The following is a 237,127-nucleotide window of genomic DNA, read 5'->3' on the forward strand; positions in this document are numbered from 1 at the left end:
TTGTAAACTTCTTCAAATGCCATAATGATTGATATCAATATATACTAACAGTTAATGCTACACTCATGTGTGAATATGACTCTCTTTTAAAACATACCTCAGGTTCAGTGGTTTGTACATTCCACTTTCCTGTGCAGATGGGTGCAGGCAATGAACTAAAACCTGTGTTGTTAAGGCAACCCTGGGATGGCATGCAAAATAGCAGATTTGTCTAGCATAAATTAATCATAGCATCGTTGATTCCCTATTCCTTTCATTAGACCTTAAGTTGTCCTCAAAATATGTTGCCCACTCAATATCAGATGGTTATTCTCCAGGTTAGTGAATGGTTCAATTAATTTGACCATAGGCTAATAGATAGAAAGATAGATAGATAGATAGATAGATAGATAGATAGATAGATAGATAGATAGATAGATAGATAGATAGATAGATAGATAGATAGATAGATAGATATTTGAACTGCTTACCAGTGCGTACCTGAATTATGTAATAGACTCTGTTTTGTTTTAAAATGCCGTTGCTCAATAGGCCACAAGTCACGTTTCTTTGTATTTTAATTGGCTTTCTAAACGTCAATCACCACTAGGCCCCGCCCACCTGCTGCTCACCTCACCGCGGAACTCAAAACACAGCTCGAGATTTAAACCTGAGCTGGAAGCCTTAAACCTAAAACCTGTGGTCTCCTCCACCCTCCGCCTCGGATTACATCGGTGCGTCACGGACATTTCGTTCGAGATACCCCTCCCACAAGAGAAGTTACCTAAAATCTGACTTCGGCAGGTAGAAGAAGTGGGATGATAACCCCGGTGACAGTCAGTAAATGTGCTGATAAGGCGTTTTTGTAAGTGGACCGTCAGTGACACGACGACAGAGCCGCTGCGCCACGCTGTCACTCTGAACCTGCAACCGCGGTAGGCACCGAGTTTGTGTTCATGTTACATACGGAGACGTTTTAATCTATCTTTGAATTATCAAACAAGTCTTGGCTTGTTGTAAGAGAAGTATTTTACTGTGATTCATATTCACTTGTAACGTTACCGTGGGAAACCTCTTAACATTCCATGGATGTACATCCGAACATATATATATAATTATTAAAGTGTGTTTTGTTAAAAACCACTTCTGTTGTTTGTTTTGATCTTAGTGTCGTCTTAGAAACCCGTTTAAGTTCTGTTTCCTGTCCTCATCATGGATAGACTGACTCATCGATCTTCCTAGTTTAACACTGCTTTTCTTTAACTCTTAAGTCTGTTTCTGGCTCTGTTTGACCTCAGGCAGCTGTGCAGCTCGTGTTGAGAGGTTTGGTTGAAGGTTTTTCTGTCATGTCATTGCGATGTGATTGATCTGTTTGGTCAGAGTCATCAGCGCATCGCGTTGCTGTGGCAACAGAAAGGAGCGCGCATCGAGTGGCCAACAGCAACACCAGGAATTGAATGCAAATATTATTGTGTGCATTATCATAATTTTATTCTCATTTTATATAGCTTTTTTGGTTATTCATTTAATTGGATACAACGTCAAATGTTGCTCCCCTTAATTGTTATCAAGCCGGGCTTGGTGTAGTGTGAATTTAATGGTGCTAAGTTAGACTTTGTAAAATGTTTTTATTGAGTTAAAAGAACATTACACCTAAAATGAAACTTCTTTCATCATTTACCCTATTGGTATGGTTTCCTTTTTTCTGTGGACGGAAAATTAGTTGTTAGGCAGAACAGCCTCAGTCACAACTTGCTTTCATTGCATCTTTTTTTTCTCTCCATACAGTGAAAGTGAAAGGTAGCTGAGGTCCTCATTCTGCTTACCGTCTTGTTTTGTGTTCCACTTTAAGGTTGCAAAATGCAAATATTGTGTTGTATAATAGTTTGATATCTCATTTTAGGTAGTTTTTAGTACCATTGATTTGGTTAATTATTATTTTTAGATAATGAGGAACATTGTCCAACATTGTCCTCATCATATTGTTGTGACGATCACTGTGGTTTAGTGGGACTTTCAGAGTATTAAACTGAAGGCTTTTCATGTTTTGATTTGAATTATGTGGCTTATGAGCTGTGTGTTTTTCCTTAATGTACTCATACACAATCATAGGCTTATACAAACTGTTTTATATCATACAGTCAATCAATAGTTCATGCATGTCATCTTTTTAAAAAACATATCTGTGGCCTTTTCTCAGAGTTGGAAGTTAGATGTCAAATGTTGTTTGAAGAAGTAAAGCCTAAATGAAAGTCTAGGCAAGTCAAGTCACCTTTATTTATTTAGCGCTTTATACCATTAAACGGTCCTTTTTTCAGTTCATGATTCAGTGATGGTATTGATGATGATACATGAAGTGGTGTTATTTGCTGTCTAACCAATGTACTTAAATTCACAAGCTTTTGTTGCCCCTGTGAGATCATGCTTACTAAATCATGTGACTGTAACATCCTTCAAAGACCTCAAGGGTTATGTCACTTTAAAATGTTGTCGTGATTTTAACGGTAAAAACCTGTTAATTGGTTAATTTTCCGTACTATATACGATGAATCACTGTAATTTATTCTTTATAAGAAGAACATTGTCATTGTATAATTTACAGTGGAAAACCATAAACTGACATTCCCAGAATTCCCTGCATGACTCGAATTAACTGTTTTTTTTTCTTAGTTTTTAGGGTTTTATCTTATATCTAATGTTGTTAAATGAATGCTTATTGCATTATTTCAGTATCATTTGTTACCATGATGGTGTTTAGCGTTTGTGTGAATAGGACTGTGCACCTTATCTATATTAGTATTTACCTCCTCGGCTTGTGGAGAAGCTGTTTCTGATGAGCATTGGTTCATCATGTGACTTTCTTAATGCCGCCTGTTTTTGGTGGTTATCAGTACATTATAAAGGTACAAAACAGATATTAGTTCTCCATTCGGTTGTTATATTAACGTTATATCAGATAATGAAATGTTTTTTTACTGTGAATTTAAGTTTTAAGTCTGTAAACCCTAAATGTGGCTACTGTATTTTTTTTGGTAAATTTCGGACAAAACCACAACTGCCAGTACTTTACCGTAAATGTCACAGGTTTTTTTTTTTTTTTTTTCATTGTTGGTTTTTCCCTCATGAAGTCACTGGCTTTGTCATCTGCACTTTTCAACCACAATTACTGTTTATTCAACTCTGTTATGACAACCTTTAGGCTAGACCTTTTAATTTATCATATGAGTTTGTATTTGTCATAACTGTATCTTCAATATGCTTCCTTGCCTTTGGCCCCACTATACAGCCCTCAACCTACAGCCCATTTACTGTTATGACTAAGTTACGTAAAGTTGACGTGTGTGTGTGTGTGTGTAAATTAGTACTAACAACCACATTCTATGCTTTATACACCATACAAATCAGAGTGGAAAATGTCAGTTACCGTTGATGGTTTCACATTGTTTGGCCATACAACTAACTCTGATCATGTTGTGTTGACTTCTCCTATGTTTACATCATAGGTTTATCACCCTCATAAGACAAGATTACCTGTTTTCAATGTCACACAAGCAATGTTTAGCACTCTAACACAGGGATCAGGGACTGACAAGTATTATTAAATGGATAGCTCTTGCCTAGAAATGTAATTTGTTTCTGGAGAGAGAGAAAAAGGTAAATATACATGTCAGAAAAATGAAGCATTTTAGACTTTTAGGAGATTAAGAAAAAAAACGTGTTTTCCTCCAACTTCAAGGGGTCCTATTATGCTCTTTTACAAAGTCTTGATTATGTTTTGGGGGTGTAGTAGAACAGGAACTCATACGAGGTTGTTCAAAAACACATTATTTTTCACATATTTTACATTTTTACAATACCTCTCTCCCCAGTCTGGCATGAACAGGTCGAATAGTTCCTGTATCAAATGAAGGCCTGCCTTCTGAAATACGAAATGTGCTGTGATTGGTTAGCTGGGCCAGTGTGTTTTGTGATTGGCAGCACTGGTCAGGAAATGTCATGCCCCTTACCATAGCGGCCTGCCAGCTTCAGTGTAAAGATTGTGTCAAAATCAAATCAATCTGAGTGCGTGTCTCTGACATAGTGATAACACCCATTACCTTCTCTAATGCAGCTCAAACAGGTCTCCTCCCATTCATCTATATTTGTGATATCACAAATCCTGGAAAAGATGTGTTGTAGTACAAAGGAGTCGTTCATTGTAGTTTTTGAAAAGTCATTTCTGTTAAATAAAATATCTCCTTTTGAAGTAGACTTTGAGCTTTGTAACTTTGCAGATCTTTTTGCCCAAACAGCAACATTACAGACTAAAGTTGAAAAAGTGAAAAAGCATAATAGGACCCCTTTAAAAGTCCCATATACAAAGGAATTAAAATGATTTTTGAAGGCTCATGTGACAGTGAAAATTTGTTTTCAAGGCTGTGCATTACAGTAATTTTACCCCGCTTTGCATCTCTATTATTATACAACTCTATTATCGCTGTAGTATTTGTGTGCTGTGACTGTCTTTTGAATCTGTTCTCAGCATTATAAGAGGAAAGAAAAGGGTTAAAGGAAAGCACTGCCTTTCTTTATTTGAAAAAAATAGAAAAGAGATCCTTGATCCTTGAAAAGAGACCGTGGGAGCTTATAATTGCACAAGGAAACATAACTTATTTTGGGTGAGTCTCCTTTCTAAAGTCTTTATCTTCTAAAGGGTTTATAATAAACGATTTAGCAACACAATTCCACTGCTTAGAAGAGATGTAAATAACCTAACATTGCATGCAGTGCTAATCCGGCTGAAATATTAGTAGCGTGCACAAATGTCGTAGAGATGCAAAACCACAGGGAATTCATTTTTCCCTAAACACCAACATGTATTCAGACATGCACGCATATTCGTCTACATACCTCAGTCCAGCTTTAAACAAGTCTGGCTCTGCAAACTAAACAAAAGCAGGCTTTGAGTTCAGTAATGCTGAGCTGGAGTTAACGGTATTGACGTACAATTTCTCAAACACACATACATTTAAAAAGAAGGGAGCAAGTGAATGCCCTTGAATACTCAGAAACTTACCGTGAGTGTATGTGTGGAATAACAACATGTTTATCCTAAGGCTAGAGTGGCTCACATATACAAGAGGAGCTTTTGTGTGTGCGGTCTGTCTATTCACCACAAATTTGCCCTGGTGATTCATCATGAGAATGACCCGACCTTTAGTAGTCTTTGGTGTCGTTCTCTCACTCGGTCTCTTTCTCCTGTCCTCATACTCCCTCTTTATTGGTTTGTCCTAAAGATTTGTCAGTGTATGTATGGGTGTAGGTGTGGATGGTAGTCATTTTTAGAGGTTTGTGGTCACTCTGAAGTAGTTTGCTGGTTGTGTTTGAGTGGGATATTTTGGTTGCATGCAACAGACCTGTTTGTAAAAATTGCAAACGTCTCTCAAATGGCAGGTCATATTTTCACATTTAGACTTTGTAAGTTGTACAGTTTAGGTTTGTGATGTCAAATTAAAGTGTCATGAAACCCTCCAAAATATGTGGTCCAGTCAGGTTCATTATTGGAGGGATCTGCACTGAAAACTCTCACAGGCGCTTTATGCCATTTATGCTTTTATGCCATTTTCATTTATACTGTATATAAAAAAATACACATGTATGAGCATCAAAACTACATGTGAATAATCTTTTACATTTTTAATAACTTTTGAGACTGTTATGCTGTCACACTGACACACAAGTATGTATCTGATCTGGTAAATGTCCACAAAGAGGATGAATGAATCACCTGACATCTATAAATCTAAAAACTCTTGCATAAAAACATTGCATCCAAGATTTGAAAAGTTTTGGTTATTGATTGAAAGCTTGTTTCTTTTTATGTGGGAGAAACCTTGCAGCACATATTTGTTTGCACCATGCAGTTTGCAACTCATTGCAAAAAAGGTCACGCATGAATAATCACGACATACTGCTAATGTAGATGAGCACTGTACTAGTTTTGTATCATATGCAACACTTTAATTTCTACAAGTTAATGACTCTTTAATGTGATTTTAATTGAAATGTTTTTTTGATCAATAAGTGTGTGTGTGTGCTGGAATGCAAGTTTGAACATATCGCATGGTCCACTGAAACAAGAAATAGGGGCACAAGAACAGTATGTGCCGGGTATAGGACGTGCCCGTGCATTTAGAACAATGTGTTCCAAACACCACACACTCACACACACACACATACGGAGCTCAAGTGAAGAAGAAAATAGTGTCTTCAAATAAAAACAATGACAAATGATAAATGACATTTGTTTCTTTTATGGCAGGGTTTTTCAAACTTTTTGGAGCCAAGGACCTAAAGTATCTAGAAAATTATATATTTTCATGTTTGACGACACATTTACTTTTGTTTAATTATGTTTATGACATTTAAATCAGTTTTTTTTTACATTTTACAAAACATAATAAATTATTTAAATATTATCTGGATAACAGGTTTATTTAAATAAAAAAATAAAATAATTGAGAATATGAACTATATATATATATATATATATAGAGAGAGAGAGAGAGAGAGAGAGAGAGAGAGAGAAATTTTTTTTTTTTTTAAAGAGGATAAAGCAGTTTTTTCCTGACTTCCTTAGCCTCGCTCACACTTGTTCTTGCCAGTGTCTTTGTTGCCCTCTACTGGCCATATTATGTAGTTCCGTTACTGTAATTTTGAATTAAGTGTTGCCTGTTTTTGTCTCCACAGTAAGTTAATTGCAAGATGAGCACAGAAGACCAAATTGCACAGCTGTCTCCCAAGACATCACCCGCCACACCAACTATAACACCGTTTACACAACGAAAAGAGAGTAACTCCTCATCAGAAGACAACAGACAGGTAAGACAAAACACTTCAGATATTTATTGAGCACTTGATTGATGTTTGCTGATACATCTGCTGTGATTTTTTTTTTTTTTTTGCCATAGCAGTGGATATGAGGATCTTGTGATGCAGTTGTGATGCTGTAATTGCTCTTTATGTTTTAAATCAACATCTACAGCAGAAGTTTTTAACTCTCTTAGGAAAATGTCCATGTTATTTCTTCCAGATTTTTTTACAATTATTTTGTCTTCTTATTCTTTAGGACAGCTGGGAGTTAGTTGAGGACTTGCAAGGATTGACAGGAAATATTCAGAAGCCTGAGAAGCTGGAAGGTTTGCTTTTGAAAAAGAGGAAGTGGCCAATGAAAGGCTGGCATAAGGTGATCACATGATATTTTTAATTTGAGTATATATTTCACCTGAGGGTGCTAAAAAAATTTCTCCTTGTCCGTCTATGTTTAACAGAGATATTTCCTGCTTGAAAGAGGCATCCTTACATATGCCAAGACTGGGACTGCTGTGAGTGTGAAAACATAGTCTTATTCACATGCTACACAAGCGTTCTTCAAGACCTATGTGTAGTAATCTTGCTTAAATCCTGTCAGTGATGCTCTTTTGTCCCTTACCGTGTGATTAATTCCTCAGCTGAAGAAGGGGAGGTTACGAGGTCGAATTGACGTTGGTCTCTCTGTCATGGCCATGAAGAAGAAGTCAATGTGCATCGACCTGGACACAGAGGATAGTATCTATCACCTTAAGGTATTGGCATACACTCAAACACACGCTCACCTACACATGCTTTCATTTTGAGAATGCACATTATAGCTGTATTTAATGTGACATTCATAGGCAAAGACTCGGGATCTGTTTGATCAGTGGGTGACTCAACTACGTCATCATCGAACTTTCCGTCAGAACGAGATCACCATGGAGCCTCCCGAGCGACCGCTGCAATCTGACCCCACTGCCAACAGACGAGTATTTACCCTCCTTATACACTACAGTCATCCAACATCCCATTAAACAGGATAAGAGCATGTAAAGCTGTATATAAGGAAAGCTACTATAATAATGAGAGACGCTGAAATTTAGCCTGAAACTGACAGTTTACTACTTAAGTTATTAAAAAGTGTCATGACTGATATTGTGTTTTATACTGTTCTACTTTTAAAAATATCAACAAGGTTTTTATTCCATCTGGAATTTTACAAGACTTGTTAAAAGAAAATATCTGGATGAACAGTCGGAAAATTAGCTTGTTTGTGGTACTTGGCATGAAAAAAGTTTGAATTTAAAGTAATCAGCATTTGCTTACAATATCATGTCGCTAGACTGAACACCTTAAGTAATAATTACTGATATCTGTGTGCATATTTATGTGCAATTACTGGATTGCATATTATGCACCCTTAATAACAACAATATTCATTAAGTCAGAAAGATTTTTTTAAGTCATAATAAAGACATTTTTACAAATATGTATATATGTTGTTAAATATTTATGTGTTACAGTTGTGTTATTTTGATCTTTCTATCAATCAAAAATTATCACAATTTTCACAAAAAAAAAAAAAAAAAAAAAAAAGCATTTCACCTGTATTTAATATTGATAATAATAAGAAATGTTTCTTGAGCACCAAATCAGCAAGTTAGAATTCAGCTTTTCCATTACAGGAATACATTTCCTTTTAAAATATATTTAAACAGAAAAAAAGTTCCAATCAGATCCAATACCCAATAAAATCCAATAAATGCCGCCTTAGTGAGAATTAGAGGCGTCTTTCAAAAACACTGAAATATCTTACTGACCACAATGGTACTATAACTCTTTCCTATTATTTCCAAGTGATAAGAAAGTCACACAGCAATATGCGCAATACACATTTTGTATTTTTGTCTCTTTATTACAAGCGTTCATTTCTCTCCAAGCTGCCTTCAGCCCTGTTGAAGAACAGCTGGTGCCAAAACTCTCAAGACATAGAGAAGTGCTGCAAAGGTAGATGGAAAAACTTGCACTGACACATCATTCTGCAATATTCATGGCAAAAGCACTGTGCATCTAATACATAGAGAACATTTTAGAGTAAAAAAGTTTATTTCCTGACCATCTCTTGGAAAAATGAAACACTGTATACTTTTTAGATCTGTCAGAGTGTGAGTCGGCACTGCTGGAATTAAATTTGCTGCTGAAAAATATGGAAGTTCTTCACAGAACGTTCTCAGCACCTGCCATTAACTTACTGCAGGTAGGGCTGTTTGCATGTGTTTCTTTGTATCCATGGATTAAATATGTGTTTATGTTTGGGTAGGTTTATTAAATCTGATTAAACATTAATTAGGGGAAATCCAGAAAAATCCTACACTATTCATACATAACATAAATAGTATTTATTATTTTTATATAATAAAATGCAAAAGTGTACACTGTTTGTGTTTGGTAAGATTTATGATTTTGTTTTTACGTAAATCTGTGTGTGTGTGTGTGTGTGTGTATGTGTGTGACCCCAGACTGAAGGCTCCAAAAAAGAGAAACGAGGACACAAAAAATGGAGATCAAAGAATCATAGCAAGGAAAATAAAAACACACAGCAGGTAAAATAGCTGTGTTTCTAATTGCACTGTACACACCCAGACACTGCATCACACACTCTCTCTCTCATTCACTATAACACAGATCTGTTGTTTTCTAGCAAAATCCTGATGCTTCATCTTCCCGTCTGCACGTGTCTCACCCGAACTTGATATATTCAGAGCCTGTTTCACCAGACTCATGCCTGGATAGTCCAGATTCACCAACAGAAGCCTCACGAATGCAGGAGGAGTTCTGTCGGCTCGCTGGCACTGGTGAGTATGACTGCACACATGCATGCTGCACTGTTTCAGGATTATTTAATAATTATTAATAAGTTAACTGGTAAAGATAATCATGAAACTCCCTTTCTTTCTTCTACTAGTTCATTCCACTCTTCGGTCAGCGTACACTTCTCTTTGCACAGAAAGAGACAGAGTCAGGAACACATTGGATTGTATCAGTGAGACGGTACAGGCAACAAATTAGTTGATATGCTCAATTGTTATTGGACAAAATCAACAAAGCCAATTATGACTCATATTTTCCCAACCGATCAGGAAGTCCTCGTTGGATCACGCCCTCTCCGCCAGCAGGTGTCCAGTGAGAGTCGAGGGTCAATCCCAGAATCCCTTTCAGAGTTTTTTGACGCTAAAGAGTATCTGCTGTCTGGCAGCTCGTCTGAGAATGAGGTCAGAGAGGTCAAGTGGTTAAATCGCAGATTTAAAATACAAAATATTTTTCATTAAGAAGAAGGTAAAACACATGAATTCCTTACTGATTATTATATTTGTATTTTTTTTTTTTTGTTACCAGGCGTCCGATGATGATTCGTATGTTAGTGATGTGAGTGACAGCACTTCAGTGGAGTTTTGCAGGAACGAGAACGGTGTTACAAAGGAGATTTTAAGTAAGGCACTGTTCAAGGCACCAAGTTCACCCTAATGAAGCATCACCTTTCTTTACAACCATAGTTACGTTTATGTGTGTTTTTGTGTCTTCAGGTAATGGCAAAAACTGTGTGGTGACACGGCGAGAACATTTGCCAAGTGCACGCATGAACGAGAGCGTGAATCTGTGGAGTATTCTGCGTAGTAACATCGGTAAAGACCTGTCGAAAGTTGCCATGCCCGTCCAACTCAATGAGCCCTTGAACACCCTGCAGAGACTGTGTGAGGAAGTTGAGTACTGTCACCTGCTGGACACTGCTGCAAACACACACGACCCACACATGCGCATGGTGAGATCAATCAAATTCACTCTATCATCATTTACTCACTCTCATTCTAAATGACTTTCTATCTTCAAAACTGTTTTTGTGTTCAAAGGAATAGTTGACTCAAAAATTTACATATACTGAACATGTACTCAACCTCAGGCCATCCAAGATGTAGATGAGTGTGTTTCTTTATCAGAACAAATTTGGAAAAATGTAAGTAGGGTGGCCATATGCTATCAGCTGTTTGTTCTCTGATTCTGATGGATCTCATTAGGATCCACTGGTGAGCCAGTGATTTAATGCTAAATCTCTCCAAATTTGAGGAAGAAACATTGGATGGCCCAAGAGTGAGACATTTTCCAGCAAATTTTCATTAAATTTTTTTGAGTGAGCTATTCTTTTAACCATATATTAAATTCTACTATGTGTTTTTTCTGTAGGTGTATATAGCAGCATTTGCTGTATCTGCATATGCATGCTCATTCACTAGAGCAGGAGGAAAACCATTTAATCCTATATTAGGAGAGACATACGAGTGTTTGCGGCCAGATAAGGGCTTTCGCTTCATTGCTGAACAGGTAGGAGTGCACATTTCTTTTATTTCTACCAAAACACAAACGTGAACCCGCTCACATGAACCGTTACTTTGTGTACCTCAGGTCAGTCATCATCCACCTGTGTCTGCTTGTCACTGCGAGTCCAAAAACTACACATTTTGGCAAGGTCAGTGAAGTGCACTGTGCTAGTGTCATAACTTTTAGCATTAGGCATGATTTTAATGTCCATTCTCTGTATGTCCATTAGATGTCCGGTGGAAGAATAAGTTTTGGGGGAAATCCATGGAGATTGTTCCCATGGGAGTCACTCACTTAGAGCTGCCAGGGTGATTACATTTTATCCTGAATTGTTTTGATTCTCATTCACTTCCATTATTCCATCCCGCCTTCTCCACCACCTCTCAGTATCTCTCTGTCTCTCTTTTACTCATTCACTCATTCTCAGTTTTGGGGATCATTTTGAGTGGAGTAAAGTCACTTCATGCATTCATAACATTCTGAGCGGTCAGCGCTGGATCGAACACTATGGGGAAATGTCAATCAAACACTCTAACACCATGGGAGACGTCAGTCACTGCAAAGTCACTTTCCTTAAGGTGGGACCATCAAGACATGCAAAACAGGCTTTTAATTTCATTTATGTGTGCATCTGTGTTTTTCTTGCCCACATCTTCCTCTTGTGGAATACCCTTGACCAAATTTTTTTTATGAATGATTTCCCTTTTTTTTTATATATATATAATTTGTTTTATGCATGTCTTATATTCAGTCAAGATCTGGAGGTCTGAATGCTAATGAGGTAGAGGGTATGGTCACTGATTCAAATGGCCGTGTCATTCACACTCTGTTTGGCAAATGGAACGAGGCCTTGTATCTGGGCAAACCGCCTTCTGCAACCTGCATCTGGAGAGCAAGTGAGTTTCAGACCAGTCCAGAAGAGTCTGTTTAGCTGCATTTAATTTATAGTGTTATATAACTTATATTCAATATGAATTTGTGGATAATGACCTTAAGAGGGTGCTAAAACAGCATCGTTTTTGTCTCTGTATATGTGCATATAGATCCCATGCCTGAGGACCATGAGCAGTATTATGGATTCACCCAGTTTGCAATTGAGTTAAATGAATTGGAAGAAGGTTTAAAGCCACTCTTACCTCTGATAGACACCCGTTTTAGGCCAGACCAAAGGTATACACATAATTTTAGATATTTAAAAAAAAGGAATGATGCATTTATGTCAGGGATGGGCAACTTTGATAAGGAAGAGGGCCAGATTAGTCCAATTTAGCATTGACATTACCTTTAAATGAACTATCACCATTGCTTGCTGTTGCCGACACTTAATTTCACAGAGGGAAAAGTCACGAAAAACAGCCGTAGTGGAATGTTCTCTCAGAATTAAATAAAAAATAATATATTCTTTAATGAAATCATCACATTATAATGGTCAGGGGTTGGTCTGTATTGTCTTAAATTATTTATTGCACCATAAATGCAGATAGTCTAGCTTATATGAAAGCTTATATCTTTTAAATGCGAATTTTGTTACTGTTTCAGAGCACACTGCCTTATAGATAACCTGTTAGTTAATATTTAGTTAGAGCGCACTTCTTTTGCACTGTTATTAATAGTTGAGCGGTTGAAAACTAGTGACCTCTAATGCTTGGAGACAGTAAATAAATTGAGAGCAATCTTTACGTGATTACTTTTCAAATGATTTAAAATTGATCAACTGAATCTAATATAATCCAGCAGGCCATACTAAAAAGCCAGCGGGCCGCCAGTTGTCCATCCCTGATTTATGTTATGCAAAGTGAACCTTTCCCATTACTAATGCTGCTGGCTACTAATTGGTCCGCTTTTTGTTAGATTACTTGAAGAGGGTGATATTGCTGGAGCAGAAGAACAGAAAGAAAGAATTGAAGTACTCCAAAGAGAGAGGAGGAGAGTCCTGCAAGAAAACAACATGACACACTCGCCTAGATTCTTCAAGTAAGTGACTTTTTATGAACACAAAGGTGTAGCTGTGTTGGGTGCGTCATGAGTATCTGTTTGTAATTCTGTTTCTTTAATTCAATCAGACGTGCAGAAGACGACTCTTGGGTGAGCAATGGCACTTACTGGGACCTCAGGAAGGACCCTGGATTCAGCAAACTTGAATTCCCGGAGCTCTGGTGACCATCGGTGGACTTGTGATATTTGACTTTTCCATTTCTGCTTTCTCCGTTATTCATATGCAATCCTGCTGAACACTGTGGGATTTAATGTATCATCCCATGTCTATGTTGATGTTTTTGTAATGGTATTTATCTTTGTTAAACAGACACTTTTACAGCACAAGATAGAAAGTGCCTCTAGAAACACATTTAGCCAATGCTTTACTTGTCAAACTGTCTAGCTGATATTTAGATGCAAATGAACTGACCAATGACTTTTGGTCTGGATATTATTAGTGTATTTATATTCATATGCAAAGTAAAAATCTTATTACTTAATCAAGTAAATTTTAAAAAATCCTCAAATACAATCAATTCAGATAAATGACACAACATTAATAATGATTTAGAATCTTAAAGAACACACACTTACAGGGATAGTTTACTCAAATGAAAATTAGTCCAAGAGTTACCCTCAGGGCATCCCAGGCTTGTCTGACATTCCTCTTTCAGACAAACAGATTCAGAGTTATATAAGACTGTATAAGACTATTCTGTATAAGACTGACTCTGTTCCAACATGTGACTGCAGTGAGAGGAATGTCAGACACACCTAGGCTGCCTTGAGGTTAAATCTTGGACTAATTTGCATTTAAGGGTGAACTAAATAATAATAGTTCCGAAATAATAAATTATTTAAATTAAGCCTATATTTTGGAACATTGGTTTTTATTTTTATTTGGATTATGACATTTATTTATTGTTATTGTCATTCTCATTACTGTTATCTGAAAAAGATGATGTATTTAAATTGTAATGAGTTTATCATGGAAGTATTTGTTATACTACCTGTTATTGTTTTCTATTCTTAAATCAGCACAGAATACTGTATAAATTATCAACCATATTACAGTAATGAGAATTTAGGGTACTTAATTGTCTTGAAATTAATGTCAAAATAAATAAATCTTGGTCCTAAAAATAGGATAATTTTTTATATATATTATTATTATACTAAATATTATTTTCTTATTTTTGTTGTATCAAATAATAGATTTTGAGTGACCTGGTCTGTGGTGGCAGAGAAACACAGCACTGGACTGACTGTCTTGAGATTTACACCAGGAGTTTCTACTATAAGCATTTGAAAGCCACATTTAATGAATGTCTGACTCTACTTACACTCCACTCTATAATCAGGTAGTACATATATATATGTAAATATTTTTGTACTCATAACAGTAATGATTTTTTTCATATTTAAATGGATTTATCATTCTTTAAATGGTTAATTCTATAAAACTGATATAAAAACAAATAAAATATATGTGTGGCAGAAATTGACATGCATATATAATGATTGTATAATGGATGGTAATTTTGTGTTGTGTACATGCTTGTCCTACTTTTCTCTGTATTGTTGTGTAATATGCATAAGAATACAATTACCCTGCCTCACTGTTTAATGTATTTAGTTGATATATTATTTCTAAGGGTGTATTTTGTTTATTCCCTGGAAAGGCCTCAAACAGGCAAATATAACTTCTTGGAGTTGTTTTATTAAGAAAGTGGTTTATTAAGAAAGACACCACATGATATTGTATTTGATTTATTTAAAAAAAAAAGTGTTCTATTAAGAAAGACGCCACACATTATTGTATTTGTTTTATTGAGAAAGTGATTTATTAAGTAAAACACCATAGTTGTTGTTCTAAAGATTTATTAAGAAAATGTTTATAACATGTATAAGCAAACTCAGGAACATCTGTCAGAGAGCATGATATAATTTAACAACTAAAATATTGTGCAGTTACACTAATTCAGAAGGGAAACTTTGTTGTCAGTTGACAGCAATATTAATTAAAATTTGCAACAAACAAATGTATAAAAGGTCTTACTTATTAATTGCATACAGAACATTCTCAAAATAAAAAAAATAAGGTAACAGTTAAAAAGGGCTTATTCCAAAAACATTTGTACTCCAAATTGTACCAACCGGGTAAATTTAAGACCCTTGAATACCTTTTAAGACACAAACTCCACATTTCAGTCTTTAAACAATTTCTAAGAAAAGGAATGGGTCAAAGGTATCAAAAGGATCAATTATTATATATCTTAATTTCTAAATTGTTTAAATTTTTATAGTGCACTAACTTCTAAATAAACTGAGGACCTGTTTAAGCAAGAACAGGAAAGAACCCACAGTTAAAGGTGCAATAGGAGATCTTGGAAAATGCTAACAATAGCCTGATAACAATGAAAGCAAACATCCCACCCTCCCTACAATCGCTGTCCAAAGCCACGCCCCCTGAATGCATTTATGGTCACAGACCGGAGACAACATTTCTACAACAGGCTTTACGAGCGGTTCATTCCAGTCCATGTTCCGAAGAGAAGTAAACCCCCTGCCCAGGGAGTAGGGAGCAATGAACATGGTGCAGGGATCATACTGATCGGAACACAGTTCATTCACTTACAACAAGGGTTCCAGTCGCTTCATATAGCCCAGATTGCACGTCTGATGGCAGATGGAGTATTCTGACAACGACTTTCATACCTTTTATGGACCTTGACACACTGTTATTTACTTGGCAGTCTACTGGACAGGGACAGTCTCCCGGTTTTCATCCAAAATATCTTAAATTGTGTTCCGAAGACGAACGGAGCTTTAACAGGTTTGGAACGAGATAAGTTATTAATTACGAAAATGTAATTTTGGGGTGGAGTATGTTATCCATTTAATATAAAAGCGGTTTGCGAGAAGCTAAATACAGGGATGGGCAGCGTGTACGGCCCACTGGATCATACTAGACAGAGAGTCGCAGGTTATGACGTGATTGTTAGCCTATTTTTTACAAAAACTGCTTCTACGGGGCCACAACGTAAGATACAAGGTAATGGGGCCTTTTATACATTTTCGTGTTTCTTTATAAATAATGAATGGACAAATGGAGTCTTTAAACGCCTCCGATATAAAGTTATTTGCTGTCAAAGTGACACCAAAATGAATGGGAGTCAATAGAATGCTAACAGCAGGTGGGGGTCTGCTAGCCAATGGCGGCGCCCAGGAAGGCTTCAATGAAATATGAAACCCTGCCCCTCGGTTTCTCAAGGGGGTTAAGGTTTCATATTTTATCAAAGCAGCCCTGGGTGCTGCCATTGGCTAGCGGACCCCCACCTGTTGTTAGCGAATTGCTTTACATCTGAGGCGTTTAAAGACTCCATTTGTATGGAGTGCAAGGAATGCCCTCACACGAAACACAATAGTGAGTTTCAGTGGGACTAAATCAAGCTGCTCCCTTTAATGGTGACATCTTTTTCCATTGGCTGTAATTTTCCACCTTCACATGGAGGGTCGGCCATGATCTTCCCTTCTCCACAATGAAACTTTTCCAGGGGGGTTTAACGTTTTTTCAGTATTCCAGGGTGTAAACATGTTTTTCACTATAATGGCTCCTGAAGGTTTTGTGCTGATTAAAAGAATTACGCTTCAATTGAGGAGTTAACATTTAAATGTCTTCTTTTTAAAGAGAATCATTTTCATTGTCATTTTCATTGCCATTTTAATTGTATTTCGACATCACTTGAACACGGTGACACCCTTTGGATATCAACATCTTACTGTCACAGTGTCTGGGTTGTTGTTCCCTGGGGTTCCACTAGATGTCCTCCTTGCTCATGGTGTCTGTCACCAGATCACTTCCTCCTCCCTTATTTGGTCACCTTCCTCCTTGTTGTGTAATTGATTGTCCCCCACCATTCTCTTGTTCCCTCATTATCCTTCTGTCTATTTATACCCAGTCGGTCTTAGTCTGTGTTACGATAGTCCTTGTTTAATGTTGAGTATTATTCATGTCCGTCAACTCTTGTCTTGCCTTGTCTTGCCTTGCCTTGTTTTGTGATCGTATCATATTTATGTTGTTTGGATTATGTTTGGTTTTGACCTCGGCCTGGACTGTTTACCCCTTTGGATTATCCCTAAATAAACGACTACCTGCAATTGGTTCTATCTCCGTGCCTCTTTGGATCCTTGCCGTGACAGAAGGACTCCGTCAACACGAGAACCAGCGGTATGTAGTTTTTCCGTTCCCCAGCCAAGATGGCGGAGAGGCGAGTCAAGTATCTGAGGTTGACCGCCCTCCGCCAAGAGGGCAATGAAGTGGGTGCCCTGGCTCAGGTGTTCTTGTACCTGGCCGAAGGCATGGGCTATAACGATGCGGCCCTTAAGGACTATTTTAATGATGGGCTGGATGATCCTGTGTCTCAGGATGAGATGGCGCAATTAGAGACACTGGAATTCTGGGAATTCGTGCACTACCTGCAGCATCGGTGTCGGTGGGATGCCCCAGCCACTCCTGTCTCTTCCGGCGGGGTGGTCGTCAGCCCAGCACCACTGCCCAGGATGGCTATCAGCCCAGCGCCACAGCCCAAGATGGCCGCCAGCCCAGCACCACAGCCCAAGATGGCCGCAAGCCCAGCGCCACAGCCCAAGACGGCCGCCAGCCTAGCGCCACAACACAAGATGGCCGCCAGCCTAGCGCCACAGCACAAGATGGCCGCCTGTCCAGAGTCATGGCCCAAGATGGCTGCCAGCCTAGCTCCACAAACCAAGATAGCTGCCAGCCTAGCGCCACAGCACAAGATGGCCGCCTGTCCAGAGTCATGGCCCAAGATGGCTGCCAGCCTAGCGCCACAACCCAAGATTGCCGCCAGCCTAGCGCCACAGCACAAGATGGCCGCCAGTCTAGCGCCACAGCACAAGATGGCTGCCAGCCCAGCGCCACAGCCCAAGATGGCCGCTAACCCAGCGCTACAGCCCAAGATGGCCGTCAGCCTAGCGCCACAGCCCAAGATGGCTGCGAGCCTAGCGCCACAGCACAAGATGACTGTCAGTCCAGCGCCACGGTACAAGATGGTGCCCGATGCAGAGGCGGTGCCTGATGCTGTTCCGGATGCCGAGGCAGTGCCCGATGCCGTGGCCGAGGTGGTGCCCGAGGTCGTTCCCGATGCAGTGACCGAGGCGGTGCCCGAGGCTGTTCCGGACGTCGAGGCGGTGCCCGAGGCTGTTCCAGAGGCCGAGGTGGTGCCCAATGCTGTTCCAGAGGCCGAGGCGGCGCCCGATGCTGTACCGGAGGCCGAGGCGGTTCCGGAGGCCGAAGCGGTGCCCAAGGCCATTCCCGATGCGGTGCCCGAGACCGCTCCCGAGGCCGTTACCGAGGCGGTGCCTGAGGCCATTCCTGATGCAGTGTCCGAGGCCGCTCCCGATGCCTTGACCGAGGCGGTGCCCGAGACCGTTCAAGAGACAGTGCCCAAAGCCAAGGCGCTTCAGGTCTTCACAGACACTCCCGAGTCTAGTCAGATTCCCATGGACTCTCCGGAGTCGAGTCAGGTTCCGGTGGACTCTCAGGAGTCGAGTCAGGTTCCGGTGGACTCTCAGGAGTCGAGTCAGGTTCCGGTGGACTCTCAGGAGTCGAGTCAGGTTCCGGTGGACTCTCAGGAGTCGAGTCAGGTTCCGTAGGACTCTCAGGAGTCGAGTCAAGTCACCGATCTTCTGGAGTCCAGTAAAGACACCAGGGGGTTACCGGAGTTTCGTAGTCCCGTTGCTACGGCCGCACAGAGGTCAGCTCCGCCTTGGGGGGCTCTCGTCCTGACCACATGGTTGTGGTGGTCTTCCGCTCGGACCTGGGGGGCCCTCGCTCTGACCACATGGCTGTGGAGGTCTTCCGCTCCGCCCTGGTGGACTCCGGCCTCGACCACAAAGATGTGGAGGTCTTCCGCTCCGCCCTGGGGGGCTTCCGCCCTGACCACAAAGATGTGGTGGTCTTTCGCTCCACCCTGGTGGACTCCGGCCTTGACCACAAAGATGTGGTGGTCATCCGCTCTGCCCTGGGGGACTCTGGCGGCAACCATGAGGACGTGGTGGTCTTCTGCTCCGCCCTGGGGGGCTTCCGCCCTGACCACACTGTTGTGGTGGTCCTCTGCTCTGCCCTGGTGGACGCCTCAACATGCCCTCCTTGGACTTTGTTTGGTGTTCTTGGTTTCTGTTTTATTTCTGTCTGTTTCCCTCAGTTAGTCTTGCCCTCCATCCCTCCCCCTGAACCTCCTCCGGTCCTCCTCCCTCCTGGTCTCCCTGTTTTATGTTTACATTTCTGGTGTTTGTTCCCCATGTTTTTCTTTTCCGGCCCTCCGTCCCTCCCCCTGAGCCTCCACCTGTCCGCCTCCCTCCTGGTCTCTGTGTTGTGTCTTGTCATGGAGCGTCTGGGAGCCGCTCCGTAGTGGGGGGGTACTGTCACAGTGTCTGGGCTGTTGTTCCCTGGGGTTCCACTAGATGTCCTCATTGCTCACGGTGTCTGTCACCAGATCACTTCCTCCTCCCTTATTTGGTCACCTTCCTCCTTGTTGCGTAATTGATTGTCCCCCACCATTCTCTTGTTCCCTCATTATCCTTCTGTCTATTTATACCCAGTATGTCTTAGTCTGTGTTACGGAGTCCTTGTTTAATGTTGAGTATTATTCATGTCCGTCAACTCTTGCCTTGTCTTGCCTTGCCTTGTTTTGTGATCGTATCATATTTATGTTGTTTGGATTATGTTTGGTTTTGACCTCGGCCTGGACTGTTTACCCCTTTGGAAAATCCCTAAATAAACGACTACCTGCAATTGGTTCTATCTCCATGCCTCTTTGGATCCTTGCCGTGACACTTACATTTAGATACAGTGTAAATGTGTTTCTGTTTTTACCACAGTTTAACCAAGTCTGTTTCAGAAGCCCCTTTCACACTGCACGTCGGACCCGCAATATTCCCGTAACATTGCCTGGTCGCCTTCTGTGTGAAAGCAACCACGTCCCGGAATTGATTACCGAATCGAACCCGGGTCAGGGACTTAGTAACATTGCGGTAATCGATCCGGAACGAGCGCTGTGTGAACAAAAGCCAGATCTAATTCCGTATCGAAGTGATGACGCGCGTTATCGCGCGACTCTTTTACCGGCTGTTTTGAAGGAAGATCAACATTCGCGACGAAAACATATGTGCAAACTGTAATGAAGCAGAGATCAGTTAGTTCCTCACTTTCCGCGCTGACGCCAAGATCGTTTGCTTGCTTCAGTTAAAGTATAATGTGCCTAGCGTTTTCGACTCGTACATTACACGTCACGCTCTGATGTCACGTGTCGTTACGGGATCTTCAAGGGTTGTGTGTGAAAGCACGCACATATACCGGGTCATCACTGGCAGTGTGAAAGTGCCAAATCTAGCGACCAGGGAACAATTACAGGAACACTTTACCCCTGTATTTGCCGGAATGGCAGTGTGAAAGGGGCTTAACTGAACCAATATCAACACACACACACAATACATTAACCTTGCAAATTAAAAGATGAAATCCCAAAAATAAATCAACCCACCATGTGCACCTTATAATCAGAAATCCAGGAGACATTTATGTAGGCATTCCTTCTAACAAATGTGGATCTGACACTCACGTGGCTAGCTAGATCACGTGACAAATTCAATTAACGATACGCATATCTCACCAGTAGGTTGTCACTATTACCCAATATTTATAATATTCAAATGCAATTTCCAAATGAACATTCATAAACATTCACCACTGGTGGCAGTAGATCTTATGATGTAACGGAGCCCTGGACTGTTTTGAGATTCACATCAGGAGTTTCTACTAGCATTAGAAAGACACAATTAGTGATTAGCTGACTCTACTTACACTCCCCTTTTTAAATCAGGGAGTATATAAAAAAATAAAGACGTATGCATATTTAAATGGATTTATTGTGTGTTAAATAGCTGATTGCATGAAACTAATAACAATAAAATGTCAGAAATTGTCTAATGATTTTATAATGGATGGTAATTTTGTGTTGTGTAAATGCTGGTCCTTTTTGGTGTATTTTGCATAAGAATACAATTACCCAGCCTCACTGTTTAAAGGTACGATTTGAAAGATTTTGCAGGTAAATATTAAAAAAACCACTAGTGTTATACATTTTGTCCAGCTGATTACTAACAATATCTCTAAAGTGTTGAACTACTTGTAAATCATGAGAAAATTCCCATTCTAAACAGTGACACGGGGCAGTGCAGTCGCCTGTCAATGACATTACCACATTTTTCGGACTATAAGTCGCACCTGAGTATAAGTTGCATCAGTCCAAAAATACGTCATGATGAGGAAAAAAACATTACTAATGTTTTCTCCAAGAGAAAACATTACCGTCTACAGACGCGAGAGGGCGCTCTATGTTTTCAGTGTAGGCTACAGGAGCAGTGAGCAGCATAGAGCGCCCTCTCGTGGCTGTAGACGGTAATGATTTCTCTTGGTTCATTAATCTTCGTTCATGTCAAATTAATATGATAAATAAGTCGCACCTGACTATAAGTCACAGGACCTGCCAAACTATGAAAATAAAGTGTGACTTTGTGAACACCTTTACTGATGTAGAAACCCCATGACATTTAAGGGGAAGTCGTGGCCTAATGGTTAGAGGGTTGGACTCCCAATCGAAGGGTTGTGGGTTCTAGTCTCGGGCCGGACGGAATTGTGGGTGGGGGGAGTGCATGTACAGTTCTCTCTCCACCTTCAATACCACTTAGGTGCCCTTGAGCAAGGCATCGAACCCCCCAACTGCTCCCCGGGCGCTGCATCATAAATGGCTGCCCACTGCTCTGGGTGTGTGCTCACAGTGTGTGTGTGTGTGTGTGTGTGTGTGTGTTCACTGCTCTGTGTGTGTTGCTCTGTGTGTGTGCATTTCGGATGGGTTAAATGCAGAGCACAAATTCTGAGTATGGGTCACCATACTTGGCTGAATGTCACTTCACTTCACTTAAACAACAGTGTCCTGGACAACTGCAGAAGTAGCTTCAGACAAACTTCAGCTAGAAAGAGATGCCGATCTCGCTTGTGTTTTGCTTGACAGGTGAGTTGTTTTGATTCGTATCTTTACAGAAAACGTATGCTATTATAATGATCATATACGCCAAACGCGGGGCATCGCGTCTCCAGACCTGCGCGAGGACACTGATCCATAGTCTGATCGCGTCTTTGCATTAACTTTGTATGTAATTTACTCGTGCAAATCGTTGAACTCATGTTAAATCCATTATTTATCTTTCCGTCTGATTGATGGCCGTCAGCGGTTGGGTAGAAGACAAATCCCATCATTACACGCTCCTTAGCGTCAAACCACTCGATTGTTATTGTTTTGATAGTGCGCCCTCTCATGGCAGGTCCTAAAACCTGTACCTTTAGTGAATTTAGTTGATATATGTCTAGAGGTACATTTTGTTTATTTCCTGAAAAGGCCTCAAATGCAAATATAATTGCTGAAATTAAGCAATGATCCTGTTGTTAAAGTATGCCTTTACTTTTTATTTATACCTTTGTATTGTAGTAAAGTACAATTACACTGGAGTTGTTTTAAAGGAAGTGGTTTATCACAAAATACAATTTGTTTAATTGAGAAAGTGGTTTATTATGTTAAACCACACTTGATTTAAGAACTTTTTTTATAACATGTATGCACAAAGACTACACATGTATCAGTAAGAGCTTTCAAGAAGGAGAAAGAAAAAAAGAGTGGCAATTACCTGTAATGCACAGCAGTTTTACTAGAGAGTGACCCAGATGCAGAATGTTCAAGGGAGTGAGGTTTATGGAAATGACCAGGATTAGCAGGGCTGGTCCTTGGTCAGACCTGGATGAAGTTTTGCTGTAGGGCAGAGGAGATAGAGCAGCACCAGTCAAAAAGATCAGGAACAAAACACACAACACAAAACCACAAGAAAGAACCAGCAGCAGCAAAATAAGACACTGACTACACACTATGACTAGAAAAAAACAAGGAGAAACAAATACAAACTGCAGAGAGCAAATAAAACAAAAATAATTTACCAAAAGCAGATACTAGGAATTAATAACCAGAAAAAAAATGGCCAAAGACTAAATCTAAAGAAACCAAACTAGAGGCTTGAGAAAACAACAAAAATACAGACAGGAACTAGACTAGAGAAAAACAACAAAAATCTAAGAAAACCTTATCAACTTTAAGAGAACTAAATGAAAAGCTAGACTGAAATCGAGTATGATTATAACTACAAATGCCACTAGCTGACTGACAAGGGATTCTCTTACAAAAGGAACTCATGCAACGAAGCAGCAGAGACATGAGGGAAAGGGGCACAATATAAAGGAACAAAGCACATGAGGAACAGGTGGACACAATCAAGTAAACAAGGACTAGACTAGGACTAAACCAGGGGTGCAGGGCAAGAGGAGCACATGGCCAAAAAAAACAAAGACAGAGCCATGTGCTCAGAGAAAGACAAAGAAAGACAGGACAGACATGTCTGTCAGGGCAGGATTCTGACAACCTCAGCCGGTGTGTTTCAGACGAAGCGTAGAAGATAACAGTGCAAAGAATCCCCCAAAAAGCAAAAAGATGCAAGGCCTTTTATAAAAAAACTTCTTAGGGGATTTACAGTATGATGTCACAAGACATTGGGATCCACCTGCTGTCTATAAAAGACGGAAGTGCCATGATGAAATCAGATACTGCTTCGAGATCACCTGAAGAGCTCTCCGGCACCAGAGCCATTGCTAATATTGTCTTGAGCAAAAGAACTTTACTTTATATTTGAACTGCTTGCTTACTAATTGAATAAACCACGGAGAAGTCTTCTGTGACCGGTTTTGTAAGTATGAACTCAGATTCTTATGAGATAGGACAGATTTGACTTCCTTTATCTAACCTGAGAATAAATAAAATAAGGTAGAAGGTGTGGGAAATTCAGCACCATGAAACAGTATATGATGGTGGATTTTTTTTATTTCTTTATTTTACTACATGCTTTAAATATAGGAAAAGTCATTGGAACTGTATATCATGATGAACTTTGAAGGCATTGTTAGCAGGGTTTACTCATAGGAACTTTGCTTTATAACTGAATGGCTGGTAGGATTGTGTAACACTTGAAAGATCCCCTTTCTGGATGTGATGGTTTTTTATTTTTATCTTATTTTATGGATGTCATTTCATATACATATGCACACAATGAATGTCACAGGAGCTTTCCTGACGATGAGCTATTGCTATGTATTTTGTGTTTGACTGCTATCCAAAATGATGAAGTAATGTCTTAAACCAGCTTTGCAAAAACTGCCAAATCTCAACCTGAATTTAAGTTGCTATTTGAAGCGTTCACACGTGTAACTGTATTTTTATCTGTACAGAAGTGAAGAGTATGTGTGTCCAGATGACAGCTACTCTAAAAAAAGATGGTTCTTTAAATCTTCTTTACATGTAGAAACGGTTCCATTTAAAGCCATAGCATTCTGAAGAATTTATTTTTAATACCGAAATGGTTCCTTGCGTCAGAGTTTAGGGTTCCTTTTTCTTTTTGTTTTTCAAATCGGTTAAAGCACTACATTACTGAGTTTCTGGAGTTCAGTGATCCAACTACAGACTGTCAACACATTCTCAACAGGTAAATTATTTAATTCTTAAATTTAAATACAAATGTAACTTTGTATCTGGTTTTCCAACAAACACATTCCTTTCTCTTCTTTTTGGATCACATGTAAGAGTGAGCAGCTCTGGCTGAGAATATTTCTCACTAAGTAAAAGAGTAAGTAACAGAGATATTGAATTTATAATCCATATTGTGTATATATTACTTCCAGACTCTACACTCTAAAAATATGTCTCATTAGGCAAACTGATTTTCTGGAGTTCAGCTATCCAACAACACAGACTGTCAACACACTCTCAACAGGTAAATTATTTCTTTCTTAAAATTTTTAACTTTCGAATTGTAACTGGTTTCTTACAAATCATGTATTTTTTTTCTCTAGAAATCATGTATTTCTCTTTTCAAGTGTGACCAGTGTGACCCTGTCCAGTTAAGCATACTTCTCTCCACTTCACCACTAAGTAAATAACAAAAATATAAAAGTTTTGGTCCTTTTTTTTTTTTTTTTACAAAAACAAATGGAACTCAATTGTGTATTTCAGATGATGTCACATGCTACAACCTCGTCATCTGCAGAGAAACAGCCACTCAATCACACCAAAATACACATAATGATGGACTTACATCATAGAGGATTATGAAAATACAGAATTTCTCTGAAACTTGGTCTTCATTTCACTATTTTCAGTTTCTATTTGGTTTTATTTTAAGTATTTGTCTATGTTCAGTGTCAACTGTCATTTATTAATGTATTCTGCTAATAACTGTTGTTAGAGCACTGTCATTTTTGCAAAAGCATTCAATAAAAAACAAAAGTACCGTTGTTGTTGTTGTTTTTATGTAAAATCCTAAAAACTGCAGGATATTGTAATACCAGGCAGATAGAGAATAAAAAAAAAACTATTTTAAATTATACAAATAATATTAATAATTACAAAACTTTGTTAATATACTAATATCATTTAAAAGGTTATTTATTACACCATTAAGGTCATATACACATTAAAAACTGCTGGGTTGAAAACAACCCAATTTGGGTTATTTTGGCAACCCAGCTCTGGGTCAAAAAGGGACGAACCCAACGCTGGGTTATTTTAACCCAACTAGTTGGGTTATCATGTTTAACCAAACCTGCTGGGCTGATTTTTTATGGTTTAAAATTACTACATTGCAGGGATTCAAAAACCAGAGCGGGTGTTTTTTTAATCTCTGTTTTTCAGAAGGAAAACAACTGTATTTAGAAAATGTTCGATTTAATTTCGCATGTGCTTGAAAAGGCAGCGTTTGTGAGCTAAGCACCGCTTTGCAGCATTTACCGGAGAAACCTACCTCTCCGCGGAAAATGAACTTGCGGAGTGCCGCCAACAATTGAGTGTAAGGATGTCGGAAACACTGCACTATAATCTAAAATGAACCCAAATTGAGCTAGGCATTAAACCTACAAATCTTGTTCATTTTAAAAATCACTTTTACACACAAATAATTATTATCAAAAGGAAAATATTTACTAAAAACAAGAGAAGTGTCAAAAAGTAACATGTTAGAAGAAATGCAGAAAGGCATTAACAGCTACAGAGTTCATAAAGCATTGAACATTTGATGAATATAACTTGAGATCAAATTGGACTGTTCAGTTTTATATATTGTATAAAAAATATACGAAATCACTATAATACAATAAATGTACAATTAGTTAGGTTCTTTACCAACTACTCTAGCATGACAGTACACAAATAAACCACAACATTAACACTGATATAAAATTTAACAGACATGTCTGTGATGCTTCAACAAACTGTTGAAGCATCACAATGTGAAGTAAACCGGCAGAAGACAACAGAAACCTTTATTTTCTAAAAATAACTTGCATAAAATCTCAAAAGAATGATGATCTCTCATGTCCATGGCTTTTAACAGCTACAAAAACAAAGAAACAAACATTATTTTACTCTTAGTAAAAAAAAACAACTACAACTGATAACTGATAACATGGAATTATGAAGTTTGCCTTAAATGATATTTCCCTCTCTTCCAAAGAAGCTGAGAAAACCTCCTCCTCTGTTCCCTTAACTCCAGTTAGTTTGAGTTCTGCAAAGAGGGACATCAATGGTTTAAACAAAATATGAACATAATCACACTGTTGTCGCATCAGAAAGTGAATTAAATAGGCAGGACACAACAGAAACAAAAAAACAAAAAAAACAAAAAAAAACTCACATCCGTCTCATAAGAATGAAGTTATCTACAAAAACAAACATTATTTTAGTCTTCGTAAAAATAAAGATAACTTGATAGAATTCTCAGTTTACTCGCCTTAAACCGTCTGTCCCTCTCTTCAGAGGAACACCTCCTCCTCCTCACACAGTCTGTGACTCTCATACAAACAGCTTCTGTGTCTTTAACTCTCAATGCAGAAAATGGCAGCTTCTCGCACTGGAGACGTACAATCTTAACGTGACGTGCATGCTCTCCTTCACGTCCGCGTTCTCAACCCAGGCCTGCTCGAAACCCAAACTTGGGTTAAACCATGGGTTAAACCAACCCAAAGTCCTACGCAGCGGTCTCAACCCACGTTTTTTAGAATGTAAAGCATTTTCAAAGCATGGTTATTTATGGAACCCTATAAAAAAAATTCTATTTAGCCCTAAAAAGGGTTGTTATTGTTACAAGCCGAATTATCCTGTCCTCGTACTGTTTAGAACCATTTTTCTTAAAAGTGTATAGTCTCTTGAGACCTAGAAATAGACTTTTGTGCTCTGTTTGGGACATTATATTTTAGTGAATTTCATTGAAAACTTGCATTTCCTCTGATGTCCTGTACGGAGCACATTCAGGGCTTTCTTCCAGTGATACCAAATGTTTGTAAGTTTCACCCTGAACACTCCTTTTTCTTGGTTCTTTAAAAAAAAATGTAAACTATTTGTCATAAATAAACATCTCAGGAAAATGTTACAGGTTTTTTTAACAAAATGTGACTTTGTCATGAAACAGTACATCGATTTCATACATGTCTACTGTAGAGGTCAGCAGGACTAAAAGCATGTTTATTGCACATTTTGAGAGACACAACAAAGATATAGGGAAATAAATTATAAAACAAGAGTGAAAGTGACGTGATGAGTGACCGAGTATATGGTAACCCACATTCAGAATTTGTGTTCTGCATTAAGTACACACACGCACAGTAATGAACACACACACACACACACACACACACACACCGTAAACTAACAACAGAAGTAGTGGTCAGCCATCTAAACATTAGGCCATGCCTCCCCCAATATTTCAATATTCCTATGAAATATAAGTTAATATGAAAATCTTGCCAATTATTACTCCCATTATTACACTTCTTTTTTACAACATGTTGACCAATGAACACATTAATATGCAAATTAGATACAGTGTATAGATGCATTGTATTTAATGGGAATACCAATTTATAGACATTTTACACATATGTTGCATATAGCAAAATGCTGGTATATCAAATCATTCTGTCATATCTTTCATAACACTTGAGAATTATCTTCATAGAAAGTTTGGTATAAAAAAATCCTGAAACCTAAAAATGTATTGATGATTTATTGTTATTGCCTATTCATGTTCATTCATGTCTTTTCTTTGTTTTTGTTTTTTTGTTTTGTTTTTTTTTAGTCCTGGTGTACTCTGAGCACATAGCATATAGCATAACATATTGATAAAATATCATTTTTCAAAATGGATTTTTTTCGTTTACTGTAAACAATGTATTGGCAAAAAATTACTACATTCACAAAACCTTTTTTACTGGGTTTTAGGATAGGGTTTGCATAGTGAGTACATTTATGTAGCCTGACCACAGCTTCCCTTTCTCTAAGAATGTGTCAGTTCCCACTAAAGCTAAATTTCTCTCTAAAGTTTTAACCCTGTGAACTTCTTTGCACAAACAGTGAGATGTTTTCGTTGGAACTTGATTAACATGCACTAACTTGCAGTTTGAGTGCTGCTGTTATCAAAACAAATCACAATATAATGAATTACTTAGAAATGTATTGAATGACTTCAAATGTATTGAATAACAAAAAGTTACATTTAGTGTGGGATAACCTTTGTGCATGTAGGCTATTCATTGTCACTTTGGCAAAAAAGTGCACAGTAGTTACAGTAAGCACGGCATAAGCAGATTTTTCACCAACCATGTTAACAGGTTTGGGAGCTGGTTTCTTTTTTTTTTTGACTCCATGGAGGACCCCTTTTTTCTACAACAATATTTGAAAGGCCCCAAGTCCTGGTTTTGTTACTCCTAGATTATTTAACTAAAAGTTATCTGTACCTGACATTTATAAAGTTTATTTATTTAAAGTTCATGTAAACAAAAGCACGTAAAAGGCTAACGGTGATATGAGAACAACTACACACTGTAGTGATCTGGAGCGGTATTTCAGATTTAGTGTGCGTTAAAATTCTAGAATTTTATGTTTATCTGCTTACCCCCGGGGCATCCATTTTTCTTTCTTCTGAAAGAAGAAAGTCATACACACCTAGGATGCCTTGATAGTCAGTAATTTAAGGACTAATTTTCATTTCTGGGTGACCTAACCCTTGACAAAGCCAAAGCGCAGTGCCCTTAAAGGTATAGTGTTAAAATAATATTAGCTCTTTATATTTCGATGTCTTTCAACTATTCTCAGTCCTTGCATGGGCCCATCGAAAGAATTATGAACATGAAGCGACTGTCTGTTCACAAACTTCTACAAAGTTTATTATTACATTTATACATTATATAGTTGCATTCCAAGGGGTGATCTAGTGTTTTATCCAATGAGAGTTGTACACTTCATCTTATTGGAATATCTAGCAAACAAAGGGCTTTCCTTCCTGCTACCTCTAGAGCCCATGGGATGTAGATTACATCTGTGTGTTATATAAAATGGGAATGTGGGCAGGAGGTTCTGGCCATATTAGGAGCACATCAGGCAAAGGATAACTCAACTCTAGACAAAAGGACAGATCGAACTCAATAAACGGGGTTGGACAAGCCCCAACCATATTTTACTATTTGAAACTTAAGAAGTAATATACCTATGTGTGCAAGCGTGTAGCTTTGAGATAGAGAGAGGTAATAATGCAGAGAGTAGAGAGAGAGAGAACACAGAGGGAAGGATGGAAAAGCATAATGGAGAGAGAAAGGGAGGGTAAGAGAGAGAGAGCACAGAGAGGCAAACTCACAAAAATATTCTGGCAGAGAGTGTCATATAAAAACATACACAAACAAAACCAAATAAAACCCTGTGGCACTTGACGATGCATTGATGTGTATAGACACGAAACGATCGGTCTGTGCAAGAAACTGAACAGTATTTATTCTCTTTACATGTCACTGTACCATGACGAGCCTCAGGGTTTCATTTGTTTTTGTGTATGTTTTTTGTCATTCAAAGCCGTGATGCTCATTCGCTTCAATTATATGACTGACAGACTGCAACGGTTTGAATTAAAAATCTTTGTTTTTGTTCTACTGAAGAAACCAAGTCACCTACATCTTACATGCAGGAGTGTGTCTAGAGCATTTAAAATGGGGGGGGGGGGCAGTCTGGGGCACTGGCTCAAAAGATGATTTGGCTGGGGGGGGGGGGGGCAATGTATGTTGTAATACATTATACATTCACTAAACAAAGAGTGAAAGCTTTTTAGTACTTTGAAATTGGCAGTGATTGACAAAGTGATATTCATAGCAACAGATGGAACAAATATGTGAAAATGTGCATTAAGACTAATGCTAATTTCTGAAGTACCCTCAGTGATTATTTCTGGAACCTGGATGATATGCTTTCATTGCAAAAATATATACAAAAACAACAATACAAATTGACTAAATAATTTAATAATTGCCTATTTATAATTTAAGCACTTAACTTAAATAAGTAGGCTTTTAATAAATTAAATAACTAGAGAAGGCTGACTATAATCAGCTTGCTTCCATTTAGTGAGATAAGCCTACTGCTCGCCTAAATTAGAAGAAAAGCTCCTCTTGTCTTTAGTGATCTTTGAGGAGGAGAAGAAAGTGCCCCTAGTCAGCTGCACATGTCAGGGCCTGCCACTGCCAGCTTGAGTCAATTCTGTTCAAAGGCTTGATCAAACCAGTGGGCAAACCAGGGATTGGTTCGTGAAACACTTTGAATGATTCGTTCAGGTCCCTGCGGCGTGCACTGATCTGTCTGAAGCGGTTCTCACTCAGAGTTAACAGATCGTTTAAGAACAGCAAGAGCGACAATTCGGTGAAGACGTGGCGTTTGATCTGCACTGAATTGAAAGCAGATCTGCAAAGGCTATTGTTTGCTAGCGAGGAAGATCTTTATTAGATGAACACTGTGTGTGCTGTCCATGGTTCGACAGGTAGCCCTGTAACTGGTAGGCCTATAACTTATGCTACATCATTATGTAGCATAGCGCATTATAACCAATCACATACGATTCTGTAGAGGTTTTGAATGCAATGGCTAATCAAAGGTGTTCCGATGAGTCATCGCTGAAATGCCAGGGCTTCCTTCACTCGCTCGCTCACTGAATACCTCAAGTGCAGATGGGTGTTATATCTGGTGCCAATATCTGTTACTTAAGTAAACAGACAGGTTTTTATGCATGGTTAATAGATTACATTATTAGGCTACTTTGACCAGCGCTTATTATAACCCTGTGAACTTCTTTGCACAAACAGTCAGATGCTTTCGTTGGAACTTGATTAACATGCACTAACTTGTGCAGTTCACGCAGTTTGAGTGCTGCTGTTATCAAAACAAAAATAGAATATAATGAATTACTTAGAAATGTATTGAATGACTTCAAATGTATTGAATAACAAAAAGTAACATTTTGTGTGGGCGTTGACCATCGCATATTATCAAACATTATCTATAAGGTGAGAATTGAGATATTTCTTGATATAGTTCATACGTCTGGGAATGTTTCTAATAAAAATGAAAATAAATAATAATAATAATAATAAGTCAATATGCTGTTGTGGCTGCTGTGTGTCACATGACAAACCCCCGCCCAACTCGTGCCACCTCAGAAATAATGAGTGGATGAATCCCTTGCATATACATTAAATAAAATATTATTTTAACATTAAATAAGCTGTCATAGAGTACGAAATAAATACCCTCTAATCCTGCGTTTGTCACGGACAGAAGAGAGAGACAACAGGGTATACTGGTAAGTAGATGTTTATTGGAATAGTGGAGGCAGAAGAGGGTATCACGCAATCTTGCAGAGGAATGGTTGAGCTGAGTGGGATGTTTAAGAGGATGATTTGAGGATACTTGCTGCACAGATGAAGGGTAGACACAGGAGGAACTGACAGAACACGGAGGACAGATGGTGGTAGGTAAGCTGGAGGATCAGACGGTAAGGTATTCAGATATTTCCTAGAGTAGCTCAGAGAGTAGAGTCGGTGTATCTCTGACGAGACCAGACAGAGAGTGAAAGGAACTGTGGGCTTATGAAGTGGCAGTGATGAGCGGGTGCAGGTGTGGTGACTTCAGTAATCTGGTGATAATGAGCGGATGGGCGGAGTCGGATGATTGGACTCTGATGGTGTGGCAGGTGTTACTGGTGACTCCGTGACAGTACCCCCCCCCCCCCTCTACGGGCGGCTCCTGACGCCCTCGTTACCCGTCGACGGGGTCGGCCTCGACCTCTCGGCGCAGGGCGGTTGGGATGGGAGTTGTGGAACTGGGTGAGGAGGGATGGGTCCAGGATGTCGTCCCTAGGGACCCAAGAGCGTTCTTCGGGGCCATATCCCTCCCAGTCTACCAGATACTCCAGGAGACGGCCCCGCCGACGGGAATCCAGGATGTCCTGCACACGGTGAATTGATTCTTCCACAGCGATTTCGGGAGGAGGAGGTACGTCAACACCATCAGGTCCTGGGGAAGGAGAAACAAGAGGGTCAGTGAAGGGCTTTAACAGTGAGACATGAAATGATGGTGCGATCCGGTAGTGTGAGGGAAGGTGAAGACGGTAGGTGACCTCGTTGACCTGCCTCTCGATGGTGAAGGGACCTATATAGCGGGGACTCAGCTTTCGACAAGGTAGGCGAAGACGGATGTCTCTGGTGGAGAGCCAGACCTTTTGACCTGGTTGGTACTGGGGTGTATCTCTCCTCTTGGTGTAGGCCTGGCTCTGGTGTCTTCGCACTGCTCGTTGGAGATGGATGTGTGCTGAGTCCCATACCCTCTCACTCGCTTCGAACCAGGTGTTGACCGCTGGGACTTCTGACGGCTCTCCTGACCAGGGGAAGAGAGGAGGCTGGTACCCGAGTATGCACTGAAACGGTGTTAAACCGGTGGTGTCTTGGCGTAGCGAATTCTGTGCATACTCGGCCAATGGGAGGTAGCGGCTCCAGCTTCCTTGGTTCTGGTGGCAGTAGGTTCGTAGGTATCTTCCAATCTCCTGAATCTTGCGCTCAGTCTGACCATTGGATTGAGGATGGTACCCCGAAGATAGGCTGACTGAGACTCCGAGTAATCTGAAGAAAGCATGCCAGACTCGGGAGATGAATTGGGGACCTCTATCTGATACAATGTCTTCTGGTAGGCCAAAGTGACGGAATACATGGTGGAATAGTAGGTTGGCAGTTTCAAAGGCAGTGGGAAGACCTTTTAATGGGATGAGTTTGCATGCCTTGGAGAAGCGGTCGACAACGACTAGGATACCAGTGTGTGAATCTGAAGGTGGGAGATCAGTCATAAAGTCGACGCCCAGATGGGACCATGGACGACGTGGTATGGACAGTGGCTTCAGCTTCCCTTCGGGGAGTCGTCGTGGGGTATTGGAGATGGCACAGACTGAGCATCCACGAACGTACTGGGAGACATCCTGCGCCATGGAGGGCCACCAGAACCGGTTACGAAGGAGTGAGAGGGTTCGTCGGCTGCCTGGATGTCCAGAGCCCGGAGACGTGTGAACTGAGTCAATGAGGGACAGGCATAGTGATGATGGAACATATATCCTTCCCTCTGGACCTCCCGGCGGAGCTGGCTCGGAACGGGTGGCTTCCCGGATACGATCCTCTATTGACCATTCGATGGGACTAACAATAATGGCTGGAGGGAGTATAGTTTCTGGAGGTGATACTTCGGGTTCAGGCGCAAGAAGACGGGAGAGGGCGTCTGCTTTAAGGTTCTTGCCTCCTGGTCGATATGTAACTCGGAAGTTGAAACGAGTGAAGAAGAGGGCCCATCGGGCTTGGCGAGGATTTAGACGTTTGGCTTCTTGAAGATATTTGAGGTTACGGTGGTCCGTAATGACTTCGACTTGATGGTGTGCTCCCTCCAGCCAGTGTCTCCATTCTTCGAAAGCCATCTTGATAGCCAGCAGTTCCCGATTACCGATGTCGTAATTACGCTCCGCCGGGGACAGTTTCTTGGAATAGAAGGCACATGGATGGAGTACTGGAGGCTTCCCCTGCTGTTGTGATAGAATAGCTCCCACCCCAGTCGATGAGGCGTCCACTTCGACCACGAAGGGGAGGTCCGGATTGGGATGGACCAGGATGGGAGCCGAACAGAAGGCGTTCTTCAGTTTTTGGAAGGCTTGAGTGGCAGCTGGGTTCCAGGACAGAGACTTGGGCCGATCCTTGAGGAGAGAGGTGAGTGGTGAACTGATGATACTGTATTGATGAATAAAACGACGGTAGAAGTTTGCAAAACCTAAGAATCTCTGGAGGTCCTTGACGGTGGTGGGTTGCGACCAGTTCTTGATGGTGTCCACCTTCCTCTGGTCCATTTGGATTCCTTGTGGGCTGATGACATAGCCGAGGAAGTGAACAGTGGTACGGTGGAACTCACACTTCTCCAACTTCAGGAACAACTGATGATCTCTGAGTTTTTGCAGGACTTGACAGACATGGTGGTGGTGTTCAGTTAAGCTCTTGGAGAAGATTAAGATGTCATCAATATAAACGATCACGAATTGATGCAGAAACTCACGGAACACTGCGTTCATGAAGGCTTGAAATACAGATGGAGAGTTGGACAGCCCATACGGCATAACAAGATATTCATAGTGGCCTGATGGAGTAATGAAAGCAGTCTTCCACTCATAGCCTCTTCGGATGCGTATGAGATTGTATGCACTTCTGAGATCCAGTTTGGTGAAGATTTTGGCTCCACGAAGTTGTTCCAGAGCGGCTGGGACCAGAGGAAGGGGATAGCGGAATTTGACCGTTTGTTCGTTGAGTGCACGGTAGTCAATGCACGGCCTCAAGCCTCCGTCCTTCTTTCCCACAAAGAAAAAGCTGGATGCAGCAGGGGAAGTGGAAGGTCGAATGAACCGCTGTTGTAAGGCTTCCTTGATATACTCATCCATGGCCTTCTGCTCCGGGATGGACAATGGGTAGATCCGGCCCTTGGGTAGTGTGGCTCCAGGCAGCAGGTCAATGGCACAGTCCCATGGCCGATGAGGTGGTAACTGTGTCGCTTGGTGTTTGCTGAACACGTCCTGGAATGCCCGGTACTCAAGGGGAATCTCTGTTGGATGGCTGGATTCTGGACTTTCGATCGACGTGGAGTTAAGGTGAAGATGAGAGGAAGAGGGGGAATCATCAGGAGCAGGTTTCTGACTACAGATCTTGATGACGGTTAGTAGACAGGATAAAGAGCAGGATTCACCCCATTGCGTAATTTCCCCAGTGGTCCAGTTGACTTGCGGGGAGTGTTCGGACATCCACGGGCGTCCCAGGATGATATCCACGGTGGACCCTTCCAGCACCAGAAATGAAATCTCCTCCCGATGAAGACATCCAATGCGTAGTGAGACTATGGGGGATTGATGACAGATTTGACCACGGCCCAGCGGTTTACCCAAGATGGTGTGGATCTCTAACTTCTTCGTGATCCTTCTCCTCGGGAGATTGAGCTTCTTGAGGAGTTCGTGGGAGATGAAGTTCCCTGAGGAGCCGGTGTCAATGAGGGCATACGCTAAAACGGAGTGGGAACGGGTCACTAGCATGACTGAAGTACGGGATAATGGTGATATCATAGGAGGAATCTGGATTGTACTCACCGCTGGGCGTGGTGGTCGCACTGGGCACTGCAAAAGGAGATGTCCTTCGGAACCACAGTAGAGGCAGAGGCCATTGTGAATGCGTCGTTGACGTTCTACTGCAGTGAGATGGTATGAGTCAATTTGCATAGGCTCAGGTGCTGGAAGGTTTATAGATGGTGTGGGAGGCAGAGGATGCACAGCGGATTGGTCCAGAGCACAGGCGGTGAGACGTTGAGAGATGCGAATGGTACGCTGAATGAGGTTCTCTAAACCGATGGCATCATCATAAACTGCCACTTGATGGCGGATGGTAGGATTCAATCCTTGACGAAAGCAGGTGATAAGCGCAGTTTCATTCCATCCACAGTTGGCGGCTAGAGTGCGGAAACGTAAAGCATATTCACTCACGGTCAACTTTCCTTGACGAAGGCAGTACAACTGATCATGAATGGAGAGAGCGGAGGTGTTGAGGCCAAAAACTTCTTTGAAGTGGGTGGCGAAAGCCTCCCATGAGCGAGTGAGGGGGCCATTTGCTTCCCAGATTGACTGAGCCCATTGGAGGGCTGGACCAGAGAGGAGGGAGATCAAATAGGCGATCTTAGTATGATCAGTAGGGAAGGCATGTACTTGCATCTCAAAGTAGAGTGAACATTGTAGTAGAAATCCGCTGCAACCCTCCGCCTCGCCGGTGTATGTTGCAGGTCGGGCCATGGGACTGTGAGAGGCAGGCATTGAGGGAGAGTGAAAACGCGGTGGATCGCCCGCTTGTGCTTGTTCGGGGAGAGAGACTCGTGGAGGGTCCTCTTCCAATCCAGCGGCACTTTGCATACTGTCGGTCTGGTCTTCTGTCACGGACAGAAGAGAGAGACAACAGGGTATACCGGTAAGTAGATGTTTATTGGAATAGTGGAGGCAGAAGAGGGTATCACGCAATCTTGCAGAGGAATGGTTGAGCTGAGTGGGATGTTTAAGAGGATGATTTGAGGATACTTGCTGTACAGATGAAGGGTAGACACAGGAGGAACTGTCAGAACATGGAGGACAGATGGTGGTAGGTAAGCTGGAGGATCAGACGGTAAGGTATTCAGATATTTCCTAGAGTAGCTCAGAGAGTAGAGTCGGTGTATCTCTGACGAGACCAGACAGAGAGTGAAAGGAACTGTGGGCTTATGAAGTGGCAGTGATGAGCGGGTGCAGGTGTGGTGACTTCAGTAATCTGGTGATAATGAACGGATGGGCGGAGTCGGATGATTGGACTCTGATGGTGTGGCAGGTGTTACTGGTGACTCCGTGACAGCGTTAGCTTTGTTCCAGGAGGAATGTCTTTGCCTAGACACAATTAATATTGATATTTCAAAATATTTACGCTTGCAGAAATATACATTTTCTTACATTTTGCAGAACAGACAGAAGAAGATCGATCAATGTGCATTTGGTTCATCATGTTCAGATGTTCGGTAACTTAGTGGTCATGTGAGGAGTTTTCACTCTTCTCTGTGTAAATGCATACTTTAAAATATAATTTATTTCAGTGATGCAAATCATAATTTTCAGCAGCTGTTACTCCAGTTTTCAGAGTCATATGATCCTTCAAAAAAATTATTCTAATAGATTGATTTATTACCAGTGCTGGAAACTATTTTGCTGCTTAATATTTTTTGGAACCTGTGACATTTTATTTAGGATCATTTGATGAATGGAAAGCTAAAAAGAACATCGTTGATATTAGATCAACATATTGGAATGATTATACACACACATACATTACATACATTTTATCTATAGATCTAAATAAAAATAGACTATAGATATTCAGCAGAGGTGTAAAATACTTGAGAAATTTTACTTGATTACTGTACTTAAGTATTATTTTGGGGGATTTGTACTTTACTCAATTACAATTTAAACTGACTACTTGTACTTTTACTTGATTACATTTCTGAAGAAAAAAGCTGTACTTTTTACTCCTTACAGCTTTATTTCATCTTGAAAAGTACATTATATTTTTATTTTATCTTATGCACATTAAATATGGTAAACAGAAGCTCAAACGTGTGTGTCTGACATGAGAACTAATGATCATTGTTTTCATGCATCAAACACACACATTTCTACTTCAGTTATGACTTTCATCAGGTAAATGTCTGGCTTCAAAAGTTCACCATCAAATCTGAGGAAGCATATTGAGGTAGCAAAGTTGCGTTTTCCCACCCAAAAACGTTATTCATTATTTGTTCTGTTTTAATAGAGCCATTAGCTATGTTATATATATTAGCTGAATGCACAAAATTGAGTGCAAATAAAATCAGTGATGAGAATTTAAATACAATTAATTTTTTTGTGGGATTTTTTAAATTTTTATTAATAAATGTTACAAATCTCCAAAAAAGTGTTTAAATAAACATTATATGCTAAATTAATTGTAATTCATGTTTAGCGATGTTCTTACCAGGTGGTGGATAAGTTGTATTTACAATTTGTCATTTTATGAATCATTATAGGAATAAGGATAGTCAAATATTTTTACTTTTTAATCTTAATAATTACATGCTTTCTCATTAATTAATCTAATTAGGCATAAATTATTATTTATCAATATTTGCTAAGAAAAAAAAACTCTAAATGCCTCTTAATAAACTCTAAATGTAATCCCTTTGCCTGTTTTTTTTATTTTTTTATTGGTGTTCAGCTGGGTTTCATTTTAATTGTTGTTGAACTAAATAAACATGTTTGACCTGTGCCATTGCATTTTTTCTGTTCCCTCCCTTTAACCATTCTTCTGTATTGTCTGTCAGAAAAAAGTACTTCTACTTATTTAATACTTGAGTACAATTTAAAGTTGTACTTTTTTTACTATAAGTATGATTTTGACCAGATACCTGTATTTTAATTGAGTAAAACTTCCACTTCCAAGTACTTGTACTTTTACTTGAGTAAAATTTTCGAGTACTTTTCACACCTCTGATAATTCAGTATATGATCCAGTGTAACTAGTAACTAACAACTCGAGTAGTTTTTTATCCAATACTTTTTTACTCTTACTCAAGTAACTATTCAGACTAGTACTTTTAATTTTACTTGAGTAAAGTTTTTGGGTACTCTTCCCACCTCTGCGCCCTTGCTTGAATGCTTTGGGGGTAAGCATAACATACAATTTTCATTTTTGGGTGAACTATCCCTTTAAGACCTGGAACATCTTGTGCACTTCCTTCCTAAAGGGGTCAAAATAGAACTTTGATAACATAAAAAAGTAAAAAAAAAAAAAAACTATTATAACTATATCATTTACAAATTAGATAGTTACCTAGCTATAACTTTATTATGACTATTTTATTTTGTAGTCTCAAGCATTCAGAAATCATGCCAAAAAATTAAGCTGTTTAGTGATGTTCTTACCAGGTGGTGGATAAGTTGTATTTACAATATGTCATTATATGAATCATTAAGTAGGAATTAAGTAGGAATTTTGACGGTCATATATTTTTAATCTTAATAATTACATGCTTTTCTCATTAATTAATCTAATTAGGCATAAATAATTATCAATGTGTGCAATATTTGCCTCTTAATAAACTCTAAATTGAATCCCTTTGCCAGTTTTTTTTTTTTTTGGGTGTTCAGCTGGGTTTCCTTTTAATTGTTGTTGTTGAACATGTTTGACCTGTGCCATTGCATGTTTTCTGTCCCCTCCCTTTAACCATTCTTCTGTATTGTCTTCTACTTTAATACTGGAGTACAATTTTGTCCAGATACTTGTACTTTTACTTGAGTAAAACTTCCACTGAGTACTTTTAATTTTACTTGAGTAAAGTTTTGGGGTACTCTACCCACCTCTGCGCACTTGCTTGGATGCTTTGGGGGTAAGCATAACATCAAATTTTCATTTTTGGGTGAACTATCCCTTTAAGACCTGGAACATCTTGTGCACTTCCTTCCAGTCAAGCCCACACATTCTGAAGTGGAAAACACTTCGAGTGTGGGGGTTTTAAAGCAGGCATAAGCCTATGTGCTGGTTTCTGCGTGTGGCACTTCCGCTCTGCTTTCCTGCACTTTTTGCTCTGTTTGTGTGCTGCTTCCGCTCTGCTTATGCGTGTACAGTGAGTCAAATCATGACATCTTCACTCGTCACATGCACAAAACATGTTCGGCTTCATAACCAAAGCTATGTATTAGCTTATACAAATAACCCATAACCTCACCATGTCCAAAGTTGTTTTATCACGTCATTCTGAATGCTGCATTAATTCAAAACAATTCACAAGCCTTCTATAGACTAGTCTCCAGACTGGCTAACGTTACTCAACTAAACTTTGCTTTAAAAAAAAACACACACACTTGGAACCCAAACTCGAGCCAAAAACCAATGATATGAGGTTCAGCACCGCCTCCTCCTCATAGACAGCCCAGTAAACAGGATATTAGCCTATCACATTACATGTGAAGGGACTTTCGAGGAGACGGTTAAATGTGCTTGCGCGTGTTGATTTTGTTTGACTTTCTGACACAAGTACAGTGTGGATTTGTCTCTGAAACCAATTTATTTTTTTATTATTTTTTTTCATACTCTATCGCTGTTTCCGCTCTCTTTTGGCCGTGGGTCTATACAGACTGCAAACTATTCTCTGACTAACAGTGAAAGGTGCGTATTTCTAAAGAAATTACAAATATTTTATCTATTAATACGTTTGATCACAAGATTTAATGCTTGACTGAATTACTTTATGCATGCTAAAGTACTTTAGTATGAAGTTAATAATGTAAACAAATTAAACAATGGCCATGTTTATGTGACATAAAGGGAGTAGCAGAGATCTGGAAATTAATGCTGATGCGTTGTGCCCATTGTGACTAAAGTTACATGAACATAATCTTGTCTGACTGAAGAACACCATCCATTTTGGCCATTGCTTGTGCCACTGGGTAACATATGATGTGGAAAAAGAAAATAACGGTTTTGAGCAAGAGGTAGATAAAGTAATGGAACAGGGACCCTTTGGTATGGATAATATATTAGATTGAGTGTTATATGTTAAACCTAGTCTACATTACCATACATATTCAAACTACTTCTAACTAGTATCATATGCTTAAACATTTGGGGGTAAGAGTGACCTTATTTATAACTCTTAAAGGGATACACCACCCCAAAAACAAAATTTTGTCATTAATCACTTACCCCCATGTCATTCCAAACCTGTAAAAGCTTTATTCATCTTTGGAACACAATTTAAGATATTTTGGATGAAATCCGGGAGGCTTGTGACTGTCCCTTCTACCAAGTAAATTCAGGGCTGCTGCAGCCAAAAGGGTACCCTAAGCAGGATTGTATTGTTGTGATAATGATGACAAACTGCAGTTAGGTCGAGACGCTGATGAGGACGATGAACATGCAGATGAGCTTCCCTGAGACGGTTTCTGACAGTTTTGCAGAAATTCTTTGGTTATGGAAACCAACATCTGTGGCATTGTGCTTTGTGGTAAAACTGCACATTTTAGATTGGCCTTTTATTGTGGCTAACCTAATGCATCATTGTGAAATAATCATGCTGTCTAATCAGCATCTTGATATGCCACACATTGTGAGGTGGATGGATTATCTCGGCAAAGTGCTCACAGATTTGTGAACAATATTGGAGAGAAATGGGCCTTTTGTGTACATAGAAAAAGTCTTAGATCTTTGAGTTCAGTGCAAAATGCAAAAACAAGTGTTGCATTTTGATCAGTGTAATTGTTTAGATTTGTATAATGCATTCGCTTTTTGTCGATCCACTGATTCACATTTAAAAATATTTAGTAAAAATAGCACGCTTATTGAAAAGGCACATTTTTTCTCTGCCACCAGGTTTCACTTTCGGACCTGCAGAAAATCGCAGTAGGCCTACACAAAGCTGACATGAAGCGGCAGGAATCCAAACAAAAAAATTGAGTATGCTACATTGTATGCAATTGGGTCCTATGAGAAAAAAAAAATGTCAATGCCAAATAAAATTTTTTGGTAGCCTACCACAGAATAAAGGTGTTTAAATTTGAACATTTCAATCATACTGTCATATGTTTATGTCTAATCTTTTCTTGACTTTATCAGCATTAATCCATCTTGTAGATGAACTGGGAACAAGGGTTGCACAATTAATTGAAATTAAATTGCAAAGGCAGTAAATTGCGATTAGGCAGAAGCTACGATTGTCATGCGTATGTTTCAGTGAAGCACAGTTCTGTGATCCGCAGTAAATCTCCATCCGAAGGCCAGAGGGAGCTCTCACGCTGAAAATCCAAATATGCCCCGAAGTAGAAACCCAGGAAATGCCTATGGCTGCAGCTGAATAAACAGAAGTGCTGCATCCGAAAACTTAGGCATCTGACTTGCTGCCTCACTGCCGTATGAAGCAATGAATTTGCATGCAGCATTTTTGCACTAAGGCACCTCATGAAATGAATGTCGGACTGACTTCTGAGGCATTGTAATGGTTTAATGAACTACAGCAAAATGTAGAGAGCTTTGGCGATAAGTAAGTGAATATTTTATTACTGCAACATTAAATTCTCGCTAGAAATGACATCAAAAGTAGGAAAATGTTGATCAAAAACGTACATTTACACACAAACTCACCTACGACCGCAACTTTTTTACCTACGACAGGAGTGTGGGATATCAAAGGCAGCGAAGGATACATCTATGCTGCCTTCAAAAATCGGCCAGATGAAGGCATCTCAGGAGACAGGAACTGAAGCTAACATTGAATTTGGATGTGTCTTGATGCCTTCCTACCTTGGAATGCATCCCCCAAAGGCAGCATTTTTCAGTTTTCGGATGCAGCCAAGATTTTACTGCTATCATTGTTTCATTGTGACTAATAAACACATGACTACAGAAATATATGGTTTATCTAAGTTTTTATTATTATAATTTTCATCATAATAAAGTATATCTATAATGGAATGCTAATCAACATAGCCATTTTGACATAGTCACTCGACATGTATCCCTGCTTAGAATACAATGAAATACAGTGTGCCTTAATTATTAAGAAGCCACATCATCTCACAGAAGGATTTATTTCAAACACTCGACTGACGTTTCGAACTGAGTTTGGAGTAAAAATATGTTGTTAAATTTGGTATGTTCACGTCCTCTCAGATGGAGCAGCATTTACTACACAGAGCCGTAGTTCACTGAGAAGATACGCGAACAGCTGTCGTCATTGTGAATGGTTTTGTCAATTTCATAATACTACGATTATGTTGTCTGCGATTATGAACCCGATTTTGCAGCTTGTCAGAGAACTACGGCCAAGTCAGCATGGATACGGTTTCATTTTCTACTGTAGTGCTGATAACGAAGCTTTTTGGAATGCAATACACATGCGTCAGTCCTTGCCTTGGTAACACAAGTGTAATATAAACAGCGATATGGACGATGATAAGATATTCTTTCTTTTTGGACTCCATTTATCTGATATTTACTTTGTTCAGTAACAGAAAAAAGAGAAGGTGACGACGGGTAAGATATCAATAAGTGCAAATGTTACCTCCACAGACCAAACTGTCTCAAGTTTGATTCTTATTTATATTGAACATGGCGTAGCTGTTTACTTGGCTGTTTGGAAAAACTGGTAGCCAGGCATAGTGGCAAAGTCATGCACACACAGTCTTAACAGCACGGTTGAGCGCGGTTGTCTAACAGGGCCGAGAATGGTTTTTAATGGTGAAGCACTGTAGCCTACCAGGCTTACGTGGAAATACGACCATTATCGTACCTGACAGTCCTTATAACCGTTGGGCCCAATAGTAAAAAAAGTTGCTTTTTTCAAGCGCGAATGAAAACCATTTCGCAGGGAATGCCAGGTCAAAAAAAAAAACATTATTCGAATCTCGAATAATCGAATATTCTGGTCCAGACCTATGGACTATAAGCATCACTTGGCCACTGAGTGTAGTTTGGGCTTCTCCTCTGTAAATGTTGTGGTACACTCTTAAAAATAAAGGTGCTTCACAATGCCATAGAAAACACCTGAAGAATCTTTACATTTCACAAAAGGTTATTTGTGGCGGAAGAAAATCCTTCAAATTATAAAAAGTTGAGCACCTTTATTTTTAAGAGAGTATGCCTTTCAGTCAGTTATTTTTTTAATTAGTAAAATGCAATTTTATAGGAGTTAAATAATGTAGACAAAAGGTTAAGTGAAAAAATATTAAAATGCAACAGCGCATAAATATAGCAAAATGCTCCTCTTTTTGGTTATTTTTCTAGCTGATTGATGAGTTTATGGACACCAAATGGTTATTCTGAGTTAAATGTAGCCTATATTACGTTGCAATGTTTACAATCTTTACACGTTTTCCAGTTTGAAACATTGAATGAGCTTTTAAACAAAAAATTTCAGTAAGTTTTTACACTGTCTTATTCTATTTACATGATCAACCATATCTGTTACACCTACAAGCCACCATCTGCAGTACATAGATGTGGTTGAAATGCTATCTTAATTCATTACAAGATTTGTGCTTTTTCTATTCAACTGTTCTCTCTTCTGTTATTTATTCATGTTTTTGGTATTATTTAATGATTTCGGCGTGCACATTTTGACCTCTGCAGTGGAATGGCTGTTTGCATATACAGTATTATGATAATTCTGCGGATCATGTAATGTAAATAAAGTATTATGTAATCTAAGATAATTTATATTTGGGAATAACTGCGGGGGAAATTCAATCAGTAATTGAGTTGCTGCTTTTATACAGTTTGTATTCATCATTAGGAACAATGCTTGAGAAAAGTCAGTGAAAGTGTTCACATTTTCCACTGTGGTTTAATGCTGTCTTTTTATGTGTTTTTGCAGAGGATGTTTGACAAAGCAACAAAGAAACTGGTCCGACAGATTGATCCTAACGGTTCCCTGATTGCGGCTTCCAGCCTAAATGATTCCGGAAAACTCCAGCCGCTTGCGGTGGTCCAGAAAACCCACAAAGCCTGGTTCTGGCAGCAAACTAAATACAAACCCACAGGATTCAAACTCAATGACCTGCTGGAAGGGGATCCAATTAAACCAGGTAAAGTGCATAGTGAATAAGTATCTCAGTATGTTCTCAGTAGAAACAGATCTTTTTTCAAAATATGCCTAAATGGAACTGTCTTGCATCTGTCATTGATGAAATTAGTGTCTCTCTTTGTTTTGATAAGTGTGTGAGGAGAAAGAGATTGCATCGATTGAGGGAGAGTACAACAACTCTATAACTGGATCCGGAGAGGTGGGAGGTTCTGCTGCCTGCCTAAAAGCGAATGGAGAGGGCTCATCGAAACTTAGTTTATCCCTCATGAAACTTAAGAAGGAATATGTGGATATTCCCGCTCTTCTGAAGCTCACTAGAGGAAGGTCAGAGAAAAACTATTTAATATGATGTTGACCTACTAAAATGAATGTTAATTACATTTTAATAAAAACAATTAAAAATCAGTACAGAACCTAATGTTGAACCCTGTGGTTGAACCCTCTTGACAGGAATGTTCGTTCAAAAATGATTTTTATTTTGAGCCCACATGTTACTCAAAATCTCATTTTCATTGTATGAAAAAAAAAAACTTTTTTTGTAAAATCACAGGTTTGGAATGACATGCGGATTTTGATGCATATAAGATAAAAATCTGATGTGGTTTGATACTCATTCCTCTGCTTTTGATGACCCACTTAGGAGGTTGGACCTCAAAAGCTCTTTTTTCAAGCATTCCCTCCCAAAAAACATGGCTTTTACCCTCCTTAAAGAGCGAATTTTCACCACCCACGACTGCTCCATCTCTCATGCTGGACTGGAGAAGGCCAGCTGCCAAGCATCGGCCGATTTTGTTCAGGTTTGTTAGAATTAGTGTGTTCAAGGTAATGATCCAGAGTCATTAGGAGATCATGTCAATAATAAATCTCCTTATATGTTATTGGTAACTGAACTATTCAAATCATTTTGAGTAATTAATGTAAAGCCGAAATAAAATATTATATAAATATTGGATGAAAAACTGAAACTTAAAACTTAATTGAGAAGAACTAAACTGACTGAAATAAAAATCTATTAAATCTGTATAGAAATATAAAAACAATAAGTGCACTATTTAAACTAATTAAAGACTAATTAGAATTCAAACCAAAAAAAAAAATAAATGCTAAACAACAACAACCCAGAATTAACTGTGTCTTTGGTGTTGCAGGTGTACGCGAAAGACCGTTTTGAAATTCAGTCTGGCTCTAAGACTGCATTACACATCCCACCGGAGACTGTGATGGCTTACAGTGTCATTGAAATGAGCATCGAAAGTGACGGCTATTTTGGTCACTGACATTTACTTAATATGGCTGAACAACAACATTACAGTTCATTTTGATTGCATCAACAAATATTACATTTATTACTATGATTAGATTTTTTTATTTCTATGTATTTGAGGTTTCCATGATGGGCTTTGATTTTTGTGTGAGTTTAGATCTGGACATTCTGAATTTGGCATCAGATGACATTTCCGAGAATCCCAATCCCACTTTCTCAGAGGTGGATGGTCAATGGCCACAGATGCAGGAAGGTTTCCCACTTACTACTCTAAAAAACGGTGTGTGTTTCAGTTCCTTCGTGTTCTGTTCATGTATCTGTGCAGAAGTAGGATTAGCCCTGCATTTCACTTTCCCTTTTTTAAGTTCCTGGTTCTTAGGACATTGCGATAATGTGGCATTTTGAGATGTATATTTGTGGTCTCTTTGCAGCACTTGCTGATGTTCAGACTAGGTTTTTGGCACTGGCTGACTTGTCTGCTGAAAGCCGTTCCTCCATCCTTCTCCTGTTGAGGAAAATTCTGATGGACCGATCTGTCTTGTCAGCTTTGGTGGATAGAGTGAGTGAGATACATAAAAGATACAATGCTCGCTAAATCATGTACAAAAGTTGCAGAAGGACAGTGTGAAATTGCATAAATGGTTGAATTTTCGGTCCTCTAGGATGATTTTAAAGATTATTTCACGATAGATTTGAACTTTTCCTCATTTTTAAGAGAGTTTAAAAGTTACATGTACCATAAATTCTCTAATATTTTTATATAATTAGTGTTAGTTTGAATATCATAAAAAAAAAATGATTATCTTTTCAAGATTTCAAGTAGTCGATGGTCATGTAACTGAAAAATTTCACATGAAATGAAACCGTTTTTTGCTTATTATATCACTTACAGTATTGTTCAAAATAATAGCAGTACAATGTGACTAACCAGAATAATCAAGGTTTTTCGTATATTTTTTTATTGCTACGTGGCAAACAAGTTACCAGTAGGTTCAGTAGATTCTCAGAAAACAAATGAGACCCAGCATTCATGATATGCACACTCTTAAGGCTGTGCAATTGGGCAATTAGTTGAATTAGTTGAAAGGGATGTGTTCAAAAAAATAGCAGTGTGGCATTCAATCACTGAGGTCATCAATTTTGTGAAGAAACAGGTCTGAATCAGGTGGCCCCTATTTAAGGATGAAGCCAACACTTGTTGAGCATGCATTTGAAAGCTGAGGAAAATGGGTCGTTCAAGACATTGTTCAGAAGAACAGCGTACTTTGATTAAAAAGTTGATTAGAGAGGGGAAAACCTATAAAGAGGTGCAAAAAATGATAGGCTGTTCAGCTAAAATGATCTCCAATGCCTTAAAATGGAGAGCAAAACCAGAGAGACGTGGAAGAAAACGGAAGACAGCCATCAAAATGGATAGAAGAATAACCAGAATGGCAAAGGCTCATCCAATGATCACCTCCAGGATGATCAAAGACAGTCTGGAGTTACCTGTAAGTACTGTGACAGTTAGAAGACGTCTGTGTGAAGCTAATCTATTTTCAAGAATCCCCCGCAAAGTCCCTCTGTTAAAAAAAAGGCATGTGCAGAAGAGGTTACAATTTGCCAAAGAACACATCAACTGGCCTAAAGAGAAATGGAGGAACATTTTGTGGACTGATGAGAGTAAAATTGTTCTTTTTGGGTCCAAGGGCCACAGGCAGTTTGTGAGACGACCCCCAAACTCTGAATTCAAGCCACAGTACACAGTGAAGACAGTGAAGCATGGAGGTGCAAGCATCATGATATGGGCATGTTTCTCCTACTATGGTGTTGGGCCTATTTATCGCATACCAGGGATCATGGATCAGTTTGCATATGTTCAAATACTTGAAGAGGTCATGTTGCCCTATGCTGAAGAGGACATGCCCTTGAAATGGTTGTTTCAACAAGACAATGACCCAAAACACACTAGTAAACGGGCAAAGTCTTGGTTCCAAACCAACAAAATTAATGTTATGGAGTGGCCAGCCCAATCTCCAGACCTTAATCCAATTGAGAACTTGTGGGGTGATATCAAAAATGCTGTTTCTGAAGCAAAACCAAGAAATGTGAATGAATTGTGGAATGTTGTTAAAGAATCATGGAGTGGAATAACAGCTGAGAGGTGCCACAAGTTGGTTGACTCCATGCCACACAGATGTCAAGCAGTTTTAAAAAACTGTGGTCATACAACTAAATATTAGTTTAGTGATTCACAGGATTGCTAAATCCCAGAAAAAAAAAATGTTTGTACAAAATAGTTTTGAGTTTGTACAGTCAAAGGTAGACACTGCTATTTTTTTTAACACACCCCTTTCAACTAATTGCCCAATTGCACAGCCTTAAGAGCGTGCATATCATGAATGCTGGGTCTTGTTTGTTTTCTGACAATCTACTGAACCTACTGGTAACTTGTTTGCCACTAAAAACCTTGATTATTCTGGTTAGTCACATTGTACTGCTATTATTTTGAACAATACTGTATATTTAGGTTTCTCTGATCCCATTGTCTTTTTTTTTTTTTTTAAGCTTGAGGAGTTACGCAGCGGTGAAGATCCGTGCTTCTTAAACAACGAGTCTGAAAAACAGAGCCCGATCATTGATGAATTTGTAGACTTACTGAAAGGCAAAAAACTTGGCAAAAGTGGACTTACCACATCAACGTCATTGTCCAGTTACAATGGATGTGAGATATCAACAGCCAATCACAGTGATCCACTTGTGGCACCTGAGTTAAATGGATCAAGCCCCATACCAAAAGAACAGTGTGGCTGTGACATGGCTGTATCACATCAGAACGAATGCTCAACAGAAGCAAGCAGGGAGAGCATGGAGCGTATCAGTGTTATGGAAATGCTGATCAATGCTCTTGAGGGTTAGCATTGCACTGAAACTCAAAGGTTTCATATGTACATAGAGTGTCTGTATTCACTTATACACTTTATTGTTTGATTCAGAACTCACCGATGCTGGACTGGACCTGCTAGAGCAGTTCTGCACGTCTGAAGCTCTCCAAAGTCTACAGGATTTAGTGAGTTTAATATTGTTGGATGCCATTGAAGATTCTGCATGAATACTTTAAGAAAAATTTGTAGTAGCTGAAAAAAATAAACATTACAATAAAAAATATATGTAATAATTTTGTAAAGCCTTTTTATTTTTCTCACTCTGTACACCTAGGTTATTCATCTGACTACAAGAGATATGCCTATCTACAAAGACTCCATGCCTGTTTTCCTCCAAAGTGACGACGAATTCAACAGAGTAGAAGAACTTTTTAAGTCATGCAATGTTTTACTAAAGAAAGAGAATGACACATTAACCACAGAAATTACCTGTAAAGAGGGCTTCCTCCCAATGGTTCTGTGCGTTGCCATACATGGCCTTGCATCCTTTGTTGCTGCGCAACCGTGTTAGCACTTAAATAGACTGTTAAAAAGTCATTTTAAAATGTTTTTCCAATTATAAAGACATGTTAGTTCATGCAGCAATTGCTTGCTTTAGTTTGAATGTTCCTTTGTGCAGACATTTGCTTGCTTATTAATATTTTGCACAAATTCTATCTTTGTTAATTCCATAAGAGTAATCCATATAATTGTAATAGATCTCCATCAAGGTGCCATTACTCAGATTTATACAGTTTTTAAATAGCTCTGCAAAAAAGTTATTAATACAAACCTTCATTTTCCAGATAATTTTAGTTATTTTCCAAAACTAAAATACACTTTTATTTCATTACAGTGAAACTGTAGTAAATCCTAATTTAAAAACCTTTATAACCTTTATCTCTGATGATTTAAAGATGAAAGTTTAAAATAAAATTTTTTATTGCAATATTTTGTATAATAATTATGTTTATTTTGAGTTACTGTAAATGCATAATTTTGACAGATTTTTAAATATTAATGTTTATCACTGCACTTGAGCTTGAATTTTTTACTTATGTAAAACATATGATATTATGCAAATACATTCATTGTTGTGCATCTCTCTGCACATAAGGAGTGGATGCCAAAAACTTTGGTTGATGATTTCATCATGCACTTGTATTATTATTTAATGAAAAAGAGGAACAAAAATAATTTTGTTTTGTGTTTATTGTCTTTTTGTAATGGACTTGTTGCCATAGTCACATAAATTAATCTGGCAGAGAGATCATGAAATTGTGCTACAAAATTTGAAAAGACATTCAGGAAAGAAGTTACAACAAGTTACAACAAGAAAAAGACTATTTGTTTGGTTCTTTAACGGACTGAGGATAATAAGACACAGACACAACATGCAGCCCAACGTTGTACAACAGACAAAATTAGTGTATGAAATAGTACAAAAAACCCCCACTATAAATAAAACAAACTGCACACATTGATATGGACTTTTGCATAAAAGGAATTGAATGCATCTCTGTTGGATATGAAGAAAAGCAAATAAACAGTTAAGAGATCTGCGTCTATGTAAACAGTTTTATGGTTCATGATTTTAGGATCTAGAACATTCTACAGGAGCCCTTGGCCTGCTACACTGTTCTCAGGTTAGTCCTTCATTTGAGTATAAATCAAAACGTCACATTAGGTTCAGAAACTACAAAATGAAAAAGGAGAAACACATGTAAAAATAACTACAATAGCCTAATAAATTAAAAAATAGGGCCTCTGAAACACCAAGGCCAGTTTCAGTGTTCCTCGTTTTTCTTTTTCTTCCAATTCCAAAGATGTTACAACAGAAAGATATTCTTTAAAAACATACAAACACTAAAATAAATAAGTATTCTTCCCTTTCAGTTTGAGTAGAAAAAACCATGCATTGTGTGCACAATAGTGAGGCTGGGGCTAACAGACAACGCTCATTTGGTTGGTCAATTCAAACGAGTAACTTCACTGCCCCATATCTATCTCCTTGCACACCAATCATACACACACAAGCGTACGCACACACACACACACACACTAACACTCTTGCATAGTGATCTTCTAAAGCAGGGATGTCAAACTCAATTCCTGGAGGGTCAGAGCGCTGCAGAGTTTACTTCCAACCCTCCTCCAACACACATACAATGTACTGTAGTATTCAAATAAGCCCGAAGGCTTTGATTCATTGGATCAGTTGTGTTTAATTAGGGTTAAATCTAAATCGATTAAGTTTGACACTCCAGTTCTAAACGTTCCCCTTAGTAAACCCAGCTCACTGGAACCCACTGCGGTTCAGTACAGAGCTGGTCTACAGCTGACTGCAATTTCTCAAACGCACGGTCAAGGTTGTCATTGACAATAATGAGGTCAAAGTAGTGTCTGTAAGTCCGGAGGATACGAGCGCTTTCATCCACAGTCTTCTTCAGGTCCACATCCTGTGAGAAAGAGAAAACAGAATTATTACTTGAATTAAGAGAGAAGTGTTCAATACCACGAAGAGCGTCGGCCAGATTGTGGATATTAGCAAATCAAGTGGGTGAACAACAATGTTATAGCACACAACAGACACTGAGCAGCTGTCCATTAGGTTGTTAATTATACATATATACAATTTCCAAAATTTTAAGATCACTAGTTTGTCCTATTTTAAGTTAAGAAGGGCAGGTTTTAAGCATATTAACTGTATTCTGAAGCACAGTATAAAAAAACTTAAATGAGATATTTGAAAAACAATTTTGATCACAATTAGAGAACAGTTAGTTATTGGTGTTAATCTGGCACCTGGTGCTAATTTCTTTACTTATATATTTAAATTATTTTACTGGTTTAAGTTTGTCACTCCAAATCTGTAATTTCTTGAATATAGCAGCTTTACACTGACACAAATTCATTCAAGTCCCCCAAAAGGCTGTTCTTCCACTAGAGAAGTATGTGCATGATAAGATAATGCAGAGATCCTCAAAGTCCATAGTTCGCTTTAGTGATGAGAGCAAGATTATTTATTTGGGTCTGATGGGAAACATTTTGTCTGGCATCAAACTGGTGAAAGACTGAAGCCCAAGTGTATAAAACGTGGGTTAGGTGGGAATGCAAATGTTTATCAGAACCTCCTTCAGCAACATGCAGTTCCTTCCCTGCAATCATTTCCCAATCAGCCTGCAATTTTCATGCAAGACAATGTCCCTGTCACACTGCAAAATGGGTAAAGCAGTTCCTTGAAGCTAAGAACATTGAAAATGCTTGGTGACAATGTTATCACACCAGCGCAGTGAGAGAAACTAATGATGTCCTGTGGCTGCAGATGTGCTGATGTCATTCAAAGTGAGGGCCTCTACACTTCCTACTCATTTCTGTCAGCTGTAACGGTCAAAAGTGTAGTTCTTTAAGAGCTTCTTTTGTGCTACAGTGGTTACTGTTCTCTAATTTTGCTCATAGTGCTCTCCACAAAATAAAGGTTTTTGTTTAAATGCCTTGTTTATTTTGCCAAACATGTTAGTGGATCAGTGCTAGAGCTAATATTCCTTCATATTTTGAGTGATTAAGATTAAAGATAATTCAGAAGTATTTATACATTGTTCTCTAATTTTGATCTCTGTATATATATTTTAAATTGTAATTTACTCCTGTGATGGCAAAGCTATATGCCGAAGTGGCCAAGAAAGATTTCTTAATATAAATTAACATTTTCCAGGATTCTCTGATGAATAGAAAGTTCAAAAGAAACACTTTTTAAAACAAAGGAAAATCTTTTGTAACATTGTGTGCAACAATGTTTTTACCATCACTTTGAATCATTTTAATGCATTTTTGCTTAATAAAAGCATTAATTTCTTTCGAAACCCAAACTTTTGAAGGTTAGTATATATCTCATGTGAATGAATCTTATTAAAAAGCAATTTAAAACTGTTTCTCTGTGAAAACAAAAGCAAGACTGTTAAGAACATGTTTACTTAGAAGAACAATTCAAAAACATGCCCTGTACTCAGAATGACCTACCGGCAGTTAAAACTGTAATGCTTAAGATTACATCATGGTAGAATATTTTAGAGAAACTGCGGTGTACCACCACTGACATAAGTGTTGAAGAATGTCTCACTTAGCAGAGAATGCCATCAAGATGTGCTACCATGATGAGTAGCATATTTTCCGATGCTGCGCTAACAAGTAAACATAAAATAATGCAAATATACACAGAACAGAACTCACTGTGAGCTGTTTGGTGGTGAGTCCAGCATCAACCACAGCTTTATGCATATCCTTCAGTGTGTCGAACTCTGGCGCTGCGATGAAAACAACATATGGCATGAACTCTGCAGTTTTTAACACCTTCAGCGCCTGAGGACAGATGATGTAAAAAAGACAAATACAAAGATAAAACAGCCATATACATGCATATCAAGAGTTTTGATTACAGACTATACGGTTTATGGATCTAAAGCCTCTGATGCCTTATCATAGTAAAACCTGATTGTATTGCTGGTTGTAAAAAGCCTTGCTAAACAGCTGAAATGTCAGCATGAGCCTCTCTACTTCCTGTGTGTTGGTTGACTGATGTGCAACATCACAAGGTGAAGCTCACTGAAAAAAGTTTGTGGTATGTTTGTATAAAGATTATGTGTATTTTCATGTGTCCACCATATGGCAGACGAGGGACCACCGTTATGTAGGTTACAATATGCAGTCGATGTCTTGTGAGAGAGAAGCATTTGAGGAGAAAGTAGAAAGTAATGCTCCTAATAGATGCACCTTGGATGTTATAAGTTGCACTGAGTAAATACAGCTGGATAAAACAAAAACTTTGTCCGTATTCATTTCAGGCTGCAAAGCATTAAAATTTGATTAATTTAAAGGTGGGTGATTCTTTTCTATACCCACTTTATACTGGTGAAATGTGGTGAGAACAAATGTCTATGTCTAAAGATACTGAAAAATACCTTCACTTATAATGAAACGGTTTTTGAAAGAAGTCTCTTATTGTTAATAAAACTGCATCATTCAGATGCCAAACTTTGTAATGGTAGTGTATATCGACATTGATTCTGTCATTTGAATGAATCTAAATGACATAATATAATATCTGTGAAGCTCTGTGACTTTGAGATACACTCACCTGTGGATTGACATCCAGGATACATGTGCGGCCGGTGTTCACCACCTCGTGGATGGAGTCGATTTTAGTACCATACAGGTTGCCGTCGTACTCTCCGTGTTCCAGGTACCGGCCCGCCTTGATGTCCGTCTCCATCTCTAGACGTGTTACAAATCTATATGACTGACCATCTTGCTCGTCACTGCGAGGCCGCCGAGATGTGTCTGAGATATTGAGACAGAAGAAAATAATTGGGTAAACCTATGGGCAATTCATTTATAATTTCGAGGTAAGAGTATTCCTTAGCTACTCACGTGGTACAGTGGTACCAAAGCGAGTGGGATGTAGTACAACTAGTCTGTTTTTCAGGCTACGACGCCCCACTCCTTGCGCTCCAATCAGAATGAGGGTTTTCCTCTGAAATGGCGGCATGCGTGCTACTTCCTCGTAGATCTGAAGCTCATGTCGATCAAACTCTGCAGCACAATGGAATTTATCAGCATTAGGATAATGATGAATACAAATACTTGAGCAAGAAGAGACCTGTTTTCTACTTATTCTATAAGTTTTTAATTAAGAATTGTATTTTTTTATATATATACATTATTGGTCAAAAGTTCAAAATAAGATTGAAAAATAATATAGTTTTTTACGTTTTTGAATGAAGTCTCCTATGCTGCATGTATTTTAGTAAAATAGGTTAAAAAAAGTAATATTGTAAAATAAATATTATTAAAAATTTATTTATAAATTTTCACATTTTTATTTCATTTTTAATAATTGATAAAAAGTGATAGTTAAGACATTTAGTACAGAAATGTTTGTATTTCAAAGAAATGCTGTTCTTTGAAATTTAATTCATAAAATAATTTTGAGAATTTTTTTTATCACAGTTTCCAAAAGAATAGTAAGCAGGAAATTTCAACATAGATAATAATACGAATAATTATTTTAAAAAAAAGAAAAATTTAAGTATTTTTTATTTTAGTTAATGCCATTTCTGATTACAATTTCTAATAAGAAATTATATGTATAACCAAGTATTTTTATCTACTTACCTGCATTTTTGGCAGTGAGGTACATCATTTTTTTCTTCTTTTTACCAGTTATTGTTCCACATAGGATTCCTAAAAAAGAGAAAAAAAGAGAAGATGTGTGAAAGCACTAATATATGTCATGCAATACTATATTTGTCCATTAGATGGCATTGTTTGTTTTTTCTTGGACAAATTTGCTTGCATTCCATACAAATGTGTGCAATATATTTCACACAGTTAATACTGCAAAAGCATAATACATTAATATACTATGTCCTCAAAACAGTGTCAGAAGTTTCAGAATACTTCTGTCATTTTGTTTCAATTCATGTTTTGGCGACAATCATGTGTTTAAGTTTTATTACCTGCTCCATCCAGGTCTCTAGGAACAAATGCTTTCCTCTTTTCTTCCAGAAAGTGGCTGGGAATCAGCCCAGTACCTCCTTCTGTTAAATGGCATGCCTGTCAGTCAAAGCAATGTGGTCAGTGATATGCAGTAACAGACCAATTCACATGAGCGAGAACAAGTCAAAAGCACAGTAATCATACCTGCCACCAGTTTTGGTCTTCTCGGTTGACAATCTGCAGGATATCACCCCTTTTGAAAGCAAGCCCTGCCTCTCTGCATGGAATTAGATTGTCATGGGCTGGATTGTAGTCAAAATGTGGCTGCACATAAACCTGAGAGAAATAAAACAGGTGGGATTTACCCAAACGCCAAAAAGCACTCAGTATAATTATAATATCCACTAATATTATTTATCAATCAGCAAATGACTGAGAAAACGTCACACTCTCTGTCTCAGGAAAGTTAGAACTCGAGTTTTTCACATTCCAGCAGGATTATAATTTCATTCACATTCAAGTGATTTTTGACTAAATAAAATGCTAAATATTAATTGTAATAAAACTTTATATTCCCTTTTTCACACTTGTTAGCTTTAGAACAACAACGTGATGAAAAACGAATGTGTATTAGATGAGTTTTTGATATTTTATGTATTTTTCCATTCTTGGATTGACAGAAAATTATGGAAATGAGAATGAGTCATCTCAGCTCAATAAGTACAGCATAATTACATGAAAACTTATGACTAATACATATTAATTTCAACTAAGGAGTCAAGGTGTTGCATTGTTATACCACATGGGAGTAAAAAGCAACATTGTATTCTGAAAAATAACATTTAAATGTTTAACATTTTTGGCGATTTATTGTAGATGTTTTACATGTGCACAATTGTTTAAAGCATGAAATGGATTAATTTCTTTCCAGTATCCCCCATTCATATGTGCTCGTCTCATAAATACAATCTTTTTTTAACAATGACTTGAAAGAAAACAAAAACCTAATCTTATTTTTACACTCATAACCTCGTCTTAGATCAAGCATCATGATTTAACAAGTGTAGGCCCTAAATTTCCATGGCAGATCTCTAGGTTCACCACAGATCGAGGAGGAGGGGATGATATAATATTTACATAAATGTATTTAAATCAGCCTTATTTTGAGACAGTGTCACTGATGACACTGATGATTTATGTTAGCAGAATCTCTTTCTAAAAGCTTCTTGAGAAGCCATAAACACGTAATATATACAGAGGGAGATGTGAGATACAGAGAAAATACCAGGAGCCATGTAATGAGATTGAATTGAGCATGTGTGTATGTCGTGCCCCAGATAGCATGTGGAGTGTTATTAATAGGGCTCTCAGTGATCTTTTTTACTACAAAGAATCAAGGGATTTCACAAATGGCCAAATGTGACCCCAAGGTTGGATGGTAACTTGGGTATGCACACAAGCTCACATGTGCATTTTACTTTTTTACTAAACAAATACAGATGGATATGAACTACATGAATGAATACGAATGTCTACATAAGCAGTTTGTTTGTTTTTTGGGGGGGGGGGTCAGTAAGATTTTTTATTAAAGAAATGTATGTTATTTAGCAAATACACATTAAAGTGATCAAAAGTGACAGTAAACAGACACTTACAGTGTTGAAATACAATGTTGCAAAATATTTATTTTTCAAATAACTTTAATCTTTTATCTCAAATCATGATTCTGAAGGATCATGTGACACCAAAGATATCCAGCCTTCTTGAACATAAGAAACTTTTTTCAAAAACAGTAGTGCATGTGGATTTTTCTGTTTGTGTGTGTGTGTGTGTGTGTGTGCGCTCTTGTTTTTGTGACATATCAGGACACAGCTCTGTATAATGACATGGTTATGACACAGGTATTACAAGGAGAGGGTGACTTATGAGGACATAACCCATGTCCCCATTTTTCAAAACGTTTATAAATCATACAGAATTCGTTTTTTTGAGAAAGTAAAAATGCACAGTTTCCTGTGAGGTTTAGGATTAGGTGCAGGGTTGGTGTAGGGCCATAGAATATACAGTTTGTACAGTATAAAAACCATTACGCCTATGGGATGTCCCCACTTTTCACAAAAACAAACGTGTGTGTGTGTGTGTGTACCTGTGGTGGCGCTGGAGCATCTCTGTAGCTCGGCAGTATTTTCAGTGTTATTCCTCCACTGCATTCTTTGAGCATCTCCTGGAGTTCAGTGGGATCATTACCGACGTCCTTCCCATTCACCTCTTTAATGATGTCACCCACATGCAGCAGGCCCTGCCTGTCGATCAGCCCTCCGTGGAGGATGCGAGCGATTACCAGATCACCCTTGTCCATTCGAAACGTCACACCCTGTCGAAACGATAGCATGAGTAATGAAACCCATACAGGTGCTTTCGCTCTGTTGCACCTTTGTGTTTGGAATGGATATTAACTGAAATTATGACTGGATGAGATTTTAAAAGTGGAGATTGAACATGTGGTCACATAAAAATGTATATATTCACAAACACACACCAGAGGTTCTCCTGCTTTCTTGCGGATGCCAATCATCCTGACTGCATCAGCCTGCATAAGAGCGTTGTTTACTGCTGCTTCATTGGTCACTTCAGGAGGGGGTGGGGCTTCATAGCACTTTGATGCCACCATATCATGGGTTTCCAGAAGAGACTGAAGTAAAGAGAGAAAAATGAGAACAAAATACTGCAGAACATTTAGAAAATATACAGAGGAAAATATACGAAAAAACAAGAGGGTAAAAGAAAAGAAAGTATGAGGTGAGACAAAAAAGAGAGATGAGATGACATCAGACAAAAAAGAGCCAAGACAAGAAGAGAAGTTATGAGATGAGAAAACAACAGTAAGACAGATGAAGATAATGTATGAAATGAGATGATGAGATGAGATGAGATGAGAAAAGAATGTATGAGCTGAAACAAGAGAAAGTACAAGATGAGAGGAGTAAAGAAGAAAAGGTGAGAAATGAGAAAAGACGAGAAGGTATGAGATAAAGATGAAAGAAAAGAAGTTACAAGGTGAGACGAGAAGAGAAGTTAAGATGTGAAGTGAAGGTACAAGATTAGATAAAAGGAAAAGGTACAAGGTAAGACGATAAAGAGAAGTTGGTATGAGATGAGAAGAGGCAGGGAGGCAAGGTATGAGATTTAATGAGATAAGAGTACGAGATAAGATGAAATTATAAAGTATGAGATCAAATGAAATGAGAAGGTACAAGAGGAAAAGACACAAAAAGAGATAAGACGTGAAGGCACAAGAAAATACTGTACCTGAAAATGGGGCTCCTGCAGGATTTTGGAGAGCTCTGCAGCGCTGTCATCTTTTACAGTCAGTCCGCTGATGTCACCCAGAATCTCAGTCACCAGCTCAACGTTATTCTCCTGCACTGCCTCCAACTTCACATCGTCCAAACGCTCATGAGCCTGATCACAGACATCATCATTTCATAAATCCATTAACTGATATTTCTGACTGTGTCTAGCTGCTCCTCTGTGAATTTAATACACATCGGCATGTTTAATATCCAAAAATTGTTAATTTCATTCAGTCTTAATCAGTCACAATTTGTTTATAGATGAACCCCATAAGCAAATCAGCTAGAGTAAAGTCTTGGCAGCTGGGTGCACTATACCTTGGCTAGCGAGTGGACGACAGGACTCTCCATGATGCCTTTGAGGAAGATGAGGTTAATGTCTTTAGCCCCGGTGGTGGTGGGCAACTCACCCAGGTTATCCAACACCTGCTGCATAGCTGCAAGCATACATCGAGAGAGGTTACGACATAACAACACACCTGCAACACACTGAGTATTACACACCAGGGTCAGAGGACAGGGCAAAAGACTTCACATCACAATAACAGATGGCTGAAATATAACACCCCCTTCCATCGTACTATCATCTGCTTATTGTACCTGCTTAGCTATTCTTTTGTATTCAGTTCATTTGATCCATTCTCTTAATGTAAACCAGTATAGTGTGTGAAACACATGTAGTATTCAGTTGTATGTGTGTAAATTGAAGGAGATGCCAAGCATATCGACTAACATTATTTATTCTTATAATCAACAAGGCTATAAAAGTCATAATAAAGAAAATATATATATACACCTCCGAATACGATCAAAAGATTTGATACAGTAAAAAATACAGCAAAACAGTAATAATTGTGAAATATTATTACAATGTAAAAGAACTATGGTCTATTTTTATATATTTTAAACTGTCATTTATTCTTGTGATGTAAATCTGAATTTTCACATGATCTGTCAAAAACCACACTAATATGCTGATTTGCTGCACAAGAAACATTTATTATTATCAGCGTTGAAGACAGTTTTTCTCCTAGCATGCACTATAAAAAAATAAAAATAAATAAATAAATAAAAAAACAGGTGTATTAAAAAATTGGTAAATGACTGAAAAAAATTGCCCCCCCCCAATAAAATAAAGTGCAAAAACAATAATTTTACAAATATTTTCATTAAAGGTTTTACAGATTTTTTTTCATTATTTTACAGATTTTTCCTTGTTTTAATTTCAACAATTTACTTTATTTTTACAGTTTTTGTTTGGCAGCCATAGCTGGCAGTTATTAATCATTTATTTACAGTGTAAGATACTTGTGGAAAAAATCTTAATTATTACAAACTTTTGACCAGTAGTGTATATTTTTAGTTCCATGGCTTATAACAAGATACATCAAAAATATATTTATAAATAAATAAATGTAAAAATGTTTTTGAAAAATATATATATATTTTTTTTTTACTGATGATAAGACCACTCTCTTACACGGCCATTGACAAATCTTGCTCCAAATCTACACACATAACCATTTTGCGAGGCCAAGTGCTCAGTGAGTCACGTGACTACACAGGTCATAGCCTGCAGTAGTGTAATCCATCTGTGACAGTAGATCAGAACAGAGTGCGTATGTGTGCTTACACACTTACTCTCAATCAGGAAACACAGGCGAGACCAACAGATCAATATTTAACATCAGTTCAGTGGTTCAATTCCACTCACTTAATTCAGGTCAGACACTGTTTTAGTCCAGAAACAACCATCAGCAAGCTCTGACATTATGCCACTGTTTATTTTCTATTGCAAATATGTCACAGAGAAATGCACCCTAGGGGCCTCTCCTATTTGGCTGAACAGAGTACATAATAGATGAACTGACAGAGTAATAAACAATTGAGGAGGAAATAAAGCACAAATGAAGTTACACACACACTCAAAATATATGTGTGCACACACCCTTTAATAAAAATGTCCTCTTATATCAGTCACATTCTGTAAACTGTTTTAATTTGGTTTATTTGAAAGACCTAATTAAAGACACTAGCACTCTTCTTGACAGTTAAATTACAGTTTTGGCATGTACTGTTATTACACTCCCAAAGATTTAATTACACAACTGATTTGCTGTAAATTCCAAGCAAACAGTCAGTGCTAAATGTCACAAGAGGGTCTTTCCAAGTAACACACATAAAAACATGTGAAAGCAATGTGACTTGCCTCAAAATATAACTTTTCTCCATAAAAAAAGAAAATCACACGGTGATAAAAGATAAAGAAATATTTACATGAAGGTTTTTCCATATAACGTAAGCTGAATAAATTATATATATATATATATATATATATATATATATATATATATATACACACACACACACACACACACACATATACATACATGCTTATGCCTCTTTTTAGCTAGAAAAAATTGACTCATTTAGGTTAATTAACCTGCATTTTAATTTTTTTAGTTAAAATAAAAACAGTTTGTCAAATTCTGGATCTGTAAATGTGAAGCGATTTCACAATTTATTTGTATACTTCTTAAAATGAACTAATTTGAGGTAGCAGGTAGTTACCCTCAGATGGTCTTCTATTTTTTTATTATTATTATTATTATAGTGGTCCACCACCTTAAAAAATATCTTATCTAAGAGCACTATTAAAATGTCTCTGTGTTAGTTAATGCACGTAACTTCTGCATAGCATTTTCTCTCATTCTTTATCTCCTGTTCTGCAATAAATCCTCTTTCACCCCCAGAATCAACAAGAATTTCCATTAATACATTATATAAATAAAGAAATGGAACAAAAATAAAACATATGCAACACATTTGTCAAACCAGTGCTACAAGCCATGCTCTGAACTCTGACTGGCACACTTTGACTGACACAACCTGGCAACCCACTTTTGGTTTGGTCAGAATATTTCACACTCCTCATCTAAGAGCCATAAAATGGCATTCATATTTGAATATATAACTAGAGGAAATGAAAAATAGAAGATCTCTAACCTCCAGAAGTGTCTGCGCTCTCAACAAGTTCAGACGGCCCCTCCCCGGTTTCTCCAATGTCCCCAGCATCCGAGTTAGAACCTGCTCCGTTTGAGAACGCGTCGCCCACAGTAAGAATCATTCCTGCTGTCAAATCTGACCTCTGATCTACTGAATCACAAGAACAATGCTGACTTGCCAATGAAAACAAAGAGACTGATCAAATAAAAACCTAGACAGAAACTGCTCTCTCCTCTGACTCTATTAAAAAGCTGACAGGAGGCAGAAGAGTGGAAAAAGAAAGAGAGAAAAAGAGGCAGAGAGACATCCAAGCTAAGAAAGGAGAGAAAGTATTCCAGACGCCTACCAAACACAGATGTGGAGACACACATACACATACAAACATACACAGATCGTCTTACTAGCGCTTCACTTAAAAACACACATACAGCCCTCCCTCTGAACATCTAATCCCACAATCCCCTCCTGCTGTTTCAGACTCCACCCCCTCATGTCAGAGACAGCCCATCACCAAGTTAAGCCCCCCAGTGCAACTTACATAAGTTTCCTTATATAAGCTCTCAAACCAGGGGACTGCAGGGCCAACTTGAGATTCACCCAGCCTCACGCAACATGTCTCTCACTGATTTTTCAGCAAATCTCACTCTCTTCAACTCAATCCTGGTCACAAACATACTTCAAGTCCATGCTGTCGTGTCTGGGCTGTCACAGTGAACTATTCTGCTTTTATTCATGTATGAATAATACACTGCACTCAACACTCAACACACAGAAGACTAAATGGTCTGTATATGAAGAATGTTCATATTTACGGTCACGTTTTCAGCAGGCCACAGTTATTCGGCAAAGAGTTAAAAGCATAAAGCTTTGAAAGCATGTATTGGTTGTTTAATGTTTAATGATTGGATTGATCAGCTGGTAGGCTGCAGTGTTTTAGTGCTGATAATGTTAGCTGGGGTCAAACGCATTAGCTTGCTGGATGTATTAACAGCAGCTCACGCAGTTTTACTCTGAAAGCAATGGCACGTTATAATCTTTAGTATATTTAGTCTCATTTCATGACTATCATACTGACCAAAAAATTCCAACCAACCTGGTTATTTGAGCAATGACCACCTGATTTTGTATTCATACAATTTCAAGCATACAGTGGGTATAGAAAATAAACACATTTTGTAGTTTGCAGCTTGAAATGAAGATGGACACAGTTTTTGTTTTATGCAGCAATATTTACTCAGTGTAACTTATAACATCCAAGTGAAAGAGGAATCACTGAAAAAAGGCTCACCCCCGTCAGTACTTTGTTGAACCACCTTTTGCTTTGATTACAGCCTTTAGTATGTTGGGATCAGTCTCTACTGACTTTGCACATCTACGCTTTGCAATATTTGTCCACTCTTCTTTGCAAAACTGCTCAAGTTTAGTTAAATGTGTTACTCTTAATGTCAGGCTGCAGAGAAATATATAAATATTTATAAAAAAAATAAAAAATAAACTTACCGACCCTATATACATATATACAGTACAGACCAAAAGTTTGGACACACCTTCTCATTCAAAGAGTTTTCTTTATTTTCATGACTATGAAAATTGTAGTCACACTGAAGGCATCGAGGGCTATTTGACCAAGAAGGAGAGTGATGGGGTGCTGTGCCAGATGACCTGGCCTCCACAGTCACCGGACCTGAACCCAATCGAGGTGGTTTAGGGGTGAGCTGGACCACAGACAGAAGGCAAAAGAACCAACAAGTGCTAAGCATCTCCCTGGGAACTCCTTCAAGACTGTTGGAAGACCATTTCAGGTGACTACCTCTTGAAGCTCATCAAGAGAATGCCAAGAGTGTGCAAAGCAGTAATCAAAGCAAAAGGTGGCTACTTTGAAGAACCTATAATATGACATATTTTCAGTTGTTTCACACTTTTTTGTTATGTATATAATTCCATATATAATTCTACATGTGTTAATTCATAGTTTTGATGCCTTTAGTGTGAATCTACAATTTTCATAGTCATGAAAATAAAGACTTTTTGAATGAGAAGGTGTGTCCAAACTTTTGGTCTGTACTGTATATACACATACATACATACATGTATATATGTTTTTTGAGTGCTTATTTGAGTTACTACTGGTTTGAAATTATTTTCCAAAAAAGATATATTTGTAAAGTAGGAAATAATAATAACAACAAAAATCTATAAAATAATAAAAACAATAATATTAAAGTCACATTTTTACGTGGAGAGAAGACTCCTGCAATGCTTACAGTAATATTACAAGAATGTATGAAAAATTATGTTTGATCTGGGTGGAATTAATCTTGATTCGACTGTGAACCCCGGGTTGGAGCCATCTGAACTAAACTGACTGTTAAGGTTTTTTTTTGTTTATTTGTTTACATATACAACATAAATTTTGTTTATACAACCATATTCAAAATATATAGTATAGCATGGCCAAGCAGTCCTGATTTGGAAATAGACATATTCAGAAGTCACATTTTTAGCTCATCCGAATGGCTTGTCTAAAATAAACAGTTTAATAGTGATACAGTAGCCTGATCTGATCTGAGGTCAGTTTATAGAGGCATCCAGAGAGATGCCTCACTTGCACAGCTGTGCCGTAAGAGGATACGATCTGTCCCTAATCCAGTGCCCCTCCCCCACATCTCCCTTTCTTCCTCCCCCCTCTCATAGCATTGTTTCTGTAAATCTGAGTTGGATTTTAATCTGAATACAACCATGGTGGATTAGAGAATCCATTATGTGCTTGTTGGAGCAAGGCTGAAAAGGCACGTCTGAGCATCAGGTGTAAATGACTCATCAAAGAGGTGGGAAAAAAAGAGGTGATGAATAATGCCTGAGGGGTGAGATACTTCCAGTAAATGTCCATATGTTTACTGCACATGTGCTTTAAATGATGCATTTAGGAGGAAAGTGCAGTTTGTTCAGAAGCCGAGTTCTGCCGCCATCCTAACCTTAAGCATTAGCCTGTTAAACAAATGGCGATTTTGGTTCATTTCACAATCATTTACAAACATAAATATGAGAAATGGTTCAAAGAAGTAAATCAGGAGACAGTGAGTTAACAAATTACCTCTGACAGCCCAGGAACGTGCAAATCAGCTTTCAGGTACCATCTGCAGTCGCAGAAAAATCTCATTATCTTTGTAAGGTATTAGCTTGCAGGTTACCTCCAAGTTACACAGAGAGCTTTGGCAACTCTGAAGTACTAATATAAGCCTATAGCAACTGCAGAATGTAACTTTAGCAGCATTTTATGTCTACCATATCCCATAGATGTAATTCAAATAAACCAAATGGAGGCTTTGATTTCCCAACAACAGTAAGTATATGTACTTAACATTTGCTCTTTGTTAGCATTATGGCAGCACTAGGCACAAAAAATATATATTTTGTTAGGCTTATATGTGTGGAGAGAGACTGTGAGGCCTTATCTGACCAACAAATAATGAAGTGAACATTGTAAACCTTCCCAAATAATCATGATTATATTTACATAAGATTAAACCCAAAAACTTTTTTTTTAAATCAATTTGTCTTACCTGAAAAAAAACCTTGTTAAAATAAAATATATATAAAAAAGTTGCTGATGAAAGTAGTTGCTGATGTTTAACTTGATATTAGTTTAACTTGATATTAAAATAACTGAAACTGAATTAAGACTTAAAAAAAAGATAAATTATTAATATATATATATATATATATATATATATATATATATATATATATATATTTGTACTCAAATTAAAATGAAAACAGAAAGATATCAACTAAAAAAACGAATCCAACTAAATACAATTAATAACATAACATTAAAAAATTATAGTAGTATCTCAAAATTACCTTCAAAATGTCAGTCATTTGCATGACCATCAATCAGGAAGGTGGCAAATGTGCAACTTCTAATGAATATACTATCAATTATTATGCACCATATTCATCACTTAAAAAAAAAAAAGAATATCCACAGAATCTTGAATATGCAGAGAACTGTCAAACCGATTTACATAAAATCTTATCTCTACAATTTTATGTTTACATCTCTCAGATCTATTTATATGTAACCTGATTTACTAACAACATGCTATTTTACAGCCGTTTAATGACTCGCTAACAAAAAGTGCTTGCACTCTCATAGTAAATCTGTGACTACAAGTCAAGCAACTCCACACCAACAGTCACGGACGTCTCCTTCCTTAACGAGCTAAATGACTTTTATGCTCGCTTCAACAGCGACAGCAAGGAGACGGCCACCAAAATCTCAGCCTCTTCAGACCACCAACCTCTCAAACTCACCTCCACAGATGTCCACACTGCACTGAGCCGGATCAACGCACGCAAGGCTGCTGGCCCGGATGGCATTCCTGGACGTGTGCTTAGGGCATGTGCAGAGCAGCTTGCAGGGGTCTTCACAGACATTTTCAACATGTCCCTCATCCAAGCAACTGTGCCTACATGTTTTAAGTCCACATCCATTGTGCCAGTACCAAAACACTCCTCCCCAACGTGCCTCAATGACTATCGCCCCGTAGCACTCACACCCATCATTATGAAGTGCTTCGAGCGACTGGTCCTAGCACATCTCAAAGACTGCCTCCCACCCACACTGGACCCACACCAATTTGCCTACCGCAGAAATAGGAGCACAGAGGATGCAGTATGCACAGTGCTGCACTCTGCACTCACACACCTGGACCATAACAACACGTATGTTAGGATGTTGTTTGTTGACTTCAGTTCAGCATTTAACACCGTCATTCCCTCCAAGCTGACCACAAAACTTGGAGACCTGGACATCAACACCTCCCTCTGCAACTGGATTATGGACTTTCTGACCAACAGGCCTCAGCGTGTTAGGTCAGGCCACAACCACTCCACCACCATCACACTTAACACTGGCGTACCACAGGGCTGTGTGCTGAGCCCATTCCTCTACTCCCTTTACACCCACGACTGCAAGCCTGTGCATGGATCCAACTCCATCATTAAGTTTGCAGATGACACCACGGTGATTGGCCTCATCAGTGACAACGATGAGACTGCCTACAGGGAAGAGATACAGCACCTGGCCACATGGTGCGCTGACAATAACCTGCTCCTTAACACCAATAAGACCAAGGAGCTCATTGTGGACTTCAGGAAGAAGAAAGGAAGCACGCATGACCCCATCCACATTAACGGGATGGTTGTTGAACGGGTCTCCAGCTTCAAGTTCCTGGGAACCACCATCTCGGAGGAACTGTCCTGGACTACAAACACCTCCAGCCTCGTCAAAAAGGCTCACCAGCGCCTTTTCTTCCTCAGGACACTGAAGAAGAACCAGTTGTCTTCAACCATCCTGGTGAACTTTTACCGGTGTGCGATCGAGAGCATCCTGACCAGTTGCATCACAGTCTGGTATGGGAACTGCTCAGTGGCTGACCGCAAGGCACTGCAGAGGGTGGTGAAAACTGCCCAGCGCATCACAGGGACACCACTTCCTGCTCTTGAGGACATCCAGAAAAAACGCTGTCTACGTCGAGCTCGCAGCATTCTCAAGGACTCCTCTCACCCTGACCACGGACTGTTTAACCTCCTCCCCTCCGGGAGGCGTTTCAGGAGCCTCCGAACAAGGACCACAAGATTCAGGAACAGCTTTTTCCCTAAAGCTGTCTCCTTGCTGAACTCTGCCCTCTGACACCCCTCAACACCCCCCACACCACACATAGACTCCTCCCCCTCTTCAACACTCTGATTTATTTATTTACTCACAACAAGCAAAAAGTAACTTGTTATTACTTGCACTACTGCCTGTTCATCCAGGAACACTGTATAATCCATTTGCACATTGAAATATTTTTTTTCTATGCACTTTACTGTCCATTGCAATACTGTAAATTATGTTCATAGTTCTGCCTATAGTGTACATACACTTTTACATAGCCCATCTGTATAGTATGTTCATAGTACACCTATCTGTATATCGTGCTTATAGTATTTAATATCTGTAAATTATGTCCATAATACTCACCTGTATAGTTATTGTACATATTATAGACCTTTATTCTGTACTTACTGCTTATTGCACTTCTGGTTAGATGCTAACTGCATTTCGTTGCCTTGTACCTACATGTGCAGTGACAATAAAGTTGAATCTAATCTAATCTAATCTAAATCACGGGCCAGATAAGTGCACTCAATCTGTCTCCTGCTCACTTTACCATCTCTACCTATGATCATTGCTGCCGATCAATGAGATTCCAGCTGTGAAGACAATGTCACATTCACTAATACAGTTCATATACTTTCAAGTAACACTGGATCGATGGACACACGTTTCTTTGATCACAATAACACACTCACTTGTAGCCGGTGGTGTTCCTGCTCTCTCCCCGAACTGCTACAAACTTCTCATCCACTGTTCCAGACAAGTGCAGAATCTATAGAGAGAGAAGAACCATTAAACACAAATTCATGCACTTACACACAGTTCTCCTCCTGGGTCAGGACAGAGACTGTCACAGCACTGATCCAGACACAGTGGGTCACTGTGTGAACTGTCATTTTGTGTTAAGCAAAATCCACACCATTTCTGCTCCATTCATCTCTTCTGGTCACAAACTTGTACTCACGGTCAGCCCATCCAAGATTTAGGCCTATGAGTTAGTTGTCTGAATAAGGAGAGGAATATGCAGAGACTGAGCACCATTCACAAGCAAAAACAGTCCAAAAGTTCTAAACAAATATGTTGTTAGATGTTGATGCAAGAGGACAACAGGAGATGGACTTATTCATGTGGATTATTATGTGGATTTAGGGGTGGGCAATATAGCCTAAAAAATTATATCACAATATTTCAAAGATATTTGCGATATTTATGATGATATAGAACAATGTTTAATTGTTGATTGCAGCTGGCAGGCAGCAGCATTTATTAGTGCAAACAAAATGAAGGGCATGGGTGTACAGGGCTGTAGCTGGGGCTTGTGGGGCTCCAGTGCAAGTTTTACCGCTGGGCCCTGTTTGAGATCGTGTAAATGGCACAAATAAACAAATGTACAAATTAAACAATGTTTACTTTTTTTCAAGTTTGTAGGTGTCCAGGTACAGAAACTGAATATTCAAATGTAACTGGTATTGCATAGTCTTTACTGTATAAATGAAATATAGATGATCTCTTGTTAAAACTACAAAAGAATTCAGTAAAGAGCAGTGAGTGGTTTTCTTAATTAACATTAAGGACACTGACAGCAGCTAGTAAATTAGGCGTGGTCACTTTAAGAGATAATACATCCAATATGATAGGGCTGCACGATTCTGGATAAATTGAGAATCACGATTTTTTGATCTCATATAGAGATCACGATTCTCCTACGATTCTTTGTTATTATTATTACTATTAACATTATCATTATCACAAGTATATAAATTAATTATTTTATTTTGCAAGGATTCTTTAAATTGATCAAGTGTGACAAAGACATTTATAACAAAATATTTCTATTACACACAATTATTGTTCTTCTGAACTTTCTATCAAAGAAACCTGAAAAAAATCTACTCATCTGTTTTCAACATAATAATAATAATAATAATAATAATAGTAATAATAATAATGTTTTTTTTGAACGGCAAAACAGCATTTTAGAATGATTTCTGAAGATCATGTGACACTGAAGACTGGAGTAATGATGCTGAAAATACAGCTGCACACCACAGAAATAAATTACATTTTAAAATACATTCAAGTGAAAGCAGTTATTTTAAATGGTAAATATTTCAAAACTTTACTGTTTTTGCTGTACTTTGGATCAGATAAATATAGTTTGGTGAGCAGAAGAGACTTTAAAAAAACATTACACATCTTGTGGTTCAAAAACTTTTGACTGGTAGTGTATATATAATATATTTAAAACCCCAGTTTTTTTAATATTAGAATGATGAAAAAGTTGTTTAGATCACTGATTCAACGACTCACTCATAAACCTACTAGACTTGTTTCATTTCTGGATGAATCAGCGTTTTTGAACGATTCTCTTGAATGAAAAATTAATTCATTGACAAATAAATTAAGACACTTGTCGCCACCTATTGGTGAAACAATGCAATCGACACAAACGTTATTTAAAGCGCAGTACTTTCAAAAGGGGATTTGTTATATTTTGATCGCTGCCATATAGACATCAATGTTTATATTTAAACTATAAACTTTATCCCAGTATTTCTGTGATAATATAAATGACTGTAAGACAGATATAATACTGTGTAGTTGAAAATACTGTTTGTGAAGATGTTTCTTAACCAAACATGGTAAGAGCTCTCTCTGTGTCAGCGGCAGTGCGCGCACGGATTTGAATGATCCGATAAGACTTTGTCAAAGGTTTAACAGACTCGGGGAATCGTTGTCTTTTAGAAATGAGATCGAGAGGGTGTCTGAATCGAGATCGCGATCTTTTAACGATTAATCGTGCAGCTCTGCAATATGATACACATTCCATTTCTTTCGCAACTCTTTACTTTCACTTAAGACATAACCAATCATTTTTTGAGCATACTTTCGAGGTGACAATTTTGTATGTATTTGTTGTTTCAAGAGCAAGAAGAGACTAAACTGCATGCTGCACACTGTCATCACACACAGACGTGTCAAGGAATTTGCTGAACCACAGACAACGTCAGAGGCGTCTTCCTGGGCTAAGGAGAAGAAGAACTGGACTGTTGCCCAGAGGTCCAAAGTCCTCTTTTCAGATGAGAACATGTTTTGTATGTCATTTGGAAACCAAGGTCCTATAATCTGAAGAAACAAACTCATCTACATCTGAGATGGCCTCAGGGTGAGTACATTTTCAGCAAATTTTCATTTTGGGGTGAACTGTTCCTTTAACAGTCTATTAACAGGACCCGATGTCAGGTGGACAACTGGGATGTCCAGACAAATCAGGACACAGAGCATTCATAGGACTTTTCATTTTAAGTGAAGAAGTTGGAGAGTGTACTATGCATATTACATGACAGATAAAAATAGTTGCCCAACATACATGTTGAAATAAGATGGATTCTCGAGGGACTGTGTAATTCTGCAAGCTTCAGTGGATCTCTGTGCCATTACTGGAAACTTTCTTTACATGAACATGTTACTATAAAAAAGCCAAAAGTTATGCAAGCTTTTACAGAAAAAAAATCTGGAGGTATTCTGAGCATTAAAACAGGTGAAAAAAGACAATAATAAAACACATAAAAAAATACTTTATAATTTTTTTTTTTTTTTTACAAAGATGCATCAATTAATGGTTGGGTGTACCAGCTATTACAAATGCATTCTAGTCTCATAAAGAGTGGCTGGTAACCTGGATTTGCCAACAGCCTAATGTCCTTCCCACAGCCTGCTGCTGCAGCTGACATCTCAAGAAAAGCCTGATAATTAGTGAACTTGATGGAGTGCACTGCGCTCACACTCATCTCTTAACAAAGGGTACGGGCACATCCCCCCTGCAAACCCACCCTTGCATGAAAATGTAGGTCAGTTTGCATGAGGAAGTGCCCTGCAAATAAGAGGATTACGCTGATTGTGCCAAGTGTTACATCAAAACAAATAATGAAAAGCAACAACAACAATAATTCTCATCATGTTATGTATGTTTATTCTATTAAAAACAAACAATTTCTACCATTTTCATTTGTGTTATTGATGCTTCATATTTTTGTAGTATTATACAAAGTTAAGAATTGTGAGTGAAACAAAAAAATGACTAGAGATTTGTCAGATGTTTTGATTGCACTTGTTGGGAGATTTGATAATATGTAATTTTAAGATAAAAACCTGTTAAAGGGGACTTACAGTATATTTTCATCTGTAGAAGTAGCAGTTTTAATTCTAACATACAAATGACATTAATTATGCAACAGTGATCAACACTGAATATTTAAGATGAATTATGTAGCAAAAATAAAATGCCAAAAAAGACATTAATATGAAAGACAAAATAAGTTAAATTTACTGTGAAGATTATAAGGTAAAATGTATGAATTAAGAAATTGTTTCTTAAGGGGTACAAATAATAAATATTTGTGGAGGGGTGAAAAAAATGCTTCAAAGTTTCCTGACATTGACAGGTAATTGAAGCCACGCCCATTTGGAACCCCAAAGTCTCCTGCGTAATGACGTAGAGGGATTTCCCGGTTACTTCACAGGAAACGTTCAAACAGGCAGATGTCCCGGGTTCGAGTCGGAGTAGGACACTGAGTAATGATGAATTAAACGAGAATTTTACACTCCGAGAAGTTATCAGACTGTACATTCGTGGGGTTTTGCACATTAAAAGGATTTTCAATTGACACCCGCAACACAACTGAGGCCGACAGAAGCTGAACTGCACATGGACTCCCACCATTTCCTCTACATACGAAATACAAAGTCTCGTTTTACATACAGTCAGAAAAGGAGACGATCGCAGATTTACTCGAATAACATTTATTTATGAATTAGTTGCATGGCATAGTTCTTTTTAAACATGTTTTAAATCCCACGGGATATTTTTTCGAGCGCCGCTCCGACAAAACTGCAACGCGGGGACGTTCAATGAATGAATGATACCAGCAGATCAAAAGATAGAACAAACAGAATCAAAACAGATCAATATCGCCAGAATCCTGGCAAACGAATATCAAGAATATGTATTTACAAACTAATATTTCTTGCAGATGTTTTCACACGCGCGGCCATTTTTGTTATTTATTCAAAGCGCGCAAAGTAACGTTAGATAACCTGTTTCACCTAAACCATGACAGGACACGGGACAGATGAGGACAGACGCTCAAGTCACTGTTCCCTCATCAGTGACCAAACCTGGTGCTTTCCAAACACTCACTCACTCGCTTACCCACACTGATAAAGGACAGCTGGGGGCTGGACTTCCGACGGCATTTCATCCCAAAAGTGGCTCTTCCCAGCACATATATAATGTTACTTTTAAATGAAACACAACTTGCTCCGATTCGCACTTTGCAAATAATACGATCTATGCACTCACCTAGGTTGCTCCGAGTCCTCTTCAGTCGTCCCGGTCAGATATTCAAAGCTTTCAGTAGTCGTGGGTCCCGTGGCTAACTATTCGGACACACACAATGTCAATCAAACGCTAAGCCTCGCCTTTCGAGTGACGTCTGTGTGAATGGACCAATCAGAGCTCGCTCTGGATTTACGCCTCGCCCTCTCGTGGCAGTGGTTGCATTGTTTTAAGGTTGCAAGAGCAAGAGAAGACCGAGCATGTGTGGGTGTTTTGTTTAGTGAATGAGAATGATTAAGTTCAGCGTTTTTTACCTATGTGTATAAACATATTAGAATTACGTTTATATTATAATTTATATTATCCAATGACTAAAATAGACTATACAGGGCAAACGATAAGAATCAGGGTAATTGTTTACCCATACAATTTGCATTGTATTTAACAGGCAAATTGTTAGGAGGCCTAACTATATAGCTCTCTTTATTTCTCTACTGTTTATAACTATTATAATATGTCAATTGACAGAATCATGTAGACTGCATAAAAGTAGCAGGTTTGTAAAAGGGACAGCTTTAAGAAAATAAACAAAAGCGCCATATTGGCTGCATGAACACACACAAGAGGGCGCACTTTATACAATGTGCCTTTTCTGCGTTTTCCTTCTAGTCTAGTGTTGTTGAATGTCTCAAGTGTTGGTGAGGATGACTCTGGTGTAGATGAAACCTCTAATTTACTCTTCCTCCTTATTTGTTCAGTATGAGCTAATCATACAGCCCAGCTAAAAAACAGTTAGATCAATGTTTTTATATGCCATTGTGTCCCTTGCAGTCTCCAAAGTGTAGTCTGTAGTAAACCACATTCCATATAAAATCGCCTATACTGCCAAAACACATTCATAAAATAACAATGTCAATACTGGACAAGCGACTATGACAAATAGGCCTATGATAGCTATGTCCAAAATAGAACACTAACAATACTAATTCTACTATTTGTGTGGTGCGTACTGTGCCATATATGCCAAATTTGACCTGTTATTCAATATGAAGCTAAATATAACTGGATGTCAATCACAATTAAGCATGCAATGTAAAGAGGTCATTGAACAATGTAGCATTCTGCTTTTTAAAATGTATATTGTTATGTAGGCCTACACTGTTACACATAGCTTTTAAACATTTATGCAATGTATTTTGCATAGTATGCAGCAAGCCGCATTTGTTTGTGCACCATCACAGTAAAAATTAAAGTGCCACTGTAAAACCTGTGCTCACTCTCTAGTTTTGTCAGTTTACGAGACTGAGGGGGGAAAAAAAGCATTTCTGATAACTGAAATAGTGAGTAGCTGTTCACTGTTTTTTCCTGGGCATTTTGGGAATTTAAACATTTCAGTACATGATTTTGACAGTCCTGAAACTCCCCCTTGGCAATACATTTAAAAATGAGTATTGAGCTAAAGGAACACCAAAATATTGTCCAAATATTCCCTATTATATATGCAAAGATCAGTACACCAAATTAGTAGTCAGAATATGCAATATTATTAAAACAGCAACATGGCTAATGTCATATGGTCACATAGAGATGGCAAAACAGTAGAAGTAGCGCAGGGGTGCTCCAACCCTGATCAAACACACCTAAACCAGCTCACTAACATCATCAGGAGCAAAACTGAGCTCTGCAAGCAGGTGGATCTCCAGGAACACCTCTGATGTAGTATGTCAATATCCTGCTACATACATGCAGAGATACTCTGACAGAATGTAATTCCAGAACAAATTTAAATATATAAACTTTGTGCACATTAATATGACAGGAAACAAAACTGGAATGCATGAACTATGCAAAACATAAATTACATAAGGTGAATGACCCAGGAGACCTACGTGACAAGCAGAGTCTGACAAAACTGAAGATAATAAAACATTGAAGAAGGTAAAACACTGAACCCATAAAAAATAAAAAGCAAAAATTTGCATATGTGGATCAGCTCTTACATTTTTAATGCTTCGAACGTCACATTTTCATCACCTTGACTATGAACGCAACTGATTTTTACATCATTTAATTCATCTTTCTCATTTTCAAAATATGTCAGTTTTGGCCTTTTCTGATTTATAAAGATTTTGTTCTGGTTACTTTTATTATTATAATCCTCATTATTCAATTTGTGAGTAATGGTCTACATGTATGCTTAATTTTATATTTTTAACTGGAATTTATGTTCAAAGTAATTTGACCCTCATTCAACATCTGCAATGATTCTCTTATTTCTTTCTCAGAGCGGTTTTAGCAACAATTAGCTGACAGTCACAACAAACTGATATGACCAACAGGTCATCTGTTACCATACAAAATTAAAGACCTTTAAACAAATTTATCTCAATTACATATTTGACATCAGAACAATAGAGACTAATTTAAGATAAGGCTGTCTTTCTATATATATTAAGTATACTATTACCTTTTCATTTCATGAAACATTGCAGGCTCTGGTTATATTCTTAAACTCAACTGACAAAGCAAAGACGATGCTTTCAAATATAGTGGACTTTATTAGCATGGTTATACTGTACAGTCAGTAATGTTCTCCTTTGATATTAAGGATTATAATGGACATGAAGTCTCTGGACAATTGTCTTATTGAACAGCTGACTGAACTTAGATGAGTCTAGAGAGAGCACACGTCAACAACACCATGTTAAAGCATTTCACATAGACGTGTACTTGTCAGATATAATGATTTGATGTGTTATTTGAATGTTCTGCAGTATTTTCACTATCCTGAAGATGGCTGTGGTACTTTGCAGCAAGCTGCTGATATTGATGATGCAGAAGATTTCAAATTTATGAGATACGGTTGCCGTAATAGTTAACAGGATGACACATGGACATAACTGAATTAACACAGTTGCTGGGATCACCACACCAACTGGTCCTCATATCTGTAAAGAAACAGCCATGAATTCTTATTAAGCAAAAACCTAAGCAGTGTTCATCCATCACAATTTCATGATTTCATTGTTCACTGCAAATAATTTTGAGTGGAACACTATGATCAATTTTAATTTGCAATAAAATAATCAATTATGATCTACCATTAAAAGTCAGTTTGTAAATCTTACCTTGTCTGGGGATGGGACTCTGTTTCACCAATCAGAAGGTCTGAAATTAAGGTGTCAGCGCTGGACCTTTTGCCATACCTGTCAAACAGAACGAAGAAGCAAAACTCACACCAGTGAAAGAATTATACAGTACTTGTAAGTGGAGTCAACATTTGCAAAATAATTCTGAATATTGAGGTTCATGTTGCGCACCTTGAGTCGTCCATCAAACGTTTGACATAAACCTACTTAAATATTTAGTGACTTCCGTTCCCGTTTTAAATTTGCCGTATTGGAAACAGTATGACTAACGGAAATTTTGTTGAAACATGGCCTTATTTATAGGCTATTAATGTTAAACCAGACAACATGTACCCCTCTGCCTCCCTCTCATGTGAATCCCAATTTCAGGTTTCGAGTCCACTTATAATTTCCATCTCACTTGTGATCTATGTTCTCCCTTTTTTCTAATCTGAAGTCTAAAAAAAGTTTTAGTTGATTTATTCTGAGGAATTTTAGCTTGTAACCAAAAGACCTTTAAAGAAACAAGGCAGGACATTCAACGATGAATTTTGTAAGTAAAAAACACATCCTGCTGTTTTAACTCCACAAAGAAACACATTTAATTCAATGCAGTTAATTAGACAGTCAGCAGGGTTTTATCTGTGGATTAATGGTGCTTTTAAAAAGAAAAAAAAGAAAGGCTTTCCAGCCCCCAGTGGCTTTAATGTGGAGGGTCTGTTTTAGTATTTTTAAACCACTAAATCTGCAGAAATATAGATTAACTTTAGTCGATAACAAAATGAGAGGAAAAGGTGTTTTGAAAAATGTTTTGACACGAGAGACAGAAACAATTTGAAAAAGAACTTGTGAACATTTCTGTCCAGTTCTTTTGTTGAGTATATTATTATATACAATGAACTCACCTCTGCCTTGTTATGAGGTTGATGTAGTGTCTCAGTGCAGAATAATACTTGGCGAGCTCCTCCGCAGGTGCGCCCTCCCCAGGGTTGTCGGGTTTTGTCGGATACCCTTCCGTTAGAGTTCCCAAGCAGACGAACAAGAGGAAGGCGCATGCTGCCCAGCGGGTCCACATTTTCATATTTGGATGCATCTGAGATAAAACAATGAAAACTGTTTGCACAGCCCTATAAAAACCAATCTTAACACGTTAACAATCTTAAAACTTCATACTTTGAAAAAGAAATGAATCTACAAATAAGTTAGGCTTAAAAAGTTTCAAAATGTGAAAGTCTAATAAAAATGGTAGCCTACACTTACACTCCCTTGAATGAGGTCTTGATTGAACTTCTTGCTCGGTGGGTGTCAACTCCTCCGATTTTCTGCATTCTGAGTCGTGAGACTCCTGGTTTTATACCTGTTCAGCTCGTGCCATAAAGAGCAGAGCCCACGCGCAATTGCGCGCGACTCTTTTGATGCGCGCGAACCTGCATCACCGATTAAATCCTCTGTCATCAGTGCTTTAAAAATGCTCTGGTTTGGTCCTCATTTGAATGTGTGGGAGGTTCTAAGAAGGATATTTTGCACTAAACCCAAGAAAAACCAAAAGTCAATGATCCGAGACTGTAAATTTTGTCCACCGGTTCCACATTTTAAACTTCTTATAGGTTGTTGTGATATTCTTTATTTAAAATACCATCATAATATCTATTTACAAATATGCTGATCATGATAAGCAGTTTCATTAACCGGATCGCTTATGAATTTTTCCTCTGTCATTTACCCCAGAAAGTATAAAGAACAATGAACCATTTTATGATCGTCATGCTATTGCATATTAAGCATAATAATGCCAAAGGAAAGCTTTATTGCTTTGTCGTAACTCAGTTCACATTTATTTGAACACACAGACGCATTTGTCTCATGTTTGTCCTAAAATTCCTTGCAATGAAAAATATATTTTAGTGCAGACTTCCTATTTTGACATTTTAGTTTGAGACATTTTTTGAGGAGATGCAATGTGCCATTAATGGAGTCTTTTACTCAGATGTAAAATCTGAAAAGCGGGAGAAACATTCAAATAATTTATTTTTCCCCCCATATGATTCCCTCAGAAAAGAAAAAAGAAAAAAAAACCTTAAAGTAAAATGGACATCCCCCATTTTTTTTTTTTTTTGTCATTCCAGACAGCTGCTTATCTAAGCATCAAGTTCCATATAATTTGCTGTCTTGTTTCACTGTAAATATTTTCACTGCAACCTGTCTCATCCTCTTTGCTTCTATTTATATGAGTACATCTGAGTATACTGTACTCATCACAGTAAGAAACACAATCCTTCACTTCTTCAAAGGAAAACTGTCTTCACGGAAATTACAGTATGATAATATGTTCTCAGTGTTGTAGAATGAGGCTGTGAGCCGAAGTTCTTCCTTTGTCATCAACAACTGCAGACAATAACATGCACAATCAATTTTTTGTTGTTGTTGTTACATGTGAAAGTTTTTCCTATTTTATCCCTTTCACTTTCATGGTCTTTGTCGATCTGTCTTTACCAATCTGTCTTTCACACTGAGCTGATGAACAGCTCTGAAAGGAAGCACCTTAAGAATTCCTCTCCAGAATTCTCCAATTTATCTCCATTTATTGCTGCACATCTGCTTCCACTCACACAGACTTCCATTACTTTTACTAACACTTACAGAGTGCAGTTTATACTTTATCTCTTTTCTTAACTAGTATATATACACGCAATAAAACAAGTCGAGAAAAAAGTAAATGGTCTCCCAAAAAATACATCATATTAGTACCTTCCTTGCATTAAAACATATTCCACCCATGTTACCTGCACTTTTTTTCCCACAAAATACTACAGTATGCTTTGAAAACATGACAGCGTAGTCTATTGATAACACTATAAAATGTTCTGTCTGCCTTATTATTTTGAGGTAACTGCACAATAATAGCCTGAAACATGCATTTTGAGTTTGCGGTTTAAATGAAATAGCTTTTAAATGGCAACATTATGTCAGAACAAATTTCCTAGAAAATTATGTGCCTGTGATTATTGTGTTTAATAAGCTTATACAACCGTAGGAGAAATTTTTTTTTTTTACTAAAATGATAAGCGTGTGTAATTGTGTACATTTTAAGAAGCAATCTTTTCAAGAAAATAAAGGACAGAAGCAAACCACAGAAATACTGGTGCTGTGGTGCCATCTGTCACCTCCAGATCTTTGCCTCCAGGCTTGTGCAGAACCAGAGGGTCAGAGTCACAGGTTAGACACAAAGGTGCTATAACTTTAATAAACCTCCTGCGTCTCTGTCTGACCCATAAAATCATGTCTTTGAGCTGCCAATCCAATAATGTCTGTCAAGAAAGCAGCTAAACTGGGAACATGATGTTTTTCATCACCTGTTAATTTCTTTACATAAACATTTCTGTATATTCAAGCCATAATCATGTTAATTTCAACTAGGAACTTCATCAGCATCATAGCCAAATATTTCCCATGCATTTCCCATAGAATTTCAGTGGTGTAATAGATCCTTTTCAGGTTAGACGCCATGCTGAATTTAACATGTAGGCTACTGTATGAAAACGTGGATGACGGATAGATTTGCAGTATTTACAATGGCTTGCATTTAAAAAGTTATCACATAATTTTCTCTAATAACATATTGCGAACTTTTTTCTTTCAAAAAGACGTTTCATCAGACGAACAATTGGTAAAAGAATTTAACACACTGTACTTCAATCCCTTGCAGCCACATTTTCATTCTTGTCAAAAATAAATAAATACAGCACTTCCCTGACTAAAGTTGACTTGGATTTATCAATGGCTTTTTCAGAGAACAAATACACGCCAGTAGGTGGCGACAAGTTACTGTTTTCACGTTAACTGGGTTATTGACCCTTTTATTCAATGAGTTTGAAGGCACTGAATTATACATGAATGAAAGACATGTTTTAATAGTGTCATTGAATTATTCATTCAACCAATTCGTTCAAAATCTCTGAATTGCTCATAAATGCATAAATTGGTCACCACTGCTCATTACTGTTGTTATGGTTCTGCTGTGGCTTTGTTTTGAAGTGTTTTCAAAGGAACTTGAAATATTGTATTTGAAATGTCAGTTACTCAGCTTTAACGGACTCTAACTCAGTTTTAATGTTTTTTGAACTGTTGTATTAGACACACACACACACACACACACACACAATGGGCCTGTCTAAAGGTTGTCTGAAAAAAAAAGGTTGTATTTGCTCTCAAAAATGTCTGACTCATTGTGTAATTATTGTTTCTTCTTCTGCTCATTGTATCAGGCTACTTAAACATGTTACATAAAAGCCTTTAAGTTAAAGAAAAGAGCTAAAAGCTGAACGAGTCCTGAGATAAGAACGTCAAACTAATTTCGCTGCCCTCAAACACTAATTGTCTTTTCTCCGTTTTTCCAACTCTTCCTCTCTTTCTCCTTATCTCTTTCTCAGAGCTGTTTTACAACATCTATTAAAACATGGAACTTCATTGTTTTGTAACATTCTTTTGTTTTTATGAAACAGTCAGTTTTTTTCTTCTCTCATCCTTATTGTCATTTGACTCTGTCCATTCCTGCATTTGAGTCATGGGGTTGGTAAATATAACTCACTGAGGCAATAAGGCTTCCAGGATTGTGGTCCAGACACCTGAAAACAAGCTACTGCCAATGTAAAACTGTTCTTTAGCTCGGACAGACAGTGCCAGTGACTTTTGCCGAAATGTGAAATAAATGTAGAAATGAGAAGTGTTATCCATATAGCTCCAACAGTAATTTGTTATTTAGATACAAAGTGTTTATTCTGATAATAGCACTATATATCTCCCAGTTTTGACTCTTTATATCTATGGTGCAATTTCTTGTTATTTACTATTCTAATATTACACACCTCTTTCAGAAATTGAAAGATATCTTTTTAAAAACACGAGGGAACATTAAACTTGTGTTGATGCCCTTATGAAGCTACTTGAAATAGCATATATTCCCAAATATTTTACAAAACAAATTACTGAATTTTAACATTATACTTTTCAAATGTTTGCAGATACTTACTTTTGTGTAAAATGGGTTAGGTTTGGCCTTTAGAATATATGTTAATATCTGTTGCAAGAAAAAAAAAAAAAATAATAATAATAAAATCACAAAATATTGCTGCAAGCTTTAAAAACAGCGTAGTCTGTTGATAACATTTGAGAATCTGCCTTATTATTTTTAAACAGGATCATATGTGTAAAATAAGTTATTATTTTGTCGTGGAATATGCAAACATCTGATTTGCTACAAATAAAATAAACAATTCTAATTATTTTGATTGATTAAATTGTTTTTTTATTTGTACAATTTGTTTTTCGTTTTATCATAAAATACTGAAAATATAGCAGATTCTTCAAGAATTATGCTTATTTCTACAGCTTTATTTATTGATACAAATACATCTCACAGCTGTGACCAAAGGATGCATTTGGGCCCCGAGGGGCTCGCAGGACCATTATCTGTCCTTGGCGGTTGATCTTCAAAATGCAGTCATGTGTCTGAGGGTATTTAAGAGTGTGTGCATGCAGTTTGGGGGCAAATCAGAGCGTTTTGATGCACAAACGACAAAAATCATCTTTTATTACTGTCAAGCAAAACCATATTGATTTTGCACAGCTGCGTGATTCCACACTCGCTTTTGTCTCCACCTTCACACTCATGGGCTCGGCTTGAATAAATAACACCACGAATCCCACAGTCTTCATCTCTGCTCCCTTCACTCCTCTTTCAATCCTTCAAAGCACCACTGAATAAAGGATTAGAGAGCAACCGAAGCACCTTGATTCGCATTTCCAGAGTCAATTTTCAACCTTTTTCACAAAGAAATTGAAAAAGCAATTGTCTTGACGCACTTTTAGGTCCCACTGCTTTGATTCAAGGTAATTGATTTTGTTCTTTTTAACATCACACAACATAAGAGTCTGACAATTTTGCAGCAATCTTTCAGGTTTACGGGAGACGGAGAAGAGGTTACATTTTACGAGGCTTCAATGTGATTCAGTAATATAAACAGACTATTAATAAAGTCTGAACAGAATCAGGAAGTGCTTATGATTCATAGTTTGCTGGACAGTTTTCTAACTTCCTATAGCAAGTTTGCAGAATGAGTAAAACTAATACAATAGCATACTTTTTAAAATATATCATAGACTGACAGCTGCTTCGCCTGATGAATCCGAGCTATAACCTATAGGGACAAATATTTTTCAGGATTATTTTCCACTCTCTTCTGTTCCTCCCTAAACGTGTGTCAATAACGGCACCATAGTGACTGTGAGAGCAGTACATCAGTTGCTCTAAAGACCTCAGGAAGGTTTCCATGGCAAGGACACTTGTAAGAAGGTGTATTTTGAAGTTTTGCATTTTTATAATAGTTTCCACTGTCTGAGAATTTGTGAAGTGATTTCATTGTGTCTCGTCTTTAGATTAAGGTTAGTAAGGTCATAAGCAATACAGGCATCGTGACAACAAAGCATCTGTGAAGTTAGGCACACTGTAAAAAATAATTCAGTGGCTTAGTAAATTTCACAAAAATAAAGAGCTATATTTACTTAATAAAATCTTTTGAAATCATTTAAGTGATATTTTGAGTGGGTCAGGTTAAAAATAATAATTAAAAATCCAACAAATAATTTCTCTAAAATTTACATATATTATTTAAGTTTATGTAATGAAAATAAATAAGTATTTAACTAACTAATTATATTTTTAATATACCCTCAATATTTCTGGTGAATTCTAATAGAAATATTTGATAATTATTTACTTGTACTGATCTGTTTTAGAAACTAAAATTATTAAGTATTTCCTACCAATTTTCCTAAATAAAGTTCCAGCTTAATAAATGATGGTTTAAATAAATTGAGTAAATTTCGCGGCTAAAGTGATCACGTGTGCAGCTCCGCAGGAAAAAAAAATCTGCTTTCCTCAGCAGAGACGTCGACTAGCCTTACTCCTCGCAACTCCTGGTAAGTAACGTTAGTCAGCTAATCCTACTTACGTTTGTAACACTTTATTATAAAGTTAATAATTATTAAGCATTTCCTAACAGTTGTCTTTGTATTTTACGTCATCTTCAACAAGTTTCGTAGCTTAATCGAAGTCACCCGAAGGACGGCTTTCCTGAGTTTCCTCAGCAACGGCAAGACCCGCACTCCTGTCATATCGTGGTACGTTATGAAATTTTGTCAGCTAAAACTAAATATGTTTGTGATGTTTAATTCAGAAGTTAATTATTAAGGATTTCCCAACAATTGTGTTTGTATTTTGCGTCATCTTAAGAAGTTTAACAAGTTTCGTGGCTCAAGCAAGAGGCACCTGTCACTGAAGGACTGCTTTTCTCAGCAACGACGTGAACAGCATTACTCGAATTTCCTGTAAGTAGTCATTTTATAACGATGTATATTTGCAATACTTTATTCAAAAGTTGATTAAACATTGACCGTGTGTACGTGTACATAACAGTTTAGTTTTCTAAGTTAGTTAGTGGGGCAGCGATATGTGTGTTAGGGTTTTTTTTTTTTTTTTTTTTTTTTTGGAGTGGGTTAACGTTCGTACTATTTGGATCACCGTTTATTTCAACCGCCATTTGAAAGTCTAACGATAAGTGTAACCGTGGTCAAGCAACTATAACTATACATGCCCAATGGAAAACGATTTTGTACAGGTTCCCCTTTGGGGTCAGTGGCTTGTCAAAAGGGAACACATCATTTATGAACTTTCAAATGACAACATTCTGTCTTGTAAAAAGCTGTCACGTTTTTGTAAAACATCATAATTACTACATGAACTCAAGTATGAGCTCTTAAATCACCACTACAAATACGCCATGCAAAAGTATTTAAAATGGCGTGGACATAACATAGACTGGTGCGTTTTAATCAGCTCCCACTATAGGGAGTCAGCCAGTTTAAGGCCTGCTCCGTTGTAAAATCATTCTAGTGCACTGAAACCTAGATCGCATACAATATCGGTCAAAAGTTTGAAAACAGTAAGCTTTTTAATGTTTCTAAAATAAGTTTCTTAAGCTCATTAAGCTTGCATTTATTTTAAAAAAAAATGCAGAAAAAACAACCGTCTATCCCCCCCCACCCTCTATCGCCATTTGGCTAGTAATTTTATATATATGGGTATATAGACCTGGTGGGTATTGAAGGACATGGGAGGCTGGGTGAGGGGTAAATTGTTTTAATTTTAATTAAAGTAATATTTTTGTTCCCTGAAACAGATCAGTTTAATTTTGCATCCTTAAATAGTTTGATTTCAAGTAGTGCAATTAAACAAGCTTTTTTGTTTCAAAACCATTAGTCATTTTACTTAAATATTAAACATGTTTATAAAGAAATTGGTTGAAATAATGCGGACCTCAATAAAAGCCTATAGCAATGATTTACAGCATAGAAGCTCGCAGTTGGTCTCTTTTCATTTTTCTTTTAGGTTTATTGTTAAAAATAAATGTCCCTATGTAGAAAATTAACCTGTCCTCTTGTTAAGAAGAATGCTGTTAATTTTTGCAACTCCTCCCCCTAGTAAACTTTGTTTGAGATTTTACCTATCATATGGTCCAACAGAATGTTTGCTTCTTCAGGTGCTATTTGTTTTGTGTATTTGTCGCTTTCTTGTAACATTCAGGTTTGAATGTAAGCTCTAACCAGTTATCTTTAAAATTTGCCTGTAGGGTTCAGCTGATCTACCGGTCTTCGTACAAGCAGAGTTGGCAGAGGAGGTCATAAAAATCTACATCCTTCGGGACAATGATGGGGTAGTCAGCGATGTAGGAGTTGTGATTGAGGGCATCACTGTCCTCCGCAATCTTGGGAATCTCAGCAGAGCCTGCTGCTATCTTTTGGGAGTCACATATGCATTGGATTTGAGATATCCCAAGACCCACAAAAATTAGCATATTGTGATAAAGTTCATTATTTTCCATAATGTCATATATTTTAGATTCATTGCACACCAACTGAAATATTTCAGGTCTTTTATTGTTTTAATGCTGATGATTTTGGCATACAGCTCATGAAAACCCCAAATACCTATCTCAAAAAAATAGCATATTTCATCCAACCAATAAAAGAAAAGTGTTTTAATACAAAAAAAGTCAACCTTTAAATAATTATGTTCAGTTATGCACTCAATACTTGGTCGGGAATCCGTTTGCAGAAATGACTGCTTCAATGCAGCGTGGCATGGAGGCAATCAGCCTGTGGCACTGCTGAGGTGTGATGGAGGCCCAGGATGCTTCGATAGCAGCCTTAAGCTCATCCAGAGTGTTGGGTCTTGCGTCTCTCAACTTTCTCTTCACAATATCCCACAGATTCTCTATGGCAGGTGTGCTCAACCCTGCTCCTGGCGATCGACTGTCCTGCAAAGTTTAGCTCCAATCCTAATCAAACACACCTGAAGCAAATAATTAAGGCTCAGGCTCACTTAAAAATTAAAGGCAGGTGTGTTTGATTAGGGTTGGAGCCAAACTTTGCAGGATAGTCGATCGACAGGAACAGGGTTTGGGACCCCTGCTCTATGGGGTTCAGGTCAGGAGAGTTAGCAGGCCAATTGAGCACAGTAATACCATGGTCAGTAAACCATTTACCAGTGGTTTTGGCACTGTGAGCAGGTGCCAGGTCGTGCTGAAAAAACGAAATCTGTATCTCCATAAAGCTTTTCAGCAGATGGAAGCATGAAGTGCTCCAAAATCTCCTGATAACTAGCTGCATTCCCAGTCTTCCCCAGTCTTCCTCCAGACTCTGGCACCTTGATTTCTGAATGACATGCAATATTTGCTTTCATCCGAATAAAGTACTTTGGACCACTGAGTAACAGTCCAGTGCTGCTTCTCTGTAGCCCATTTCCTGCACACGCCTGTGCATGGTGGCTCTGGATGTTTCTACTCCAGACTCAGTCCACTGCTTCCGCAGGTCCCCCAAGGTCTGGAATCAGTCCTTCTCCACAATCTTCCTCAGGGTCCGGTCACCTCTTCTCGTTGTGCAGCATTTTTTCCCACACTTTTTCCTTCCCAAAGACTTCCCACTGAGGTGCCTTGATACAGCACTCTGGGAACAGCCTATTCGTTCAGAAATGTATTTCTGTGTCTTACCCTCTCGCTTGAGGGCGTCAATGATGGCCTTCTGGACAGCAGTCAGGTCGGCAGTCTTACCCGTGATTGCGATTTTGAGTAATGGACCAGGCTGGGAGTTTTTAAAAGCCTCAGGAATCTTTTGCAGGTGTTTAGAGTTATTTAGTTCATTCAGATGATTAGGTTAATAGCTCGTTTAGAGAACCTTTTCATGATATACTCATTTTTTTGAGATAGGAATTTTGGGTTTTCATGAGCTATATGCCAAAATCATCAGTATTAAAACAATAAAAGACCTGAAATATTTCAGTTGGTGTGCAATAAATCAAAAATATATGAAAGTTTAATTTTTAACTTTTATCACAATATGCAAATATTTTGAGAAAGACCTGTACTCACTTGAGTTGTTCCAAAAACTGTTTCTTGAGCTGGATCCTCCAAAACTCTCTGTTAATGTTCAGAGGTTAAAAAATTATCTTCTTGCATAGTAGTGGTTCATGATCATCCCACAGAATGGCTATTCCTGATGGAAGTGTTTCTGTTATCGGATTAATTCTGTTGAAGGGATAGTTCACCCAAAAAGATAATGTTGTCATTATTTACTCTCCCTCAATTTGTCCCAAACCTGTACGAGTTTCTTTCTTCTGTTGAACACAAAAGATATTTTAAGTGAAGTGACGTGACATTCAGCCGAGTATTAAAGAGTGTTGGTTAACGCATTTAAAGGTTGCCATTGACTTTGCATAGTATACTTTTTTTCCTACCATGGAAGTCAATGGCAACTTTCAACTGTCTGTTAACCAACATTCATTAAAATATCTTTTGTGTTCAACAGAAGAAAGAAACTCGTACAGGTTTGGGACAACTTGAGGGCGAGTACATTATGACAACATCATCTTTTTGGGTGAACTATCCCTTTAATATTGATGTAAGTGTTGCTTTTTTTATGGTTTAATGAGTGGTAATGAGTGTGACTGCAAATGGCTGGTATGCACCAGGAACAAAGAAAGATGTCATTTCTCTTACGGCTATCGTATTTTACATGTAATCTACTTGAATTCTAAGATGGATGAAATGTTTCATAAGGTTTAATCATTTCCCTTATGGCTACTTTACAGTTTTTAATTTTTGCAATCTACTGGAATATTAAAATGGATAAAATGTTTCAAAGGTTGATTTTAGACTTTGTGTAATGTTTAATTGACAAATAAATGTTTAATAAAAAAATGTGTTTCTTTCATTATTTGGTTTTATTATATTAATTGTAAAGGGTAAATAGTGTAAAAAAAAAGTGAATGCAACATTTTGATAATTTATAGTCCAATATTAAGTTAAATTCACTTTTACATGTAGTAAACATAGCACATTTGTTTGGTTAAATTTCATCCAATATTTCAATTATATCTACTCAATATTTTTTGTTTATTTTACATAGAATTTCAGTTGTGGTGTTTTATAATTTTGATTATATCTAATTAATTTTATTTCTCATATAAAGTTATTCAGTTATTCAGATTTACTTAATTTTTTTACTTACAATTACTCAATTTAAACAGTATATTTCATTGATTTCACAGCTTTAAAATTTACTCAATTTTTTTGAGTGTAAAAATGTTTCACCAAAAAAATTGAGTAAATAATAGTTAAACTTTTTACAGTGCATCAGGGTTGATATCAACACACACACACAGACAAATGCACCATCATCAAACACTAACACTAAAGCGATGTGTCACCTTTCAGGTCAAACATCATCCCTTCTGCTAGCTTACTCCGGTGTTCTCTTTGGACACAGGTGTGTGTTTGGAGATTGTTTGCATGTTAAAGACTTCCCGTGGACACCTGCTTCATAGAAATATAAAGCCACATCAATAATCTGAATCACAACAGTTCTTGATCTCTGACAAACTTGGGTTATTTAAAAGAAAAAGCACGATAGCGTTTAGTTTTCTTAATCAGTACTGCGCTTATTTGCTCATTTCAGCTCAGAATTAAAATTTATGCATTGTATCAAAGCAAGGAAAGGAATTAATCTGATTTCAATGTGAATCACTTTAGTGCTGCAGATCTGCTGAATCTAATCAGATTAATGAAATATTAACACCAGCTCCTTGATATGTAATCCTGTCCTGATTTTCCTCTACATCGTAATTCAAAGCTTCCGTCAGATGGTAATTTTATATTTTGTTAATAAACGGTTGCTTCTCATTTTTCTGGCGATGCATTTTTTATGAGTTCAAAGAGCCTTTTCAATTCCAATTTTAAAAATTAAAGAAGCATATTGAAGGAAGCAGGACAAAGCAAGAGTTTCATTATCGTGGAACACTGCATGCGTGTGTGTTTACAAGTGTGTTTGTGTGCATAGGTGTATTTAATTAAGCAATCTACCACCAACAAATCCCTTGTTTTGAGTTGATTTGATTAAAAATAGATATTTGAACTTTCAATGCAATTCATTATTTTAATGCATATGCAGTAAAGTGGCCACAGGGCTCCAAAAATAGCCCAAAGTGGCAATCTAAATGATAAAATTACTTAAGCAAATATCAAGAAACCATGAAGGCATTTAAGCTGGAATTCTAAATAATATATTTTCTTTCATCATTTTAAATATAAAATTAGACTTAGTCACCTTAGTTTGGAGACCAGCTCTGATTTCTATGACCACAATAAACTCATAATTTGCTGCTTATTAATAGTTATTAAGATAGTTGTTAAGTTTATGTATGGTTTTAGGGGTTCTCAAATATGGACATGCAGAATAAGACATTAATATGTGTTTTATAAGTACTAATAAATAGCCAATATGCTAGTAATCATAGTAATAATATGCTAAGCAATTAGTTAAAAGTGAGAATTAATCCTAAAAAGAAAGTGTTTCCAATATAATTAAAAAAAAAACATATAATTAGGACTATTATTAATGTTTGACCTAATGTTTTGGGATATTCCACTCCAAGTTCACCCTCATGTCATTCCTGTCGAGTATGCCATTCTTTCTTCCATAAAACTCAAATGGGGATTTTTTGAAAAATGTTCACAATGTTCTCTTCCACAGTGAAAATGGATAGTGGCCAGAGACTGTCAAGGCCCTAAAAGAACACAATTCATCATTAAACCATAAGAAATGTACCCAGTACATTTCTGAAGCCATTTGTGAGAGGAACTGAAACCCCTGGTCACTAGGGATGGATAGTGTCGACACACGTTTTGAGTTTTGCTGCTTGTACACGCCGCCATCTGTTGTCAACGGCTCACACTGGCGAGAAAAACATTGCAAAATATATTAAATGCAATAACTGCATTTGCATTTGTGCATTTGTGTTTTTAACAATGTGTATGTTTGTGTTCTTTTATAGGAGGACACTAAAATGGTGCAATGAAAAATGACATAGGTCTAATTTATTGGCAGTACCGCCGCTCCCTGTTCTTGAGTCAAGAACCATTTCTGTCGGACACATCCGATTCGAGAACCGATTCGAGAACCGAGGAGCTTTTTGTGATTGATTCTGAACTGATTCTGTGCTAATGTTATGAGCACGGGTAAACCAAAGGCTTGAATGAAGGTCAATCATCGCCAATGATGTCATTACTTCGAGTGCAAAAGAACCGGTGAACCATTTTTTTCAACCGGTTTATTGAATCGAACTGTCCGAAAGAACCGGTTCGCGGAAAAGAACCGAACTTCTCATCACCAGTGTTGGGGGAAACGCATTACAAGTAGCGTGAAGTTACGTAATCAGATTACTTTTTCAAGTAACTAGTAAAGTAACGCATTACTTTTTAATTTACAAGAAAGTATCTGAGTTACCTTTTTTAAAAAAAAGTAACACCAGTTACTTTGTTTTTCCATTTATTGACTGACAAGTCTCCTGTCCCTATATTGGGAGAAATCAGAAGTACAGAGGCGTTGTGTGCACTGTTTGAGGGTGCGTTATTAATGACATTATTTTAATTTTTCGGTGAACTAACCCTTTAATGACAACATTTTCATTTTGGGGTGGAGTATGCCTTTAATTTCTGTGGGTTTAATTTATCTAAAGATGGCTTTCAGAGCACATATAAACTATACACGGTTGCAGTCAACTGTTTGTTTTCTTCATGTTTTGTAATTCAAAACGTTTCTATCTTCTCTTTGTTCAGAAAAGCTGGAAGATTTCCTGGAGCCATCAGTTCTGTTACTTCTGTGATGCTGTGATGGAGTTTCTGAGTGAGGGCGCCATCTTGCTATGGGTATGAATGAATGGCCAGTCTATCCCATTTTGGGTGAAAAAAAAAAATTCTCAAAACTAATTTTACGTACATATAAAATAATCCATGTTTTTCTCCAGTGTACGCAAGTATATAGAAGTTTGAACAGTGCTGGGCTAACATTATTGTTGCATACCAAGTCACCATTTACTTAAAATGTAAGTAAAAGATCTGACTAGACATTCTGCATCTTATGCAGTCGGATAGGAGAAATTAAGTCATATAGTTTGGAATGACATGAAGGTGAGTAAATGATGATGATAGTTTTAATTACATTAACTATCCTTCTGAGGAACCTTTCGTTTTTTAAAGTAAATGTAAGACACAGGCCTACTTTACACTTTGTTTTCTCCCGCTCTCAGTGACTTTAACTGATTTCTGCGTAACTAAAGATTTAAAGCTGAGGGATTTGGAGAAGGGGGACAAAAGAGAGGGAACGAATTAAAGATATTATTGAAAAGGTAGAAAGGCGCAGGGTGCATAATATAACACCATCTAAATGAGGCTTAAAATAAATAGAGGACCAGGCAAAGAGCGGCAGTACAAAAAAGACTTCTAAATAAATCAGTGAGGTATTTTCAGAGGGTTGGTGGCGATGAAAAATCCACCAATGAGCCGTGAGTTTTATTTCAAGTATGGCAATGAGAAGAGTCTGTGTTTGGTCTCTTTTTCAGTACCGACGTCACCAAAGGCAAGTCTCGCAGGTCACAAACACTCGCAATTGCGCATTTCGTGAGACAGACAGATGTTCTCAAGAGCAATTGAATGGAGATGCATATCAGAACAGAGGAAGAGTGTATGAACATATAAAGAGGAAGTCGTAACGAATCCAATCTAATGGAATCTTGAGGAGCTTAGGATGAGTCATGAAACATTCACAAATACAAAAACAGAGCACATTCAAACATTTTCTGAGATTCACACACACACACACACACACACACACACACACACACAGAGGAAGACAGAGCTAGTTATGCCCAGCCCAGCACATACAGAAAACCATTCTAGTGGAACTTTACCAATGATTAGTGGTGAAATTGTTTCTTCTTTCTTTCTGCTACTTGAACAGAAAGTGACTGAATGCGAGCCATATAGCCTGCCGAGTTCACAGAGCACGCAGTCCTCTTTATCGCACAGATAGAGCACAAACACTCTTTTAATTACGTCCATTAATTGGTATTATTCTTCTGAACATTAGCAAGTAGAGAGGAACAATTTAAAGCCAATTCATTGAAAACAGACATATTTCTCTCTCACACAGTCAAGTCAATGTTGGTGAAGTGAAGCTTGTGTAACACTACTGTTACACTGTTGACCTCTGCTGGCCAAAAGAGGAAACTATATAATTAATTTTACTAATTTAAATCAATTTGAAAAAATTTGAAAAAACTGCAAGCGAAATTCAAAAAAGATAATTAAAAATAGTCCAGTAAAATTCACAGACCTAATATACAACTTTCTTTTATATTCATATACATTTTGACCCAAAAGTATCAGATACTGAATCACATGAGTATTTTTATAATTATATATATATATATATTATATATTATATTATATATATATATATATATATATATATATATATATATATATATATATATATACATATATATATATATATATATATATATATATATATATATATATATATATATATATACATACATACATACATACATACATACAAATATATAAATATATATTATGTGGCATGAAGCATTCACAATTAACTCTTAACTAAAGTCTTACTCTTAACTAAGTCTTAACTAAATTCTTAATATTAAATCATAAACTAACTAAAAAATATTATTAAATGTATTAATTAAAAATAAAAATTATGGACCATTCATAATTAACTAAATTCCAACACTAAATTAAAAACTAAATTAAAAAAAACTGGAATATTGAAAAAATGATTTCTTGATTTTATGTATTTTTCTACATAAATTAAGTCTTAATTATGTATGGTTATTTTAATCTATTAATCATAATATCAGTATGAGTTAATGTTAATATTATTATATAATATATTACACACATATACTATAAATACATTTACATTCATGTTATGGTTAATAAACACTGTAGAAAATGTTTGCTGTGATTGATTTTCACAATTTATGACAAAACAGCAAAACACAAATATTAAGAATTAGCTCTCAGGCTAAACAGAAAGCATAAAATGTATTATATAATATAAATATATATTAAAGGTATATGCTAACCTAATGCTAATTTTGATTTTTTTTGTTGTGGCACAACTCTTAGCCTATTGTGTGTGCTGTTCACATGTATTGTCTATGCCACTTGGATCCAGTCTCAGGTAGATGTCCACCAGTGAGCTGAACACAGTAAAGCCTCCCATAATGAACAGCTCTGCACATTGGATGACCCCATGCCATGCGCTCTTCCCTGGTTTCAACTAGCGTCACTTGTGCATATCCAGGCTGACAACATCCACAGATAGATGGACATTGATAGCCAGTGCAGTGAGTGCCTGGAGGTAAACGGGTAATTTTAAGATCCATTTTTATGTTTTATTAAATGCTTATGTGTAACATGATGAATTATGTTAGCTTTCAATTAATAATAGGGGATGCAATGGTGCAAAACTCACATTTCTTGCACTAGTGCCCCATAGTTTCCTTGTGCTCAGTGTTTGTGTGTTTGCATTGGCAGCGTACTGCCATTGATATGAATGTATTCATAAGATACACACTGTCAACCTTTGACCCAACAGGGCAATTGTATATGCTTTTCCTTTGGCAACATCTCAAAGTCTGTGCAATGGTGTTTATACCTGAGAATGAAATAAAATAAAATAAAATTTAATTAAATTTAAGCATCCAAAAGCGACTTACATAAATTAAATAGAATTATTGAATCTGTTTGTTTACGTGTGTGCATCAATAATATATATTACTGGTGATCCATACCTGTGTGTACAGAAACAAGGTGGCTCTGGTTCAATTTTAAACCTTAAAAGCTACAAAGGGATGTACAAAAAAAAAAAAAAAAATTCGATTCCACAGTGACTGTGAAACTTTTCTCTTTTTTTGTGGTTTTGGCTCTTTATATAAACAAGTAATCGAGTGGCAAAACTTGTTTATAATGAAGGTTGTTCTTGACGTCTGTATTTCTAGGCAAGGAACAAACAACATCGATCAGAGCTTTCTCTACATTGTCTAAATTAGGTAACAAAAAAAAAAAATTGTTGAAAATATCTAAATGTAAAAATCCAATGAATCAATTTCGACCATAGATTTCGACTACGTTTGTACCTCTGAACTACATTTCCCATGCTGCCTATGGACTTTTGCGTGAGTGACGTGGGCCAGACTCACTCAAATCAAGTCATACAATCAAGTCGTAACGTTACATAAACATACTTCCAGAACGTATTATTTGTATTTTACATTTGCTGTTACTTATTTTTCGGTCCATCCGGTCATAATAAACGAACCGTTCGAAATTAATTGTACAAAAAATTGCTCAGTCCAGTGTGAGAGAATCGTTTAGACTAGAGAGATTTATGAACTGATTCGTTGAAAAGATTCGACCAGTTCACAACCGGATGTGGCCGGTGCGTGTCGTCGTGACGTCGTACGCAATAGCTCGTGTGGTTACCAGAGGGAAATACTACTGACATTTTTCTGTATTAGTTCTTAGTTTAGATACACCAGGTGGATCTCGTATTTATTTTAAGGCGTTAACTTACCCCCAAAAGAATTAGCTTCTTAGAGACGCATGCTTTGAAGTTATGCTGCAGTTTGAATATTGTTTTAATATTACAGATTTTTTAAGATAGCAAACGTGCTTAGAAGATGTCAACAATGTGGAGTCTACGAATCTGTCATCTTGACCAAAGTATTTAAGGTAATTTCAGTGTTAGCTATGTTACCGTAGCAGTTTCACCAGGCTGTTCAATACCTTTCAGACCCGGCCTGGTCGAGGTAACGTTAGGTGTTCAGTCGTACAGTCGATTTCGTTGAGCTGCTTAAATTAATATCAGTATGCAGACCTTGAGAACCGAGAAAAAAGATAAAAACAATCATGTGTAGAAGCATGATATGATTCCACCCAGAATGCTGAAAGCTATTGGGTTTTTGTATATTTGCTTATACTGCATGTCAAATATCAGTGGTCCTGTTTTAATGCTGTCCTTTTCTCCAATACAGTGTTACAGCTGCTTCATGATGACATTAACAGTTAAACTGAAGGAGTGTTTAACTAATAATAACGATCTTTTCAGCAAAGGCATGATATGTCTGACCTCAAAGCTTTAACCCAGTTTTATGCTATAATTCCCATCTTAAATTTCATGTGACTATACTTTTTTACAGCTTTACAGCCGAAAACAATAGTTTGACAGGGTGGAGCACACAGTGTAAATCCCTTGTACTTTGTTCAGTCTTTGATAATAACAGTAACAAGATTGATTTAATCTTGACTAATATTATCAATGCTACATTTTAACATTGCTGATATTGTTTTGCTGATCTGTGGGGATGTGATGATTAAACGTGGACGTATTTCTCCCTCCTGCATTATTAATTAATATCTAAAGCACCATCTCATTGAGTGATTTGTGACTGGGTGGAGAGTAGCACTGTAACCACTGAGGGAAAAATAGTGATGACACTGCTTCTGTTCACTTATGAATGGAAACGTAATTTATGAATACAAACTGAAATCTTAGGCTTTGCATATTTACTGCAACTACAGCTATTTAATATGATTAATCTAAAAAAATGTTTGCGTGTTTTGTGTGTGTGTGTGTGTTGTATTTTACAGATACATCTTGCACCTGATGCCAATTCAGCAATTGACAATTACTTCCAAACCATCCATCTTCCATGGTGATAATTTCCTAGTCAAAACAGCTAAACAAATGCATGAGACCAGTGACCTTATTACAGGATCTTCTCCCCATTCCTAATTTTAACCTCCACTCTGCTTTTTCATGACTTAATTATTCCCAGCCCTGAACCTGACACCCTCTTATAAACCTGTCCCCACCCCGTCGCCCATCAGACCTGCAGCATTGCCATGCTGGGCTGTCTGCTGCGTAGGAGCATGTCTCACAGACTGAGTGTGTTTCTGGTAGTCTTCGGCCTGGCCTGGTGTCTGCTGCTGCTTCACTACACCATCACACAACCACGGCGCCAGAGCAGCGCAGAGCTCCGCCAACAGATCCTCGAGCTCAGCCATCGCTATGTCAAAGTCCTTAGTGAGGAGAACCAGAACCCTTCAGGGCCCCATGGCATCTCCATGGCAGGATATGGTAAGAATTTATTATCCTATTCATTATTTAATCCCCCTCCCATTGTTCCTAACCTGTCTGCGGTTTTATAATGCGGTTTTATAGTCCATATGACTTTCACAAAAGTCAAAACAAAAATTTTGTGTGATGAAATAACCAAAATTGACATCTAAAGCAAACGTTATTGCGTATTTTAACCAAACAAAATTGTGCAGTTTTAACTTGTTGCCTGAGCTTAGAAACTTGTTTACGCTGTACAACAAGATTCAGTTAATTTACATCAGTTAGTACAACAGTTGTCATGAACAAGGAAAAATAATTTTATTGTAGCTAATGTTTTTTGTTCATAAAACATTAACAAATGCTAATTTAGACTACTAAAAATGTTAAATAATTATTAGTAAATGTAAAACTTAACATTAACATGAGTGAAATTAAAAATGAACTTCGTTGGTTGTTAGTTAGTAAATTACGTTAACCAAAAATAACAAGTTGAAATTTTATTTTATGTTTTCCCTCGCTGGTAATGCTTTACAAAAGGTCCTATTTGTTAACAGTAGTTAATGTGTTAACTAACATGAACTAGCAATTAAAACATTTACAACATTTATTGATCTTGTTTCCATTTATTAACGTTAGTAATTAAAAAATAAAATTTTAATGATAATGTAAACAACTGTATTTTTATTAAACAGTATTAACAAAGATTATTACATTTAAAATTAAAAAGACTAACAAATGTTGTAAAAATATATTGCTCAATGTTAGTTCACATTACATTTGTATATTTTTCCTGTGAACAAGTATTAGAATTCCAGTGTAAATAAATACAACTTTTGATTTTAAAAATTAACAAATAATAATGAGGGCTGTAGCAATACCGTTTTATTTTTGTTAATTATGCATTTGACAAATGGTAATAAGTGAAACCTTAAAGTTTTATCTAAATTATTTTAAATTATTTTATAAAATATAAACACATTTATTCTTTTTTTTTTTTTTTGAAGCTTATGTGAATAAATGGCCTGCTTCGCATTCAGGGAGGGTGTGGTAGAAAGAGGTTTAGAAATAACATAATACTAATCCTTGCCTTATCTCTTGTTCTGCTGAAGCTGACTTGAAGAGGACAATTGCTGTGCTGTTAGATGATATTCTCAACCGTTTGGTGAAGTTGGAGGGGAAAGTGGAGGCTGCTGTGAATGCCTCTATACAGAACATCTCCCATCCTGCTGTTGGTGCCAGCACTCTCCTTGCTGCCAGAGTCACTGTTTCCAGGTCCACCAAACAAAATAGGTCTGCCCACCGGCCAGAGAGACGTAGTTACCCTCTGTACTTCCTGTCACAATCACCTGACAGGTCACATAAGCCGCACTCTTTGAAATAGGAAACTGTGGCTATGGACATCTTCTGCATCACTACAGCAAAGACTGAGATTCAGAGATAAATAAATAAACGTGTGTGTGTGTGTGTGTGTATATATATATATATATATATATATATATATATATATATATATATATATATATATAATACAGTGGGGCTCGAAAGTTTGGGCACCCCTTGCAGAATCTGTGAAAATATGAGTAATTTTCATACTACTATGCATGTTATATTTTATTTAGTTCTGACTTGAGTAAGATATTGTACATAAAAGATATTAACATTTAGTCCAAAAGACAAAAAAATTGCTGAAATTATTAAAATAACCCCACTCAAAAGGAAACAAGATGCATTAAGAGCTGGGGGTGAAAACTTTTGAACACGATGAAGATGGCCAAATTTGTCTTATTTTGTTGAAATATTTTTTTTTTCCATTTAGTTCTGCCCTTCGTACGCAACAGAAGATACTTGTATGTTTCCCGGTACACAAATTAAGTACAATTTACCTTGAACTTCAAATTCCAAAAGTTTTCACCCCCAGCTCTTAATGCATATTGTTTCCTTCTGGAGTATCAGTGAATGTTTGAATCTTTTTAAATAGTTGTGTTTGAGTCCCTCAAATGTCCTCAGTGTGATAAGGTGCATCTCAAAATCATAAAGTCACTGCTGGAAAGGGTTCATATATGCAAAGATGCTGGAAAACTGAAGAATCTGCAGGACCTTAAAGATTTTTCTGAATAACGCTGCTCAGTTTAACTGTTCAGAACAAACAAGGGACTCATGCACAACCATCACAAAACAGAAAGACAGCCGAGGATCATCAGGTGACAGAACACAGTACTAAGAACCAAGGGTTCCCAAACTTTTGAGTGGGGTTATTTTAATAATTTCAGCAATTTTTCTGTCTTGTGGACTAAATGTTAATATCTTTTATGTACAATATCTTACTCAGGACAGTACTAAATAAAAAATAACATGCATTTAGTGTGATCTCTCTTATTTTTTGAAAATGACTGATGGCATTTTCACAGATTCTGCAAGGGGTGCCCAAACTTTCGAGCCCCACTATATATAAATATATATATATATACACACACACACACAATTTTTCTTTTTAGACTAAAACAGCTTTTAGACATTTATGTTGTGCACATGAGCTTCTGCTTGATTGTTTTGTCTTATATTCATGGATCACAAGTATATTTTATAACTTATGTGCAATATGGAATATAAGATACGAGAGAGTGATAGGATGTGTTTTCTAACAACACTTTTTTTTTTTGATATACGGATGTGTTTCATCAAGTATCTTTAAAAGACACCATGTACGCACTGTCTCCACAGCTAGCTAACGTTGTGTAGTGCACGTAGATGGATTCCAGAGCGAAGGTTTACACGTAGCACCTTTTAATTGTTAAGACTTTATGGGTTGCTATACATTAGCTATTGAACTGTGGAGGAAAGGAGCTGATCCAAAGAATTATCTCAGTCAATAGTTGATTGATGTCTCTTTAGCAGGTTGATTTGTTTAAGGGGTGGGGATATACCTCAGTTGCTGTTAGTACATAGAGCTGAATCAAAGCAAAACTCAACGCAGCATTAAGCTTTCAGGAGGAACTCTACCATACAACACAACTCAGTCCATACAATAAAACATGTGCCAGACTTCAGATGTGTCAGTGTATGTGCTGAAATGTTGTTTTTTAATTGCTTAATTAAAAAGCTCTTTTAAATAAGAACGCTTTCTTCCAAGTGCTTCAAATAATGCAATGCTGCCAGTAACATGTCAATAAAGTGTTTTTTTTGTTTTGTTTTTTTCCGGATATGTTGCTTTTAATCTATAAATTATAATCTTATAATTTGCTAGTGTACATTAATACACACTCTGTTTCAATCTATCTGTCCATCTATCTATCTATTTATCTATCATGTTGATTTATAATCTATAATTTATATTTCAGTCAGGGATCCACACTCGCTTAATCTTCTTAATCACTTTATGATTTATTATAATTTTGCAGCAGAGAACAATCAAACGTTTCGGCAGTTAGCCTTCTTCAGTGAATCATACATGGATGTTTCCTACAAGAGTTCTTAAAGAACTTCTTAAAGTTTCTCGACCAGATCCCTGAATAGAATATGGTGAGACTGATTGATCTGTGCACCCTAGACTGAAGTTGAGCACAGTGAACTTTATTCCTTTATAATCTATCATTTATAAACATAATTTGCTAGTGTATATTTAAACACAAAACCTTTATCTATCATTCTATGATCTGTGTATATCCTTCTATCAATACACTTTTATTTTGGATATTTTGATTTATAATATATAATTAATAATCATATAATCTATATTCTTTTTATTTATTTAGTAATTTATCAGACGCTTTTATCTAAAGCGACTTACAAATCAGGACAACCGAAGCAATTTGTCAGTTGTAGTATTAAAACAGCTGAAAACAGATCCAAAACTAGTGCTAAAACTTTATAACTACTATCTATATATACATTTTAAAAATAAAGAAAAATGACAAAAGCAAGCAACAAAATGTCAAAACTGTTCAAGCATCTGCTAAATGCATAAATTTAAATTAAATTTAAATTTAATTTTATATGTGTATACAACCACATACACATACACATTTATCAGTTATATATATATATATATATATATATATATATATATATATATATATATATATATATATATATATATATATATATATATTATTTCCATTTAGTTTGTTGAAGTATTAAAATAACTCAAATTAAATAAAACTAAAACTTAATAAAACACCTATACAGACATAATAAATTCAGACATAATTTAACTAAAATTAAAATAAATATCTATCTATCTATCTATCTATCTATCTATCTATCTATCTATCTATCTATCTATCTATCTATCTATCTATCTATCTCCACACGTGATGAGGATGTGACGTATTTGTTGAGCCGCCCGCCTCCCATAGTTCACCGCGCGCTGAAGCTGGTCAGCCATTTTCTGCTGTTACATTAAGAGCGGAAGTCGTCGAGGAAGGACATTTTTATTTAAACGTTTTTTTTTTCAATCATTAATACTTTAAAATGAGTGATGTCGAGGAGCCACAAATCGAGGGGAGGGTAAGCATTATTTCGGTGTAAACCGTTCGTCCGTTTACCTCAGATATTCTTTCTTTCTCTTTGCGGTAGTGCTCGATTAGTGAACAACTAACGTTAACCGCCTTTTCCTTTCTTTTGTTTATTTACAATTTAACTGAGCAGATAGACAAGCTGATGCAAAGGGTTAATAATTCGTTAGACATTCAACATTAAGTCACTTTAAATGTTTATATGAGTCCATTACGATGTTGAATGTCAAATAAATGTAATAACGTTTCTGGGTTGGATATAGTAAGGATTTTCAGATGCATGAATTTTTATATAACGTTAACGTTTTTTTTTTCTTGCAGTTGTTGAAGCAGATATTGATTAGAAAATGACTTAACACGTGTTTTAATGTTAAAACACGAGCCTGCATTCACACAATAGCAGCCTGAGTACTTTTGGTTTCTCTTTCCAACATTTCTGATCTTTCCTTACCCCTCTCTCTCTTACACCATATGATTATGTAGCCAAAAAACACCTGTATTTCAAAAGGAGTAACGTTGGTGGAATTTGAATAGTTCACTACATTTTTACCCTAAATTTCCCTTGACCTTAATCGCTCTGAATGTTCTTTTTTCATTAAGGTTATTGGTCGTGAAGGATTTGAAGAGTTAAGGCCAAGAATGTGGAAGAATGTTCAAGATAAAAGAAGGCTTTTACAGAGAAAAAAAGTTTACAGAGCAGACGGTTAAGTGGGAAGGGGAGAAAAGAACGGAAGATCGGTCAGATAGCAGCACGCTCGCGTAATGTGTCTAAAGCAGAAAAAAAGAAAAGAGTTTTCAGATTGGGGTGAAGAAATGAAAAGGAGAGAAAAATGAAAACTGAACAAACGAAGACCGAAGAATAAAATGCCTGAGAGAGAGGAATAGCGTATACTGAAAACCGAAGAATGAATGAGTCCGTAGGTTAAGTAAATGCAGAATTTGTGTTCCAAGTGTCTTTCTAATCTCATCTTGATGATCATTTGCATGTTTGTAGCTTTACTATGGTGATTCGGCTAAAGAACAAGCATCACAAGGTCCTTTGATGACTTTGTAGCATTTTAAAATGTATCTATAATGTTACTACATTTGTATTTTTTTTTATTCATGGTGTAATTTAAGTCATTCTAACACTTTCCTCCACAGCTGTAATAAAGTGAATGTTTGGAATGTGGTATCAGTGTGTAAGTTTGCTTGCATTGTAAATGTTCGTCTTGTTAATGTTGTAACACATTGCTGTGACGTTAGGAATCCCGCTCTCCTTCCAAATCGGAGCGGGGCAGTCCTGCCCAGCCCAAGATTGAAAGCAGGTCTGGCTCTCCCAGCCCTTCCCGAGCACCCAAAAGTTCTGAATCCAGATCGCGATCCCGCTCCAAGTCCAGGTCAGTTCAAACATTAGCTGAAGGTCATTTCTCGATAGATGAATTGAAATGAACTTGCTTTCACATTTCTTACTGTCTGTTTTCGGTCCTTTCCAGGTCTCACTCTCGTCGCCATTCAAATCGGCGGTACAGCCGCTCTCGGTCTCACTCCCACCGGAAAAAGTCCCGTTCTCGCTCCTACAGCCCTGACTCCCGACGCAGACGGGGCCAGAGCACATCACCCATGTCTAACCGCCGTAGACTCGCCGGCAGCAGGGTGAGTATCATGGGATAGGGGTCAACGTTCAGAGAGACCAAAACTACTGCTTTGCTGTTGAAAGTACAGTTCACTCAAAAATTTTATTGTCATTGTTTATTTACCTCATATCATTGCAAATCCATTTAATATTTTTTTTTTTTTTTTTTTTTTATAAATGCATTTTATTTTAATAAATGGCAGCATACAGCAGTTGTTCATAGCCAAGTGGCTGGGGGCCCTAGCGAACTTCCAGAATGACTTCAGTATTGAAATTAATAAATTATTATTAATGTATTAAAATAAAACTTTTAGTTAAAATGCTGTGGGGAAAAAACGATAATTTTGGGGGTACAATTAAATTTTCTTTAAGTTTCTGCAGTCTAAAAAAAATTTGTTTTATTAATTTAATATTTGTAGATTCTTCGTTACTTTTTTTTACAAAAAAAAAAAAAGTTGGAAACAAGCTTTGTCATACTTATGTGGTACCATGTTTACATTTACATATCTACATTTTTCTACATTCAGAAAAAAAGTGTTCCAAACTGTCACTGGGGTGGTACCTTTTCAAAATATACCATTCAGGGTAAATAAAAAGATGTATTTTTCTAGGGTACAGCCCTAGACCGCTGACCAGTGACAGCTTTGTATATATTTTTTTTCTGAAAGCGTAGGCCAGTTTTTCTGATTTAAAAAAAAAAAAAAAAATACGCAACACACTTTGCTATAGATCAAGAACTTTTTTTTTTAAGTGATGTTTTAATTGCTAGTCTTAAAGGTTTGTTTCTGTTTTGTATAAAATGCATGCAAACCCCCATCACAGCCTCCCGGGGACGAGCATGACTGTCTTTAATAACCCCTTTTATTCCTTCTTATTACATCAACAGAGCTCATACAGCCATGACTCCAAAAAAGACTCGCACAGTCATGGTGATGCCAGGGTATGTGGACCTTTCTTAACCTTTTAACATTAACCACTAGACCAAACAAGTCTCAATGTTGCCTTTTAAAGGGGTTAAGAGGTCCATGTGGTGACTCTTGCTTTTTAAAGAATGGCTTTGTCTTCCTGCAGTGACTGAAGCCCTTCAGACGGCTCATGCAATGACCATATTCATACTGTGATGCCCTTAGAAATGTTTTGGTTGGACGGAAAGCTGTAATGTTTGTTTTTGCATCAAAATCTCTTTTACGGGGTTATTAAATACTGTCACACAGTTACCCAAAGAAATTTCTGAGAATTAGCTAGCAATGTTGATTTGCCGCTCTACCAGAGAAAGCAATGAAGTATTTCCTAGAAAACGGTACATGCATCTTTTGGAATGGTGTGACAATGAACACTGAGGAACCTAGACTGGTTATTACATACGAAAGAAATGTTGAGCTGCTTTCCATCACGTCCAGTTGTTATTTAATGTCATTGCATGTGAATATTTTCTATGGTATAAGATTTGAAGGTTCACAACAGGAGATAAAGAAATAAATTACAATGTGTCTGCTCCCCCCCCCAAATATAAGTGAACGTTTCATCAAAGATCCGATGGACCCTTTTAACATTTCTGGGTTTCACGCCAGTGGAAAATCATCATAGTTGGGTTAACTTGAAGAATGGGTGAATGGGAGAGTACCACAAATATATTTTTAGCATTCCAATTTGCTCAGATAGCAAAAGAAAAGCTCTACAATAGTGTTTCCGTGACTTTCAATAAAAGGGAAAAAATTGAGCGATAATGGCAGTCAGAAGAGAGAACAGTGTTAAATTTATCGTTCCTCCCATAGACAAAACACCCTCACGTTAGCAGTAACTGTTTTTTTTTTTTTTTTTGTAATTTGATGCATTACATTACATTTACATTTATTCATTTAGCAGACGCTTTTATCCAAAGGTGATGCAAAGGTTTATGATGCAAAGGTGATATAATACAAAGAATAGTGTGTTAAATGTACATAAAAAAAACATACAAAGAAAAACTTTTGAGAATTCACGATGCTCAAGACTGTTCAACGCGTCATCACAGTCTTGTAAAAAGGGTCCATTATGTAAATTTGAAGTTTATATTTCAGTATGATCCGTAATATTTGTGTAAAATTTTTCTGTGTAGTTCATTGCTGTTGAATGCTGTTACAGCCGTTGAATTTTAATCACACAGTTTGTGTATTATTTGGTCGTTGTTCAGTTCTTGGTGTTTTTATATCTTTTGTCCTGTGTTCTAGTGCTGACACCTCTGTTCCTCTTTCAGGCCAATCCAGACCCAAACACGTGTCTGGGTGTGTTTGGTCTCAGTCTGTACACAACAGAGCGAGACCTGAAAGAGGTCTTCTCACGTTACGGCCCTTTAGCTGGTGTCAATGTTGTCTACGACCAGCGAACAGGACGCTCTCGTGGTTTTGCCTTCATTTACTATGAGCACATTGATGATGCTAAAGAGGTACATCCCCAAATAGAAATGACCTGCCAGTGCAAGTTCACGGTCTAAGCAGTTTAGTGATTCACTTAATGCCATCTTAAGTACAAATGCAGATTACCCCTTGTAATCTAGTGAACACAGTCTTGTTTAGATAAATCTGGAAATATCAGGCCATTTGTGATTTACAGGCCTGAATGGTCATGAAAATGACAGTTTATATTTAATTGGCTACGTATTGCACTCATGTTAAGTAAAACTAGCTTGAATGCAGTAGTAAGGTCCACTTTGTGACTGTTTCTTTTTAAATGATTCTTTCCTATATGTTCGCACATTGGTCTGAATGATACAATCATTCTCATATGTTAACATCAGTCAGTACATCAGCTAATTAAAACTATCAATTGGCAGTATATTTTTAAAGCATTTATTAATTTTTGCTAGTGTTAGTAAAAACCAGGTTTCTCAAAACATCTTTTGTGGTCCATAGAACAAGAATACATAGGTTTGGAATGACACACGGACAATTAAATAATGACAGAATTTCCATTTTAACTGTCGCTTTAATCCTTAAACATTAAGACATTTTTATTCCTGTTTTTCAGACCTTCTTTGAGCACTCTAATGTTATAACATGCTCTGATTGTATATTCGGTCTAAAAATACCATTTATCTCTCACTATAGGCGATGGAGCGGGCTAATGGCATGGAGCTGGATGGAAGGCGCATCAGGGTGGATTATTCCATCACCAAACGTCCACACACACCCACACCAGGCATCTACATGGGTCAGCCCACACAGTGAGTATTTTGCCGGCCAAAAATCTCTCACTGACAAATATGCTGAATAAGCTAGTATGGGTGGTTTGTAATAACACTTCAGATGTGACTCTTTTAGTAACGGAGGTGGGAGCAGCAGCAGCAGCAGCGGTGGCCGTAGACGAGACTGGAATTACGATCGTGGCTATGACAGATACGACCGTTATGATGAGTATGATTACAGATACAGGTAACACTGAATATATACTGCAGTGTGTCAAACATTTCTACTGTTTGTGTGATGTGCTTGTGAATTCTGAGCCCTTATTCTCTTTTCCAGCAGGAGGCGCTCTCCGTCACCTTATTACAGCCGGTACAGGTCTCCCTCAAGATCTCGTTCATACAGCCCAAGTGAGTGGATTTAAAAGCCTTGAGCATTGAGCAATCTAAATTTTCCACATATGCCCAAATGCATGCATGCCTGCCTGCTTGATAAGTCACAGCTTCTAGAGTGCATTACTTATGAAATCCCATTATTCACCCGTTAGCCCACTAAATCATGGTATACCGTGTGATGGAAACTTTAACTGTTGACTCATTCTAATAAAACTTATGTGTTTTGCAGGACGATACTAAGAAGATCCTCAAGACTTCTTTTGCCTGTTTGCATATACATTTATAAACACATGAAGTACATGGAAAAACTCACTGTATTAGAGAAAGATTTGTTTAATGTATTAATTTGTAGACTTCCCCTTTATGTAAGTTTAAGGTTTGCGGAGATCATAAATGCAAATTTTATGTGTTTTTTTTTTTTTGGTAGTGCGTTCCTATGGTGTGATATGAGTTTTTCTATATACTGGGCATCTTTTAGCAGGTATGAATGCAGTACTGAGAGTGAGTGAGTGTGTGTGTGTGAGTTACTGTACATCCATGAGGCAGAGCATCATGTACTTGAGAAAGCAGGCTGAGATTGCCTCCATTTATCTGTGACAAATACCTTTATTTTCAGGAGTAATTTGTGTTGCTTTGTGTCTTTTTCAAGAAATAAAGACCTCAAAATAACTGTGCTTTTTATTCTGAAAAGACATGCTTTGATGTGCTACTTAGTCTTATGTTTTTTTTTTTAAAGCTTGGAATGAAAGCATAATTTTTTTTCAGTAGTTATGTACAATACAGTAATTGTCAACTTGCTTTAACATTTTGAATTTAAAAACCATAGACAAAATGTACATAAAAACAAATCTAATTCATTGCTAAGAAATTAGTTTTTAGCAAGTAATAATAATGAATCTCTGTGAAAAAACTGGTCACAACTGTTTTTGAGATGGGTTTTAAACCTAAAACACATTCCAATATCTGAAATGCAATAATTTGGTCATAATTATTTATAATAGTAACAGGTGAAAAGAAGAACATTTGATACTTTGCATTATCAGATTGTTACAATAAAATGTGAACAAACAAAAATCTTTATTTGAACCTTCTATGAAGATCAAATACAAATCATACAGAAATAATTTGTACAATACAATGGTTGATAGTAACAATTTCATCAAAATGAAAGTAAATGTTTTTGCCTTTCTGTAAAATAGCTTGGAACATCATCATAATAAATAACCACAATATTTCACTGCAGACAAAAAGTAAAGTAGTCATATAAAGGTTTTTTAAACTGCTTCCATTTGTGAATATGTAAGTGTGTTGGAAATCATCCATCTTAAACTACCAGACAAGCACACAAGGTACTCCATTAGTGCAGTTTGGAGAGCTTGGCTACATTAGACTGTCGGCCATATTGTTTTCACCTATCCAGGCATTTCAGATCAGTAGAGTGGAAGAGTGAGGAAGTTCTGAGACAAGGCTATCGTTAAGATTTCACTCCCTGAATTGGCAAGGAAGTGATATGAGGCCAACAGTCCTAAAATGTTATTAAAAATACCTTTGAATAAACATAAAAATGTGCAAACCAGGCTACAAAGACTATAAAACAGACTTTGGTGGACTTAAAAGTTCTAAATTGCTAACTGCCTCTTTTACAAGTCAATGAACTCTAATAATTGTGTTACGTCTTGTACTGAGGTCATCTTTTATGCACAATCAACAGAATGCATCAGCTGTCAGTATATTTTCATAATGACAAATAAAGCTCCTTGATCAAGGAAATGTCACTGCTGGTTATATATGCTATATATCATTTTGTATGTGACGAATAAAAATCTTGACCATATCACAATCGTTTCTTATTAGACATTATTAATATGAGCATGGGAGACTTTATTCTTTCATTGTGCTGTAATGTATTGAATTAATACTTCAATATCAGATTAAAATTGTGTATTTCTCTGCAATTGTTTGCTTTTTAAAATTCTTGACTTCAAAATCATCAAAAAGGCAATCTACATATTAAACTTTAACAAACCGAAATGTAGTGAAAATGGATATCACAAAACGTTATGCCATCCTCTCACATAAGTCAACTTGCACACAGAATAAGCTAAATATTTAAGTCCCACTACTTGTGTACAATATCATACAATATTTTTCTTGTTTTACTCATATTTGTTTGTACATTTCCAGACCATTTCAGCAATAAAAATAGTTCAAAATTACAAATAATTGAATTATTCAAATGACCCAAAAGTCTCTGTAGAATCTCCTTGAATTTGGATTTTCTTCAATGCACATCATCAACCTGGCCACCTTTAAACATATCCTATCAAGGCACACATGGGGAAAAAAAACAGTGAATACAATACCATACCATACCACTCAATTCAAATGAACGTCAGGGAATTAGAGCACACTATATGACCTCCCATGTCTTCAATGGCAACTACACCCATTAAGACAGAAAAAAAAACGGTATCCATTTCTGAATGAACTAGAAAGCTATGAATTATGGATTTAAATTAACCACTCAAAATATTACTGATTGTATAAGGTAAAATTTATTTTAAATATTGTGCTATAAAAATTATTTCCAGGGATGGAGGGCATTCTTAACCCTTAATGCCTTTGCAGGCTATATGAAACACTTTATATTTATTTAAGTGTTTGACACCTAAGGCCTATCTAGTTTTGTTCTGCTTGAGACAATGAGTAAAGCATTAGACATGTTTTACAGGTCTGTTAAGATCTTCAGACATTACACACTAAAACAAGCCTGTAACCAAGCATGTTATTAAACATTTACAAAATACCACTTATAATTTCCTATCAGCTGTTCATTAGCTTACATGGTTGCAGGCCTCTGATTTTTGAGGCCCCACAGTCAAAGGTCAGGCCCAACTCATTGCTTAGGTCATGCTAACTGTTCTCTTAAAATTATTTGAGACAAATATAAGTAAATCTTAATTTTGAAATCTTAAGCTCATAAAAGATAAAGGAAAATAAACTTATGTTGTTTAACAATAAAATTCTCCGAGACTAGACTTACATGGGCCATAGCCTACAAATAACTTGTGTAGGCCGAGGTTTATTTAGCTTTTTGTTTTGTTTATTTGCTTTTTTTTATGGATCACCATTATTTCATATTCTTTATCAAAAAAACAATATCTCAAAATAAAATATCAAAGGAAATATGTAAAACTTCCAACTTTACATTTACATTTTTTTTTACATTTACATTTATTCATTTAGCGGACGCTTTTATCCAAAGCAACTTACAATTGCTATATATGTCAGAGGTCGCACGCCTCTGGAGCAACTAGGGGGTTAAGTGTCTTGCTCAGGGACACATTGGTGTCTCACAGTGGATTCGAACCCGGGTCTCCCACACCACAGACGTGTGTTTTATCCACTAGGCTTAACACCACTTTTACATGGGGTAAAAGCACAATAATAATAATACAAATGTTCAATTACATAACTTTCAATTTTAAATTTGTCCTTTCAAAGTATAAAAATAAACATTATTCAAAATATCTTAATATAAAGTGAATGAATAACTAGATGAACATAACCTTCAGTTTAAACAACTAACGTAAATGACTAAACACTCCAAACATTCCTTAGGATGATAGTAACCTAAAGAAGTTTGGAGTATGTAATTGTAACGCTTGTTAAAGCAATTAATATATGAACTCTGAGTTCTTTGACGTGAACACAGGAAGCAGTTTAGAGGGGAATAAAATTAAATTAAATTGGAAGGTGTGAATCGGTACCGCCATTTTCTGTATAAATGCACCTTGGTTAATACAGCCAAGAACATACACATGACTACACTTTCAAAAAAATGTATCCTTAAAACAAAATCAGTATGAAAGAAGAAGTATGTTTTTCAATAAATTACTTGTTAAAAAACAACGTTTACCCGAAACAAATGTGCTTGCTATGTACGAAACTTGCATGAAAGTTTCTCAAAGAAATGTATTCGCGTAAACATGGCGAAAACCGCAAAGAATGTTCCATACATTCGCTCAACAGGGAGTATAGCCTGAAAACAGGCAAAAAAAAGTAAATAAGATCTGAAACGGTACAAAAAAACTAATTTCTAACTTACATAATGTTTAATTGCAGCGTTCTTCGACGATATAAGGCAGCAGTTTATGCTTTTGTTAGCCTTTTGTTTGTATATAATGTATAGGCTATGCTTAAAACGTATTTATGCTATCGTTTGGGTCCCTAATTCTATTAAACGGCAAATTATCCTGGTGCTTTTAAGGAAAGCCCGCAGATATTTTTCGTCAAACAGACATATGCCACCCTCAATCCGCATACTAGCATAACATTACATACACAACGTGTCCCTATAGAAAACGTCCCCCTGACGGGTGGAGCAACGGGTCGCATTCCTTTCCAATAACATACATTTTAAAGCAACCTCACAAACATGCTGTACGTTTAGGCTTAGTGATTCTATAAAGTACTTATTAATTTGCACAGTTTATATAAAAGTTGACTAACGTTATAGAAAATGGACGGTGCAAAAGGGGGGGAAATTATGGTAGGAAAATTAGCTTCCGATCTGACCAACGAATGAGGGGAGGAGAATCCCCACATGAGTCCTAGACAAAAGGACTGGGTATCTAAAACCATAAAATAAGACCTGTAATTAACAACTTATGTTACGTTTTCAGAATCAGAAAATGCTTAATATACAACACATTCATGCGAACTGCCTCGAAATACCTTTTGCGAACGAAGTCCTCCTTCACATTTTTCTTTCTTGGCAGGTATTTTAACTTTTAAATTAAAAGGAAAAGAAAATGCATGGTGCATATGTGTTCCGGTTTCTAATTCTGAAACTAAATGAATTAATTCTGGCCCATAGTAGACTTTTCGCGCCTGGATTTGTACCGAAGAGCAGTGGCTGAAAACCAATGAATGAACACCGATGCAGCAGTCAGCAAGAGTAGTAAAGCAGAAAGGAGCTGCGCTCTCATTGGTCTCCTGTTCGACCAATAGGAGCGCGTCATGTGCGTGCCTTTCTACTGTAGTAGTTGTGCGAGCTATACTACTGGCATCCAGGCCCATGCTGTCTGACTTTACCCACAATAACACTTTGAGAAATCAGATATTCTTACTTTTTATTATTGTATATACAATTTAAAGTTCATATTTATGGCATTAAAAGAAGCTAGTTATATTCAGTTATAAAACAACTTAACTGAATTGAACTGAATTAGGATCTCATGGCTCTTTGTACGATTTTAAATGAGGTAATGGTGATTGAACAAAACATGATGTATAGCTCACTCTAATTCAATGTGTGTCTGTATGTGTTAAAAAGCTAAATAAAATTAAATAGTAGTGTCATGGGCGAAATTAATTAAATCCCATCACTAGCCTTTATAACATGGGTGCTCTAAAGGTGGAGGAAAATCAGATTATTTTAATAATAATTTTATCTATGCATGCTTCTGGTTCTTAATAGCCTATATTTATAGAATTTATTATTATTATTATCAAACATAGCGAAACTGTGTTAAATTCAAATTAAATTTAAACGTGTGCAGGATTATTATGGCGCTTGGTAAACCAAAGACGAATATATTTTAGCAATTTTTCATACGCCAGGTATGACATATCAAATAAATTACATAGATTGTCTCAAACTAAATTTGACTCGCCCACACGTAAACAGAAAAAAAAAATCCTGAAGTGACCATCTGATATCCACTCTTTACTATCGGATTTCTGGAAGGACATTATTTGTCATTTTTGTTTAAAACAACCCTCAAGTATAGTATCGCGTATTATAGATTCCTCCAAGGGCGTTAAATCTTAATTCGTCCTACAATTATCAGAAATCTGTCGGACGTGTCGTACTCTGAACTTGCGATGCAAATATTATAGCCTACAACTTGACTACATAAAAAACGACTTTATCTGTTTACGTGTACAGAAAAATATTTGAAAAAAAAAAAAGAAATCCAGCACGACCTATGTATGTGTGTGTGTGTGTGTGTGTGACAGAAAAGGAGGGAGAGAGAGAACAAGGCGCATAAGGGCGTGGGCCCAGTGTAAATGTCTCCGCTATACGTGGAAGGTCGAGCGATTTGCAGGCCGCACTCCCAGATATTATGCAATTCAAGCCTTTTTCTGTGGAACAGTTAAAGAATTGTGTCGAATCATGGGGGAATAAGTCTAAAGTTTATTGCATGAACCAACACACAGGCCTATGATCTCCTCTCGCTGTGCCAGAAGGAGGCCCGCCTTAACCACTCGCCATTACGACTTTTCTATGTTCCACATGGCCCTCCCCTTTCTTTAGGCACCGGAAGTGTATATATAATTCGCTTTGTTCAGTCTGGTTAGGTCACGTAACACTAGGCCACAGATGTCATATACTGTAGGCATGTATAGTTATTTTGCGTTAGAGTAACAAAAAATACATTACACATGTAGCTGTATAATTAATAGTACATAGTTGCGCGCATAGGATTTTTCTTCTTTGAATTAAAGAAAAGAAGAGGCACGTTGCTTGATTTCATATGGCCTCAATTGTTTAGAGGTTTACCATACCTCTATGGCACGTAGGCTATGTCATGTAATGTATAGCCTAGAATATAGAGTAAAAATGATGCAGATGCTGTATGAATGGCAGACCCTCCCCCTCATCCCCTATATGGCAGCCCACCACAAGCGCACATAAAGCCTCAGCGCTGCGTGCAACGCCTCTTTACAACTCCACCAACAACCAATAAGAGGGCAGAACGGCATTAGTAGAGAAAAGTCCACGGAACGGAATATCATTGAATGGTACAAAGAGTGCGCTTTTTGGACGGGATCCCTGCAAATGCTCGTACCCCATCTCTCTCTCTCTCTCTCTCACACACACACACACACACACACACAAACACACCATCCCTCTCTCTCCATCTGTCCCCACCCCAGTCATCCCTGTGCCATTTCCCCCAATCCGACACTTAATTGAGCAACCAGGACACCTCACGTGCAGGACTGATTTGTAGTTTGAACACGTGGCTCGTTGAAAAAAAGCAGAACTTAGGTTTTTTTTATTTATTTTTTAATCTTCTCCGTTCTCTCAATGTTATTAAGAGGCGGTGCTTACACAAACGAGTGTGACAATTTAGTAGCATCGCCAAATAATAAAGAAACTTTTTCTGTTTTCTTCCCGGCCTTTGCTTCGAGGAGGTGACGGAATAAATAATTCAGCACGTTTAAATCAACAGCCAACGCGAGTGCGCGCAACCACGGCGCCGATCTCGTCCGTCAAATATCTCTGTAGCTTGGAGTGATTGGGAGAACACTCCCAGACCCTCTGCTGAGCGACAGTGCGGCTCTCTCTCTCCAAACACTGCCCATCCGAGCGACGCGATAAAGGGCTGCCCCTCTGCTACACGGTCGCCCTTTTCCGTATACAACAAAATGAATAAGCTCTACATCGGGAACGTGAGCGAGCAGGCGAGCGCGCTGGACTTGGAAAGTGTCTTTGAGCAGTGGAAGATACCTTTCAGTGCACCCTTTCTTGTAAAAAGTGGCTACGCGTTTGTGGATTGCCCCGACGAAAAGGTAGCGATGAGGGCCATTGACACTCTTTCAGGTGAGACTTTTGTGCGTATGTGATTCGTACACCCTCCAGATGAATTACAATGCACACGCAACGGTCACGTTTAACAGTTAAACGCCTATGTAAAGCAGGGATGTGTTCATACACTGAGCAAGTGTAGACTATTCACTTTCAGTTTTTTAAGCCACGGGTTTTACTCGCCGAGAACGCCAATTCTCGCTTTAGTATAAAAATAACTGAACGGTAACTGTCTATCAAAGTTGCAGCGTTTCTTTTGTATATGCAGGGTGAAATGTGAAATAATGTGTTTAACAACTCCAGTATCCAAGCGGCGAGAGGTGGCACATGCTGTGTATTTGAATTAAAATAGTCTTGGTGTTTCGTGTGGGGTTTTAAACTCAGCTCGTGGAGCACTTTCTGGAAGTGAACTAAGGTGTTACACAGAACGGGTGGTTTTGCGAACTTTGTAATTGTAAAAATGTATCACTTCTCGCTGTAATCACGAGCTGTATCTAGAACACCAGGTGGTTGGGTTGCATTGGAGGCTTGTAGGCCTTTCGACTACTCCCTTGTCTCTACATTATGGGTTCATTATGTTTGGAATGAGTCTAAATTGTGTAAAGACTGCAATATTTGCCCTTAATAGACCGTCAGTGGACATTTAGTTTTTTTTTTTAACAAGTCAACGTCTCGCTGCTCGTAGGTGTGAGGCCTTCTCTCAAGCGTGTGGGCAAATTTGCCTTCCACGTTTAACCTCTGGGAATTTTGTATGTATTTATATATTTTGTATTATTTTGCTTTAGGATGTCTTACATTTTCTTGAAATCGAATGTCATTGTAGCTTCTGTATATGTAACGTAACTCTCTCTTCTTTTTTTTTGCACTTTCGTACATTGTGAACTTTTGACACACAATATACATTTTGCTCGCAATAACATGTAATTAAAATACTATTAATATTTTTCAGGCAAAGTAGAACTCCACGGAAAAGTCTTAGAAGTGGAGCACTCCGTACCTAAACGACAAAGGTAAGATTCACTGGTGAATTTCACAATTTTCTTAAAAAAAAAAAAGTCTGAGTCCACGTTTTTGTTTTGAATTAATATCTACAAATATTTCTTCCTGACGAGCCTTTATTTTTTAATCGTGCCTCTTGTTGTTTATAACCTTTCAAATGACTCGTTTGATTTTTTTTTTTTTTTACGTTCATATACTATCCATCAAAGTGTTATCTACAAGCAAAATCCAAGATTATGAGGTTTGACGGTGTGTTTTACGTAACTGCTTTAAATGTAAATCTACAGGCCGGTTTAGACAATAATAAGGTGTGTAAGCTACTGATTGAACCACCATGTCTGCAGAATGTGGATTTTTGTAATACATCTGAGGCCCTTTATATGTTGAGTTCACATTACTGGGCCTTTAGGCCTTCAAAAACGAAGCAAGAAACGCAGCAGAGGCGTGCAAAGTGAGAACGCAAACCTTGTAAACGCGACCTCACGTTGCACATGGATGTGCATTTATGGAGCGATGCTTGCTGCGGCGTCCATTTAATAAGAAACTACTATTTAGACATGCCTTTCAGTGCTTCCGCCCCCTCCTTCGCCTCCTCGCGCTGGTCAGGCACGAGATGGACTCCTCAGCACGCGTGGACTGCTAGGGTCGAGGTCTTGTCACAAAAACTGGTTCGTGGGTTCACAGGACCTATAACGACTAGTCGTGGTTTAAGCCACAAAGCACTGTTTAGTAACTGTGTACGAGTGGGTTGCAGTTTTATTGTAATTAAGTTTACCTAACGACTTCAGATATAACGAATATTCGCCTTATTTTCAATTTATGTCCGCTCTATGTTCATACAAGCTGTTTGTTGATTCCTTGGCATTTTGTATTTTTAATTTATGAATAACTAGCAGGTTAAATAGGCTGTATATTTTAATAGTGATTTCTCAGTAAAGAATAACGTAGTTTTCACGTTCTGTTTAAAGACGACAAGTTTAAGCATTTAGCATATTCAGTTTAAATGTTAGGCTACGTAGAGGTTGTGATCATTTGGATTACAGTAGGCCGTTTTTTGTTGTTGTTTTTTTTTAAAATGGTTTTACGTATATTGAGCTTAGTTAAATTTTAAGGCAATTCTTGATGGCCCTGCTTATGTTTTAACCTGACTTGATCCGTTTATTTGGCGTTTAAATTTCACTAACAGTGTATCAAAACAATGTTAAACGTGTAATGTAAAACTAATTGCACTGAGTTGAGTGTTTAAATTATAGAAACCATATAATTTAACTAAGTGTTAAGTGTAAAATGCTTATTTTGTGTGTGTGCTGCACATGTGCCATAAATGTTGATAGGAGCAGGTCAGAGATTGTGTAGTATATGTGAAGTTGGTTTGAACTGTGAGCCAATGGGAGCCAAGTATAGTGAAATGCATGATGGGAGTGATCATGCATTCTATCCTATGATTCTCAGCTTAAGCCCTGCCCACATTCACACACACACACACACACAAAACATAAAAATTGGGTAAAGTGTGCGTGTTATGGAGTCTTTCTTTTTCTGGACGCTTTAGTTTGGTCCGTGTGTGTGCTGCTTAGCTGCATGGACACAGGGTCCAATAATATTATATATAAATATTCACTTATACATTAAGGCAGGTTAACATAAATGTTAATGTTTACTTTTAATTAAGAATTGTAACTTGGTAGTGTATTTGAGATTAAAATATTAAAAACACTGAGCAGAGTCTGCATGGACAGCCCATTGGCCTTTTAGAAGTTTAGTTTTATACACCATTTTTCCTCCTCGATGACTAGCATAGCCATTTTTACTCCGAGTTTGCACTGTATGTGTGTGTGTGCATGCTCACGTGTGGCTTAAAGGGGGCCCCAACTGCTAGAAGAGAGTGTGGGAAAAGGGTCTTCAGCTAGAACAGAAACTCTGTGTGAGGAAAAAGTTTGAACCTTTGTGTGGACAGTCAGTCTTTGTTTAACACTTTATTTAATAATGTAGCAATGGTAACTTCTGATATAAATATAATATATTTATTATTTTTTTATGTATTTTTTACATTTATTTTGGCACTCATAACAATTTCTGATTGCAATCTACAATAGAACAAAATAGCTAGATATTTTGCATTCTTCTCAATTTGGTTTAAATTGCTAAAAGAAAAATTTAGGCCTAATATTTTTAGTGTGTGAAATCCCATTCAACCTTAATCTGTGTAAATTTTATTCCTTAATTTGTTGTTATTGGTATATGCTGTTATTATTAGTCCTGCCCTAATTTTTAGAGGTCCTTTTGGTTTTCAAGTAAAAGATTGTATAGATTTTTTTTTATTTATTATTACTTATGCATTTGGAGGTACTTTTCTATTTTTCTTTTATTCCTACTTATAGATGTAATATGTAACTTGATTGTTTTTTTGTTTTTTTTTAAACTTGTGCGTAGTAACTATGGCGGGAATTATCTGCATTGTCTTTTTAATCTAAAACCAAATAAAGTGTCTCGATTCAGACCGAGTTGTGAGTTCTCGTGATGGAGTCACTGGTTTGTGAATTATAACGTTCGGCTGTGTTTCCTGGTTCCTCCATGAGCGTTTGTGGTGGGAAGTCTTCCCCAACCGCCCCATTGTACTATGAATGTTCACATGTGCACACAGAGACAGTTATGTTGCATGTCTGTTGTTTTTGGAAGTAAATGAAGATGCCTTATACTTCCGTTGTGTCACAACCCTACCCCCCACCCTTTTCCCCTTTCTTGTCTTTAGGCTAACCTGTTACCATGGTAACCAGACCCCACCACCCGGGGTAGAGAGAGTTTCTGTTACCCTGAAATGGGGCACTAACACCCCACCCCCGTCCTGACCCCACACACAAAGCACACTCCCTTCTTGCTCCTATAGCTTAATCTGCTGTAGGAGAACATTCCATATTGCATACCCACCGGAATGCAGACCAGGGCTGGAAAAGCACCAATCCCACCAAATTCCACAAAAGAAAAGGGAAGTTTAATCCATTTGTGAAAACTGGAATGTTATATGAAGAATTTACTTGGTTGATTAAAATATATATATGATTTTCCAAATGGCATTAGCGTTTTGCAAGTAGGTGTTTTTATTTTTTTTTCCCCCAAGTCACTTTCCCCGGTGCGTGCAGCTGTATGTCCTTTTTTTTTTTTTTCTTTTTTTTCACTGGTCACACACATCTCTCTGATCATTCAGCTGAGTGCTAATTTTTGATACACGTGTGTGTTTAAACTAAGATTTTTTTTAGTAAACTAAAGTTTAAATGGTGAATGTGTGTATTGCCGGTTTTAGGTTATCTAATTCTGTCAGAGCTTTTCGCCACAGTGGATTTTTAGTGAAGCTTAGACAGCTTCTCATATTCTATAGAATCGCTCACAACCTATAATTTGAAGATCAAAATTATGTTTATTAAATAAGCTGTTTTTTCTACAGGAGTTGTTCCCTGTTAAAAAAATATTGTAAGCACTACCTCTGGTATTTTTGCCTCACTGGTTATAGTTTACAGAACCAAATTTAGATTGCGGTGCCTTGGATTTTTGACATCGCAAAAACGCTGGGGGAAACATCTAGGAATCACACTGAGATGTTGAATGCAAGTTGTGATGCATTTTGATAATTCCTAAGATGTCTCCAAGTGATTGTTCTCCTCTTGACATCTACGCGCTTCATGAACGCAAATGTCCCTTACAGCATGTACAACTTCAGTTTCATCTCCAGGCCTTACTCTATATAGTGATACATAGCTAGGATAGACTGTAGTTTTTTTTTTTTTTTTTTACATTATCTTTTTGTGAATTAATGTCAGTGAGTATATAACTTGTTTTTCATTTCTAGGCAAAACTGCATTCTATTTTAATTGGGCCAATTTGTTGCAGTAGTTAATGTGGCAGTGTACATGGAACCTTTTTTTTTAATCTTCAGATATTATTTGCATGCACATGCATGCTCCATCTTCCAGAAGCAGCATAGTATGACTGTTTTGTTTGACAGTTAGTTACTTCAGAAATAAGTTGCTACAATTAGTCCTCAATTAGAGAGCAAGTTGTTTATTTAGATGGCTGCGTGCTGTTGCTAAGCTATTTAATTTGGTTGCTGTACAATCTACATAAAATTCAGAGGAAATTGGTGAAATATAAATTTTTAGCTTTTTTATGCCCAAGTTAAAATGTTAATTCAGCTTAAATATTGCTTAAATCCAAGCAATATATTTGCTGCTGACAGTTATGTTAAAGCAAGATCATCCATCTGTTTTCTCACTGTCATAATTAAAACAGCTTGCGCGCTACAAGATATATATATATTTTGGCGGTTAACTGTCTTTTAGAGAGATAAAAGCTGACTTTTTTAATAGTTTGTAAGCCGAGTACAATACACTAAATAAATAATACAGATCAACCATTGACGTTATAAAGCACTTAGAACTGTTAATGCATGTGAATTGCTTGAAGCACGCATGCGAGTCCACGTCCGTTGTTTCCGTTATGGTAGATGAGTTTCTTTCATGCCTGTGTACTACAAGTCCCCTATTATTGCTCACTGTTTAGGCCTCAATCTATGTGCATGTGTGATAAACGTGAGTGTGAGTTTACCTGTTCAGGTAGAGGCATGTTTGTTCCCATGTCCTTTGTACATTCTGTTCTTTTTAATGTTAGTGTGTAAATGTGCAAATATACAGAGCATGAACTTTGGAGTCAAGTAGGCAGTTATAGATATTTCACTATCGCTGCACCAAAACATGCATACTAACGAAACCCATGTTAAAATTAAAGTACTGGTCTATAAAAGCGACATCACCATTAAATTAAAATTTACATCACAAAATGGCATATTTACAGGCTCTGTGTAAATCTGAATTAAGCTAATAATGCTGTGTTGTCATTTCTAATTGAATCAAAAGCAGAAATATAGATTGTCCTTTTTCTAACCCTTGATGCATTTAGTTCTTGGCCTTTAGAAAATTCTGTGTAAAAATAACATTGTTTCTATGGCTGATTCATGTATTTTTTGTTGTTGTTTTTCCCCTCATTGAATGATTCATTTGTGTAGTTTACATTGGATTTGTAGCCCAGTTGGCTTGTTGCTTGTACTCCTAGTGATGTAAACATTAAATGCTGTGTATGCGTTCCTGACCGCTGCAGGTGATTATATTGTCTTCCTCAAAGTGAACTTACTCTTTGCATTCATTGGCAAATTAAAGTTGATTCATAAGTTAATTTCGTTGTTGTCTCTAGGGGTGTGCACAAATAGTTGAATATTCAACCTGTAGTTATTTAAAAAATAAAAACACTTCAGATTTTACCAAGTGTTACTTTGCTTGCAGTAAATGGAAGGCAATCCATCATAAATCATAAAAAAGCCTACATAAACTTTAGTTATAACTAAATGCATTGGGTGGTGCGGTGGAGCATGTTAACATGTTGATTTGTTTGATCACGGAATATCGTTGTCTGCCTTGCGAAGCTTGCAGTTGCTTTTGATCAAATGAATCGGTGTAACAGAGTTATCATAATATCACCTCCACAATGAGAAATCACAAGAAATCTAAACAGCAGTCGAAAGACCGCTATCCAGCACAGCATTCACGACTGCAGGTGAGCCAGGTGTACCCGATTGAGCAGAGAAGAGGGCTTATCTGATAGCCAAATGATTTTGAGACAAGCCTCCTTTAAATTTTCCTGAGGGCGAGTAGTTTAAGAACGGAAAACACAAAGCACTGTAAGAAACTTTGCTTGGCACACCAATGTCTTTGTGTCTTTGGAACGTCTGTCGGTGCTCTTTTATTATTAGAGGAGCCAACTTTCATGTGGATGATATTGTTTCCCTCAATGATGTGAGACAAAATAAACTTGATAAACAGAGCGATTAGAGTGTATGTACTGCTTTTTTAATTCGCTTGAGCTTGAAATATATATATATATATATATATATATGTGTGTGTGTGTGTGTGTATATTTTATATATATATATAATATACACACACACACACACACACACACACACACACACACACACACACACACATATATATATATATATATATATATATATATATATATATATATATATATATAAATTATTCAAGCTCAAGCAAATAAAAAAAAAGCAGTACATACACTCAAATCGCTCTGTTTATCAAGTTTATTTTGTCTCACATCATTGAGGGAAACAATATCATCCACATGAAAGTTGGCTCCTCTAATAATAAAAGAGCACCGACAGACGTTCCATGTATGTGTATGTATATGTGTGTGTTTTTTTTGTTTAAGAAATGGTGACGATGTATTATTAAAAAATAATGTTGTCTTGTTAAATGCCATTTTTAAATAAACGAATAAGCCCAAATATTCGAAAACCATATTTTTGAAAAATGCCCCTCCCTAATTCTCTTACCTGTTGGTTTTGTAGACGTCAGTGTAGAATTTCTAATAAATAAATAAAAAAACCTTCACTTGTAGTATGATTATTTCTGAACTGAGCATTTCCATTTTATAAAATCCCCTTTAAGTTGACCCTTCGTTTATCAAATTATCTACATGTCAGCATTTGGGAAATCAAGGAAAATGGCAATATGCCAGACATTTCAGACATAATTACATCTTGTATATTCAGGTTTTATCTGTCTGCTAGATATGCAAAATAAATCTTAACATCTACAACTGAAGGTTAATTAACACTCATTTGGAGTTGGTCACCTCTATTATATACCTGCTTAAAATCACTTTCTTTTGGATGTTTGAGTCAACAAGGTGTTTGACAGTTACTGTCATAACCCATCGGTAAGAGTTTGTGGATTTGACTTTCTTTGTGATATTTTTGAGCTTTTTTTTTTTTTGTGAATAAACTGATTTTAATGAAGCTTGATAAGACTTTCTGAGATTCCAATGTTAAGTGGACTGTATTGAATGAGTTTTAAAGGAAACCGCTGTTAAAGAATTTGAAATTGCCTCAGCATTTTCTACCTATTTGATCTGGGTTTTTCTCTTTCTGTGACTGTAGTTTTCTTGGAAATGAACCCTGTTTACTATTTACTATCCCTGCTCCCTAAGTTCCATAAGCATCTCTATGTATCAGTTATTTTAGTTTATAAACCCTAATTTCAATAGGACGTGTGTGTGTGGGGTATTAGTGGACCGGTCTTGGTTGGGTACCTTGTCTTCAAATGCAACAAATCCCAGGTTGTTTTTTCTCCAGTTGATGAAGTCCAGTACATTTTTTTGGTGGCTTAATGGCACACAAAATCACCAGTTTTCTCCCCTCTTGTTCAATGAATTACTGCTTGTTTGCTAATATTGCCCATAACCGGTTCCCTAATCTGAAAATACATGTACTATATGATCAGGTAATTTTTTTTGGATGTATAATGAATAACTAATGCAAGTAATTGCAGAACAGTGGTTTTTGCTGGTCGATATGTTGAAACGGCATATATAGGATATTAAGTAGCTTTAGTCATTGACAAATGTTTTGAAGATCAAAGACATTTTCTGTTTGGCATTTGCAATATTAGAGAGGCTGTGTGATTAGACACCATCTAGCTTTAATTTTCAGTCATTTACTTTCAAAGAGACCAAAGAGGGAAGTGGAAGGTCTTCTGGTGACAAGTCACACACTATCTAAGAAATGGATTGAAATTGGACCTTTTTTTCTATAAAACATAGGGTAATTGTCAGAATGCTAATTTTAATCATTTTTCATTTTATTTGAGCTAGTAGAGTGTATTATAGAGATGATGTTACTCAAATCGTCCTCTACTGGGTGCTTCCAGACAGACTTAAATGCTTAATTTTGTCCCCCTCAAAAGTGAATGCCTCTTTTAAGAATCTGCACATTGAACACTTTATTTTGTTTTGCAGGAGCTGCAAGCTGCAGATCAGGAATATCCCTCCTCATATGCAGTGGGAAGTAAGTCTCTCTCTCTCCCAGTTCTCTTGAGGTGAAGGGGCTTGTATGAGGTGTGATTTCGAGCCAGTACTGTGACTTGCTGGCTCACCACCACAGCTCAGAAGTGTTGGTATTTGACCCACCTGATTAATATCCTATAATTTGACATCTTGGACCAAATGAGCGCGTACTTCCCAATAAAAATGCAATTATCCTTCTTATTTATTCAATTAGAGATGTTCTAAGCTGTCTTTTTGGTGGTAGCATTTTGTCTGTGTTCGTTTTAGAGGTGGGTGACTTTTAATTTTGTAAGGTCTGAGCATTGAGAAGCCTCATGTGATTTATAGTTACAAAAATCACTTAATGTGCTGATCTTTAAAAATCCTTCTTAAATTTTTGATATTTGAGATCGAAGATGGATGGTCGATATCTGGCATTTTTTGTTAAGTGTGGATGTCAAGAAAGATTCAAACTAAAAAGCATATGCTGTTCAGTTAAAGAACTCCGCTTTACACTTACTAACCCATTGTTATTGTCCTTCACTTATTAGAAGCTTTTGCGTGTAATGCTCGGTACGTCGCTACTTGCCATGCCGCTTTTCATGTGAGCTCAAGACAAGATCTCACTGACCCTTTGAAATGACATGCTCTTTTCTCATCCCCCTTTCTCGTTTCATTCCTGTTGTGCTGCGTGTGAATAGAGCTTTACTGATGTCCACAAAAGTACTCTGATCATAGGAATCAGTTCAGATTCAAAACCGCATTGTGCTCTGGCATTGTTTCCTCAGCTTTTACATCCATGACCGATTCTTCCAGTGTTTGAATTACTGGGGGAGCTGGGGGCAGAGACCCCCTAGGTCTAGTCCCTCTAGTTATATAGTGTAAAATCAGGCTTATGGGGGGGGCTTCCCAACTACCAGTTACAATTTAAATCTATTATAGTAGTAGGTCATTACCTTCTTGATGTTGGTTTAATTGTAATGATTTAAAGAAACATTCGCGTCAACAATAACCACAATTAAAATGGCCACTCGCAGTGCTTTGCATCGTTGGATTTAGTCAGCAGCATGTCACATAGGGAGCTTTAGTTGTTTTTAACTTTTTTTTTTTTTTTTTTTTTTTTTTTTTTTTTACATCTGCCAAAGGTTGGTACATTTGGAAATATTACAGATAATTATTTCTTGCTAACCATAAGATTAAAACTATATTTTTGATCCCATTGCACTTATGGTTATTTGCTGTTCTCTTGCAAGTTGCTTCATACAGAGCCAGTCATTGACTCACGGCATCATGTATGATACGAGTCAGTCTACATCCATGTGAAACTGCACCAGTCACAAAAACGTCAAGACCCAGCATTGTTTTGTGGCTTCATGTGAAGAATATTCCACATGTCACTTTCCAGGGAGGGAAATGGTCGTCCTAGATAAACTAATGCTGGTCAAATTTCCACTCAGGCAAAAGTTGTTTAACTGACTACCAAATAAACCGTGAACTGCGTGTTTTGTCTTTCTTTATCATTTGCATTACTTGTATTAAGGTTAGACTATCATATTTATAAAATTGGGGACTTATCTAGTAAAGTTGAGCTACAAACTCTATTTACTCACTTAAATGTCTTTCCCCTCTCCTCAGATTCGTTCGTTTTTGTTACAGGTAAAATGAGTAGCAGTATAATGGGAATGTTTGCCATCACAGTAAATCAAAGCTACTATATATGAAGTGTAGAGACGATTTAAAGTCTTTTATCAATGTATTGATCATGATGAATGAAGTGTTTCTAGTCAATATGATGTCTTATGTTTAACTGTCAACATCTTGTATTAACTTTATGTAAATACCAGTTTTCATGTTATATCTCCCAATAATGTCTTAAGATAATATTTAAATGCTTAGTTTTATGATCAAAGCTCATGATGCAGTGCAATACATGATTGAGTGATGTACAAATAAAGGATCCTCAAAAGCCTGATGTGTAATTCAATTTGAACAATTGTAGTTTTTTCTAACATTGATTATCAAGTAAACCTAAACTGCTTCAGTCCTGTAAATGTTCATCTTGAAATATTTTTAACAATATAATTTGTTCTTTTTATGTTTACTTTATAAAAGTCTGTAGAAGATTTCACAGCAAAGACATGTACCATGTGTAACATGGCAGGAAATCTTAAGTAAAAGGCCTTTTTTTATAATTCTATCTTTTTTTCTAATTCTTGACCAAGCAATCAGCCATTAATTCCCCATGTAGCACTTCAAGATTTGTAATTAAAACTGGGTTAGGGTTTTAATTTTTTTTTTTTGGTATGTGAAAAATATTTTTTCAAGGTCATAAGGGCTCACTTTTTATTTATTTTAATCTGTAGCCTTTTTGTAAAAGCAAACGATAGACATGAGGAAAGCATTATTTTAGCATATTACAGTTTAAGTTTTGTGGACAGGTTTTCTTTATGTATCTCAAGGCTGCAATTTATTTGAACAAAATACATTAACTTGTAATATTTTGCCAAATTATTACAATTCAATATCTTTTTGCCATTTTTAGGTGCACATTCAGTTAAAATGTGAAACACTACTTAAACTGTTAAAATATGCTAAATGCCACGAGGGCTTTAGGTAGATGTTTAATTTGTCCTTCGATGGAAGATGTGCATGTAATGGTTTCATTTCCCATGGATTTACAAATAAACATGGCTAAATTTATAGCACAATGTTCCTTTTTAAGCTCAAAATGAATCCGCAGTCACATGATGTCAGGCTGCGAAAATGTCAAGTACCTACTTGAGCGAGAGTTAGTTATTTAATCTCTCCCTTTGTTTTTCTTTGAGTTTGACCTTCCAGTTGTGTTCAGATAGAAGGTATTTGTTTTTTATTGTCTTGTTTCTTTGGGCATATGTTGAGATCTTAACGTGTGTGTGTATGTGTGTGTTATCTATTATGATGTAGATATGGGGATGAGCATTTTGCTTTGTGACCAGGCTCCGGTGAGTTTAGTCGGGCTGGATTTTAACCTGCTGCCCTATCTGTTTCATGTGTAGATGCCCAGAATGTGTAGATCAACCCCACTTCCCCTTCTCTTCACTGCATGGTGTCTGAAAGCCAACACCCCCTTCCTCTTTCACCGATTGAAGGAAGCCTTGTCTTACTGGCCTGGACTCAATGATTGACTGGTTATGTAGCCAATGGCTGAAAATGCCCAATGGCTGCTGGGAATTCCATAGTAATGCACACTAACCAATAGGATGGCTTGGAATGGAGAAGGGAAGTGGTGGTGGTTAGGGGGGTTGTGGGCATTAGTATGTATGACGTATAGGGGGCTGGTGTGTGTTTAAGCCTGTAGGCTTCCTTTTGCCCATGTTCAATGTTCGTCTGCACGCCTCCTCTAGAGTAGGAGTGGCAGAAGCGAAGAACTGCAGAGAATGAGTTGTAAAACTGTGCTTTCTTGAATTCTTTATTTGTTTGCATATGAGATTCCAAATGCTTAGTTTGCTTTTGAGTTAAAAGAATGACAGATACATTACAACTACACATAATATACAAATAAAACAAACAGTGCTTCATTTTCAGGTACAATAGGTGTATAGCATTCAATAAGTTTAATGAACAAATCTAAAAAATAAAACCCTATATAAATTGATTCCTAAAACAACTATTACATTTCTTCAGCAGTTGAGTGATTTTTCTGTTTTGTTGTTTTATTAACATTAAATGGTTCACCCCAAAATAAAAATTGTTAGCTCTCTGTCAATTTTGTCAGTGTTTAATATTTATGCCACAATTTACTATTTTAAACCACCTTCTGAACATAAATGCTATTTTGAGGAACGTGGAAAACCAAACAGTTGCTGGTCCACAGTGACTTCCATAGTTTTTTATGCTACTATCAAATTCAATGTGGACCAGCAACTGTTTGGTTACCCACATTCTTCAAAATATCTTTTTTGTTCAGCACAAAGAACTTAATACAGGCTTGGGACAACGTGACAGTGACTAATGACAGAAATTAAATTTTAGGGTAATCTATCCCTTAACAGTAATGACAAAAGGCTGCATGTTAGTTAGGCCTACTGTCCCTTTAAGACCTGCACGCATCTAATATAGAGACATATATACGTTATTCTCAACGGTTCACTTTCATTTTTGACATAACCAACTAAGTCTACATGTAAACCTTTGTGTGTTTTGAAAGTATTAGCACAAAAGATAACTTTGTTCAGGTCAGACCAGCGCACGAATGAAACATTTAAAATCACATGTAAATAATGAGAGTAACTCTACCTCTGAGTTAACACTGCTGTGAATGCATGTGGTGTTGTACAGTATATGACAGAGGAGCCAGAACTGCAGCTGATAGAACGATACTACGATATTTCCTCAAAAGCAGATCATGGGGGCATTATCGTCCACGATCAAAAATAGTCCTATCACACACCCCTATATTGAGTGCAACACCAATACCTCAATCCAATCGACAATTAGTTTTTTGTTAAACCACTACACTCTGATTTGCATCAAAGTAAATTTGTCCTTTATCTCAAACCCCTGGCTATTGCCCAAAAATTATACAATACTGAAGGAGAAATAGTTTTTGTTTCTATGCTGTTTGTGAACTATGCTTTTAAATCATTGCGCCTCAATCTGGAAATGTTCATAAGTCTTGTATAAACTGTTGCATGTAATTGTGAAACATTATGCAAGAATAGAATTGATCATTCATAAATGAGCTCCATGAAATATCACTACTTGCATTTCATCACAACTTTGAAGTGACCATAAAATGTATTTTTACTCTCATCTGTTCCAAACCTATATGGCTTTTTTTCTGTGCAACCCAAAAGCTAATATTTTGAAAAATCCACTGATTCATCCACAAAAAGTCAATTTGAAAGATTATATTGAATAAATTATTTTTGCGTGAACTGTCCCTTTAATACTTTACTATTCAACCTTTTTCACAGCATTATGGGTGTGTCTGGTTTCAGGTTTTTTTTTTTAACCACCTTTACCACAATCTGTAGTCTCTTAAAATATTGGTCATCACAGTCTGAAAGTGTCTTTTCACCTACAGGTTTTGGACGCGTTATTAGTGCAGTACGGGACAGTGGAGAGCTGTGAACAAGGTAGGGTGTGCTCTTCAGCAGATTGTCACTTTAGTAATCCATATATTAAAAGATTAGTTAATCTCTCCCCCTCTGTCTTCCTCTTTTCTCTTCCATCTTCAGTCAACACTGACACGGAGACTGCTGTTGTTAATGTGCGATATGCCGCTAAGGACCAAGCCAGAGAGTGAGTATCATCCGCCTCGGATTCGGCCGGCTCAGTCACCACCCCACCCCCTCCAGAGCGTCTCTGTCCCACCTCTTGCAGGGAAATGTGAGACTGTCAGTTCCATATGCACTGCTATTTGGATTTATTCAGCAATTATAATAACTCATTCAGTGCCACCTACTGTTTGATTGGTAGAACTGCAGAGTGGTCACAGGGGTTGGTAAAGAAGCCTCTGTAAAATGAACGGAAAGACTTGGATAAAGGAATCTAACTTCGTTGTTTGTGCACAATAGGGAGTTCCTGTTACCATTCGCAAGTGGCTCGAGCATTCCATCACGTCTAACCCCCATTCTCTTAACCCCCCACCATCCATCAGATTCACTTAAGTTTTACATGTGTCCTGTTTGAGAAGGAAGCTGATAGCAGAGATTATTTTCATGGCCTTTGTCAAAGTAAAAACTGGACTATATTGAATTTTTATTTATTTATTTATTTTTTTTTTAATAATAAATCAAGCTTGGTTTCTGGGGACCTATGCTTTTAAATGTTTGCAATATTTTGGGTTTCATTCATAACATGTTCATAAAACAATTGAATAAACTGTTATTAATGAATTAACAGATTATGCAATGATGGAACGGAGTATTTTCTGAAATGCAAAAATGTATTGTATTCAGAAATTAGGCCCATTTTAATTATTTTCAACAATTGGTTTTTATAGTACACTTTTATTTTGATTCACATCGCCAAGAGTCAAACTGTTTAAAGGTATAGTTAAACAGAAAATGTTCAAATGTCATTTACTGCCCCTCTTTGGTTCCAATTCATAAATGAGGCCAATTTTATTTATTTTCAGCTATTTATTTTGGTCCAAAGCAGCAAGAGGCAAACTCTATAAAGGAATAAACCAGATTTAAAAGATTTTTGTCTTAATTACTCCTAAATTGTATTTCATTAATTTTATTTTTCAACTGAGCATAATATCCCACACAAGAATAAGTAGGATGTTGGAGATGTATAAAAGTAGCTTTGTGTGGCTTTTGTCCTTTCACTGAAACGTAACTTTCAAGAACCATGATTAAAAATTAGTTCAATGAAAAGATCTGTTCATATTAGTATTTGTTAATGTTTCCCATCCTTCTGTTGCTCTTTTTTCCAGAGCATTGGATAAATTAAATGGCTTCCTTATGGAGAACTACGCACTAAAGGTTTCCTATATCCCAGATGAAGCGGCTGCAGCAGATGCCCCTGCCGTGGGTGGCAGGAGAGGTTTTAACTCACGCGGTCCGCCTCGCCAAGGCTCTCCCAGTCTGGGCGCAAGACCTAAACTACAGTCAGACGTGCCTCTGCGCATGTTGGTGCCCACCCAGTTTGTAGGAGCTATTATTGGCAAAGAAGGTGCTACCATCCGCAACATAACCAAGCAGACTCATTCAAAGTAAGAATACTCGGTGCACATATTTGTAAATAGTCCTGTTTCACTCTGTGCATATAAGCACGGCATATTTATTTTGGCATCCATGTTTAGATGTTACAACATTTCACACGGAGCACATAAGGCACTGCAAGTAAAGTATCAGTCCATAAGTCACGGTTGAATTTGTGAGATTATAAAAATAACACCAGTAACGTATTAATTGGCACAATAAAAATATTAATCACTTTCCGAACTTCTAAAAAATTACACAGAAATGTCCAACCTTTATATTGCAGCTAAGAAAAAGTATGAATGTCAAGGAATCTAAATAGCTTTTTGTGTCTATTGGACTCTACCAACCTAGGGTTGATCTGACTGCCCTAACAAGTTGATTACATGTGCACAGGATTGATATCCATCGTAAGGAGAATGCAGGGGCAGCTGAGAAGCCCATCACTGTTCACTCCACACCAGAGGGCTGCAGTTCTGCCTGTCGAAACATCATGGAGATCATGCAGAAAGAGGCAATCGACACCAAGATGTGCGTTGATGCACAAACACTGTGTCATACTGTTACTGTTGATCTGTCTTTGTTAGTCATACTACACTGTTACAGAGTCATTTACAGTCCATGCTGCACGTTCAGTCACAATATATACCCTTCTCTTTTCTCACATAAACAGCACTGAAGAAATCCCTCTGAAGATTCTGGCTCATAATAACTTTGTTGGCCGCCTGATTGGAAAAGAGGGACGCAACTTGAAGAAAATCGAACAAGATACTGACACAAAGATCACAATCTCACCGTAAGTAGTTGAATCATTGTGTTCTCTATACTTCATGAGATCATTGTTGTTGTTGTTCATTGTGTGCTGGATTCTTGGCATGCACCAGGTACATTCAGTTGAATTGTATACTTTTTGTGTGGATTTGTACGGGTGTATACATGAGTGATGCTTTGTGAACCACTGAATATGCAGTTTTCAGAGTTCAGTTGGAGTGTCTGACTTCCATCCAGCCTTTCGTATATAAAAATAGGCTGTATGATGAGTACTTAAGTGGTAGTTTGACATTCTAATGTAAAAACGTAAATAAATTTGAATGAGTTTTGATTTAGTATTTAGAAACTATCATACTATTTTGAAATGGCTTTTATTTTTGTGTTTTCATTTTAACTTTAGTCTTATACTAAGTGTTTATCAAATGTTTTTTAAATTGGCTTATTTTTATATTTTCAATTTTCAGTCTTATTTTAATTCAGTATATAGTTTTATTTTGTCGTATTTTTTTTTTCTTTTTTTACATTTCTTTGAGTAATATTTCAGTATCTAATGTCTAACTATGTATTTTATTTAATCTTTTTCTACTAACATCAATGACTTTAATAACTACACTGGTTTTCTTTAGAATGTATTTGTACTAGTAACACAGCTACTGTTTTATCATTTCATCAATCCCAGTCTGCAGGATCTGACATTGTATAACCCAGAGCGCACCATCACCGTAAAGGGCACATTAGAGGCTTGTGCAAAAGCAGAAGAAGAAATCATGAAGAAAATCCGTGAGTCCTACGAGAACGATGTAGCTGCTATGCATGTAAGCCTGCAATGACTTTCTATTTTAGTCTAAAATTGTATAGAGCACTAACTTCATCTCAAGAAAACCATCTCTGCCCTCTTCTTCCCCTAGCTACAGTCTAACCTGATTCCAGGGCTCAATCTAAACGCGTTGGGGATTTTTCCCGGTGCAGCGAGTGGAGGGATGTCACCCTCTGTGGTATCAGGTCCTCCAGCTGGGGCTCAATCATTTGGGGTAACACAATTGGATAAAAGTTTGTTTGTTTGTGTGAGTTGTTTAGGTTTGGTGTACACCTTATGAGAGTGGGGAGAGTATTAATATATGTAATGGCAAAATGTGAGCCAGGCACCTACAGACTGTGTGTGTGGGAGTGTGAGTGTTAATGTGTGTGTTTCTCCCGTAGTGCAGCGTGTTTGGGGGTGAGGTGCCATTTTGGGCCTCTACACTCTCCTCCAGCAGCAGCACAGCCTTTTCTGTAAGTTTTAGTTTTTTACCCACCATGCACTGCATGGCTTGGCTGCTCGCTACTGGACTGGCTGAAGGGACAAACGTCTGTTCCCAGATAAGTCGCTGCCCAGGGGGTGTCGCTCAGCCTCCACTAACAGAGATGCTGAAATGCTCTGGATCTGATGTTTAACACGTAACGTGTATGGATGTAGATCTAAAGTGTTTTGTGTGTCTGTGTGCGTGTTGATGGATAGGAATGAATGTTGTCAAGTTAGTTGGGATGGACATGAAATAATCTGTGAGACTGTTAGACTAACCCATTTTCTAATTGTTCTAGAGACCTATCTGAATAGTTCTCAAGTTGAATATTTACTTAATCTACATTTTTAGATTTATATATATACCTGTTGAGTGAATATTGACTTGTTCATTTGAGTAGTTCGTTGACTGAGTGAATGTTTTCCCAGGATGTCTTGTGGCCTGTTCTCTGGATGTGTCTAGATAAAAGCTGATTTATTTAGTGTTAAATGTGTTCATAACACATGAGTGTATTTGTGTCTGCACCCACAGATGGAGTCGGAAACCGTGCACCTCTTCATTCCTGCTCTGGCAGTTGGTGCTATTATCGGCAAGCAGGGCCAGCACATTAAACAGCTCAGCCGATTTGCTGGTGCATCAATCAAAGTGAGTGATGGCAAGAATGACCTTTTACCCTCTTTCTGATACTGTTTGTTAAACGTTATAATTTTGCTATGCTGTATGGATAGATTGCACCTGCTGATGAAATTGACACCAAGCAAAGAATGGTCATTATTACTGGACCACCAGAGGCACAGTTCAAGGTAAAAATGTTTTACACATTGTATGAATTTAGCCATTTTATGAATATACACTCAATTGATTTGCGTATTTATGCATTGATTTTCTGTGCTGTTTTTTTTCAGGCTCAGGGACGTATCTTCGGGAAGTTAAAAGAGGAAAACTTCTTTGGTCCGAAGGAGGAGGTTAAATTAGAGGGTCACATAAAAGTGCCATCATTCGCCGCTGGCAGAGTCATTGGCAAAGGAGGCAAAACGGTAAGTGGCCACTTTACATATCTAACACACATTTTCAGTGCTCGTGTTTGCTTTACAGATGCATTTAATCCCAACATTGCCTGTTTGTAGCTGATCTGTGTTTATTTTTAGGTGAATGAACTACAGAACTTGACCAGTGCAGAGGTGGTTGTCCCGCGGGACCAGACGCCTGATGAAAATGACGAAGTAGTAGTAAAAATCACAGGCCACTTCTATGCAAGCCAGGTGATTGAGCTACTAGACATACCAGAACTGCAGAATGGGGTTAAAAGGTGTAATCTTTCTGATGTTAAAACACTTTCTCTGAAAGTGTAATGTAATTTAGCCGCCCCTTCACTGAGCCTTACATAAAGCTTTGTCCAGTGTACAATCATTTAAAGAGGTTTAATCTTTTCTCCATTTATTGCTGAAGTGCTTTGGTATTATGTTATTTTGCTGTTAGATTTGAGTATTTCACCCCTTTTTTTTCATGTGTCCCAGCTGGCCCAGAGGAAGATCCAGGAGATTATCTCTCAGGTGAGGCGGCAGCAGCAGCCCAAGGCCCCGGCCACAGGTCCACCAGTCGCCCGGAGGAAATAGAGCCACTGCGTCTTCTCGGGGACTGAAAGGACACGGGATGCGTCCATCTCAGGGGTCAGGGAATGTCCTTACAACCCCACCCGCTTTTACACCCATTTCTTTTGATAGTTTCAGGATATTGTGTACACCTGCACCCACCCCCATCCCTTCAATCAAATCATATGAAAATCTGCCACCCAGTCCTTGCCTTAATATGGTAACTGCAGAGACCTTAATTGACAGAAGTTAAACTTTGTTTTTATTATGAGTTTACTGGGAAATGCAGCATGGTGTGTGGGTGACACAGGGTGGGGTTTAAGGTCTTTGGCTTGAGATGGAAAAAGGATTGTTGATGGAAGTACGCTGTCCCGGGATCTATAGTGGCTTTTTATAAATTCTGATGCATTTTATAGATTAATAGATATATATACATATATAAAATTATGAAAGAAGGTGGAGCAACACTGCCACTTATGACTGAGGGAAGTGTTGATTGGTGTTGGCCAGGAAACCAAGTTAATATGCATTTTACTGATCTACCTCAGGCTAGAGTACCTCAGAGAGAAAAAAAAGAAAGAAAACGATATATGAAAAAATGTTGTTCATTTTTTTTTTTTATTTTGCTTTGTGGTATTTTGTATACTTTATAAAGCTAATAGTTCTTGGACATTTTTATTTTTTTAAGAAAATGTAAAATTTAGTCTGTAGTTAACGAATGAATCTCGAACTCCGCCTTGCTCTGTTTGCCACGTGCGCGATGAATAACGGTATGTAACTAGCGTGCGTGGCGCGGTTAATAAAGTGGAGTTTGAGCTTCTGTGTTAGCTACAGATAGGAGAAAGAAAAGAAAAGCGCCTCAGTGTCGCTGAGGAGCCACCACCCTCTGAACACCGTCAAGGTAATGAGAAATAACGCCAACCGTACATACCGCATCAATGCCGTGCTCAAATGATGATTACTATCGGCGGTACCAGACGTTTCACCCGCATTTCATTACACTTCAGTCAGGGTTGGATGCAAGCAATAGAGGTCAGGGATAAACGACGTCCTGCTGTAACCTCTTTGACACCCACTCATCCTCAGTGCGACTAGTTGTCGATCAAATTAAATTAACGACCAGCCTGATTGAGGTTGTTTTTTTCTTTTCCCGTGCTTATCTTTTTTCCTCCTTTAAATAATGCGCTCCGTTTGTTCTTGGGACGGGCGTTTTTTGGCTTTTTTGTTTTTGCATCAAACTGGGCTTTACATGCCGAAGATTTTCAGTGTTTAACGTCAGTCAATGCGTGCAAGGGTTCGGGGAGTTACACTGTTCTGATGCTTTTGCGTTAATAGCTAACGTTAGGTTGCAATAGTCGAGGGCGTGTCTCTAGGCTAACGAGCAATAACGTAGAGATGGGGAGTCGCGAATTGATTCATTTATATCTTTCGTTTATCATTTCAAAGTGGGAAAAAAAGCAAAAAAAATGTATATGAACTTTAGCAAAGAAACAACGTTTAGTAAAGAAACTGAGAACCCAATATTCCTTTTTGTTTTCATGCAGAATGTAAATATGATTTGATTGTGGTAAGAGTGCATCGATGCTTCCACACTAGTAAGACCATTGTCTACCTCAGCTGAGGAAAGTTTGGGTGGTGGGAATACTTCCATCTTACCTGAGACCTCCAGCGCGCGCAGCGATACCTCAAGTCCCTCGCGAACACTTCCGCACTGGGTACGCGCGTGGCGCAGAGCGCTGACCAGAGGGGCACAAGTGATCGTTTTGTTTTATTTCCACCCTTCTCTTACACCGTTTTTGATCTACCTCTTATTAGAAAAGTATTTAAATTAGAGGCATAATGCTTTGTTAGAATCTATAAGGTCATGTTCCATCTGCCCCTTTCCTCACAGAAAAAAAATAAATAAAAAAAATAAAATAAAAATCATGTATGGCTAAACTAAAAATGAGTGACAAAATGATTTCGTTTTTTGCAAGCAATTTATTCTCCGATAACTGATTTGAAACCTCACCTGCTTTTTTCTTTCTGCTTCTTGGTTTGGTGATGTGGCTTCCTTGTATTGGGCTTTATTTCTTGCATAAGTATTATTGTATTAAAAGTCAAAGTGTTTATTTTGGATCTGATTAATGATGGCTATAGAAAAGGTTGTTTTCAAGAGCCTGCTTCATTTCTTGCTTATGAAATATGAACAATGAAGTCTTTATTATGTTACTTTTTTCATGTCTTATGGATGCTATAGGTTTTTTTTTTTTTTCCTGAGTTTCATTTCATGGCTGTGTTGTGTGGTGAGTCATGTTTCAGTGGGAATGTGACGTGGAAATCCAGGAGCTGGAATAGTTCCGGGGTAAAAAGTGGTCTGATTTCAGCATGATAAGCAACATCCCCTCCGACCGTGCTTGTGCGCCCTCACACACCTCCACTTGTCAAATTCTTCTGATACAAAGAAAATAATTAAAAGTCAAGTTGGCTCCTAGCTACCATTGTTTGTGATTCCTTGGCTGTTCTTTGTGTCAGTATTTGTTGAATGTTTTTACAGTTGCTGTGTGTGTGCGTTTAAGTGTTGCTTTGTCAACGGGAAGGTTGTTCCCTCCATCCCTCCCATCCCTAAATATTTAATTTCAATGTCAGTTCAAATACCAGTGCACTCTTAAAAAGTCTTTATTGGCACCTATGATGTGAAGGACCATTGGGACTCTCCATTTCTCAAAATATTGTTGATAGAAAAAAAAATACAAAAGGAACCCTTATTTTACCCACTGTGGCATCACTGTGCAAAAAAAAAAAAATGTAAAAAAAAAAAGAGCCTTTATTTTTAAGAGTATGAAGATTTAGAAAATGACAGGTTGCGTAGATCATTAGCAAGTGATTTAGACATTTTATTAGAATATTTTTGTATATTACTTACAGAAGTGGATACATTTATTATCATTAATAGGAGATTCATATTTGTGAAAATTCCTGTTGAATGTTAATTTTAAATAAGCATATGCCTTGCATTTGTATATGTGTTCGGTAAAAGATTTACCAATTTTCAATTAATGCTTTATAAAAGGAACTTGTTAGTAAAGTGTTTTCTTATGAAACGACATTTCATAAGTCTCGTGACATAGTCTCTCTTTTTAAAAAAAAAAAAAGCATAGAATTCAGGTCCCAGACATTTAAAATGTTTAACCATGTTCAAAACAATGTATAACTTTTCAGAACATTACAAAACGTACATCAACTTACTTTAGATTTTCTAATCCTGTCTGCAAATTATAAGCAACATTCCATATAAACCTGTCAGATTAAATGCCAAAAGCATCATCAGAAAAATGTGCAAAAGCAATAATTTTCAGCCTTAAATCCCAACTTATATTTTGGTTAAAAAAAACAAAAACAAACTGTGATCACTTATGCATGGGACACATTTGGTCAGTTAGTAGATGTTTTAGTCATTTAGATGATGGAAACCTCTGTAAATCTGTCATATCTGGGCTCATTCATGCCAAATCTTCCATTAAAAATCTTTAAATCTTGCACGTGCTATAACTAAAATGTTATGATTACTTATTCTAGCTAAACTGATGAGAAGATACCAATGTTATCTAATCTATTAGATCACTTCTGTTATTGTCTCAGATAAACTACAGCCAAATTAATATAAAATAAATAGCAACTGATTGCTGCAGAATCCCAGATCAGTCTATAGAGGCCTCTCTGTCAATAAATGGCTTCTCTCCTCATCAGCAGAGAACAGAGTTGCTCTTAGTTTTCTTAAACTCCAGTTACCAGCATTTCTCTCAGCGTCATCCAACACCGAGCCTCTCACTGGACGATATGCCTTATATCGCCTGAAAGGAATAAAAAACATATGTAATTAAGATAAATTTGCACACTTATGTTTTTCAAATTTCAGTTTTGTTAGTGGTACTCACTTGTAAACCATGATGACAATGAAAACAATGATGGAAATAAGCACAGCACTGGAAGACAGAACCACCTCAGTAACATGGGAGGATTTAGGAGAGTCTAAGAGAAAGCATTAGAGATATTCAGTAGTCAAATATAATGTTTGTAATTATAGAATTTAAGTACATCTAATTATACATTTGTAATATTGGTGGGGAACAAAATTGTGGGAAAATAATTAGGCACTACTAACACAGTAGCAGTGTTACTAACTAATACTATAGTTTATTTTAAAATAGAAATAATGTATATGAAATGATAAACTTAAAAAACAAAAATGATAAATGTTGCTTTGACAATATCTAAAAATGATTAAAGTATCAAAAGTGCAACTAATACAAATGACAAAAAAAGCTAATTTTGCAATTAAAGCGGATTCAAAATATTAAAAATACATAAATAGTATACAAACAATACTGAAGTAATACTAAAATAAAATTAAGTATAGTATTATAGTATATTAAGTATATAGTATTAGATGAAAAACCTTATTAAAACAAACTTAAGTAAAAGCTAAATAGAAATGTTTTAAAAACAGACAAAAAAATGACATTAGCACTAAAACATACTAAAATTGCTAAAATTAAAAATAAAGCAAATTCTAAAAATATAAGCCAATTCTAAATATTAATAAATACTACAATAGTAAAATACTGAAAAAAGCTTAAAAATGTATTTGAAATGACTAAACCCAAAATAAAAAAGCTAAATAGAAATGTTTTTTAAAAAACTGATAAAGATTAGAAATGCATAAAAGATTAATAAAACTTAAAGCAAATAATAAAAGAAATCAAAGCTTATTTAAAACATGAATAAATACTATAATAGTATCGAAATAATACAAAAAATAACACTGTGATGCTGCTTCGAAATTAGATATTAATCAAATGTTATAAAAAAAAATATATATATATACAAAATTAACTGATTGTTAAGACTGACTTGTGTCAGGGCTGTTGCCAATTTTAACTGAGGTAGCGGTTGCAAGAGCCAAGCCTCCAGGCAGACCCAATGTGATGTTAACACAGTAGTTGCCCGGCGTTTGGAAAATGCGCGTCAAACTGATCTTGCATCCTTCGCCGTAAGGAGCCACGTCCTCACAGACGATATTCTTGACCTCCCGACAGGAGGAGTTGGTCACTATGGTGCAGGCCACTGAGGGAGCACTGAGAAAAAGAGAGATTAAATGTGTGTAACATGTGATCAGAGGTCATCTGTGTTGTAAATGTGAGTGACTGAATCTCTGTGACGTTTCTGACGATGACATGCTGTGAAATGTCTCGGCTGCAGGGCTTCAAATAGTCACTGTGGATCAGAATCATCTACATCTAATAAATGCTCTTCACTTTCTGGCTTGTTATGTGAATCTTACCTGCCCGAGCACGACACCATGAAGTTTACAGATGTGTTGGACACTTTGTCAGCCGACACCTTTAAAATCTGATTGTCTGGCTGGTTCTGCAGAGCTGGCGGAGGATCTATAGAAACAGATATTTTATGTTTCCACCATCAAAAAAAGATGTAATTAGAACTTTCTCATGCTTCCAATTTTTCTTCTTAAAATTGTCAGTTAAAAGTTCAAATGATGAGATATAAAGCTCAAATGAAAGCTTTAGTTAGTTTACAACAACCCTGATACATACCAAAAACATGATACTTTGAGATGTTCTCTAATGTGTTTGCCATAAATTATTGCTTTTTGAAAATAAGTAGTCCAACAATCTTCTTACCAATGATGTTGATCTCGCCTTCAAAGGAGCCATACATATGGCGGAAACAGTCTGACTCCTTGAAGTGTGTTTTTCTGATCATCGGCGGTGAGGTGGGCTGGTTATAGGTTGAACTGGCTTCGGGTACAGCGGTTGCTGTAATAGACGTCACCTCTGAATCAGTTCGGAGTGGTTCAGTTGTTGGGGCAGCGGTTGTAGAGACTTGATGAGTGGTCGTTGGTGAAGGATTGGTGATGACAGGAGCTGGAGCAGGAATTAAAAAGAAAAGAAATGTCCTTTAACTATTCTGTGTGATATATTAGACTTTTTTTTTTCTTGCTTCAAACACAACTCATCTCACCCTTAGTGGTCTCTAGTTTGCTAGTGAATGCATGAGTGCCAGGTGGTAGCGTAGGCATTTCTGCAACACACAAAAGTGATTGAATTATTTAATAGAACGACTGTATACTGGCTGGCTTTTAAAATGACAGCAGCTGTAAGCATAAATTTGCTTTACTCTGCAAGATAAATGGACACATTTTGTCCTGATGGATAATAATGAATATGATACGTCTGGCTTGGATAATAGGATATGTTGTCTGGGTGTGTAAAGTGCCTGTGTTTATGAGATTACCTGTCGTATGAGCCTGAGTAAAGTGCATTGGTGTTGGAGTCGGTGGTGGGCAGGGCACATGGAATGATGCCTCCACGAGGAGCTTGACTGTAACATTTCCAAGCATGTTGTACACATGGGTTGCAATATTTCTGTGGGTGACCAACTGGTTGCCATCCCGAAAGTCCCAAATGAAGTCCACTGCATCAGCTGTCTTCAGATAGTTACTTGGGTCATGGATCTGGACGTTGAAAATCACATTTGACCCTCTGACAAAGACTTTTTTGTCAGTTATGCTGGCTGCATGCTTCTGGGAAATATTCACAGAGAGCGGTATCTTATCTGGATGAAGAAAAAGTATTTATTTTTAAATAAAAGAAGGGTTTTTTATATAATATATAATGTATATGTATATATGCATAATATATCCATCAGGATATATATGTTGTCTGGCCACTTTATTAAGTACACCTTGCTAGTACTGAGTTGGACCCATAGACTGTATAAAAACACGTAGTGTCCGTGACGTCAAACAAAGGTTTCCAAAGAGCGTTTTTGAATCCATAAGTACACGGAGCCGGCCGTCGCCATCTTGACAGTGCATTACCTCATGTCACTCCCGGATAATCGAAAATGGACAAAAAGGCGGGAGCTGGTTGCTGAAACCATGCCCACCTAGCTTCACGGCGGGGACAGCAGCAGCAATTCACCTGTCACTCAAGTGTCTGCGCCCTTAATTATGCAGAACTTTAAGACTTAATACTATTTAAACGAATAAGTTATAAAAAAGTTTCACCCCCTCACAGTTGTCATTAAGGGCAAAATTTGCTATATAGACCAAAATCTTTTTTTGAACCAGGCTGTAAACGTGTTTTTTCTGCTGTAAAGTTGGGCATTTTAACATGGGGAGTCTATGAGATTGACTCCCTTTTGCGCCAGCCTCTAGAGTCCAGTCGATGAATTACAGTTTAAGTTACTTCTGTAAGGGCTTCATGAGAGAGAGAGCGAGAGGTTGCCACTTGGTTGGACCCCATTTTGCCTACAGAACTGCCTTAATTCTTCATGGCATAGATTCAACAAGGTGTTGGAAACATTCCTCAGAATTTTTTGTCCATATGGACATAATAGCATCACACAGTTGCTGCAGATTTGTCGGCTGCACATCCATGATGTGAATCTCCCGTTCCACCACATCCCAAAGCTGCTCTGTTTGGATTGAGATCTGGTGACTCTGGAGGCTATCTGAGTAAAGTGAAATCAGTGTCATGTTCAAGAAACCAGTCTGAGATGATTTGAGCTTTGTGACATGGTGCATTATCCTGCTGGAAGTAGCCATCAGATGATGGGTACACTGTAGTCATAAAGGGATGGACATGGTCAGCAACAATACTCAGGCTGTGGCATTTAAACAATTTGCAATTAGTACTAAGGGGCCCAAAGTGTGCCAAGAAAACATCCCCCACACCATTACACCACCACCAGCAGTCTGAACCATTAAGACAAGGCAGGATGGATCCATGCTTTCATGTTCTTTACACCAAATTCTGACCCTACCATCTGAATGTAAATCGAGACTCATCAGACCAGGCAACGTTTTCCCAATCTTCTGTTGGCCAATTTTGGTTGGCTTGTGTGAGTTGAAGCCTCGGTGTGGTCTTCTGCTGCTGTAGCCCATCTGTTTCAGAGTTCAACGTGTTGTGCATTTGGAGGCGGTATTCTGTATACCTTGGTTGTAATGAGTGGTTATTTGAGTTACTGTCGTCTTTCTATCATCTCTAACCAGTCTGCCCATTATCCTCTGACCTCTGACATCAACAAGGTATTTTCGTCCACACAACTGCCACTCACTGGATATTTTCTCTTTTTTGGACCATTCTCTGTAAACCCTAGAGATGGTTGCGCATGGAAATCCCAGTACAGTAGTTCAAAGTCACTTAAATCCCCTTTCTTCCCCATGCTGATGCTTGGTTTGAACTTCAGCAAGTAATCTTCACCACATCATTATATGAAAATACAGTTGCTGCCATGTGATTGGCTGATTAGCAATTAAACAGGTGTACCTAATGAAGTGGCCGTTGAGTGTGTGTGTGTGTATGTATATATATATATATATATATATATATATATATATATATATATATGGTACATACATCCATATACATATATTATACACACACAATCATACACACTACCACAAGTCAAAAGTTTGGAATTATTAAAATAAAAAAAAATAAAAATGTCTCTGACAATTATTTGATCAAAAATACAGTAATGACTAAATTATTACAATTTAGAATAAATGCTCTACTGGAATATATTTTAAAATGTAATATATTTTTGTCATGGCAAAATAGAATGTTCTGCATTTTTTTTTCTTTTAATGGTTCTCATTACCTTGTAACCATTTTTGGTTCCTTATATTTTTGTGTAAACTGTTACTTTTTGCAAGATTCTTTGATGAATAGAAAGTTCAATTAACAATTTATTTGAAACATAAATGATTTGTAACATTATAAAGGTCTTTACTGTCACTTTTAATCAATTTAATACATCCCGAATAAAAGTGTTAATTTAAATTGTTTACTTATTTCTTTTTTTATAATGTTATAGTGTATCATGGTTTCCACAAAAAATATTAAACACCACAACTGTTTTCCACATTAATAAGAAGAAATGTTTTTTTAATTCAGCATATCAGAATGATTTCTGAGGGATCATGTGACAATGAAGACTGGAGTTATGATGTTGAAATTTGAATTATATAATACAATTATATATTAATACACTAATATTGATATCATATTACATGTATATTATATACATTAATTATGAATTCATTTTTTATTTTTTTTAAAAGATCATAGTGTAGTTTTGATCCTGTATGTAAATATGATTAAAACAAGATGAAAGTAACTGGCAGACCTGTTATGAAGAATACGGTACTGTCTGTAGAGAGTGGGCTGTACTTCCTGCGCTCCTGTTTACGGTACACCATGACCTCCATCACACCTGCTCCAAATGTCATGTTTGTGGTGTTCAGGGTCAGATGGGAGGAGGAGCCATCACATGTCTCAAAATACTGGCCTGTGAGAGAAACCACACGATGATGGTCCATTTTTGTGCTTGCATTATGTAAAGGGAATTATTAAAACACTGATATCAGTCGGGTAAGATGGCAGATACTCACCCATGGTGTGCCACACATACACATAACCTCTACGTCTCCAGTCATTGGTCTGAGGAAAAGGCTTTCCATCAGGGAAAACATTGCACCTCTTCAGATCTGTACACTTCCCAAAGCCATAGTCATCCAACCAGGATGTCCAGTTAAACACGTATCCTGAGCGCACATGTCCATTGGCTGAAAAATAAGTTAATGTTTTAGACACTCAGATGAAAAAAGCATTTCTTCCTTTTTTGGGGGCATATAAATGCAACGTTTTAAAATACAGGTCTTTTTTTCCCTTGCAATTGTACATTGTTTAGAGATAACAGGTGTATGAAGCACCTGAGGCCTCCATCATACCGTCCCCACAGTGCTCATCATACACCAGGTTGCCGCTGCTGTCCTCCTTCTGACACGGTGGAAACTCCAGAGCTGCAGTGAACGAGATGCACGAGCCGTTCATTGCAGGACTGTCGCTGGTAAGGAGCACCCTCGGTGGTTTGTCTGTGAGAGAGCATTGAAAGATTAGTGTGTGGTCTTTCCTGTCATGCAGCACATTCTTCTGTCCCCATCTCATATGTTAATATAGTAACTTGAGAAAATCAGTCTCTCTTGCTAAGACAAAACGGGGGGAATATTCAACAACTTAAGAAGGAACATAAGGTTTCAAACTGTTTTTAATTTTTTCCCCCCAAAAAATATTTGAAACTGAAATATTTACACAAATTCACACAGAAAGTAATTAAAAGAGGGCTTACACAATTCTAAAGGGAATATGCAGGTCTTTCCCCCTTAATTCCTCTAATAAAAATGTATTAAACAAAACGTTTAAAATGTTAAAATGGTAGCCCCCCCCCCCCCCCAAATGTACTCTTAGTATGAATTTTGAGAAAACGACAAATAATTATTTTGACAAAGTAGGCTGTTATCTCACCATTGTGTAAAACATTTTTAATAATCATGTTATAATTAATACATTTTGAATTTTTTTTTATCAAACCCTTACCATGTCTGCGATTCAGCTGTTGTTTGAAGGAGGGATACAGAGATTCGTTCCAAGGGTTCGTGTCCGGTTCCCATCCAGGGATTGGGAATGGAAAAGGGAGTTTGTGTTTGTGAGGGAACATGTCACCATAAGCTGTACGAGTGACAGGGAAAAGAAAAACACCGTGAAAGTCTTCTGAACTGACCTTAATTACTCAAAGATCTCGTGACCACGAAGTAAATAAATGGACAATAATTTACTTGGATTAGGCGTTTTAAATTTCATAAAATATAGCAGGGAAAAGATGGGCTTGTTACTTTCTGCTCGGCTATTGATACAGAAACAGACATAAACCTAAAATTTCTGCTGCTCAGTGGTTGAGCATTGCCTTAGCAGCGCAAAAGGTTGTGGGTTCGATTCTCAGGGGGACACAGTGGTAAAATAATCTGTGGTCTAAATGCACTATAAGCGTCTGCTAAATGTAAATTAGAAATTATATGCTTATGGACTTTCTCCTCCGAGTTAAGTTATTGAAAATGTGAGGACAGTAACATATTCTTACAGTCAGGTGGGTGAACGAAAGTTTTTCTAAAGACTCTGGCTATCAGGCGGGACCATAATTAGTTTCATGAGACTGCTGCTCGCGGAAGAAAACAGCTTTATTCCAACAAATTATGTATATTTGTTTTATAACTCAATCTAGTCGACTTTTTTATGAATTCACATCAATTTTATAGCCTAGTCTGCTCTATAAAATAGCTTATAGTTTTAGTGGTTTAAATATAAAAATATGTTCGATTTAACAATCGCTTGTCAAAACATTATTATATAAATAAAATAAAACCTTAACTAACTGCTTTAAAATGTAAGAATTATAAATAGCTATTCACTGCTGGAAGAAAAAAAATGAATTATTTCGTTAAACAAGTCCCTAGGCTACTTACTTTTTTTGCTGTTCGTTACAGGAACGAAAAACGCCAAGACCAGCACAAGTAACATTTCCGAATGAATCAAGTCGATTTGTTGGATGAGAATACAAATACAATTTTTCCAAGGGCTTTTTCTTGTATGTCCCCCGCTCCAGCTGCTCGATCTCAGACCCCTGAACTCTCTGTTGCTCTTGTTCCCCTCTCACAGTCACCCCCACGAGCTCTAATTTAATACAGCAATCATGTGACGTTTCTGTAACAAGTGTCATCTGATACTTCATTAGGATCCATGGGTGCGAGCAGAGAGGAGAGCTCGGAGTCTCATGTTGTTACTTTTTCCCTTGTATTTCGAAACAGAAAATTTCAAAATCATCTGATTTATTTCCGATAGTTGGCTTAATGCTTTTCTGGTCTTGTCTAAAACAAATGGTGCACTGTAGTCATTTATTATGATATATAATTGCCTCAGAGTCATTTTTTTTGTTAGATATCAGGGTCAGAGATATCAGAGAGCTTAATAGCCAAATTTAAATAGCTACTCCATGTTATAAGAAATGTAATTTTTGTTAATTATTAGGCACTCAATAATATTGTCTCTTTTGCATTTGAATGTATTTTGAATAACTCATTAAAGACAAAAACAATAAGCATGACAACACATTTTTATAATTGTAGAATAAACTAAAAGTAGCTCATCTAAGTGAATGAACATAACATTTTATAAATATTAATTAATAAGAATCTTAAGGAATGCTACGGTCTTTTGAAGTTTACCTAAAATTGTCATAAATTTGCAAACCGTTAAAAACAATTTCAAGTCCGGATGTCATGAGATATTGGAGACATAAGCCGTGATTTGCACAGATCCGCGCGCTTTCAGGTGACAAGTTGGGAAACAGCTAGAGGTCAAAGGGACTAATGATTTGGAGAACATTTTAAAAGCACCACCCCTCCTTTATTTATTTGATATCAAGGCTAAAATAGCTAAAATACAGAAACTACAACATCAGAAAAAGGTGAACAATTATGAGGGTTAGTCTAATAACTGTAATATTGATTATTCTTATCATAAATGCATGAAATCTCTGTTATCAGCTCTTGTTTATCCATAAAGGAAACTGGCATGCCATCACATGCTTTGATGCGTCTCTCACGAGCTCCGTTTGAAAGTTGCTTCCAGTTTTTAATGTAATCATAATGGCGTGACATTCCATAACATTTAGGACAACGCTCCTGTCCTCCAGAACCGACGCTGAGAGGCACACAAAACATTTTAATAAACAACATGACTGCTGAAAAGTAGCTATGCGTTGACTGACTGCTCAACATGCTATTTCTAATTCTTGCCCGCTGTTCAAGAACAGTCACATTACGATGTTTCTGGTTTTCTTCTATTCTATGTGATGCGATCATCTCACTGCTTTCAGGTATGCTACACTTCCGAAACGCTGTTTAATTCTGAGCAAAATATCCAAGGTTAGGTCACAATAAGTTTGTAATATGTAGCTATGCACTAAATCCTAAGGAACATTTTTTTAAACTAAAGCACTGTTAACAATCAATTGCATTATTTCAGTAAAAAATATTTTTGTGCGTTTTTTTATGTAATGCCATTACTTTTCAATTATTGTCTTTCTTATATATATTATATATATATTGCACTTTGAAAGATCGCTGGGTGGCGCTACAGACTCTGTTCACCAACCTTAAACACAGACGAAGAAGAAACCGTCACCGTCACCGTCTTTTACTGTCTATGCACCGGAGTGACAGAGGTGAATGATAATAAGCTTATTTTTTATCATTACTAATAATTAATTTTAAAGGTCTACTGAACACGAAACAGATTATTTAGTTAAAACATTTAAATCGCTTACTGCTAACTTCCGAATTCAGTGTTCTTAGTTATTATTTAAAAAACAGTAACTAACCTGCGTTCTGTCTGATATCAAGTGCTGGACAGAGATCAGACCGTCATATCGATCATGAGTGGCCCGTGTTTTGTGAGAACGGCAGCCAGAAGTTTCGCCGGTGGATCAGGACTCTTCAGACAGACTGTTTGCTGTTCAAGTAAAGAGACGGTCACACGGTGAGTATCCAGACTCTGGAGCTCTTTCTACAGGCTTTGGACATAGTGGTTGTGTTTGAAAACCAATAGAGCTGGCTACCTAACGTTAGTTGATAACAAAAATGCTTTCTGTTAAGTAAGGGAGCTCACTGTGTTTTGAGACACAGCCAGTCCTTTTTGCTTAACTTAAACTCCCCTAAATTTGTTTCAGAAAAATGTCATCCAGGAGACAAACTGACCATCTAGAAAGAACTGCTAGCGTTCATAGAGAAATGGTGAGTCTTTTTAGATTTCATTATGAAACCCTTGACCTGTTGAGCATAGATTCCTCTGTGACTCCTTATAAGTGGTTAACATATGTTGTAGCCAAGCAGGTGAAAGTTCAGAGACTTGTTCTGTGTGGTAGGTCAGCCAGTGTGTCATTTGAGTTTTGTCATGAGACTGAATTCTAGAGGATGCAATCAGGCATTTGTTTGTTTGTTTATTTATTCACACTAGATATATAGCATGCATACTGTATAGTATAGTGTTATTTTATTAAAATGCTATGCCCTTTTTTCCTGTTATGCTATGTCTTGTTATGAATGTGTGTAGACAGTTTAAAGTCGTAAAAATGTATAATGTCTACCATTTATACATTTACATGGCATACTGTGTTACATTTAAATATGAAGAGGCTGAAATGTGGGAATTTTGTGGCAAATTCTCTGTAAATACACAATTTTATGTTTTGTGTGTATCCAGGAACTTTTCTCTGCACGTGTTTGTGACATTATGAATGAATCTGATTCAGTGAAGAGACTGAGACTGGAGGTGTCACATCCTGACTTCAGCTTTCGTGCTGGACAGTGGTGAGAACTGTAACTTTGTGAAATATGTATTGTAAGAATCTTATATTGATGACAGTAAAAAATCCTAGATAATAGTGCTCCTAGATGCTACTATATTTTCACTTGAAAGTGACCGATGAGAAGACATGCAGTTTGCTTAATTGACAGGAGATGGCGCTTTCCTCTCAGACAAAAGCATGCAAAAAATGAAAATCTATTCTCTCTCACTTTTGCTCTCTTGTGTGTGTGTTTTGAGAGAGTGTGCGTGAGGTGAAAAAGTCAGGTGATGATTTATGTAGATGTATGCACAGAAACTCCTCCAGACCATATGATGTTGTGTTCCTGCTAAAGAACATGAGTCAGGGAGAGCAGAGTGTGTGTGGATATGTGTGTGTGTGTGTCTGTGTGTCCTGACATATGTGCTAATCACTTATTCATCCTCTGCATACACATATGGTGATTCTCAAAGTGTATATGTTGCTTTGCTCTTTTTATTAAATATTGCTGTGATAAGTAATACTCATAGGTTTTGTGGTGCTGACATGTTACTGTGTGGGAAGGTCTACTTTCTAAACTTTCTAAACGTACTTTATGTAGTTGTGTTGTTACTTTTGAATGTTTTAGTTTTTAGTCATTAACATATAGAGTCGATACATGAGATAAACAGTTACGTTAATATTCTACAGCAGTGTTTCTTATTATATTATGTTATTGTATTTAATTGCGCCCTTTTTCACAGGGTGGATTTCTTCATCCCAGGTGTGGATACAGTGGGTGGCTTCTCCATTTGCTCGAGTCCTGGCCTGCTGCAGAGAGAGGGAGTGATTGAATTGGCTGTTAAAAACACACGCCATCCTCCAGCTCACTGGATTCACACTAAAGTGAGTGAGTGAATGAATTAAAAAGTATTAATACACTACTGTTCAAAAGTTTGGGGCTGGTAAGAATTGTTTATGTTTTTGAAAGAAGTCCCCTATGCTTACCAAGGTTGCATTTATTGGATCAAAACACAGTAAAAACTGTAATATTGTGAAATGACACATTTTTTCAGGATATTTTGATGAACAGTAAATGAAAAAGAACAGCATTTATTTGACTTAGAATTTTTTTAACATTATAAATGTTTTTACTGTTACCTTACTGCCTCCAAATTATTGAGTGGTGATGTGTCATTGAATTAGTACCATTTTTTCAGGTTTTCATTCTGTTTCTATTTTTGATGTTTCATTCCATGTTTTATTGGAATTTGTAAGCAACTAAATCAATATATTTTCAATATTTGGAATATCTTGTTTCATTCATATATATGTATAATTTCAAATGTATTTAATATATGGACAGTTTTTCATAAAATAATTCTGCTATGCAGAAAAATTTATTTTATTCATTAACCTTTATTTTGAAAGTTTCTGTTGTATGTCACTATTTTATATATTTTGTCAAATAATTTTTATTTCTTTGTAAACTGCTCTATTTCAGTGCTCTGTGGACTCTCAGGTAGCTGTGAGGGTGGGAGGTAACTTCTACTTTGACCCTCAACCTTCTGACCCCGTGGTGGACCTGTTGCTGATAGCCGGTGGTGTTGGGATCAACCCTCTGTACTCCATCCTGCTGCACGCAGCTGATCTGCTTAGACACACTCATGCTCACAGGTGCGCTCCAGGGCACACACACTTGTGCTACAGTGCAAGGAACACAGAAGAGCTGCTCTTCAAGGTATGTATGTGCCCTCGACTTATCATTGAAGTGAGATTGAAGCTGCCGACCGATTTTTTTGCTATTTGTTGTCTTCAGAACACCATTATTGATATTTGTCATGAGCGACCAGATAAATTCTCCTGCGATTTCCATGTTACCCAACAGAGCTCTGACACAGAGCAGGAACTTCAGCCTTTCACCATTAGTGAGTTGTACACATCTACATTTTAGATTTTGATTACCCATAATCTACAGTCTTTTAATTAACTGAACTATTTTTAGATGTGATGTCACAGTAGATTTTCTTTTGTCTGCTCAGATGGAAGGATATCAGAAGAGGAACTTAAGCGCCATGTAGATCCTGAGCACACATTGTGTTATCTTTGTGGCCCTCCTCCTATGATAGAGAAAGTTAATTCAGACCTGCAGAAAGTCGGCCTATCGGAGGACAGAATCCTTTTTGAGAAATGGTGGTAGCACTACAACTCAGATCTTCATAGTGATGGATGCATCTGCGTCATCATAGAAACAGACTGTAATGTTAATGGACCAGTAAAGCCTTTGAGATCAATTGAAGCGCACAACAGACGCTATATCTGCATTCTCCACATTTAAAGGAATGGTTCTCCCAAAAATGAAAATTCCCCCATGATTTTCTAACCCTCAAGCTATCTTAGGTGTATATGACTTTTTTCCTTCCGATGAATACAATCAGAGTTATATTTCAAAATGTCCTGGCTCTATTTATAAGCTTTATAATGGCAATAGTCCAGTAGAAGTCCGATAAAGCGCATCCTTTCATCATAAAAAAGTGCTCCACATGGCTCCGGGGGGATAATACAGGCCTGCTAAAGCCAATCGGTGTGTTTTTGTAAGAAAAATACCCATATTTAAACTTTACAAACCTTAATCACTAGCTCGGAATCTCTAATCTCGGAAGCAAAGAGGAGAGAGCAAAACAAACAAAAGGATTACGAATTAGAAGTACAAAAAGAAAATTTGTATAGAAAATGTGAAGATTTCGATATAAGCCAAGATGAGTCTGGTTTTCCTTTGCTAAACAATGGAATCTTTGCTTCTTTTGCTTCTGTAAACAAACCTCGGTTCTTGTGAGACTAGCATCTTGTTAGTTGAAGCTGTTTATAAAGTTTTAAATACGGATACATCGATTCGCCTTAGGAGGCCTTTATGGGTTAAATTCAAAACACAAATTCTGAGTATGGGTCACCATACTTGGCTGAATGTCACGTCACTTGTCACTTAAAGTGATGAGCACTTTTTATGATGGATGGACACAGTTTATTGGACCATTGAGTATCACCACCCATTCGCTGCCATTATAAAGTTTGGAAGAGCCAAACCATTTTTTCAATATAACTCCAATTATATTTGTCTGAAAGAAGAAAGTCATATACACCTAGGATGGCTTGGGGGCGAGTAAATCATGGGGTTATTGTCATTTTTGGGTGAACTGTGCCTTTAAACAAACAATTCTCTAGACACTGTCCTATTTTTTTTTTTTTTTTGTTATACCTCATTTTAAAGATAAACTCAACAAATTGACCATAACCAGCTCTGTAACGCTCTACATTATAGTTCATTTACTGGTTAATGGCATAGCGTCCTGCTTCAAGGACATCATGAAAGATTGCACACTCAGATTGCATTGGGTGTTTCAGATATCTGTGTATAATGTTGTAATATGTTGTTTGCATTTTAGAACACATATTTATTTAGTAAAACTTTTGGGGGCATGGAAATGATCAGAGTTATGCAAAAAAAAATATAGAACATTTCTGCTCATGAATATGGTCTTAATTTGTTTAAAGATGCTAAATATGGTCCCTTTAAATTTGAAATTATTCCATCCCAATTGTATAAATCTTCTGATAAATTCAAATTGAGATTTTTTGTAAAATAATTTATTGATCCATATTATACAAGTGGATGGAACCCTCCGAAAAGTTGATGCTTCAAAAACCACACCAAGTGACCATGACAGCGCTCATGTGACCCCAGCGGGATGAGTCAATGTCTTCTGAAGCAAAACGATGGGTGTGTGTGTGAGAAATACATTATAACTTTTTTTAACTAAACCATAGTTTCTGGCTAATGGTTTCATCCACTTTAATTTTATGGACCCACAGAGATTGTTTAAAAAAATCTGTTGTGTTCCACAAAATAAGGAAAGTCATACATGTAGGATGGCATTAGGGTAAAAGAAAAATGAATTGTTATTTTGAGGTGGAGTATCATAGTGTCATATATTGTGTATTCTAATTTCAAATCATGCAGAAACTTATTTTAGCCTTGTCCAGCCAAGTGATTGACCCCTTTTTTTAACTGAAAGGCAGGACTACAGACTACATTTTATAATCTAAACTCATAAACTATAACTATCTCCAGTTTCACAAGAAGGATGTTTTTAAAAAGTTGGATTGATGAATAAGATCTTTACCATTAATACTGCTGAAATGTTTCGATATATTTGTAAAGTCACAAAAAAACCCACACTGAAAACACAAGAAAACGGCGAGCTGTTTCTGTAAATGATGTGCTTTTAATTTGTGTGAGAAGCCAATTATTGAGAGCTTTTATTTACACCATTAACTGTTTCACAGATGTTCATTTACTGTTACTTTATACATTTAGACTTTAGTTACTGCCATCCTCACTAATATAAATAAATGAAATAACTGATGTAATACTTACTGATGAAATAAATGAACACATTGTGGATTTTATGCATTTAAGCTAGTGCACGATATATTGCATACACTAATACTGTATGTAATGCGAGTTAACATCACAGATTCACAGAGGTACAAGTCTCAACACATTGGTCAGCGTTAAGCATATTGAGAGTCCATCAAACGTATGTTTTCACATATTTGTTAGAGTCTCTTGCAATTTGTTACAGGAATTCACCTTAAAAAATGAAAAATAATGAGGAGCGGCAATATTCTACCAACTCTTTGCAATCTTACAGTACTGTTACACTGTCAGCAGATGTATATACACAGACACGGGCCTGACAAGAGTGTGTTCTGCCTGAATAAACAGGAACGTACTGTTATGGTTAAGTATCCATAAATGAATACTGTCAGCACACTCCAGAGAATAAAGCTCTCTCTGTTATGACCACACGCACGTCCTCATGTTTACCACATGTAATTGTGCGCTTTAATTCCTGATTGCAGTTTGTAATTCCTTCCTGTTTTGCAGGGCTGATGTTTGAGATGTCTATCCTCTGGCTGTGGAATTCCACCATCCTTTCCGCTCGATCTCTCCTCTCTGGGCTTTCTGGCAAATTTTGCCCATTTTCCTTCTGGATAATCTCACGTTGTCTCATCAGACTTGTATTTTCTCTCTCCATTCGTTCAATTTCTCTCTCAATTGTTGCCAGCGGTGATATCTCCCTCTCTGGTGTCCTTTTATTATTTAAGTTCCTTTTGTTTTGACCTCTGAGGTGCAGTTTCTGGAAAACATACACACAAACTGTCAGACTCTGTGCTACTTTTGAAGATTTGAAAGTGAACTGACAATTCTATTACAATTTCACACAGTCCTCTAAGACAGCTCTCAGCTCTAATCTAATTTTAGCAGAAATGAACTTTGTGTCATGTATACACACACACACACACCATCAAGTCTCTCCTCCTGCGAGGCAGCGTGGGTCTCTGGAGGAAGAGGATCTGTTTTGTGGCCAAGCTTCCATCACTAAAACAAAAATAAAACAGAGGTAATAAAATCTGTATCAATTTTGACAAACCTGAGAAGAGTTTTTTTGCAGGTCTTTTTTGTTTATTTTTTGGCACATTTGTACTTTTGGTGAACCCTTCCTTCAAGTGGTTAGTATGGATTTGGAACCTTTTCATTTTGACGATGGGAGTGGGCAGGACACACATTAGTCTCCAGCCATATGGAGCCAGAGACTGAAGCAGAGGGATGTAGTCTGTTTTCACCGCAACACCCTGCAAAACAGGAGTGTCATTTAAACAATGTGTTAAAGGATTTCACTAATCTCTTATTGAGACATATCGTATAATTATGCACATATATCTGCATTCCTTTAAAGGGTGGTTTGCAAGATGAAAGGTTTAAATGTTCCACAAATAGTAATTCATTGAATTCAATTTGGGATGCATCACTGCAGACTTACATCAATAACAGTCCATTGCTCAACTACAATGGCGTCATACTCTGTGGTTGGCCTGGCATCACCTGAAGCACTTTGGAAGATAAAAACACTGTCCACAGTGGAAGGAGATGCTGAAGATAGAGCAAGAAAAGGATTGGAAAATGTTAATAGGGATGGTTAATCATTTGTTTCAGAGTTATCTGGGTAAAACTGTTGAGTAAGTTATTAAAATAATTGAAAATTTATTCTAGTTTTTATTATTCATTATTTTAATCATAAGTTTAATTCATAAGTTTATGCATTTGATCTTTTCTATAATTGTATCACTAATTTATTAAAACAATTTAAAGAATAAAGTATAATTAAGAATAAAGAATTAGTATAATGTATGTTTTTACATTCAGGAAAATGAACAGCTACCTCTGAGTTCTTTTGTATAATGTCACGTCATCTACAGTACCTCCATCGTCTCCCAGGTGAAAGTAGCCGTCGATGAGTTGCGCGCCACTTCTGAAGTGCTGCGTCATGTGGTCCAGCCAATGGGAGTCAAACGAGCTAACAAGCCCCGCCTCCCTGCGCACCTGCAGTGGAACCCTCAAAGAAAAGAACTTTGGCGATCCCGCCAGAACTATTGAATGATTGTACAGCGCGAACACCTGCACACCTACACAAGCAGAGTCAAATATTTAGTAAGTGTTTTTATGACTTATATGTCAATGTTGCTACACATTAATTTCAAAAGTTAAAGAGTGATATAATTATGAAGCAATATTAGGTTGATGCAGTGAGATTGCTTCTGATAATATACAACAGCTGAACAAGAACTTAATTTTGATTAACTTTCATTTTAGACACAATATTGCCAGTTGCTTTGTCTATTTGTGATTTTAATTTTAATTTTTTTGTTCCCCAAACGAAAATAATTCAAAAGGAACAGCGTGTCTCCGAGCAACAGACACCAGTCACGTTCTTGACTGAATCAGTGTGTTTGAACCATAGACTGTATATGGTTTGAACAAATCGGTTGAGTGAATGACTCACTTATAAAGACTCTTCCTTCCTGTTGAGCATGTGTGTTTGGTAACGAGAATGATTTCACGTAATGTATTTCCCCAATAATGATATTCTACTATGGTGTGAATTAGCTATCTTTTCGGTTTTCCGGTTAACGTTACATCATTTAGTCTTTTTCAGGTATTATGAATTGTATCAACACAATGAAAGTGAACTGAACCAAACAATGACCAATACTGAGATTTCATGATGCATCACTAGTAAAAAATTATTTTCAGAGCAAATATTTATGCACCTAGAAATAACAAATTGTTCATTTTATCTGATTGTACATTTATCTGAAGTTATTTTGATATAATCTTATAACTGCACACTCACGATTCAGCAACGGTGTGGTTCCTGTGCGCTTGCTGTGTTTGTCTTGGCTTTTGACCTGTTCTCTTTTGTTGTTTTCTGCCAAATCACAGCAGGGCAAGTTTGGCTGCATTCTCATACTCTGAGTCTGATGTGGCTCTGGTGCACAAGAGCGTAATATAAACTCATGTGATGGCACTTGCTTCTTTAAATGCTCAGCCTGCGTACAATCACCTTCAAAGTTTAAGTGCTGATAATCTGGACACTGATGGTTCTCAGTGAACGGATTGTGATTATTCCAACACTGGCTGCTCTCAGGGCTTTGTATTTGAAAGCTGTGGCTCACAATGTCTTCATTGTCTGAATTAAAGTTTGTATGATTCTGGTTTCGATGATCACCATTGTCTCTATCCTGTTGGCTCTGCTCGCTCGCAGGGCTGAGGGTCGGGGGCCCCTGATGCACAGAACAGGGGCTGGAGTGCAAGGAGGAAAGATCTTCTGGTTCCCAGTGACCAAGGAAATATGGACCTCCACCGGGTTGGGGCAAAAAACCCACGAACAGATCACCCTGATCAGCCAAATCCTGCATCTTCATCCCCCAGAAAACCAGGACCAACAGAAGAAGTGAAATCAGTATCATCAGTAACATCACTCTTCATATCAAACGTTCCATTCAAAGTCTACAATCAAAGCTGACAATGAAAGTAAGTGGATTCCAATGTAATATAAATAATTTTACAGTGTCTTTGGAGGAAAAAGGTTATGCGTTTTCCAGTAGATGCTTTTAGAATACGCTCTGTGGAGCTGTGACAGGAAATGCTAATGAAAACCATATTTTCCAATCATACTGTCACGCTAAACACACACATACATCTAAATCATCAGTAAATGTCACATGGCTCAAACACTACCACACACACACACACACACACACTCAAACACTGCTTATCTCCAAATAAATGCAATTACTGCAAAGGCGAGGGGGTGACGACTAATGGAACGGCAGATGAATGTGGCGTTTCAGTGTCTATGGAGCAGCCTGTCAGATTATGTTTTCTGTTTTACAGCCGTATTATAAGACCACGATAGAGAGAGTTTGAAGTAAGTGGGTTTTTGGCTCCATCTTTAATGGAAGGATGACATTCAGTGTGACACTAAAGTTTAGTAACTGAATGACAAAGAAAATGACCTACTGCTCTCTGTTTGAATGAAACCAAAGGTCTTTAAAAGAAGGTCTAACCTTTTTCACATAGCCCTGTATAACTTCTGGGTCAGGGTCCTGGTGGCCAAGGTGACACACGTCTGTCGTGAGATGAGGATCAACCCAGTTTAGCAGGCCACTTTCAGAACCACTGTAACAAAAACACAAAACAAAGCCACTTTTAAACATCCATACTAAAAAAATTAATCAAAGTAGACCCTGTTTACATTCTTGATGCACAATCTTTGTCTTATTGTTAATGATTCATATGCAAATCATTCAAAAAACTATTTAATATAGATTTTAATCAAAATATAATAAATTATATTCCTGTTATGTGACCTGGGTAGTATCTGCTACTAACTAATATTTTTATATCAGTACAATTTTAATAGCTGTTTTCTTTTTGTACGGTAGTGTGCCACAATTTTTAATGACTGCATTTTTTTTATTTACCTGACAATTTTACACAATCTAAAATGTAACGCAATTCTTTTTATTTCCGACACGACCAATGGACACCATTCACTGATTAAATAATGCAACATAGTAGTATAGTGCAAAAATATTACTGTTTAAAATGTTTGTGATGTGTACAGAACACTGTGTCTGTGCAATAAGCAATATGTAGTATTCTATTCCTTGTGTACCTGTTGGTTTCTCGGATGAGCACGGCTCGGTGTAACTGCTTCTGAAGGTTAGCACTAGCAGGGCCGCAGGAGTGAACAAAGGGATGGACAGCAGCCAGTACGAATCCCTTCTGATACAACTCACACACCTGGAGAGGAAGCTCTCTGACAGATGACAGACACAGAAGTGAGGACACTGCCACCTCTGAAGAGACAGAGAGAGAGTCAGGGAGGCACAGAGAGAGAAATGAGCAGAGAAAGGGAAAAATATATCATGGTTTCCACAATATTGAACAGTACAAATGTTTTTGACAGTGAGAAGTGTTTCTTAAGCACCAAATCAGCATATTGGACTGATTTCTGAAGCATCATGTGAGACATATGTCAGTATACCAAAACTGAATTAACTGATGACTAATATAGGCACTTTCATAATACTATATCGGCACGATATCGGCACATATACTCAAAAAAATGAAGTAGAAATTGGGGGGGATGAATGATGCAAGACAGAAATCAGAAGATGAGCGTGAACAATTTCACTCATAGTCATCTCTGCCAAATAAAGTGTTAACACGCTCACTTTCTTACACGGTTCCTGACACACACAAACTGAGTCGCTGTAGAAATTGTTTGAAAGTATTTTGGTCGAACGTTTTTACAAGCAATTTGTTTCTGGAATCAGTAATTAAACTTAATTTCCAGCGCTCATTATTCAGAGCACTATTAAGGGTAGTAGTGAGAGTGAGCTGTAATCTGAGCACTGCTTGACTGCAATCATCTTTCAGAGGTGCAAGGAGCTTATTCAAACAAAACTGCTTTGACTCTGAGGGGGGTTTATTAGTGTTTGCACTGAATAAACAACTGCACAGTACATAGCAAGATGAACGTATAGTTGAATTGAGTGCAAATGTGTTATTCAGTTTTCAGTGTCACATGATTCTCAAGAAATCATTCTAATAAACTGATTTGGTGCTCATGTAACTTATTATTATTATCAATGTAGAAGCTATTGGAAATTGTATCTCTAAAATATGACAAAAGAAAGATCACATTTAAAGACAAAAATAACACCAAACAGAGTTAAATGTTCACTGTATCAGTACAAAGATACAGATTGCATCTCTCATGACACATCCATGAACCTACACCAAATAACACAATCTGTTTTCATTCATCAAGTAGTGCTGAAACTGCGGAAGTGTCTTAGACTTTATGATGTCTATTAACTATATTTGTTTATTTGTTTATGTGAGACAGACACACAGCGAGAGTATTTCACTGCTCCTGAAAGACCAAATACATGATAACCTGTCCCTATATCTACTACAGGGGAATTCCACCTCCATAAAGCAGAATTTTTCCAGTCAGGGGTTAAACATTCAGGTAAACAGTCAATCTCAGCAACAAACTCCATCTGAAGTATGCAGCCATCTAAACGAATATCCCTCAGTCTAATCTACAAGATATTCAAATGAGAGACTTTGGGAAATCAGTTAAACCCCAGCTGCAGAAATATGTTTTTATTCTAAAATATCAAGCAATTACACTGTCTAAATCCTTTTTGGGCCGTCTGGATACTGTACTATGTGTGTTTGGTAGCGTAATCAAGCATGATTAGCGAAAAATCCAAACACACTGTGTGCATCTCTTCTGCCTAACAGGATTTGTACCGTTTTTTTTTTTTAATCAATGTTTGAACATAACATGAAAATAAGTATCAGCTTATTGACCAGAATTAATATCCATGCATAGATTTTATTGACCAATCAGAATCCAGGACTAGAAATATCAATTCTGTTAATAACACTTACTCATTTATTATTTAAACAAAGATGTTCATTGTGTGAATTTAAATGCCATAGTAATTCATTACTCTGAATGATTCTTTGAACTAAATGTGTTAGTAGCAAATCTATCAGATGGCCATCCCTTCTCCTGCTGTGCTGACCTATCAGAACGGCTCTCTAAATATTGCTATGACATAAATATTAAAGTAAGTGTTTATATGAATCATAAGTATATAGAATTCTTGCTGCTTATGAGTGTGATGTTGAGTTCTCGGAGTATTATTTTATTTTGTAATAACCCCACAGGGAGTGGAATTGCATTATTTATAAAAAAACAATTTCAGTTAAAACAAGATGTGGCTATAAATGCTGTTCAGTGTCACTAGGACGACGGATTTTTTTTTTCTCTTGTGCACACATGAACAGATAAATCCAAGTACTAAGCCCCCCCCCCATTCTTCAAGATCAGATCATCTTTAAAGGATGCCTATAGCATTTTTCGTTCTTTCCTTGTTTTTTCACTCTCTATCTTTATTTCATCCCTGTAAGTCATTCACATTCATTAAGTCACTTGTCATTGCTTTCAATATTGATGCCCTAAAACAAACAAACATTCGAACATCTCTGGTTCTCACTTCTGCAGTCACAGTAGTTTTTTTGGGGGGTGTCTCTGTAGGCATCAGTGAGTTTTACATATAAATGACCTGCCTGCCTGTCTACCGATAAGCAGCTAAAACAGAAAGCCTGGAGTTTGTGTGTGTGTGTGTCTGTGTGTGTCCAGAACTTGAATGATTGCCACTGTCCCAGTTCCCACATATCCCTTTCTTTAAAAATAAATAAATTATTAGACAGAGTGGTCAAGACCGATGCTAAATGTCTACATAGAAGCAATTCATCCTTAAAATGCATTAACAATAGTATATTCATAAATATTAACAAAGATTTATAATATCTTAAATGCATTTAAATAATTATGTTCATTGTTCATGATACAAAAGGCATTAAAATAATCCAACTTTATAGTACACTTTTAACATGATGGAGCTAATAGAGACACTTTCCATTGACTTCTATTGTTTTATACTCAGCTCATGATATTTTCTATGCCCTAAACTTCACATACAGACCATTACATATTTTTCATTAAGAAATTAGTATGTTTATTAGCATGTTTTCTTCCTGGAGACCACTTGATGGTGCCCACAATGTAGGTAAATTCAGGTTTTACCATTTCTATCCCCACACACAAATATATATATATATATAAAGCTAGTGATATGGTTGAATCTTTGTAATTAGGTTCAGTAATGGCCCATATACTCATATGCTTTCAAGTCATTAAAATAAGCAGGTCTGTTCTTCCACTTCAATCTGTGTCTTATATTCTCTCATCCTGTCTCATATTCTTTTTCTCTGAATTCAGCGGGATCCATTATTGCTTCTCTCGAAGCACACTAACAAAAGCGGCATTAGTATATTTAGAAACATAAGCCTTCAAAGAATAAACACTGTTTGGTTACTCTCTTGCTCTATTACTCTCTCTCTCTCTCTCACTCTTTCTCTCTCATCTTATATTACATTTTTTTTCTTCCCAGTTGGAAGCTTTACACTTTATTATCTGAAGGTGGGTTTTTGTGCATTTGCATATGCATATCATCAATATGGATGTTTCTTCGAATTTTGAAATGCAGCAATCATTTCTATGGTGTATGTCACTCTTTATGTAAATCCTTTGATGCATGAATTATGAATTCTCAAAGAAGAAAAAACTAAACAAACAAAGTATAGTATTACAGTAGTAATATTTTAGTATTATCAATATTTTTTATTTTACTTAACTTTTAATTTTTAAGCATTTTTACGTGCTTTTGTCATTTTATTAAAAAAAATTCATATTTTTTAGCTTGATTTTAATATTAATGACAAGGATTTTCAATAGTTTTAGTTTTACAGGAGTTTTTCCCACACACATATATATATTTGGTTTATGGGCTGTTTTGGTATGGTAAGGGCAGAGGTGCTACTTTATGATGACATAAAGATATCAGTTATGCAGAAATTTTGTGTGAACTGACCAAAGTTCATTAATCATATGAAAATCTGGCCATTTAAATGTAATTTACAATATTTGAGAATAAACAACAACAATAACACGTACAAAGGGACTTTTCAATAGACAAAGTGCACAGGAAATGGGCATGTGTACCTTCTTTTCCTAACAGGAAGTCCAGGAAGTGATATGTATAAGCCACTCCTGAGTGTGTCTCCACTTGTGCTCTTCTGAGGGTGGAGAAAATCTTCCCCGGAGCTTCATCTGACCCTCGAGGCTTCTGCAACTTACAGCCCATGTCTGCACATTTGGAGAAAAACAAAGCATAAGAGAAAATGAGACCGATGAATATAGATAATTTGTCTATAATATTAATGTATTCATGACTGCATTATTGATTCAGCTGATTACCTTGGCAGCAGTCCGTAATTGTCATGCTAATTAAGTCAGATTGAGGTTTAAATTGGAATTGAGCATGTGCGAAACTGGGGAGAGGGCATTTCGGCATGTCTTTAAACACAACTGTAAACATTCAGATACACACACACATGAACACACAAAGATACATCACACAGTAACCTAACATGAAGGCTAATTGGAAAGCTAATCAACCTTCAAGCATCAACCTTTAACACAAACACATGTTCAACATGTCAAACACAATGCCCCCTTCAAAACGCACAAACTGTCTCCTTGGTTTCCAGAAGCAGTAATCAGATAACACGTCATATTTGATCTGTAACTACAGGCAATCAAACAGTGTAATGTGTGGCTAATGAATTAGCGTGTGGCTAATGCTAATGAGTGTCACATCTACAGCTGGCTAACTTGATGTGACAGCAGAGGCACACCACGTGGGCCCCAGGTCATCAGGTATGGGTGGTTAGGTGCCAGTATTTCCGTGTCAGCGTCTGATGAGCCAGAACAGTTGAAACTGAGAGGAAACGGACAAGCTCAGTCACTGTGACAACAAGCATTAAGGGTGCACTGATGACATGATGGGACAGATGATGAATTAAGATGGGACAGGGGAGCGATGGATGGCTGGTTTTGTGGTTCGGGGATGGGGAGATCATTTTAGGGATCGCTATGAGTAGATTGGGATACACACTAAAAACCAGTACTGTGTTTTACCATGGTACAGGATTCTATTCTGATGTATAGCCTACAATAGAAGTGTAAGGCTATTGTTTTCAATGATATGTACTAAGTACTTTAATGAATATGGTGGAATTACCATCGTAGCAGTTTCCAGAAGACCATGGTTTTACTTACAGTGGTGTCATGTCTACATTATGGTAACTGAGTGAGGTTAAATAAAGCCACAGCAATGCTTTAGTTTCTATTGAGCTGTCTTTGCTGGCTGCAAGCAAAAACACAGCATGAATTAATGACTTGTATAAAAGATTATTGAAATGAGTCGTAAAAAGACTCACTTATCAGTTTGAATCAGTCTGAGGAATCACAGCATGGCTTCACTGAATCAGTCAGAACAGCTACTGAATCAACATCTGACCGAACCGAATGTCTTTACTTTTACTATGAATGAAAAGGAAGCGAGAATAAAAAATTTGGGGGTGGGGGGTAATAAAAAAAAACTATTGAATGGAATGGGATCACATTGTGTGTGTGTGTGTGTGTGTGCTCTTGTTTTTGTGACATTTCAGGACTCAACTCTGTATAATGACAGACAGAAATCATACAGAATGAGTTTTTTTGAGAAAGTAAAAATGCACAAAGTTTCCTTTGAGGGTTAGGGTTAGGTGTAGGGTTGGTGTAGGGCGACAGAATATACAGTTTGTACAGTATAAAAACCATTACACGTATGGGATGTCCCCACTTTTCACAAAAACAAACGTGTGTGTGTGTGTGTGTATTTATAGAAAGATGCAAGGGTGCATTTATTTGATCAAACATACAGTAAAACAGTAATATTGTGAAATAGCATTACTACTTAAAATAACTGTAATTTATTAATGTGATGCAAAGTTGAATTTTCAGTATCATTACTCCAGTCTTCAGTGTCACATTATCTTTCAGAAATAATCTAATATGTGGATTTGCTGCTCAAGAAACATTAATTACCATCACTTTTGAAAACAACTGTGGTGCTTAAAATGTGTATAGAAAGTGGGATGATATTTTCTTTCAGGTTTATTTGATGAATAGAAATCTCAAAAGAACAGCATTTATTTTAAATAGAAATCCTTTGTTACAGTATAAAAGTCTTTATTCTTATTTCTGATCAACAGAATGAGTCTGTGTAAAATAAAGGAATTACATTCTTTAAATAAATAATGAAAATCTTACTGACCCCAAACTTTTAAACGGTATTTTGTAGTGCATGAATATCAAATAATATTTATTAGAGAGTCTACATTACCAAAATAATATATGGGAGGTCCCAGTCTGCAAAAACAGCACTGACTCCCAGAAATCAATGGAAAACATTAGCAGGTGGAAAACATAACCTGGGATGTCTCTGATGTAGAGCTTTATATCTACAGAGACATCTCTATGTGGACACAGAGAGGGTTCTTCATAATTTTAGGTGCTTTCACACAATGGAAACACCATCACAATCAAACGATCAAACTATCGCCTCAGATATGATAGGTGCTGGTTATCTCTGTTATTTATTTAATTCCACAAAATGGTGGACTACAGATTTCAAGTGAACAACTGAAGTCGGAAACAATATCCTACACTACTTTTAAGTTTAGTTATTTTTGAGGAAATTATAAAGTCATTTATTTTAAAATGAAAATATACACAGGGAGGTGATAACATAATGATGTTACCTCAAGCACTATAGGTTTAACTTCCAAGTATGAATCCGACAGCTGGATTATAAATGTCTAATTCACTGGAGATGCACAGGCCTTCACACCTGTGCTGAATGAAGTTAATGCTGGCAGTCAAGCGTCCGGTTCCACTCAGTTCCCTTCACTAGCCTGACAATCACTTCATTACTGACTCTAATCACCCGGCAGCAGACCGACAGATCATCAGTTTGCTCGGAGTTACTGGAGAGCTATTAGAGCAGAAAAAGAAACCACTGATTCTTAATCACAGCTGAATTTGCAATATCATCAAGGGACCAGCAAACGCAAGCTTTGACAAATACAAATGCTTTTTATGAGCACATAAGCCTCAGTGAGGGGATAGTTGCTCCCTCACTGAGCACAAAAATGACAGCACACCAATGTGTGAATCATACTTAGCCTTTGCCATCAGTACCATAACTGTGATTGGCCATATTATAATTCATCGACCAGTATTGCATATTTTATTTTGCATGTTTATTACATTTCCTCTCATCTACTAATGCACTAATAAATAATTTAATCTTTAGCAAGTCTCAAAATGATTTTGCTAGAAATGACCGATTCAAGTTATTTGTATTTTTTTTTTCTTTTAAATGAATGTTTATTGGTTTTTAGCAAATTAAACCCAAAATAATAAATCGAATAAAATTAAAAAAATCGGGAAAGCGATTTTTACTAGTGCGACATTACTACTACTACTACTACTACTAATAAAAACTAATAAAATATAAAAATAAATAAATAGGATAACAAAATACAAAAATCATTGCACTGCGACAGGATAAACAAAAAAGTGTGTGTTTGTATATATATATATATATATATATATATATATACATACAAACAAAGACATACACCCACACACACATAAATATAGACATGAGAAAGTAGATAAAATAAATGCATAAGAAATTGTATTTTAAAATTATTTAGGCAAAATAGTATAGGATTTGTATAACATGTTTATCATTATCAAAGACAAAAGTTATGATTAGTTTATCACTATCGCCCAGAATTTTTATGTCAGTGAATCTCTATTTCCATATGAATTATAAATCACATACTTCAATATTTCAATTGTTTCTCATCGGCAGAGATGAGATTAAATAAAGTCTAGAGTTCCTGCTTCTTGGAGACCTCTTTTAGAGATCTCAGCAATAACCCAAACATGCTCAGAATTTCTAAGATATCAAAACCTGGTATTCAAAAGTGATTTCTATATAAATTTCTCATCAAATTCTTCTAAGACCAAATGACGTGAGCTATGCTGTCTGCATTTGTTTTAGTACTCTTACTGTGTATCAACATTTGTTTCTATTTTTATTTCTCGGGAATTACAGAGGAAACATTCATGGCAATGAAAGTGCAGTATAAAATTATTCTGGATACACTTAAGATTTTATAGATACATTAAGACTTATGAATCAGATTCAAATAAACTATTTAGATGACTAAAATAATAATAATAATAATAATAATAATAATAATTATCTTTAATAATTAAATAATTAATTTATCTTTAGCACAAAGACACATATACAGTTTCATACTTTACATCACAACGGCAATATACACTTTCCACACTACACACTTCCTGCATAGTGCGCAGCAGAACACACACGAAGATATTCACACACAATAATCTCTCACTGTGATAACCGTGAGGACGGGAGCGGAAGAAAAAAGGCAAAAAGAAAGATGGAGAGCTAAATTTAGGCAAGATGATAGGGAAGGATAATAAGTTGAGGCACACATCGAATGCAAGGTGGTTGGGGGTGTGGGGGGGGGGGGGGCTATGGTAACCAACGGAGACGAGAGATTGTCAATGATGCATTAAAGAAAAGCCTGATTTACAATCCTAATGTCTTGCTCTGACAAAGGATCTTAATACAACCTTGTATATTTGAATAAAAATTATAATAAAACTGTGTAGTTCTGCATTTTACCAAAAGGTACCATACCAAAAGTACCATAGTTTGATATGGTACCTTGTTTTTTGTTACACTACAACACTACAGTATACAAATACGGTAATAATTCAGTATCTTGATATATGTAGTGGGTTCAAAATAAGACTACATTGAGAAACTGGTATTGCAAATATAACAAACCATTTTTAAATAAACATTTTAGAATTCTTTAAATTTTAATGAATAATAAATGTTGTAAAACAACAAAATAATGATTAATAAACATTTAGGATACACTATCCCCAATCAAATTATGTTCACACACAGACACACACACACATATATATATATGTATGTATTGTATACACAATTTTTTTATTTCAATTTTTTAACTGCTGAATTGTGAATGGGTTTGACAGTAAATTGGAGTCTGTGTAGACATGCAACTATCCAGTCTGGGTATGTATGTGCATTTGAGAAAGTTTGTGTGTGAGATGTTTGTAGGTCACTATCGCAAGAGCAGGTTGGCATGGCTGAACATGAAGGTTGATGATAGCACACTCCCCCTCACATTTCACAGGTTCATAATCATCTCTTACTTCATTCCTGTCACTTTCAGTCTCTCACCTCTGCTATATTTCTGTCTCTCTCAGAGTTTGACTGCTTAGCCTGTCACTCATATCAGCCTCGGAGCCCACTGTGAGTGAGTGAGTGTGTATATGTGTGTGTGAAATACTAACCGAAAGTCATCTTCTTCCGGCAGTCTTCTCACTTGATACCATCATGTGCGAATTAACTATATGTGCCTGTCCTGAAGAGCTTTTTGCCTAAAGTCAAGGTTGAAGCTGTATTTTTATATATTTATATTTTTAATTCATACAATACAAAAATATTTTTTGTCAGTGAAGTGCGTGTTTCATAAAATAAATATTAACATTGCTAAAGCACAAATTAATAAATTCCTGTCTGAGTGTAGTACCTACGTCAGTAAAGAATCCCAACATTAGAGCAACTAAAGTTTCATTTGGGATCATTTCAGTGATTTAACAGTTTGCATATTTCAGTGCAGATTGTATTGTGAATGAAATGCACACTTTCACAAAGGCTATTAAAAGCAGGTGCAGCAGCAAACAACTCTATATATTAGCACATTTGATCTCATTTCACATGCAAAGACGGTATTTAAATTCAAAAGGAAAAGAAGTGAAAAAGTCCACAAAAGTAAAAAAAAGAGAATAAATTAAAATCCCATTAATTGTAATGTCAGAGGAAATTGTCATAATAAATTTATAATATTTTATGTACAAAAAAATCTGACTAATATTATAAGCAGACCACATAATATAAATATATATATATATATTTTATACACTCGCACACACTATGATCCTTTAGTTTTTTTTATATCTTTAGGGTTTGTTTAAAAAAAAAAAAACTATGCTACATATGAATTATATAAAACCATGAACCCTATTTCATGCATGCAGATAAAAAAAGTTTATATATATAGCTCGACTTACATGGCATTATTTGATATTTACACTGTTCTCTATTAGCACAGGCATATATGCACAAACTCAGTCTTTGAATTAGATGAAAGCTTGAACTTGACTCATATCACATTCAATGGCAAATAAAAGCGTTTATAACAAGTATAAGTTATAAACTTATAAGATAGACTTATAAGGGTAGAATCAGTAAACTGACACAGTGTTAAGAAAGAAACTACATAGAGTGAACATACCTGCTGTTGTTCTTTGATTGTCTCTCGATTTGAGTCTCCACTGTCGTTTCTTCTCCCCTAATTATCGTTCGCTCTACTCCGGTTTCTGTCGATTTTCAATCGTTCTGTTAACTCTCGTGCCCTCGCTTGTGTGTGAGAACTGGAGGCAGGTGAGTGGATGCTGTGTGAACGAGACTCCTCCTGCTCCCTCTCTTCTCTCTCCTCTGAGACTGAGAGAGAGCAGTGCTCTCCGAGGTTTCCAAATCGCTCTCAGTTCGTCTCTCGCTTCATCAACATCGTACACTTAAACTATACGTTGAGTTAAAAAAATATATTAGTACACACTAAAACCCAGTGTAGGGGAAACTTAAAGGGAAATTATATTTAAGGTGCTTTATGCAACCGGGTCCAGAAAAGTTTGACTAATGGTAACATAATAAACCAAACCAAAAATTGATTTCAAAGTACAGGTGCACCTCAAAAAATCTGAACATCATTGAAAAGTGATTTTATTTTTTTGTAAAAAAAAAAAAAAAAAGCAAACTTATATTCTAGATTCATTGCACAAGATTTCAATTTTTTTTTTTTGAATTCCGATGGTTACGACATACAGCTTAGGAAAATTAGACTACCTTAAAAAAAAAAAAAGAACTTTTCCATTATTTTTTGAGATGCAGTTTCTTCTTATTCATTAAACGCAACCTTAAATATTTTATATATATATATATATATATATATATATATATATAGCGCCACAGCGGGTCCACTTTCTAAGCGCTTTTTTAAATTAATTTCAAGTTTCTATTATTTTTATCCTATGGATTCCTTTATATGGCACAATAACCATAATAAAGACAATAGTTATTTTTTTATTTATTATTTCATACTTTGTATATTTCCACCGTAAACACAGATTATGGTTCAGGACAGTTAGCATAACACTTATGAAATTCAAAGAGACAGGATGACAGGTATTCTAGATGTACCAATATACCTTTTTTATTTTAATTCCAGTTCAGTTTTGAAGAGTAAGCTACTAAAATGACTCTCGTCAAACAGCCCAGAAGTTGTCAGGTCGAAGCACAGAGTCTCAACTCCTAAGTGAATGAGGTTTGTTAAATGTTAACACTTACTGTATAGAGTGATCCATGTTAAAGCATATTCATGGGTTTGAGAAGCGGTATTTCACCGCAACAAACAATAGGATGCTACAGAAACTTTAAGTTACAGTTATGTAACAATGTACAACAAAACATTTAAATCAAACCTTGTGCTTATTACAATAAAAAAAAGCAACCCTTATAAAGCAAAAATAAATGCAACTTTATTTTTTATTAACAACAAAAACAGCAAAACCGTACAATGCCAACATCAAAACCCAAAACATACACACACGGCAAACCCGGAGTACAGTGATTAGAAGCTATCAGACTATGGTACAATAAGAGACCACAACTCCCATGAAGCCATGGGAAATGAGGACATAAAACTGCAAGATTTCAATACAAGTTAGGTTTGGTTTTTAAAAAGTATTTGATGAATTTGCTACAGCTATTAAATCAAAGCTCCCCTTAAGAAAAACCTATAAGAACAGTGTAACAACTCCATGAATAAAATGACAGTGGTTTGTGTTCAGAACAACAATACCCGTAACTTTACAAACCTTCCAAAAAATGAAGAAATAAAACAAAACTCAATTAAAATGAACTGGTGCAAAAAGTGTTGGAAAAATAGAAAGATGCAGTATGACTGTGTTCACAGTGATATCAATATTCCGTCATTGCTTTAATTTAAAACAAGTCAACCGTCCCGTGACCTGCTGTTACTTACAGGGCTCAGTAAAAAAAAAAAAAAAAAAAAAGAAAAAAAAAAAAAGATTTGTATTTTTTGAATTAATGCAGTGATCTTTTTTAAACCTCTTAACTGCACCAACAAAGAAAAAGTGTTAACATAAAATTAATTGAAGTACAGTGACGACAACTGATGAAAGCAGATTCAGAGTAAAAAAGGAGGGGAAAGCCACTGTACCCTGGTGCGCAATAACCAAACTTGTGCCCTGAATGTGAAAACCCCAAAATAAAACAGTGAACACTCCCCAGTCTAAATGAGAAAAAGACACTGAACACATCAGAACAGTTACCTAAATACATTAAATGCATCACCAACAGTGAGTCTAACTTTAAAATAAGCAAACATAAAATATAAATATGCATTTGTGAGCTTAAAAGGTGCCTTTAAAGTTAGTTGGCCATGACAAAGAAAAAAAAAAACAGACAATACAAAAAGAATGGGTTGAATAAGCAAAAGCAAACAAAGCTGGTCTTGTTTCAGTGTGGATGTGTCAGGCATTAGATTACAGTATGATCATATGATCATAAATCAGTCATTACCTCAAAATGCACCTTCACATCACACCCAGGGTGAACATATCTGCAATGGTGTTTCAAAGCACAATAAAGTTCACTGCTTTATCTCCAAGTTGTCCTCTGCTTCTACTGGTGTCTATCCTAAGATAAAGAAGCGAGTGACTTGTGAAACTAAAGACTTGATCTTCATTTTAGGTGCACAAAAACTTACCAAGAAAAGGAGTCTGTGCTTGTGATTGAAGGCTACAGAAGGGTTAGCAAAGTTTGGACTCCACAATCCACATAATTCTGAAAGAGAAATCAAACTCTTATTGATGAGCCTTTCAATTTTAGCATTCTTTTTCCCCTTCAGGTGTTTGCAACTTTTCATATTAAGCCAGCATTGCCATCTAAAGGCTTACCCCAGAACAACAGTCAAATGTAATAGGGGTAAAGACTCCAAGCACTTCATTAACATGGATAATAAAGACTGTATGCTTGCAGTCTGGTGGCACATTGTGATTGACATGTATCATATTTGGAGGTAGTTGCTCAGAGCTACTCTTCACACGTGTGGAAGAAATGAAAGTTTGATAGTGCATCTGGTTCATTTCCTAGAGCCCTGAGAGTTCACATCACTAATATCTCGCGATTTCATTTGGGATAAGATACAGTCATATTACACACAAAGGAGGTTTTCACTACAACTCGCCAAAATATTTGAAATTGATAAAACTATTATTACTATCTACTTATCAAATAAATACTAATACAATTAAATCATTTTTGCCACAAACCATAGGCATCAAAATCAAACACAACTGATAGATATAGATAGATATATATATATATATAGGCTGTCGTAGTTGATCCGTTATTCATTAACTGTACGGCCCTATATATATGGGCTTGATTGCAGAGCATTTTAGCAAATCTCAGACAATGATCTTCTAGCACAGACTAAGTAAAACCGGTGCTTACTGCTACACTGACATTACTGCTACACTGACATTATTAAAATGCTAGAGGCAGCTGTTTTGGACTAGCTTACACACTCTTAATTTAATGCGCAAGGCAAGAACACTAGGCTAACTAAAGTTAGCTAAAGTGATTAACATCCGTGTAACACTACAATACGAACTACAAAAAATACTGGTGCATTTTAATAGATAAAAAAGGACAGTAAGACTACACAGTGTTTTAAAAGAAATCTTATACATTACCAAGGCTGCATTTAAAAAAAAAAAAATTATATATACATATATATATACACATATATATATACACATTATATATATATATATATATATATATAGTTCCAAATATTTGTTATTTTCAATATAACATTTAATTTATTCCCATGATGGCATAGCTGAAATTTTCAGCAGTCTTCAGCGTCACAAGATCCTCCAGAAATCAAATACGCCAAGAAACATTACTATCAGTATTAAAAAATAATATTTGTGTGGAATGCGGACACCAAAATTCCTAGATAATTGGTCCAAAAGAACGGCATCTATTTGAAACAAATCTTTTGTAAACTAGATTCTTTATGGTTTCAACCGCTTGCGCTCAATCCTTCATTTACCAACCGAGAAAAAGGGGAGTGGAGCTGACCTGATTGACAAGCCTTGTCCTCTGCTCTCCACACCACTGTGGCACCGGATACTGTAAACAAACACAATCAAGTTTTTTAATTTTTTTTTATTGTAAAACCAGAGAGGAAAAATAAATAAATAAATAAAGTGCATGAACCGTTAGCACAAGATATCCAAGTGTGTGTATCTGAGATGAAAGCAATAGATTATGTACCTGGTAGGCATATGTGGTCTGCGCATAATTCATGGGCACCTGTGGGACAATAAATCCTGGAGGACTGGAGTACGAATAAGGCTATAAAAGATAGGCAGACACGTAGAAAAACAATGATATTCTACAATCTTTGGAATATGCAAAAATGTAGGAAGCAGAATATCCAACTCCTCCGCATTGTGTTAATTTGCAGAGTATCATGGTTTGTATGAACACTGTAGTTACCTGCATGTATTGATTCCCGCCATTGAAGACCGGTGAGGGCGGGGCCAGGTTTGGGGGACAGCAGCTGCAGTACACATATGGGGTGGGGCTTATCCACTGTGATGGACCAATCATTGGAGACGACACTGAACCTAAGAATAAGATTCAACATTTTAAATGATGAAATTACATTAATTTTTAGGTTGTTAAGATTACATTGCAGAAATCATTTTAGAAGATTTGAGTATTTCCAAATACGTCCACAACCAATTCTCGAAATTGAAACAATTGACAAATACAATGCACCAAATAAAAAAAAATATAGATATTTTTTAAATTCCATCACTTTTGCACAAGACAGACCAAACAGGCAGCAACATGCAGGGACTCACGAGAACTTCGCTCTTTCATGATGGCAGGTCCCAGTTTGAGTTTTTTCCCTTTAAAACTGATTTGCTGCTGTAGAAGAAATTAAAATGTACGAGATGTCAAGATACCGTCACAACATCAACACCCAGACAAAAAAAGAGAAAAGATGAATTCACTTAGACAAGTAAAAGTGACCTTACATCAACGATAGTCTGGATATCAACGTCGTCACTGAAATAAACGAAACCATACCTGTGTGGAAGATGGGAAACTAATCAGATGTGACAGAAGACACTTTTTTTTTTGAAAGCGGTTTCCAAGACACATTCTATAAAGGGATAGTTCATTTCACAAACGACAATTCTATTATTTACGCCTATGCGGTTCTAAGATGACATTCTTTGAATGGCATGAAAGTGAAAATGACAAAAGAAACATTTGGGCGACTTGATGCAATGCACAATAATTATAACCTGGTAAAATCTGGATTCAAATTAAATTAGTTCAGGAAAAAATGCTATATATTAGAATGTACAATATTCTGAATGACCTATTAGAAAACTATTCTGACAAGGAAAAAAGTGAGCTAAACCAGTTTAAGCTGGTTAGCTGGTCTTAGCTGGTATCCAGGCCTTGCTGGTTTTAAAAGGATTTTTGAACACTTTTTGAGCTGGTTAGGCTAGATGTGTCCAGTTTAAACCCACTAAAACCAGCATAGGCTGATCACTTCTCAGCAGGGAAAAATCACAACTCACTCACCCTTTGCATATTCCTCCTCGATAAGTGATGATTTTCACTTCTTTCACAGACCCGTACTTGGCAAAGAACTCGCTGATCTCGTTCTCGTCCACCTGTCGAAAAAGTACCGGTTTGGGGACTACGTTTGATAAAAAACATGGCATAGTGGTTGTACCAAACATTGTACCAGTTTGACCATAAAGTCCACAGAAACGGAGTATAAGCTTCGGTTTTCCATCAGCGTCATTACCTTCATGTCAATCCCGCCGACGAACAGTGTGTTGGGCGTCATCTTGCCCTCAGGTAAAATATAACCGTTAGACAACTTCAGAGAGGACAGAAAGCCCTGACGGTGCTTCTGGATATCCTGTACGTTTTAGACAACATTTTCGGCATTATATCAACACATATTATCAGACAATGAACACACAGAAATTACAAAATGAGGTCTCAAAAAACAACCGGTAGCGGCACGTCATTGGTTTAAAATACGATTACCTGTGAATATAAACCACATATGAGGCACAAGGGTAATTGAACGCCCTGATACATCGTAGATTTGAAATAAGGCCACACGTTTTGTTGCCTGTTTCCTAAACATACACCCGAGTCAGCCGAAATGCTAACGTTAGTGAAAAGGTTTCGAAGTGCTCGACACAAGCGGCCGAAACCAGGTCGAACTCCAACAAGACCTTTTCATGTTTCTTCATTAAGCAATCTGGGCATTTAGGCTAAAATTAGTTAATTGGACGAACATTTGTGCTCTCCTAACAGATGTTCATAATCTAATGGGCCACGGACTGATTTCAACTGATGGCGAGTTCGTCGTCGCGCGAAATTTTCACAGCAATAAACTTGATATTAATAGCACCAAAATTTATAGATGGCATCCGAGATATTAAATTACCAAATGCTGTTACTATTTTTGTTACTTACCATATCTAAAACAATTAAAATGACAAAATAAGTTAATGAAGCGAGTGGCTCGTTGGGTCTGTGCTTCTGGCTGGAGTTGCGTTAAAACGCCACACCCTCTCAGTCCTAATTGGAAAATAAATACCAAATAAAGCGAATTTTAAAGTTATTTACACTGTTATATAACATTATTCGATATTTATTATTATTATTATTCAGAGCTCGAACATTACACACTTATTTCTAAAATAATGACATTCGGTAGAGTCTAAAAGTATCTACACGAAAGTTTGGGAATGTACACTAGGAACTTGAGGACCTTGAAAACATACTAAGATCTTTATGAGGTTTCAAAATTTTGTTTAGCATTTAAATGCAAAATAAATCAGATTTACACAAATAAGGAAATGTAATACAGTCCAAATTGACAACCAATTTAATAAAATGCTAGTTCATTATTAACGAGGAGCCAATCTTGCTATAGCAATAACTGACCGCTAGATGTCGAGTTTGAAAATCATGAGCTGCATATTTGAACAATTATCATCTCCACAGAAAAGAACACAAGAAAAGTGCAACGTGCACAAAGCTTTGGATTAGACAAGAGTAATGCTTTTTATTCATCCAGAGTTAATAAGATATCAGTATTAGAAATATCCCTTGTGTCATGTGCAGAACAATACACAGTTACCACAGGAACCAAGACAAAATGAGACTGCTGACGCCAGAGAAATACTACAACACAAAAGGATCACATAACATTGGCTTAAAATGACAAATATGAAAGAATCATTAATAATTTAACAAATAATGTCGTGGTCTAAAATCGCAAATCTTAAAAAAAGAAAACAGACAAAACTGGACAACTGTTCAGGCACTGGTTAATGGAAAATCAGTAAAGACAAGTGAGTGAAGGATAGCAACAATCAGTCCATATGGATGATAGAGCTCTCTACTACTAGACTGAGCATCTGTCAGTGTCACAACACTTAGTAATCCAAAAGAAGACAAAGACGGAGATAGAGGGAGAACGGTAGCAAATATAGCTTTTATCTGAGGCAGAGAGTGTGCTTAATGTATTTCACAGGATATCGATTTAGGAGAAACCAAATATAGGGCTTCAAAATAGACATCAAGTGATGTCAAAAACTTTCAGTCGTAAGGGCATTTAAAACAAAAAAAATTACAGAATGGAGAATCTCATTTGAGTTGAGGCTGCTTTTTATGGCTTTGGATACCACATCTAAGTAACGGAGCAAAGGATCCATGGTATACATGGTACAGTATAGGGCCTTATATTTGGGGCATAAAGAAAAGAGACATTTGAATGAGATTGTACTTAAATACACAGTCAGTGGTCCAGGATTCAGTTACAGGGCTTGGGGCACATGAGGCAATCAGCCTGAGATTGTATCTGCAAATGTCCGGCAGAGTTTCTTTAGTGTTGGAGATGGGTCTAGTCATATTTAGAGGGAATCCAGGTTCAAAGGTCAGTAGGATTAACAATAGTGAAATCAGAGTCCTTGCTGTGAGTGCTGCCATCATCTGGACTGGAGGACCCTGATGTGGTCCCCATCAGAGGGTCTTGAAAATCCGCCTTGTTTAGGCCACGTATATGCTTACAGAGTGGAGCCTTGGTGGTTATGCTTTGCTCCTCATTCTCAGATGGCTCGCCATCCTGTGAGACCAAGATGTAGTCATCCCAGTTTCTCCCTTCAGTGGCCTAAGATAAAAAGTAAATAAAACGTGTATGAAATTGATTTACAGTTGTGTGTTTGGGTGAATCACATGATCATTTGGGGCAAATGTAGATATATGCAATCAATTTATCAGCATCTTGTGTAATTCAAACCAGTGCTAAAATAAAAACAAAAAATAAGCAAGACACTATTGAAAAAAAACTGAAATATAAATATTAGAATATAAAAAATGCTGCCTTGGCAACATACCGAATTTGAAGTACTAAAATTACTAAAAAGGAATTAAAAATAAAGCTAAATAGAAACATTCAAATTAATAATAAAATTCATTTGAAACCCATCACATTACATATATATATGAGAGAGAGAGAGAGAGAGAGAGAGAGAGAGAGAGAGAGAGAGAGAGAGAGAGAGAGAGAGACACATATAAACAGAAAACTTAATTCCTGGTGTACCGAAGAAAAACCTTTAAATTAATTTATAGAATGTGCATGTACTTGCTCTCATGAAAAAAAGTTGTGTGTAATCCTCTCTAACCTGTGGCTCTGGTATTGTGGCGATATCCTCAGTGGTCAAGACCTTCTCCATCTTCTCCTCCTCCTCCTGCTCCTCCTTTTCTTTCTCAGCTTCCACGTCTCCTTCCTGGTGGTCTTTGCACTGTGGAGCCTTTTGCTGTATGCCAGTAGAAACAGCTGTGTCTTCAGCCAAGTGGTCTGGATCACTCTGGTCCAGAGTGGAGCAGTAGTGATCGTCTGCTATGGTGATCTCTTCATTCTCCTCTGACTCCAGCTGGCTCTGGTTGAATTGGAGAGCTCCCTTCAGGATGTCCTTAATCTGGGACAATATGTACAAAAATTAGATCTGTAATTCAATATTAGATCTAACAGATCTCTAATAGATTTAGCTTTTGAGTGCGGTTCAGTTTCGCTTTCGTTTGCAGTTTGATGTTTCTTAAATGCAACAGAAATGGCAGCGCTTATGAGTTGGGCAACGCAGTGATTGTGCCAGTGCAAAAAAATGGATGCATTTGGCAGTCCGGAGCCATGGAATGGTTTGTGTACTAATTACATAGCTACTTGCCAATAAACAAATAAATGATCAGAATACAAATGTTGTATATTTTTAACATTTATCTTCATATTATAAAAAAAAAAGCAAATTTATTTTGGCAAAGCAGAGACCTGATTCATACCTGTTTTAGTCCAGCAAGTGACACCAGAACCTCATCTTCCTTCTCCAGATGCTCCTGCAGTATCACATCTTGAATTTTGCCTGTCCATCAATCAAAGCACAATCATTTCCATTCCATCACCAGCGTTGGTTTAAAGCAGAGACGACTGACTGGCTCACTGACTCACCTATGTGCGTGTTCATCATCTTGGCACAATATTTACTCATGGCCTCTAGGTCATTAATCTGACCCTGTAAGAATGACACCTGGGCCTCCAGCTCCTCCTGTGTGTAAAAATGCATATGTATAAAAAGCATACATATAGGACCTATTAAACACAAAAACAGGAGCTACAACATAATATCCTAGTAATTCACATGCTATCTGAAAATAAAAAAAGGGACAGAAAAATTGAGTCTGGGAATGCAAATGGTAAAGTGGAAGATTGAACATGATTACAGCAGTTGCAAAGATTAAAGATGGCGCTTACCGCATCCTTCTTGTTTATAGTCTTACTGTGGGACCGTGAGCGACTGATGTTAAAGAAAGAGTCTTTCTTTGTGGCAGAGGGGGGAGGAGACGATGTGCTGGAGTCTCGGCCCCTTGACACTGGGAGAGGAGGGGAAGACATGACAGACAGACTTTCAGTGCTGGGGGAGGAGCTAACCATCCAGGAGGTGTGGCCTGTAAGGTAGACATTACAAGAACGGTCATAAAAATGTATTTCAGACAGCAAGTACAAAGGTAGCAGAACAGTTTTAACATAACATACAATAAACTACATAAATAGCACAAAGAGTTTGAGACAATTACACAGCATGCAGTAAATCACAGATACAGATAAACCAGAAGTTAAACAAAACATGACCTTGAGTATAGCAGGATCTCATTTGTACAATGAAGATGCATAATAAGACATGTTCATAGAAAGTCCAGAGAATAAATTATACCTTCACCCAAAATAAATTAATACTTTTATTTAGTGAGTATGAATTAATTGAATCAAAATTATAGTAAAAACAGTGTTAAACTTTCTATTTATCAAAAAATGCTGAATACAGATGTATCACGATTCCCACTAAAATATTAGGCAGCACAACTTATTATTATTAATAGCAGTAGCTAATGTCTCTTGAGCAGAAAATCAGCATATTAGAATAATTCTGAAAGATCATCTTGAGACTGGAGTAATGATGCTGAAAATTCAGTTTTGCCATCACAGAAATAAACTGCAGTTTCAAAGTTTACAGAAGAAATGGTCATTGTAATACTTTATCACAATAGTACGTTTTTACTATGTTTTTCAAACAAATGCAGTCTTATAAATGCAAATAAATGCAATGTTGGTGAGCATAAGATACTTCTTTCAAAAACGGAAACAATTGATTCCATTGACCCCAGACCTTCAATTGTTAGTGTAAATTAATTACTTAAATTAATTACATAGTATTTGCACATAGTAGCCTGGTGACAAAATGCAGCATGACTCAAAATACACGATCACACCAAGTTTATTTGAACACAAACATGCATGCATGGATTACACAGCAGAAACATCACAGTGAAAGCATGCAAAAAAAAAAAAAACTCAAACAAACAACAACAACAAACAAAAAAAAGCAGGATCAAATAAAATGCATACTCCGGTGCTGATGTTATTGTCATAGAAGCAGTTACCTGCGGTATCAGAGTGAATCTGGGCAGGGAGAGATATCTGAGAGGCTCCACAAGAACCTAAATCTAACAGACAGAAGAGAAAATCTGTTGAGCACATACCTATTCTGTCACATGTTCCTGTGTTTAAGCACATGAATGTACACAATCACATTATAATCCATGCACACTGAAATATTAGTAACTTAACATCCACCACTGAAACCACAATCAACACTACATGTATGCTCACCTTTGCTGAGGTGTACCGGCATACTTTCAGACTTCAGTAGCCGGTGCTGATTCTGTGTTTGTGGGTATGGCTGAGATTTCATCTGTGTGTTTGTGGGGGTGGTGCATGATGGAGGCTCAGCCAATGAGCGGGACACTTCAGCTTGAGGGGGAAGAGCTGATATCACCTCACTATTAATTGGCGAGATACCGCTGGAACCACCTCCCATCGGTGCGATGAGCTTCCGGCCAAAACTTAGAAGAGAACTGGATACTTTATTAATGTTGAGAGGTGCTACTTTGGTGCTGGCCCTTGCGATAAAAATAAATCAAAATTGTAAATATTATTGTAAATATACAGTGTATATTAAAATACATTATACTATATACATGAATAATTATATTATTAATTCATAGACATGCTTGAAAAAAGATGAACAAATGCACAAAAAAAAGAATGCACAAAAACACAAGCTACCGAGTTCTGTTGACCAAGTCAGCCCCACGGGTTTTGTAGTAATCAAGGTTTTGTTGGAACTGGTAGTTTACAGGTCGTGGATTATTCTGAAGTTATATAAAAAGACATGACAAAAATAAAGAGTTAAACATACACAGGGTCTGTGCTTTTGTGTTTAAAGCTAGTTAAATCTGTGTTTAGGACACTGGCTATATACTCTAAACTTGTATGAAATATATTTCAGAATAACTAATAATAATAGTAATAGTAGTAATAATAATAATAATAATAATAATAATAATAATCATCACTCTTATCATATTACTAAATATTACTTTTATTTAATAAATACTATTGTATTTTAATTATATATATTTACATATCTAATATTATAAATTGTGTTTGTAATATAATATTTAGAATTTTTTTTAATAATATTTATTTATTTAAAGGGATAATTCACCCAAAAATGAAAATTCTGTCATCATTTACTCACCCTCATGTCATTCCAAATCAGTAGGAGTTGCTTTCTTATGAACATAAAAGAAGATATCTGGAGACTGCTGGTAATCAAACAGTTGGTGGTTGCCACTGACTTCCATAGTATTTTCTTTTTCCTACTATGGAAGTCAACGATATGAGGGTGAGTAAATGATGAAAGAAATTTCATTTTTGGGTGAACTATGCCTTTAATATTATTAAAGGTGAAAATGTGCACGACAGTACCTTAGGGTCTCTGAGGAATAGTGCTTTCAGCAGCAGTGAGTGGATGTCTCCAATAGGAGGATAGTGCATCAGGAGCCCGAGACATGTCTGGAAGTTACTAGCGATCACTATGACATGAAAAACACAGGAACGATAGTTACTGCATATTCAAATAAGTTGATAACATTCTTTTAGAGCTCTTTGTTGGATACATGTTCAGTGCCAGCAGGCATAAGCCAACTCATCTGCATACCATTTCTTCCTGTCTTTGGATTTATTATGTAGGCGTCAGTCTTTATCTTGTGTTCCATTGGTTTTTGTTATGAATGAAGCACAGACAAGAGAGAATTGTACTCACATGCATCTCTGATGTACAGAAGCATAGCGACAAACACATAATCCACCAGGTCCAAAGTGATGCTGTCAGCAAAAAGAGCATCCCAGACCACTAACAGATCTTGCAGGGGAAACTCCCGACCAAACAGCAGTCGAACCCAGCGACTGCCCACAAACAGATAGAGCATTCATAAATGACGGGGGGAAAAAACTACATTTAGTGTAAAAAAAAAACACTTATTGCTTAATCTATATTTAATTATTCCCTGTTTATATTCAACAACACACAGAAATGGCAAGAAAATTAAATAATATATACAATTATAAATGTTTAATAATAATAATACATATAATTAATTAAATTTTCAATTAATAATAAAAACCTTTTTACACACACACACATACATATATATATATATATATATATACACACACACACACACACGTATATGTATATATATATATATATATATATGTATATATATGTATATATATATATATATATATATATATATATATATATATATATATATATATATATATATATATATATATATACACACACACACACACACACACACACACACACACACACACACACACACACACACATATATAAGTAAAAATATATAGAATTTATGCATACTCACATGCCATAAATCTGGGGAGCTATTTCTAGTCTGTTGAGGTGCATGTACAGTTCAATGTCATGTTTCTTTACTAGCTGGTCCTGAATTCGGTTGACTTTGGTCACTATGGCAACAGAGGGGCCCGAGTCCTGTGGCCTTGCAAAGGGGATGCTGGTTAACATTTCTTCTTTGCCCTGAAATTTTTAAGCATCATTTAACTAATGTTAGCAAGACTGACATTTGAAGTTGACACTAACAAAATATCAATGCAATATGTTTAACATTAAATTTGATCTTTGTACCTTTCTGACCTGTCGCTCAAAACTGCTGAACCAGGGTTCTGCTGTCTCCATGAGCAGAGAGAACATGGCACTATGGGATAATTATTGAAGAACACAAAGATGGATGAAACGGATTGAGCAAAGGGTATTTAACAACTAGGTTCATTTAAACAGAGACATGGCAATAGGGTTTAAGATCTTCCAGTGTGATAATGTGATACTCACTAAGCATCGTGCTCATGGAATTTAGGATCCAGAAGGACTTTCATCTCTTCACTGCAAATGAGGAAAGACAGTTTAAAATATACCAAGAATTACTGAGAACGTCATTAATAATTATTCAAAACTCGGTGCAGAACAAATGTTTGATTTGAGCAAGTCTTCAGACTTCAGTCTCTCTAAATAGGTCAGACCTGGGATTGGTCGTCTCACTGGCATGTTGAAATGCCTGGTGATCACAGTGAAGGACGAACACTATAGGTGCCAGTAACTCATGCATACCCTGTAGAGAGAAAGAGAGGATCAAGTAGAGAAGTAAATGATTATTTTGTGCAAAATCTTTATTAGATACATCTGTGGAAGTATCTGTCACAATCATTAAGTGTTAATAAACCTGCTTATAGAGTAGCTGTTCGTTTTCTCGTGCATAGCAGAAGAGAATATCGGTCAGCTTCATCCTGACATCCTCTTCCTGGAAGAACAGCATTTCTGGAAACCTGCAGACAATCAAGGAGTTGCAGACATATAATAATAATAATAATAATAATAATTTGTATGGAAAAAATAAACAATTTCAATTATAATTTTGGTGTGCTCATAATTTTGGTGTGCTCATTTAATGAGTGAAAAAAAGATACACTACTATTTAAATAAATTAACACTTTTATTCAGCAATTGCACATTAAATTGATTAAAGTGACAGTAAAGACATTTACATTGTTGTAAAAAGTCTATTTAAAAAAAAAAATCTATTTTTGTTCTTTGGAACTTTCTGTTCATAAAAGAATCCTGAAAAAAAATGTATCACAGCTGAGCACCAAATCAGCATATTAATCTGCCTTCTGAAGGATTATGTGACACTGAAGACTGAATTACAGAACGTTCACACACTTACGTTCGTAAAACATCTTGTTTGATCATGCTCCTGAGCTCCTTATCCTGAAAGAACTTATTCCATAGACTCTGAAGAGAGACAGAGAGAAGAAAAAAAAGATGTAAATCAAACTGTAATGGACAGATGCAGCCATTCTTCTGGTTTTTCTAAACTGGCAGTTCTCTCACCCCCTCATCCTGTGACAGTGGGTTGTTCACCACCAGGTCCTGTTGGCCGGCAGCTTTGCGAGGGTTTGTAATATGCTGCAGGTCAAGACAAACAATCATGATTTAGTGTCAAAACCTACTGAAGACTCATAAATCACTGCCACAAACACATGTGCACACACACACACCGTCTCTTTGATCTTCTCATACTGTGCTCGGTGTTCCTTGGTTCGCCTGATCCATTGAGTCTTATCTTCTGGGAGGACGTCCAGATAAAGCTGGAACCAACAAAACCAAAGCTAATAATAATTTCTTCCCCGTTTGGCACAGAAATTGCACACTTAACCTTTCAACCCCAATAACAAGAAGTAAACCTGTCATCTGCCACTGTCACTGTCAGGAAGCTTTACCTTCCAGCATATGCTGCGGAATCGGCTGCTCCGTAATCGGCCGTTAATGCCAGCCTGCCTGATCCGCGCCAGATAGTTACTGTTCTGGAACAAATCATCCCACTCCTTTCTGTAAAGAGCACGTCAAACGGAAAGTTAGAGGATAGAGGTAGACCTTCTTCACACAGCAGTGAGTTTCACATGTGAACCAGAGTGGATCTCTGATGCTTTGTGACATTAGGGAAAAATGAATGACCTGTATGACTGAAGCGTGTACTCAACAGTACTATCCAATGATCCTGAAATAAAACAACAGAAAATTACACAGAGAAAACAGTGAAGACATCATAGTTGGTGAGACGTCATAGTTGCAAGTCTGTAGTTTTAGCACATCATTTTACACATGAAAGCAGTTTTTTTACTCTTATATATCAGTTAATACCAATAGTTAAAATCCAATCACAATTCTTATTAACAGAAATGCTTTACAAAATATGCAGCCCTATTATTCACACTGTCAGGTTTCCAGTTTGAATGTCGATATATTAGGTAACTTACGCTCTCTGTTGCTGTTGTAGTTCTGTAGAGGGTCGTAACCCGTCTCCTGCTCCTCTTGCTGCAGCGGATGTCGTGTTTTGAAGTTTGGGTGCTGCATGTCCTGCAGAAGCACAGAGGAAGAGCTAAACACTGTGATATTAACATCCAGCACTGAAGCCACAATCAACACTACAGTACAAAACAGGAACTACAACAGATATTGTGTGGATACTCACTGTTAGACTCGCCTGGTTCACAGCGGAGACCACAGTCCACTAACCATTAATCTGTCAAACAGCAGAGCAAAACAAATGAATATACAGACAATATTAATAGCGTACTTCTCATTGACTTTCCACATTAAACTATTGGACAGCATGAAGTATTTTAAAGGGATAGTCCACACAAAAACTAACATTCTGACATCATTTACCCCCCTATATAGTTCTAAACTGTATGACTTTCATTCTTCTGTGGAACATGAATGCATTCTGAAGAATATTTACAACCAAACAGTTTAAGGTTCCATTGACTTCTATAGCATGGAGAAACATCAATGGGATCTGAACATGTTTGTTTACCAAAAAAATCCCTCAAATATCTTCTTTTATGTTCCATAGAAGAAAGAAATGCATTCAGGTTTGGAATGACATGACATGAAAAACTGTCTCCATCATCTAGTTTTCAGGACTGGTTAGGACAGTCACTCAAATCAACCCGCCAGAGACCCAGCAGCTGTTAGCATGTCTGGTTAGTATACAGTAAACAGACTGTGTTTGTTTGGATTAATTACATGGTTTCATTTTAGTCGAAAGCTGTTTGTAATTAAAGCCAAATGTAGCTGCTAATACTGGCACCGAATGTAAATGCGTTTCACGAACCGAATGTTTCTCAATTCATGACAGCAACATTAATGAAGAGTGCCAGCAACTCGTTTCTTTAAATGATGTTCAATTGGATTGTGTATATGACTGTACCATCGCCTCAGAATCATTATACCAGCAAAACCCGTATACATTTACCAGAATAACCAGCCATGCTAACGATTGACAGATGTGCAGTGAATTAAAACAAAGCGGCAAACAAACAGAGCTCATTTGATCTTGTATATGTGGTACAATTGTTCTGCAGCAGTGAGGGCATGTGGACAATCACACTGGCAGTGCCATGCACCGTTTCAAAGTGATTCCCAGACATTTAGAAACCAAAAATATCTCAGCTCCGACAATCCAGAGCCAGACAGCGCTGATGTGACAGCATTAGCCTCTAAAAAGTGGAAAAACAGGCTTATCTGGATTGTCATTTTCTATTTTTAAGCCTAAATCCATTCTGTTGTTTTTAATGAGGTTACATGTAGTTCTGAACACACACAAACTCCAGCAAACGTGCTTTATCAACTAATAAAGACTGATCTGACATCTCACTACACCAGCAGACAGCCTGTGCAACTCATGCATTATATAGAACTGGTATATTAGCTGATATATGAAGAAATGTATTAAATAAATCTAATAAAAAAGATATTTAATAAATTATATAAATAAAAAAATAATCTAAAGAACAAATGCATTATTACAATTTATCAATCAAATCAAATATAATAAAATAATAGCAATAACATAATTATAAATAAATAATATAAAAAGAAATGTATTAACAACAACAACAATAATAACAATAAAAGCATACCTCCCTACTGACAGTGATTCAAAAGTTTGTTTTCTGTCAAAATAAAAATAAATAAATCATAAGTGGCGGATTTCAATTTTTATAAGCTAACAGATAGCTTTCCTCATGTATAATCGACCTCCCTGGCCCAGCTCAATTAGATTTATGCATTAGCTCTGGTACAGTGGGAAATCCCAGGATCCTCAGCAGTGAAGTACAGTGCAGGAAATTAGCATAAAGCCTCAGGGACAACTAGAGGAATTATTAACTCAAGGCAGACACATGAATAATTATTCAAATATGCTAAACAACAATAATATTAAACTGGACCTGCTAGATGCCTCACACAAAGGAATTCAACTAAGACTTTCACCAAAAAAGATTATTAAGTAAAACATTTAAAAATAGAAATAAAAAGAACTCTGTGTAGAACTCTCTTGGTTTGTATGGCATGAAACTTAATGTCTTAATGTTCAGTTTGTTTCACTGCAACTACTGCATTTACTGGCACAGCTGCAGGCTAAAGCCAGCACTGATGCAATCACTCCACAAATGAATCCTTGCATATTTCATTAGCACACACACACACACACACACACACACACATAAATATTTATCACTGCATCAAATAACTGTGGTGGTAGATATTACTTGATTCAGATGCAGGGCATAAGTTCCTTTGCTTGTATATGTGTGTGTCTGTATGTGCTTATACATGTGCATAAGGAGAAAAGCTTGATTAGAATTAGGGCTGAATATATTTGTTGTACATAATTTTGATTTAGCTAAGATTAACATGGTAATGTCTCTATTTTGATACATTAGGATTGGAAAGGGCTATATGCAATCCTTATTTACTGTGTGTGTATCAGAAATAATGAAATGAGCACCTGAGAAAACCAGTGCTGAACCAAAATGAAGGAACAAAACAATCATAACTCACTAAAGTAACTAACTAGGGAAAAAAAGTCATTTGCACAAATAGAAATGCTAAAAGGGAGGTTATTTTAGACTACTAGTAAAAATAACAAATATTTAACGTGATCCTAATTTTCTATAATTAGGATCACAAAACAATCCATCAAACATTTAAGGAGCTTTATGAGACAAAACCTAGCTCATTACATCAAAATGCCGAGGGTGTAGAACACACCAATAATGAGGGTTACAGAAGCAGACCAGGCCTAAACCTGCTTAAACACACTCACATGCCTTCACTTCAACAGCCAATTACAGAACAGAGCTCCTGCACCAACCACATGACAGAAGCTTGTAGGAATTCTACAAGCTACTGGGCGAACTCAAACCCTACATTATCATTAGTGCAGAAATATGCTTGCCTATAAAATTAGAGCAGTACTGAATTAAGAGAAGAATGTGCACATGTTCTGCTTCTGTAATATACATGTATTCACATACAATGATAACATGAAACTCAACAGAGTTTTTCAATATTACAGGGCTAAGAGTAGGCATATAGGTTTCTTTAAACATGGATTAACCAAATGCCATTAGCTAATTATAATCTGACATGGTCTGAATTCATTAAATGTTGCAGCATGACAGGCGTTTAACTCAGATGTCACCAAGTGTGTGTGTGTGTGTGTGTGTGTGTGTGTGTGTGTGAGCAAGTGTGAAAAGGGGCAGCGAGCTGATCTTGTGATGCCACGGTGAATCTTTTTCTGTTGTTCAGACTATGTTCCCTTAGATCCAAAGAAAATCATATAATGTAACATAAAAAAGACAAAAAAAAAAAAACTTTTAGCAAATATATTCAAGGAGAAAGAGGAATCATGAAATATCAAATTCTCAATAGATTCTCAGAAAGGGCGTCACTAAAATTCAGGTGGTCATTTTTCCATTTTAGTTATTACATAACTTTTATTTCAAATGGTTTATTTCAATTGCTTATTTATAAATGTTATAAAATCATATACAATTTTATTTGATTCTGATTTTTCCCATATTAAAAAAACTGATCATATCAAGGCTTAATTATCAGGACTCTGAAAATACTTTTAATCCATGTTGTCTATTTTAAGTTACGTTTTATTGAATTAGATTTGTCTGAACAGACATTACAGTATAGATTTATAATATTAGCCATCATATTGGTTATTTTAAGTCAGTTAAGTTGGTTATAAGTTATCTGCAAAACAGTTACCTCATATTTAAGACTAGAGGAGACCAAACATAAAAAATTAAGTATTAACAATATAAAACCAATTATTAGTCACATTATTCAGAATTTTAGAGGGAATGTGACCTAGTCTATGTCTATAATCATACAGATTTCAGATACGAGGACCAAGATTTAAGGCTCCCTAACCAGAAATGAAAATAAAAATGGACATTGATCCATAATGTGGACAGACATCAATTGAATAACCAATGAAATATAGTATGAAACTTACAGGCATCCCTACAGCCTAAATATCAAAAATAGATTTCAAAGTGATGGTTATCATTTCTCATATCCAGAACCTACTGTTTGGGATTTACATCAGAAAACTGATTAAAAGCGGTTAATAAATTTGAGTAAGGGATATGTCGAGTCGAAAGGCCTTACGGGGCTGGCAGCTCTACACTTCCGACCTGAATCATTGATCAGCATTTCACTCTTTATGTCTCTGCCTTCAGTTTTGACAAGCACTCCGACTATCGCAAACGACAGTTTCAATGCAGTAAAGAAAATTCAGCTGATATTTTACCTGCAATACTTCAGGCGGGTCTGCCCATTCTGCCCCGTGCAGCCTGCATGTAAACACTAGCGCGAGTCAGGCGGATGTGCCGCATAACAGCTGATCAGACACGTGACCCACTCCGGACGGGAAGCTTGGCGCGAGTTCTGATTTCACAGCGCCCGATATTTTATCCTAATTTATATCGAAAATCAGAAATAAGTAATCAAATATAAGAGTTGTGGGTGGATTAGAGAGAAATATTTCTTGATATGACCCAAAAGCCATCATTCACCACAAATAAAGAGTGGCACACCACATGTCCCACTTTACCTGCCATTAGATTTTGAAATTGCAGATTGAGCAGAAATTAATCTGATCAAACAGATGTTTTTGTAACACAAACATTTCATTTAATTTTTTCATAATCACATATTGACAGTCAGTACCCCTAAAAGCACCTGTCCTCAGACCATAACTCTTATATAATAAAATATATATTCACTCAAGAAAGCTGCTCATATGTGGAAGAATAAAGAGTTATAAGTATATATATATTCTTTAAAATATTCTTCTAATTTTCAACATTACATGATTTCACTCAACTATTTGTCAACACTGTCAGACCTTTATGAAAATAAAATGTCAGTTGGATTTTCTAGATATTTTCCCTTATTTTAAGTAGACTGTCAATTCTGACTCTATTTAGCAGAGAAATTGTTAACCATCAAAGTTAAACATGTAAAGCTCACTTTCTAGTTTTTCAATAAAATGGCTTTTAATATAATGAACAATAACAAACGTTACAGATTTATTGTAATTCATTAGAGAGACTGATAGTACTGTTCACAGTAATTCAAAGTGCTGTTTCTATTGTGTTTTGTTCTATTGACAATAATACAGTAATGTACTGTTTCTTTCTAACATTTAATACATCGCGGTTTCAGGATCTCTGGCAACAGTTCTTGTAAAAGACAACACTGTCTGGATGAATATGCCACCCTTAACACTGACTGACATTGCCCACCACCTGCAAAGTTTCATTTGAGGGTTTGAGTAGAAAACTAGAAACAAACAATATATAATACTACTATAGAATTGCAAATCATATTCATTTAGGGGTGTAAATATTTGCTATAACAACAATTCAAATTTGCAATTCTTCCTGAAAATGGCGACTTAATTTGGATTGAATACTGTAACAACTCCATTTAATTTCCATTGTCAGACCTGAGCATTTTTACACCCCTAATATTAATAAAAACTTTTTTAGACATAAGAACAGTGATGTTTAATGAATACTTTCCATTGCAATTCCTTTGTGGATTGGAATTGGAATCCTCAATATTCCACTTCCATAGTCCATTCAAAGTATGACGTTTTAATAAAACACCTTGTGCATAAAGGCACAACCGTAAATACGCCACATGAAATTGTAAAGTCACCCGGTTTAATTGCGGTTTCTTTGTTTAAATGGGATTTAATAGACTACTGTTCAAAAATGTGAGGTTGGTAGGATATTCTTAAAATCTTTTTGACGTCGCTTATGCTCACCTAAGCTGCCTTTATTTGAACAAAAACACAATAAAACCAGTTATATAGTGACATTTTTTATATTTTAATATATTAAAATTTTTATTTATTCTTTTGATGGCAAAGCTGAATTTTTACTTTGCTGATTTGCTCAAGGAACATTTATTATTTTCAATGTTGAAAACCGTTGTGCTTCTTAATATTTCAGGGGCATTATTTTTCGGATCCATGACGATGAATAGAACATTCAGAAGAACAGTATTTATTTGAAATAGAAATCAGTTGTCCCGTTATAATTGTCTTTACCATTATATTCTATCACTTTTATGCATCATTGCTAAAGTATTAATTTCATTCAAACAAAATGACCCCAAGCTTTTGAACAGTAGTTTATGTATTTTTTTAGGAGTTTATGAATTGGCAGTAAGCGGGGCTATCATCACGCTCCTCCTTACATGGAAGCTGCTCCTCTTTTTTAATAGTAATGATAAAGCGAGTTTGTGTAGATGCATTCTGCTCTACCGCACCATCTTGTTTCCCTGTCATCATGTTTGCATTTGTCTCCTCATCATTTTCCACTGTACTCCTGCATTCCTCCTCTGCCTCCATGTAATCGTCTTCCCTTTCCTCAATCTCTCCTTCTCCTCTGTTGTCCTGTTCTTCCTGTCGAAGCCAGTTGTGACCACTGAAAAAGCTAAGAACAGCCTCTTTGGCTACTCCCAGTTGAGCAGACAGCGTATGAATGTCCTCTTGATCTGGATGTAGTCCTACTTCCTGAATGAAACTCTGCAGAACTGCATGGGCTTCTGGTGGTAAAGACCTGCCTCCAATATCTGAGCCCATGTGAGAGTCTTTGGGACATCCAGTGATGAGATGCTGCTGGAGGAAGTGTTGATGATGCTGAGGTGGAATTTGGTGTAGTTGTTGGTGCTGTTTTAGAGGCACCATATGCTGTGGCATCACCTTTAGAAAAACAAATCAATAAAGTAAATAACTATTGGATCTAACACATCAAAACATGGTTGATTTAAGGCCCATATTAGCGAAATATATCTACATAATAATTTACAGTCAGTAATCGAATATTCATAATGTACTGAAATTGTTTACTGAAATTCTAATTGTAGAAGTTAGTGTGAGCACTCACTTGTAGTTGTTCAGTCAGTGGTCTTGTGTGTTTTTCAGAGTAGAACGTCTGCCCGGTATTGCTCTCCTGGTCATATATAACATCTCGCTCGGATTGGCTGAGATTTAGGAACTGGCGTATCAGAGACAGATTTTCCCACAGTGTACGATTCTGAGGCGATGGCTCCTCCTTCCAGCGCAGGAGCTCACACAGCCAGCCCTAAAACACAGACACATATACAGCAGGGTTCAAACATCAGAGACCATGTTGAAAATTTGCTTCAAAATCTGATTTAAACCTAGGAATCCTGTTATAGGAACTTCGACCATTTAAAAGTAGAAAAATGTTGTGATGTAAAATGAATAAGAAATGATTAATTTACGCCTTCCATGACATAAATACTGTAATAATTATATTCAATATTTATATGTATGAGATAAATATTTAAATGTCAAGCAATATTTCAAACTCTGCAGTATTTCTAGGTCATTATTCAAATAAGCAAATTTGTGCTATTAACTATGTGCAGGGCTCGTAAAAATGCTAGCTCGACTCCCCGGGGCTAGCATACACCACACAAACATAGAATTGATTCATCTTCTGTGTCTCCTTGTTCTTAAATGGACACATACACACACAATTATTTGAAGATACAGTACCAGTCTAGGAAAGTATTCTCTTAAACGGTTGGTTAAGTGAAGTGAACATGAACAGAAAGAAATTGGATGTGTATCATTATATTAGATCTGTGCATCAATACTTATGTTATTAATGTTAATCAAACAACAAAACACAAGCTTTTTAATGGATTTTTTAAAACTTTTTATTTAATTTATACAGTGAACACTCTGCAGTGTTATAATACATTATGACATTTCTGTGCCAGAACAATAATGTTAGACCTTACTTTATTTGTAGCTTTGTTATATTTTATTTATGTATACTTGGAATTAGTTTTAGTTTGTTTTTTTTTTTTTTTTGACGGTTCATATATAATAATAATATATGACTTTTTGCTGTGGTTTCAAAGTACTTAAAATTTTCTTTAAATATATATTTTTTTTCACTCAATGAAAAAAAAAAAAGTAAAAAAAATTATTTAGTATAATCCGAACCATGAGTTGTGTGATCGCTGCACCCTACAAGATTTGTTATTTGAAAAAAAAGTTTTTCATGCTGATTTGTCCGCAGCGAAGTTCAGCCGATGTCTTTTTTATTCAGGCTAGTCAATTCATTTTGGGTTTCCAAAATCTGAAGCCTCTGCAAAATATATTGAAATAGAAAAGAGTTATTTTAAATTGTAATAATATTTTAAAATATTTCAAAATAGCGGATTTTACTGTATTTTGGATAAAAAAAATAAAATAAAAAATTATGTTAATAATCTGATTTGTAACGGATGAAATTCCAGTTAAAAACATTTCCACTAGTGGTTTAGACTTTTGGACTGTACTATACATATTTTCTCATAAAACTGGGATAAAACCCAATTATTTTCATAATGACTATATTATATGCATTCTAGTTATATACTGCAAATGTCTATTAGTCCTATAATTCCCAGGATTCATATAAACATTTATTATATATTTAATCAAGTATGAAATGTATGAAACTCAAACGCAATGTAAATTGCTTTGGATAAAATGCATAAATGTACTTGTAATGCCTAACTTTTGTTTTTCCATTTAGAGATTTTTTTGTGCAGTCTAGACAAATGTTCTCCTTCAGTGCACGTGACGTACCTGACTCTTTGCTGCAGAGACTTTTGCAAACAAGGCCTGTGACACTTTTGCTCGTCTCATTTCCTGCTGTATTTCATCATAGATGCCATAATTTATTCCAGAATCATCGCATTCCACTTTGACTACAATGTCCTTGGAAAGAGGTGAAAGTTTTGCCTGTAGTGAGAGAGACACTTTTGTAGACATTGACTAATGGTACTTGAATATTTTTATTATTATTACTATGGTTATTACGAGTTTGTCTAAATAAGTTGCACTGTCCATAGAGATTACAGCACAAGTTATTTTGCATCTCAGGTCCATAATAAAATTTGAGTGACAATGAACCTGAATGGGCAGAGGTGAGCTGGTATTGGTGTTGTAGGTAGAGTTGAGGTAACGCTCTCTTTCCTCCAGATAAATGGAGTCTCTCTGGCTCTGCGGGAGTTGCAGGAAGCTCTGCATGGCCCTAAGGTTCACTAAAAGAGACTGAGATGCGCACCGTGGGTCCTCTTCCTTGCGCAAGATCTCTGACAGCAAGCCCTGTTGCAAGTGATATCATGGATAGACACTTTATTATGTGTACAGATAAAAAACATTTAAGAGATATGAACGTAAGACAAGAAATTCTGTTGCTTAAGATGAGCACATTACCTGAGTCCTGTTAATGGCCACTCGTGCAAACACTGCTTGGGAAACCCCCGCCCTCTTCAGCTCCTCACGCACCCAGAGGTAAATTTCAGGTGACACGTCGGCGACAGGTGAGGGACATTGAGGTACTGTGGTTGGGGAAACACTGCATTTGGGAGGAGTCCTTAGTGGCGCAGGATGAGGTCCGTGCGAGTGCGTGTGAGCGTGTGTGAGAAGTTGAGACATGGCGTGCTGCTGTGAGAGGAGCTGAGCCATCACCAGACCTGGCATTCCAGCCTGCATCTGGACAACACCACATGACTCCGCCCCACTGCCTTCCATTGGCTGCTGGTACATGGTGGGCTGGCTGGAGGATGAGGGTTGGTTGCATTGCCTGCTCATTTCACCTGAGGGGAGATCAAATCTTTAGCAGTTCAAAATTCATATTAAATAACTTGAGTCCGTTTAAAATTCACATCCAAAATCTTTTTATTTTTTTAAGTATATGCTGCGTTCACTTTTAAATTAAAATTACAATTTTGTACATACACTGCCATTCAAAGGTTTCTGTAAGATATCATTCGTTTTTTTTTTATTATTATTGTTGAGCAAGGATGCATCAAAATGTTCAAAAGTGACTTCTATATTGTTACAAAAGATTTTCATTGCAAAACAAATTATTTCTATTCATTTAAGAATCCTGAAAAAAATGTAGCACAGTTTCCACAAAACATACACAATAACTATAATGATTTCTAAAGAATGATGTGTAATTGAAGATTGGAGTATTGGTTTTGCCACCACAGGAATAAAATAAATTTTTAAATGTATTAAAATAGACAGAACAGAAACAGAAACAGTTATTTAAATTGTAATAACATTTGAGCTTACAGTTTGGCGTAGCCTTGTTAGTATTAAGTAGTCTTGGTGAGTGTAAAAGATTGGCAAACTTTTGAACAGTAACGTACAGTATTTAATTTTTTTTTATTAAAATAGGTTACTACATTATCATAAATTAACAATGAACAACAATTTTTATAGCATTGCTGACAATTTATAAATATGCTATTATATTGTTAATTCATGTTTGTTCAGAATACATTTAATGTTAACTAATAGAGCTTGAAATATTATAAATGTGTTAGTATATTTAAAAATTTACCTTAATTGATAAATGCGGTAAATGTATTGTTCTTTGTTTGTTTAAGATACCTACTGTATTACCAAATAGTAACAAATTAAACTTTAATGTAAAATGTTAACAAAATACAAAAAGAAAACTACATAAAGAAGGCTATAAATGTGTGTATATATTATCTATTCTTGGACAACATACAGTAGGTTGCTACTCACCCATCATAGATTTGGCCCTCTTGTAGTGTTTGTACCACTCGCCGAACTCCTGACATCTCGCAGCAGAGATGCTGGCATAGTAAGTGCCGTTCACTACTGACGAAATCATGCTCTTTCAAACAAAAATATGTGTGTCAATAAGTCAATGTGTGTTTATGTGCTGGGGGAAATAGGATTTTGCCTCTCATTTTCTTTTCATGTGACTAACAGGAATTCAGTAAATAACAGACAGTGCATACTAAATTAAGACTTGAAGTGGAACTGACTAAATGTGTCCAGAAAGGATGTGCTTCAGGATTTTGTCTCCTTGCTAAATAGATTTAATAGCTGGTTCTCAAACTAGGCATGGATTTTAATAGTAGGGTGTATTCTTCAATGCGGAGAGCACTTCTTAGATCACTATGTTCTTTAACCATGAAATATGAGACAGTTAACCTAATTTTATTCTATAGCTACATGCAATTAAGCTTTGGTTGATAAAAAGTGTTTTTAATTTAGTATACAGGTTAAATAGATGGTCCCTTGCAAAAATAGTTTATTTACAGTGTCTAATTGTGAACATGTACCTGAGATAATGGACACTCTTTAGCCAGTGTGCTCTGATTCATCTCTTTTAGCAGTTCCTTCAGGGCATTTCTGATGGTGGAATGAGTCCACTGCTCAGCAGGCAAGTCCTCTAGTTTAGAAACACTAAGAGAGTGAGAGAACATGCATGAGTCAGTGAGAAAAGCAGAGCATTGCAATAATTAATTACAGTGTAGAACATTAATCACAAATAATTATTATTCCACAAATAGCTATATTATTAAGTGTTTAACCTCAAAACTTTAAAAACTTTTAATAATTTTTTATTAGTTTTATCCCTAAATTACCTGTGAAAGATTCTTAATCATAAATTTACTATTACTTGTGATTAAGATCCGTTTTTGTAACTGATCGGGAGAAATGTCAATTGTCAGATTTTAACTAATCTTTAGGCTAAGTAAGAATGTCAAAATGTATTATGTAGAGCTGAATAAAAAAAAGTAGGCTATGATTTTCCAGCCATTTGAAATTTAAATCTTAATATTTTTCTTAGAAGCTGTAAATATGATGTACACGATTCTTTTGTGTCTGTGTTCATCTTGTGTCCTTGTTTGTAATTTGTGCCTTGTTGTCCGTTTTTTTGTAACTGAAGACCTGAAGCAATATAATTATTCATTCTATTTTAGCTAACTGTTAAGTGAGAATATTATGTTCAAGTCATTATTTGTTCATCGAGATTAATTTTAAAAATGAAAAGATGCGTTTGTAACCGAGGTTAACATGCTGAGCGTTCATAATATTTTTTATTAGGCCGAATGTTGAAGATGTCAGTATGTCTCGTGCATTTATTGTGTTTATAGCTCCGTTTCTGTAACTGTGGAACTGAAAATAAATAAACGGCATAGGTTTGTCATGTCAATCGTAAGTCAACACGTGTGCAAAATTTAAAGAATACAATATTTACATGAATGAATGAATAATACATTTCTTATGTAGGCCTATATACTCCATTGTAACGTAAGATCCTGAGCTGGATGAATTGTTCATTGTAAGTTTGATAAAATGTTTTAAGTTATAACTTTCATATGGAATTAAAACATTTTATCCTGATGCCGGTGTGAATGTACTCACTGATTAACATGCACGCCGAATACGCTTGCTGTGTGAAACTGGTGTAAGTGTGCGTGCAGGTTGTACCTGTGTAGCTTTATTCTTAAGGTGATGACATGGTAAAGATCTTGAAGCATGTCTCCTACTGTTGCGTCAGAGGTGTCTGTCACTGTGGACAGGGACACTGGGTTCCAATGGCCAACTTGAACCTGACCTAAAGCAGAAATTTATATTTATTACAATATATGACTACTATATAATCCTTATATAGTTCCTGACACCATAGTTCCTTTTTTGTTTGGATTTTGGAGTTGTTGTTTTTATATTATTTGACTTTGCTACTTATTTTTCTCTTCTGACAACCTTAATAGCTTCCTGATCTTGACCAAGTTGCCATTCTCTTGTGTCCCATCAGCTTCCTGCACGTCCTTTTCTTATTTTGCTTCAGTGAAAGCTAAAGTGTGATGCATGTAAAATAAGATTTTATGCAGGTTGTGATGGTGAAAAAAATAACAGCAACATTTCCCCCATCTTTCAGGCTTACATGTTCAATTTGAACAGAGGGTGAATTGTTCATTAGTGTGTGTGTACCTGTGGCCAGAGCTGCTGCGGTGTGTGTGTATCCCAGCTCTTGCAGTGCGGCCTCTGTAATCTGGCTGAACAGCAGGTCTGTTTCCAACAGCACAAATTCTGCATGCTCTGACCTCTTCCTCTCTGAGGGCGGGACATCATTGTGCTCCACCATACAGAACACAGGAAGCAGACTGGCTGTATGGGCATACAGGAGAATAAGATCACTCAGACATCTTATGAACAGACGAGGACCTCGATCTGTGTTTATGCCCATCAGTGGATACCTTTCCTCCTGTTAGTGTGTAATGATGTTTGTTTGGAGGTCACAGGAGTGACTCCAGGTACAGGCAGATCTCTTGAATTCTCCATACGGGCCATTTTACATGAAGGGTAAGAGGGTTCACACCTGATAGGTCCCTGGGTGCCACTAGTAGTTGCCAAATGGTCCATCATTGTTTTTAATCTCAGCTCTCACAAACTACAGAAAATTAAAGAGTGAGGAGAGAGAGACATATATAGATATAACATTATAGTATTGCTCAGTTGATTGTGTGTATTTTTTTTTCTCTAATGATGGTTTAAGATAGACAGGCTGTTTGTTTTTGTTTTTTTACTGTTTCTAGACTTTTTAGCTGGTTAGACTGGGACTCCAATTTGCTTTCCGGCTAAACCATCTGAAGACCAGCTTGATCAGGCCAGGAGACCATCATAAACCACCAACGACCAGTAAACCATTTTAGGCTGTCTTAAGATGTTTTTTTGTTCAGCAGTGAAGCGCTGCTACAGGTGCTGCCTGCATATAGGCTATGCTCAACCTATGACACATCATCATCTCGTCTTCCTTTTATGCCATGTCACTTACTTTATTGACCGCAGTGCTGTTTTCCGGTGGTTATAATCCTGCCGAAAGGTTTCCGAACATGCCGACAGAGCGAGCGCGCGTCCCAGGATCGCTCATTAACAACAACACTGGCTCCAGAATCAACGCGAATGTCCGGTGACAAGCGACTCGAGAGCAGGTTTTATTTAATAAAGAAAGGTCTTAACAAACGGAACAACCAAATTAAAAACATTTAAATCAATAAAATAAGGCTAACAGAGAGAAAAACAGCTCGCATAATACAATGCTCGAACACTGATCAGTAATTAAATCTCTACTAGGCGGCCCGACAAAGCATCATCGCTGTGACGTCACCGGGAGCGGACCAATCAGCTTCCAGCGGAAGAGCCTCCTGCCAGAATACAAAGATGTAACAGTACGGCAAGCCATTTTAACGTTTAATAATTGATCTCCCAAGCATTTTCGATATTTCAATATTAAAGACTCTTAATTTCAAATATCTAATGTACAACTTTGACTAGTAGTACATTTTGATTGGCTTATATCGGAAAGAAGAGTGCCCTGTAAGAAGAACACCCAGGAAATGTGTCAAAAATGAGTTTGTTACTTAATAATCTTAATTTATGCAGTTATTAATTAATTAATCTTACTGCACAGATAATAATACCACATCTAAATGAAAATACACCATTACAAATTTAACTTCTGTATTCAAAATCTTCAGAGTTTGTAAGCACTGTAACTGTAATGTTACCAACATTTTTAAAAGTAAATGCACAACATATTTCTTAATATTAGCTACTGCATGTGACATTTTACAGCTAAAATGTTGAAGTTTAGCTGTTTTAACTACTGTGATCATTAAAAATGTAGCAACCTGAATATCACTTCTTAACATCATTTCTAGCAAGTACCTCTCTATCTCCTCTCATGTTCCATACTTGGATCTGCCTGTGGAACCAGCTCATCTTTCTGTCCCTCACCACTGGTGGCATGTTGCTGCATAGCTGTCTGACTCACTTCTTCACTGCTGCTAATATTTAACTGCGAGGCGCTGCAATTCTGTCGTTGTTTATTCAGGTTGAGGTTAGACCAAGAAAGCAACATTGTCAAAGCAACTGAACAACATTATTTAGGAAAACAGTGTGTCAATAATGCAAAATGACAGTACTAATAATATAATAATACTAATAATATCCACCAACATGAAGATTAGTCACACCATAACTTATGCAAATTAGACAGGAGGTATTAGTTATTGATTTTATGAATTTATTTACAAAATAACAATTTAAAATGTTTGAAAATAACTACATCGTATTTTCTTTTCAGTCCTGGGGGTGGGGGTGGGTGGGGGGGTTGTTACTAACACTTAAGACTGGCGTAATGGCGGCTGAAAATTCAGTTTTACCATCACACACAAAAAATAACATTTTAAAATAGAATAAAATAGAAAACATTATTTTAAACTGTAATAAAATGTCACAATATTACATTTAAAAAAAATGAATTAATGCAAACTTGCCGAGCACAAGTGACTCTTTCAAAAACTGAAAAAATGTCATCTGATATGCACTTTTTCATGGGGTGCATTTAACATTTCACTATAATCTTTTATAGTCATAGGTAATAGAGGCTTGCCAACATGTGCTGTGAGTACTGGGTGGCAGGCAATATAATAACTGTTTCAGTTGACAAGAAACTGTTAATCAGCCCCATCAAGTGATCTCTGTGATTAACGCTTGTTTGCACCTGCACACATGATAGTCACTGTATGTGGCAATCATTCTTTTTCCGTGAGCTTAATCATAATAACAGTGCTTCATTTGTGTCTTTATTTGCATGAGATGGCATATTTACAATCAAATAAATGCATTCAATACATTTGATCATAATATAACATGATTAAACCATAATTTTCATCATATTTACAAAAAGCATTCTACAACAGAATGATTTGTTTTTTCACTGCTGTTATAGGCATACATCAGTACACAAGAAACAGAGACAGATACATGATTGGATTATAATATTTGCCAATTTGTCAAGTCAGCTCTCCAGTCACTAATCACATCTCAACAATTACCCTACAGCAGCAAAAGCAATAATGATGGCAATATTATCATAATAATGTAAGAAGATTCTTAACTAATTCTTTCTTATGTCACATTACTGTACAGCAAATTGCTATTTATTTGAATAGTGTTTTCAACACTGCCTCAGCACTTGTGCCAGTTTGAACTGTAGTAGTAGAAGGTGAATCTGTGGTACTGTGACAGTATAAACAGTAGAGGGCGACATAACCTGCTCCTTGTGTAAAATGTTTGATAAAATCGCCGTCTTTATTGACTCATGCAAAGTATGCACACTTCATCTTATTTCTATGGTCTTCTTTTTGTTGTTCTGTTTTGATGGACATTGCAAAAAAAAAAAAAAAAAATTATATATATATATATATATATATATATATATATATATATATATATATATATATATATATATATATATATATATATATATATATATATATAATTTCCCAATTATTAGTTTGAATAGGCACTGCATTGATAATGTCTTTTCTTTTTAACAAACAGGCTAAAAATGTTGTTCTCAAAATACATTAGTAGAGCTACAATGTTTCTCAAATCCATTCCTGGAGGCCTCCCAATCTACACATTTTTGATGTTGCTCTAATCAAACACACCTGATTAAACTCATGCAGGTTTGTAGTATGCTATAACATTCTCAGACATATTACATCAGCAATAGCATTATCTCTCGCCATTTTATATCAACAGTGTGACTTACAACTAAGAACAGTGCATTTAGACCCTAAAAGCTTTCTCTGTTTGCGACCAGCTGAGACCAATTGTGTTACTGTATTAAACGTGAGGTGAAACGGACACACTACATGGTGCTCAACACTGACTGAAATAGGCCATACTGTGCGAATGATTAATTACCTCTATGATAATAATGCAGCAAAGTGGGTAATTTACGTACTAAATTCTCTCACTAAACTGTAACCCTACAATGCCTACTGTATCGTATTTTATACAGTATCATATTTCTAAGGCCTATATAGTAATATAAATAACTTAGAATTACTTGATTTTTAACAACAACAAAATACCTATGTGTGAATAAACATTTATATAAACATTATATTACAAGCCATCAGAATTGCACCTTACCTTTTGGGCACAGAAATATCAGCAATTGCAATCTGGGCCTCTGAAGAAAATTGGGTTTTTGAAAATATATTTTGTGTAATAATAGGCTAATTTGTTTGCTAAACTGTTTAATTTTTTTTCTTACTGATTTTACTTGCTCGCAGGCTTCACAGGTTATATGGCCTACTTTTTTCTGAATTTGTAACTTTTTTGTCATTTCTTTTTTCGCTTTAAAAAAATAGACTATACATTGACTATACGCTATTTACCTGACGCGCACCTGCGTGTGTCACTCCCAGTGCCACGGGCGCGCGCATCCCCATCCAGCCTGCTCTCGCGCTTGTGAGAGAACGGGATTCTCCGTTTCTCAGTTCCCTGAAAGCTCAGTTTCACCGAAGTGCTTCAAACTGTCCCTGCCTTTGTCTCAGACAACGCCGCGTCACTTTGATGGGGAATTCGATATCAAGGCGGGAAAATGCCTGTTATGAAGGGATTGCTCGCGCCTCAGAACACATTTTTGGATACTATAGCGACGCGTTTTGACGGCACACGTGAGTTTATGAGATGGCATTGTTACACTATTGGTATGCAAAGACTATTTTGGGGTTTCTAATGAGACATTTTTTTTTCTGAAGCTAGACAGAAAGTCATTTGCTTGGTCGTCTAAGTAGACACGTTTGTAGAAGCAAGTGGACTATATATTTACTATGGCAACAGATTAAAAGCATAACGATTTATTAAATAATATTAAGTTTAGAAATTACTAAGTCAGAGTGGAATTAGCTTCTTATATGTGAATCATACAAAGTGAGTAAAATCGAAAAAACTAATTGAGGAAAAATATATGAATAAAATCACTATGCTTATGCCTAAATAACAATTTGTGATTTGCTTCTCAATTTTAAAAGTTCTGTTCTGTGTTTGTTTTTCTTTGTAATTTTTTTTTTTAATTTTTCAGCGTTGTGTGCTTCATTGTTTCAGCTCTATGTGAGAAATGTACAATTCATAGTACTCGTTCAAAGTACTTGTTGTCCTATTGTCAATATCACATAAATACTGCAGAGACACTGCAGAGACACTTATAATTTTAAGTTGAGGAGCAAACTCAATCTGTACACACTTAAGATTTTTTTCTGAATTTGGATTTTTTTATTTTTTTTATTTGTTTCACACATTGTATATCCATGCATTTTTTTGTTGTTGTTGAGTTTTGGATTGAAAGCACAATATTGCTTTCTAACTGAGCATCTGCTCACTCAGCACCATGGACAGCGCACAAGGGCAACCCCTTGGTTAGATCAGTCAGAGCACTTGGGCTGCTTTGATGCTTAGATCAGTTGTTCTCAGTCAGTCACAGAACTGCACATTTTGGAGTCTCCCTCATTTGACACACCCTTTCCAGGTCTTGGAGGTGCCCTACTGACAATCTGATGTGTGGAATCAGGTTTGTTAGGTTAAGGAGACCTCCAGAATGTGCAGATCCACTTAGATAGCTGTGCATAATTTGGCTGTCCTGATGTTTTTTTTTTTTTCATATAGAGCTTAAGCAGGGTTGGTAGGGATAACAGTAACAATCAAAGGGCTGTTTAATTGAAGTTCAGACCAATAGCCCAGATCATGCATGAAAAAAGTTGTGCTTAACATCCTGATGAAATCCCTTGCATAGCCCAAGGTAACGACCAGCATCGATCAAATATAATTGGTTGACCACAGACCAGTCAGGCAGTATTTCATCTCAAGGCATGTTGTGCAGTTGAAAAAATGAGTCTGTCTGGATTTCTTTTGTGCGATAAAAGTTTACTGATTTCACCAAGCAAAGCCTGTCAGCTTTTATCACTTTGTTTCCTAAGTGTTTTTGTGTCCTAAAAGAAAGATCTTGTACCATCCTGTCTTATCACATCCCACATTTAGGTAACTTGTTTCCCCCCACCCAGGTCTCAGGTTTGAGAAATGAAAACCGAGACTGTGTTTTATTTTAGCACAGGAGAGATATTTCCCACCACAGGAATCCTTCTCAAGGGACATGATGTCCTCTGGGCTGCTGGGTCCATATATTACCAGACCGTGATGGCATATACCCATGTGACTGTGGTTTGTACTGCAGGGGAGACTACCTGTATGGCTGTCACACCTTGGGTTGCCACAGGTAACATGTCTGAAATTAGCGCAGGAATGGCTGGAAATAGCACCTGTCATATTGGAAGAAAAGTGACAACAATGACACAGGGGGCAATAATAGAGAACATCCCATTAGGCATTATCCATGGTGGCTCTCCAAAAATGATACATGTGGAGAGCATTAACAAAGTGTTGTTGTTTTTTTAAATGGTAGATGGATGTTGTATTCATTACATCACAGACAAAAATGAAAGAGCATGCGGCCAAGCCAAAGCAGAAATGCTGTTGCCAGTTTTGATTTTGTATGTGCTCTATAAAGCCAAATAATTTGTGAGGAAAATGTGATGCTCATCCATACAAAATTGCCACCACAATGCAAAAGTTTTGTGTAGTTTCTAGGTGTTCGTCATGATATTCAAGGTGGTTGCTAGGTGGTCTCCATGTAATTTTCGTCTCTAGAAATGGTCTGCATACCTTTTTTAAAGTAAGTCTATGGATTTCTTTGTCAATTTTATCAAATGCCTGTTGAAAATTGCAAGTTGGACCTTTCTTAAACAACCTGAAGTATTTTGCAGAAATCTTAAAGAATGTTTCAATAGTTTTTGCCAGTCCAGTCAAAGTCACTGTGGTCCAAAGCAACATGCAACACCATTAAAGGAATAGTTCACCCAAAATTAGCTATAATTCAGGATGCCAATGAATTTATTTGTTGGAGAAATTTAGCATTACATCACTTGCTCACCAATGGATCCTCTATTCAGTGAATAGGTGCCGTCAGAATGTGTATCGAAACAGCTGATAGAACATCACAATATGGACTTTCGTTCTAGCAAGTAAACCACAACATTCGAGTCTATCAGTTAAGGTCTTGTGAAGTGAAAAGCTGTATGTTTGTAATAAACAAATTCATCTTTCATATGTAACTTCAAAATATTGCTTCCAAATAAAATAATAATATTGCTTCCTCTAGTGAAAAAAATCGTGTTGTCTGATTCAGATAAATATATGCACAGATCAAGCACCATTTACACAGCAAAAACAGTTCTAAACAAATATGTTGTTGGATTTTGTTGTGGAAGAACAGCAGGGGGATGACTTTAGACTTTATCACTGGAGGAAGTGTTAGTATGGATTTGGACTTTTGGCCAGAACAATGGTTTAAAGTTAAAATGCCTCAATGGATTTCAGCTTTTCATTTTACACAATGGACAGGAGTCCTGTGGACTAATGCTTTTTGGATTCTTATTCTGATGGCACCCATTCACTGTGGAGGATCCTATCCCTTTAATTGGTTTCAGAGTTTTGAAAATTGTTAACCATGAGTATGATAAATAGAAAAGTAATACTTTCCTTAACAAGAACTGCTAATTACACCCTTGACTTCATAATCTTGTGCAACATCCAAGTTACATAAGAAAACATGCTGACTTGTTATTGTCAAGAGAAGCTATACATGTATTAAACTCCCCTCTGCAGCATCCTAATGTGTGTGCTAGCTGTTATGCCTTAATATTCCATCAAGATGAAAGATTTCAAAATACTCTTTTCACACAGGTACCTGTCAGGATAGCATATGCCGGGTAATTACTGTAAAGCAGTGTGTGTGTGTGCATGTGTGTGTGTTCAGTTGTGTGTTACCCAAAGAAAAAGAGAGAGTGTGGTTAACTGTGAAAGAGTAATTTAGAGTAATTTTGGATGAGTCCTTTTAAAAGAACACTTCAAGTAGATGCTTCCGTTGGTAAAATTACAAAGCGCAGGGTTAGACATCCAAGTCAGGTAATGGAGATATTTCAGGCGGTTCACTCTTGCATGTAATGCATAATCACACTGCCAGTGACTGGCAGCTGGGTACAGATCTGCAGGTCTAAAAGATGGTGAAATTGAGGCTGTAGACTACGAGACCAATGTGTGTCTGTTGTTTGAACTTGGGATAGAGATGTCAGTGTGCTGTTCTTCTGTTGTTCACTGAACGTCATACAGAGCTGAAACTGAGCTCATCAGTCATCATTAGGGAAGTAAGAGAGGGACTGGAAGCCTAAGAGGGAAAACAAAACAGATGCTAAAGAAAACATGCAGGGAAATCAAGCAACAGAACATGGTCTTTTGCCTTTTCATAACACAGGCTGGCATTATTGGAAGGTGGAAACAGGACACTGTGAGGATGCAGTCCACACGTATCAGCCCGGAATACAGAATACTCTCAAGTACTGTTCCAGAGTTTCCGAGAATGGAATTCCGGAAACGTGCCGGTCTAGACTTTCGGAACCATCTTCCTTTGTCTTATTAACATTCTGAGAATACATTTGTGTGCTCTGGCATGAACCACGAATTGAAACTAAATTTGAAAGGACCCTGCTGAGACTGTGACAAAAGATTATGTAACCAAAACAGATTAGTGAAATAAAAAGGTTGAAATGATTAGATGTGATGGAGCCATTTCATACTGTTCCTATTTCTGCTTTGTTTATTGCTGAAAGGTTTTTAGCACCATATTCAGACGGTTTTAAATGAGTGTGCCTAGTTTCTTGATAGCTCCATCCTGCCAGTAGAGCTCATTAGTGTTGAGTATTTAAAAACGTTTTAACTTAGATTTAAGAGTCTGTTATAAAGTAAAATACTTAGCTCATATCAGTTAAGAAGTTGAAGAAGCCTGTTCTCAAATGTTAGCATAAGACATTATACATGATACATTATTCAATGCACTCTTTCAAGGATTCAGAACAAGAAGAGAGTCGAGATCTCAAACCTGCAAAATCAGGGCCAAGCTGAAAAATACTTAACCATAAGCTCTCCATACATAGAGTTTGAAGGATGTCCCCTAAACTTAGAATACTAGTGGATGGCTTACTGCAGCGGTTCTCAATTCCAGTCCTCGCGACCCCTGCTCTGCACATTTTGTATGTCTCTCTTTGTTAACACACCTGATTCAGATAATCAGCTCATTAGAAGTTAGCACTGTGTATGAACTGTGTTCCCATTAATAATGGTCCCTACACAGTTTTGATTTCCCCTGAGCAGGGGAAATCTGTTGAAGTTTACTTCACTAAGGAACATTCATTCACAAATTGTGCTGCGCAACGTCGTTACACATGGACAATTGTGACATCATATACCCTGGTAAATAAATACAATTTAAATTCACGTCTCGCACACTTCAATGCACTATGAATGGAATATATACATTTGCTTCAAAGTGGAATCATGGTGGAATATCCTGTGATGTCCACTTGGCAGGGCACAGATGAACAGAACAAATGTCTGAAGCGATAAGAGATGTACAAAATGTGCAGAGCAGGGGAGCTTGAGGACTGGAATTGAGAACCGCTGGCTTAGTCTATACTGTGCTCTGTACAATGCACACTATCTGTTTTTTTTTTCTTTTACAAATAGTATGTGAAGCAGTATGCACTATGCAATGAAAACAATGCACTGTTGTCAAAACATTTAATTCGGAAAGATATGTTCAGTTATGACTTAGGAGAATAACATTTTTTATTTTATTTGTTTTTTTTATTTATGTATTTATTTTATTAAAGGCACTGTAAAGGTAAATACATAAAACACATTCATTGTGTGGCACTTAAAAATAATTTGGCACCTATTTTTATTTCTTGTACTGTAGGAGCCAATGGCTCCTTAAGTGATTATTTTTGTTTGTCTGCAGCCCTGTTATATAATTAGTACTTTGAAATGTCTTTGTTCTTTGACAGAAAATTGTACAGAAATGTAATTTTGGGGATAGATTGTCCCTTTAAATAATTATTTTTGCTATTCTATTTTGTGCCAGTAGTGTCACAGAATTTGCTTAAATTAACTTTAACTATTGATTTTAAATTATTGTTTTGATTGTTTCAGAAAAAAAGTTCATTTTTCATGCAGTTCATATCATGTACATGAAAGGTCAAGTTTAGCACAGTGCTTTGTTGCACACTATAAATTTTATGCAGTGTGATCTAATTGTGTACTGCACATTGAGACAAATAGAATTTCGTGCTGAAAAAGCATACTACAGTAGCAGGAAAAATAAAAGTATTCTAGTAACACAGTGTTCTGATCATGTTTCTCAGAGACTAGAATATCCGTGATTCCTATAAAGCTCACATCTAGCATCCTTTCTAGTCATCCATGACACACCTTGGGTATCTATTTAATGTACAGAGAGCTTTCAAATGCAAGACTGCATTGCAATAGAAGGTTCCAGCGTCTGTCCTATCATTCCCTCCCCCAAACATCTCTCTCTCTCTCTCTCTCTCTCTCTCTCTCTCTCTCTCCATGTCATCCAGTTGTTCTCTCCATTCCTCTTTTCCTTGTGTTCTTCCTCCCCTCACTAATCATACTGCCTCTTTAAATAGCTCTCAGGTGTTCTTTGGGACATCGACTCACAACAGGGGGACAGAGGGGGGAAGTTTGTGTGTGTTTTATGCAACAATCTGGGGCAGATGAGAAATGTGGACGTTCCCCCCTCTATCTCCTTCCTCACCTGTTTCCTCCCCTCCATCTTTCTGAATGCTTTTTCAGTTAAAATGCAGTTTCTTGGATAAAAACACACATACACACAACACACACACACTCTTTTTACAGCCTGGATCCAGTCTGTCCAATTAAACATAAACTGACAGAGTAAACCACATGAGGTCTAGTATGGAAATGAGAGAGGATGATATATATATATATATATATATATATGTAATTTTTTTTGCTTGTGACACATGAAAACGTGTCTGAGGATAGGGAAAGGACACATTTTGCCCAATGAACATGTACACTGCATGCATAACACAAATATGCTTAGATATCCTCAAACACTCAGCTCCAGCTTGGAATGAACAAGTAGGTTCTTTCGACTGTTGTCGTATTGCTAGCCCAGAGGTTATGACCTGGGAGTGAGAGGATGGACAGTAAGATTGAGAAATTTCTCTTCTGGGATGTGCTGTCGTCTGTAGACTGCAGAACCAGTAGGGCTAGTAGGGCCACACTGACATGCATCAGTGTCCGCCATTGTAAAAATAATCATAGCAACTGTTTTCAGTCATTAATTTTGTATGGTTTTGCTCTGTTGATTCTGTCACAGTGCTTAATATAAGCCACATCAGATGGGCGTACACATAATAGGCTATGTAGGATATCAGAAGGGTTGCATCATTGTTGATCCTGAAACAACATTCCAATCAACCAATCAGAATTGAGATATAACTTTTCAGGAAATATCTGTTTTAGGCTTACAAATCAAGGTTAGGTGTTTCTTCACCCTTGTTAATCAGTTATCATTTCCCACTGATTTTAGGAATAAATTATGGATAGGGTTAGGTTTAGTTGTAGGGATTGGATTAAGTCTATATTTTTGGACAATAATGTTGATCCAGGAACATGTCTTACTATGCAAAATCACGGTACCCGAGCGATCTGCTGATTATACACCGTGATCGATCTTAAAGACGTCTATACAATCTACTTTTCAGGCGTATCGTTGAGATTGTGTGTCGTTCCAAACCTGTATGACTTTCTTCTGCTGAACACAAATAAACATATTTTTAAGAATGCTGTTATCCAAAGATTTTTGGCTCCTATTGACTTCAATTGTATTTATTTTTCATATAAAGGGAGCCAAAATATTAATCAAAATATCTTCTTTTGTGCTTCACAGAAGAAAGAAAGTCATGTTGAGTCAAGGATGAGTTAATGATGACAGAATTTTCATTCTTGTGTGGAGGAATTGTCTTTAAAGGGAATGCGCCCTTTAAGAAAATCCCACTAAGTTATTTCTTGATTTTTAGCACTATTGGCCAATGATTGATATGGTGCTGATTTGCATCCATAAAGAACGTTCCACAGTCCATTCTGCTGTCTAACTTATGCCTCTTCAGCCAAACAGCAGATATGAATTGTTATTCTTTTCGTTACTCTTTCACATTTTCCTTTGCTTTCTCACTCTCTTTCTGTCTCTCTCAGCATCATTCTTTTCCATGCCATTTAAAAAAAATTGCAGTTATTTCTCTCTCATTGTCCCTCTTCTCATATCTCTCTGGGTCCGACCTCCAAACACGCACAATGTTATAAATGAGAGTCTAACTTTTACTTTTGCTTATGTGAGCAGAACAAGTCAAGGTAAAGTGGTTCAGCACCAAACGTCTGTCTTCTCGCCACGTGAACCCTTCTCATAAATGCCAGTGCTTAATAATGCTTGTGCGTGTTAGTCTGGGGATTCAGGGTGGAGGCTCGCGAGCTGTCCTTCGAGAAGCATTTACAAGGCATTGTTGTTGTATTCATTTAAGATGCGTGGATGCTATTAATCTGCTTTGACACAATGACAGGGTGAAACAATAAAACAAGATAGAATACAAAAAAAAACTTATCCAGGCAGGAAATTGGTTATGTAAAGAAAGCGAAACAAAGCCTTTCACACGAATAGCAGCTGAAGCTTTCAAAGACATGTCATGCAAGGTCATGTGACTAACAATGCTTAAGACAAAAAACATATGGTCCAGTGAAGCCTTTAATAGTTCCTAAAACATAAAACTGATTTAACCAATTAAATGAAGAAAATGAAAAGGATATTTAAGCATTACAACTTAACAGATCAACTAAAGTTTATTTACCAAATCAGTATTCTAATGATTTTTGCAGTCTGTAATGAAGTCTGTAATGGTTAAATAATGGCTGCTGAAAATTCAGCTGTGCCATTAAGGGGGGGGGGGGGGGGTATTGAAATTAATGGATGGAAGCATTAATTTCAAACATTCAGTTGTTTATGATCAGATTGCTCTCTTGCTCACTTAAAAAGTTGTTAAAAAGTTAAACTGTGGTATCGTGAACATAGCAAGGCATCTTTGCCCCTGATTTGTCCCTTTGCTGATAACAAGACATTTATGTCAAAACAGCAAACTAAAATCCTATGGGAGCATCTGGTTAAAATGTAATAAAGGAATTACCAGTAATAATAAAGATCATTTGGCTAAAACGTTTGCTTGATGTTTGTGTTTCTACTAGACAGCAACTTCATCCTGGCCAATGCACAAGTGTCCAAAGGTTTCCCGATTGTGTACTGCTCGGATGGATTCTGTGAGCTTACTGGATTTGCTCGAACCGAGGTCATGCAGCAAAGCTGCGCATGCAAGTTTCTGTATGGGCCAGAGACTAGCGAGCACATCATTCTACACGTGGACTCTGCATTCGAAGAACGTAGTGAGTTCAAGGAGGAGATCATTTTCTACAAAAAGAATGGTGAGAAGAACAATTTTTTGGATAATGCATTTTGCTTGGTGGTGTTGCTGCAAAGCTTGTTGTACATGTAAATACACTCAATGCAATGCATTTTGGCAAATACTAGATGTTTAGTGTCTGACTTAGGTTGAGTTTCATTTGCAGTAAAGCTATTAGCAGCAGTTAAAAAGAGACAAGTAATAATACATGGAAAGTTGTGTGATCCATCACTAGTAATAGCACATGGAGGTATTACAACACACCTTAACAAAGTGAAATCTCTAGCCATTGTTAGAAGCAGATGGTTTTATTAGAGTTGGTTGGCCAAAAGCACCAGAGAGACTCTAAAGTCGGATTACAAACTGAAGTCCAGCAGGTGTGCAAGTTTATTTGTGGAATTTACGACGACACTGAGAAAGATTCAAACTAAACCATCCTGTAATTTCCATTGATATAGTATATCTCACTCCCTTTTGCACTTTATTCTTCTATTCAAGGGGCTCTGAAATGGTACATTTTAAGATCGGAGATTTATCAAAATAGAAATCCTTCTCCTTTCACTGGATTAATTACTAAAAAGTACCATAGTACTGTTTTTTGGAGCGGGCAGCATAGTGGTACATGGTGTTCATTGAAGAATATAGAAGTACTATGTACACATAATGGTTTATAAATAGCACAACAATATATGTCTGTAAGTGTACTGTATAAAAAGGGCATTAGATAGTAGCATTGATAATATTTGTATAATTTATTATGATTACTTATTATTATATATTATATTATATTACATTATATTTTAATATATATGTGTAATATGTCTATGTGTGTATTTGGTTTGCCATGGTCTTCAAATGGTGCTGTGGCATTTTAACACCTCCTTGTACCTTTTCCATGTGCTGATTTTCCTCTCCCCCCTTGTTCTATGTTGAATGGAACATCTCCAGCACACTTGTTCTAGGGAGCGTTATTATTTCATCCCCTTTTTCTTCTCCATAATGGTGAGGCTTTTTCATGAGGAAATAAGAGATTCGACAAAGACTTCTCCAGCTGTGAGCAATCAGACGGTATTCCCCCAGGGGCTTCCAGTAACGGCTACTGGTGGAGAGAGAAACACACAGACACACACACACATAAATGCCCCGTCGCACACATACACCCACACCATTCAAAACACACAGACAAACAAGCATTCACGCACACACCTACGCCGGAATTGGATAGCATAATGGTGCTGCTTTTTTTGGATGTGCTGGTCTTGTTTTGTTTCAGGTTTTATAGCACTTTAAAATAGACTGGAAGTAATGTTTTGCCAAGTAAGCGAAAAAAAGTGCTTCCTGCAGTAACAACTAAATGAACTAGTTTTATTCAGTGCAGAAATTCTATTTTAAGTCAGGGTGAATTGCAACTCATTTTACTTCTATAATGTAGCCTAGCATATAAAAACTTGCCCTTCATTGTCACATTTTACAGCGTGAATGTCTTCTTGCAAACATATATCTTGCCTCTCTCAATTCTACTGCAGGTAGTGTGTTCTGGTGTCTGCTAGATATTGTTCCTATAAAGAATGAGAAAGGAGATGTGGTCCTCTTCCTCGCTTCTTTTAAAGATGTCACTGACACCAAAGCAAAATCTGTACTTGAGGAGAAGAAAGAAGGTTAGTATGTTTAAAACTGCAAAGCTGCTTTGACACAATCTGTATTGTATAAAGCGCTATATAAGGCTTGACTATGTGGTGGATGTGTGTGTACATGAATTTTCTAGATGGCAAGATATTCATGATTTTTTTCCCTCTGAAATAATATCCACAGATGTCTCTTCCACTAAGTCTAATTTAATGTCCAAGGGTGTTGATTTTTATTTTTATCAACCATGTACATGTGCAGCTGGAGAATTCTGTCACTATTACAGAATGCTGTTAAATACAACTCACACTTTTAGTTGTGGTGGAAAAGACAGAAATCTCCAGCAGCTCGTGTACATGGTTGAACGTTTTTACTAGACAAATAAAAGAAAAAAAATATATTTTAAGAGATTTTATTTTATATTTTATTATGATTTTATTAAGTCCTCAGGGTCAAATGTGTACGGTGCCCCGCACATGACACGCAGAAAAAAATATAAGGCTAAATCATATGCACGATTTACTAATTCGTTCCCTCAATGTACTAAAACGTGCACACGGTTACTATAGCGTTCCCTCGATCTACTATTGCGTACACTCGATTTATAAATTGTGTGCACAATTTACAAATTCGTTCCCTCGATTTGCTACATCGTGCGCACGATTTAGCAAATCGAGCGAACGCAATAGTAAATCGAGGGAACGCAATAGTAATCGTGTGCACGTTTTAGTAAATTAAGGGAACGGATATTGAATCGTGCGCACAATTTATTTATATTTTCTTGCATGGCATGTGCGGGGCCCCTTAAATGTGTCAATAGTGTAAGAAAATGTTTATTGTGTGACTCAGAAGCCAGATCAGATATTGGCCTCAAGCACCAAAGGAAACCATATGGAGCAGGAAATCCCAGTGCAACTGTCTGTCCTCGTCTTTTTTTTCTTTTCACACTTTTACCTTTTGTTCCTTTCTCTCTCTCCCTCCTCCTCTGTGTTTCACGTGACCTGTGCAGCTAGTAAATTGGGAGTACATTTATTAGGATCTATAATAAGTGTTATGCCGCTGGTCTCCCTGCTGACTGCAGCCTTTTATGGATGAGTTTCTGTCGCCCCTCTCCTCCTCCAGCCCTGCAGGCTGAAGTGATCTCTATCCCTCTCTAATAACTAGCCTCCCAGATTTCTCTCTCACTTCGTAGCCCTTCATCTCTCTCTCTCTTTCTCAATCCATGTTTCTCTCTCTGTCTATCGCTCCATCCCTTCAGTCCTTTTCCTACTCCTGCTTTGGTTTCCCTTGGTACCTTGTTTGGCAGGGTTGCAATGAGTGACATTTTTCCCCTGTTGCCCTCGGCAATTGAGACTGGCAGCCTGGCTGTCTGCTTGTTTCCACAGCTGGCTGATTTAAAAATGCTACACATTTGTACACATAAACACACACACACACACACACACACACACACACACACACACACACACACACGCATACTACTGGTCAATATCCACAGAGACTCAAGACATTTCATATGTTTTTGGCTCTGTCTCTAACTGTGTAACCATTGCACTACAATCCTTTTGTTGACACTTTTTACTGTTTCATTTTTATTTTTGCTACCAACAAGAGCTAACACACAACTAAGCTGATTTCAGCTAATTTTATTTTACTTTCAGCAATTTAGCAGCAAATCTTCAGGGTTTCAGATTGAAGGTTTGGTTGTTCATGTTATGGTAATAGTGTTGTAGTTTTTTTTTGTGTGTGTCTGTGTGTTATTTTCAGCAGCAAAGTTTTAGATTTTCAGATGTGGCTTGGCTTTATAAAACAATCTGCTGCACTATAATACTTTTGTGCTTCTGTGTAGGAAATGCATCAAACAGGAAAGAAACCTGAATTTGTCACACCATTTCATGTGGACTTTCATTTCCAGTGTATGGTGTCCCTTTGACTAAATGGTGTAGTTCAAGACATTCAAAGACTAAATCAAATGAACCTACTGCAGCATTTAGCATTCACTCGATCAGCTAGCGAGAACCACAGGTGTAAAGCAGGTCACCAGCAGAAAGAAAGGAAGTTATTCTTGTTTCACATCAGCTTTTGTGTAACAGCAGTATGGAGGGCAGAAGGAAAACAGGCCACTTTGAATAAAACCGCCCTCAATACGTAAAAGTATTGATGAAAAATATTTTTCTTCACAAAGCAACAAAAAACACTCTCTGAATTATGCACTTTCATCCACCAATAACATTTTTGGAGCAGGAATTCAAGATGTTAGAATATGATGGTTTAAATGTTTTCTTAGATACTTGACTATGTATTTAGATTGTTATTTCAAGTATCTTACGAAAACCAGCTATGGTCACTGTAATGCTACAGAGGTTGAGTTGTTTGGGTGGTATTTTATTTTAGTTTATTTTATTCATTTTGCTTATTTTTATTATAAAAATATATAAAAAGAAATGCAAGAACATTATAAATAACAGCCTCAGTACCACAGGAACTTGTGTCCTCTGGTGTTGGTGTCTTTATGAATTAATGGAATTTATTTTGTGCAGTGTGTTTTTGTTTCTTGATGGATTGTATCCCACGCTGCCCTTGACTTTGATAACAACAGTCCAACCTTTCCTCAGAGTGCCGCCGTGAGAAGGTGAAGGGCGGGTCTCCGTTCAGCTCCACGCGGCTGCGATCTAGCACAGTTCTCTACCATATTTCAGGACACCTGCATAACCGTCAAAAACAAAGTAAAATCAAACTTAACAAGGTGAGACCATTCAAATACTGTGGACATAATACAGAAACTGAAAGACAAAAGAGATGCAGTGACTTCACCATAATTGTCCTCCCTCTTTTTTAGAATGTTTTTGGTGATCCGCCTGCTCTTCCTGAATATAAAGTCGCTGACGCAGAGAAGTCCAAGTTCATTCTTCTTCACTTCAGCACCTTCAAAGCGGGCTGGGATTGGCTGATCCTTCTGGCTACATTCTATGTTGCTGTGACAGTGCCATATAACGTTTGTTTTATAGGTGATCAAGACTTGACACGTAGCACCACTGTCACTGACATTGCCGTCGAGATTCTTTTCATCATTGGTAAGAGAACCCAGTTTTGATCCTCAACATTATATTTCATGGGGCAATTACATACTATGTTTTTCACTCAGAGCATGATTATGATCTATGACATTATCTTTGTTCTAACACATGAGTGTCTTTACACATGATTATAATCAGGTCTTTCAGACTCTGACATTTTCCATTAACCCTCTGTGGTACAGCGTTGCCACAGGGCAAAATATCATGCGTCTTCGTTGTCCCGCTATTCGGAAAAAAATTAATTGCATTCTAGGAATTAAAAGGTCACTTTTTACAGAAACAAACAATATTCTTTTTGTAAGACATTTGCATTTGAGTTTCTCTCTATGACTGATCTCTCAGTTTTAACCGAACTCTTTCAAGAAGCACACAAGCTGTGCTCCTCAAATTGTGCTATTATTTATTTTTCCTGCATCTTTACGAATAGCTTAAATGGATGTTTTTGTAGACAGATTGCTCACAATTTAAGAATAAAGGATCCCATATGACTTAAATACGAAAGAAAATATGAATGAAAGGTGTGTTTGATTTCAGTTGGGTATAATAAAATAGCAGGACAACCTACAGTACATATATTTTAACATTGCTCCTGAAATTTCCTTTGGCTTTGTGACCCTGATAATGCCTCTATTTAGAATGCCTGGTGTTTAGATTTGGTGACAGCGCATTCATTTTAAATGTATTGTTAGTTCCTATTGTTAGTCTGCAGTAACAACCCACTTGACATATGGCTTGCAGAAAAGCATTTTTTGCTGTTATGAATGGTTCAATATACACACTGTCGTTCACTGAGATTATGCTGATGGAATATTTTGTGATGACGCTGACTCTACTCTTTCTGTTGCTTGGCCAGACATCGTGTTCAGTTTTCGTACTACGTATGTGAGTAAGTCAGGGCAGGTGATCTTCGATGCGCGGCAGATCTGCATCCATTACCTGACCACCTGGTTCATCATCGACCTGGTTGCCGCTCTGCCCTTCGATCTCCTTTACGCCTTCAAAGTCAGCGTGGTGAGTAATGCATACTGTATATTAAAAAATATGTAATGAATGTATCAGGAAAGAAATCTAAATTCAACTTAATTCAATCATTTGTTTTAAATATAAGTTGTCACGGAGTCAACAGCAATGCCAGATCCTTCAGCTCCTCCCACGCATTCACAATCACCCAAATACAAATGTATAAGTGTAAGGTCCTTTCAGTGGATTTCTCTATTTTGAAATCCATTTACTGTACAAGGGCTTCCTCCAGGTAACAGCAGAAAATGTGAAACATTTCCACCTGGGCCTGCTTGAACAGCCATGCACAGTTTTAGACTTTTTCAATATTAATTTTTAGCCCCTCCAGCACTGTATTTAGTTCAGTGATTTGTTTTGTAGTTCCTTAAGTGTAAAACCAAATTTTGAGCAGCTGCTGAGTGACCCTGAGTGGTTGGACCATGAAGTCCTTTTGATGATAACATGGATGTAGAACTTTTAATGAGTGATCCTGGGTTCAGGTACAAATAAAGATGTATAACAGGCTCTGAAATTGTCTGACACTGCCTCTGATGTTTCCTCTTCTAAAGCAAGGGTCACAGGCTCCTGGTTTTAATTCACAGAAAAAGACAGTCAGCTTTTCTGGCCAATCCAGACTGGTGGAATCGATCAGTGCCACTTGGACACACACACTTAAAGTGTTGACACATGCAGTAATGAAACCCTGCATCCTTCTGTACGGCGAAACAATGAAAGAGCACTTGAAATCCACTGAGGCTTATTAAGAGAGGGAGAGGGAAATGCAGTGGACTGTACTTGAGTGCTGCTGTAATACAGACCTCGTTGTCTCTAAGATGTTCCCTCAAATCTGTGCTCCTCTGGTATCCCTTCACATCTGCCCTTCAGCTGCACTACACACACACACATACACACACAAGCCCACAAAAACAAAACAACTGAATAATTATATTTCTTTTATTTTACTCTCTTCTGCTCTACTCTCTTTTCTACTCCTACTTTTCTTGTTTGTTTCCTGTTCCTTTCCCCTTTCTTTGATTATTTATTTTATATAGTTGTATTTTTATTTATGTATTAAAATTTTTTTATTTATGTATTTATTTATTCCTCTCCTTTCCTCTTATTTATGTATCCTTACCTGCCCTGGCTAATTTCCATTCTGTTTCCTCTTATATCCTCTTTTATTCTTTTCCTTTTCCTATCACAACCAATTGCCCCCCCCCCCAGTTTTATCTCCTTTTTTCTACTCTTGCCCGATTTACATTCTTTTCCTTTTCCTTTTTATTTACACTCCTTTCTTCTTTTTATTTCTTTTCTTTTCTTACTTTCCTTTCCTTTCCTTTCCTTTCCTTCCCTTTCCTCTCCCCTTTAACTCTGTCTCCTTTTCCCTTTCCTTTCCTTTCCTTACCTTTCCATTCCTTTCCTTTCCTTTCCTTTCCTTTCCTTTCCTTTCCTTTCCTTTCCTTTCCTTTCCTTTCCTTTCCTTTCCTTTCCTTTCCTTTCCTTTCCTTTCCTTTCCATTTAACTCCCTGTCTCCTTCTCCTGCTTCCTTTCCTTTCCTTTCCTCTACTTTTCCTTTTGCCCATTAACTCTCTGTCATTACCCTTTACCTCTTCAGTCACCTACACACTGTGAGCAGTATGAGTATGTTAGTTGGTAATACACATTGACACATTACCACATAAAGCTCAGTATATGAACCCCTGTCGTGGCTTTACCCTGTTCACCTCCATTTTCACCCTCCTTATTTCATTTTCAACCAGCTGTTAAGTTCAGCCTCTTTGTTTCTCAAGGACATTAATGTTCATTGGTTTCGCTTCTGAGACCATGATCTCCTGATGTTTATTAATATTTGATTGTCAAGTGAAAGATTGTGGCCATTACAGTGTGGATTATTATTTAATGCTGCAGGGACATGAAAGGCTTGGTTCTCATAGGGATTGTCTGTCTGATTATAATAAGAGAGGCTGTGATGAATATTGCCGCTAGTTACCGCCTGAAGCTCTAGACAAACTGATCTAATAGCAGTGTGTGCACATCTGTTACTGACCTGGTAGTGTGCATGTGTGAAAGTTTGTGTTCAGGTTAATACAAAGTGTTTTTTTTTGTATGTAGTCATAATGAATATGTAGTTGTGGAATATATATGAGCTATTTAAAACTCGCTCTTTCGCCTCTAAACCTGCTTTAATACATTAAACATTACACATAATATATATAGATATATATATATAATTTTTTGTGGCCATCCTGATGAATATAGAGAATTACATGTCTGCAGGGTCTAACACTGACTTTTTGCACATTATTTTGGTTTTGCAATTTTCATGTTACTTTGAATTTGCTGAGAAATACTAATGAGATACATGTACTTACAGTACTGAATAAATTTAGTTCCTAGTACTTACATGTCATTATTGTTGCTGTTTTAGTCATTAATATTAGCAATGTAAAGTAAACAATATATTTTTGTACTGATCGTGAAACTCAATTTTACATTATCTTTAATTATGTCCATATAAAAATGGGATATTTTTTTCCTGCTTTGTGACAAATTCTGTCATATTTTAGAGCCATTAGCTTTGTGCAGCAGTCACAGAAATGTAAAGAGGTGATTTTGTTCCAAATATTTTCATTTTGGTGTCACTGCATTGAATTCTAGAAAAAAAAACCTGGTAAATGTTGTACTGGGGTAAACATTGTCTTGTTATATGTAAACAGTTTGTATGTATTTGAATTGCTTGCATCATTTACATCATGAGCAGTCAGACTGCTGTTTTTAGAATTAAAATGAAATGATTGAATGTTTTGGCTGGTATCTCTGTTTTATTTATGTCAGTTTTATACCCTGAATGATACATTTGACTGTTCTCTGCCTGTATGACAGTGGTGGAGAGCACAGGCCTCTAGGCCTCCAGAGAAGAAGAAGATAATGATTGTTACACTGAAAAAAACATACTTATGCAGCCTGATTTGTTCTCAGTTATTTGGATGTTCATATCCCTCAACTGCAGTCTAGTACTTGTGGTATATTGTCTTGTTTATTAGTGGGTGGTTTATTTACTTTCACCTGAGAAAATGCGGTTCTGCATGACTGAGATGGAGAAAAGAAGGGAGAATTGTTTCATACCACTATAATTGGCTCAAATGTCTCTCAGTCTAATGATGATCTCTTAAATATTTTAATCCCAGGTGTCTCAGAGCTCTCGTACCTGCATTCTTCACCATTTTTTAAGACATCCGTGACCTCTAAACATTTGCCAAGAGATGTTTTTTTTAAAACTGTTTTATTGAAGAGTTTCTCTCTATTCACTTGTTAAAAGTGAATAGTACATCTTCATTATTTTATTGTGGTTATACTGTAGCAAAGATTTATTGATGGAATCTAAAGACTTCTATCCTGTTGAGTTGTTTAATTAGGTTTTAACTGATTTGTATTTACTGCACTCAGTTAACATGACAGGCATGTGCCCTTCACACACTGCAGATCCTCGACTGTTAATGTGTGTGCTCCTTTCCCCTCTGCCAGGTGTCAGTGGTCCATCTGCTAAAGACTGTACGCCTGCTGAGACTCCTGCGTCTGCTGCAGAAGATGGACCGCTACTCCCAGCACAGTACGGTGGTGCTGACCCTGCTCATGTCCATGTTTGCACTGCTGGCTCACTGGATGGCCTGCATCTGGTACATCATTGGCAAGAAGGAGGTGGAGAGCAACGCAGACACCTGGGATATTGGTGAGACTGGCACACAAATTATACTCTTTGATTCACAGACAGAAGTATAGTGAATGTGTGTGAGATCAATTTTAGGCTCATTAGAAAAATATGCTTCTACCTGCATTTAGCAGAACTGCAAAAATGTACCAATATATATGATTCACTGCTGTTTCCCGCTGAAAATTAACACTAGTAGCAGTAAAACACCAATATAGTACTGTGAGGCTCCTTGCATAGTACTGTATTAAGACTTCAAAACACTTTTACCATGGTGCATGGTTTGTAAACTAACACATTTCGACTTTTGCATGCCATAACCAGTTCAATATGTACAGTATGTCTTTTCTGATATAGTAAACTTGCTTGGTAGCTCACCTGGTACAGCACTGAACTTGGGCTCAGGTTTGTCTACTGTGAAACACTACTTACAAGATTAAATAAAAGAGCACAAACAGTTCCAGAAGCAAGTTAAAATTGCATTGATGCTTCAGCCAATGTGCTTTTAACTTAAGTTTTCTTTTGTTAATACTATCGGCTAGGCTTAAGGTAGGTTTTATTGTCCGTGCTATATTATTTTAATCACAATAGAGCACTACAATTTTAGCACCACTCACCAAACCTTTCTGATATGAACAACATCTAACATTTCCATATTTATTCAAAATCATTTCCACATTCACGTTCATGTGCTTCATATACAACTAAACATGCTTTTTGCACCATTGCACATTTTACTAAGAAAACGATAAGCACCATTATACCTTTTTGCAGAAATGTCTAGCTAACTAGCTAAGAAATGCCATCATTTACCCACTCTTAAACCTGTTATGCTTTATTTCGTCTGTGGAACACAAAAAATATTTAGAAGAATGTTTCATCTGATTTGTCCATAAAATAAAAGTTATTTTATAACCTATTGACTTTTAAATCATCTTAGTTTTTTTTGTTGTTGTTGTTTTTTTGTTTACACAGAAGAAAGAAAGTCAAACCTACTGTATTTGGAAGTGACATGAAAAGGAATGACACACATTTTGAGATGAACTATCCATTTCATTTTTTATTATTAAAACGAAGCCGTGTTGAACAGTGTTTTAATTGATTTGGTGCAAGTCTGGGTCTCTTAACACTTATAAAGTTTAATTGAATCTGATTGAAATGCTTCATTTCGGTTTGGATTGCATTATGGACAAAATATCAATTGATTTAATCTGATGTTTTCGGAGCAAGACAGAAAGATTGCAATGAAGACATCAAACGATAATGGAAACCAGAATGTATAGTTACTGAAGAAGAGAGATAAGGCTGACACTGATAGATGGTGTTATGGACAGTGATAGTGGAGGAGGAGGAAGATGGGAAGAATGCACCGGGGACAGAAAGCAGCCAAGTGAGTAAAAGAATGGTTTCGCTACAAACCAGTCACCCAGACATCATGCCACAGGCCTCTCTAACTGTCTTGACTGCAGGAGGGGCTGTAATTAGGCCCACTGTGCTGCTTTGTGGTCCATAATGACGGATCGCTGTGAAAGTACCAGTGTTCCCACTGCCTGGTCCCCGATCAGTATTGATGGAAAGCTGCTGCTTCCCCTCGGCATCCGACCACTGACCCTGGCCTGCTCTGATGAGCAGTTACTATAGCAACACTGGGCTGGAATCTCCTCTCTGGTACCCTGTTTTACAGTGTGGCAACTAATGGGTCCCTCCTTGTCAGCAAACTCAAGGATTGTTTCATGAAGAAAGCGATGTGTGAACTGCTTTCCAAACAACTGCTGTTAGTGAAGAATTGTTTGGGGATCACAAAATGTTCCTTTCCCTTTTCAACAAACCAGTTCTTGTACAAAATCTGTCCATGCAAAAATGTACAAATTTGATAGTGCCATGTTACATCAGTGTACCTGACTGAAATACTGTGGTGTAGAATGAATGTTATTCATGGTGTTTGCATAGTACTTTTTTTGTTATTTCAGTTCTGTGAACAATTTTATGGTTTGGTACTGAAACGTGAATAGTATAGTAATTTAATTTAAAAAGGTAAAACAATCAATTGCTTTTCTGACTGATAAATTAATTGGTATCTCTAAAACTATTTAAATTTATGTAAATTGGTATCTCTAAAACTATTTAAATTTATGTTAATTAAATGAAGGTACTTTTATATAACTTAGCAAATTCACAAAAATGACAAAGTACTGTTCAAAAGTCTCAAAGGCTGCATTTGACATTCAAAAAAAAATATATAGATAACTATTATAATATATTTTAAAATGTAATTTATTCCTGCGATTCACTGCATTTTCAGCAGTCATTACTCCAGTCTTCAGTGTCACATGATCCTTCAGAAATTATTCTAATATGCAGATTTGGTGCTCAAGAAACATTTCCTATTCATTTTATTGTTAAAAACAGTTGTGCTGCTTAATATTTTTCTGTAAACTGTGATACTTTTTTGAAGATTCACTGATGAATAGGAATTTCAAAAGAACAGTATTTATATGAAATAGAAATCTTTGGTAACAATATTTTCACAGTCACTTTTTGTCAATTTAATGAATGAAGTTATTTAAAAATCTTACTAACCCCAAACCTTTAAAGGTGCCATCTGTAATATTTGGCAAAAAAAATCAAATCATACTCCACATTCCATACCAGATGGGGGCAGTATGCCTCAATAAAGTGAATTGGTCTACTCTAGAGTAACAAACGAGAAACGGCATAGTCTCTATGCTCCGCCCCTACTTTCACAACAACACTACAGCCATAGCCGAAGCCTAACTGTGCGTTCACACCCCTCTTCTTTTACTGTCTATGGTTCACACCGCCAGCGTCTAGAGCGTCAAAAATCGATCTTGCCACTCTGCTCACGACGCTGCAGAAAGATTTGTGAGCGCTCAGACGCTCTAACGTAGATCGAATGCTTATTTTGTATTTAAAGCGGCTACAAAGCAAACAAACTTGTTGATCTCGTGCAGACTAACCACAAGGAGTTATAACCTCATTAAATATTGTTGTGGACGAAATATTAGGATCCTTTACTTAAAATGAACAATCTCAGACACCTTGGTCCACGTATCACTTTTAATTTATTTTTTATGTCCCTGTATGCAAACAGGGACACATCATAGATTAATACAAACGCTAAACAGCAATAAACAACCTGTCCTTTATTCTGCTTGGGAACTAATGTGCAAACTCTCAAGCATTCACCGTGAGACACACGCAATTGACTCTTTTCACACGCTTTCACGCCACACATCAATTTTTTCACGCACAGAAAAACCACGAAGCAAAGAGGACACGGAGACCAACAGACTAGACAGAGCAGGTTAGTTATGATATAATAAAATGGGTAACGTTAAGTTAAGTTCGATACATTTCTATGTTATAACTTCCCGAAAACAAATACAAAAACATATAAAACAAACTAGCGAAATACTAACAGCATCTTACTTACCAATCCAAAAGAAATGTTGTAAGTTCGGAGTCGAACCTCATTTCTTTCAGGTGAATCAGTTGTCTCCAGCGATCAAAAGCAGTGTTGATGTTAATTTGATTTGTGATTCCGAGCGCCGTTGTTTCCCTGTAGCGGGTGGCGCTCTCTTCCCTGAACTGAAATGCTCCATGAACTTTCAATGAAAGTACTGGGCTGTACTTTCCACATGATTGACATCAGGTTCAGGCACGCCCAGAAGCCGTGCGAGTTATTCGTGTATTGCAGGTTGGCTGGTGGTTATGTTGCCCGCATACCGCCTCCCATGGCCGAAACTGCTATTACGACACCTGTCGGGCCGGGGCTAATTAGTATGTGAAAGTGAAAACCGTCAGTAATGCCTTAAATTTCAGTCTGTTTCTTATACAAAGGTGTCATATGTCTTAGAAAATAAAATGCAAGTTGTATGGATTACTTAATGGTACTTTTGTGGTGGTTATTTGATGCTTAAGATAACTAAAATAGGTCACTGTATGCAAAGGAGTAGTGTGAACACTTTGCAAAAAAAGCCATTTTTTTGTCCCAGAGTCATTCAGTAAATAATCACAGAAATTTAATTTTTAGATGAACAGTTCCTTTAACTGATGTGCCATTGTAGTCCATGCTCATTTTCCACCATATGAACACATTTGAATATGATACTCAAACACTGTTTAGTGTGAGATTTTTAATTAAATCCCACTCTTTATTCTTTGTCTCGCTCTCTCAGGTTGGTTGCATGAACTCGGAAAGCGGTTGGAGTCTCCATACGAGGAGATGAGCATGGAAGCGGTCAACAGAACGCTGAGCAGTGGTCCATCTCTTCGGAGCATCTACATCGCAGCCCTGTACTTCACCCTCAGCAGCCTGACCAGCGTGGGCTTCGGAAATGTCTCTGCCAACACTGACGCGGAGAAGATCTTCTCCATCTGCACCATGCTCATTGGAGGTGTGTGTGTGTTTGCTGAAAGGTTGAAGTTTAGGAAATATTTTTAGATATATTTGGAGGTAGAACAAATTTGGATTGTCATTAGGATCCAAAAGCTGGAGGCTGTATGTGTCTGCTGCTTATTTAGAAAAACCAAAAACAAGGTTGAATCACTTTTAGTTTGTACAAGAGAAAAAAAGATATGTTGTAGATATTTGTATTACTGTTTATATATAAGTATATACTCAAAAACATCACATCATATATATATATATATATATATATATATATATATATATATATATATATATGATCTTTTTTAGTTTAACCCCTTTACTCCTGTGTGTTTTTTCCCCCTGTTTTGTTGTTTTATTGATTTACACTATACTTTTTTTTATTTTATTTTTTTATACAGTGGTCATTTTTGCTGCCAACAGAAATATTATTTTAGGACCATTTAAAAAAAAACATTTTAAAACTACTTAACAGTACCAGTATTTGAGGGTAGAATTTTTTTTTTAATTATCATTATGACACAAAACTAAAAACAAATTTCAGTCCCTGTTGATTTTGTAAAAATTGGTAAACACTTGTGTGAAAGTGTGTGTGTGGGTCAGATTTGTCAAAATTCATGGCCTTTATTTTGTGAAATGTCACCCTTTGGCATGGGGCAGTTCAGCTCCCTTCCCCAACATACAATAATTCCCAGTTAATCACCCCAACACGTATGCACACTTTTATTCACCTCCTGTGTATTACCAGAGATCTTACAGAGAGAAAATGCTTCTAAAAAATACATAGGTTGAATTGTTACAGAAATAGACAGGTTCCATAATGAGATTTGTCAGTTATGATTGATGACTCTTTTCTTAATTGATCACTATATTGTTTACAGCACTCAATAACAAATTATTCTTTTAAATCAAGCTTAATTTTTTAACGCTATTTTTCAGAGACTGGACATTTATTATTTTTTGGCAAGCTGCATATAAAAAAGTCATGCTGATGATTTTGAAATGACATTAATGTTCAACTTTCAAGAGAAAACACCATGACTTGTTAGGTCATTCAGGTCTCATGTACATTCATGCATGTGTGTCATTGTGTCTTTGGCAGCGTTGATGCACGCTCTGGTCTTTGGCAATGTGACGGCCATCATCCAACGCATGTACTCACGCTGGTCCTCTTACCACACACGCACTAAAGACCTGAAGGACTTCATCCGTGTGCACCACCTGCCCCAGAGCCTCAAACAGCGCATGCTGGAGTACTTCCAGACCACCTGGTCTGTCAACAACGGCATCGACTCCAATGAGGTAAACCCCACGCTTCAGAGATTATTACAAAGCACGGCCGAATCATTTGACGTTGCGGAATCCCCCACAGCTGGAATGTGCAAGATGATGTGCCAGCATTACAAGCATACAGTGTGCTTTCCTACTGCACTGTTTCATATATGTAGTGTTTCATAAATAAAAATGTTAAAGTCATCTCTAAAATCACTACTGTCATGATAACTTTCTGAGAGTTTAGCACGGTAATGTACATGACAATGTTAATGTGTTTGGTCTTAGTGGAATAAATCTGCTACACTGCTGCTGCTGCAGAACAATTAGCAAGGTGGAGCTAGGGAAGGTGGAGGGTTTCTGAAGCGTGCTGCAACTGCTACATCAAGCAATGGCTGAGTATTTGAATGTTGAGCGGCAAGCTTATTGGCAAGAAACCAATCAACTGCACCTTAATGATGTGATTATATCAGATTGAGTTAGAACCTATCGGGCTGTGCCATCTAGAGTTTCATGACAGAACTTTGTATAAATTTCCTATTAAAAAAATCAGATCTTCACTCATGCAGTGAGAAATGTGTAGCTTAAAAGTTGGTTTGTAGTAAAGTATAAATAAATAATAATAATAATGATAATAATAACATTACAATAATATTTTTTTTATCGGAATTATGACTATTTTTATTCGCCATTATAAAATATTATTGTAATTTTACTTTATTTTATTTTAATTTATTTATTGTATTTAATGAAATGATATAAATTGCATTATTTATTTTTAATTGATTTAATAGTTAGCGTTAATAGTTACATTAAAAGCAGAAAAAAACAATTACAATTTGTTTATATTCTAGTTTGACATTTCAAAAACAATATCGGTCGATCTCTGACTACCATATTTACATAACATTGTGTTTACATCAAAGAACAACATGGTATCATGTCCAAACATACATTTGTATACCATGGTACTTTAAGTGATGTACGAATAATGAAGTAAAATACTGAAGCCAAGAGCAAAGCAAAAGACACTTGAGCAGGGAACAAGCCTGGGACTTTATTCCAGAGTCAGGAGAGAGCGGAAAAAATTGAGATGGAATCTAAACACTTTGTTAAATCACAGATTTATGAATAATAGATGGAGAGACTGATGGCCGGAGCGCAGAAGACAGAGAGCGAGAGAAAGAGAGGGATATGTGTGCCATGAGTGAAGGGGAGAGTGACAGATGCCATTCAGTCAGGCTGAAGGATGGTTGCATATATGGATGGATGAGCAGAGCAGATGAAGGGTGGCGGAGGGCAGGAATGAGGCATGGCCAGGAAACTTCCAGTCTTTGTTTTAAGGGTGCAAACTCATAAAGTGGCATGCTTAATGATTTTAATGCCAGTTTAATGAATGTAATGTGCTGTTACGTAAGTTCACATAGAAATCACAAGATTTCTCTTTCTCATAATGTAAATAAATGTTAACCCCAATCTTCTTTTTTCTTTACTTTTTCTTTTCCTTTTTGCTTGTTCTTTTTCTCATCCATTTCTTTTGTCTTATATCTATCATTTTTTTCTTTCACTTTTTCTCTCATTTTTCATGTGTCCTCACATTGTTCTCATTCTCTTTTTTCTTTTTGATTTATTTATTTTCATTTTCCCCGTTTTCCCCCCTCTTTAATTCTCCCTTTATTTTTTTATCTTCACTTTCCCTTATTATTTTTATCTGTGCCAATTTTCATTCCCATTCTTTTTCTATTTCCTTTTTCTGTATCCTTCTTTTCTCTTTCCGCCCTTCCTGTCCACTCTCTCCAGCTCTTGAAAGACTTTCCAGATGAGCTGCGTTCAGATATCGCGATGCATCTGAATAAAGAGATCCTAGAGCTGTCTGTCTTCTCCTCTCTGAGCCGTGGATGTCTCCGCTCTCTCTCCCTGCACATTAAGACATCGTTTTGTGCGCCGGGCGAGTACCTTCTTCGTCAGGGAGATGCTTTACAGGCCCTTTTCTTTGTCTGCTCCGGCTCCATGGAAGTGCTGAAGGACAGCATGGTGCTAGCCATCCTCGGTCAGTTTACACAAACCCACACAAGCAAAAAAGATTCATCTCAGAAAAGCTCAGTGTAGTGTTAGTCCACTTTGGAACTAGCATAAAGGGAAAAATGACTGTCTCTCATCAAGTGAAGACTTCAAGGCCCGTGTGTTCCTACAGTTGCCGACAAAAACTGTTCTCTGTGATTGGTCAGTCTCTCTGTGAGGCTTCACAAACACAGCAGGCTCCTAGGACAATGGACCAAATGTGCGAAAAAATATAATCCTCATCATCCTGTTAGGTCCTGCCTGTGTGTGTGTGAGAGTGTGCACATGTGTGTGTTCGTGTTAATATCACCTTATGAGTTCTGACAGGAAAAAACACACTATCTTTCTCATCTCTCCCTCACACACTCTCTCCCTGCTGACAAAGGAAGGTCTCTCTGACATTGAGTTCTCCAGAAGGTTCACTTGTGCAAGCTACTGTGTGTTTACATGGGTGTGCACTTTCTTAAACAGTTTCTTTTGTGCCTCTAATAGAGATGTTTGTAGTCCCACAGTGTTAAAACGCTAAACAAATTAGCATTTTCGAGCCACGGTTGCATTGGGAGATTCTAATGGGTCTGTGGTTAACATTAATTGGAAACATTTTCTTGTTTCTGTTTTATCTTATACATTCCTCATACTCCTAGGGGAACCCATGGCAGATTATCTAGTTTTGCTTACATATTGACACACTGAATGAATACTCTTGCAATTTCCTAGTGATATCTGACAAAATGTTTCTGTTTTTGCATTTTCCTGTTTGATTGTGTGCTCCTGTGGGACATGTACAGGTAAAGGCGACCTGATTGGTGCAAACATGTCCGTCGACGACCGTGTGATAAAGACGAACGCTGACGTGAAGGCGCTGACGTACTGCGACCTGCAGTGCATTAATCTGAGGGGTCTGTATGAGGTGCTCGACCTGTATCCTGAATACTCCCACCGTTTTGTGCAGGACATTACACACGACCTCACCTACAACCTGAGAGAGGGACAAGAGAGCTATGTAAGACATCACATTATCACTGTGATTTTAGAATTTCTCGTTCGTTTATGTGTTTGTGGTTTCCTAAACCCTAATGCATTTCTGTAGCCATAAAAGCCTGACCTGACCACAACCTGATTCAGTTATTTGATTTCATGGACACGGTGTTAATATTGTTTTTGGGATCCACCAAATATATAATATATCTTTTAACCCCGCACGCAAAATGATACATTTTGTATTTTAATATATTGTAAAATGTCATTGATTCCTGTGATTGCTCCAGCCTTCAGTGCCACATGATCCTTTAGAAATCATTCTAATATGCTGATTTGGTGCTCAAGAAATATTTCTTCTTATTATCAATGTAAAAAAAACAATTGTGTTTTTGTAATGTTTTGTGGAAACATGCTTCGTCAGGATTCTATGATGAATAAAAAGTTCAAAGGATCAGCTTTTATTTAAAATGTGAATCTTTTGAAACATTCTAATTAAATGCCTCTACTCTCACTTTTGATCAATTCAATGTATTCTTGCTGAATAAAATTAACTTCTTTAAAAAAATCTAACCGACCCCAAACTTTTGAAAAGTGGTGTATGCTTACTTATTGCCTTATGTCTCACTTTCCAGGTCATATCCAGGATGTCCAGTAAGTCCATGCACACACAGGTGCGTCTGCTCCTCAGCTGTCAATCATTCCACACTTATCCACTAAGAGTGCTATGTTGACTATAATAGCTTGGGGCTCATTTCCCTAACAATGATCTACCTCCCGCCTCATTTGCCTAATGAGGGAAGCTAAGAACACTACAGCTCTGAAACAGCAGGGAGAGAGAACTAAAAATTGATGATGATGGTGATGATCATCTTCCCCATTCCCTGTCCTTCCATGCCTGAAGCAGTAATCAGGGAGGGAGCGGTGCTAGAAGAAGGGGAAGAGCTCGTTTAGGGGCGAAGGAGGGGTAAAAGGAGGAGCGGGCGGTTATTGAAGTGCAGGATGACTGACTGCTTTGGGAAACTGCCGCTCTTTCAATTACAGTGTGAGAGAGCCTCAATTATTCAACAGGGAAAATGACCAAATTAGTCTAGAAAAGTGTAATTAATCAGCTATATATAGAAGATAGGGAGAGCGAGATTACAAGAGAAAGAGAGAGTGATGGGGAATACCCCTCACGTCTGCTGTTTTACCTCTTGACTTTTCCTCCACCTTTAAGTGGACTGACATTTAAAGTGTTTTATAAATGGAGATGGTTATTTCCAGCCAGCGTCGTTGCAGAGTTTCGCTGTGTAATTGGCAATGCGTGTGAGAGCCGTGAGGTTTGAAGTACAGCGAAACCTTTTACAACGACTATTATTGAGCGGATACAGTCGAGCCTTTAGGGTTTGTTCTGACATAATCACTTTCACTCGTATGACTAGATGTCAAGGATCATTATATTATCAAAGCAGGCCAGTTGTTTTAAATGTCTTACAGGTCAAGTCTTCCTGAGGTCATTGCTAGTGAGGTCAAAGTTCAAGTGGTAAGACCACTACCAGTTCCCGAGTTTTACCTAACGACATTCACTTTGTTGTGTTTCTGCTGTTTCATAGCTTTTGTCTAACTGGTCCTTGAGGGAAAGTGTGTAGGTTGTTTTAAAGAGTGTTTTCATGTGTGTGTGTGTGTACTCCAGTGGTACCCACATCAAACATACTAGTGTGCTTGTGCCTTATCTGACTAAGATGAAATCTATCTATCTCTACATTTAACTCATTTATTCATTCATTAATGCATTTATTTATTTAGTATTTTTTTCTCAGTAGATATTTTGATGGCATCAAATAGAAATCTTTGCGATTCATACGCATCAGTCTTAAAATAAAAACTGTTACATTGTTTGTGTTAGCCAGTAATCAATTAAAAATGTAGTTGTGTTCAATATTTAATATTGATAATAATGTCATATTAATAAATGTAAATACTTGTAATGATTCTGTGATTTTATTTAAAAAATGTACAGTATTTCTAATAATATTTTAACACACAAATAAATGAAATGATGTACACTCTATGTTCCATACAATATTTCTATGTATGTATATATGTCTTTATGGTGATATAAAATTGTTATATTCCTATTAATTCCCTTTTTCATGACTCAAATCAGTGGATTTTGAATCAAATCAGTTTGCTGTCAACCCAAATATGAAATCCTTAATATTTTATTTTTTCTCTCTTTAAAAATAAAATCTGTGAAAAACATTTGCATTATTTACCATTGTTTATTAAATGTGTTCCATCTAAATAAACTTGCCTTGCCTTTTGAGATCCAGCATTTAGGTAATTATTTACTGGTTCAACGGATAAGGAGTAGATGGCAAGGAAAATGTGGGACAGACATAAAATTATCTAAATGCCACATAAAAACCCCTAAATAATTGCTTAGAAATATTTTTTTAGGAGCAAGCACGCATTGTCTTATTAACTAGGTGTTCTTCTTCTGTAACATTAACTAAATCTATTTTTGTTTCATTGTTAATAATGAAAAGTCAATCTTTTTCTAGTTGAGTCATCCAATGTTAGTCATCCAACTTACATCTGGCCTCACATGACCTCAGTGCTGTCTCTGTCCAATTGCAGATGGAGGGGAGGGGAAATGGAGATGTGATCCAGTGCTATCCACCAATAGCGGAGCATCAAGACGAGGGAGATGATGATGATGAAGATGATCAGATACAGTATCCCGTCGGTAGAAACAAACAGAAGATGCACATGCAGAAAAATGATCACCAAGCCAACAAAAAGCTTCACATTCAACATACCACTGTCCCAAATCCTGACCTCGCAAATCTCAGCCCAAGGTGTGAGCATGCCCACACATGCATGCATTTAAAATTCATTCAAAGATGCAGTATTTTAATAGACATTTGCTTACTGGTGCATGAAGGTCCTTGTGAGAGCAGTAAAGTGGATTTCTGTTTGTGTGTGTTCAGGGTCGTGGATGGCACAGAGGACAGTGATGGGACCGAAAAATCACACACATTCATATTTTCCTCTGGCAATGAGCACAGTGTCAGTGGTGGAACTGATACCACTGCAACCACAGCAGGTGTGTGAATGAGTGTGTGCATATGTGTGTTGGCAGAGGATGGATGAGTTGATGAATATAGGCATCTTTATGTCAAAATTCCTGGGCTGACGCACAATGAAGGATAACACCATTCAAAGTATTTACTATCACCTTAAAGAAATAGGTCACCCAAAAAAATTTAAATTTGCTGAAAAGATACTAACCCTCAGGCTATTAAAGATGTAGATCAGTTTCTCTCTTGATCAGAGCAGATTTGGAGAGATGTATCATTGCATCACTTGCTCAGCAGTGGATGAATGGGTTTCACACAGTAATCCACACAACTCCAATCCCTCAATTAACATCTGGTAAAGTGAAAAGTTGAATGTTTGTAAGAAACAAATACTGTACATCATTGAGGCCATTTAAGTTTAAACCATTGTTTCTGGCCAAAATACCAGTACATAATCCATAATAACGCTTCCTGCAGTGAAAAAGTCCATCTCTGTTGACTTCTCACATGAAAAAACACATGAAGATAAGTTTTGTTTTTGCTCATAAATGGAACTTGATCTGTGCATATTTCTCTTCTGATTCATATGAGACAACTTCTTTCACTTGAGAAAGCAATATTATGGATAGAGGACTATCTTTCTATTTCAGCTGGAAGCAAAAGGTTTTAAAGTTAGAAAAATGTTTTAATGATGAATTTTATTAATTACAAACATATATTTTAATTTCACAAGATGTTAATTGAGGTACTGGAGTCATATGGATTATTATGATGTTTTTAATCAACTGTTTAGCTCTCACTCTGACGGCACCCATTGACTAAAGAGGATGCATCACTGAACAAGTGGCGTAATGCTATATTTCTCCAGATCTGTTCCGATCAAGATGGAGTAGTTAAATAATGCAGTATAGAAGACTGTTCTTTAGCTGTTTTGAACCTTGTCATTTTGAATCACTGTTTATTTTCATACGAAAAAGGCAACTTTGACATTGAGCAAAATACCTCCTTTTTTGTTTCTTGGAAAAAAGAAAATCATACTGGTTTTGAAAGACCAGTAGACCAGAGTAAGTTAAAGGTGACAGAATTTTCATTTTTGTGGTGAACTCTTCCTTGAAGTCTTTGTAATGAGTTTTCACTGGATGTTCTCTCTCAGAGGCAGTTAGACATAATTGTTTTTTCTCTGTGCAGAATTAGCAGCTAAATCAGAGGACACCAGAGGACAGCTACGCCACCTTAACCAAGAGGTAAATGATTTTCTGTTTAATCTCTGTCAGTCTTATGTCATTTTTTTTTTTTGCTTTGTAATTTAATGGTAGGTCTGCACAGTTTATTTGAAAAGTCTTGTGATGGACTGTGGGCTTTATGGGTGATAACTCTGCACTAAATGTGAGTACTGGCAGATCGAAACCGGCCCTGTTCAGGTGTGCTCCTGGTGCCAGGTACGCACAAGCCATATGGCGGACTGCTGCGAGAGAGGAGAAGGGGATGTTATTCAAACACTAGAGGACATAAAACTTGTTATAACAGGAAAGTGGGACTGGCCCCATGATGAGGGAAGAGAACATTCCAGCATTACAGATTTCCACAATCCCCTTGAACCCGATAATGCACATGTACATGATTCTGTGTAATTCATAATAAATTCAAAGGCGGTATCTAAAAAATTTATTTGAGGAAAATACTGGGCAGATAGGTTGTGATACCCATTATAAAGGCTGTGTGTGTGTGTGTATATATATATATATACACCACAAAACCAGTCTTAAGGTTCAATTAAAAAAAATTCTAATTTGTTGAGAATTGGTGTGGTTTTTTTTATTAAATGTGAGCCAAAATCATCATAATTAAAAGGACCAAAGACCTAATCTACTTCAGTCCGTGTGCATTGAATTTAATTAATACATGAGTTGAATTACAGACATAAATGAACTTTTCCAAGACATTCTAAGATGCACCTGTATACGGCAACGCTGATTATTACTCACATTTGGTGCTTGGCGAGTGTTAATTTATATATATATATATATATATATATATATAAAGCACCAAATGCTATAGAGAACTGTAGTTCATCTGAGTATTGGTGTGGGTATAAATCCATGTGACAACCCACAGTCTTGATTGGCAGCCCACGGCTTTGATTTGAGGTTTTTGACAGGTTATAGGGACGCCCTGCTGCTGAGCCTTTTCCTCATTTTTTCCTCTCTCTCTCTATCTCTGGCCCTTGTATCTCACTATATATTTTGACAGCTGGCCTCTCAGCAGGCTTTTGTAGTAATCCATGCTTGATTCAGTCCACCAAGAGGATGAGTGCTCTCTTCCTGTTGTCCCTTCCTGTTTGTCTTGTACCTTCCTGCCTCTGATGGCATTTATGGATCATTACCCAATTACCTTCATTATTTGGTATTATCACTTGTTGGCACGATTCTGAGGGTGACTGCCAAATTGGTGTCCATCTGAATCTGTGTCATCTGTGCTATGTTCTGGACCGTCACGAACATTATGAGCTTTTAGGGGATGTGTATAGAGGACAGACAATGCGAAAAGATACACATGAAGAGTAATTATAGGAATCCTAATTGAATTTAGTGAGCTGTGGTTACTTCATGATAACTCTAAGCATTAGTGCACTTCTACAAAACTAAGTTGGAGAAATCATAACTGGCTTTATGAATATAAATTACTTTTCAGGTATAAAACCTAATAAACGTTTTGAAAGAGTTTTATTCGGAATAGCCAGAAAAGTGCATTTAGCATAGTGTGAGCACTGTTGTACATAAACACATTTTTAAAAGGTTCAAGTCCATGCTATTGAAATATTTAATTTTATTCTGCCGTTTTTCATGTTTCTCAACTTTTTTTATTCAAATTAGGATGCATTTATTTATTTATTTGTTGTTCTATTTAATCTAAATTAATTTGCTCAGGTTTTTTGCTTTTCACCCACATTCAAATGAAGAAAAAAAAGCCTGATAAAGGAAATATTCACACAGACTTGTGTGAAATAATCAGGATCTACACAAGGGACTATAACGATCTTACTTAAGAGAGAACCCAGAAATAACTAAACATCAATAAGTCAACAATGAACAATGATGTCCCATGGGACCTAAATAAATAACGCCTCAGTTTCACCTGAAAGCTGTTGGCTCTAGCAGACGATGACAGATGTAGAGCGATGGCCCATGGCCTCAGAAGATCATACTTTTCTGTTGCTGTGGGAAAATGTTTTTATTTGTTATATTTCTTGCTTGTTGCACCCCTTTTTGAAAATACATAAGAGGTCTTCCCATACTGGATTAGAGTTTGTTCCAAAAGACAATAAATCCATTTGGATTAATTTGAGTAAAAATGTGTTTTCTTTACCCAAAAAGTGGCAAGATGAAAACCATTATTTTCTGTTTCAAACTTCCACATAGCATCTTTAGGTTATAATAACATTAAAAATAAAATGCATCTTAATATTTCCATCTGATAGCACGTGATGGAGATTTACCAGTACTGTCAATCACAGAATTGGCTTTACTGGCGAGATGCGCATGAAAATCACATGCTCATTATCGTTCAGTCCTTGTTTGTTGAAAACAATGTACAAAAGTAGATGGGAAAAACTAGGATGCTGGGTGTATTGGGATGTGTGGATTGATGCCCTGTAATTGGTTGTTACTGTTTACAGTGCGTGGAATGGTGATTGGTTTAGTGGATATATCGCAGTCTGCAAAAAAGGGAGACTGGCGTTTGTCGCGGTTTGGAAAAAAAGGGAGAAAACATGACTCAATAACTCCGTGAATATTACATTTTGCATAAAATTTCTAATTTACTTTTCAATACCAACCAGATACAAAACTGATTTTGGCTGAAACCTTTTTTTTTTTTTTTTTTTACATTTTTTAAATGTTATCGCGTTTTGGATCGAAACTCTTCATATATGACAAGTCCAGGATCTCTTAAACATCTTTTATCAAATTGTGATACGTTTTCTTAGTAAATTATTACTTTACAAACACACAAAATTTGATCTAAAAAAAAACCTAAAAAAACAAACTTTTAAATAGCTTTTTTATACTATTTTTAATTGTTGCTCTCCAGAAAGAAAGCCATGCCAACCATCCAAACCAATTAAGGATTCATGTTGTGCATGCAGAACACAGTGTCTTAATAAGCAGCAGCTTTTCCAATTTAATTTTCTCCTACAACAATTTTTTAAATGAACAAATAAATGAGTGCTGCGTACTTTAAACATTTTTTTTATAAACATTACTTGCAAACATTGAATTATGTAATGTTATATTGTAAAGAGAAATTAAGTTAATTAAAATTACATTTAAAACCCCCAAAAAATTATGATATAAAAAAGGAAGAAATCACTTAAACATTTTTTTTGTAACTGACAAAAATGTTAAATCATTTGAAATCCAAAATAATAACATTGATACTGAAAATTCCAGTAGCCTCAGTCAGTGATTATCTATTGTGAAGAATCAATATCACAGTAATATACTGTATTTATAATCCACCACTACTGCTCAAATTCTTCCATTAATGAAACACTGTTAATTAAAAATCATTTGCTGAAAAACATTAATCATTTCATTTGCTCTACACTAAATATGACAACACCATCAGTGCTACCTTAAAAGAGAAATAAAGACTGTTGCTAATGTATTATAGTCATTAACTGAGTAATGAATCTGTTAAATGTACTTGTGATGGATCCCTAATGACAAAACACAAACATCTCTGACTTCTAGTCCATGTAAGGTCAGATTCTGACACCTGTTTATGTATTACAGGTGAGTGCTCTTGGACAGGAGGTGGCTGAGCTGGGACGAGTTATGCGGAGTCTTGCCTTTCTCATCGAATCCATGATGGCCTCACCTCAAACACCAGGTGTCTGTACATCCACATTTACCTCGGGACATCCATCACCTGTTATCCCCTTCCAGACCAATGGTTCTTCCTGGACCAGCCCTCCTTTTCCCTCACAGATGCACCCTGGAATACGCCCGGGAGGACTTGTATCCCAACTGTTCAGACCACAAGAACTGCGGCTGGTCTGCCCCACAACGTCTCCCAGTTCCTTTCCCATCACACTTTCCTCCTCCTCCCATACAGACAGATTCAGAGAGCCGTTATTTACGCTTTCTCCACAAAGCGCAGTCGCTCGGACCCGCTCACAAAGCCTGGAGACGCCTCTTCTGCAACAGCACCAACACATCTCACACACCCCTGGAACTTTACCCAGAGCTGGACAGCCATCGCTGGGAGAAGGCGAGGATCTCAGGTCCATGGGTTTGTAGCAGTCAACTTTAGTTCCTCTGGAAACTGCGTGTTAACCTGGACTCAGGACTGGACTGATAAGATAAGTGGTAAACGCACTGCAAAAGCCATGGAGCAATGGTTCCTTCGAAGATATACGTGTTAACCATCTCAGTTTTTAAGATAATCTCTCTAACGGCATGTCTTTCAATGCTAGAAACTAAAGGGATATCTCTAATCAGGAAAGCTTGCTGGAGATCCAACAGTAGAAAGTTTAACCTACCAAAAATATAACAAACTGTTTTTGATTCAGATTCATATTAAATCTGCCAGTTGCATAAACAGCCACTATGTTAAAGGGGATGTCGGATGCCCATTTTCCACAAGTTGTTATGATTCTTTAGCGTCTTCATGAAATGTCTGCAAAATACTTTGGTTAAAATTCCTCTTTAAATGATAATGAGCTACTGGTCTCTCCACCCGTCTTGTGGCTCTCATGTTGGGAGAAAATGTACTTTTATGTTTACATTATTATTACATCCAACTGTAAAACACTTGTATTGTTTACGATACATTGCTGTAACTTGCAGTTACAAGCAGTAAACTTGACAGATGTTAACTGTCCCATTGAAAAACAAGCTCATTTTCATCTTGGAAAATGAACTCGTTGTCAACTTGGAACATTCCTTCACATACTGTAGATCCAAAAAATTTTTTGGAAACATCATGAATGTAAAGGTGGGAATACATTTCACAGGTTAAGAAGTAAAAGGAGAAGAATGGAGAAACTGATTTATATTAGAGCATCAGCTCTTTAATCACATGCTTATTATTAAGTATTAGCAGAGCTTGATAACTGACTTTATCCTCCAATTTAGTCAGATAAGCCCTATATGGTGTAAAAATACACTGTATATGCATGTTTTAAAATGCTGTTTAACAAACTTAAATAGTTGATGGGTTGTCTAAACAACTAGTCAGTCTTAAATAAGCATTGCACAATTTATAATAGTCATGTCATTTCCACCAAATACTAATCAGACTAGTAAAAACTAACAATAAACTGACAGATATTCTGTAAATAAGCTACATAACTAACCTTTAATTGCACAAAACTACCATAGTCCTCACATAAAAAGAAGATGGATTATGCACTGATAATGGGAACATGCTCACAGCGTGCAATCTGAAGTTTGACAGTAATTGGCTTGGAATTTATTGTTGAAGGTTGTGAATTCATTACAAAAGCGGTGCTTCATTGACTGTAGTATTCAGGTTTTAAAGGGGATGAATTTAGGCTGTATGGGGACAGGTAACTATTAGACTTTTGCATGCTAATTCACAGCATGATGACAGCATGCTAAAAGCCTTTGAGAAGCTGCATCCTCTTTCAAACGCCATGCTAATAACAGAAACTGCTAATACTTTACATTTATTATTCATCATATACGTATTTATCAATGTTAATTGGTGAATATATTTTAATTCATGTTTATTTACAATACATTGACTTATTTTTTTTAATTTTGTAAAAGTGCTGTGGATGCTAACTTAAAGGGTTAGTTCACCCAAAAATCTAAATTATGTCATTAATGACTCACCCTCATGTCGTTCCAAACCTGTGAGACCTCCGTTTATCTTTGGAACACAGTTTAAGTAATTTTAGATTTAGTCCAAGAGCTCTCAGTGCCTCCATTGAACTGTGTGTACGGTCTACTGTCCATGTCCAGAAAGGTAAGAAAAACATCATCAAAGTAGTCCATGTGACATCAGAGGGTCATTTAGAATTTTTTTAAGCATCGAAAATACATTTTGGTCCAAAAATAGCAAAAATGACGACTTTATTCAGCATTGTCTTCTCTTCGGGTCGTTTGGGAGAGATTTCAAATCAAAGCAGTTTATTGATATCCAGTTTGCAGACGAATCATTCGATGTAACTGGATCTTCTTGAACCATTTCACCAAATCAAACTGAATCGTTTGAAACGGTTTGCATCTCCAACAAGCATTAATCCACAAATGACTTAAGCTTTTTTAATGTGGCTGACACTCCCTCTGAGTTCAAACAAACCAATATCCCGGAGTAATTCATGTACTCAAACAGTACATTGACTGAACTGCTGTGAAGAGAAATGAACACCGAGCCGAGCCAGATAACGAACAAAAGATTGACTCGTTCTTGAGTCAAGATCCGGTTGCATCGGTTTTCGGATCACCAGTAGTTCTTTGGACAGTTTGATTATATAAACCAGTTGAAGAAAACGGTTCACCGGTTCTTTTGCGCTCGAAGTAATGGCGTCATTGGCGATGACTGCCCTTGATTAAAGCCTTCGGTTATGAGCCTTTACCTGGGCTCATAACATTAGCACAGAATCAGTTCAGAATCAATCACCAAAAGAATCAGTTCAGTTCAGACGCTCTGTGTGTCACAGCTTCACAGCTTCACGCTGAATCACGCATGCGCAGTTATCATCAGCTCCTCGGTTCTCGAATCGGAGGTGTCTGACAGAAAAGGGTTCTTGACTCGAGAACGAGTCAATCTTTCATTCATTATCTGGCTCAGCTCGGAGTTCATCTTCAGTTCTCTCTTTACAGCAGTTCAGTCAGTGTACTGTTTGAGTACATTAATTACTCTGGGATATTGGTTTGTTTGAACTCCGAGGGAGTGTCAGCCACATTAAAAAGTTAACAGCTTAAGTCATTTGTTGGTTAATGCTTATAAGACAATGCTGAATAAAGTGGTAGTTTTTGCTATTTTTGGACCAAAATGTATTTTCGTGTATTGTTTTTCTTACCTTTCTGGACATGGACAGTAGACTGTACATGCAGTTTCAATGGAGGGACTGAGCGCTCTCGGACTAAAGATAACTGAAGATAAACTGGTTTGGAACGACATGAGGGTGTTATTAATGACATACAGTAATGAC

At 36.9% G+C, this 237,127-nt stretch overlaps 15 protein-coding genes and 2 long non-coding RNA genes across 41 annotated transcripts; 9 read left to right on the plus strand and 8 right to left on the minus strand.

The window, feature by feature from the left end:
- The first annotated feature begins 592 nt into the window (after window positions 1-592).
- Window positions 593-14,795, plus strand: LOC127935908 (oxysterol-binding protein-related protein 3-like). Its single transcript, XM_052534128.1, has 22 exons — window positions 593-914; window positions 6,709-6,840; window positions 7,088-7,204; window positions 7,290-7,343; window positions 7,470-7,583; window positions 7,674-7,802; window positions 8,736-8,820; window positions 8,967-9,070; window positions 9,333-9,416; window positions 9,515-9,668; window positions 9,779-9,864; window positions 9,954-10,085; window positions 10,210-10,303; window positions 10,398-10,633; window positions 11,053-11,190; window positions 11,272-11,335; window positions 11,417-11,495; window positions 11,615-11,765; window positions 11,939-12,083; window positions 12,231-12,357; window positions 13,039-13,161; window positions 13,251-14,795. The coding sequence occupies exons 2-22, from the start codon at window positions 6,724-6,726 to the stop codon at window positions 13,345-13,347; spliced, it is 2,430 nt and encodes an 809-aa protein (XP_052390088.1). The 5' UTR covers window positions 593-914; window positions 6,709-6,723; the 3' UTR covers window positions 13,348-14,795.
- LOC127935909 (uncharacterized) lies at window positions 7,038-7,553 on the minus strand. The gene is made up of 3 exons (XR_008148199.1): window positions 7,451-7,553; window positions 7,244-7,341; window positions 7,038-7,162 (listed from the first exon to the last, which is right to left on the minus strand). It is a non-coding gene; the product is annotated as an uncharacterized LOC127935909 (long non-coding RNA).
- Window positions 14,796-16,499: 1,704 nt separating the features above from the next.
- LOC127935153 (skin secretory protein xP2-like) lies at window positions 16,500-18,856 on the plus strand. The gene is made up of 2 exons (XM_052532768.1): window positions 16,500-18,369; window positions 18,400-18,856. The coding sequence occupies exons 1-2, from the start codon at window positions 17,425-17,427 to the stop codon at window positions 18,841-18,843; spliced, it is 1,389 nt and encodes a 462-aa protein (XP_052388728.1). The 5' UTR covers window positions 16,500-17,424; the 3' UTR covers window positions 18,844-18,856.
- Window positions 18,857-23,883: 5,027 nt separating this feature from the next.
- On the plus strand, window positions 23,884-50,635 carry gsdmea (gasdermin Ea). Of its 5 annotated transcripts, none has more exons than XM_052533194.1 (11): window positions 23,906-24,036; window positions 41,687-41,770; window positions 44,685-44,895; window positions 45,026-45,218; window positions 45,535-45,691; window positions 46,043-46,163; window positions 46,316-46,438; window positions 46,590-46,717; window positions 48,706-49,051; window positions 49,134-49,207; window positions 49,357-50,635. In XM_052533194.1, exons 3-11 carry the CDS (start codon window positions 44,688-44,690, stop codon window positions 49,591-49,593), a joined length of 1,587 nt encoding a protein of 528 aa, XP_052389154.1. In that variant the 5' UTR covers window positions 23,906-24,036; window positions 41,687-41,770; window positions 44,685-44,687; the 3' UTR covers window positions 49,594-50,635. The 5 variants fall into 5 exon arrangements, with proteins under 5 accessions (XP_052389153.1, XP_052389154.1, XP_052389155.1 ...); XM_052533195.1 differs by lacking the exon at window positions 23,906-24,036 and adding an exon at window positions 40,266-40,483 and having other exon boundaries at window positions 41,687-41,860; XM_052533191.1 differs by lacking the exon at window positions 23,906-24,036 and adding an exon at window positions 40,267-40,483.
- LOC127935383 (protein PALS2-like) lies at window positions 50,256-73,073 on the minus strand. Of its 4 annotated transcripts, XM_052533189.1 has the most exons (15): window positions 72,946-73,073; window positions 68,279-68,355; window positions 65,010-65,052; window positions 61,916-62,062; window positions 59,228-59,346; window positions 58,866-59,018; window positions 58,096-58,248; window positions 57,703-57,930; window positions 55,761-55,892; window positions 55,577-55,673; window positions 55,233-55,301; window positions 54,489-54,650; window positions 54,196-54,398; window positions 53,292-53,420; window positions 50,256-51,520 (listed from the first exon to the last, which is right to left on the minus strand). In XM_052533189.1, the coding sequence occupies exons 4-15, from the start codon at window positions 62,034-62,036 to the stop codon at window positions 51,344-51,346; spliced, it is 1,743 nt and encodes a 580-aa protein (XP_052389149.1). In that variant the 5' UTR covers window positions 62,037-62,062; window positions 65,010-65,052; window positions 68,279-68,355; window positions 72,946-73,073; the 3' UTR covers window positions 50,256-51,343. The 4 variants fall into 4 exon arrangements, with proteins under 4 accessions (XP_052389149.1, XP_052389148.1, XP_052389147.1 ...); XM_052533188.1 differs by lacking the exon at window positions 65,010-65,052; XM_052533187.1 differs by lacking the exon at window positions 65,010-65,052 and having other exon boundaries at window positions 61,916-62,065.
- Window positions 73,074-75,460: 2,387 nt separating this feature from the next.
- Window positions 75,461-77,447, minus strand: LOC127935638 (pro-neuropeptide Y). The gene is made up of 4 exons (XM_052533714.1): window positions 77,310-77,447; window positions 76,955-77,142; window positions 76,050-76,127; window positions 75,461-75,869 (listed from the first exon to the last, which is right to left on the minus strand). Exons 2-4 carry the CDS (start codon window positions 77,140-77,142, stop codon window positions 75,845-75,847), a joined length of 291 nt encoding a protein of 96 aa, XP_052389674.1. The 5' UTR covers window positions 77,310-77,447; the 3' UTR covers window positions 75,461-75,844.
- Window positions 77,448-93,977: 16,530 nt separating this feature from the next.
- LOC127934855 (coiled-coil domain-containing protein 126) lies at window positions 93,978-98,704 on the plus strand. Of its 2 annotated transcripts, XM_052532375.1 has the most exons (4): window positions 93,978-94,267; window positions 95,186-95,250; window positions 95,374-95,675; window positions 96,767-98,704. In XM_052532375.1, the coding sequence occupies exons 3-4, from the start codon at window positions 95,441-95,443 to the stop codon at window positions 97,036-97,038; spliced, it is 507 nt and encodes a 168-aa protein (XP_052388335.1). In that variant the 5' UTR covers window positions 93,978-94,267; window positions 95,186-95,250; window positions 95,374-95,440; the 3' UTR covers window positions 97,039-98,704. The 2 variants fall into 2 exon arrangements, with proteins under 2 accessions (XP_052388335.1, XP_052388336.1); XM_052532376.1 differs by having other exon boundaries at window positions 95,186-95,675.
- A 1,296-nt stretch (window positions 98,705-100,000) lies between these two features.
- Window positions 100,001-106,011, plus strand: LOC127935535 (transformer-2 protein homolog alpha-like). Of its 8 annotated transcripts, XM_052533489.1 has the most exons (10): window positions 100,017-100,163; window positions 100,772-101,088; window positions 101,417-101,550; window positions 101,647-101,806; window positions 102,673-102,726; window positions 104,023-104,211; window positions 104,873-104,988; window positions 105,071-105,196; window positions 105,287-105,357; window positions 105,572-106,011. In XM_052533489.1, exons 2-10 carry the CDS (start codon window positions 101,077-101,079, stop codon window positions 105,580-105,582), a joined length of 873 nt encoding a protein of 290 aa, XP_052389449.1. In that variant the 5' UTR covers window positions 100,017-100,163; window positions 100,772-101,076; the 3' UTR covers window positions 105,583-106,011. The 8 variants fall into 8 exon arrangements, with proteins under 8 accessions (XP_052389444.1, XP_052389445.1, XP_052389447.1 ...); XM_052533484.1 differs by lacking the exon at window positions 100,772-101,088 and having other exon boundaries at window positions 100,001-100,163; XM_052533485.1 differs by lacking the exon at window positions 100,772-101,088 and having other exon boundaries at window positions 100,001-100,163; window positions 105,290-105,357.
- Window positions 106,012-112,275: 6,264 nt separating this feature from the next.
- On the plus strand, window positions 112,276-134,649 carry LOC127935262 (insulin-like growth factor 2 mRNA-binding protein 3). 3 transcript variants are annotated; one of them, XM_052532960.1, is made up of 16 exons: window positions 112,276-112,957; window positions 113,892-113,952; window positions 121,805-121,853; window positions 126,897-126,948; window positions 127,051-127,114; window positions 128,256-128,534; window positions 128,920-129,054; window positions 129,197-129,319; window positions 129,974-130,109; window positions 130,203-130,325; window positions 130,495-130,566; window positions 131,109-131,222; window positions 131,306-131,380; window positions 131,483-131,614; window positions 131,726-131,839; window positions 132,095-134,649. In XM_052532960.1, exons 1-16 carry the CDS (start codon window positions 112,783-112,785, stop codon window positions 132,191-132,193), a joined length of 1,803 nt encoding a protein of 600 aa, XP_052388920.1. In that variant the 5' UTR covers window positions 112,276-112,782; the 3' UTR covers window positions 132,194-134,649. The 3 variants fall into 3 exon arrangements, with proteins under 3 accessions (XP_052388920.1, XP_052388921.1, XP_052388923.1); XM_052532963.1 differs by lacking the exon at window positions 112,276-112,957 and adding an exon at window positions 113,303-113,691; XM_052532961.1 differs by lacking the exon at window positions 130,495-130,566 and having other exon boundaries at window positions 112,279-112,957.
- A 372-nt stretch (window positions 134,650-135,021) lies between these two features.
- Window positions 135,022-143,762, minus strand: LOC127935261 (protein QNR-71). Of its 3 annotated transcripts, none has more exons than XM_052532957.1 (12): window positions 143,538-143,759; window positions 142,615-142,746; window positions 141,951-142,112; window positions 141,630-141,803; window positions 141,365-141,526; window positions 138,464-138,784; window positions 138,191-138,250; window positions 137,851-138,093; window positions 137,493-137,598; window positions 137,063-137,286; window positions 136,087-136,180; window positions 135,022-136,002 (listed from the first exon to the last, which is right to left on the minus strand). In XM_052532957.1, exons 1-12 carry the CDS (start codon window positions 143,590-143,592, stop codon window positions 135,855-135,857), a joined length of 1,881 nt encoding a protein of 626 aa, XP_052388917.1. In that variant the 5' UTR covers window positions 143,593-143,759; the 3' UTR covers window positions 135,022-135,854. The 3 variants fall into 3 exon arrangements, with proteins under 3 accessions (XP_052388917.1, XP_052388918.1, XP_052388919.1); XM_052532958.1 differs by having other exon boundaries at window positions 141,969-142,112; window positions 143,538-143,758; XM_052532959.1 differs by lacking the exon at window positions 138,191-138,250 and having other exon boundaries at window positions 143,538-143,762.
- A 1,449-nt stretch (window positions 143,763-145,211) lies between these two features.
- LOC127935264 (oxidoreductase NAD-binding domain-containing protein 1) lies at window positions 145,212-151,889 on the plus strand. 2 transcript variants are annotated; one of them, XR_008148050.1, is made up of 9 exons: window positions 145,226-145,297; window positions 145,476-145,611; window positions 145,802-145,865; window positions 146,335-146,441; window positions 147,160-147,301; window positions 147,900-148,136; window positions 148,215-148,323; window positions 148,438-150,173; window positions 151,344-151,889. XR_008148050.1 is itself a non-coding variant. In XM_052532966.1 (8 exons), exons 2-8 carry the CDS (start codon window positions 145,508-145,510, stop codon window positions 148,593-148,595), a joined length of 921 nt encoding a protein of 306 aa, XP_052388926.1. In that variant the 5' UTR covers window positions 145,212-145,297; window positions 145,475-145,507; the 3' UTR covers window positions 148,596-151,889. The 2 variants fall into 2 exon arrangements, 1 of the variants encoding a protein (XP_052388926.1); XM_052532966.1 differs by having other exon boundaries at window positions 145,212-145,297; window positions 145,475-145,611; window positions 148,438-151,889.
- LOC127935263 (raftlin-like) lies at window positions 151,222-165,968 on the minus strand. 2 transcript variants are annotated; one of them, XM_052532965.1, is made up of 10 exons: window positions 165,780-165,968; window positions 159,454-159,597; window positions 155,479-155,662; window positions 154,868-154,979; window positions 153,652-154,216; window positions 152,720-152,923; window positions 152,281-152,390; window positions 151,989-152,092; window positions 151,763-151,838; window positions 151,222-151,596 (listed from the first exon to the last, which is right to left on the minus strand). In XM_052532965.1, exons 2-10 carry the CDS (start codon window positions 159,593-159,595, stop codon window positions 151,222-151,224), a joined length of 1,872 nt encoding a protein of 623 aa, XP_052388925.1. In that variant the 5' UTR covers window positions 159,596-159,597; window positions 165,780-165,968. The 2 variants fall into 2 exon arrangements, with proteins under 2 accessions (XP_052388925.1, XP_052388924.1); XM_052532964.1 differs by having other exon boundaries at window positions 151,763-152,092.
- Window positions 152,769-159,937, plus strand: LOC127935265 (uncharacterized). Its single transcript, XR_008148051.1, has 3 exons — window positions 152,769-152,948; window positions 154,063-154,331; window positions 159,470-159,937. It is a non-coding gene; the product is annotated as an uncharacterized LOC127935265 (long non-coding RNA).
- Window positions 165,969-167,057: 1,089 nt separating the features above from the next.
- LOC127935049 (deleted in azoospermia-like) lies at window positions 167,058-172,264 on the minus strand. 3 transcript variants are annotated; one of them, XM_052532637.1, is made up of 10 exons: window positions 172,163-172,264; window positions 171,477-171,593; window positions 171,248-171,339; window positions 170,689-170,740; window positions 170,512-170,578; window positions 170,141-170,271; window positions 169,916-169,996; window positions 169,721-169,771; window positions 168,336-168,412; window positions 167,058-168,265 (listed from the first exon to the last, which is right to left on the minus strand). In XM_052532637.1, the coding sequence occupies exons 1-9, from the start codon at window positions 172,163-172,165 to the stop codon at window positions 168,368-168,370; spliced, it is 639 nt and encodes a 212-aa protein (XP_052388597.1). In that variant the 5' UTR covers window positions 172,166-172,264; the 3' UTR covers window positions 167,058-168,265; window positions 168,336-168,367. The 3 variants fall into 3 exon arrangements, with proteins under 3 accessions (XP_052388597.1, XP_052388596.1, XP_052388595.1); XM_052532636.1 differs by lacking the exon at window positions 172,163-172,264 and adding an exon at window positions 171,725-171,949 and having other exon boundaries at window positions 167,058-168,260; XM_052532635.1 differs by lacking the exon at window positions 172,163-172,264 and adding an exon at window positions 171,725-171,947.
- Window positions 172,265-172,731: 467 nt separating this feature from the next.
- On the minus strand, window positions 172,732-185,990 carry LOC127935652 (TBC1 domain family member 5). Its single transcript, XM_052533734.1, has 23 exons — window positions 185,870-185,990; window positions 181,727-181,777; window positions 181,512-181,611; window positions 181,210-181,252; window positions 180,975-181,083; window positions 180,753-180,842; window positions 180,586-180,660; window positions 180,419-180,486; window positions 179,918-180,020; window positions 179,718-179,806; window positions 179,530-179,580; window positions 179,326-179,395; window positions 179,045-179,217; window positions 178,417-178,559; window positions 178,080-178,186; window positions 177,375-177,460; window positions 176,919-177,208; window positions 176,690-176,752; window positions 175,503-175,696; window positions 175,200-175,296; window positions 175,034-175,113; window positions 174,379-174,675; window positions 172,732-173,864 (listed from the first exon to the last, which is right to left on the minus strand). The coding sequence occupies exons 3-23, from the start codon at window positions 181,606-181,608 to the stop codon at window positions 173,625-173,627; spliced, it is 2,565 nt and encodes an 854-aa protein (XP_052389694.1). The 5' UTR covers window positions 181,609-181,611; window positions 181,727-181,777; window positions 185,870-185,990; the 3' UTR covers window positions 172,732-173,624.
- Window positions 185,991-186,227: 237 nt separating this feature from the next.
- On the minus strand, window positions 186,228-195,610 carry LOC127934922 (DNA-binding protein SATB1). 2 transcript variants are annotated; one of them, XM_052532476.1, is made up of 11 exons: window positions 195,276-195,610; window positions 194,698-194,891; window positions 194,432-194,608; window positions 193,928-194,054; window positions 192,772-192,895; window positions 192,206-192,317; window positions 190,877-191,259; window positions 190,571-190,765; window positions 190,244-190,399; window positions 188,520-188,717; window positions 186,228-188,323 (listed from the first exon to the last, which is right to left on the minus strand). In XM_052532476.1, exons 2-11 carry the CDS (start codon window positions 194,864-194,866, stop codon window positions 187,775-187,777), a joined length of 2,190 nt encoding a protein of 729 aa, XP_052388436.1. In that variant the 5' UTR covers window positions 194,867-194,891; window positions 195,276-195,610; the 3' UTR covers window positions 186,228-187,774. The 2 variants fall into 2 exon arrangements, with proteins under 2 accessions (XP_052388436.1, XP_052388435.1); XM_052532475.1 differs by having other exon boundaries at window positions 186,228-188,335; window positions 195,276-195,609.
- A 3,190-nt stretch (window positions 195,611-198,800) lies between these two features.
- On the plus strand, window positions 198,801-236,011 carry LOC127935077 (potassium voltage-gated channel subfamily H member 8-like). The gene is made up of 16 exons (XM_052532669.1): window positions 198,801-198,978; window positions 207,533-207,766; window positions 209,271-209,402; window positions 211,986-212,116; window positions 212,210-212,444; window positions 213,301-213,458; window positions 216,972-217,176; window positions 221,355-221,573; window positions 222,669-222,868; window positions 224,639-224,888; window positions 225,688-225,902; window positions 226,513-226,551; window positions 228,500-228,720; window positions 228,853-228,968; window positions 230,131-230,186; window positions 233,736-236,011. The coding sequence occupies exons 1-16, from the start codon at window positions 198,903-198,905 to the stop codon at window positions 234,240-234,242; spliced, it is 2,994 nt and encodes a 997-aa protein (XP_052388629.1). The 5' UTR covers window positions 198,801-198,902; the 3' UTR covers window positions 234,243-236,011.
- The last annotated feature ends 1,116 nt before the right edge of the window (window positions 236,012-237,127 follow it).

This window comes from Carassius gibelio, chromosome A19 (genome assembly GCF_023724105.1).
Source record: "Carassius gibelio isolate Cgi1373 ecotype wild population from Czech Republic chromosome A19, carGib1.2-hapl.c, whole genome shotgun sequence".
In the NCBI taxonomy this organism is placed as follows: Eukaryota; Metazoa; Chordata; class Actinopteri; order Cypriniformes; family Cyprinidae; genus Carassius; species Carassius gibelio.

Bases quoted from the DNA above. Each gene is read 5' to 3' on its own strand.
- LOC127935383 (XM_052533188.1), bottom strand. From the start codon at position 62,036: ATGATTCTTACTGTGGGCGACGCGTTCTCAAACGGAGCAGGTTCTAAC. The intron at 58,249-58,865 runs GTACAGTATTTT...TCTTTACTTCAG, and splicing joins TGCAGGAGCCCCATTTTCAG to TCTCTTCTGGAAACCCATGA. The intron at 55,302-55,576 runs GTAATAAAACTT...TCTCTTTTTTAG, and splicing joins TAGAGACCTGGATGGAGCAG to GAATCCTATGTGGAACAATA.
- LOC127935153 (XM_052532768.1), top strand. From the start codon at position 17,425: ATGGCGGAGAGGCGAGTCAAGTATCTGAGGTTGACCGCCCTCCGCCAA. The intron at 18,370-18,399 runs GTCGAGGCGGTG...GCTGTTCCAGAG, and splicing joins TGCCCGAGGCTGTTCCGGAC to GCCGAGGTGGTGCCCAATGC.
- gsdmea (XM_052533193.1), top strand. From the start codon at position 44,688: ATGTTTGACAAAGCAACAAAGAAACTGGTCCGACAGATTGATCCTAAC. The intron at 45,219-45,534 runs GTCAGAGAAAAA...TGACCCACTTAG, and splicing joins CTGAAGCTCACTAGAGGAAG to GAGGTTGGACCTCAAAAGCT. The intron at 46,439-46,589 runs GTGTGTGTTTCA...GTCTCTTTGCAG, and splicing joins ACTTACTACTCTAAAAAACG to CACTTGCTGATGTTCAGACT.
- LOC127935077 (XM_052532669.1), top strand. From the start codon at position 198,903: ATGCCTGTTATGAAGGGATTGCTCGCGCCTCAGAACACATTTTTGGAT. The intron at 198,979-207,532 runs GTGAGTTTATGA...TGTTTCTACTAG, and splicing joins GACGCGTTTTGACGGCACAC to ACAGCAACTTCATCCTGGCC. The intron at 212,445-213,300 runs GTAAGAGAACCC...TTGCTTGGCCAG, and splicing joins CGAGATTCTTTTCATCATTG to ACATCGTGTTCAGTTTTCGT.
- LOC127935261 (XM_052532957.1), bottom strand. From the start codon at position 143,592: ATGTTACTTGTGCTGGTCTTGGCGTTTTTCGTTCCTGTAACGAACAGC. The intron at 141,804-141,950 runs GTGCTTCATACA...CTTATTTTTCAG, and splicing joins CGGTATGATGGAGGCCTCAG to CCAATGGACATGTGCGCTCA. The intron at 136,181-137,062 runs GTCAGTCTTAAC...GCTTTCTCTTAG, and splicing joins TGGCAACAGCCCTGACACAA to ACTCTCCTAAATCCTCCCAT.
- LOC127935908 (XM_052534128.1), top strand. From the start codon at position 6,724: ATGAGCACAGAAGACCAAATTGCACAGCTGTCTCCCAAGACATCACCC. The intron at 11,766-11,938 runs GTGGGACCATCA...TCTTATATTCAG, and splicing joins GCAAAGTCACTTTCCTTAAG to TCAAGATCTGGAGGTCTGAA. The intron at 12,358-13,038 runs GTATACACATAA...GCTTTTTGTTAG, and splicing joins CGTTTTAGGCCAGACCAAAG to ATTACTTGAAGAGGGTGATA.
- LOC127935535 (XM_052533484.1), top strand. From the start codon at position 100,128: ATGAGTGATGTCGAGGAGCCACAAATCGAGGGGAGG. The intron at 101,551-101,646 runs GTCAGTTCAAAC...GGTCCTTTCCAG, and splicing joins CGATCCCGCTCCAAGTCCAG to GTCTCACTCTCGTCGCCATT. The intron at 104,989-105,070 runs GTGAGTATTTTG...ATAACACTTCAG, and splicing joins TACATGGGTCAGCCCACACA to ATGTGACTCTTTTAGTAACG.
- LOC127935638 (XM_052533714.1), bottom strand. From the start codon at position 77,142: ATGCATCCAAATATGAAAATGTGGACCCGCTGGGCAGCATGCGCCTTC. The intron at 76,128-76,954 runs GTGAGTTCATTG...TCTGTTTGACAG, and splicing joins AACCTCATAACAAGGCAGAG to GTATGGCAAAAGGTCCAGCG. The intron at 75,870-76,049 runs GTAAGATTTACA...GTTTCTTTACAG, and splicing joins GAGTCCCATCCCCAGACAAG to ATATGAGGACCAGTTGGTGT.
- LOC127935652 (XM_052533734.1), bottom strand. From the start codon at position 181,608: ATGCAGCACCCAAACTTCAAAACACGACATCCGCTGCAGCAAGAGGAG. The intron at 179,396-179,529 runs GTGAGTATCACA...ATTATCCCATAG, and splicing joins TTCCATGAGCACGATGCTTA to TGCCATGTTCTCTCTGCTCA. The intron at 177,209-177,374 runs GTAGCTTGTGTT...TTTTATCGCAAG, and splicing joins GACTTGGTCAACAGAACTCG to GGCCAGCACCAAAGTAGCAC.
- LOC127934855 (XM_052532376.1), top strand. From the start codon at position 95,441: ATGCTGGGCTGTCTGCTGCGTAGGAGCATGTCTCACAGACTGAGTGTG. The intron at 95,676-96,766 runs GTAAGAATTTAT...GTTCTGCTGAAG, and splicing joins CATCTCCATGGCAGGATATG to CTGACTTGAAGAGGACAATT.
- LOC127935049 (XM_052532636.1), bottom strand. From the start codon at position 171,778: ATGTATCAGGGCGTTCAATTACCCTTGTGCCTCATATGTGGTTTATAT. The intron at 170,579-170,688 runs GTAAGGTCACTT...TTTCTTCTACAG, and splicing joins ATATCCAGACTATCGTTGAT to CAGCAAATCAGTTTTAAAGG. The intron at 169,772-169,915 runs GTACATAATCTA...GTTTGTTTACAG, and splicing joins AGACCACATATGCCTACCAG to TATCCGGTGCCACAGTGGTG.
- LOC127935263 (XM_052532964.1), bottom strand. From the start codon at position 159,595: ATGGGCTGTAAGTTGCAGAAGCCTCGAGGGTCAGATGAAGCTCCGGGG. The intron at 154,980-155,478 runs GTACACAAGGAA...TTTTTGTTACAG, and splicing joins CTCATCCGAGAAACCAACAG to TGGTTCTGAAAGTGGCCTGC. The intron at 154,217-154,867 runs GTTAGACCTTCT...TGGGGGATGAAG, and splicing joins TACAGGGCTATGTGAAAAAG to ATGCAGGATTTGGCTGATCA.
- LOC127934922 (XM_052532475.1), bottom strand. From the start codon at position 194,866: ATGATGGACCATTTGGCAACTACTAGTGGCACCCAGGGACCTATCAGG. The intron at 190,766-190,876 runs GTAATGTGCTCA...CACTTGCAACAG, and splicing joins TGGCCATTAACAGGACTCAG to GGCTTGCTGTCAGAGATCTT. The intron at 190,400-190,570 runs GTTCATTGTCAC...CTCTCACTACAG, and splicing joins GCTCACCTCTGCCCATTCAG to GCAAAACTTTCACCTCTTTC.
- LOC127935264 (XM_052532966.1), top strand. From the start codon at position 145,508: ATGAGTGGCCCGTGTTTTGTGAGAACGGCAGCCAGAAGTTTCGCCGGT. The intron at 145,866-146,334 runs GTGAGTCTTTTT...GTGTGTATCCAG, and splicing joins CTAGCGTTCATAGAGAAATG to GAACTTTTCTCTGCACGTGT. The intron at 148,137-148,214 runs GTATGTATGTGC...TGTTGTCTTCAG, and splicing joins CAGAAGAGCTGCTCTTCAAG to AACACCATTATTGATATTTG.
- LOC127935262 (XM_052532960.1), top strand. From the start codon at position 112,783: ATGAATAAGCTCTACATCGGGAACGTGAGCGAGCAGGCGAGCGCGCTG. The intron at 126,949-127,050 runs GTAGGGTGTGCT...TTCCATCTTCAG, and splicing joins AGTGGAGAGCTGTGAACAAG to TCAACACTGACACGGAGACT. The intron at 127,115-128,255 runs GTGAGTATCATC...TCTTTTTTCCAG, and splicing joins GCTAAGGACCAAGCCAGAGA to AGCATTGGATAAATTAAATG.